The 288,358-nt window shown below is 44.9% G+C and overlaps 1 protein-coding gene and 1 long non-coding RNA gene across 13 annotated transcripts; one reads left to right on the top strand and one right to left on the bottom strand.

Annotated features, from left to right (window-relative positions):
* The first annotated feature begins 32,194 nt into the window (after positions 1-32,194).
* Positions 32,195-54,155, top strand: LOC132332539 (uncharacterized). The gene is made up of 6 exons (XR_009487923.1): positions 32,195-32,552; positions 34,247-34,521; positions 35,449-35,502; positions 46,014-46,154; positions 47,577-47,654; positions 53,975-54,155. It is a non-coding gene; the product is annotated as an uncharacterized LOC132332539 (long non-coding RNA).
* Positions 54,156-116,623: 62,468 nt separating this feature from the next.
* Positions 116,624-249,169, bottom strand: CHL1 (cell adhesion molecule L1 like). 12 transcript variants are annotated; one of them, XM_059856842.1, is made up of 28 exons: positions 249,018-249,169; positions 216,483-216,539; positions 174,678-174,867; positions 172,690-172,795; positions 170,826-171,016; positions 162,783-162,905; positions 161,361-161,531; positions 159,541-159,588; positions 157,609-157,729; positions 154,275-154,459; positions 148,408-148,539; positions 147,240-147,377; positions 145,501-145,612; positions 144,689-144,855; positions 143,007-143,172; positions 141,743-141,867; positions 139,536-139,637; positions 139,128-139,325; positions 137,938-138,008; positions 134,737-134,959; positions 133,449-133,564; positions 133,088-133,292; positions 132,735-132,857; positions 132,187-132,366; positions 125,180-125,341; positions 124,408-124,539; positions 123,597-123,669; positions 116,624-121,687 (listed from the first exon to the last, which is right to left on the bottom strand). In XM_059856842.1, exons 3-28 carry the CDS (start codon positions 174,766-174,768, stop codon positions 121,471-121,473), a joined length of 3,678 nt encoding a protein of 1,225 aa, XP_059712825.1. In that variant the 5' UTR covers positions 174,769-174,867; positions 216,483-216,539; positions 249,018-249,169; the 3' UTR covers positions 116,624-121,470. The 12 variants fall into 12 exon arrangements, with proteins under 12 accessions (XP_059712825.1, XP_059712815.1, XP_059712817.1 ...); XM_059856832.1 differs by lacking the exon at positions 125,180-125,341 and having other exon boundaries at positions 249,018-249,168; XM_059856834.1 differs by lacking the exons at positions 125,180-125,341; positions 249,018-249,169 and adding an exon at positions 240,653-240,673.
* Between the last annotated feature and the right edge of the window lie 39,189 nt (positions 249,170-288,358).

Genomic DNA, 288,358 nt, shown 5'->3' with positions numbered 1-288,358 from the left:
GAGTATGGGTAAGCACAGCAGAGGTGGATAAGCAGCAAAAATTGTGTTTGTTTGAAGAACAGTGAAAAAACCCCAAATCCCCACTCTTTTTGGGGTCTGCTCCATTGTTCCTTGATAAAAATGTTAAGAAAATAACTTCTGGGTAAGACAAATCTCAGTCACCTTGGTGACACAGTGGCCGCTGCTAAATTGCACTCTGCATAACCTACAATTTTTTACTCTTTCTACTCTGATATATGAATACTAAAATATTGATGAACCCTTTGTCTTATCCATCTTCCCTTTCTTCTAGCAGACAGAGAAAGTAAAAATAGCTGGAGCAGTGGGTTTTCTGGTTCTGCTGGGGCTCAGGCAATTCAGGCTTTGATTTGTGTGACCCAGCAATGTTTGGGGCAGGAGGGCTGAGTAAGAGAGGCAGTGAAAGCAAACCTTAAATCTCTTAGTAAAATGCTTGTTCTGCTCTTTCTGCTGAGGGGGATAAAGGGAAAAAAAAAAAAAAGATAAACAGCGGAGCCATTACAAGTTGGCCTGAGTCCAATCCCTTAGTTACATCTATGCCTTTAACTCTGCCTGAGAAAGTAATTTTAAAGAAATACAGTTATTACATGCATTAGTCCTCGCATCCTGGGAGGTACATCTGTACTCTTCAATCTTTCTGGATTACCTCAAATGTTTCCTGAAGGCTTTTAAATCCAGGGAAGACCAATCTGAGAGAAGTCTCGCTGCAATCCTTTTCTTTTTCTGGCTCTGCAGGCAGAAAAAATCTGCAAGAGGCCCACAAACTATGTTTTAAAAAAATAGGAAAACTGAGACAAAAAATTCAAAATGTCTGTAAAAACACTGCAGACAGGGGATGTGGCAGGAGCAGAGCTTCCCCCTGGAACAAAGTGTGATGAACTTCTCAGACTCTGGTCTCTGTTCAGTGTTTTCTGAGCATGCAGGCCATGGGTTCAGCTGGGCAGGATTATTGTGGCCTCCCTGATTTCAGTGGCTATGTCCCAGTTTACTGCTGCTGGAAATGGGAGTGAGCAGGATCAGTGCACAGCCTTCAAAATACACCCTGAATCAGCCACTGGATTCTGAGAATGCCATGTCAGTGTTTCACTGGTGAAGCTCAGTGCTGCTGGTCCCACTTCACATCAATGAGAGCTGAGACAGAAGCAAATCCAGCACCACTCATCACTTGGATTCTGCTTCTGGGCATAGGGCTGCAATGTGAGCAGAGATAATTGCCCAGTGTTTGGTGTTCTGAGCTACAAAATAAGCTAAAATTGAACTCTTTGTCCTAAAGCATCTCTCAGTAAATGCCTCTCTGTTTGCTTGGACTCATAACAAGACCCCAATTATGTTTTGTAAAGTGATTAATCCAAAGGCCACTCATCAGCTGACGCTGCTGGTCCTGCTGATGCCTCTTGGAATGTCTCTGGACCTGCTCCACGTCTCTTCCCCTGCTCCTGGTGTTGGAGTTGCAGCTCTGGGCCACGGTGAATGTGCCATCTGTCTGTCCTCTGCTCTGGCTCCTCTCTTCTGCAGGAGGAGGCAGATGATGAGCAGGGCTGGTGATGGTCAGGGGCCCCTGGGGGAGGTGGCCAGGCCACCAGCTTCCTCCCATGGCCAGAGAGCTGTGCCCTCATCCAAGGCTGACTTCCAGGCAGATGGGTTGTCTCAATTAGTGGAGAAATGTGAATTAAAACCTGGCCCTTGGTGCATTATAAATGGAAAGAATGAGGAGAGCCATAAAGTTTTTTGTTGTGGTAAATACTGTGTTTGCTTTTTCTGTGCAGTATTCCCCCAAAAGAGCTGTGAGGGACTGCAATCATAGAATGGATATGGTTGGAAAAGGACTTTTTAGATCATCAAATTCAGCACTCAAAAGTTCACCAGGAAGAAGTTCATCACCTTCTTATCAAGGATAAGAACTTTTCCAGAGTTCATTCCTGCCTCTTCTGTCTTTAATTAACACTAACTATTCACTAAACAAAATTCACATGTCACAGATAGTGTTTTCTTTTGGAGGGTTCCTTCAAACCAGCATTGACCATTCCATGAGAGAAATCCTGTGGCATTGGCATGTTTATCCTGTGAGTCCTGGGAACTCGGTGAGAGCTGCAGTGAGTTCATGTGTGAGAATTGTCCCAGCACCAGGATCAGTCACTGCAGTTCACCTGTGTGGGATACACAGAAATTAAAATCTCAGACAACAAAAGAATGATAGAATTTGTTTTTATTTTGTGTGTGACTGCCCTGCCATTCATCTGAACTTCTAGCTTTACAGACCACTTCCCTTATGATGTCAGTTGGAGCTTTCCCCCTTTTGGTTTAGCTTCTGTGCCAGGCAAAAAAAAATCCTGTTTTTTTCTGTTATGAATTGTCCAATTCAAAGGTCACTAGTGGTATCATGTATCAGAAGTCGCTTGCCATGTCACCCAGAGCTCAAGGGCACATGTTTTAATGTGATCTGTCAGCCCTTCTGAGCAGATGCAGGATGTACTTGTAATATATTAGTGCTTTCCTTTTTGGACTCAGCAGGAAATTGATTGCCAGCTCCGTGGCTCCCAAACAGAACCAGCTTGCTGGGCACGAGTTCCAGCCACAAAAATCACAGCCAGGTCCTGGATGGGGTGTGATGAACAGGAGATATCTGTCCGTGGCCATGGCTGCTCTCATTAGGGTCGAGCCTGCATTCCCAGGCTGAAGAAAAGCTCAGCTGGGCAGCCAGGGCTGTGCTCATTTGCAGTGCAGAGCCAGGCTCTGTTTGCTTCCCTTTGTGCTGCCAGGCAAAGAGCTCTGTACACACAGGCACGGATCTGCAGCGTGCTGGAAGCCAGGATCAAAACTCCCTTCACTTTCCAGAGGCCAGAACATCCCTGCCTGTGCTGGCTTTAATAATTGCTGGAATTGAGAGGAGCAGCAGAGAGCTTTGCCGTGACCTCGGTGTCTGTGCTCACGTTTGGGTTATTTACTAATTGCTACCGTGGGATCTCAGTTAAAAGGGGAAACTTACTCTGCTGGGCTAACTGCTGTTGGAACTTGGTAGTAAAATCACCCCGTGGGGTAAATAAGTGTTAAACTCACCCACAGCCCTGCCTGGGATGTGAGTTCTCTGTTGTAAATTCTGTAGGAGTCCACGAGTCAGTCATATCCCAATGACACTGAAAGAGGATGATCAAATTCTCCGTCATTCTGTTCAGCTATTCCTGCTTCTCTCAGGAAGAACTGGGTTTTAGTTCTGACAGATCCCATTTGCCCCCTAAGTCACAGCTCAGGTATTCAGCAACAGCAGCAGGAATGCTTCTAGCAGACATTGTTATATCTGCAGGAGTTATCTGACACAACCAAAACAAAGTCACTGTAAACTAACATTGGCATGTATTTCTCCTAAAATTGTCTCAAAATAGCAATCATTTTATGGAGTATGAATAACTTCAGATTATCTCACCCTTTCTAGTGGCAGCTGATGTCACCCTGCACAGTTTTGTGCAGATGTCTGCCTTAACTTACTATTTTTAAATGTTCCCTCACTGTTAAATGCTTCTTTATGTCCTTTCCCAATCGTTATTTGCTATTCATATTTAGTTTTCCACCACTTCATCATCTGAATTTTGCTACACAAAGGAACTGTTAAAAATAAACATCCTAAATTAATCCTGTTTATGGAACTCATAAAATGATCTAAAAGGTGTTTGCAGGAATAGTTTTAGATTCTTGAGAGAATTTATTTCTTTTATAATCTTTTAGGTTTTAACCCACTCCAAAGCTTCCACTTTTGAGATTATTTAAATAACATCTCTTAGCTGTTTTCCTCTCAAAGTGCTGACTGATTTAGTTGTTAACATGCTCTTAGAAGACAGGGTTTATTTTTTGGATGGACCTTTCTTGTTAGACAAGACACAAATCCAGGTGTAATTCTGCCTTGCCTGCAGCCTTCCCATGGGAATGCTGCAGCAGATCCAAGAAACCCTCCCAGAATTATGGATTACATATGTCCTATGTAGCTGAGGTTATCAGCTGGGATAACAAGGCCCAGCCCTGTTTGTTTGGGCTTTTTCTTGGAATATTTGCAATGTTCAGACAGAACAGGGTAGAAAGTCTATGAAAGTGGATAAACTTTGTCCCACTACAGCACTTCCAGCAGAGCAGCTGGGGCTGCCCTGGATCCCTGGCAGTGCCCAAGGCCAGGCTGGACACTGGGGCTGGAGCACCTGGGACAGTGGGAGGTGTCCCTGCCCTGGCAGGGGTGGGACAGGGGGGGATTTAGGGGCTCTTCCAACCCAAACCATTCTGGGATTCTGTGATTCCAGGATTCTCCAACATGGCAGTGAGGAATCCAACTTCTCTGCAGTGGGAACTCGTTTCCCTGGTGGACAGAAATGCCCATTTCTGCTCAACTGTTCTGTTGTCTGACCAAGCACAATTTTAGGTCTTGGGAGTCTGAGAAAAACCCTTTATCTTCTCTGTGTGGAGCTGGGATCAGAGGCAGTTCCTCCACTGAGAATATTTTTCTTGGGATTCTCTTTGGGTCTCTCTTGTGTCTGCAAAACTTCCACAAAACCCCAAGGTGGATCTCTTTCAAACCTCAGGACTCCTAATTTTCTTGTAGCATGACAAATCCTCTGGTTTACAAAACAAAACTGTGTTTGTGGAACCAGCTAAACTGTAAGGAGAGATTTTTTTGGTGGTTGTTTTGAGAAGCAAAACGATCGCATTAGAGAGGAGAAAATAGAGATGTTAGAGCTGGGCCCATCTTGCTGAAATGAAAAGGCTCTTGGCTAAGTTTACACAGAAGAACGTTCCCTCACGGAGGAGATGCTTGTGCCAAAGCCATCCTCTGCTTCAAGCTCTCTTTTATCATTTATGCTCTGTTTTCTGCTGCTGCTGCTCTGCCTTTGTACTGTCAGCTCAGCCTCTTCCAGGAGCTGACTGCAGGGCTTGGAAATCTTGTTAGGAACATAAAATCCTGTATAAATTGTCAGCAAGGAAATATTATTTGTTTATTTAAGCATGAAAGTCCTCTCAGACAGCCAGTCCAGCAGAACCACACTGCAGCAGTTTTTCAAGCCCTTTACCCTCTGTCAGTTGTAGTGGCTGGACCTTTTTGCCTTTGCTTTGACTGCATCTCTGACAGGTTTGGCAATGAAAGATGAACAGAAATATCTGAAATACCTTCTTGATTGAAGGTGGTCACTCTGAGTTTCTAATTATTGTGGGGGTTTTGCTGCTCTGGCTTTGGTGTAAAACCACTTTTCCTCTTCTGGTGAAACTGATGTGGGACAGTTCAGCTGGAGCTGCTGTGGATGGAGCCCAGCTCTGCTCTGAGTTATCAGGCAGAGCTGAGCACCAAAAGCTCTCTTTGCTGAGTGGCCTTGCTTCCCAGTCCCTTCAGTGGGTGACTCAGACTCTGTGTTTTTAGAACCCTCGCCAATGTCTCATGTTTGTTTTGCTTCTGGCTACAGCACAACCTTTCAAGTCCCAGGGCTCTGCAAGGAAATTGGAGAAAACTGGTTTTTCTTGAGTGCCATAGGTCGTTTGTTCTCCCCAGACAGGTCTATTCAGCAGCTTGTAGTCCTTAACTATCAATTACTTAAGAGCTGATGTACCAAAACCATTCTCTGGTGTCCTTAGCATAAGAACTGTGAGGCTCAATACAATAAAAAGGAGTCGTAAGACAGTAGAGAGAGTCACGAGATATAAGAGTAGAGGTAGTTCATAAAAGCACAATGGAATTCATAAATCACATTTAGACAAGTCCCCCCAACTCGTCACACAGCCAAACTCTGCTAAATGAGATTTTTATATTGGCTTGGGGGACTGAAGTTTGGAGCTTCCAAGGAGGTGGTGTTTGCTGCTGTCACTGTTGACCTGAATACTTATTAATAATGAATACTGCAGGAGAGCCTTGGTGCCTCTGAAGTTGTTGCTTTCCTCAGAAATAAACATGGATTTCAACCAAACGGGGTGTTCTCCTATGACAGGAGACAGGGAGCAGCCTGAATTTGGGGAGGCTGTGCTTCTTTGTCTTGGAATTAACTCAGTATTACCCCTGGTGCAGAGTGAGAGAATTAGGAATAGAATATCTGTTCCAGGAATGAACTTGTCCATAAATATTTATGTCTCTCGTTAGAGTGGGGCCAAGCAGTTTGATGTTCAGGAGAGAGGGTTATCCCAAAACACCAATAATTCCTTTAGAGTGGAGCTTCCCAAGAGAGCAAGAACTTGCAAACCACAAGTTCCCAGTCCAGGATTTTGCACCCAGAGCAGGCAGGCATTACTGGAGGCACTGAGGGTGGTGGTACAACCTTCCTGTGGGACTGGGAAAGGAGACAGGGCTGCTGAAAGGCTGCTAAAGAAAACCCCCCCAAACCAGCCAGCTAAATGGGAGTGAGCCTGCATCATAATTTGAGTTTGTTATCCCTTGACAGCCACAGCCAGAGCTCAGTGCAAGGCAGAATGAACTAAAATATGTAGAAAATGCAGCAGTGCCCTCAGCATCCTTTGGGCCAAAGAACTGGAGCTGCTGCTTTGGGATGAGGCAGAAGAGGGAGAGCCTGTGCAGAGAAATGGAGAAAATGCAGCTTCTCAGAGCTCTGTGTTGGAAGGAAATAAAGGCAAGGGACATTCACATTTAGATATTCACCCCCTTTACCTGCAGTTACCTTCTGCAGACCAATTCCTTCAATAATCTCAGAAACCAAAAAATCTTCTTAAACGTGCTCTGAGATGGTTTTGGAGCAGGGAAGGAAGCTGTTGGAGAGATTTTTTTTCTTGGAAAGTTCCTCTCCACCAACAAGGAGCTGGAGAGACTGGGCCACAAGGAGTGTGTCTGATTGCAAATTTCCTTCTCCTTTAGCAGCACTTATCTCTTATTCAATACTGTCTCCAGATCCAGTCAGTTTTATTGGCACTGGGCTGTGGAATTGCTTTGGTTTCTTCCTTTTATTGTCATGTGTCTGCCATAGGGAGCAGAGGGGTGTGAGGCCATCCCATGCAGAATTCACTTGACTTGGCATTGCATGGTGTGGTCTCAAAACTCAGGAAATAAATCCATCAGATTTCCTAGAGGAGCGTGCAGAGAAAGAGGAGGATGGCAGATGAAATCTGGGGGGAGCAGAGCTCTCACCTCAAGGGACACTTCATTGCTAAACCTAAAGAATGTGCCATGTTTGTGGTGTCAGGTGGCATCTGTAAGTATTGCCACACAAAATCCCTGAAATAATTAAAAAAAAGAAACATAGCATGGCCAAAAGCCTTCTCTGTCTTTTGTTTTGTGAGTATGTTAACCTGCAGAGTGCATTTACAGTGTTCCCCTCAACTTCCTTCACCCTGAGCCAAACCCCTGAGCTAAAAGCCAAGGTTTCAACCTCATGCAAATGGAGAAAACTCAGTTTTCCTTGGGTGGCTACTGAAATTGGGAATTGGGTGGGCCTTTCTTCCAGTCACCCTGGTTCAGCATGTGCCACCAGCCTTGTGACAGCAAACCTGGGGCTGCTGTTCTCTTGTGTTTGCACAGGGGAGATTGCAGGGGGATTTTGGAGGAAGGAAAACACCCTGAATTGGGGGAAAACACCCTGAATTTGGGTGGAAACACCCTGAATGGGGGAAACACCCTGAATTGGGGGGAAGCACCCTGAATTGGGGGGAAGCACCCTGAGTTTGAGTGGAAACACCCTGAATTTGGGTGGAAACACCCTGAATTTGGAGGGAAACACCCTGAACTGGGGGGAAGCACCCTGAATTTGGGGTAAAACACCCTGAATTGGGGGGAAACACCCTGAGTTTGGGTGGAAGCACCCTGAGTTTGGGTGGAAACCCCCTGAATTTGGGATGGGCCCAAAATTTGAGAGGGTTTTGGAGATCCTGAGAGGGTTTAGGGGAATTCTTGAGGGATTTCTGGAAGATCTGGGGACTTGAGAGGGGAAGGACGGAGCAGGTTCTTGTTGCCTGGTTTGTGTCAGGTTTGGTTTCCTGTGGTTTTGCTGTCCTGTCCCCGTGACCCTGGTACAAGTGACCCTGCTGCTGCTGACCTGGGCAGGGTAATCTGGCCTGATCTCCTCTTCTCAATCATAACCTGCTTCATAATCATCAAGTGTTTTCCTCAAGGAAACCTGAAAGAGGGAGAGGAATGAAAATCCTGGCTTTAAGTTATGATTCCTTAAAGAGCAGGGGGTGCAGAATGTGCAGTAAGCTGAAGATGTGATGTAGGGATAATGTTGCCTTTTTTTTTTTTTTTCAAGCAGCAAAATTAACTACCGAGTGCCATCATTTTAAGACTATAAACCAGTATAACCTATAAAAGATTTACTGGGAATCTAACTCTTCTTTTCGATATCCTGGTGAAAGAAATAAACATAAAACTGAAATCAGATGCTTTAGGATTTATGAGGCTGATTCAATTTTTTTTTTTTCCTAGTGACTGTTTTAACAGCCTATTAACATCTTCCCCACAGCAAATATATAACAAAATTGATATTACAGAATCAAGTTGGGATGGGTCCCATGAGTGTACTTAAATATACCGTAAACATCTAGAGCTATTCATCTGGATTATGGACTGGGTGTATAAAGTACATCTCTATAAATTCTCCTCAAGCAAATTCTTCCAAGTTCCTTTTGCAGAATAAAAAATTAAAGCTCTGATTCTGCCGAGGGTTGAGTGCTCCTGCTAAATTCCCAGCTCTCTTGTAAAAGGATGGTTCTCGCTCAGTGCTCTCAGGGCTGCTCACAAAAGACTCATTTTCTCCCTTGCAAGCTGGAATCAGTTGTCACCGTGTTAAAAAGTCTTTTTTTACAGATGATTTGTGTCGTGCTAATTTCTTAAGTGTCAGCCAGGAGCGCCTCTAATTCACGGCAGAAAGTGGCAAGGCCATTAAATGTTGCTAATAAAAGGAACAGGAGGGGTGTTGTGCCCAGCCTTGCTTTGCCATTTATCTGCATCCAGCTCTGGTGGGTGACAGCGTGGGCTCACCAGGGTGGGTCAAGTTTTAATCGTGCCTGTTGGTTTGTGCCTCATCCCTTAAAAAGGCAAGAGCAAACTTTTTAATTAGATAACCCAGGACCTAGAAAACTGCTTTTTTTCCCGAAGTTCTTGCTGGAATTTGAAGAGGTTAAGCTTAGGGACAGCTAAAATATAAAATAATGCCAAAGTGTTGTTTGCATCAGTGGATGATTCAGTGCCCGCCTCGCTGCTCTCCTTTACCTCCTCTGTTTGTTCTGGTGCCTTTGACTGAGCTCAAGGGAAAACAATCAGCACCAGAGCTGTTTGCAGTAGAAATAGCTGTGCTGCATCCAGGGGGGCCCAGTCCGTGTTTGGAGGAGAGGATTTGTACAAAGGATTTAGGCTTTGGCTTAGCTAATTCTGGTGTTTCCAAACAGTATCTTGATTTCTGTACAATTAAGGCAGGGTAACTTCTGAGCTGTTCATATTATGATGTCTCAGTTCCATTTTATAATTAAAACTAAACGGCGTGACTGAAGGTTTCCAAACTTGGGGAGTTTGTGTAGTAAAGCTGAAAAACTCCAGGCCTTTCTCTGAGAGTAAATTCTGAATGGGAATCTTCCCCTGTAGCCAAAGTAATTCCATTAATTTCTTCAAGTGTTTTTCTGTAATACCCTGTTAAATCTGAGCATGGCCTTCCAATGAATTCCTTGCAGTTCAGCTCTGATCCGTTGACCATAACAGAGTGAATTTTGAGATGAGATTAACTTGATTTGACAGAGTAAATTAGTGACTCAGTTGGCACCAAAGTCTATAAAGTACCCAATGAGGTGATTTTTTTCTGTGTAGAATAAGTGTAACTATCCTTGCAGCTTCAAACAGCGAGAGAAAGACACTACAACTTAAATAGAAATTGATTTATTCACTTAGGGCAAAAAATTGGAGCCTAAAAGCTCCATACTCAGAATAAATTGAGATTTATTCTGGGTTTTGAAGTGAAAACACATGGTATTTAAAACCTGGGGACTTCAGGGAAGTGTTTGTAATGAATAGGGTAGAGTAAAGTGTATTGACAGCAAAGAATGCATCCAGTGGGGAAAGGCTGCAGGGCATGGAGCTTTCATCAGTTGTATCCTCGTGCCTGATCCCGTGTGGAGTTTCCTCGTGATGTTCAGCCAGCTATGAAAAGGTCAAGCAAACCAGAGGAAGAAAAAAAAAAAGCTGAAAAGCTCCAGCTGTTGTTGTCTCATTCTTTTTGGGTTTTAAGTGGAGTTGTGGAGAGAGCTGAGGAGTGAGACTTGACTCCCATCCCTCTGGTGAGGCAGGGGGCCTTTCCACCATGAACACTCAGGTATAGTTTGGCAAAATCATCATGGGAGATTTTGGGAATATAGTTTAAACCACAGGATTTACCCTCAGTAAGGTCTGGATTAAGCAGAGTACTGTGGAAAAGGACTTAGTGAGACTCTTCAACAAGGAAAGGTTACAACGAGCCAGGTCTAGCAAAATACTTTGCAGTAATTCTCCAGGTATTGATGCCACAAATTTCTCTGCCTGCAGCTGAGGCTTTAGCTGCACCTGTCCTATTTTCCAAATGCAAATTTTCGTGCCATTGCCTCAGAATGGTGTTATTTTACAGAGTCTAAAAATATTGTGATGTCTCAGTATTCACTGCAGCACAAAACACCCCAAATTAAAACAGCAGCAAAATGGAGATAATAGCTCAGATTGGACTATTCTTAGTGCTTGAGAGTGCCAGAATAAATGAAAATTCCAGTAACAGACACAACCTGTGATTGGATTGAATTTCCCCTATTCAGAATGTTCAGGTGTTTTATTTTGGCAGTGATCACATTCACACATCACTGCACTCTGGTTATGACAAGATGCTTTAGTTTGAGAGCATTTCCATGGAACCACAGAACCATTAAAGTTGGAAAAGACCTCAAAGATCATTGAGGCCAGCCATGACCCCAACACCACCACCTAAACCGTGTCCCCAGGTGCCACATTCAGGGATGGTGACCCCACCACCTCCCTGGTTGGCCTGTTCCAGTGCCTGACCACCCTCTCAGTGAGAAAATCTTTCCTAATATCTGATCTAGGGGGAAAAAAACCATTCTTCCCTGAAGGGTGGTCGGGATTTTGGGAGTTGGAAATCCTCCTGGATTTGGTGGCAGGAAGGGTGGGGAATCCCAGGCATTTCACACAAGGTTTTGAGAGATGCAGAAGCTCTAGAGAGACCTGATAAATTCCTATCCACCACTCAGCAAACGTGGAACCACTCCCAAAGCCCTTGAGTTTGCCCTTGACTCCTTCCCATGGATCATTTCTCAGAAGCCTGGGAGATCCCTCTGTGTGTGAAAACCTGGGACCAGGGTGACATTAATGACTGGCCATTCCCACTCCCCTCCAACAACAGAGGGTTTGTAATTTGGGATTACAAGTTGGGACTGGAAAATAGATTGCTCCCAGGCACACTAATCTATTTGCAACATGTGCTGCAATCACCCTGGGAGGGCAGGCCGAGGTGAAGGGCAGCAGATGGCTCTGAGCCTGGTCCTGGATTCACCCTGGATTGCAAAACCAGCTTGTGTAACCACTTCAAGGTCACCAAATGAGTTCTTCCCCAAAGGTAATGAAGGATTTGCCTCTTCCACCCTACAACATTTATGTACAGGAGCCAGCCCTCGGTGATTTGAGGCTGCAGGGGGAGGCAGAGGGGGATTTAAGCTTCGGGAAGGCAAATGTCCAGGGGGATTAATCCTTCATAACCATCATTTGTGTTATCCCTAATCTCTCATTTGCTCTCTCAAAGCAAGGTCTGGGGGAGATCTGGGCAGATCCAAGGTGTGCTGCTGGTCTGCCCTTGTTCCAAAGACTTGGACAGCTTCATTTCACGTTCTTGTGGCCAACAGGACAACTTGGAAAAGTCTTTACTGCCTCACTTGGGAAATAGAAGGGAGCAAAGCTGCTCCAGCAGCTGGAGCTGTGTCAGCAGGGCAGTGGAGGAAGGGCAAAAGTGGTCAAAATAATGATTTTACTGATAGTAGGAGAAGAAAGGGCCTGACTGAAATCCATTCAATTAAAAAACATAAATTCTTATTTAGATTTAAATATTTTACATTGCAATATGCCAGAATTGGCAGAGAAATGAAATCTCTTCCCAGTCAGAAGAAACTTCCAGTTCCTCCCAGTTTTCTGAAGCCTGTGATGTATCAATTCTTAATTTCCCAGAAATACATAAACCCTAACACGGTGAAGTTTTCATTTCTGATGTCTTGTTTCTGATCTTTCCAGAACAAACCTTTTACTCTGCTGTCTGAGCATGGCTCAGTCTTTAAATGTATTAATTTTTACAACAGTCAGGGATTATCTTTATTTCACAGAGAAGTCCACGAAAACACCTAAGAGCTACATTTTCAAAATAATCATTGAGCTGAACATAAAGAGCTGTCAGCTGGAAATTTCAAAGGAGCTCTGGTGCCTGACACCTGTCTAGAGCCCTGCAATGACATTTATTGGCATACGTGGTTCCTGTGTATCTTTAATTATTTAAGTTTTATTACTTAAATAAAAGCGCTGATGCTAAAATGAGTTACTCAGGGAGCTCCTTTGAAAGTCCTTTCTGCATTTCTAGTGCCAGGATTCCTTGGAAGATTAGGCTCAGATGATTACTTTGAATAGAGGTGACAGAACCCAGCTTGTTGTAATACGTGGAAGGAATTCAGCTCCCATGCAGGGCTGCATTTGAATGTTTGATGTGCTTTATGCTAAAACTAAGGCTCAGGTTTTTTTTGTTCCTCCAAGATTTCTAAGTGATTTCAGACAAAAGGAAATAGCTAATAGAAAATGGAAAGTCTCAGTGATGTTAGCAGGAATGTTTCTGAACTGTGGATTGAGGGGTTGTTTGTTGTTTATCTCATGCAGTTGCAGAATCCCAGAATGGTTTGGGTTGGAAGGACCTTAAAGCTCATCCAGAGCCACCCCTGCCACGGGCAGGGACACCTTCCATGTCCCACACCCCACCCAACCTGGCCTTGAGGCCATCTCCTACAGCCATTGTTGTTTTAGCAGCACATTGACTGATAATGCACACTCCAAAGACACTTTGGCAAATTCCACTTAAATTCATGGTGGTTCTTGTTAGGATTTTTTGAAAAAACAAACCCAAAAACTTTTCATTATTTCTCATTAGATTTACCATTGACTCAACTAAAAAAAATTAAATCTGCTGCTCTTAATAAGCTTCAGTACATTCTTGGAAATGATACCACCATCCAATGGGCTTTATTTCTTCCAAGTAAATGAGAATGCTTTCTGTGAGGGATTATAAATCCCACAGGCACGTTCCTGGTTTCCAGAATGGCTGTATTGTGAGTCCAGGACAACATGCTAAATCTTTAATCACTGACTGCTTTATGTGGCTGTAACTGCCTCACTTTATTGTGAGTGCTTGCTGAAATTGTTGTTATGGAGTGTCATCAGCTGCTTCATCCTAATTTCAATTATTAAATCTCAGGAGTTCTGTTCTGTTTGGATATTTATCATGGTACAACCTGAATGGAGCCTTGGAACAGCACAAACCTCCAGTTTAGATCACTTCAAAGCACTTATTGAGATCATTTCTGAAGGAAAAGCTGTGAATCTTAGATGGAAATCAGGAAAAATTTCTTCATGGAAAGGGTGGTCAAGCATTGGAGCAGGGTGAAGTGATGGATTCCCCATCCCTGGAAGTGTTCAAAAACTGAACAGGTGAAACACCCTGTGATATGATTTAGTGGGTGTGGGGGTATTGGGTCCAAGGCTGGGCTTGATGATCTTGGAGATTTTTCCCAACCTTAACCATTCTAAGAACTTGTCTATAAAAGCTTTTAGTCAAGGTCAGACTGAGCAGCCTGAAGGGCAGAAGCAGATCTGTAATTTCTTGTTTATTTTCCATGAAGGTAGCAAACGTGACTTTATCTTTATCTCTACAAACCGAGATGGGCCCCAAGCTCTCCTACCCTGAGGTTGTTCCATACTCTCTCCCAGCTCTTGGGGTTGCTTCCCTTGCTTTTTGATGGAAGTTTTTCATGCAATCAGGGCATGCTTTTGTTGTGGTAGCAGTGAGATGGACTTGACAGAACATTCCTTGGTGTTGGGGGCTGCTTTGAGGAGAGGCTTTAAGGTGGTGATTGCATGAGCAAAATGCAAGCTTTTCATCAGCTCAGCTGAAGAGCAAGGGGAAAGTTTTGGGGATGATTTGCAGGAATATTGAAAGATTAGCCAGATGAAACTTGTAATCATTTTTAAGTCTGTTTGCACTTGCAAAAATAGACCCTGTAAATGCAGCGTGTGAGGAGAGCTGTGATTCATCTGCCTAAAAGGTGATAAAGAATTTTAGTGCTGTGGTGAGCACTTCATTAACCTGCCCTGATCCTCCTGTCAGGCATCTCAGGCCCATCACTGTGTCAGCCATCAGATTTTTCTGAGATAACTGCCCATCATCTTCCAATCTATCAAAGTTACCCTTTGGAATGACAAAGATTGTTTCACATCTCGTTTTTCATAAGACTCCAATTCCATGAGGGACTTTGGGCAAATCCCACAGCTCATCCAGTCCTTGGAGCAACTCTTCCCTGTCCTGCCAGCTGCTGTGACACTCCCTGTCTGCTGCTGGGGAGGGCTCCCACTGCAAATAATCACCCCAAAAGCAAATAATTAATTAGCAAATGCTTCATTTCCCAGGAAGTTGTGGCTGCCCCATCCCTGGGAGTGCCCAAGGCCAGGTTGTATGGGCTTTGGAGCAACCTGGGATAGTGGAAGGGGTCCCATGACAAGGATTTGGGGCTGTAAGGTCCCAAACCCCCAAAATTCTCTGATTGTATGGAAAGTGCGTGGGCAGCAATGAGGAGTTTGGTGTTTCCCCCCAGAACAAAGCAATCTGCCAAAGCTCCTGGCAGCAAAAATGATTCCAGTTCAGCCTGTAAAATCAGAGCTGCTGCAGTTTGTGTGAGCTGAGGATGTGGTACATAAAGAATGAAAATTGGGAAACTGAAGGCAATTATAAAATATCTTCCTTTCTAGTGGAAGGTGTCCCTGCCCATGGCAAGGGGATTGAAACTCGATGATCTTTAAGGTTCCTTCCAACCCAAAGCACTCTGTGATTCCTCTGGAAAAGGACAGGAAAAGAGGCCCAAACCATTTTGATATAAAACCTGTAACAGCCACTGTGGTCACAGCTCATTTATAAAGAACTGCAACACTGAGCACACCCTCTAACATACAAACCATTTAATTTTATTTTTGAATTAAGCTGTTGATCTGTAAAACAGCCATGTTCAAACCACGTTTTATGTGACTGAAATACAGAAATACAGGCACTGCTGGTTGGAATGTGCTTGCCTTTATCTGAATAAAGAACAGGATTGCTGACAAATCCCCGTGTAGTTAGGGTAGTAATTAGCAAAAATACATGTAATTTAGTTACCTTTATTTACCCAACTGATTGGTGCGAGTGCTTCTAACATATTTTGCTTTTTAATCTGCAGCCAATTAGATGGAAAACAACGTATAAACCACAGCTAAACATGAAAGAAAGGTTTTAAGTTATCTTTTCCTCTCCAATTTCCCATCTCTCCTGCAGAATGTGCAAGAATTTGGAATTTTGCCCTGCTTTTTGAACTTGTTTGTGCCAGATTCACCCAGACCTTTCTGAAATTCATTGTAAAGTTGAAATTATGGAATCACAGAATGGTTTGGGGTGGAAGGGATGTTAAATCCCACCCAGTGCCACCCCTGCCATGGCAGGGACACCTCCCACTGTCCCAGGTGCCCCAGTGTCCAGCCTGGCCTTGGGCACTGCCAGGGATCCAGGGCAGCCTCAACTAAAGCTGCTACCACTGTGGAGTAACAAAAAAAATGTCATTTTTGGGCCAGGCAACAGATCCAGGATGAAGGCAGGTTCAAAATCAGGATGTGGACACCAATCCCTGGAACACCAGGGTCTGGATAAATACCAAACTTGGGAATAACTCTCTTTGTTATGTGGGAGTTGTGGGGTTTACACAGAATCACTGGAGGAATTAGTCAGGTTTTCTTCCAGACCAGACCCATCTTCTAAGCACAGAAATCAACAGTTTTAAATTTGGTGAAACTCTTCTCTCTTTCCCCAACATTTTCAACAAAGCACCTGAGAAAATGGCATGGAAAATCACAAATTTGCCCTCCAGATTATAAATATCTTGCTTCCTTTAAGTGGCAGGGGTTCAGGGCAGAATTCTTTGCCACTTGTTACTTTTGTTTGCTGCTTTTTCTTAAATCTAACAAAATTACCAAATCCACACTCAGTGGTTTATATTTTTTTTTCCCAGCAAATTCAATGAGAAATTTACCTTTAATAAGTAAAATTAAAAAGTTCTTATCATCTCATGTGTGGCTTGGATCTAGACAGTTGCATTTCTCCTTGCTGAGCACAACTTTCTAATTTAATTTATCTTTATGTTGTTAAAAAAGTGCTCCAGCTGTTGAGGGTGAAATGCTCCTGGAGGAAACAAATCCCTTTTTCCAAGGACAGGGAGAACAGAGAGCAGTAATCTGTAAATGCACACGCTGCAGGTCTTATCTCTGCTGTGGGAAATTGGCCAAAGAATCAGGTGGAAAAACTAATTTCCTCAAATATTTTTTTGGGGAATGGGGGCAGCTCTCTGAGTATCCATAAAGAAAGGAGAGCAGTCTTGCTCCTGGAGTGGGTCCAGGGCTCCTGGATTGTTTTATTTACACCTGATATTAAGGTGCTTTCCTGTGAAGAGCTCTCAGCTCTGCTGAAATCTCTGTAATTAATTCCTTCCGCCTCAGTGCACGGATGGGAAGTTCAAGCAGCAGGAAGAAAAGGCATTTAGAGGTGTCCTGCCCTTGTGGGGAAGGCAGGATTCTCCACCAGGCTGCTGCTGCCTCCCTGTGCCCTGTTTGTGGGACTAAGGGTGGCCAAACACACACATTTTCAAATTATTTGTGACCCATGACCCTGAACTGGAGACTTTTCTCTATTAAGGCAGCCAAGCCCCTGCCCAGTGAAACTTCCCAAATTTTAAGGCACCCTGTTTCCTTAGCATAGAATTACACCTCCTGTTTTTCTCCCCTGGGTATTACAGCTCTGGGAATTTTATCAAAGTAAGATAGAGCTAAGTATGGTTATTTGGAAAGTCACAGAACATCCTGAGCTGGAAGTGCCCCACAAGGATCCTGGAGCCCAGCTCCTGGCCCTGTTTATTGCTCTGCATTTCATGAGGTAATGCCTTAAATTTAAAAGCTCTTAAACTCATGTGGGGTTGGTGTTTTTTTCCCTTCAGTGCTGAGCAGTAGAAAAGTGAGGTGAGAGTCAGTGTGGGCCTGGAACAGGAGGCAAATCTGGATCCAGTGGCAGATGCAGGTAGCTGAGAACACACCTGTGATGGCAGGGCTGGGAGGGCACTGAGTCAGCTCAGGCACCAAACCCTCCTTGTCCAGTCCTTTCTGCAGAGGAGCTGGGATGTATCTAAAATATTAATTACAGCAATATCTCTGACATGGAGGCCCAGCACTCACACCACAGTGCAATTCTGTGTTCTGTCCATCCCATTTAACAAAGTTACTGAGTGTGTGTCAGGAGCTTTATCCTCCCCTAAGTTGGGAGTGAGAAGGAGCCCCTTGAGATGGTGACCTTGTCATTTTTGGGGTGTCTGTGACCCCCACCTGTGAGCTCCTGTGACCTGCACCAGCCCTTTTTGGGTGACTTTGTAGATTTTCAGTTGTTGAGCTGGTAAATCCGAGCTCTGTGATCAGTGCCTGCACATCCAGCACAGCTGCAGGTCCCCCTGGATCTCCTGAGTATTTAGACAGACAAAATGTGTTGTTCCAACACTTATTAAGGATAATCCTGATCTTTCTTTTGCCTTTACATGGAGTGGCTGAGCCATAATAATGCTTTTAGGCTCAGAAACACAATTTGTAAAACCTTTTGTGAAGCTTGCAGAGTGCTGTAGGGTAACTCCATGATCAGCATCATGTAAATGTTGGCCATTAAGCAAAGGAATCATAATAATGATCAGCAGGAAAATAACAATTAGCTGTTCCCTGGCTGCTCTGGTACCTGCACACCACTCATGCTCAATGAGCTGGGGATGGGACAGTGGCTGAGGCTTTGTCTGAGCCCCACAGCTGATCAATAATGGGAGCAAAGCAATGGCTTGCATTGACTGCAGCAGGTAATTTGTGTTCATCAGGCAGTGCTGCTGCATCTGAGCAGCAAGCAGAGAAAAGTGGCAGCACATCAATTCCTGCTGCTGGCTGGGGCCAATTACTGGAATTAAAATAACCCCTTTCAGACTGCAGCAAGATGAGCTGTTGACCCTGCTGGCCTAATGCAGTTACTATTATACTTATTGTTATCATCAGTCCCTTTCCTGCCTGAGCTGCTGAGTCTCTGCCATTGAAGGCACGAGCTCCTGTGTTTATTATTTGTGCTGCAGCCACGTTCCAGGGGTTTGAGGAGTGCCAGGAACTCCTTGTTAACAGAGCTGGAGGACATTAGTGCACAAAGCAAAGATAGCAGCTCAAGATTTAGTGGGGAGAGGAGGAAGGCCACTCTGAGCTGCACTCAGTGAGTCCAGGAAGTACAAAGATCTCAATAATCTCTGTGTTTAATTAATATCTTTTAGTACATTTAATTTTCCTCAGTTTGTAACACTTTCTCTTCCTGCTTCATGCCTAATGATGTGCATGTAACTGCTGAAATTTAGCAAAAACCACTTGAAAGCCTGCAGAAGCAGTGCTGATCCATGTTCCATCTGAGGAGTCTCTAATGTGGAAATCCATGTTAATGAGCCCCCTCAGGGACTGCCTGGCTCAGCCAGCCCTGCTCAGAGCCCTGCCTTGCACCTACAGATTGATTCTCTAGAATGAACTCAGCCTCCCAGGAATACCTTTCTCTTGGAAGCCTTTCCTGTGCTATTAGTCATGATTGTTCTTAATTTGCAGGGACATTTTGTCCAGGGTGTGCCTCAGCCCTGGCACAGGCTCACAGTGTGATTGTCATGGCCATGGCAGGCACAGCCAGAGCAGTGCTAGTCCCCAAAAACCTCTGAGTTCCCCTGGCTCACTGACCCAGTGACATGTTTATTGTGTGGTCCCAGTGAGGATGAGCCCCCTCAGTTGCATTTATGTAGAAAATCAAATGTGTGTTCTCATTTCTGCAACGTGCTTTGGAGTTGAACAGAAGAGGATTAGGTCTTTAAATGAGATTTCTGCAACCACTCCACAGAACCTGTTAGGACTGTGGTGTGGTGTTTTCAGGGTCCCCAGGACGAAGGAGGAATTGAGAATATGACTCCATTAGTTCTTAGAAGGCTAATTTAGTATTTTATGATATTATATTAAAGAATGCTAGACTAAAACTATACCAAAGAATAGAGAAAGGATGCAGACAGAATGCTTAACAAAATCCTCTAATGAAAAACTCGTGACTGGTCCCAGAGTCCTGACACAGCTGGGCAGGGATTGGTCATTAAATAAAAAGACATGTTGGATAAACAATCTCCAAACCACATTCCAAAGCAGCAAAACAGGGAGAAGATATTATTTTTCTCTGAGGCTTCTCAGCTTCCCAGGAGAAGAAATCCTGGTGAAGGGATTTTCCCAGAAAATATGACGGTGACACTATGGGGTTGTCACATGGAAACAGAGCTCATCCCTGGAGGATTTAAGAGGTGAAGAGCAAATGTGACCACCACAAACATTCTGGGATGCTCTGTAGACTTTGTCTCCCATCCCCAGATCAAAGGGTGTCTGTTTTAAGCACATATTTGTAACTAGAAGATCAACTAGAAGGCAGTTTTCAGGTCTAGATTTCATAATAACCTGTTTTCCTTTGTCCAAAGATGTGGGGAAAATAAATTCCTGGAGGATCAAAAGGGTGCTTTGGAATCTTTCTCATCAGTTCATTTCTCTGCCTTTCAAAAGGAGCTGAGGAATCCCTTTTCCTTTCATACTGTGGAAGATTCTGGCCTTACCACTGCCCCTCTCATGCTCTAAAAGGATCTGAGGTACTGAAATGATTGTTGGGGGGACACAGCAATGGTTAGACCAATGTCCTGTGGATGCTGAGTTTTCCCTGCAGAGGGAATGATGCCAGCTGGGACTGCAGCACGTGCAGAGGGCACCAGGAGCCACTGATGCCTCAGGATTTCAGCTTTTCTATTTCCATCTATTTGTAACCCTGCAGCTCTTTAGTGTGTAACTCCAAACTCCACACTCAGTGGGAGCTGCTGCTTCCCCATTTGGGGCAGACACAGCAATTCCTCCCCAGGCCTGGCAGCCAAGGACCCCTCACTGCCTCAGGGCCCAGAGATGGGAACAAAAGTGAGTTGGGGGAGCAAACCTGGGGTCAGTGACTTCATTAGCTGGAGCTGGAATTGGCAGATGAACCCCCAAAATGCAAATGGACCAAACTTATCAAAGTGTGCAAACCCTGACCCATCATCCACTTTTGGGTGCAGCCCCTGGGGCTGCCCTAAATGCACCTGCAGCCCTTCAATAAATAGAACAGCTTTTTATTGCCTTAATTCTGCCTGGTCTCTGTTTTTAGGCAGCCCAAAAGGCATCCCCACGAGCCTCTGCAGTGCCTGTGGTGTGAGGCACCTCTGGGAAATGAGTGAGTACAAGTGCCAGAGGGGCTGGGAGCAGCAGCAGGGGCTGGAAACTCTTCCCCAAAGGGAGCTGCAGCATGACCCAATCCTGTAAGAGGGATAAATTCACTGGGCCAAGCAGCCAGCTGAAGGGAACAGCCAGCTCCTGTGTCATTAGGCTTGAATGGAATGTCTGCTCTGCTCTTGGGGGATTGGAAGTGGAATGTCACTGAATGAAGTGTTGGGTTTTGGGTTTTTTTTTTCCTTTCCCCTGCAAGAATGGATTTCTGCAGAGATGTTTTCCCAGCAGGAGTGTAAAAGCCTTTTAGGAAAAAAAAATCATAGCAAATAATAACTATTTTTTTTTTTCTGACTCACATAGCTCTTGCTGTTTCCAGCCTCTTTTAAAAAAAAATTGCATTTAGTTGAAAATGGAAGTTGTAATTAATTCTAGCACAGAGTTAGCAATGTGATTTGTAAAAGAGGGTCATGCACTTGTAGCAAATTTATCCTGGAGTATTATTTCTTGAGCCAGATTCCCTGAGAAGATGAAATGGAGCTGTTGGGGCTAGAGAAATGTAAATCCTTCCTGAGTGAGGGCTGGCACTGCAGCCTGGGATCTTGTGGTTACATGGAGTGTTTGACAGAACAGCTACTGAGGAAAATAAAGAAGATGAACTATGCAGAACAAGCAGATGAGATTAAGAGTACAAGGTCAAATTTCATGGAATAACTCAAGTCAGGCACAATAAAAGGAAAGACAGAGAGCATAAAGTGCTTTGGAGGGACAGGATGTTGGAGAGGACTGGATGTGTGCTAAGCAGAAACCCAATAAACCCAATTACTCTGGTTATTACTGCCCTCACTGCTGCTACAGAGGCAGCTCGGTGCCTCATTAGTCATTCCTTGCAGAATTATCATCTATCATGGCCTCATCTTTTCCTTGCTCCCTTGGGAATGCAGAAAGGAAAACAAATCCATAAGCTGTCCCCTCCCTGTGTCCCCCAACGAGCTTTAGAGAAGCTTCCTCATCCTTCAGAAGAACAATCAATATGAAGCATCTTTTACTTTGCCAGCGATTGATTCTGTCCCATTGCCCATTACTCATAAAAAAAGGGACATTTGGGCTCAATTTTATTTGTATTTAAGAGATGACAGAGACACGGGTAGCTGAAAAACTCGTGGAAACTTCCCTGGTGTTTCTTGTAGGGCTTTGGCAGCAACCTCGAGGGACAGGGCTGCCCCAAGAATGAAAAGTTCTCTCCCAGATCATCCTCTAAAGCCCATGAACACAAATAAATGTGGCAAGAATTTAAAACTCTTTTACAGGGAAATGCTTCTTTTACAGAACGTTGCAGTTATTCTACTTGTAGAATTTGTGGGTTGAAATCTTAAATACTTTTAAAAGTATTGCTTAAAAAAAGCAATCTTTTGGTTAAAAACATGCAAGGAGTGTTGTCTTTTTATTCGTAATTTTTAGTTAAATCAGTACTGAAGTATTACTTGAAGCAGATCTAAGCTGGCTCCTGAAATTAGTGGGATTTTCAGATGGTTGTTGTGTCAGTATCACCCCACAAACACAGGCTAAAAAAAGTCCCTCAATTCTAATTAATCTGATTTTGAAATTCCTACCCCCTGGGAAGGCCAGGACCACTGAGCTGAACAGACAACCTGTGTGCAGCTCCTGGATAATTCCTGGAGCTTGACAAAAGATGTTTAGTTCAGAACATGTCCAGAGTCAGCAGAATCCACCCCAACATTGTTGAGTAATGTCAAAACCTTTAGTAAGTGCTGACAAATGCCACCATAATTTGTCACAGGAATAAGAGAATGCCACAATATCAAAATTCCCTCTACAGGCAAGAAAAAAATGCCTGTAAATTTAAGGAGTAAACTGTACCTTGTATTGAAAGGAAAACAAAGAGCTTTGAGACAAACTCTGCTTTTCTGTCTTGAGAGGAAATTCTCTTTTCATCTTCGAGCAGCAATAATAAAGATAATAAAGCAGGATAAGCAGCCTGCTTTTATTGAGCTGCTGCAGAACAGAGTCCTTAACAACATGTTTCCTTCCATCCTGTGATTTCTTCTGACTCCAATAAAGTGAAATCAGGGAGTCTGGAGTGTTGTGCTGGGGATGTTCCATTAGTTCCTCAGAGTGTCCGTGTGAAGTCAGTGCCGTGTGAGGGAAGCAGCACTCAAGCGCTCGCAGGAGATTTGTGTTCAGTTCTCTTAATTCAGACACATCCTAGCAGATGTCTGATTAGACTCATTTGAAATTGAATGGCGAGGAAGGAGGAAAAAAAAAAAAAAGTTTGCATTCATTGAAAATGATGGAGCAGAAGATGAAAATGTGTCTCTCTCTGTTTGCTGAGCGTGGAGTGTGTGGGGAGCTGCTGAGCTGGGCTCCCTCCCATCCCCTGCTCTCCATTCATTCAGCAGAACCCACCCAGACACCAGGCTGCACATTCCCATTGCAGAGATTTATTTTAAATAAGCAAACACTCCGAGTTAAACAAACATTTGATGAACACAGCACTCGGGGATAATCAGAGGAATTGAAAATAAGGAGGCAAAGATACTTTGCTCATCCTCCACTGGCTGGAATCCCAGCTGCCAAGTAGGCTCAAGTTCTTCAGCAGCATCAGAAGTCCTTCCATTTATTTTGAAGGAAATAAGGATCTGTGCTTCCTGACCCTGTATCTAATCCTTTTCTGGATGATGTTTTCATGACTTGGAATTGTTTGGGCATTACTTGGGGTTTTATTCTTCTTTAGTGTTGAGTAGGGCTGGGTTTGGACAAGTTCTGTCCTACAGAGAGTGCCAGAATGAGGTGTGGAAGATGCTGGGAGTGCTACTCTCTAGAGTTGGGTCTTCAGAGATGAGGAAAAAGCACAGGAAGTAACATTCTAAACAGGGCAGGTATTCTGGATAATTTAAAAATACCTCAGAGTTGAAGCTGGGTTGGATGATGATGGTGATGATGGTGATGATGATGATGATGATGATGATACTTCAGAGTTGAAGTTGGGTTCGATGATGATGCTGATGGTGATGATGATGATGCCTCAGAGTTGCAGTTGGGTTGGATGATGATGAGGATGATGATGATGATTATTATTGTTATTTCTTTAAAGGCATTCATGTATATATGAAAAAAAAATGGGCATTTTCAAAAGTTCCTAAGCAATTTAGCAAATTAATTGTGTCGTTAAGCACAAAGTTCAAGAATTGGTTTTAGGAGGCTAATTCTCACTGGAGGTCAAATACTGCTGGTACTGGGGGATGTGGTGAGGGTGGCAAGGTGAAATTCTGTGTGGCAAGGCCCAGATCATTGATGTGGCAATTGAGCAGCAATTGGTGTGAGAGAAATTGGGGCTGGAGAAATGCCACCAGCTTTTCTGTGTGCAGCAAACCTCTGTGTGTGTCAGGGGCAGGGAGGGGAGGTTTGGATTTTCCAGCAGTTTCCTTGACTGCTCATTTTCCCACCTCAGCTCTCTGACCCCCCTTGTGCCCTGGGAACAGGGTTAGGATGGGTACAAAGGTGTTCCCCTGCTTGAATGAGACCAAAAAATGCATTTACAGAGGGAGCCAAGGTGACCAGAGTCTCCAGACTGAAACTGAGGAACCTGACAGGATTTCTGGTTGCAGGGAGCATGGTTCTGGCTTTACACAGTTCTTTAGGCACTGGGGAATTCTGGTCTCTTCAAACCCTGATTTTGAATACCTTGGTGTTTGCAGAAAGGCAGGTGCACAGGAAGCTAAGGGGAGTCATTACTGCCCATCAGATTTCCAGCTCTTTTGGCACAGGACTGGAATTCTGATTATTTTTAGCCTAATTTTACAATTTTTCTACTTAATCCTGCCAAAGGATGGAAGTGCTCACACAACTGACCTCTTCCTCGTCCACCACATGAGATAGAGAGGAGGTGCTGCCCCATTTCAATGTTTGGACACATTTGATTTTTTTTTTTTTTGTAATACTTTTGAAGGAAAATATCTGATATTTTTCCAAGCACCCATATTGCAGCTTGAAAATCCTTCTATTTTTAATCTGGTGTCTGGCTGTCAAGGGTGGACTCAACAATGTTTTCATGACAGCCCATATGCTTCCAGTGTACTTCCTACAGCTCAGACCTTGGAAATTCCCTGTCAACAGGCCCAAATCCATTGGAGTTTCACTCAACAGCCAAAAGTTTGGAGTTTTCTAATCTGCTTTCCCATGGTTCCCTCTGGAAGTTTCTTGGAGCAGAATGAAATGGCTGCTTCATGCTCTCAGTATATTGCAGGGAATATTAAAGATGTACCTGCAGTACCTGAGGCTACAAATATAATGTATGCAATTAAACCCTAGATAATAACTTTTTAAACTTGCCTTTAATATCCAATGAGTTTCAAATTAAAATGGAATTTTAGCCAATATAGCCTAATTTAATATATTAAAAAGTTCTGCTGCATTTTTTTTACTGTAACAGATGCAGATCTCAGCTCTATTTTATACCAAAGGTGTTCCCCTGCTTGAGTGAGACCAAAAAATGCATTTACAGGGGCCCAAATCCATTGGAGTTTCACTCAACAGCCAAAAGTTTGGAGTTTTCTAATCTGCTTTCCCATGGTTCCCTCTGGAAGTTTCTTGGAGCAGAATGAAATTCTGTGAGCAGAATGGAGCAGAATGAAATTCTGGGATTCTGTGAGAAAGGGGTTTTTAGGAAAAGCAGACGTTTCCTTTGATTGCTTCATGGGCTGCTGGAGGAATTAGGGATGATCCAGCAGCACCAGTTCTTGTGTTGGCAGTTTTCTCTGTGGATGCAGAGGGGTGAACTGTTATTTGAATTTTCTCTCCTTTGCTACCTGTTTTATCCAAAAAACAGGGATTGCAGAGTCCTTATTCTCCAGCTCTGATGGTGAACTGGGGTCATTCTACACGAGGGATTTGAGGAGAAATGGGAATGTTGCCATCAGAAGCATAAATCAAGGAGAGGGAGACTTGGAGAGGTGAAGCTCTATTTGGAGATAACTTCCAAGAGATGTGGAGGGGCAGGATTTACCCTGAAGGAGAATAATGGGACAGCTAAAATCCACAAATCCACCTGTTCCTTCATCAGGCAGAGCAGATCCTGCTCCATGTGTGGCAACCTTGGTCAATTTTAGCAGGTAACCCAGGTGGCATTTTCCTGAGGAGACAGAATTTTTGGATCAACTCTGCAACTTTTCACCCTCTTCCATGGGGTTTGTGGGGCCTGGAGGAGAGGAGCTGCTGGATTTGGAACAGCTGGCTCAGGCTGGATTTGGGGAAGGTGGCAGTGATGATGCTGAGGGAGGAAAAGTGTCAGGACCCAGGACATTCCTCTGGGTGATTCAAAACCCTGGCAAGGAGCTCAGAGACCTTGGCACAGAGTCAGAAACACCTGTGCCTTTGATTTTAACCCATGGAAACAATCACCAACTTTGTGTGAAGATTTACAAGCCAGAAAAGTTTGAGTAAAATAATAGTTAATTTGTCACAGAGTAAAAACATAGAATTTTAGAGTTTTAGAATGGGGGTTCAAGAAGCAAGATGGAGAAATCTGGGTGTGTCCTGTCCTTCTTCTCCTCCTTCTTGCCCTCCATCTTCTGCTGTGATAGTGGCACTTCTGGATTGGTTTAGAGCAGAGACAGACTGTCTAACAGAGATGATAGGTATTGGAAAATTACTGTAAATAAAGTACAGGTAGTTTTTAGTATAAAAAGCCAACACCACCCCAGGGGCAGGGACTGTGCCACAACCCGACGTGCTGGACAGAGCTCAGCAGGTCAGAGAAAAAATGTAACAGATAAGAAAAAATAAACAACCTTGAAAAGCAAAATTGATGAATCTCAACTTCTTCAGTCACAGGGCTGGGAAAAAACAGATTTTCCAAAACCTCAGGAGTCATCTCAACCACAAAAACCCAAAGAAAAGTGTTTTGGGTACTCAGCCAAACAGCAGAGCTCAGACTCTGCTCCTCGAGTGCTGGGAGGGATGCTGGAGAATTAGGTGGCACCAGGTTGGATAAATGCACTCCAGGAAAGTTTGACCTCTTCTTCCAGGTGGGATCTCTGCACAGCCACCCACAAATCCATCACCTTCAGCCTTCACCCAGCACTTTGGGATCACCAGGTATGATTTGCTCCTGTTTTCTGCAGCCCCAGCTCCACACTCAGGGCCCACACACGTACCTGGGGAGAAATTGAGCTTTTCAGTCAGGCTTTCCTTGAAACTCTGAGGTAATTCTGTGTGACAGCGTTTGGAAATCCCTCCTTGGGCACATTGGAGCAACAGCAGAGTAATAAACTGGACAGGGAACATGAAGAGTGAAACAGAGTTGGTTGCACAGCAATGTGAGAGGAAACAAGAACACTGCTCCACTCTGTCCTGGGAGAATCTGTATTGATGTCTTTGAGGGCTCCTGCAAAGCCAGGAATGGGATTTTAAGCTTGAATGGCTAAATGCAAACAGGGGGTAGATGTTCCTCCAGCTGCTTTCCTTCTGCTCCCCTCTGCTGTAAAAACAAGGCATCAAAGCTGAAATGATCCCCCAGGCCCCCAGTTTTTAATGCTGCAGGACAACTGGTGCCTCGAGAAGACAGATCTGTATGGCAGCAACAGCAATGATTTTTAATTTGCATTTCAGTACCCAGGTTATTGCATGTATAAAACTTCAATTATAACTTTAAAAGGCAGTTTGGATGTGATCCAGTGTGTGCTGGAGGAGAGGGAGCAGCCCTTGCCCCAAGCCTGTTCTTGGTGCTGCAGGTGCTGCTTTCCCTCAGGCAGCAGCAGGAGGCAAATCTTGGTGTTCTGGGATTTGGGGATCAGGTGTTGATATCTTGGATGTTTTACAGGAGAAGGAGATGTTGTTACCCAAAGGAGGAGGAGGAGATTTCCACTTCACAGTTAAATGCAGGATAGGCCTTTCCCAGGTGGCCTCAGCAGAGATAAAGTAGTTTTTCTCTTCTTTATTCCCCAATGTCATTTGTCACCACGTGTTCTAGTTTTGATATTATAAATGCCTCTATCTCCCCTTTCCCTTTGCTGGGATTGGATCCTAATTTGAGATAAGTGGATAACAGTGAGACCTTCTTCTTCTTAAAGGCTTAGGGGATCCATACGTGGGTATCTCAGCTTTCCAGCACGTCCTCCAGCATATCTGATGGACAGCAGAGTGTGCAAAGCTATTTTCCAGAAAAGCAGGGAGCAGGGAAAAACATCTTCCCATGGTGGTTGTGGCACTGAACTCCGATATTCCTAAAATAATGCTGATTGCATTGAAATATTTTTATTAAATGGAGGAACACCACAAGGTTTGTGGGGTTTGGAAAGCTAAAATGTTTTGTTAAAAGGCTTTTTCTTTTGTACCCACTCTGCCAGGTGTGTCTCGGATTTCACAGACTTTATGCAGCTGTAAAATCAAAACAAAATTCCCCTTGTGAGTTCCCACATTGTTGCAAACACCACCCTAGATAAATAACTCAGGGGGTAATTAATATAATTAGGATTTTTCATAAGGCAAAGCAAGACTAAAGCTCGATGCTAAAGGAGGTGAAGAAATTTTTATTTAGACTAGAACTGCTGAACTGTCAAACTCCCAAAACTCAGGGAAAGAAACTACTAAAATTTAAGAATATTTAAAAAAAAGAAAGGGATGAGGATGAAGATGGTAATTTCATTTTTGTGTTTGATTAGCAGGAAGGCCTGGAGGGATTTATGTCCTGATTGAAGCTCATTTTGTGAGCTGCCCATCAGAAGTTCATGGAGTTGTTTTTATTATTATCATCACTGAACTTTGACTGTCCTTCAGAACCTGAGGCAGGATCGAGTTGGGATTTTCCTCCTTTTATATAGAAAGTGGCATTTTATTTCTCATTTAAAAACCACATGAAACAAAGCTGAGATGACCAAAAAATCATGGCCAGATGCAAGTTGCACTTAAAATTTAATATTTCAGTTGTATCCTCTACATCTATTACATTCCTGATTTCAACTCTTTGAACAGGGAGGGTGTAAAATATCTTATTTTTGTGCTAAAAGTAATTCTTGGCTTGAAATTTCAACATAACTATGCAATACATAGTTCATGTGTAATTAGTACTACAAAGAAGCAGGGTGGAAATGTGCTAAGTAGGAGTGAGCTTAAAACACATTATTCATTAAGAAAAAAAAAAAATTCCAGACTATTCCATTGTGTAACTGGAACCAAAAAAGAGGATTTTTTTTTTCAGTTTTTATACTTTGTATACTGAGCTAATTCATGAAGGAATTTATTAATTGAAAATTATTATGAAAGACAGGAAAGGCTGAAAATACTGGGATTTAGAGCAGTGAAACACAGCATCCTATTTTAAAAATATCCTTTAAAATGAATTTCTGGTGAATAATGGCACATTCCCCTCTCAGAAGCTGTTTGTGTTCTCCAAGTCTGTGACACACAAATGGAGGTTGATGTGTCAATATGATTCATTAATAAAAATTAACTTGTCCGTGGGTACAAATTGAGGCTTTTTGCAGGCATCTCTAAACAATCCCCATCTGCCCAAATGGCTGCAAATGTGGCTGTGAACAGATCTTAAACCTTCCCCACCCAAATCACAGGCTGGAAAATTCCACATTTTTGCATTTAATGGACTTGTAGCAGATGGGAAACTTTTGGAAGTTGTGCTGTTCCAGACATCCCTGTGGAATGCACTTTTCCTGGATATTTTTTCCTACAGATAAATGGCAAAATTGGCTTTTGAGAAGCCCAGCTCAGCAACAGTTCTGTTTATCAATATAACAGCAAGCCTGAAAGTGAGCACAATCCGAGTTGTCACAGATGTTTTTCCTGAAGGGCAATCATAATAATGGTAGACTTTGAGCAGCTTCCATACCTGGGAGCTTCAAACATCCTTCCAGAAAATCTCCTCAGCTGTGCCACAAGTACTGTGACACCTCTGCCAAAAGATAAGTGTAAAAAGAAAAGATAGGAACACAAAGCAGGGACTTTCTAAGCGAATTCTGGGGCAAATTCAACATTTGAAGCTTTTTCCATCCCAACTGGATCCTGACTGTTTTTTTTTGATGAAAAACAGGAAATCTGATCATTCATTTTACCTTTTCCCAGTGTTTTTTTTTCCCAGTGCTTCCCAGATTGCCACCCTCTGCTCTGCTTAATTAAAACCAGGTGAGGTTTTTTGAGGGTGAGTGAGATAAGGGTTTGTTCTGTGCCTCCTCTGCAGATCCCATCTGGTCTGGTCTTTGGAGCAGTGTGGGGCTTGAGTTACCGGAATTATTTTTGCAAATAGTTTTGCTCACCTGTTTGGGGAGGGGATTTCTGGTTGCTTTTTTGTATTTTAGGAGTTTAAACTGATGGCTCAGGTTTTAGTTTTTCTGTGTTTCACATTCTGTGCTGCTTTAGTGTGTGGGTCTGGGTTCATATTATGGGATGGTGAGCTCTGTGCACAGAGCAGGGAGACAAAACAATTCCTGCTCCAGCTGGGCACCAAGGACACATGATCCAAATCTCAGCCCAGGAGCACAAACCCCGTGGGCTGGAGAGAGAAAAACAAGCAGGGTGGGAGTGCCTGGGCTAAAGCTGGGCTGGGACAATGAACTGCAAGGTGCAAATGGAGCAGAGCTGATCCCAGGGAGAGACCCCGTGCCCAGCCAGGCATTTTGGGGCCATTTTGGGTCATCTTGGGTGCAGCCCTGGCTGGGCTCTGGTGCTGCCCAAGGTGCATCCATGGAGGAGATCCTTGGAATCAATCCCTGCTTTATTCTGGGACTCTGCCCAGCCTCTGCTCTGGGTCAGCCTGCACAGGGCATCAGAACCATCTGTGAGCAATGACCACAACTTCCCAAAGGATTTTCCTTCTCCAAGCAACCACAACAGAAAACAAACATCTCACAGAGAGCCCTGAAGGTGCAGGAGGTGGGGATGAGGCATTTGGCACCTGCAGTAATTCCCTCCATTTGCTGGAAAGGAGCAAGCCAACAATATCCAGGTTTTTCCTAGATTATCCCTGCTGTAGGAATGTCTGAGGCAATGCAATTCTTAATAAATTTGAGAGAGTTGAGCAGTCTGGGGCTGCAGTGGCTGTTCTCACCCAGCCCCAGGCTGAGCCACTGTGCTCTTCACTCTTCCAAAAGTGAGGGCTCTGGCCCAGGAGTTGTTTTTGCTGGAATTAGACAAATGCAGGTGGCAAGGAGAGTTAATTATGTAACAGTGGGAATGTGAGAGATCCTAAAGGATTTGAGCATTTTCCAGTGATGCTGATCTGCTTGGGAGCACCTGTGAGGGAACATTTCACAGGAAAATAGGACTTTGGAGATGCATGTGGCCTTGTCCCAGAATTCTTTTTTTGTGCTGAATTTGAGCATAAAAAGGGGGAGAAAGCAGGTGGACAAGGACTACAAAAAGTGTTAGCACAGAGGAAAGCATAGAAGCCTTTATGTCTGCAGGAAAATAATCTAAAATACATCCCTGGGAGTGTCCAAGGCCAGGTTGGACAGGTCTTGGAGCAGCCTGGGACAGTGGGAGGTGTCCCTGTCTGTGACAGGGGTGGCACTGGATGGGCTTTAAGGTCCCTTCCAACCCAAACTATTCTGGGATTCACCTCAGCAGCTACAGAATCAGTGTTCCAAGAGCTGCTATGAAATAATTCACATTAAAGCAGTAAAAAATTCATTTTCATGTGTGTAACCTTGATAACCAAAGCCAAAGGTGATGAGAAAACAGGAGCTGGCTTTTGGCAGAGGTAACAGAAGGCTGGTTCCAGCTCTGCAAATAGAAAACACCTGGAAGTTTGTGACACTGACAGAAAAAACCCTCTTGTGCCAGCGCTGGCTGTCACTGCCCTGTGGTGTTCAGGGTCACCGGAGTGTCCCCACCCCCAGCACTCACTTCCCAAATCTTGTGCAGGGCAGCAGGAGTGTTTTATGGCCCCCAGCTCTGCCCTGGCAGTGGCTGTGTGTATTTGAAGTATATTCAGAGCCCTGGGCAGTGTGTTTCAGCAGCTGATAAATGGGTGCCAGCAGGACCCTCTGCAGCCTCGGGGTCAGCCCTGCTTGAAGGCAGCCCCTGAATGAACCTGCACTTCAGCAGCTTTGGGACACCCTGCTGCAGTCCTGCTTATTCCACCTGCTTGCAGCTCTCAGACCTTGCATTCTTGCTGCTGCTGCTGACAGAATCTCCACTGGATGTGAAAATGCAGGGGGAGGAGTGCAGGGGGATCCTGGGTGCTGGGCAGAGGTGCCCCGTGGGCTGCAGTGTCACACTGGGCTCAGTGTTCCTGTCACCTGCCAGTGTAAGGCTGCCCCCCTTTGGGGGAAGGTGCTGAGGATTCTCTGAGGATAATTGGCTGATTTCTGCTTTGCCAGTACATAATAATGATGGAAAAGTTCATTTTTTGGGTTATTTTTTGTTCTGGGAAGCGGGTGAAGCATTGCTTCTGTTGCCTCAGTCTGTCAATGACAGTGTGGCACATAAATCAGTTTTTGACTTTCAGAAAAGGAGCATCTTGGGATGCAGAGATAGAAATTCAGAATGAGACCTTTTTAACCCTTTTATCATAGAAATGCACTTGTTCCTTCAGTGCTTTTTTTTTTTTTCTCCCTACAGAAATCATCCTCCTTTTGGCACCTGTTTTTCATGCTGGAAGGAAGAGTGGTGCCAGCTGAAAGGGAGGGTAAAGTCACAGCTATAAAATGGTTCTGCCTCCTGTTCGAAGGATCCTGATTATCAAAATTCTTCCCAAGAGCTCTCCCTGTCTTTAAAACAGTTTTTGAAAAGCTGTTGAAAATCCACAGTGTTTTTTTCCTTAGACCCACTGGGGAGATGGACCCTTGATGGTGTTAATTTCATTACCAGGACACAAAATGCATTCAAATCACAGAATCAGTAAGGTTGGAAAAGTTCTCCAAGATCATGAAGTCCAACCTTCAGCCAAACACCACCATTCCCACGCAGAGATTGGGAGCACAGGGTGAGTTTGTTGTTACCTCTTGCTGTCATTTTTCAGGTGCACAGAATGACAGAGGTGACCAGCACTTAAAAACCACTGCCTGTGATTAGCCAGCTCCTGCAGGTACCTCACTGTGTCAGGTTTTTTGTATATTCACATTTTCTCAAACCTTGAGCTTACTTTTTTGATCAAAATGAGTAATTTGCTTTTCCTGAAAGCTCTTGATGACTGCAGCCCTTTGGGAAGCCAGAACCTCCATGCAGCCTCTGCAGAGGCAATTCCAGCACCTCTCTGCCCTCACTCATGAGATTCCTTCCAGCTGGATCATTCTCCCATTCTCACAGTGAAAGAATATCCTCCAGCTTGTTTCCCAAATCTCTTACAATGAAAAAAAAAAACCCAAAACCCTTTTTGTTGGTGTTTCTAAAAGTCTGAGAGTGGGAAACATCCAAACTGACGTAGTTTGAAATGGGGTAAAATAAATTTTGCTCCAGCCCCGTTTAGTGGTGGCACATTGTGAGGTCAGGACCCCAAAAGGTCCCAGATAAGAAGTGGGAGACACCCTCCCTGAATCCACAGAGCCAAGTGTGCAGTAGTAAATATTAAATGATGTTTCTGGCTAGGAGATGATTTGTATTCCACAGCTGCATTTCTTGTGTTTGAGACAGAGAAATGAATTTGTATCCCATGGAGATGTTTTATTTATGCTTCCTTATTCCCAAACTTGATAAACACACACACCAAACTCAGAAACGTAGAACTCCTCTTAGTTAATCCAGCTTTTAATGCAATTCTGCTAGAATTAATAGTTTGAGATGAAAATAGAAAAAAATCCCCATCTCCTTGAACTTGCCATGGTTTGGGACTGGAAATCTGTGGGGATTTTAGCATCCACTAAAGACCAGACAACTGGAAAGGCCAGGAGAATTTTAAAAATTCCATATTGTGGAGAAATGGGGAGAACCTTCATTAGAAATTAATCTCCTCACAGATTTTGGGTTCATTGCAGCCCAGCTGAAAATCTCCGTGGGCTTAACCCTGTTTTACCATATTGCAATAAAGAGCAAAACCCTTAAAACCAGCTGGGGCTGGCATCCACCACTGGATGTGCTCTTGGTTTAAAGGACACCTCTGTCTGTGATATGTTCACACGATGTTCATCCTTTCTTCTCAGTTAAATCCTGGGGAATGTTATTCCCAGTCCAGCCTAACCCCAGTACCTGCCTGATCTTTGGAGCATTGTGGTTCTCGAGTTACTCTGAGTATTTTTGTAAATAATTTTGCTCCCCTGGGTGTTTGGGGAGGGGATTTCTGTTTGCTTCTTTGTGTTTGAGGGGTTTAAACCATCTGTGGGCAATGACCACAACGGGACAGGGACACCACTGGTCCCAGTTTAACCTGCTCCACTGGTTCTGTACAATGGGACAAATGTTCAAGGTTGGACTGGAATAGTGGAAGGTGTTCCTGTGCCTGGCTGGGGGTGGAATTGGGTGATCTTTAAGGTCCCTTCCAACCCAAAGCATTCTGTAATTCTGTGATATGGAGAGTATTTTAGGGATTTCTTGCTGTTATAAAGCTGTTCCTGGTGTTTGGGGGTGAATAATGTCAAATAACCCCACTGGAAAAGAGGCTGGAAGAGCTCAGGGAAGGAATGCTAGCACAGGCTGGAGCAGGAAAACCTAGTGTTTTTTTTTTTTTTATTTTATACTTTTTAGGACCTCAGATTTGAAGATCTGGCACACCTTAGCTGCTGGAGACCCACAGAAGCACCTCTTCCACATTGCAATTCTCCTGCAAAGTTCCTGGGCTGGCTCGGAGAGTTCTCTTGGCTGCAGGGAGAAGTCATGGCTGGGACTCAGCTGGGCTCAGATTGCCTGCAGGTGCCTTGTGTTCCAAAATATCCTTGGAACTGGAGCCTGCACACATCTGCCTGATGCTTCCCCACAGCAACTCCCCAGTTCCAGTGATGCTCTTTGGAGTCCCATCCAAGGTGAGGATGTGGACAAGTTGTTGGGAGGCTGGCCCAGCACAGAGTGAAGATGGCTTGGAAAATGTTGAACCATTGCTCATGTGGAATCCATTCCATTCCTAGCAGGGAAAGGCAGAACAGAGAGCTCCAATTAGCTGCTGCTCATTTGCAACCATGTCAGTTAATTAGCTGAAGACCCACCAGATGGGGAAGGATTTCTCACAGAGCTCTCCAAGTCACTTCTTGTTGCCCAGTTTCCAGCACTTGGGATTTTAATTTTTGCCATTTTTCCAGGAGGCTGAACACAGGAAAGGAAATTGGACTCCCAATCCTTTGTTCCTTTTTGAGGAGGGTTGGGTTCTCCTCAGGGTCCAGTTTGCAGGACACTGATGGAACCCAGGTGACTTTGTGTCAACAAAGATCCAGCTCTGCTCCCTGTCATCATGGCTGGGACCTGGGAATGGATGGGAATGCAGTCAGGCCATGGGTGGGAACTGGGAATAGATGGGAATGCAGTCAGGCCATGGATGGGACCTGGGAGTGGATGGGAATGCAGTCAGGCCATGGATGGGAACTGGGAATGGATGGGAATGCAGTCAGGCCATGGATGGGACCTGGGAATGCAGTCAGGCCATGGATGGGACCTGGGAATGCAGTCAGGCCATGGATGGGACCTGGGAATGGATGGGAATGCAGTCAGGCCATGGATGGGACCTGGGAATGCAGTCAGGCTATGGATGGGACCTGGGAATGAAGTCAGGCCTTCAGGTCATCCCCTGCCCAGTGCCCTGGATCCCAGATCCAGAGCAAATCCTCTCCCCCGAGCTGACCAGGGGGTCCATTGTGCATTCCAGGGCCCCTCTGGGCACACAGCTGACCAGCAGCACTGGGGCAGGATTTGGGGATTGCAGAAGGAGCTGGAAATCTGTCTCCTCTTTCCTGTTCCAGCACAGCTACAAGGATCTTGGAGGAAAGGTTATCTTGGACTGTGGATGCAGAGAGGTGAGTGCATGTCCTAAATGATGATGATACGTGAATGAAATGTCACATTTGGCAGTGACACCCATTCTGAAATGAGCCCCTGTCTCCAAGAGCACTGGTCAGGCCCTGGCCCCCAGGCAGAGACCCATCTGCACCTTCCTTCCCCCATATTTGCATTTTTAGAGAGCTCTGTTTTGCAGTCTGTGCCCTCCTTCCCCAGACTCTTGTTTGTGCCTCCCTCAGTTCAGGCTCCTCCACGATTCCTGCTTCCTTTGACATTTCTTTTATTGCTCTCCCGTGCACCAGCTCACATTAACACATGTTAGAACAGCAGCATCTTTTTGTAGCACTGGTTTTAATTAGTCTGCAGCTTCCCCTGGGATGGCTGTTTGCTCCAAAGCTTCCTGCAGGTGCTGTGCTGTGCTCTGTGACTGCAGTACCTGTAGGTGATACAGTACAGGAGGTGGTTGTGTTTTAGGTGGCTCCAAAAGTCCTCCCCAGCGTGCAGAATTCTCTGATCTTGGCTGATAAAAACCACTGGCAATGTGGAAGAATATTTTTAATGCTGAGGGAAGGGAAGGATGAAGGTGGGCAAAGCCACTTCTGTGGGTTTGGGTTCAGAGCCCTGAAGGGGAACCAGTGTCTGAGTGCCATCGATGCCATTCAAGGATTCTTTGTTTCAAAATCTGTTAAGAACGGGACGGGAGGAGCAGTTGATAGGATCAGTAAGGCAGGTGCTGACACAGTGCAGATAGGCTGCTTTGTCCACATTTACAATGACTAATTTGGGAGTAACTGCAATGAAGTTGTATTAGCTGTGCTACGAGGGCCTGCACTTCTCTCTCTGAATCTGCCACGCCACATTTTCCTATTATCACACCCTGCACAGAGCCTTTGATAACTTCACAGCTCCCTGTGTTTCACTGGTGGGCTCCATAAACCCTGACTAATTATTTTTACATCCTCCATCTCCTCATTACAGCGTGTGCCTGGCTCTGTGCCGTGCTGCTCCCAGCCAGTTCTGTGAGCACATCACATCATCAGGAGCTCTGCTTCTCCAAGCCATGGCAAATCTAAAACCTGGCACTTCTTTCTCAGTTTGCTTTCTAGCACCTTGATCTTGACTTTGCTCCTGTGAGCTGCACCTTGGCCCATTTAATCACTCTTCTGTTTGTATGGAGCTGATGATCAGGGGTACTCAGAGTATTTATTATAATTCACCATTTACCCCAGTTCTGGGCAGGATCCCAGCATGGTTTGGGGTTAGGAGGGACCTTAAAGCCCACCCAGTCCCATCCAGGGACACCTCCCACTGTCCCAGGTGCTCCAGCCCCAGTGTCCAGCCTGGCCTTGGGCACCGCCAGGGATCCAGGGCAGCCCCAGCTGCTCTGGGCACCTGTGCCAGGGCCTGCCCACCCTGACAGGGAAAGGTTTCTTCCTAATATCCAATCCAAACATGATGATGTGAGATGCTGTAATATTTCCTTATGCCAAATTCCTGTTGATTTTAGCAGGATTTCCCAGTAGAGTAGATGAGGATACACTTTCTGCAGTGAGTGTGTGGGGACAGTGCAGCTGAGTTGTCTCTAGCAGAGCTTGAGTTGTTTCTAAGACAGAGCCACAATGGCCAATATTTCCATTGAATTATTGCCTTCATGAAGACTGATGGTGGTTTGAGGCAACAGTGCAATCCTGGTTTATTTCTGGTGTAATTCCTAATTTCCTGTTCCTTTCTTGCCTGGTGGTGCCTGCTCTGTTCTCTTGTTGCATCCATGAAAAACAGAAAACCAAAACCTGAGATGGGAATTTGAGTCGTCACTGCTGCTCCTCTCAGCATTATTGATCACTTCCATCAATGCTCTTCCAGGAATGAGGCCTGGAAAGGCTCAGGGCAGCAGCAGGGACGAGGCAGAAATGCCCATCCCTGGTCCAGGAGCAGGGCTTTGGTCCTGCCCTCCTGCAGGAGGAGGAAACAGCCTCACTTGTGGAGCATCCCTCAAAAAAGCATTTTGTTCTTCTCATTCCCTTGGCATTCACTGCACTCTGTCTGTGCACATATCACCTGGGGAATGTGGATTGAGATGTTGCCTGCCCAAGTGCACCTGGGAGATGCTCAGGCACCCGGGAAAATCTGCATTTTCAGACACTGATTTCTGAACCTGCACTCTCTGACAGACTATTCACTTTGGATGTGTCCATTACCTTTTTAACTATTGATAAACCAGCAGAGGAAGGACTGTGCTTTGGGCTGGACTGGGGTGCAGGAGGGTTGTGAGATGTGATGTGAAATACAAGCACCAGCAATTTTCCTGCATCCTGCCGTGTGCAAGTGCACTCTGGCAGAACTCCTGGGCCTGATTTTCAGGCTGGCTCTCCTGGCTCACAGGAAGGTGGCTTAGCTAAAGCTGCATTGTGTGTCACCTTCACAGAGCTGAGAAGAGAAAAGGCTGCCAGGAGACAAAGAATGAAACAAAGAATTAAGCAGTTGTGTCATTAAGCCTTCAGCATTTGCAGGCAGGGCTTTGGCACAGCTTGACTTCCCAGGCTAAGCACTAAGTCTGGTTTTGGTCATTTAGTGACTTCTTAAAGCCCTCAAAGCTTTTCCAGGATTTCTTCTTTTGTTAACTTCTGTCACACAAAGTGTTTTTAATGCTTTTCTCTCTTTTCCCTGCAATATTCAGATTAGGTGAGTGGAGAGAGCAGTGATTTAATTATGGATGTGAAAGAAGAGTTTGCAGGAGTTCCCTGTGACAAACAGACAGTAATTTTCATGACATGAGTGGAACATTAGTGAATCTGCTGTTATATTTAGAGGTAACCCAACCTTTTCAGCTCTGGAAACATCAGCTCAGCTCCACAATTGTTTCTGTGGGAGATAATCTGTCATTTGAAAACCTTGCAAGTGGAAATTAGTCCACAGTAACCCACCCACAGTCCAAAGCAGTTCTGTGGCTTTTTAAAATAGCATTTTAACTCTTTCTGTGATGGGAATTGATGGGGTTTTGTCTGTGGGACAGTGTCCACCCACATTATTTTTTTTCATTCAGACAGTTGAACCCCAGTTTGCTGGGGCAAAAGTGCAGCTAAAAGCCTTAGGTGGTGCTTCAGTGATTCTTCATTAATAAAGGCAGTGATTCATTAATAAAGGCAGTGATTCATTAATAAATGCAGCTGGGATGGGCCTGTGAGGGAGGTGAGAAGCTGAGAGGAACTTTGCCTGTCTGAGTTCAGTGGGAGCCAAGCCACCTCACAGGAGGGCTACAGGTAATGGAGGAACTCTCTCTTCCTGTGATTTCCCCCAAAAAAAGCTTTGCTCCAGCAGCTTTGCTGCTCTCCAGGTGAGGAGGGGTGATCCCAGGGAGGGGGGAGGGTTTGGATGGCTCAGGATGGGTTATCCCTGCTCAGGCCTGGCTCTGCCTCCATCCTGGTCCTCCCTGGGTTTATCTCTGCTGGGACATTGCAGCCACATCCCTGTCACTGCCCTGACTCCACAGAAGGGATTGTGGCCACCACCAGGTGACATCTTTGGAGCATCACCCTGCTGGTTTAATAAGGATATTTTACAGATCTTATCCTGGGGTCTACAGCAGCAGAAAAAAGAATACACCTAATAAGCCCAGAAATATTATATACTAGGTGTTTTAATTAAAATTTTTATTTATTACATTTTAGTCCGTTTGAAGTGTTGAGAGTAGCTCTGGGTTTAATGCAGGAAGGATTTTTTTTTTTAATCTGCATATTAAAAGGAAAAGGAGTATGGTTGTTCTAACATTTTAAGTGCATTTATACCAAGTATAAACTAGAATCCTGGATTTTATTTTTTAATGAAACTTAATTCAGCCTAGTTAGGAAACCAATAACCATATCTCCTAATTCAGTTTATTAAAGTAATAAACACAGCTATTCTAGGAAATGAAAACATTTCAGGGGATGAAATACAGAGTTCTCTGAGGAAGATGCTCAAGTGGGGGTACAGGCATTTCACAGCTCTGCTGATACTAATCAGAGCTCTCTGTTTCTAAAGATGCTGGGTATCACCTGGGGCTGTGGGTGCTAGAGATTCTCAGCATTTTGAGAACTCCTCTGGCTTATTTGGGTGTGTAAGGGGGATTTAGATGTCTGATTTTAAGCAGTGAGACATTCAGGTGCTGGTCTTGGGCCCTGACTTTCAAAGGCAGCATCAGCTGCATTAAGCCTGACAAGACAGAGCTGGAATTGTGTTTAATAATGGACTAAACTCCTCCCAGGCTACAGAGCAGGAATAGCAAATACAGCAGGCTGGGAAGGAGAGGCCAGCAGTCACTGCAGCAGTGTTTGCTCTTTATCCTCAGCACTGGATTCCTGGAGATGGAAGAAAGAGCAAAGCTGAAAGCACAAAAATTGGTCTTTTGCCATCAAACTGGAATAGGAATGTCATGAACTTGAAACCATCAAGAATGGTTTGGGCTGGAAGGACCTTAGAAATCATCCATGGCAGGGACACCTCCCAGTGTCCCAGGTGCTCCAGCCCCAGTGTCCAGCCTGGCCTTGGGCACTGCCAGGGATCCAGGGCAGCCCCAGCTGCTCTGGGCAGGTCCTGTTGCAGATTTTGCTTCTTTATCTCTCAAGTCACAATGAGAGATTGTGACTTGAGAGATAACGAAGCAAAATCAGGCTGGGATCTTGGAGCTCAAAAGGAAAGGGGAAAGAAGTCCAGGGCTAAGGATGGGATGAAAATGTTTCTTTAGGAGCACAGGCAGTTTTAACCTGCTTTCTTATAAATCAACACACTGATAATGGAGATAAATCATACAGCTATGGAGATATCAAGACAGCATTTATGGACCCATATTGATTTTTGAGCATTGATCCCAAATCAGCCAATTCCTGCTATTTCCTCCTTTCTCTTTCTCTTTCTCTTTCTCTTTCTCTTTCTCTTTCTCTTTCTCTTTCTCTTTCTCTTTCTCTTTCTCTTTCTCTTTCTCTTTCTCTTTCTCTTTCTCTTTCTCTTTCTCTTTCTCTTTCTCTTTCTCTTTCTCTTTCTCTTTCTTTCTCTTTCTCTCATTCCAGCAATCCAATCATCCTCGATGGTGATGCTGCCATTCCTTCTTTATCAGGCACATTACACAACAAAATACGAAATGACAATTAAAAGTGAGCTATGGGGAGGAGGATTCCATGGTTATTGAAGAAGTTTGTGCTCAGCAGAGGTCACTTTCACTTGCCTTTTCGTGTTTGGAGGGAGCTGCAGCTGAGAGAGATGTGAGGTTTCCCAGGGAAGGCGCGGTGGCGGCTCCGGAGCCGTCCCGGTGGTGCCGTTCCAGGTGGCTGATCCTTCACTGCCTGTCTCAGCAACTGGGCTGGGCTTGACAACCTCCCATTCCCCAGGACCTACAGGAGCTGTGGTTAATTAATCTTCTCTTTTTTTCAGAGGTAATTACTCTGATTTGTAATGAAGGATTTTGGCACTGTTTGATTCTGGGGTCCCCAGCAGGGGAAGGACAAGGGGCACGGCTTCCATGTGACAAAGGGCAGGGTCAGATGGGATTTTGGGAAGGAATTGTTCCCTGGCAGGGTGGGCAGACCCTGGCACAGGTGCCCAGAGCAGCTGGGGCTGCCCCTGGATCCCTGGCAGTGCCCAAGGCCAGGCTGGACAGGGCTGGGAGCACCTGGGACAGTGGGAGGTGTCCCTGCCATGAGTCATTTTTTATGCCTCTTCCAAACCAATCCCATTCTGAGATTCTCTGGAATTCTGAGCTCCCCATTCTTCTCTCACTCATAAACCTCTATTGTTTCCTCTTCTGGCTCTCTAAGATTGGTTGGTTTCCTTTAAAAAAGGAGAAGGGGAAAAGGGAGTGAGCAGCTCTTGCTGCAAGGCAGCAAAATCTGTCCTGGCAGTGCAGGGTGGCACAAGAAACCTTTTCCAGCTGCAGGGAGCAGGAGTGTTCAGCAGAGCTATGGATTTGGATCATCTAAGGAGACTTCCAGTTATTTCCAGAGTCAGTTACCAGCCAGGTATTTATGTTTTTGTGGCAATATTTAGGGATTCAGCAGCTTTCTCTCCCCCTCCAGGCAGAGCAGATCAGTTGAGTGTGCTGGAGAGGAGCACTCCGAGGGGAACGGGAGCAGAGGCAGTCACGAGGAGCAGGCACTTGGAGAAAGGCTTTGGAGAGAGCTGCCAGGAAAAATGATCCCTTCTCAGCAGCTGCTGGATGGCACAGCCCTGCTGCCAGGCCTCAGCCCCTGCCCTGGGCTGTGCTCAGCATGTCGCTCCTGTCCCTGTGCAGGGAAGGGATGCTCTGCTCCCAGGAGCAGCACTTGGACTGCAGCAGGAATTTCATCTGGGTCTGCTTTGTCCTAACCTGAGCTGTGTGTGAGCTGAGCTTTGGCTTTAACCCCAGGACCTCCTAAAGCCCCACCCTGAGGTCACCCCCTGTTTGGATTTGGGTGTTTCTGGCAGTTTATGTTCTAACAAACAGCATTAACGTGCTGTAATACCTTGGAACAAAAGTGGTTTATTTCCTACTGGAATTTTGTACTGCTTGTGCACTTATGAATTGGATTTCCAAGGGAAAGGGCTAAGCTCAGAGCCATCTTCAAAGGGGCAGGCAGAAAGTCATTAGCAGCACTTGGATAATAAATTCTTCCTGTTCTGCATCAGTGAGATTTGTGATCCCCTTTACATGTATTTTATTATGATCATTCATTGGTTATCTTTTTGGCACTATTTAAGTAATCTGGAAAAGTATATTGCACGTTATGACCACTGCTTTTATTATAGCAGCTCCTAAGTAGGAACACAGGAACACTGAAGGGGAAATAGAGGAGGGAAAAGATCTCCTGGGCTGGCACATCCTGTCTCCTGCTGGCACATCACATCACACAATTCCTGTCATAAATACAAGTCATCTAAAACTCCGGGTTCTGTTCACTTGGAAAAGAAAATGTTTTCCTAGTGTGTCTAAAGAAGATTAAAGCAAGCCAATCATAAATGTAATTATTGTGAGTTATAAAAGATGATAAGATTTTAGCCCTGTTGTTGCTTTCTTTTGGGGTTTGGGGAGGAAGAGTTGGTTTTGTGCTGTTTGGGTTTATTTCTTTCTCTGGGAGGGCTTTGTTGAGGGAACTGCAATAACCTGGATCGTTTTCTCCTGCACAGCCTCACCCCCAGCCAGGCTGACTCTGGTGCAGTCAGGCTCCTGCAGGGGCAGCCTGGGGAGCTTGCACCTCCAGCCCAGCTCTGTCCTGTGAAAAATGGAGTTTCTTAGGGAAGAATTCCTCCCTGGGGCTGCCCCTGGATCCCTGGAAGTGCCCAAGGCCAGGCTGGACAGGGCTTGGAGCCCCCTGGGACAGTGGAAGGTGTCCCTGGGAGTTGGAATAGGAGGGATAGTTGGAATAGGATGGGCTTTAAGGTCCCTTCCAACCCAAACCATTTTGGGATTCTATTATTCTATTTCTTTCCTATTTTCTGAGATTATTTTTTTAATCCAGAGGCACAAGTGATGTTTATTACCAAACAGGCATTTTTTTGCCATGACATATTAGAGATATTAATAACATTAATTATAATTTTACTTCCACCTCTTTCATTCAAAGACACAACTTTTTTTTCATTCTTTAAACAGAATTTAGGTGCTGCCTGCTAAGCAGCATCCCATCCTGAAGCTGAAATATTCTGTAGCATTCTGCACAAGCCTGAATGGCAGCAGGAAGGCTGAATTCATTCTGTCCCCACACAATGCACAACACCATCCTTTAGCTTTTCACAACCCTGATAAATCCTTCACAAACCAGCCCAAAATAGAAGCAGCAATAGAATTCTCTGAAGTTGTCAGCAAGATTTCTTGAATGAATTTTAACACATCTGTCCTCCTGGAAAAGGTTTCTACAGCAAAGGTTTCTGTAGCAAATTCCAGCTTTCCACTGCCTATTAAAAACAGCTTGCAAATATGTATATTTATAAATGTAGACACTTACATATTCATATGTCATTGTTGAGTAATTCACTTTTTGTCTTTTTTATTAGAGTAGCTTGCACTTAAAAAGCCAAGCCTGGATGATCCCAATCCAAATGCAGAAACTCAGGAGGTGAAGAGTTACTGAAAATATCAGTTGAATTAATATTTTTCACGTAACATTAACTCCAGCTGTCGGTTAGCATTTTAAAAACAAGTTTCTGAACAGCCAAATGCTCAGACACACAGATAAGCACATGAATAATTCTGGTGGTTGCAATAAGGAAACTAATTAAGGATGGCCAAATCCAGAATGTAACAAGCTGGAGCAGGGGGGATCATTACTAAATTAGAGTTGCTTGATGGGGTTACAAATAACTGAGTGGTCACCCTCCACAAAACATGAAGGGAGACAGAAAATTCAAGAGATTAGCCCAAAATGAGGGATATTTTTTCTAGATTGCTCCTAGAAACAAGATTTGGTAAATCTGAGCTCTTAGGTGCACTCGAGGACTCGAGCAGCTGAAAAAAAACAAAACAAAAACAAATAAACCAACACTAAAGTTGCAGCTCCACAGAAATTAGAGGGAAGTCAAATTTCTGTCTTTTCCGTGGTGTTGGGGTGCTCCATGCTGGAATTACCTTTCTTGGCAGGTGAAATGTTCCAGCAGACCCAGGGTTTCACTGCAGGTGGGTCCAGCACGGGAGTTAAGTTCACCTCAAGGCTCAGTTCTGCACAGGGGTTGTTCTTCCAGCTCTTGGGTGTGGCAAAATTAAGTCAGAAAGTCATGGGTTGTGTATGGGATGTTCAGGGACTTTGTGTTCCCTGGTTTCAGAGTTTTTCAGGATGAAAGCAGCTGCTGATTGCTGAGAGCAAATTGGTTGTTCTTGATTTGTCTCTTCCCATCTTGAAGCACGTTCAGTGTCCAAAGCTAAAGGAACTCAGGTAAATCAGATTAATGGAGGATTTTTAATACATTCAAATGAAATGAGAGCTAAATCTCCTTAGTGCAAGGAAGAACCAACCAACATTCTTTTCATAGCATTAGGAACAATATTTGAAGCTCCTTTTCCATCAGCTGCCTTTTAATTAGCAACACTTCAGCCCAGTTCTGACCTGTGAAACCCACCTGGGATTGTTCCTGATCTCCCAGAGTGGGTGCTGTGTTTTTCCTGCTGCAGCTGGAATTAAACTGCTTTAATCACTTGATGGGTAACCTCAGTACTGGGGGTGACAGAGGCTCAATACCTCAGAGGAGCCCTGGCTTTGGAGTGAGGTTCAGAAATGTGCTGTGGAGTTAGAGGAGTTACCTCCAGATGAATGTAGGCCCTAGCCTTGAAGGATAAGGAAAAGCAGCTTGAACAGGGAGATGCTCTGGAGAAATAAAATTTTGCTGGGGATTGTTTATGTTATCACAGCCCCAGATGCATTGCTGCTCACAACAGATCTACTCCAACCTGATGCTGAATTATTTTGGTTTTTCATGCTGTCAGAGGAGACAGAAAACTCCTACCAACAGAAAAATGCTTTTCTATCCCCAGGTGTGAACATCTGAGTGTGTGTGTGCCCCAAACTCTGAGTAAGGATGAAAGGACATTTTCTGAGTCTGCATTTCCAGCCATTATCTATTATTTAATTCATAAATTATGCAGCCTCGGGGTATTTTGAGGATGTTGCTGCTGCTGGTGCCGTGGCACAGGGAGGTGTTCATGGCACTGGCACTTTGGGTTGGGAGGGACCTGAAATTCATCTCATCCCACCCCTGCCATGGCAGGGACACCTCCCACTGTCCCAGGTGCTCCCAGCCCTGTCCAGCCTGGCCTTGGGCACTGCCAGGGATCCAGGGCAGCCCCAGCTGCTCTGGGAATTCCATCCCAGCCCCTCACAGGGAAGGATTTTTCTCAATATCCCATCCAAACCTGTTCTTTGAATTTACAGCATTCTGGGCTGGTTTTCATTGCCCTTGTGCTGATCTTCTCTCAGCTTCATGTTTAAGTTCCTTTTAAATCTCATCTTTCCAGGCTGCTTCTGGTGTCCAGGCAATTGGTGATGATTGTATTTAAGTAATAAATGCAATTTCTCAGTTCAAATAAAACCCTTCACCTCTGTTTTTCCATGTTACTGTCCCTTTTTCTTGTAAATCTCATCTTCCTCAGCCTAATCATCTTGATCTTGATAAATTTGTCAACAAATGGAATGGTCAAACAACCTCTCTCCATGCTGTGTTTCTGCTCTGAGGAGGGTTGGCTGATTCCATTTGTTTCAGTGTCAGCACTACAAGTTGTTCTGCTTCCTCCTTATTTTTAAAATAATTTTTAATATTATAAATATTTTTAAAATGATGTATCAGAAACCAGATCACACTGGTTGTGCTTAGTGATGTTTTATTTGCTTTTTAACAAGAGCTTTTCTATTTCATTGACAGCCTGATCTCTTTAACCTTCATTTGCCTAAAGCTTCTGTTCCCTTTTAGAACACACTGGGTTTGGTTCAATCTGGATTTGCAATCTCAACCTGCATACACATATTTTTACATAGATACATTTACAATGACCTGTACATATGTTCAGATATAAATGTTTTGTACAATTTCACAGCACAGTTCTGGAGAAGGCCAAGCACAGAGCAGCAGAGCTGAGCAAGGTCAGAAAAGTGGATCCTTTGAGGCAGCTCTGCCAGGCTGCAGATGGGACTGGAGCTTTGGATGAGGGGCTGGGGCTGGAGAAGACCCAGAAGAGGTGAGGTGCTGCAGGGGATCAGCTGGGGCTCCCCCTCTGGTTTTGTGGCTTTCCCTCCCAAATGAAGTGGGATAATTCCCCAAATCCCAATTTTTTCAGCTCCTTTCTGTGTCTGATACACACCTTCTGTTACATTATGCACACCCTGTGTTTTACACACCTGCTATTTTACACACCCTGTATTTTACACATCCTGTATTTTACACCCTCTGTATTTTACACCCCCTGTATTTTACACACCCTCTACTTTACACACCTTACACTTCCCGCACCCTACATTCTACACACCCTGTATTTTACACCCCCTGTATTTTACACCCCCTGTGTTTTACACACCTTACCTTTTAAATCCCCTGTATTTCATGCACCCAATATTTTACACCCTGTACTTTACACACCCTGTATTTTACACACCCTTTATTTTACACACCCTTTATTTTACACACCCTGTACTTTACACACCCTACACTTCATACACCCTACATTCTACACCCTCTGTATTTTACACACCCTGTGTTTTACACCCCCTCTACTTTACACCCCCTGTATTTTACACCCCCTACATTTTACACCCTCCGTATTTTACACTCTTTGTATTTTACACCCTACATTTTACACACCTTACCTTTTACATCCCCTGTATTTTATGCACCCAGTATTTTACACCCTCTGTGTTTTACACCCTGTACTTTACACACCCTACATTTTACACCCCCTGTATTTTACACCCCCTACATTTTACACCCTCCGTATTTTACACTCTTTGTATTTTACACCCTACATTTTACACACCTTACCTTTTACATCCCCTGTATTTTATGCACCCAGTATTTTACACCCTCTGTGTTTTACACCCTGTACTTTACACACCCTGTACTTTACACACCCTACATTTTACACACCCTACATTTTACACCCTCTGTATTTTACACACCCTGCATTTTACACACCCTACATTTTACACCCTCTGTATTTTACACACCCTGCATTTTACACACCCTACATTTTACATCACCTACATTTTACTCACGCTGTATTTTACACCCTTTGTATTTTACACCCTCTGTATTTTACACACCCTGCATTTTACACACCCTACATTTTACATCACCTACATTTTACTCACGCTGTATTTTACACCCTTTGTATTTTACACCCTCTTTATTTTACACACCCTGTATTTTACACCCTTTGTATTTTACACCCTCTGTATTTTACACACCCTGTATTTTAAACCCTCTGTATTTTACACACCCTGTACTTTACACACCCTGCATTTTACACCCCCTACATTTTACACCCTGTATGTTACACCCTTTGTATTTTACACCCCCTACATTTCACACCCCCTGTATTTCCCACATCCTCTCTGCCCAGGGGGCTCCCTGCCACACACCCCAGACAATTTTCTGTCCCTTCCAGCTCCTCCCCACAGGCTGGGACCCTGCAGCACCTCCCTCCATCACTGGCCACGTCACTTTGCCTTTGGATCTGCATCAGGTGAGTAAAGGAACATCAGCTGGCAGAGAAATTATTCTTTTCTGGCATTCCAGCAGGTTTTATTGTCAGGAAAATGCTCAGTTCATTGTTTGTAGGGCTGGGATGCTGCCTAAGGGATTGTCCATAGGAAAACCTGAGGTAGCCATGGGAATTTTGCACCCTAAGGACAGTTGGTTGTTTTTCATGCCCAAGAAAAACAAATTTATAATTATAAAGGTTGATAAAAGCCAGTATTGCACTTTCAGGAAGTGTTCAGGAGAAGATCTGTGGAAGTCAAAGGATGTTTTGTCACTTCTTCCATGGTTGGGCTCCCAATAAATGGTGATTCATGGAGCCACTCAATTGGGAAGTGTGAAAATTAAAAATGATCTCTCCTTTAACCTCCTCATCACTCCAGCCCTTCTCTAAGGCAGACAAAGGGCTGGATGGGGGCAGGTGTTGTTCCCATTGGGGTCTTTTTTTATTGTTTGAAGGGCCCAGTTTCCATAGGTCATTGATAGGAAATCATCCTTTAAAGTGTGATTGTTGATGGGTGAGTAAGGTGGATGATGCTGCAAAAAAACCTTAAAACTTAAAAAAAACCAAATTATGGGTCAGATTCTGGTCTCACCCAGGACCCTTTAAATGTGAAGTCATCTGGAGAAATCATTGACTCCAGGGTAAGTGAGCTCCAGGGTTTTATCCTCAGGGGAGAACAGAGAACCCAAAATGCACCATGGTCCTGGTGGAAGCAGAGAGAAAAGATCAGATCTGCCTTGGGAAATCCCTTCAGCATCTCCCTGCTCCTCCCAGAGAGCAGGGGTGTGCTGGGTAGTGCCTTAAGGGATTTTTGGGGGTTTAGTGTCATAGGGATTATTTTAAGGTAATTTTGAAAGTTTAGAGACAGGGACAGAGCTGAGCTTTTTACTTTTTAGTTTTGAGAACCAGTTAGATCTAAATATATAATTATAATAAATATATATTATATCTTAATATAATTTTAGTGCTTTAAATACATTGGAAAAATACATATCCCCAAATAGGTCTGGCTGTTTGATATTCAGATATTATTTTTACATGAGAACAATCCCCTCATAAAAATAAGACCAGTCTGTCCTCACATTTATTATGTGCTTCTGTTATTTCTGTGAGACATTTGTGCTTCTGTGGTTTCTATTAGGCCTTGAGAATATATCAATATATTTTATTTGCACATTATTAATGAGTATTTATGTAGATATCATCCAGATTTATAGAAATAATATCCTCAACAAAATCTTACACAGATTTTTAGAGCAAGTGTTTATGGCTCCTGGAAACTTGTGAAGGATGTAGTTTGTAATATTTTTGTGACACAGCCTCAGCTGTCAGAGCACAAACAGTGCTGCTAAAAATCACCTCCTTTGGACAGTGAGACCTGGCAGAGAGAAAAAATCAAGGAGAACAACGAGGGATACAGGAGTGGGATAAAAAAAATGAAAACACTTCAATGGACAGTCAAAATTTAGCTAAAATAAAAAAATTAGCAAAAAAAAAAAAAAAGAGTAGGTCAAATAAGTTAATCCTGAGAATAATTTATAGCCCCAATACCCAGCTCCTCTCCAGGCAGAAAAAGAAGATAAATGTGCCAACATGCTGGGAAAAAAGTGTGGATCAGTGATGGGGGTGATGCTGCTTGATTGCAGTGCCAGAGGGATGGAGGGCTGGGCTTGGAGTGGGAGCATCAGGAGAAGCTGGCAGGAGCAGGGATTGTCACCCTGAGGAGTGGTGACAGCTGGGACAGCCTGGGGAGTGCTGAGCCAGGAGCCACCAGGCACAGCCAGCCCCAAAAGAGCAAGGAGAGGGAGCTTGGCAGGCACTGAGCAGATCATTCAGCCAGCAGAATGAATGCAGATGGAGTTAAAGCAGAGATAAAACCCAAACCTGCAGCTCCCAAGGCTCCTCCTTCCCAGGGCAGGCTTGGGGCAACTCTCCTATGGCAGAAAAATGGGAATTATTTTAATCAATTATCTTCCACCAATTTGTGGCCACGGAGAAAATCCAAACCTGAACTTCCCAAGGCTCCTCCTTCCCAGGGAAGGCTTGGAGCAACTTTCCTAAGGCAGAAAAAGCCACAAATTATTTTAATCAATTATCTTTCACCAGTTTGTGGCCAGGGATAAAATCCAAACCTGCACTTCCCAAAGCACCTCCTTCCCAGGGAAGGCTTGGGGCAACTTTCCTAAGGCAGAAAAAGCCACAAATTATTTTAATCAATTATCTTTCACCAGTTTGTGACCAGGGATAAAATCCAAACCTGAACTTCCCAAGGCACCTCCTTCCCAGGTCAGGCTTAGAACAACTGGGCTTGGTAAGGCAGGAAACCACGAATTATCTTCATGAATTGTCTTCCACCAGTTTGTGGGAGCTCCTCAAAGATGAGCAGGTGATGCTTTCAGGAATATTCACTACAGGACACCTTGGTTTGATTCTTGGAGCAACAGATTGTTCCAGTCTTCCAAACAGTTTTGGGAAAAAACTCCCAGCCTTTCTAGAATGCAGCAGTTTTATCAGCACTCCAGTGTTCCACTTCTAGTAAAACTACAATTTCTTATTAATATTGAGTAAAACCTACACAAAACTCACAATTATATCAGGTTTTTGTGAGTTAAAACTTAGGCTTAAAAAATGCTTCCCATGTAACAGTTGCTTTGCAGAAATTCACTTCTCAGGAACAGAAATGCTGGCTCAAATGTAAATAGCTTTTTCTAGTAAGAGGGAAGAATAAATATTGCTTGACTGTTTTTTATAGATATCTCCCTTTTACTACATGGATCAAAATTTCACACAGAATCTGGTCAAAGAGCAGCCTGTATTTTACACCCTGACCCTAACCCTGCACCCTTGTTGTTCTTAGGAAATTTGATTTTGCCCATTATTGTGCAGAAATTATTCTGTTTTGTAGCTGCTGATGCAGAGCTTGTCTGACAAATCTGAGACTCAAAACGTAACAGGGAACTAAACTCAAGGATAGGATTAACAGCATTGTAATTTTAATTTGATTGTGATTTCAGATTTGCCATTGTTTAAAAAAAAAAGGAATATTTGATTTGATCTTTCTGCCCAGAGGAGATTCCTTTTGGCCATGATTTTGGTGCAGAATCACCTAAATTTGAGCTGAACTCACTCATCACACACTTAACACTTAGAGACAAGCAAGGAGCCTGCAAGCTCCAGTTCATTTACAGTGTGACTAAATCTGCTTTTTCAGGCACCTGTAAATATCAGCAATCTGATTTTGCCCCAATTTTTGAATATTTCTGTTTGAATTAAGCCAGCTGAGCCCACACACAGGACTTGGAGTGGCAGTGGCTGTGTTCTCACTCAAGTGAGAGCTGCAGCTCGAACAGATTTTGCCTCCCTGAAGCCTGTCTGGAATGAGTGGATCCTGATTATTATTTTTATTATTCTTAGGCTGTATGGCTGGCCTTTTCCCACTGACACGTTGCTGTGAGTGCAAATAGAAACATGGGAAATGTTTAACCTCCTCTCCCAGCAGAACTCCACAGAGCTGTCTCCCGTTGCACGCCCAGCTCTGCCAGCCTGTCCTTCACACCTAAACCATCTGTTTGTCATCTCTTGGCTCTGCCACAAACCAACCATCTGCTGGGAGCCTTTCAACTTCTATTTACAACCCAGCCTCTTTTATCTATCTTACAACTCCTTGCACATGTCAAAATTTTAATTACACAGCCACACATTAGGATGTCGTGGGCTCAGGGGGCTTTTTCTATCAGTGATGGCTTTGAAAATGTGGTTTTATGGTTTGTTGATGGATGGTGTTCCTGAAGAGTGCAACTGGTTTGGAAGGGAGGGAATAGCTGATGCGTGAAGTCAATAATTGTTCCAAGATACCTCCAAGTAATTGATGTCTGCATAATTCCATAAATGCCGTGGCTTTATTAAAATACAATAACAATATTAATTTATATGAAAATTCGCCCTGGCTAGCAGCTAATGCATTTAAATTTCAGATAATTTAATGCAGTCCTTTCTCCTGTTAGGGTGGGGGGGGGGGGGAAAGATGATTCTCAGTAGAAATTCTCTACATGCCTCAGATCTCATAAAATAGAAGGTTTGAATGACTTTTATAAATGCTATAAATATGATTAAGATATCCCCCTCCCAAGGCAGGAGGGTGAAATGGATCTCACGGAACAAAAACCAGCCAAGAACATTCAAAATTACCATTTCAATTATGAATACTGTACATAATACAGAGATAAAAACAAAGCCTTGCCTCTCTCCTGCCAGCTGGAGGGACAGAGGATGAATCCCCCGTTTTTATCCACAATTTGGATGCAAATTGCTGAGGAGTGTTCCTTGTTCTTTCAGGATGAGTTTGCTGAGTTGGTTCCATTTTAGGACACAGATTATTTTGCGTGGAGATCGAGGGTGGAAGGGAATTTTAATAACACAAATGACAGAGGAGAAAAGAGCAGCAGGACTTTTGCCACATGGTCCACAAGAAAACAAGGGAATTACTGAGGATTAGCAGAATCAGATCCCCTTTCCCTGGAGCTCCAGGGCTTTGCCTTTGTCTCTATTCTGGTCAACTTCTCTGTAAAAAGCAAGGATTTTCCACACTGAAATCCAAGAACGCATGGAAAGCAGATTGGTGGGGAAGTGTTGTCATCTCTGGCTTTGTAAAAAACCAAACTAAACAATTTTGAGAGAGCCCAAGGGGGTTCAGCACCATCAGAAGGCTGGAGATGGGATTCTGGAGAGAGACACAGTCAACAGCACAATTAAATCCCTGAGGAAAGTCCATCCCTTCCCTCTCACTTCCATTTTCCCCCTGGTCCTTTGCTGCAAAGCCTTTCCTGGTTTTATCCCCCAGAATTTCTGAGAGCTTTGCTCAAGGCAGGGAGAGAAATTGAGCATTTTGATGCTTTTTTGCCTTCATCCAGCTCTGCACACAATGGGATGCTTTTATTTCTGTGAAATTTTATTATCTTGCTTAGAATGAAGAACTGTCCTAAGTCTCAATTTGCACAGTTTTGGAGCAATTCCAAAAGATCTGTTGGAGGAGACAATCCCACCTTTTCTCTCTTTTTTTTTAATTGATTAAGGTAAGCAGCTGAAGCCTGGAAGAACTTGAAAGGAGCCCCTTTCATTTTAATTAAACCTCTTTTTAACAATGTAGGTTTTGAAATCACTGCTAGGAAGTTTTCTGTGGGACAAACCTGCACTGACAGCTTCTTTACAGAAATCAAGGCACCCAAACTCCTGAGAATATTTTAAAAAATCCTTTATAAGATTAGCCCTCATGATCCCTCAATTTACCAGCTGATCTTCTGCCACCAAACCAGGGCTGCACAAACTCAGAGCAGCTTGAAGTCATCTCCAGGCACTGAGATTGCTCCTCTCCACCTCTTCCAGCAGCAGGGATTATGCTCAGAGTGCAGATCAGTACTGGCTGCTTTAATGCTCTGTGTTCACTTGCTTCCCAATCCTCCAATTTAATCATGCAGCCTGGACGAGCAGCTTCATTGTTTTGGAGAAATTTCAAATGTTTTTGAAAAGACATTGGCTTTGGGAACAGGCTTGAGGAACAAGACATCACATTCTTCACACAGAAGTTGTAAATTTTCAGCTGGAGGGTTTGGATGTGGCTGAGGTTTGACTGACTGAGCTGGAGCTGCTTTTCTGGTGTTCACTTGTTGGGAAAGAATAGGAGACAACAAATTTGATTTCATTCAAGGTGGAATTGTGTGTTACAGATCCAAATGGAGAAAACTCACTAGGCAGTAACTCTTCCTGTGGTCAGCATCAGTCACCCAGTGCTTTTCGTGCTGTTCCAGTCCCAGAAAACAGTTTAGAATCAATTGATCTATATTTTCTCTCCAAAGATGGCACAAAAATGTGATCTGCTGTGATATATCTGTTCTCCTTTTGCTGGGTGTGTACACTGAATTTATACATATTTTATGGAAAGCTTTCCCCAGAGCTCCTGCAATCCCATAAAAATGCTGGTTTCTGGGGGATGCTGAGGTGCAGGAAGAGATAGTTGGGAAAATTATTGACTTCAAAAATAACTTTGGGTTCTCTGAGCTTCTTCCTCAGTTCTGGGAGGGGGGAAATTCCAAGGAGGGAAGGTGGAGGAGTGATGATGGAATGAGCACGACCTGCTAACCCTGGTGAGGAACACCCCAGCCCCAGCTGCCTTAAACAAACAAATCTCTGCTTTTAAAACCTCTGTCTCCTGTTTTCTGACTATTCCCACCATCATTTAATCGTTTCCCTGCTTTCCAGCACTCTGTGATCAGATAATCATTTGTTATTAATGTTTTTTTTCCCAGACATTCAGGTTGCCACAATAGCTCCATCATCACCAGGCTTGAAGGAGGAACAATTGGATCATGATTTTCTTGAAGCCTGCCCCAGCCATCACAAAAATCCAGCTGTGTGAACAAAGTACAGAATCCTCTTGGAGAGCAAATGCTGTTTGCAATCTCACTAAAAGTTAAATGACTATTTTTATCCCTCTTTCAACTAAATTTGTCAATGTTAGCATGCTTAGGATTAAAGTTTTATTGACTTTTTTATTTTATTTTAAGGCAAACTTAAGATGCAGCACTTAAAGTTATCAAAGCTGCATGAGAAGACTTCCTGGCCCAGATTCCAACTTCCAGTTCTGCTCCTGATCCCAATCCTGGTGCCAGCTTCAATCTGCTGCTCCCTGGCTCACAGCTTGGCCACAGCACCCAAATCTGGGCTCAGAAAAAAAGGAGAAGAGAGACAGAGCATGAGAGAAACTTCTCTCATGGGCAAAGGAAAATCCAGTGGTGGAAATCATCCACAGGCTGATGGGAATGGTCCCCTGGGGTCATTACAGCACAGGGAACAGGTTGGAATAGTGAAGGAAAATTGGTTTATTCACCGTTCCCTCTGAGAGGCTCCTGTCCACTTTTATTTCATGCTGCAGTCTTGTTTTCATTCCTGGGTTTGAGCATGAATTAAAGCCTTTCTCTGTGTCCCATTGCCTCTGGCTCTCATTGCTGTGAGTTGTCTTCCACCTCTCCTTGGCATTTGCCACGTGCAAATCTGCAGCTTTGAGGCCAGAGGAAAAGCAGAATTATTTTAGGAATTGCTGTTTTTACAAGTTCCCTTGCTAAACTTCTTTCTGAGGTCATTCCCACCCATGTCTTTCAGCTTCTAATCACATTTTCTTTTATTCAAGAGAGTGCCCTGGTCTTCAGTTACCCAGACTAAACCAGGCACAAATTTTTAACTGGTTTCCTGAATAACTCATGGATATTTCCTACCTGAAATATTCCAGTAAAGGCTTAGATACCTATTTTGGTCATGCAGAATAACAGCTTTTCTCATATTTTCATTTATTTATAATTAAAATGATAGAATTGGGTTGGAAGGGACCTTTAAAGACCATGAGCAGGGACACCCTCCACTAGACCAGGCTGCTCAGAACCCTGTCCAATTCCATAGTGAAGGGGTAGAATTTAAATTCCAGCTTTTTTACCTGTGTTCCAGAAGATGAAAGAAGAATCCTGGACTCTTTTATCACATGAACATAGCTGAATTCCTGAAAATTCCTGTGAATTTAGTTGTGTGGGATCTGTAGGCATGGCTGCTGAGAGGTGAAGGGGAAAACAATCAGTTTGTGGTGTTATTTGGGAAAGCCAGGAGCAATTCTTGGGGCTGGCCTGTGCAGGGTCAGGAGCTGGGCTGGGGAGATCCCTGTGGGGCTCAGATTCTTGGGAACACTCTGATTTTGTGGCTTTGGGTGCAATCCAGAGAGGCACCAGTGTGCAGCATCTGCTGAGCTGCCAACTCCACCTGCAGCAGAGGCTGCTCCTGGCTCTGGCACAAACAGCTGGAGCAGACACCCAAAATACCAGCCCTGGCTGTGTGTGCTGGAGCTGAGAGCCATTGCACTGCTGTGAGGAGCTGCAAACAAGCAGCAGAGTAAAGGGGGCTGCAGGGAGTTGCCCAGGCCTCCATGGAGATGAATTTTAACAGCAGGAGCAAATCACTCCCAGGAGGCACCTGATGATGTGGGGCAGGAGAGCTCCATTTGCAGGTCTCCTGCCTGGAGCAATCAGGATTGTTGCTGTTTCTGTTGCTGATTGAAAATAAGATAAACCAAACCCCACAGTCTGCCCACAGCAGAGCCCCAGATAATTCCATGGGATTGAGGATCATCTGAGGTGCCACTTTGGTTGGGTTGGGAAGGGGACTTGCCATGAAATTGTGCAAACCCAGGGCACAGGGAATATTTCTGTGTCTGTTCTGGGTGCCCTGACCCCCAGGGCAGCACTGACTCTGACCCTCATCCATGGAGAAAGTTTCCCAGACTTCAGGATAGACTGGAATGCACAAAAGTGTGAAATAGATTATAGAGAGCAGTGTGGGTGTGTCACTGGGTGAGAAATTGAGGGTTTGGGGTTTTTAGTGTGTTGTGGAGGGAAGCAAGATGGAGGGCACAGGGTGTTGTCCTGGGCTCCTTCATGTTTCTTCTTCCTTCTTCTCCATGGGTTTGGGTGGAATTTGTAATTGGGCAGGAAAGTCCCCACTGCAGCTCTGTGGGATCAGTTACTGGGTTAAAGGGGAAAATAATCCAGGTGTCAGCTCTTCATTGGAGAGTTTAGTCTTAAAAAACCTTGTACCAAGAGATTGTTGGGCATTTTGTGCCTTGCTGCCCAACTCCCAGCAGTGAGACTGCTTTACTGATAAAAAATAACAAACACCTGAGGCCAAACATGAATTACTGTCTCAGGTGCCTTCAATCCAGACCCAGAAAAACCCACAACTGGTACTACCACAGGCTGGGAAGGGAACTTGCCATGAAATGATCCCAAATCTCCATTTCCAGTCCTGCATTCACCTCCTGGTGCAGCAGGGAGTGGAGCAGGCAGCTCTCTCCTGCAGTCACAACATGTCACGAGCCCATCCTCAGCCACAAAGCCCATCGTGGAGCGTGTTTGATTTCCTGGCTGCCTTATTTGTTTACAACAATGCTCTTAAAATTGTCTCTCCCATCTGTGTAGTTCCTACTTGTCTGAATGAGAATGAGATATTAAAATGCCATCCAGATGTCTGGATGCATATCAGCATTAACATATTATGCAAATTGTCACCAGGATGGGGTTTTTTTTCCTCCTTAAACAAAACAATATTTGGAGGTGGAATGTAAAGAAGGGAAGCTGTGAAGGATGACAAGTGGAAAAAAAAAAAAAAAGATGCACTGAGCATATTCAGCTGAACTTTTCAATCACTTTGGATGAAAGGGTTATGTGCAAAGTGTCCTCAGTTGTTTTCACTGTAAATCTAGAGAAGGGCAATTGGATGAAAACAATCTTGAAAAGCAAAACACATAATAAGCAAGGAAACAACAGCAAGCCTGAAGAGCTCATAAAATTAATTCAACAAAGGAAAATATAAAAGTTGCCTCTGATCTCATGAGAGCAGGACTTTATAAACAACAGAAACAAATATTTGTTGGCTACTGGGCATTTAATTTAAAGAAACCTTTGGCTCTGCCTCTGCAGAATGAGTTAAGTCCATGGAATTAACAGTGCAAGATCATACCTGAGCCTTCTTTGCTCTAAAAGTAAAAAAATTAAGATCAATCTCTTTAACTGAGGTTGGGTTTGAGGGGATCCTTCCAACTAACAATAATCACGGTGTCTCTTGAGCATCCCCTAACAAAATACAAAACACCAGAAATTTTAGATCTATTATTTGGCTTCACATCTTTTAATTACTCCAAGCTTAAGCTGGATGTCAGGGAAAAAATCTAAATGGAAATGGAGAAAGCAGGGATAATGGAAAAAGATTTTTTATTGAAGCCACCAACATTATATTTATCTCAAGGTGACATAAACCAAACTTCAGTTGTGTCTGGCAGGTGTCTCCTTACCTGTCCTTCCACAGATCCCACACTATTTACTCCAGTACCCATCTGGCCTTTAGGCTGGACATTTCCCTCGTGTTTAACCTGAATTTCCCTTGCAGTTTCATCCCAGAAATTCTCCTGTTCCCTCTTGATGGAGAACACTTCCCAGCCTCCCTCCCACAGAGGACAGAGCTGGAGCTGAAGCCGTGGAGGTTCTGAAAGAATTTGCCACATGTGAAGATATTTCCCCTCCCTCACCCTCCCCCCTTAGATTAACCCAGCTCCATCCTTCACCCTGCCAGGCTTTCCTCTTGCTCCATTTTTTCTGCAGTTTTGCCCACGTTCCCCCCAGAGTTCCCTTCAGTCCAAGACAAGGCAGATACTCCAGCTGTAGGGTTAAGTGCCTTGAAGAATTGCCCCACATTGAAGATGTGCTGTTCCTGCTCATTTCTGCTGGTTTTCTCTGTGTTACCAACCCACACAGCTCCTGCACCCATCTTCCCTTCCTCCCCACCCTCCTGATCTGCAGAAGGTACCTTGATATGATTTGCTCTCAGAACATCCATGCTGCTTCTTCTCTTATCCTCCTTTATCTCCTGAGTGCTTCAATGGATTGGCTGACTCTTTATCCTGGCATCTGCCTGGGCACAGAGCAGGAAATGATCAGGCTGCTATTCTTCACCATTTTTAACAACATACTCCTTCATTACTGTCATTTTTTTGCCTAATACCAGAAGCACATTATCTTCCCAGAGTGCCTATTGTGTGTGTCCCAGGGTTTAATCCACAGAGGGATGGAGAAGAAAGGATTGAATTTCAGCTGCTCCCGAGTGAGGATGACAATCCCAGTGTGCAGGGGATCAATGATATCACAAAAATTGATCTTTAATAAATAGGCTGAGAGTTTGAGTGTATCCTGTGGCAGACAGTGCCAGCAGAGGCACTGTTATGTTATGTACTTTGTGGCAGAGGAGATGCACAATCCCATCCTGAAAATAGATTTTATATCTTTCACTTTTCTGCAGTTCCTGGGCTTCAGCTCCAGAGACTTCTAATGACAATCTCAAATGGCTGTCCAATGTCACAGGAGAGCAAAAAGAAGGAAATCTATTCACATAGTTTAGTTCCTTCAGTGATTAAACCAGGCAGGAAAAAATGGCTGTTTTGGGGATTGCTAAGCAGTCAGAGAATAAATCTGTTTGTGGATTATTAATTGCATTAATAATTAATCTATTATTAATTAATCTATTCAGAGAATAAATCTGTTTGTGGATTATTAATTGCAAAGTAAAAACTAATTTTGCAATGGGTGAGCAAGATCTGCTTTTTGTCTTGGTGTTTTTGGAGTGGCTGAAGCCAGAACCACAAACATTTATAAACCACCCCTGCATCCTGCTTCATTTTGAATTCCTGAGAGTTATGAACTAACACCAAGAGGATAATGGCATCAAGAGAAATGAAAGATTTGCTGTAATCTGGAGACAAGTTTAGCTAAAGGTGGACAGTTGGTGTTGGCCAGTGCAATATTTGGATATTTTGCACACCTGAGGTGATACTGTCTGTCTCACAAAGCTGTGAATCTGCTCATTTAAGCAGATCTAACAATAGCAATCATTTTACTGGCATATTAAGAAATATTTAATTTTTAGTTGGCCCCGAGTCCTTCTCAATGACTCCCCTCAAGCACATCAGTGAGTGTCAGGTGCACAAAATGTTCCCAGCACACTGATTTTGGCTATAAATATTTTCTCTGAAGCTATTTCCTAAATGTTTCTCAACTGCTGCCTGGAGAGGTGGTATTAGACTTTCTCAATTTACAGCACAACCTGTTTGGATGGAGTTACCATGAGCAGATAAAATAGCTGCTGATTTGCTTCCAGGTACCAGGACTTTTCAAGAAGGAATGGTAATAAATCTAGTCAGGAACATTTCGCAGAGTAAAAGTGAAGAAATTAGGTTAATCCATTATTTATAATGAGTGATTTGCTCAGCTCTATGCAAAACAGAGGAACATTTTTAACCAGTTAAATCAGACGAGGAGAGCTGAAAGACATTTCCCTCTTTTTTCTCGTTTTTGTGGCAGACTGTCTTAATCACTTATTGAGCTTTAGCTTTGCCACTTGTCGTGTGGCAGCTGACAATAAAGAGCTGTGCCTGAACAGATGAGCAAACATCTGGCCAGCCCTGGGAGCAGTGGCATTGCTGCTTGCTCTCATCCCCTTTTTTTCAGCCACAAATTCCTTTCCTTGAGGTTTTCCTGTCTCCTCTCCTCTCTCGTTCCCTTTGTACACGGTTCTAACAAAGAAATTGCTGCTGGAGGAGCACTGGAGTGCAGAGTGGAGAATGGATTCTCATTAATCATGCAGGTACAGCTCACTGGATAATTCATGGCACATCTCCCTGCCACATGTAGGACTTCAGAAGTGATTAACCAGCAGCTCTCGCCGCTGTCCCACCACATGAGGAAGCGTGGCAATAAAAGAGGATTCAGCTTCACAGCACCACAGAAGCTTAAATTTCCCTGATAATAACAACATGAGCATGGAAATGGGAGAGATGGGGAAAATATCTCAGGGAAAGAAAAAAAAAAAAAGAAAAAGGAAGATAAGAAAACAGTTCTTCAATCCTGAAAATAAAAAACAGGAGAACATCGTAGCAGGAAATGTAACAAATTTCCAAAGAGAGGCTGCAAGAGAAAACACTCCAGTCCCACAAGAAGCAATTAGAAGATCCTGTGGAAATGGTGCATTAAAAAGATGAGTCTCCAAAGGAATGAGCTGCTTTTTCCTCATCTCTTTTTTTTATTGTTGTTCCAATGGAATTCATCTGCCTGCACGCTCTCCCCGTTGTTGGAACAGTGCTCTCCCCTTCCAGAGGATTATCTGGCCTCTCTTGTCAGGGGCTGTGAATAAGCAAAAGCTTTCAGGGCTGCTGAAGAGGATGAAGCACGTTTTTATTTCTCTTTGTAGAACACAAAGCCTGTAGGAGGGAAATTGCAAGATATTGTTCCTCTCTAGCAGGCGTTGGAAGCACTTGGTTTATTTACTCGTCTCCCACCTGAGCCAACCTCCAGCTTCATTTCAATAAATGAGCTCCCACTTCGTGGTTTTTATGTGAGGAGTGGGGCAGAGAGAGGAAGGGAAATGAAGGGAAATTGTTTTGTGGAGTGGATTGCACCTCTCCCTTTTTTTCTCCTTCCTTCCTGGCTGTTTCTCTTGCCTTGTAGGGGGGCTTTGACCTGAAAGAATTTGGGTATCTCAAAAAGCAGGGCACTCAGCCCTTGGGCTCAGACATCCATCACCTTCTGGATCAGTCCATGTCTGCTTTAAAATGCAACTTCCCATTGCAGTTCTTCAGTCCCACCCACCTGGAATCTGAAAAGGCCTTTGCAGAGCCTGCAATCCTCAGTGATTCCTGCTCTTCCTTGGAGGGAACTGAAGGCAGCACAAATCTGAGTTAATGGGTTTTATGATCAATCAGCTCATACCTGTCCTATTAATAATGCAAATGGGATAGGCTTATTGAGTTATGAGGAGCTTATACACAAATATTAACCACTAATACATTCATTAAGCTGACTAAAGTATTAATTAGCTTTGATGCTGCTGGATTGCAGACTACCAGACAGTTTTACCAAGGCCTGCTCCAATTGATTAGAGCGATCCCATGCTGTGCACTGTTTCCACAACAGAATTGATCTTCCTCCTGGATGATGACAAACAACATTCTGAACCACATCTGGGGCTGTTTGTGACTAAGCTTGGTTAGGGAAATCAGGAATGGAAATATCCTGCTGGAGTGGTTTATCCTGGATGGGATCTTATTCCGAAGGTAATCACTTTAAATTCCACGTGAAGAAAAGCAGAATAAAAGATTCTCCCATTTCTCTGGGTACTGCAGAGATTTAGGCCCCTGACTAAATGAGCTTTAAGGTCCTTTCCAACCCAAACCACTCTGGGATTTTTGCTCTCACCCTGGAGAAATGAAGGCAAAAACCCTACAAGGAAAATCATCATCCTAATGAGGTGGACACTGCGGATTTCTCTGCAGGTGAAAATCAGAATAAATTGGCGTTCCCAGCACTCACCACAACTTCAATGCAGGCACTGGGGGCAAGGGTGTAAATATTTCTATTACACAGGTTGAATAATCATAATTGGTTTTTTGGTGTATCTTAGAAAGTGTCCAAGACAAGCCTATGCAAGATAATTAAAAAAAAAACCACTGGCCTAAACTGCCTTGGGGTCATTTCACTGCACAGCTGGAGGGTAAGGAAAGTTCTTCAGGGCTTGATGTGAGATGAATATTCTCAAAAGGAATATGTTTTGAGATCAAGAAAATTTCAGTTTCCTCAGAGTTTTTCCCCCCAGCTCTGGATGCTGTTTGCCTCTGTCATATTTTCTCATTTCTCTGTCATATTTTCTCATTTCTCTGACTTCTGAAAGTGCCTTTTCCTTTGCAGCACTTCACTGACAGTGAGTGGCAGTTGTTCATTAGCCATTATCTCTTCTAATTTTCTGTGAACTAATTGCAAGGAGCATAAGAAAAGCTATTAGAATAGCAAAGCTCTGAGGGATAAGAGGAGAAAAAGAACAGGTCAAGATCACTGCAATTTACAGCAATATTTCTTTCAAGAAATGTGGGGGTCTGAAAGCCAATTGTTAAAAAGAAAGCAGAAAGAGACCTGCAAATATCAATTCAAAAATCAATAGAAATGTCCACTTTGACACAAAGTTTTACAACAATTTCTAGGGAAAATACTTACCTTATGACATGACAAGCACCTTTATTGCATAGGGTAAATGAGCCAGTAAAAGCAAAAATATTGGGAGCATATTGGAGCAGAGCAGTAAGACTGAAAAACAGGAATACTCAGGCACAAAGGTAACATAGAGGAAAAAAACCAACCAAAACCAGCCCACAAAAGAAACCCCATTTGAGGTGATTCTTGCAGTCCAAAGCTGTTTTCTGAAAGAGGGAACAAGCTTGGTAATCAAGAGGCATCATTATCTGGCTAATGTTTCCCAGATTTCGGAAAGAAATAGAAATAAAATTATTAAAGCTACCACAGGTTATGAGCACAAAGCAATTTTGCTGCTGTCTGCCTTGATGTGTAACCCCAGCAGGAGATTCCTTATAGCCTGAGCTGCTGATGATTACAAATCATCAGGTTCATTTCTGTATCACTCCTGGTTAAAATTCACTTTGGATGGCAGTGAAGGAGGGCGGTGAAAATTGTAAATTAAAATATCTGCCCGAGCTGTTGTGTCAATGCAGCTTCAGTAGCTCATGATGAAAAAGGTAGAAAAACTTCAATGAATGTGGTGGAAAGAAAAATGTCCATATTTCCCTGTCTTAAAATTGTGACTAATCGGTGGATGTAGCATGAAAAAAAAACCAAGAATGATGAAAAAATATTGCATTGGTCACATGCAGGCAACAAGTAAGATAGAGGAACCCTCATAAATCACAGGTACAGCCCGAGCACAGATGGATTAACAGGTGGTGAAACAACAGCTGACACATCCACTGTGATGGGCAGGAAATATGACCAGGGTGAGGAGTTTGGACAAGCTTTAATTCAGCACAGCACTCTCTGGGAAATTGATGGCTTTTCAAAGAACTCAGGAATGTTTCTGCCCTCCTCGTGGTGCCTGCTGGCCCCTGGGGCTGGGAATGAATCCAGAGCCATTGTTGGGACAACAAAGAGGGAAGCTGAGCAGGTGCTGGTGACCACTGGTACCAGGCTGAGATGATTCCCATGACCAATGACTCAATTACTCACTTGGAGATGTTCTGACAACACCACCAGCTGAGGAGTTAAAATAACATCAGGGAGAGGATTTATTAGCATGAACAAATCCTCCTGCTTGGGTGGGGGACAGCAGGAAGGGTATTCCTGAATTCCTGGTGGATGAGGATAAAAACCCACCTCAGTCAGCCTTGGAGCAGATGAAGGGCAGGTGAACAGAGCAGCAGAGAGATCTGTCATCAGAAGGACACAGCTCTGCCAGCTTGGTAACCTTCAGCACAGAAGTGCAGGGTGAGATGGTTTGAACACAGATTGGAAGAATTATGGGATGAAAAATTAGTTAAATAAATCAGCAGGCGTGCCAGGTGATCTCTGCAGCAGAGATGGATGTTTCTTTTTTAATTTACTGAAAAGGCACAATCCCTTGGCTTGGACTCGAGGCTCTTGAAGGTCTTTTCAGCCTCAACTTTTCTGATTCTCACAGGGACTGCAGGTTCAAGCAGCCACCTTGGGAAAGAATAAAGCCTTTTTTCACCCCTTCTCCAAAGAGTTTATAAAGACTTTGTAGCAGTTGAATTTATGAAAATTGAATAATTTTGAAAGATCCCCCAGAAGCTGATGGTGACCTTGTCCGTGGAGGACATCCCAAGGAAGGAATTCCAGCCTCCCATGAACTCCATGGGTTGGATCCTTCAGGAATCACAGCTGGGGGGGGTTCTTGCTCTGCCCCAGGCTCATCTACGTGGCCATGTAGCACCCAGTGACTCCAGGGCTTGGTGGCATCTGAGCCGAGGCTTTGAGGGCTTTAATTGAAACATTGAAATAATTGAAATATTGAAAATATTGAAACATTTATAATTGAAAAAGTGAAAAACACACAGTTAAAATTATTGAAATCCTCCAGGGGTCTAGCATGTGGTTCTTAAACTGTATAAAAGTTACTCTTGTGGTGATGCAAGTAATAGAGATAAAAACTAATCCAGGAGAAAGGGGTAGGAAGTCTGGCTGGGTTGTTACAATTATTTTCTAAGTCCTGCTGCTACTCCACATTTTTATGGAGTTCATTTTATTTTCCTCAATCCATTCATTGTCAGTGAAAATCCAGGCAAGCAAATGAAAATAAACCCACGTTATCATTCACATTTAATGATTTCCTGCTGGCCCTCTTTAAGGTTCAGGACTGACCTTTTTTTTAAAAAAAATACTTACCAGCAAATTTGCTGTCAGTCTTTGGTTTCTTCTCCCCTGGAATGGTCACCTTTTCCTGCCAGGTGAGCATTGCCAGCATGAACAACTTCTGCCTCTTCTTGAGCTTGGAGTTTGCAGCTCTGTGCAAACATTGTCAGCCCTCAAGTCCTGGAGCAAGGGGAACATTCAGCTCCAGAAATTTCCATCCCAGGTGATGTGAACTTGCTGATTAACTCTGTGAATGAAAAGGAGTGCTTTAGTGGAGTGCTGAGATGACAGCAAATGAAAATCTGCCCTAAAATACAGCAAAACCTGCAGGAACTTCCAGGTACCTGCCGAGAAAGCAGCGTTCTCTTGAGCTGAAATGTTTAAATTAATCTTTTTGACTCTTGCCTTGTTCTTCTGGGGTGGAGAACACAGATCCACTGGTGGCCATGGCACCAAAGTGCCCCTATCCATCTGGATTTTCTGCTGCCTGGCTGCTGGCAGTGAGGACAGTTAACATTCCAGTATCACTTCCCCTTCAAGGGTGCTGAAGAGCACTGGAAGCATTAAGCTCTGAGGTTGGTAATTCACTAATGAGAAAACTGATTCAAAGAGAAATTAGGAGCTGATTCTCTCCTCCACTGAAGCCAGTGGAAATCACTTTGTGACCGTGTGTGGCTTGTGAAAGGTCACACAAGAAATCACAGAAGAATTGGACCTAAATTCCAGCCCCTTTTTGTTTGTTCAGCACAAGAATAATTGTTCCTTATCCAGAGCCTGAATCCTTTGTATCTGAATCCTTTTTCCTTAAAGCAGTTTAGAAATACTTCAATAAATTCAGATTTTCTAAGCCTACATTTTCAAGATCTCAGAAGCAGTTGAACTTCATTAAAAAGCTGCTGCCCTGTGTACTGAGACCTTTCTGAGGTGTTCTGTTTTCATGAGGACACTGAAGGAGACACAATTGAATTCTCCAAACCTGCCACATTGGAGGTTGTGCTCTCCAAGGGGCTGACCCAAAATGTTCTGTGCTCAGCAGCCTCGAGGCTCCCTGGGATGTTTTCCAAGACCCCTGTCCCTGGCAACATTTCCTGCAGCTGCTTTTGTGTTTTCATGCATTGCTTGTGTGGCTGGGAACGTTTTTATACCAAGAGTGCAGATAAATGCCAGTCCTGCCATCGTAACACACCTCAAGACAGGTGAGAAGCCCAGTGTTGTGTTTATAAATGTGATTCATGCAGGGCCTGGAGCTGCACTAACTCAGGCAGAGGGGAGTTTATGCACAGAATCACCAGAGCATACCCAGGATTATTTATCAGCATGGCCTGTGCAGAGAGCTGGCCTGGGGCATTAGCACCCACTTGACAGAACAGGAATAAACATTTCCTGAAAGGACTCTGGGAAGGTTTATCACAAACACAGCCCTGTAATGAACCCATGGAATATTTATGCTGTACATTCCACCTGAAATATGTGAGAGCTGGCCAAGTAAAGCCCTCCCAAAACAAGGCAAGCAGGACACTTTTATAATGGTGATAAAACTGCAGCAGCATTTCTGGACTTTTATGAACCTTATGCTTCCTATCAGTGTTCCTTCAAATTATTTATCACTTAAGCACCACTCCAGCACAATTGAAATGAATGTATTTCCATGGCAGACAGGACAGACTGGAGATTTTGCTCTGCTCTGGCTTAACAAATTCCAGTGTGCAGTGAGTGGCAAAAGTATTATTCTACTGTGTCATATAAAGGATTATTTCAGATGTTTGAAATAATGCATACAGTTAAAGGTTATGGGAGAATAATGTTAAAGAAATTCATTGTTTCAGGCTTGGCTGGTAATCTGAATGATAAAAAGGTGATGACTGTTACAGCCTTGAAGCATTACATTCATTTGGCTATGATAATAGTTCTCAGATTTGGTTATGGCCCTAATATGTTACCTGAAAGTTAAAATCAGATTCTCAGCTCTATTGGCACATAATGATCACTTGTCTAGAATGTCATTTCTGAAAGAGAATAAGAGTTGATCTTGAGGATAAATCCTGGTTTATTTTATGGTTTTCCTTTTTTTTTTTTTTCTTTTTCAGAAGAGCTAAACATGGAGTTTGTATTTCAGAGAAGGAATCAATTCAGGATCATCATTTCTTGAAATACACCGAGATAAATCTGTCTCCTGCTCTCTGCTTTTATAGCTCTTTGTTCCAAGCTGCTATGGACCGTGGGCAGGCAATGTTTCTGCTGCTGGAAGCAATCCCCAGGGCTGTGAGGTGACAGAGCTCCAAACCAGACCCTGCAGATGCTCTGACCTTTGCTTTTGGGGTGCTTTAAACACACAAGTGCAGAGGAGCAGCTCAGAAACCTGCCCTGGTCCTTGGGCCTGGCTGGGGGAAGGCACAGCTCCAAGGTGAGATTGCTCTGAGTGAAAGAATCCTAGACTGGTTTGGGTTGGGAGGGACCCTAAATCCCACCCAGTGCCACCCCAGCCATGGCAGGGACACCTCCCACTGTCCCAGGTGCTCCCAGCCCCAGTGCCCAGCCTGGCCTTGGGCACTGCCAGGGATCCAGGGGCAGCCCCAGCTGGGAATTCCATCCCCTCCCCACCCTGACTGGGAGGAATTCCTGCTTTACATCCCACCTAACCCTGCCCTGTGGCACTTTGAAGCCATTCCCTGTGTGCTGTCCCTCCATTTCCTGCACTCCCAGCCTTCCCAGGATCCAAACCTTCCCCTTCCCTGCAGAAACACAGCAGGAAGGAGCCAGAGTCACAATTTTCACTCCTTTCCCACCACGCTGGACCTTTGTCCCAGCTCTGTTACAAACAATCCCCACTCTTGTCATAACACCAGAACTTCACAATCCTTAATTCAGCATTTTTAGGACTCTCAAATGACAAACTCCCTGCCCGTGGTCACCACTACAGGTGGAACATCTAAGATTGAGATTTTAGCCACAGCAAGGTCACACAGTAAAGGCCAGATCAGAAAAGAGATCAATAATTATTTGCATTGTGTGTTATAAATGTAGAATAAAGCTTAGCAGTAGAAGAGCTGTGAAAGTCAAAGCATTTTTCTGTTTGATTCTCCCTCTGTAGAAAAAGACCCATCCCCAAAAAAACTCCAACAGCAAACAACCCAAAAAATCCCCTCAGAATCCGAGAATCCCCCAAAAATAAAGCCAAAAAAACCCCAGAAAAACCCAACAAACAAACAAAAAAGTAAACACACAAAAAAGCCCATTAAAACCAAACAACCCCAAAAAAAACCCAACCAGACAAAAAACAACCAGAAAAAAAAAAAAGCAAAAAAACCCAACAGCACCAAAATTTCCACAAAACTACCCAAGAAGCTCAAAGAAAAGGACAGAAAATAATTGGAATAATATTCCAGCAAAACCTGCTGCCAGACAAGTTGAAAAATAAATGAAATGGTGTCACAATTATCACCATCCAAACTAGAAATTCAGGATTTATTCTGCAGTTTGTTCTGTTTTGTTTTATGGGGCTGGGAAGTGTTTGATTAAAAAGGGGCTTTGTTTGCAGGCTGAATTATTCTTTCCTGATTTCCCTTTTATAACTCAGGGCAGCCCAATAAATTTCTTAGCCCAGAATCTTCCTTATGTCCCTGTATTTCTGGAGCTTCACAGGGATGATGATTGGAAATCAAACATTCAGGGGAGATCCTGCAGTTCAGTATTAAACCTGACAGCTTTTATATGGTGAGTACAATAATTGATTTCATGTTATGCTAACCTGCTCGGCAGGTTAGAGCAGCCAGGAGAGTTCCATCTCATAGAGTTGGCACTGAATTATTATTTTTTTAAGGTTTTAAAAGCACTGAGTCAATTTACATTTCAATTTTCCTTTCTAAACACTTACATAGATGAAGAATACAGCGGGCAGGAGGACAAATTCAACCCTGAAACTTCCTCTGAGGGGAAAAAAAACCCACTGAAGTAGTAAACAAATCAGGAAAACACTGAAAATGAGTCAAATTCTTGAAGGGAGTGGTTATAGCTTTATTTGCTGTCTTTGTTCTGGTCTATTTAGCACCTGCTGGGAGTGGAAAAAGTCTGAGGGATTCCTGGGTTTTCAGAGATAAAAAAGCTGACACTCTCTTGAGGAGTATGGTGCCAAAATTGTGAAGTCACTGACTCTCTTCTTGCTCAGAAAGGGAAAGGCTGACACTTCCAAATCCTTGGTAATGCTCAGACTGCAGTGAACAGTTTGTTAGCGTGGCCCCAGAATGGAAAAATGGAAAATAATCTGTGTTCTACAGCAGTGCTGTTCTGAGCACATCTGTTAATGTAAGGAAGGAAAGGTGGGATCCACAGAGGGTTGGTGGCCATGAATGTAGCCCAGCTTTCCCTCTGCTTCAGATCATCTCAAGCAGCCAGCAGAGGCCTTTAATGTGTCTCTTGTTTCTCAGGAGGTCCCTAAACTGGAAAGAAAGAGCTCTGGTTGAACTGCCTGTGACCTTGTCTTCATTTACACATTTTAGCCCTGGAACAGGGAGGTTCCTGCTGGGGGCAGCTGCTCCTGGATTCACATCCTGGTCCTGCTCCACAGCCCTGTTGTGCCAGATGGAAAGTCCTCCACTTCAGGATAGATTGGAGAGAAACCTTTTTACCCACCCTTAAGGGTTACTGCCATGCCCCAGTGCCTGCTGAGGAACAGAATTTTCAGTAAGGACCTGCACATGGTCAGAGACTTCATTTTCCAGGCAGTTTTTGCTGTATTTATGGTGAGAAATGAGCGTCACTTCCTTGCTGCACATTAGGGCTGCTGAGCTGAAGAAAATGGGTATAACTTTTCTCTTAATTCTATAATCTTATTATCCCAGCTCCAATAAAAACTGATCATGAAATCTGAGGATATTGAGAACTTGGATTTTTTCCATCAAGTTTAACTTGGTGTTTTTTTGAGCTCTGTGGTACTTACCATAGTCCAACTCTTTTTAAGACCATCCAGGGAAACATAAACCCTTGCAGCGAGCCATTTTCTGTCAAAATTACATCTGACCTGCATATTTTTGCAATTCTCTGATGCATTATACAGTCAGATCAGGTTGTTCCTTGACCACTTGTTCACCCCCATCAATTGCATTAGCATTTAACGTGTCAGTTTAAATTACAAAGGTAACAAAGGTTTAGGAAGGTTACAGTAGATCCAATCTCGTGCAGAAGTGGGGGAAAATAATCTTAAATCATCCTTGCACGGGGAGTGTGATTTTTTTCCTCCTGACATGCATTTACTCACCTTCTAGAGCATCACTGGGCAACTTTTTACGGTGAGGACTCCATGGGATCAGCACAGCCTGTCAAATGAGAGGAGCAGGGATGTTTGATTTGAGCTTAGATTGCAACTCCTGTGTCTTTACTAATTTCCCCTTCTATTCTCCATCCTTTTTCAGGGCTAAATCCCCTCTTTTTCTCTCTCTGGAGAGTCTGTTCTTCATTGTGGCTGATCAGTAAATTAGGGCCTATTCTGGAGGCACATAAGAACATCATCAAGGATTGGAGTCTTTTAAATTCTTGATCCTTCGGCCTTGAACAGAATCAGAGAATCATTAAGGGTGGAAAAGACCTCTAAGCTCATCAAGTCCGACCATCAACCCTAATCCCTGTCCTCAGCTGCCACATCCACGTGGTTTTTGAACACTTCCAGGCATGGGGACTCCACCTCTGCCCTGGGTAGTTCCAGTCCCTGGCAGCTTTCACAGGAGGAAATTTCTCCTGGGATCTCCTCTGAACCCCCCCAGTGTGAAGATAGCTGCAGGAGGAACAGCAGTGCTTCTCCTCCAGGCACCCACCATCCTGTGCTGGGCATTTACCACTCTCCCACATCAGGGTTTGGGGGTGTATCAATAAAACACCAGCCTGGAATTCCAGGAAATTTAGGGAAAACCTCTCTAAAACAATTTCAAATGTTTGGGAAAAGCTGGAGGTCATCTTAATTTTACCTGGGATTTTTTTCTATTTCTGCAATGGCTTAAAAACACGGGGCAGGGATGTCAGAATTCCAACTGTGGGTTGCCTGAGTACAAAATATGACAGAATTCCTCCCACATCCACTCATTCCAACCTTTCTGTGCCCTCCCAGCACCGAGCCAGGCAGCTGAGCACATAAAAACACTGCATGGCCTTGTGGGAAAATAAATCAGCACATGATGGGCCAGAGATGCCTCTGAGTGAAGAGCTGGAAAAAACACAAACACAAACCCAAAATTCTGATAATTTATAAATTTATGTAATTATAGATTTATGTATTTCTACATAAATGTGTGTATTTATAATACACTGTGCAGATGTATTTATGCATCATGAAGTGCATTGCAAATACAGGTATTCCTTTTTTAATAAAGGTGGAACAAAGAGCTTCTGCCAACAATGTTCACGTGCACCAAGCTGCCATCAAATTTGCCTGCATGGAAGCTGCAGCTGTAAGGTGTTAAAGCAGCAAAATTAAAAGCAAAGCCAGATTGGGGCTGTTACTGAGCTCAGGAAGAATAGTTATCGATTTAAAATAAGCAGATATTTTTAAATTCTCGATTTCAGTGTGGCCAGAACATGTTAGAAAGGCCCTAAAACAACAATGCCTGCATCTTAAGTTTGAGCAATAGCTGTAGGCTAAAAATACCATTGAGAAGGGAGTTTAAGGAGCTCTCTTTGCTCCACAAACAGCAGCATTTCCCCACGCAGCTGTGGCCATGGAGTGGGCTGTGATGAATGGTGTTTAATAAGCAGGAGAGCAGAGCCTGGCCTCCATTTGGCTGGAGTGGCTCCTCTGCTGAGATTGGGATGTGCCACTTGCATGTCCCCAAACGTGCAGCAGCTGGGCTGCCTTCCTGCAGGAGAGGGCTCTGGGCAGGACAGCTGATTGCTGGGATCAGCTAGGCAGAATTGACCAGATATGCAAATATATTTAAATGTGTAACTCAAATCTATTTAAATGTGGAACTGAGAGAACTGTAGGGTGAGAAGGGACCTTAAAGATCTCCCAGTGCCACCCCTGCCATGGCAGGGACACCTCCCACTGTCCCAGGTGCTCCCAGCCCTGTCCAGCCTGGCCTTGGGCACTGCCAGGGATCCAGGGCAGCCCCAGCTGCTCTGGGCACCTGTGCCAGGGCTGCCCACCCTGCCAGGGAAGGATTTATTTCCAATATCTCACCTGAGTCTACTCCCTGTCAGTTTGAAGCCATTCCCTGTGTCCCATCACTCCATCCTTTTTGAACAGTCTCCCTCCATCTCTCCTGTAGCTCCTTCAGGTCCTGGAGCTCAGCCCAAAGCTTCTCCTGTGCAGGTGAACAATCCCAGCTGTGCCAGCCTTTCCTCCCAGCAGAGCTGCTCCATCCCTGTGCTCACCTTGGAGAAGTTTCCTGAAGTTCATAAACTTTGGTTTTGATCTTTACATCCCAGAGAAAAATAGGACAGGAACTAACAAAAGCCAAGTACAAGCATATTCAGAAGTTGTGTTACCAGATTTTGGCTATGCAGATGTTAATTTGAAACATCAGGAACTGCTCTCCCTGATCAGAAAACTCTTCTAAAGAAAGGAGGAAGTCCTTCTCCTATTTCGCATAATATCCTGGGATGTTGCAAAGGAAAATGAGAATTTAAACAGAGAACAGGCCTTGTGAAATAACCTCATCAAGACTTGCACCCCTGTGCTGTAAAACTTCAGGACTTTTGATCACTAGTGCACCCAAGTCTCTGTCCAGCTGCTTTAAATATCTTCAGCAAACACATGTGGAAAGACTCCTGTACCCCCCTTTGAAACTCCAATTCAAACTACTCCTTCTGATATTATATTTTCATAAATAAAATCCCCAGTTGTTCCATTTCTTGTGCCATAAACTCAAACACAGCCCCAGTGCTACCAAAAATACCCCTCAATACCATTTGGTCTGCTTTCCCAATGAATATTTACAGCAGCTCAGGTGTCAGAGACTCCTTTCAGCTGAAAAAAGACCTTATTGAGATTTTATTGATGTAGCTCACGATACTCCTGCTCCTGTACAACACAAGGTCACACTGAATTTCGATGTCACACTTCATTAAATTGTGCACTGGGCACCCTTGGCTCCAGGTGCTCCCTGACCCCAGCACCCTGCACTCCATGGACATCATCAAGCCTTTCTCCTGCCACGTTTGCAGCATTTTTGCAGAGTCAGCCAATCAATATTGGTAAAAAAAAGACCCCAAAGTTGCCAGCCTGTGATTATCCTTGCAGCATTCCCAACCTGATGGTGCTGTCAGCTCTGGGTGCAGCCTGCACCTGCCTGTGATGGGTTTGAGTCTTTCTTTGGCTTGATTCACAGCAAGAGACTGAAAACAGATCTTTCCTGCCTTTTCCAGGAAATAATCCAATTTGGAGGATGTTATCTTTTAAGCAGAACCCATGAAATCATGGATCAGAGAGCTGGGCTTTGAAACTTCCAGCAAAGCTGAGAAATTTGCACAAAATGAAACGGTTTTATTTCAACAATGTCCTCGCCCTTCCCCAAGAAATAAATAAAAAGGGGAAAAAAATTCCTGAGTTTCCTGTATTTCCCATTGCTGCTGTAATCTCAATGCCCATGGGATGAGGTGGTGGATTTGATTTGGCACAATTTATGGTCTGCAATCAAGCTGCAAGCTCAGGAGTTCAGTGCCACTGTCTGTCATCTAGTCAAACCGAGGCTGAAGAACTTCACATCCTGAAATGTGGTGCCCTCCAATTATTGCTGCTTTGGACAGCAAGGCCCCAGCTGAAGGCTGCAGAGTCATTTGTGAGCAGGGCTGACCTTCCTTTGAGGCATTGCTGGGATTTGTCATCGTTCTGTCCACGGCTGCAGAATTTTTGTAAGATCAGACTCCCAAGATGATCAAGTCCCACCTTCAGTCAGATCCCACCAAATCCTATCCCAAAGGGCCACATCCAAAAAACAAAAGTGGGTTTTGAGCTCTTCCAGGGCTGGTGCCTCCACCACTGCCCTGGGGAGCCTTCCCCAGGGCCTGGCACTCTGGCAGGGAGGGATCATGGATTGAGGCACAGGAATTTTTCTGAGTACAGGGCAGCAGAGCCGTTTATGGGATCACATCCTGGCAGAGCTGCACAAACAGGGGTGCAGGGCTGCAGAGCTGCAGGAGGAGGCAGCAGCAGTGGCTGAGCTGCTGGGAAGCCCTGCAGGGTGGCAGGTGACACTGCAGGGACCAGCAGGTTCCCACGGGCCACCACCACTTGCAGGGCTTTCATCACCTCAGCCCTGTTTACAGCGAATTTAGGAACTGAGTGTCCCCAGCAAACAACTTCCCTCTCCCTGGTGGCCTCAGCAGGGACCTGGGCCATGTCCTCAGCCCTCCCTGCCAGTGCCACCAGCCTCGTGGCCGTGGTGCCAGCAGAAGGCCTCTGGCTGGTGTCACCTACCACGGCCAGCTCACCTGGAGTGAGGAGACTGAAAACAAGGCAGAGCTGCTGCTGAGAACGTGAACCTGCCTTTGCAAGCTCACATTTTCCAGCTGTAGCATTAATATTTGCTGTTTCTCGTGATCTTAGTTGTGATGCCCCAAATCGTGGTATAATTAAAAACAAACATTATGTGATAATCTTCTAAGCCTGTTTCCTCAACCAGACCATGGAGGAAGAACAACGTGCAAAAAATCAAACCCCGTTCCAAGGGGAGAAATGAAAACCAAGGTGCTGAGCAGCCCTTCCCCTGAGCAGACAATGAGGGGTTTATCTTAGCTGTAGGATAAATGTATTTATCAGAAGCGACAGCAAAGCCAGAAAGGCTTGAGTCCAGCTTAACAGCAGGAGCAGAACACTGAACTGTGAGGCCGAGCAGGAGCAGCTCTCCAGGAGCCACCCTGCAGCCTCTGCCCGGCTGGGGAGAAACTGCAGCTCCTGCAGAGGGCAGAGCCGCAGGTGAGCCCCAAACTCAGGAACTCAGGAATTCAGTGCAGGGAACAGAGAACCGGCCTGGAGTCAGGAATGGAGCTGGCAAAGGGAAAACCTGGAGAGGAATTCTGCTGGAGTCAGGAATGGAGCAGCAAAGGGAAAATGTGGAGAGGAATTCTGCTGGAGTCAGGAATGGAGCAGCAAAGGGAAAACGTGGAGAGGAATTCTGCTGGAGTCAGGAATGGAGCTGGCAAAGGGAAAACCTGGAGAGGAATTCTGCTGGAGTCAGGAATGGAGCCGGCAAAGGGAAAACCCGGAGAGGAATTCTGCTGGAGTCAGGAATGGAGCTGGCAAAGGGAAAACCTGGAGAGGAATTCTGATGGAGCCCGGAATGGAGCCAGCAAAGGGAAAACGTGGAGAGGAATTCTGCTGGAGTCAGGAATGGAGCAGCAAAGGGAAAACGTGGAGAGGAATTCTGCTGGAGTCAGGAATGGAGCTGGCAAAGGGAAAACCCTGAGAGGAATTCTGCTGGAGTCAGGAATGGAGCTGGCAAAGGGAAAACCTGGAGAGGAATTCTGCTGGAGTCAGGAATGGAGCCGGCAAAGGGAAAACCCGGAGAGGAATTCTGCTGGAGTCAGGAATGGAGCTGGCAAGGGGAAAACCCGGAGAGGATTTCTGCTGGAGTCAGGAATGCAGCTGGCAAAAAGGGAACCTGGACTGGATTCCAGCTGGAGTCTGGAATGGAGTTAGCAAAAAGAGAAACCTGGAGAGGATTTCAGCTGGAGTCTGGAATGGAGTTGGTAAAAGGGAAAACCCAGACCGGATTCCAAGTGGAGGCCAGAGTGGAGTTGGAAAAAGGGAAAATCCAGAGCAGATTCCAGGTGGAGTCTGGAATGGAGTCAGCAAAAGGGAAAACCTGGACCAGATTTCCCCCAGAGTCTGGATTGGATAAAAAAAATTAATGAAATCTTACTATTTTTTTAATCCTACTGGCAATCTGAAGTTCCTGTAGGCTTTATAGAAACTCCTCAAGTTGAAATTCAGCAGAGCTGGGAACCTGATGTCTGGAGATGCCTGAAGAGTCCAGCTGTAAAATTAGACAACAAATTTCAATATTTAAGGTGATTTGGGATGTCTCCATTGGCAGGTCTCTATCAAGTCATCCAAACCCTTTTTCTCAAAAAGACCTGTGTGAGTAAAGAAGATTTGCCTTAAAAATCCATGGATATTATTGCTCATAATTAAAAAAATTCATCATGTTTCAGGAAACCACAAGTCCCAGAACAGAGATCCATTTCTGGTTGAACACATAAACAAATTTCAAACTGACATACCTGACATGGAATTTACTAAATTAGGTGGAATTTATACCTCCTTAATGAACCAATGCAAAACATGGTGGGAACCCCCTTAATTCAGTTCCAAGCTGGATTTATTTGCTTTGGGAGAGGTACAAACAGAAGCTCTGTCAAGGAAAAGCACCCCTGGTCCTCCACTCTGTCTCCAGCTGATATCTTTATCTTAATTAAAATAATTGGGGAAGGAGATTCAAATAAATAAAACTCTGCATTTAGAAAAAGGCACCGTTTTTCTATTGAGAGGTGTCAGAGAAATAAGAATAATATTGGGGTCAGAGAACTGATCAATATTCCTCTCAAAGTGGACTGGTGAAGTGCACTAATTAAATTAAAATCCTGACATTTAGTCTCAATAGCAAAACAAGTTTTGTCCTCACCCACCTGCCAAGGTGGGATATTTCTGGACAACCTCAGGGATCAGGTGCTGTACTCTCTTGGGAATGGTAAAATACAAAGGAAAAAATAGGAAACTAAGGAAAAAAATAGGAAAATTGTGGAAAGAGGCAGAGAAAGTAAAGCAATAATTTCTGCAAAGGGGAAACTGAACAGTTCTCAGGCAGAACTGAAGTAGATAAAACACATGTTGGCATCTTAATGCTTAAGTTTTTCTTTGTTCCCTTTTCTTTATCATCAAAGGAAGGAAAGCACTTCTTCTCCCATCTTGGATCAATCCATCAAACAGCAGAGCAGGAAAACTGTGTCAAAAAGGAAAAAATATTTCCAGAGCAATGGAAATTCTTGAAGAAATACCTATATTTTTGCTTGATAAATTATTTCTTCATTTCTATATTCCTACAAAGCACATGTATTTTCCTGCTCTGTTGAACAGAGAAATCCTGTGAGTTCCCAGGGAAAGCTGCTATTAGGTTATTTTTCTCTGACTGAAGAAGTTATTTGCTGTAGTTTTCAAACCCTGGTGAAGAGCTTTGCTGCTCTTCCTCTGCCCTATTGACCACAGGTGCAAATTAATTTTTAAAAATGTTATTTTAAATGGAAGATGGTTTCAGACTTTAAATTCAAGTGCCTTCTGTGAACCAGATTGATTTCAAACTAACTTGATAAGATACTGATGTTGCAGCATTGCAAATTTCAAGCAAAGTCCTGATTAGAAATGGATCAAATGATTAGAAATGATATTGTTTAGCACAAAAATTTGGTGTTCAGTAGGATTGAGGCAAAAAAGGAGAATCTCAGGAAGATCCCAGCAAAGCTAAACAGGATTGGGGACAGGCTGGAATTTGCTAAGAAGAGATGAGAGACAAGCAGGACGCCAAGCTCGACTCTGGTGATGGAGACAAGCTGCTCTCAGGAAAGCAGAAGGCACCAAAAAGATAAAAACCAGGCTGTTAGTGCTGATTTTCCCTTTAAATTCCCCAGGTTTCCCTGAGTTTGAAGGATATCAGCAGAGCAGCAAGGAAGTTCCCCACTGAGTGAGGATTGAGCCTGGTTTTCCCACAGGTTTTCAGCAGTTTGCAGGGAAGTTCTGCAAGAGACAGGGTGTAAAGCTGTGATCTCACATTGCCACCCTCCAACACTCCTCCTGTTTCGTTGGGTGGTGGTTTTTTTTTGTCAGGTCACTCAAATTAATTGGTTTCAACTTCCCTTTTTTTCAAGTGGAAGTTCATTAAAATGTTGAAAAATTGCCATCACAAGGAAAAGCACAATCTCCTGTTAACAGTGTCAACCTGCAACTGCTCTGGCTTCTTTTTCTTCTTAATTGGATCTGTTGAATCAAATTCTGCTTAGCAAACAGCCTGGATTTGGGCAGATCAGCATTTTCCAGAGCGGGGGGGGACAAAAAAAAATTATTGAGAAATTCCCAACCATCCCAAATAACTTCCCAGATGTGGTGGTATCTTCATAAAGTCGTAGCCTATTTAAAACTTGATTCTTGTATGTTGAAGTTCTTGCTGAAGTGTCAGGGGACAATCAGTCACCACTTGTACTCAATAAACTGGGAGATGATACTTCAGGAATCGATGCAGCTCTGCAGAGATTTGAAAGATGTGCATTTATTGGAGGAAGCAGGAAATAAAACCAAAGCCTCGCTGGGATTTCATTTCAGTGCCCAATGGGTGAGTTTGTACTTGCGTGCATGTATCAATAATTAATTATAAATAAAGATGCCAAAGGAAAGGGAAATTGTAAACTTAGCAACTATTGACTAATATAAAAAAATAAGACCAATGTCATCGAGTTGCACTCTGCTATTCTAATTCTGCCTTCATTTGCATGAAATCCTTGCTGATTTAATGCAGATAATTCCTGACTGTCCACTCCATCACGAAAAGTCGATTTGTGGCTATTATAGACTAAATCAACATTTTCCTGGTTTTTGTTGCCCACCCCAAGCTCCGCTGCTCTCACAGGTGAGTTCCAGAGTGAGAGGAGCAGTGCCTGGCACTGTGAGTACACAGAAAGCACAAGGAATAATCTTATCTCAATATTGAGCTAATACTATTAAAGCTATTAAAGCATTTTAAAGACTTCTTGGCCAACTCACAATTAACACTTCTTCAATCTTCTTAAATTATCAAGCACTATGAAAATAGACAAGGTCATTGTTTTATCTGCAATAAAGCCAAAGGAATTGCCAGAGACTCTTACACGTATAATTAACAGTGTGCAATTTATTCAATAGAGCTCTCATTTAATTACAGGAACCTATTACACTGAGTGATGTGTTGGGGGTGATTTATAGCTCAGATGTAAATATTCAGAAAGAGGCCTCCCATAACCAAAGCAGCTGCTCCCTGCTCTCCATCCACGTTCAGCTTCAGCGTGTTGGTGCAATACAGAAATTAAATTGGTGCAATATAGAAATTATTAAATATTGGGAAGAAGTTGTTCCCTGGGAGGGTGGGGAGGTGTGCACCTAGCACAGGGTGCCCCAGGATCCCTGGCAGTGCCCAAGGCCAGGTTGGACACTGGGGTTTGGAGCAGCCTGGCACAGTGGGAAGTATCCCTGCCATGGCAGGGGTGGCACTGGGTGGGATTTAAGGTCTCTCCCAGAATCTCCTGGGATTCTGTGCTGATACCAGGTCCTTACAAGCTGGCAGTGATTATTTTGGGAAGATTCAGTGTCACCTGTTGGAATCATGGCTGATGCCTCCTTGGTCTTCAGGAGTGTGGCCTGGACCAGCAGTCACAGACACAAGCTGTGCCAGATGTTACATCTCTTTTTCTTGGTGTTCCTTTCACCAACAGTGAAAAGCTGGAGTTAGTCAGCAAGCCTATGCTATTTATGCATCCATAAATTGTGAATCCACACCAATCTGCGCTGTTAGAAATACAAAAGTCGGTTTGGTTTTCTTTTTCCTTAACATAAAAAAAAAGAAATATTTGTGATACCTACTAACAAAGTGTTCCTTACTGGGATGGGATGATGCACTCGTACCTTCCCTGTGCTCCCAGGGCCTGCTTGCCCTTGGGTTATCCAAAATCCAAAAGAGATTCTGCACAAAGCTTTAAACCCCAGAGCTTTTAACCTGAGAGACATTCAGAGCTGCAATAAGTCACTGCCTCTGTGTGAGCTACACCTGTGCTGTTTTAGCACCCAGAGCACAGCAAATCACTCCATTACTTAAGTATTTTCCTCCACAGATCTCAGAGCTTTCACAAAAAAGCAGCTGAATGAAGCCGTTTATGTGTGAACAGAACACATTTCTCAACATCCATTCCTCAAAAAGCTCTCACTTATGTTATCACAAATTTAAACAGCAACAAAAACTTCAAACCCAGTCAAAGCCAGCGGTGTCAGGCTGACAGGAGTTGATGACACTCATAAAAGGAACAGCTTTCTAAAGAGACATCTCTCTGGTGGAAAGTGTTAGCCAATTGATAACACAGGTAATATTCAGCACTCCAGATCTGTGCTGATGTATAAAACTGCTGTCAAAACCACTGCCTTTATTGACATCAGCATGAATACTTTGCTCCTGAGGTAAAGACATTATTGTCAGGAGTAGCTGAAAACATTAGAGAAGCTATTTCTCAGTTTAACCATGTAAAAGTCTGTTGTTAAAAATCTTTACGAGTCCTTAACATCAGAAAAATTGTGGAAGAATCCTGTTCACAATACAACGCCTTGCTTAAAGCCTTGAAAGGGCATTTTAAGGGGAAAAACCACTGGATTGGTGGCACTGGTCACTGGAACCCCAGCTGTGCCTGCCCACACCACATCTCACCCTCTGTACAACCCTGCCTGGGGCTCTGGCAGGTTTAGAGAGTCCAATGGATGGAAACTTCCTCAACTCGTGAGGAAAACTCTCAAGAAGAGATTTCAAGAAGCCACAGTAAGAAAGTCAATCCAGCTGCATAGATCCCATCACGTGGAATATTGCAGCACATCCATTGTCTGGGAGCAACTGGGAACTGTGGAGGGGCAAAACAAATCCTGCTGTGCCCATCTGAAAATAGATTCATTTCACAGTCATATATTCATTAAATTCCCTGAATTGGAGGGGACCCACAAGGAGCACCAAAATGCAACTCCTGGCCCTGCACAGGCCTCCCCAGGAGTCCCAGCATGTAACTGTACAGAAAACATTAAAAATAAACCATTGCCTGCCTCTTAGGCTTGCTAAAATTTGGCAGAAAAAAAAATGAGTCCCTAAAGACCAAATCTACAAAAACATTTCAATTTGCCACGGAGTGGAATCAATACCCAGAGGCACAGGGATGAGCTCACATCCCTATCCTGCTGCCCTGGTGTCCCTGTGCCCCATCCAGAGCTCAGGGCCAGCAGGTGCTGCCCTGCTTGGCCCCACCACTGTCCCCACGACGTCTCACCCCGCTCAGCTCTTCCCTCTAATGCAAAGTGACTGAGATGAAGAAACCTCCTGCTCTCCAGAGATGGATTCTCCTCAAGCACAGCACATAAATGAATATTTTACCAGCCATATCAAGGCAGCCCTGTCCATTTTTCCTTTCCAGCTCTGCTGTTCCAAGGCAGACGCCAGTGCCAATTTACAGAGTTAAGTTCCCATCTCGGAGCAGGCAGAGATTCCAGCCCCTCATCAACCTCTCCCCTTGGAGGTTCCCCTCACCAGCTCCAAAAATAACACACACTGCTGTTTGGTGGGTAATTTTGACAGAATTCCAACTCCTGCTGAGAAGTAACAGCTGATTATTAAAAATATGGGATATTCTAAAAAATGCCTTCCTGAGGTCCTGGGTCAGAGACCTTTATGTTGGGAAAACTCAGACTGCACCAACACTGCTGAGTGTGAAACCTTCTTCAAGAAGAAAACCCTGTCTGTGATGGTTCCATCCTTTAGCATCCAGTGGTCAATAGCTAATATGCTGTACCTTGAACGTGGCTGTAGGGAATTAACTCTGGGCACCTCCAGATCCCGCTGCAGTGGCCCTTTGCTTTGCACTTCAAAGGCAATAAAAAAGTAATATTGAGATCAAAGCCTCCCAGCACAATCACACTTTTTGAAGTTTGCAAACCATAGAAATTGGAGGCGTTTTAGTTCGCTGGCTCTTGTCATTTTTTTGAACTCCTGAGCACTTTGAGCCACTGTTCAAACTTTTGATATAAACTCGTGTTTTGATGCACAAGGATGTGAAGATGGCAGGGAATTCCAGATTAATCCATGCTGACAGCAAGGGCCCTCGTTACCTTTCTATTGATTTTGCAAGGTCTGGGAAAAAAAAAATAAGCAGCAGAGACTGTTTTAAAGCTTTCCTGTGGCACAGGCTGCATCACACATCCAATTCTTGCTCAATTACCATGACATGTCCGTGCTTAATACTCCAAACTATAAAACTTCAGTAGCAAACATTTTGATCAGGCCTTGAAACCTGTACTATTTAGAGATCCAAAACCATATCAGACAGTGCTGTAGGGCCTGATTGAGTCACATTCCTCTTGAAAAGCAAATTATGGGCGAAGCAGAGAGCCAGGCCCTGAAGTGTGTGGAGACTGTGGAACAAAAGCTGCTGGCATTCCTCGTTCAGAATTCCTGACAGTCACATCACACCCCATGCTCAGCTTGGAACCTGAACTGCTTTTCCTTTAGGAGGGATAATCCCTGGACGTGGCAGAGATCACTGCTGACTCTGTGCAGAGGGCTGTCCTGGGCAGGTAAAGTGATTTCAGGTGTTGGCACTACTCTGAACATCCAGGCTGCTGCAGGAGGGCAACATCCTCTTGCTGCACTGCCTGGCCCTTGTGAACCGGGCCCTGCGTGGCAATAAATCTGTTTATTTTTGTTATGGTTCTCCCCTGCTCTCTGGCTGCTTCTGTTTTCTCTTCGAAAGCACTTGATTGTACCATTCTCTGTCTGTTTGCAGCACCACAAAGTGAAATTCACTTCATTGATCAGAAGATGACCTCTATCCAGTGCCTCTTAGATTAGAGATAACAGCAGGCTGCTGTCTCACTGAGAAATAATTTCTTTGGCTCCTTCGGCTCCTCTTTATTATGATTGCTTCCTAACATATCACTTAAAAACTGGAGTGGAAAACAAATGAGGATATCTTCTCCACTGTTTGTATTTTGACTTCCCAACAAACAGATGCACACACACTGCAGCACTTGGTGCTCTAGAATAATTCATATTTTCCCGTGGAAGATGAAGAAAATATTTAACTGTAGACAAACGAGCTGAGGAAAGGGGTAAAAATGGATTGACATAAAACCTACATTTTGCCTGAGAGACTTTACGCTTCAAACCAGGAAAAATGGGAGATGTACACTCATGTGAAATTTAAACTGTGCATATTCAGGAACAGGTTTTTAAATATCAGCAATAAAGATCATGTTGGAATACATTATCACATTCTGCACTGGAGCATGTGTTACATATTTATAACAAGGAAAGCGTGCAAGACTAATCATACACTATGAATAATGCCATGTTTTTCCAGGCAGATTTGCAAAGTGTTATCCCAGACATTCCCTTCTGCTGGGGGCAGAGGAAGCAGAGGCTGCTCCAGCACTCCCCACTCCCTGCTCAGCATCCTCTGCAGAGGTCCCACTGCCAAGTGAGAGGTGTGGTGACATTTAGCTGAAAATAGGCAGAAATATCTGTATTATTCTGGCTATTTCAGGCCTACTGCTCAGCTCAGGAGAGCTTCAGCTGGCAGCAGTTTGTTCCCAGGGCCCTGGATGGTGCTGCCTTGGCAAAGTGCTGGGATTTCTGGAGGGCTTGTCAGCCTCAGGAAAGCCCCCGAGCTCCAGTCTCACCCTCCTACACTCCCCCAGACTCTTCAGGAATAAAATAAACTGCTTTTTTATCCCCTCCCTCAAACTCTGAGTGCCTCAGACACTGGGATGGGCTTTTGACAGCTGACCTTATTATATCAAGTAATTTATAATTAAAGCTCCACAAATCCAATTGTGTCAGACACGAATACAGCTGAAATACTGCATGGATATTTCATCCAAACCAAGCCACTTTTATGAGCTGTTTGTCCTAGCATGAGCTACTCAGCCCTGTCCAGAGTACTGAGCTTTGCCTCCTTTATGTTAGCACAGGGACAGTGCTTTCCAAAAGAGGGACAGTGGAGAGAAAATGTGTTTATTCCTGGCTGAGCTGTGTGCCAGGGCTGCTGTCATGGGGTGCAACAACCTGCTCCATTCTCAGGCACCTTCATGGAGATCCTCTGCAAGAAATCTCAGACAAGTCCTGGTTCTAGTTGGGGTCAGAATCCCAGTCTCAGACTGGGATTAACAGGGTGAGCAGGAGGACAAATGCTGGTGGTACTTCTGGCCCTGGGCTAGTGAAGGTGTCCTTGCCCAAGGCAGGGGCTTGGCGTGAGGTGATCTTTAAGGTGCCTTCCAGTCCAACCCATTCTGTGATTCCATGATGAATTCTTCAGGAAGGGGATGTGCTCAGTGGGATTAAGGATCTGATACCACAAAGGTTGCCCATAAAGATCCTCAGTTTTTATCAATATTCTGCACCAGCGGACAAAAAAGCTTTCAAAAACCTTGATAGCACACTAACAGGAGCCTTTTGCACTTGGCTGGCCAGCTGTGACTTGGTTTAAACTTCAATTTTGTAAACAAAATTTAACTTACCCAGGCCTCAAAACTCAGCACGTTCCCAAGAGAAAAGAGCAGCTTTTACCAAAGGTTGGTCTCAGCCATAGACTGGAATGGAATGAAAAATATCTGAGCATCCTCCATCTAGGAAAACACCACCTGGGAATTCTTTTATCAAGAAGGAAGTCCTTGGGAAAGGCCTCTCCTCTGCTCTGGAGTTGAGGCTCTGCTGCAGATTTGTTCTGTGACATCCTGTGGAATAACACCAAGGTTAATTCAGGAAAGGTGTTCAGCACAAACCTTTCTGTGCACTCGAGGGTGGCACGAAGCTCCCCTGTGCTCCCTTTCCAAAAATGATGGATCAGTGCCACCTTCACCTTCCTCTGGGTGTGAGGAGCCCAAATTCTCCCATGGCCAGGACTGTTTAGAGCTGGCCAGTCCACAGGGCTGGTGACAGACACGTCCCAGTGCAGCCCTGCTGTAGCTTCAGACAATTTTACCCCGTCTGTGATTTTCAGAACTCCCAAAACCACCCAGCTAAATTGACAGGCACATTTGCTGTGTGACAGTGGCTCTGTGATGCTAATATTGGCTGTTGCCTGACATTTCACAGAGCAACATTTATATAACAATTTTGAAGCTCTGTGATGCACCACGCAATTCAAACCCAGCTCTTCCATTTGCTCCCCTTATCAACGTAAAGCTGCTGCTGTATCAAGTAATATCAGAGAAGATAAATTATGCCACTGTTTATTTACAGTTTACATCCCTGCAGTCAATGTACCTCATGCAGGAACTGACCTGTGGAAGAACTATAGCAGCACATTATTTGTGCAGCAGTAAAATTGATGGAAATTGATGATGCCTGAAAAACACACAATTATAGTGTCTTGATTAAAAATGGAGCACATTTCAATGAACTTTTTCCCTTCTTCTCCTGATTATGATACACAAGTACTAACATTAATGGTATTTTTTTATATAATGAACCATAAAATTACAGTTGGCAGTCAAGAGCACTCTAGCAGATAAGTAAGGCAATTTTCCTCATCATTTTTCCCTTTGTTGTCAATCTTGTTGCATAGCCCATTGCCTTTTCAATGAGCTGGAATGTGAATATTCAAGATCTTGCTTTTCCCCAGTGTATACATTCCAGTTGAAATAATTCAGTTTCATGGCGCCCATTTTAATATGTTTTATTAAGCAAACTTCATCTTTTTTAGGTTTTCCACTTGTACCAGAGCTTGCCTGAGCATTGACAAAGAGAATAATGGCATTTAAATTGTCCAGGTTTCAGGCAGATCAGCAGAAGTGTTTATTGAGCTTGCTGTGCAAACAGGCTTAAAAGTTTGGGTTTGATTTTGCTCTGACACTGCCTGCCTCTCTTCCCAGGAGGTTTTATGAAGTTTAAACCTGTTTGAATCCTCACCCATGTAAGTATGACAATCCAATTAACTCTCAGTTTAGACCAGACCAAGCTACAAGACACACACATTACAAGCATTAGCTCTCATGTTGAAGCATTTCAGGAAATATTTGTTTCATGCTATTTCCTGTGGTCTGGCAATTTACAGCTCTTGACATAAATTATTGTTGCTGCAGGATGAGAAATAAGTGAAATGTTGTATAGCCTCGTCTGTGTCTTACTTGACATAGAAAGGCAATAAAAATTAATATATTGTAGAGCTTTGAGTTGGGAAAAAGAAGATGGGAAGGGCTCTTGAGAGGAATTATCATTCTCACTTCTCACATGTACACAAGGCCATGACTGTGGTCCATGGCCTGGTCTAGTGGGAGGTGTCCCTGCCCATTACTGTTGAGACTAAATAATCTTTAAATTCCATTCCAACCCCCTCACTTTCCATGATTCTATCAGATACTCACAACTTCCTCTGGCTCCAGCATGAAGGATGAAGTCCAGGCTCCACTGAAGACAAAATTTGGTGGGTATGGCCTTCTCCAAAATCTGCAGAGCTGGGTGAGATGGATCTTTCCAAAACGAGTTAGAAAACAGAACTTTTTCTGTGTCTTTGCTGCAGATTTGTTCAGAAAGCTCAGCAGGCAGGGAAGGAGATTATGCAGATAGCTCAGACCTGATAAAATCAGCATTTTATCCTGACAGTGAGGACACAGTCATGAGAAACTCCACTTGTGGACATGCCCAGACTTTGTGCCCTTGACAGTCACTCTGATTTTAGGCTCCTGCAAACTGCCAGCTGTTCCCTGACTCCCATCAGGTCTCTCCTGATCAGCTCACTCACCTCCTCCATTATCTGGGATTCAGCAAGGGCAGATATTTTTTTTGTTCTTTATCCATTTAGAGATGAAGAACCAAAGAGGTAAATAATCTGTGAACAGCAACCCAAATTTAGGAGGGGAGCCTTATTTGCATTTTGGGTGTCTGTCACCATGTGAAACACAACATTTATCCTGGGGAGAGAAAAAGCCCTCCAGGGCCTCCTACATGGCTGATTTAAGTTTTCTACAGTTTTCAACTTGATTGATTTAGGGCAAAATTCTGTAATATTTAAACATATTAAAATATCTCTGACTTCCACTGTTTTAAGCTTTACTTGAATAACCACACAGAACTCCATGGCTCACAAAGATCTCTAACAACACAGGACAAAACAAAAAGAAAGAAGCAGCTTTAAAAAAAAAATAAAAATACAGAGGCCTGAAAATAATGTGCAGAGTGAAAATGAGCCATCAGGACTGAGCAGCAGAGGCTGGAGGGTGAAGTGCTGCATTTTCAGGGCTGCAGCTGTGATTCCCCCATTAAAGCCAGAGCATCTGGAGCCAAACAGCTGCTGTGGGCTCAGGGGGAGCTGAGGCTGCCACAGACCTCCCTCTCCTGCACGAGCTGCTCTCCATCCCAGAGCTGAGCCATGGAGAAATCTCCCTGCTGGATGAGCTTCACCTGCTTTCTCGCAGAACACACAAGCAATATTTTTGTTTTCATGTTTCCTCAGCAGCTGATTCCCAGAAGCTTTGGGTTTGCACAATTCACCCGAGACCTTTTGGGGCCGAGATGTTTTTTAAGGTTTGTGAGTTGGAATGGAAAATGAGCCAGTCTGGGATTTCCTGTGAGCGGGGTCACTGTCAATTTGGTTTATTTGGTTGTTTCTTGAATAATATGGCTTTTTTTTACCCCCCCATAGGTTCCTACCTGCAAGAAAACCAGACAGGCAACTTTTAGTGAGGCACAGCATTGTTCTTCTGAAGAGACAACTGCTGTTAGAACTTCCTGGTGCTGTTAATTCCCATTAGGAGCAACGATGAGGCTCAGCCTTTGAACGTGCAAAGTTTGTAAGAAATTGTTGTGAAGAAGTGAAGCCACCTTCCTGGTAAAAAGAAACAGATGCCACCAAGCTGGCTGCCTCTCCAGGAGGCTTTGGAACAGGGGTTACTTTAATCCAATTTAAAGTGAATGTGGAATAAACTCCGAGCACTCATGGAAATACTTACACAATTGTATCAGCTTTAAATTCCTCAGTTTTTAGCCCCAAAGCTGCTTCCTTTCCTAAGATGAAGCCTATAGATTAAGTTGACCAAAGCAAATTTTTAGAAGAAACCACCAGGGCATCCTTCACAGATAACTTCTAATCAGAGTAGCAAGAACTCACTGCTAATGTCAATGGCCCAGATTTCAAGTGCAAAAGTTGGTTTTAAGCCAGACCAAGTCTGTAAAATAAATCAGAGTTAAGACAGATAGCAATTAAATTTTGTTATGAGGTGTGAATGGTGGGATTTTTGTTTCTGATCTGGAATACGAGCTGGTGCAAGCAGGGAGTGTGAAAAAGAAAGCCCTGTGTGATGGCTTTGATACCTGCCCACACAAACCTCACGAGCAGCTGTGGCCAATCCTGGCTCAGAGAGTTTAGAGCAAACTGTAGGGCTGAGAAATGAAGTGTCAGCTTTGCAAGGAGCTAATGTGGCACAAGGTCAAGGTTGACAAACCAGCCCCAGCCTAATGCCTCAAATATGTCCAGGGCTGCGTTAGCCAAGAAAGATAAATGAAGAAACTGTCAGCCAGCTCCAGTCTAAACAAGAGAACAATTTCAACTGGAGGGAATCATAATCTGAAGCAATTTGTTTCATACTGTACCATCATGATAAAGAAAATCTCAATTTTTCTCCATCAATTTGGGGTGTAAATGGGAGTCTCAACCAAAAAAAAACCATTTCATCAGAAATAGAAGTCACATTTCAAGGTATCCTTAAGGACAAGAGCCACGTTTAAGGCACAGTGGAACTGCAAATAAGAGAAAACAATTTTGGTTTGTGATAGCAAATAAAATGCTGCCAGTTGTGCTGTTTGGAGGGAGACAGGAGCATGGAACACAAGATGTGGTGCTCGGTAACAAGTCAGAACATTCTGGAAAGCAAATTCATGCACATCCCCTGATGAGGTAAATTATATTTGAAATCTGTTTCTAGGAGGAGGAGAGGGACTTTGAGCTTGTCAAGGATCCCTAATCAGAATCTCTCCTCTTTTGGCCACCAAGTGAAGAAAGAGAGGTCAGAAATCATCATTTCTCATAGATTCACTGGCACTGGTTCTCTTCTCTCAAAGACACCTTAGGGGCCTTCACCTCCAGCTGCACAAGCAGAGTGAGAGCACGCCCAAAGAGAAGACCCTGCAAAAATAAATTGGAATAAATAGGTTGTAACATGTACATTTCTGCTCCATAAAAGCGGTGAAGTAACAGTGCGCGATAAAGCCACAAAGTGAAAGAAATTGAAACTTAAAATTCTCACTGATCCACTCTCATTTCACACTTCACTTAGAGATTTTTATTTCCGCTCGTTCGGGAGTCTCATATCTTGAGATTTTCTCTCCCATTTTCCAGATTTTAATGAGTCTATCAAGACATTTGTATAACTCTGAGGAGAAGGTTACGCAAAGTTTGAAGTAAATTCAAATTGATTTTGAGTATGAGGCACTTTAACTTAATATCCATCTCCAGCTCCTAAAATGCTGTTTTACCACTTCACTCTTCCCATCTCACACTGGTTATGTTTAAATAAAACAGGTTCAGACCATGTTATGTTATAGAATGGACTTGGTTGAAGTGATTTTAAAGCTCATCCTCCCACCTTCCCTTATCCCAGGTTACTCCAAGAGCAATGTCCAACCTGGCCTTGGAAATCTCCAGGGATCCAGGGCCATCCTCTGCCACCCTCACAGGGAACAATTCCTTCCTAATATCTAATCCTCTCATCAAACCTAATATTCCTCATAGGATAAATAACCCTGGGGATGCTGAAATGCCAATCTCTGGGGGTCATGAATGGTGATACTCTTGTGCAATGTTCCTGTTGCTTCTTTTAAGCTATAAAAAATAGAATAGAATATTTTTAAATTCACATTTTATCCTTTCACTGCTCATACACTCACAGCACTGAAGCAATATCACAATAGGTACAAATGTTTTGGAATTTGGTATAATAAAAAAATCCAAGCAACAATTTCTTATATTATTTTCAACATTTGTTTCATTTCAGCTTCAAGCATAGTTTGGAGAATGACAAAATCAATCCTTGACAAACCTGTACATGATCATCAATGTTTATGGTTAAGTTCTAGGTAGTACTAATGAAATCTGTGAAATTACTCACATGTTTAATGAGATGCATGAAATAAAGCAGTTTTTGGATTGGGGAGCCCAATGTGATGGAGAGAAACACCACAGGCAACTTCAAAACACTTGAGATGCTAAAATTAAATTTCCTATCCCCAGCTGACAAAGCTCACTCGTCCTTGGGCTCTGACCTAACTGACATTTCCAGGTGCAATATCCATGCAGATTTTATAATTAATTCTATTTCCCTACGATTCTTCAAGGAAATTGCACAAAGAGCAAAAAATCACTGACAAAATCTGAAACAACAGGAGCAAAAAAGAGGGGAAAAAAAAAGAGGAAGAGAGAGGAGTCTGCTGTAAACCCAGCCTGTGTTCTAAGGCATGTCTCACAAAATGATTTGGAGGCTGTGGTGGTGCAAACCAAGCCCCACTATTGACAGAACCATGAGAGATGATCAGCTCGGGCAGGGAAGGATCCAGCCCTGCACATCACATCCCTCTTAGGTTACAGAGAGTGGAGTCTATAAAACTCAGCCTAAAAACCTTATTATTTCTCAGAGGACACAAATGTAACAAGCTTCTCCTGATGGCAAAAATCCAATTATTGTGGTAAAGGTTGTGCTCAGTTATTTCTCACTTCATGTCAAAGCAAATTGTAAAATGAGGTGCCTGGGAACTCTGCTGCTCTACCTTTACTGGTACATAAACTTACACTCTGCTTTTTTTGTTGTAGTTAGTAAGAAAACAGAAGGAAAAACTGAAGGGGAATGTCATCAAATACTGGCCAAGAATGTGATATATAGATTTTTATTTTTTCATTTTTATTTCTCAAGAACTGCAAAGAAAAGTTTAGTGTAGATTGGATCAAATATATATTTTTCTTTGCTGACAGGAATAAAGTTATCTTCATCTCTATTGGATTTTTTTCCTTAGATAGGAGTATATGTTAAACCAGTCCAACTGCTTTTTCTATTTGTTTGGCAGAGGAAAAGAAAAAATTCCACTCAAAACTAAAGGCTAAAGCAATTATTCCTGGCTGTATCTTTGTTTTCTGGGAAATGGCAGTAGGGCTGGGGAGGAAAAATAAGTTATTTTTTAGGAAATCACATACAGTAAGAATTGGTGAATTTTCTGCACTGGACATTGAAAATGATGGATGCCATAATTCTCCCCTTCAATCATGGAACCAGTGAGGCTGGAAAAGATCTCAAAGAGCATCCAAAGAGTCCCAGCTGTGCCAGATCCCCAGCCCAGAGCACTGAGTGCCACCTCCAACCTTTCCTTGGACACCTCCAGGGATGGGGACCCCAAACCCCCCTGGGGAGCCCATTGGCCTCTCTGGGAACCTCCCTCACATTCCTAACTTAGAGACATTCCTACAGTTGCTGTAAAATGCCTTTTCCCCTTCTTTTTCTCCTTTTTCCCTGTCCTTTCAGATGGTATGAGGCTATTTCCCATCTGGTGCTTCCAGGATGGGCTCCCATACCTGAAACACCAAGTCCTTCTCTCCTTTTTGGATCACAATAAAGAATCTCTCTTGCTTTTGGATTCTGGCATGCAGAATGTTGTTTCTCTTTCTGCAGGAGCTGATATTTCAAGGTTAGATGGGGCTTGGAGCAACCTGGGCTGGTGGAAGGTGTCCCTGCCCATGGCAGGGGTGGATGGGATGGGCTTTAAGGTTCCTTCCCACCCCAAACCATTCCAGGATTCCGTGGTATCTGACAAACCCCTCCCAGGCATCTCTGTTCTTCAGGATTTCATGCCATGCCTGCATTAAATTTTCTGCTCAGGCATTCTGAAGCTGGGCTCCCTGCTTCACTCACACTAATCAAATATGGAAATCCATCTCAGAGGAATCTCACACACACTTTGGGCAAGTCCAGCCCAGATCCTGCACTGGGAGCTAAGCTGGGAAGTAATTCATGGTCACCAGCAGTGCCCAAGAGCAGCTGTAGCAGCAGAAAATCCTGGGCTGCCTCCCTTTGCCAGGAATGAACTAAAACACAGCTTAAAACCAGGGATTTTTCTGGGCAGCCCACTCTGACTGACCTCGCTTGAGATGACCTGACCCACTGGAGGAAATTCTTTTTTGGCATTTGCTAAACAACACTAAATCAAACAAACAAATCAGAAAGGCACCACATATTAAAGTCTGACCTGCTGCCTGTCAGACTGAACCAAAGCCAGATTCTGCTTCACATCCAGAGTCATGAATAAGTTCTCTGTCAAAAGGGCCCTGCTAAGCCACATGTAAAATGTAATTAAGCACAAAATCCAGCTGGCTTCATGTTGAGGGGATAAAACAGCACCCAGTGGAGGAAAAGACAGAAAAAATGGGCCCAAAACCTACATTTACAGCAGTTTACAGAAAAAAGTTATTTAAAGAAATGACCCTGTAACGTGAATATTGTATTTTGAAAAGTAGTTAGTGCTCACAATGCTTCACTCCCATCAACTGGGAAGGTGCTACATCCAGATTTGAAAAGAATATGTTTGAACATAGAAAGTGGGCATCTGTCTTCAGCTGGAGAGCACTAATTTGGTATTATTCTGTTGAAGCTGGCAGTTGTTTGCTGCCTGCTAACAGTATGACCTGTATTGAGACAGGAATTTCCCAAAACATGCACTAAACCTGTTGCTTTTAGCATGTTTTGGGAGGTGGGGTAACCCCTTCCTCTACTCAGGATGTTTTCCCACTTTGCTGTGATTAAGAATCAGCAAGCAGGGCTGCTAGTAGTGGTGCCACTTAAGTGTCTTCATGTGGATTTAGTTTTGGGGTTTGATCCCAAGTAGCTCAGAGTGAGATCCTTCTCCTGGTTTGAGCCTCGATAATCTGTAACAAACCAAAACACTCCTTCAGTAATAGGATTTTTCCCCTGAAAACTCTTCCAAAGCCAACGAAGCAGCCGAATCCCAGGAAGCTCTGCAGGGTGCAGTTACACCTGCCACGATGCTCTCAGCAAGACTAACACAGCACAGACAATAAACCACCATCTGTAGGCGGCCAGACCTCAAGGCTACCTCTGCACAAGCGTCCTTTGCTCACCCTGAAAGGCTTTTAATAACGCTGTGACACTGCAGACGTGCTTACAGCAGCTGATCTTTATTTACTGACCCCAATTTCGTGACACAGGTCGGGGCTCTTTGTCAGACACGAGACAGGGCCTTGCCCACCGGCTGCTGTCAGAGTCCTTAAGTCTATTTCCATTTATCTTCGCAAGAATCTCGCCCAAGTCACGAGCTGCAGGGCTTGACTCGCAAAGTTTAGAGCAGGTTCATTCCTCAAATTAAAATTTTATAGGGCCCTGGCTGTCAGAGCAATTTGCAGACATGCCAAGCTCCATCAGTGCTGCTGACACCCTCTGCCTCCAGCCCTGTCTGCAGCCTCCGGGGTCCCTCAGCTCTGCTCTGCCCCGGGCTGGGCAGCACCAGCAGGAGCTTCTGCCCCTGTTTGCCTCCTCCTTCACCCCAGCACATCCATGCTGCCCTTTTCCTTTGCATTTCATGCCATGGATTTTATGCAGCCAGGTTTATGATGGCTATTTATGCCAAGTCTCCGCGGTGGGTGCATTTATCAGCTCAGCTGACAACAGGTATAAACCATTCCTTAAATACACTTGTGAGTGCAGAGCCAATAAAAATACTGTAATCCTGAGAAGAAAGCATCTTTTTGGAGACAAACAAACCCAAAGGAAAGAGACAAGTTGATTTGAAAGTAAACTCTGAAAAATAAAATGATTCCCGTGGAAAACTCCAATAATCCGGTTTTAATATTTAGGCTGCTTTAAACAGCACGCAGATTAAATTTGATGTAGATGGAACTGCAGCCTCTATTTATTTGTATTCATACATACAAGAGCAACATAAAACCCTCAGGAGTTTGTGGAGGAGTCTGTAGCGAATTTGCAAATAACCATATCTGCAGCAGCAGAGTATAATGGACCAGTATAATATACTGGGGAAAGTTGTCACTTGTTTGGCAATTAACACTGATATAGGAGGGAAAGGAATGAGAGGATATTAACAGATTAATCTTGGGGCCGTTTAGACTGCGCTGAGGTGAAATGATGATTTTCCTCCCACTCCTGTTAGATCAGTGCCCTCTGCTGCTCAGTGCCTGGCTCTGGCAGCTCCACTCTGCAGCACACAGCTCAAAGCCACACAAATGCAGGCTGGGATTTACACTGAGGGAGGAACCTTGCAGGGATTTGTGCCCTCAACACCATCTTTCCAAGGAAATACAGACAACAGGGATATTTAGCAGCAACCTCTCCTGACAATATTGCCTGGAAATACAGGCATATATTGGAAATACATTGGAAATATAAGCATCTCTCTATACCATAAAATCATAATTTCATATCAGAAATAAAATCCCTCTGGTTGCTGCTAAACTTCATATTTTTCTCCTTTTTGATCGAGTGGAACATTTTTAATCCATTATGAAAAAGTGATTTGCATGTTCATATTGCAGCTGTACATTGAGACAAACGGTCTCACTTTGAGCAAACAGCTCCTGCCATGAGACTTGGCTGCTCCAAGAGTGAGGAAATTCTTCAGGAGAGTAAAACCAGCCCAGGGATTCATAAAGAAATGGCCCCTAACTTGCTTTCAGCACTTCTTACTCACAATTTGGGATCTTACCTGCAATTGAGCGATGCCACGACTGGAAAAAGTCACAGAAAATGATGAAGATTCTGTTAGCATAAAAGTACCCAAAAACCTAAAAAAACAACCCCAAAAACCCAAAATCAAACTACAAAAAACCATAACATTTACAAAAAGAGAAGACAAACAAACAAATTAATTGGGAAGTTTGACAGCGCGCTGAGTTTAAACACTGGCTGGAAGAAGGAACACAACTCCACAAGGAATACAAATGCACATAGGAATTACTGCAGTCTATTAATAAACTTCCTATTTCATTCCTTCTTTTTAGATTGAATTTTCACCTTCTAAGCTCTCTACAACTCCCTGGAAGGAGCTTGTAGCCAGGTGGAGGTCAGGCTCTTCTCCCAGGTAACAGGGGATAGGATGAGAAGGAACTGCCTGGGTTGTGCCAGGGGAGGTTTAGATGGGATATTTGGGAAAATTTCTTCACCAAGAAGGTTTTTCAATGCTGGAGAGGCTGCCTTGGAGGGTTTTAAAGGACGTGCACATGTGGCACATGGGGACAGTGGTGGGATTGGCAGTGCTGAAGGAACAGTTGGGCTCAATGACATTCAGAGGGCTTTTTGAACCTAAACAATTCTATAATTCCCTCCCAAAACATCTCTAGAAAATAGCGAGGTTCTTCATAATTGTTTTTCCAAGCTTTGCTACTTCTCAGCTCCTCCTGTGCAGGATCCTGAGCACTTTGTCACTGCTGTCCCTTCTGTGGTATGAGAATGTCTCGTGCTTGCTCCAGTGGGGTGTTGATCTTGCTCGGGAAGCAATCAGGAAAAGAATCACTGACCATTAGAGTGAGGGGTGGAAATGAGGAGCTGACAGCTTCTTTACCTGTCAGGAATTCTTTTAGACAGAGTGAGCACACGTGGCAAGGACATTGGGATGCAGGGACAAGTCTCAGCTGAACATCACAAAGAGCAGGCCCTGACCCACCTGGAGCATCCCAGCATCAGCACTACAGGGAGAACTCAGCAAAACACACCTGGAGGGACAAAGGGAGCAAATCTTACACTTCTGGGAATAAATGGGACCCCCACACTGGGCTCTGAGTGTCCTGGATGTCACAGCAGGCAGGAACCTCAGTGCAGGGCCCCCGGAGCCGAGCCAGCGGCTCCCAGATAACACCTCCACAGCAGCTGCAGGGAAACCTCAGGAAAACACAGGCAATAACCTCTCTCCGTGCTCTTTTGTACGACATGCCACTTTCTTCTGCACTTCCATGCTAATTAAGCTCCTGGCTGTGCCTCTTCCTCCCAGATCCTTCCCCTTCCCTGGGTGACACGTCAGGATTAGCGCTGATTCAGTGGAGCGGCGCTTTGGGGAGCTCACATCTGAACACAGCCGTGCTGCTGGCAAGGCCCTCCCTGGCACAAAGAGAGCCAGAAGTTTGGCAGCTCCAGGCCAACACGGGCAGCAGATGTTTTTAGTGCCAGCTTCCCTCTAATTGTAAAGCAGCAGCAGCACAGTGGGAAGGGAGAACGCAATAAATCTCCAGCGCTGGAGTGGCCCAGGAGCACATCAATTCTGCCACTTGTTAACAGGATTTGCTGCCAATCTCCGTGGCCTGTTGAGGAGGGCAGGGTGTGCAGCCCCATCTGGCTGCCTGAGGAAAGGCACAGCCAGCTCAGGCTGGGCTGGCAGGCCCAGGTTGCCAGGAGAGGGTTCCTGCCCCAAGGATAATGGCAGGGGCTGGTTGGGAGCACGTGGATGAATCCTACAGAGAGCAGGGCCTTGGTGCCAGGCACCTCTGCTCAACAGCACGGGGCTGGCCCATGGGATCCCAGTTCTGAGGATGCAGCAGCCCCCACAGCTGCTCCTTCACCTGCAAATAAAGCCCCCGGTCCTTCTACAGCTGTGAGGATTGAGTTGATGGAAAAGTGTTCACCCTGCAAACATAATTATATAATTCTGGCTTTGTGTCCTCACTTCCTCCATGCAGTCATGCAGCAGCTCCTTTCCTCCATCCCACTGTGCAAACAGAAGCTTTCCTGGGTGGACAGAGGTGTCCTGGACCCCACAGAAGGCTGGTGTGGCTCCTGCAGGACCAGCCACCTCTGCTCTTGCCCCAGGGTGCAGACCCTGCTATTGATGTGTTTTCACAGGGGCTGGAAAACATTTCCTCAGATTTTTTCTGCAAAGCAAATCCATGGGATGATATTCCTCATCCTCAAGATTATGGCATCAGTCTTGCACATTTTTTTCCTGGCTGGAGGCATTGATGCCACTACTCCTACCAGGAGCACAGCTGTCCAGGAACATTCCCTGCTCCTTGTGCTGCTTTCTCTAAACATTAAGGGTTAAACCACCAACATAAAATCATGGCTTGGAGCTGACCTGGAAAGCAAAGTTTATGAAACATTTATTTGCTGCTCTGACATCTGGAGGGAGATGCATCATTTAGGTCATGAATTTTTCTGTTTGGATCCAAGCTGATTGCTCACCCTGCCATGCTCCACCCTCTGCTCCCCTGCACCCTGCAGCAAACAACTAATTTTAAAAAGAGGGGAGGTTGGCCCTTAGGAAGGCTTGGAAAATAAAGTGTTTCCTTTTCTTTATCAAGCAGCAGGAAACAAGACTGTTCACTAGAAGAGAAAAGGTAAGCAATGAGCATTTGAAGAGCGAGGAGTCAATAGGAAGGAAATAAAATACTGTATATTTATGAGCAAAACAACAATGTGTCCTTTTGAACCTTGCAGGCAGAGGAATCTGAACTGAGTTAATCAATCACCAGACTATTGATAGGTTAAAAAAAAAAAAGACTTATCAGTAAGCAGGTGGCAAAGGAAGCAGAGGAGGAGTGAGACACACCAGTCCACCTTGTCCAAAGCACCCAGGACACATCCAGCTCATTCAAATCCACATAGCAACATCCTGCTTAATACAGCTAAAATCAATTCCTCGGGCTAAAGACATTTTTTGTCCAACTTTTATTATCCTTGTTTATAAAATTGAAGGATAAGGACTTGTCTTGCTGTGGTCATTGTCACTGCAAGACGTTCTCTCTTTGGCAGCAATGCACTCTCAACCCCCACAAATGTTATGGGAAAACTGGAAGGGTGTTTGCAAAGGAAAGGGTGAAAACTGCCAAAAAAAGTCAAATCCCATCCGTTTCTGCCTATTACAGTGCTTCCCAAGACAGAATCCCCTCAAGGAAGATACTGTGTGAAAACAGGAGCTGCTTCTCTCTCTGACAGAGAGCGGATTGACAGACTCTGTATATATTTTTAAAAAATGCCTAACTAAGCATCATTAGTCACCCATCATCCATATTTCTCTCCCTAAATGAGAGTGCACAAAGTTACAGAGTCCCCAGAGAAAGCAATTACAGTATTAATTTCAACTAAATGACAACGAGGAGAAAGAAAAAAAGAATCAGCTGGTTTAAGGAGTTCTCTTAGATCCTGATTAAGAAAACAACTTCAGCAGTGAAAACCACCAATCACCAACAAAATCTTTAAATGAGCTCCCTGGAAAGCACTGCAAGGTGAAAGATCCATGTAGGAATACACTTCAGTAGGAATGAATGTGCAGGTTTTTGGGTCTGAGTCACAGGGTTTGGGCAGAAAATAGGCTGGAGGTGGGGACCAGGCACGTGCACAGTCAGGCTGGTGATCCAGGGAGTTCTGCTGGAATCCTGCCACTGAAATCCATGGAGATTTAATTTACACCCTACCCCTAGGTCTTTGGTCCCTTCCATGTAAAGTCTCACTGAAATCCTAAATGATTCTTGCCATTAAAATCCCATAGACTCACAGAAATCATGGCTGGAAAGGACTTCAGGCGATCACAATTTCCCCACTCACAGCAAAGCTCTTCTTGCTGGGTTAAGTGCAGCTTTTTTCTCATTGAATTGTGAAAATCTCCGAGGATGGAGGTCCTGCACCTCCCTGGGCAGTCAACTCCACAGCTCTGGAGGAAATTTGGAGAAAGGGCTCCCCATCCTTTCCTAAACTGGAGATCTCGACAATGAGAACCAATTCTACACCACCAATATTTCCCATGAGAGTTTTCCTACTCAAACATTCCTATGGACTCCCATCCTCAGAACAACACCAAATATTTATCCCATTTTTAGCTGCCAAATACACCTTGAAATATGTTCCTGCAAACACCAAGACTGATGTGATGTTGTATTTTAACTACACTGACTGGTTCTTAGCCTTGCTGTTATTTTTTCTTTTTTTCCTGGCAAAGTAGCACCCACTAAAATCAGGAATAATTCTAAAACAGCCTGGGAACAAAAAAGAAAAAAACCCAATTATTTTGAAATATTTCAAGGGATTTCCCATTTCAGACCAGCCTCTTAGATCACCAAAGCCTGCTTAAAAGTCGTCTTCAAAAGGAAAAGCCAACAAACCAAAACAACCTTCAGCCCCAGGAAGGTCCAGACATCCACAGTTTGTTGGGGAACTCACCCTTCTTTCCAAAGACTGCAAATGCCTCAATTCCTCTCTCTGCTGGGTTAAATGACACCTGGTTGAACACAATTTCTGGGACACAGTGCAGCTGGGAGAATTTCAGCATTTTTGCAGGAGCTGTGTGATATTTGCTGTTGGCTTGGAAAAAATAAGTGTAAAATCTTTTTCATTCCCCATCATTTGTCATATAATATCCCCTAAACGGAGCAGCCAAATAAGAGCTGTATCCTATTTCTTAAAACTTCTCTCTGTGCCTTCAGATGTGGCAAATTCAAGTTTCTGACTCCAATTAAGCAGCTTCATCTCCATGCTTCAACCCAGGAAACAAATAGGTAGAAGGGGCTACCATATGTTTGGGGTTTCAGTTCATTAAATCCTTGATCGTGCAAAACCTTCTGAGAGCTGCTACCCCAGAAAATTCATACAAAGCTATGGTTTGTGTTGTTTGGGAGAATCTTATTAAACATTTTCTCCAAAGAAATATTCCAGCCTTCTGAGGATCAGCATGACACTGCCATGAATTATTCACACCAGGCTCTGCAAGACGGGCAAGTTTCCTGCCAAGACGTGCACAGTCAGGGGTGGTATGAAACTGAAATTGGAGTGTGGAGAGAACTGATGGGAAAGATTTCAAAGATCATCTTTTTTGAAAAAAAAAAAAAAGAAAAATAAAAACACAACTTCAGACCTTTAACCTTGCTCCCTTCACAGATCCTCCTAAATGTCCTGCTTCACATCCACTCCCAAATTCCTCAGTTTAGGCTGTGCTCACACACAGACACTCGCTGTTAAATGAAGCCACAGAGTGATGGAGATAGCATTTCTGAGAGCCACTGGCAAAATTCATTCCAGGGATTTTTAATAAGGCTGAATCTCAGGAAACTCTGGCGAGGTTTCTTTTGTCACCTTCATGTCCCAGGTGTGTGTGCTGACCCCAGAACCCCCCATGCCCTGGGCTGGTCCCAGTAGGAAAGGAGGGATCCTGCCCCTCCCAGGTGAGAGCCCACCTGCAGAGCTGCCCCAACCCTGGGGACCAGCCCAGGGAGGAGCTGGAGCTGCTGCAGAGAGCCCAGAGGAGGCTCCAGGATGGGCAGAGGATGGAGCAGCTCTGCTGGGAGGAAAGGCTGGCACAGCTGGCATTGCTCACCTGCACAGGAGAAGCTTTGGGTGAGCTCAGGGTGGCCTTGCAGGGCCTGAAGGAACCCAGGAAAGCTGGAGAGAGATAATTGACAGGGGATGGAGTGATGGGACACAGGACAGAGGGCAGGGATGGATGGGATATTGGGAAGGAATTCCTCCCTGGCAGGGTGGGCAGGCCCTGGCACAGGTGCCCAGAGCAGCTGGGGCTGCCCCTGGATCCCTGGCAGTGCCCAAGGCCAGGCTGGACAGGGCTGGGAGCACCTGGGACAGTGGGAGGTGTCCCTGCCATGGCACTGGGTGATCTTTAAGGTCCCTTCCAACCCAAACCATTCCATGACTCATGGAGGCACTTCCTGATGACTCCACAGAGCTCTTCCTAAATCACCCCAACCATACAGATGGAGAACCAGAAACCCAATCAGGCCTAAACCCCAAATCCTGTCACATTAGTTGAGCCTAACACAAAACCTGAAAACTAGAAAGAACCAAATGAAAATTATAGTCCAAAACCTCTTTTTTTAGACAAATATATCCAGGTTTAGATGCTGATGCAAACAAATCAAGGTTTACTTTGTCCCCCCAAATGCACTGCACTGAATAACTGATGAAAGGCACATTTTAAATAATACAAGAGGCAGGAGGAGGTTTGGCCACCACTGATGCAGAGCAACCCAGCACCACCTCTCTTTGTTTGGTATTTGCACGAGGGGAGAAACAGCCCTGTAAGCACAGAGAGTTGATGTGACTGATTGCTGAGCACATTTTAATAATTAATTCCACAAATAAGTGAAGTTTATTTTCATTTCACCTTAGACAGCATTGCTGTCTCAGTGAAGGAAACTGCAAACTCTTCTGCTACTGTGCCCAGCAATGACACTTTGGAAACATTACAGAAACAGCAGGAAAGTAATGAAAAATATATATACAGTGCTGAAACTTCTGAGCTATCCAAAGTGCTCCTGAAGATCCTGCAGATAATCTTTAGGGAATAATCCAAACAGCTTTGTTGTATGAAGTTACATTAAATGACTGAACACCACGCTGTGATTGAAAAGTCATGCCCAAAAATGCTGATCAGTTTGATTGGACATGGATTCTGTTCCAGTGCCTCAAAAGGCCTGTAAAGAACAGCTTGGCAAAGAAAAACAGAATGACTAAAGCCACCAAAGTGGACGTGCTTGCATGTTTCAAACAGCAATGGAATGGAATTATTTATCTGTGAAGGAACTGCTAGGAGGATTGGGGGGGGTGAAAAAAAGAGTTTGGAAACCTCTCTTTTCCTTCAACTCAGATAAAGCAGGTTTGTCCCATGTTTTGACTTCTCAGAAGTTTCTGTAAAGGCCTTTGGCATCATGGCTAAAACCACAGCAGTGCTTTGCAAAGCCCCAACGTGTCCACATTTTGGTCAAGAGGGATTTCATGCCCACTGAGTAGCTGAGGTGAAAAGAGAATGTTTCTACATTTTCCCAGCTTCTTCCCCAGAAAAGAGGAGTTTGGCACTCACAATTTCCAAACATGGGCCCTTCTCTTATTTGGAGAGGTAGGTTTTTTTTCCCCCTCCTTTCTCCCAAAGGAAGTGGAGTTCATGTTGGGACATTACACACATTTGGGGGATAAGCTTCTTCACCAGAGCATGTCCTGCTTCCAGAGGGAAGGGAATCCACTTCTGGAAGAAATTTCAGTATTTTCACCAATTTCCTTTTCACTTAAAGCATTTAAAGTATGAGGTCACTAATGTTGTTTCTCTGACACCTGAGAGTTCATGGCCTTATTCCAGTTTCAAGTGAAGAGTACCTGTGGACACACCACCCATCAGCTTTTCTTACAGGAGAAAAGCTGCATTTTCTTACAAGATCTCTGCATTTGGAGCCAAAGGGATTTAGAAACAGATTTATTATTGTTCTGCCAGGTAAAGATGTTATTCCTGCCACTCTGAAATGTTGCACTTTAAATACTCTGACTGTACTGGGGACCTTGTCCCTTTCTGAGCTAAGACCTTTGGCATTTCTCTGAGATCAATCCACACAAGCCAAGGATGTTATAAAGGTGTTACTGAGCCCTCCCAGCCTATAATATAGTCTGCAAATACATCTCCTGGTTCTGTAAATAAGGTTACTACACATAATCCCACAGGTTCCAGTATTATATGTACATAATAAAGCTGCAGATCTTATTCAATTTCCAGGTATTTTGTGAGGAGAGCTGCTGGCATATCCTCAAGGGCCAAATATTTCATTCAGAGGCAAGAAGATATTATCATACCCTGAATAGATATAGTAGTTAGTTTGTACAGCATCTCATAAAAGGGTAATTTGCAGACTTGGAGAAAAAAAAAGAGCTGCTTTAAGGAACACAGGGAATATTTATGTAGCTACACAAATTACTTGGTTGAGTATTATTCCAGAGACTTATTTTAGAAACTGAAATTACCCCTTACAATGTAGCTTTCGCCATTATTATTATCTCTTGCACTTAAAGATATTAAATCCTTGCCTTGAAGTCTGGTTCTTGAGCTGGCAATTATGATTAAAGCACTTCATCTTCTTGGCCCCTTAATTCATCACAGCAACTAGCCAAATTCCTCACAAAGTCTGGAATAAATGGAGCTGGCCCAGGCACCCTCAGTGCAGCACAGCAAATCCAACCACAAGGGGAGCACATCCTTGTTTTTCTTTCAGTGACAACATCCCTGCTGCTCAAATGTTCATTTTTGGATCTCAAGCAGTACCTTGCAAATAGCAGATGAATCAGGTTATCTGGAGAATGAAGTGATTTTCCCATTTTTCAAACCAATGGTGAAAATAAACTTAATTATTCACGTGAAGGAAACAGGTTTTCCTCAAGCTTAGTCCAAATTGCTCGGGGTGGTGTTTTCATTCCTGTCTCTCAGAAGAGCATGGAAAATGTTATCCTGAAGGTTGTCTCACTGCAAAACTGGAATTAGAGCTCAGTGAACACAAGACTGAAATGCTGCTGCTCACACAGGGAGGCAGAGGGGCTGCAGGACTCAGTGTTAATAAGTTCACTTTAATAATCAAGTTAATGAAGGCCACTGCTTCAGACAAGATGTGCCTGTCATGGCTGTATCTTATCTATCTTCCCTACATTTAGTCAATATACAATGATGCTGAACATATCTGGGCAAACATAGCTAATTTTTTACCCTGAAAGCTAATCAATAATATTTCCTTTAGCAGGTCTCAGTTAACTCTTGGAAACAAGGGGCTGGCAACACAGAACTGGTTCTTCCTCCCTGTCTGGCATCTGGGGGATCTAAATCCATATTAAGATTGTTGCTGTGCCACCTCTGCATCTTGCAAAAAAACCCAAGATTGTTCTGAAGATATTATTGGAAAGATATTTTCTCTGCATGAGGCATTTTAGAAAATTGGGGTGACCCCAAATGGTTTTTGATCAGCTTCCAGTGTGTCACCCCCCAGGACACAGCAGGATCGCTCCAACCACACACAGGCAGCAGAAAAAACCCCAAAATCTTCAGCCTCCAGGGCAAGCAGGAAAAGGCTCTCCTAAAATGCTCCTAATTTACATGGGAGCATGGATTGGGAATTTGCATCCTGGGCTGCAAATCCTCTCAGACCACAGAGGTGAAACACCCCAAAATTCAGGTGGTGTCATTATTTTATCTGTGCCACAGCATCCATGGGATGCTGGAGAACACAACTTGGGGAAGTGACTGGGCTGAAACCCAACAAAAATCCTACAGCTGCCTTCACACCTTCCCCTCACTGCTGTTGGGGGGGCCACAAGCAGGAATTGCAGGACAGGGACCCTACTGGAATTCTTCTGTGAAGAACATGAAATGATGGCATCAATTGATAATGACTGGAGCAGGACTGTGAAATAATGACCCCCATGAAATCATGATCCCCATGAAATCATGACCCCCTCCTAGACAACAGCAATAGTAACCAGTAGAGCAGGAAACAGAAGGAATATATCCCTGGATAAAGGAGAGCTGTGGCTGGAGCCTTTGAGCCGAGCTCACGCCCCTGGGTGTGCTTTGATCAGCAGCATCCCAGCCCTGGGAGGCTTTGCTCTGTCTCTTTTTAATGCCACATTTCTTCCTCAGCTTTTTCCTGGCTGAAGTGGATCATGAGTTTGATCATTCCAGCACAGCAGAGACCCCCAGCCCATCCCAGCAAGCAGCAGAGGACCCGTGGTGGGCCATGCTGCTGATGGCCAGGACACAGACAATCCTCCACTCCTGTTCTCCAGTTTACAGCTCTAAAATGTCACAGTTCCACAGGCAACACCACAGAGATGCTGCAGGATTGACATTCCTTAGAAATCCTTTCCTGATGATCAGTGCACCCTGGATAGAATTACATTTTATTCATTTCTCTGGGTTCTAATTCTCCATAAGAATAAACAGAACCCCAGACAAACAAATAAACAAAACTAAAACAGGTTGCATGATTAAAATTCCATATTAAGTTGCTGATAATTTCCTCCCAAGTTACTCAAGTGGAAACCAGAATTCTTAAATAAAATTACAGCTCCTTGGAATTAACAGCTATTTACCAGCTAATGCATTATTGCACAAACACCAACAAAAAAACAACCTGACAGCACTCACAAATATGGACATATTACAATGACAAAATCTCCATTAGAAACCCTAAAAAAGTGCTTTGTTTATATCTCACAAGAAGTGGGATGTGTGCTCAGTGATCCTGTGTCTGCCCACTTGTGGAAATCACATTTGGAAATATGAAGAGTTAAAGAGTACATTTTCTCTTTTTAAGGACTTGGAAACTGAGGACAATCTGCCAGCTGAGCAGTGATTTTTTTTTTTTTTTTTTTGTCCACAGCAACCATTATTTGACAAAATTCTCTCCAAAAATAACCCTGAATGCTGCTGGTCTCGTTGGGAAACGCTGCAGTTGCAAAGGCACTGACTTTTGGCAGAGGTTTCTTTAGTGATAAGAACAAAGAAACACTCATTAAAAAACCAAGCCAACAAACCAACCACTGTTAGATAATTAAAAGAATGCTTGTTTTCTTAATTTTAACACTAAAGATCTGCAGAGCACACTAAGAAAAACATTAAAATAAGATTTGTAGGGTGGTGAGTACTCAGAAAAAGAACAAAGGTGTTTGATAATGGCTTTGGATTAAAAAGTGATGTTATCCTGCCAGTTGTACCCCATTGAGTTGGGTCCTGTGGATTAAAAGTTAACTTAGAAATCTGACTTGGCTCCACCCAAATCAATAGAATTCCATTTACTTGCTGGTCAAACATTGATAATCAGGCTCATTAACTTGAAATGAGCAGAAATTGATTAAGCAGGGAGGAGGAGCCAAAGCAGACTCCCAGTCTTGGAATCCTCCTCAGAAAATTTTCTCACATGAAGGAACCCAACAAATTTTTTAATAACCTTACTGTGAATAAAGTGAGGAAGCATCAAAGGATTATTTCTCTGGAGAGGGGGAAAACTGGAATTTGGAAGGGAGGGAAAGAAAGAGGCAAAGGAGAGTCTGACAAAGTGAATTTTTGGAAGCCAATATATCCTAGAGGCTGCAGCAGATGGGAGGCCAGCACAGCAGGGGAGGGAGGAAAGGGTTTGGCAAAGCCTTCAGGAGCTGTTCCCTCATCCAGAGATCCACATTCCAGCCTGTCTGCTGCTCCCAGGGACTTCCACCTCACTGAGTGGTTTTTACTCCTAGCCAGGTCTAGGAAATAAATATTGGCCTAGTTGGTGAGAAATATCAATATCAAATCTCAGCTGCCGAGGAATGAAATGAAAGGTTAAAATCTTAACCTGGGGGAAAATGGGAAAATGGAGTGGGAAAATTCTACTGCAAACATTGCAGCCTGGATTTCTCCATAGTGAATGATTTGATGGACTTCATTTAGGCTTCTTTTTCCAAAAGATGGATTTAAATTCCAAACAGAAGTTGTCATTTAAACCCTGAAAATCAGATCTTAAATACAAAGTCAAAAAAATACTTTAAAAAATATAGGGTTTTAACAGGGAAATTTGTCAAAAGCAGCTTTATTCCCACCACACCATTTGTTTCCACATTTCCTTAACTCCTGGTGGGAAATCAGGGTGGGAATACCTGAGGAGATCCAGCTGCTCTGCAGTCTGCAGAAGCCCTTCCACACTCACTTCCTGCTGGATTTTAATGTCTTTTTTTCCATAAAGGCACTGGCAGTTTCTTTGAAACCCAAACCATTCACAAACCCAGCATTAAGGTGTGAAGTGCAGTGGTAATGCACAGTCCAAGGCCCCCAAATCCATCAGCAATTTCATTCAGAAGATCCAGCAGCCAATTAAAGGGGAAAGCCAGGCCAGAATTGCTGTCACTGAGGTGGCACTCCATGCCAGGGTTTAGTTGAGGTGTTGGGGCTGGGTTGGACTCAATGATATATTTAGGATCTCTTCCAACCTGGTCATTCAGTGAATTCTGTAATTTTTCAATTAAATAAGAAACACATCTGGAAAAATGTAGAGACAACACAAGGTTTTGATGGTTGCATTAAAACCATGAAGCTCGTGAGTTTTTGAAGAGAAAATAAAAGGAATAAAACCTTTCCTCTGTGGCTTAAGCAGACTTCAGTTTTCTGTGGTGGACTGCAAAACCTTCCATCATTCTGGTGCATTTTCCCTGAATTTCCAAGTGTCTTTGTGACCTGCAGACACAAAACCAGGCCAGCAGCATCCCCTCAAGGAGTTCCCCAGCCCAGAGTGAGTTCTCCCCAGCCCTGCTCAGCATTCTCCTGCTGCTCTGGGCTGCTCCTCAGGATAAGATCTCCTCTCCTGCCTGCACCAGCTCCATTCATTATTCCTGGATAGATGACCTTACATTTGGTGCTATCAAACCCATATTGATTGCACACTCGTCTGACAGCCTTGTAATTACTCAGGTCAGCCCATTTACCCTCTTTAAATAATGGCAGAGCACAAGCTTTCTTCCAGCCTGTGGAACTTCCCCTGCGAGCCAGGACTTATTAAAAATAAACATTAACGATCCAAAGAGCAGCTCAGATGGCTCTTAAAAATTTTAGGTGCCAGTTAGGCAGACTTACTGATTTAACAGAGTCTGATGAGAGGAGCTGCTGTTTAACTGCCTCTTAATCACTGCTGGGAGATCAATTATTCCCTCCTGTGAGGCAGCAGCATCACCCTCCTCCCTCCCAGGGACAGGACAGAGGCACCAGCAGCCCTGGGTTCACCTGAAAATAGACTGGTGCACTTCTGTTCTCTCCTATCACACTTGAAGAACATTATTTAATAAGTTCAAACTCGCTGATCATGCTTTTTTTTCATGCTCTGTATTCTCAGGCTCATCCAAGTCCTCACTTCCATTCCCTGCCATGGGCTCCTGATCACCCCACTTGCCACTTACAGAGTATTTTGCCAGGGACAGGAGAGGGGTGGGGGAATCAGGGGAGTTGGATTGTTTTCCTCAGTGTGAAATTGGATCTTTTGGAGAACAGTAAATAGAGATATTTTTTTTTTCCCTTGTTAGCATGAACCAGACACAATCAAAGCGAGCAGCCACTAATTTTCCATGCATTGATCAATTACTCTCTTGCTGTGGAGATGGGATCTAATCTAGAGCTCCATCCTGCTGGATGTGATGCACCTTGAATTAGGGAAATATCAGCCAGGGCAATCTCCCACCAGCTGCTCCAGACCTTCTGTGCTGGCTTCCCAAAAATTCCACGGTCCTTCCCCAGGGACCAGCTCCTTCCACCCTGCAGAAGCCAAGGAAAAAGCTCCTGTGGGGATCATTTCCCAGCAGCCACGGCCAAGTGCCCCATGCTGTGTCCCAGCTAGCAGAAAGCTGACCTGGGATCTGATGGCTCATTTGTATTAATTGCCTGGGACTGACCAGGCTGCTCCAAGTGCCATTTCCCTGGGCCTGCTTCCTACTTGCTGCTCCCAAAAGAGCACAAAGAGCCACTAATTGTTATATTCAATACTCTCTCTTTCCTGCAAGCAATAGCAATTTAATTAAATTTACATGGTTTTAAGTGACCAGCAACAACTCCTCTCATCTGTTTATACAGGTCACTAGAATTGATAAATCTCCATTTCATTGCTGACATCTTCTAAGTGCTCCCTTATTCCCCTCCTGACCTTTCAAAGCTGTTTTCTACTCTTCCTGCCCAGCTGAGGCTGGTTGAAATAGAGGATCTCTCATTCCCTAGGAGGCAGGACAGCAATCCATAAACCCCCAATCCCATTGTGCAGCAGGGGATTTTCCTTAACACTTTAAGTGTGAAGTGTCTTTGAAGAGTAAATTTTAATATTTCCCTTTTTTTACCCATTTTAATCCCCTAGAGCCATCCACAGCTGAAACCAGAGCCTGCATTGCCATTACCCTCTACAGAACCCACCATCATTGTCACCTAGCACTGCTGGTGATGCCCAGCATGGCAAAACTGAACTAACAGCAGAGAATTCCATTACTGTGAGCTCCAAACCAGACAGGATGGAGCCGTGGGCAGCTGTGCTTCCCTGGACCACCAAGAGCCCTCTGGTTCCACTCCTCCAGCTGAAAGCTGACCCCACTCCCTCAGCTCTGCCCAGGCCAGCCAGGACAACACTTGTGCAGTTCAGACAGCCAAAAATCAGAGTAAAGGAGCTGAGAAGCTGCTCCAGCTCTGTGCCCTCCCAGCAGCTGGAGCTGGAGTTAGCTCAGCCCTGAGGCAGTGCCCAACCTCTCAGTCCTTGTCCCAGGCTCCCATCCCTCCTGAACCTGAATTCACAGAATCCCCAGGTTGGAAGAGACCTTCAGGATCATCGAGTCCAGCCCAGCCCCAGCACCCCAGCTCACCCCTGGCACCCAGTGCCACATCCAGGCTTTGTCAAACACCCCCAGGGATGGGGACTCCACCACCTCCCCGCACAGAACATTCCAGAACTTTATCACCCTGTCTGTAAAAAACTTTTTCCTGATATCCAACCTGTATTTCCCTTGGTGCAGCTGGAGGCTGTGAGCTCTGGGTCTGTCAGTGCCTGCAGACAGAGCCCAGCCCAGCTGAGCACAGACACCTTTCAGGAGCTGTGAGAGTGATGGGGGCACCCCTGAGTCTCCTTTTCTCCAGGATAAACACCCCCAGCTCCCTCAGGGGTTCCCCAAACCTGCCTTTCCTTTGGGTCTGGGGGCAGAGCTCCTGCACCCCTCCCAGCCTGCAGTGTGTCTGGGAGTGGGGTCACAGCAGGGAGGGCACTGCTCCCAGCACCAGCCCCTCAAAGCACAGCAGGCTGCCTTCCAAGGCTGGAAGGAATAAAAACAAAATGGTTTTCAGCTGCAGCAGCCTGAAGGAGGGAGGAAGGAAGAAGCTGAGCAGCACAAGTCCATCCTCACAGCCTGGGCTCAGGGAGCAGCTGGTGGCTCTCCTGCTGCCAGAGGCTCCAGGGTTGGACCAGGAGGGAATGGCTGGGCTGGAAGTGGAGGTTGGCCTTGAGGGTTCCATGTGCTGAGGAGGCTCCTTGCACTGCTGAGGCTGCCCCTGGATCCCTGGCAGTGCCCAAGGCCGGGCTGGACAGGGTTTGGAGCAGCCTGGGACAGTGGGAGGTGTCCCTGCCATGGCAGGGTGGGAGTGAGATGATCTTTAAGGTCCCTTCCTACCCAAACCACTCTGGGATTGCACTGCCACCACCTGAGACCTCCATGACTCCTCCTCTCCTGCAATTGACAGGAACAACATTTTCTTGAGTTGCTTTGACATATTTTTCATAAGATTGTATGTTTGGGTTTTGGTTTTTTTCAGGCATGAGGGAGAAAACATCATCAACACTCACAAATCACTTTAATCTTAAGGTTTCAAAGCATTTTTGCAAAGGGTCTCTGGCCTCTTTTTCCTCACCTGTACAGGGAGATTGAATTGAGAGTGCCCCATCAGCTCTGGAGATGTTTGATATGGAGCAGACTGATCACCCCAGTGCTCCATGTGTGCTCAGTCAGAGACAGAACTCAGAGCAGCCAAAAGGCAAATCTGGCCCAGTTTCTCCTCTTTCCCTCTGGGGAGAATTCAATCAAGAATTGATTAATGCTTGAATTCTCATCAAGAATTAATAAGTTCCTGATGTGGTGAAAATGAATAGTCTCAGGGAAGCAGCTAAGCTTGTTGTTTTGTACGGGGGAAAAGAAAAAAATTCCATTTATTTGGTAACTGATGCAGTGGTGAAGTTAGAGAGGGGCAACTCTGAATTCCCTGGCTCCTCAGGACATTTTAACAATCTAATGAATGCACTGACTGAAGGGCAGCTCTCAGAGATGCCTTGGGCTGCTCCCACCACTTCCCTCAAGCTCCACACAAACACATCAGCTGGGGAGCACTGGGGGTGCAGCAGCCCAACACCACCACCACAGAAAAGCCATCCCTTGTCCCCAAAAAAGTGTCCCTAAAGGCTAAAAGTGAGAAAAAGCACAAAGTCAATCCTTTCTCATCCAACCCCTCCTCAATGTATCTGTACAGACTGAATAAAACGAGGCTCAGCAGGTATTAATAGTGATAAAGAAATATCTAGTGACATTTTTATACTTCCTTTGATGGGCTGGAGAGCTAAAATACCTTCAAAAAAAAAAAAAAAAAAGAAGAAAGATGGTGCTCTAAGACTAATTGAACCAATAATCAAAGGCTGTCTCTAATTCCTGGACCAGGAGGTCAATTACAGAAATAAATCTGACAGCAGATAGATGGGAACAGGGTGCAATTACCAGTTAAAGACTTGATAATTATGGCAAGAATTAGTCTGCGTTTTCAATGGCAGCAAAACCCATCAGTTCTTTGCAGTTATTATCCTGATTGGAAGAAGAAATGGGCTCAGCTCTGTCTCAGGCTGCCACAAAGCTCCAGGTACAACGGGAGCTGAGATGTAGCTGATGAGCCCATGGAGCTGGAAGTTTCCTTAACTGCAAACTTCAATGGCAGAGGTGAGAAAAAATTCATATTCAGCAAGGAGAGATGTGGAGAAATTTAAACTCAGATAGAATAGGGCTGAGAAACACGAATTTTTATGAGGTTTGCCAAAATAAGCCCAAATATGGGCTTTTCAAGTGCTCAATCTTGAAAGGCAGAGTCAATAGGAGAATAACAATCCTGAATATTTAAATTCTCCTTCCATTCCCCCATGGCAATATGTAGCCAAAAGGGTTTTGTAACTATTTCTTTTTAAAAAGTGTGATCTGCAATGTAAGACTCTCAATAAATCAGAATAAACTTGATGACCTTTACTCTTTGAGGTAGGCTGTACTTCTATTTTTCTCCTTATTGAAATAATCTGAAAGCACAACACTTGAATTCTTCCTCTTATTCACAATTCTCTCATTCTGGGGCTCCAGGAGCTGGGAAGTTCAGGAAAGTTGGATCCAGGTAAAGCCAAGGAGATGTTGCTGCCCTGGGAGAGGGAAAACCTTGGCAGGAGAGTGACTGAGCCCAGCAGGGGAAAACAACACCAGAAAAAACCCTCAGAAAAATGAATAAAACCTGGCAGCTCAGAGGCTTTGGGACAGGAAATAGTCTGCAGCCTTGGAGTCATAAAAAATGCACTTAAAAAGTGAAATGTTTGGGTTTTCAGTAAATATTTGTCAAGACACCAATCAGTAAATGTTGAGTTCTCAACAACTGATGGTTGTGGGAAATGAAACAAAGGAAAGATTTCCAGGAGACAGTTTCCTCCTCAACTCATCTGAAGGGGTAACAGTGAAAACAAGTGGCTTTAGCAGCTTCCGTGGTGTTCTCCCACCTCTCAGTATTCCAGAGCTATTCCCACTCCATTTGTCACTGCCACTTCCACATCCCTCTGCTGACACTCCTCTTTCTCCTCAAGATTTTTAAAATTTTTTTTAAATTAGGTGAATTACTGTGTCAAATGATCTGATTTCACTGCATTTTATGTAAATTTATTTACTTAGTGGCCTCTGAGCTCCATGCTGATCTTGGAAAATGTACTTTTCAAAATGATAAATAATTAACCAGAGCTCCTGCACCACTGGAAGTTGTTACTCCACTCTCATTTTAAACAGTCCAGGAATATTTTTTTAATGCATGTTTCACATAAATTGCCACTTAGAGGAAAATAAATGCTCGGAACATTGGCTGCCTGAAGTCATAAAGGCTTACACATAGCAAGGTGATTTTTATTAGAAACTGCACTTATGTTTCTCATTATTTAATAAATAATCATAAAAAGAATTGATTTGAAAGCAGCAGCAGCCTCATGTGTCCAGCCCCTGCAGAGAGGCACAGGGGGAGCAGCACCAGCAATTCCCAGGGCAAATCCCAGCCCAGGACCAGACTCAGGCAGGTCCAACACCAGTAACACACTGGGGAGGGCCTGAACTCCTGCCCAGATCTTCTCTTCATCACCCAGAAGAGCAAGTGGGAATTTATTTGGACAAATTGTCCAAATAAAAAAAAAAAAATTTTTTTTTTTTTTTAAGCACCAAAAAGGCTGGAAGCTGAGACACCTCCTCCATGCTAAATTCAAAATCCAGGTACAGCTGTCCATGGAATAGAGCTTCCCCAAAGAGATGAGGGAGTTACAGGTGATGAGAAATATGCATGGGGAAGAAGAAGCCTGAACACAGCACAGACACAAAACAGGCTGGGACTTCTCCAAGCCCAGGAATGGAGGAGTTGAAGGACCAGCACAGATAAATCCTGGAAGTCAGGAGGGGGAAGAAAACAACCAAGCTTGTGCAGGAGAGGCAGCCTGGCTGCCTTAGGGACAACAAGCCCTTAAACATTCCAAAAGGAAGACAGCAGAGCAAACACATCATCCAGCCAGGAGGAAAACAGGAAAAACCAGCCCTGGGTCAGCAAACCCCCCTGGGAAGGATCACAGCCCCCAGATCTCCTCAGCAGGTTCTTCTGCCATCCTCTTCCAGGTAAAGCAGCACCAAACCCCCATTCCCAGAGCTGGTTGTTCTCACCTGGTCCATCTTTCCATGGGGTTCCAGCAGTTCCAGCTCCATCCCAGCCCAGGAAAAGGGTGGGAGCCACAGCCTCTTCTCCCACACAAGGAGCTGCAGCACCAGTGCAGAGCTTCCCCCTCCCAGAGCTGGGGGAAAGTCACTTCCCAGCCTCAAAGGTAATTCCATCCCAAACTGGAAGGAAAAGCTGATTTGCCACCGGGCTAATTAGCAAAGAGGTCCCTCCTGTACCTCATTTCCTGCAGGAGGAGTGATTGGGAATGACCCAGCTCTGCTCCTGTGCCACCCACAGCTGCCCCTTGTGCCCCACCCTCCCACTCCTCCTCGCATCCCTGCTTCTCACCCCCACCCCAGGTGAAGCACAGCCACCAAAACCATCCATTTTTAGAGTTTTAAGTCAATAAAACTACTGCAAACAAGTTTTGGGACTCCCAAACAAAACCAGGTGGTAAAAGCAAAAAAAAAAAAAACAAAAACAAAAAAACCCACCCAGCCTCAAGGTGCTGCTGCTTATTTTCTGGTTTGAGATATTCCTGCCCCAATGTTCCAAAGAAATGGTGAAGAACATGCTGTAACCCTGGGCTGGGAGGGATGTGAAGCACAGAAGTACAAACTCTACAGAAAAAATAAAACCTGAAATGCAAAGAGTGGTGTTTTTTTACAGAAATGCCCATTTCTCCATCCAGGGCATGGGTGGGGCTCCAGCTCTCCTGGGTGGGTTTAGCCCCATCATGTGGGCTTCAAGCACGGTAGAAACACCAGCCAAGCCTTGTTAAATGAGGCTGAGAAATGTGCAGAGCTCAGACATTCCAGCAGAGTGAAAAGCTGGTGCTCCCCTGGGGGACTCCTCTGTGCTCCCAGCTGATGAACAGATGCTGAAGAGGAGAAGTGAGGACATTTCCTTGTGAACAGAGTGAAATGTTCGAGATTAGAAGGAATGCTCTGCCCCCAAACCAGGTCTAATAATGACAACTTTGTCCCAAAAACAAAACATCAAATCTTTTCAAAATGATACAGAATTAACCAGAGCTCCTGCACCCGTGGCAGTTGTTACTTCCCTCTCATTTTAAATAGTCCAGGAATATTTTTTAAATGCATGTTTCACATAAATTGAATTTTATCCCATATTTTATCCTTAAACTTCTGTGACATCTGCTCCCACACACCTGCTGGTGGCAGCAGCACCTTTATTCTCACTCCAGTGAAGCACATGATTGTAGGACTTTCTCCTCCCCATTATGCTGTTGAGAAAAGGGTAAATCTCATTATTCCAGGATATGAATTATAATAAAACCTTCTTGGCATGCCCTTGCTGGCTCCCTGAAAGGTGAATGCCTGTTAGCACAGGCCTGCATTCCCACTGAGGGTGCTCAGTTCTTGCAGGGGAAGAATCCATGAAAAAACTCCTGAAGCCTTCCTGCTGCAGTGAAGCAGCTAAAAACATGTGGCCAAAAAAAAAATAAAACAAAAAAGATAATTTCTTTCACTGAAATACAGTGAAATACACTCAGAATAGCACAGAATGAAATGGGGCTCCAGCTCTCCTGGGTGGGTTTAGCCACATCATGTGGGCTTCAAAACCAACAGCCAAGTCTTGTTAAATGAGGCTTAGAAATGTGCAGAGCTCAGACATTAGTGAATTAGAAATTATCTATTAAATTATATTATATTATATTATATTAATATGTAATAGAGAACAAACAATCATTATTTATAATATATGTCATATATCAAATATAATAATATAATAAATTATATATTATTATATAATTAAATTATGTCATTTATAAATTATAAAAACAGTGAAATACACTCAGAGCAGCACAGAAGCCACACCAGCATCAGGGGTGATGCTCTTGCATCAACCAGATCTCTCAGATTCCTGTTAAATACATTAAAAAATGGATTTTTCAGCAATATCAGGTGCCACAGACTTGTCTGCTGCCTTTTACTGAGTCCTCACTGTGGCTGTTCCAGGTATCAGGAGGGTGGATTTGTGTTCCCCTGCAGGACCTTCCCTGTGGGCAGACAGAGTGGTATCAATCCCAGAACAGAGTGTTGGTGATGGGGAGAGGGGAGGGAGCAACAAAAAACCAAGGTGTTTTCCTGGGCAAACAAAGCCCATTGGCTCAGCTCCTGTAAAATGAGTAATCCAGATTCCAGACGTTGGGCACAAGTGTCATTGTCACCAAAAAAAAAAAAACAAAACAAGGTATGACTGGGTCTGTGTGAGTCTGGACATTGACAGGATTACCAAAATTCTGGTGGTCTTTAGTGAAGAGGAGTAGAAACTCTGTGTGCTGGGAGGTTTAGTGCTGCTCACAGGGTGAGTAAAGGCTGTGAGAGATGCTCAGAGTACAGGGTGAGTAAAGGCTGTGAGAGATGCTCACAGTGCACAGGGTGAGTAAAGGCTGTGAGAGATGCTCACAGTGCACAGGGTGAGTAAAGGCTGTGAGAGATGCTCAGAGTACAGGGTGAGTAAAGGCTGTGAGAGATGCTCACAGTGCACAGGGTGAGTAAAGGCTGTGAGAGATGCTCAGAGGACAGGGTGAGTAAAGGCTGTGAGAGATGCTCACATCACACAGGGTGAGTAAAGGCTGTGAGAGATGCTCACAGTGCACAGGGTGAGTAAAGGCTGTGAGAGATGCTCACATCATACAGGGTGAGTAAAGCCTGTGAGAGATGCTCAGAGTGTACAGGCTGAGTAAAGGCTGTGAGAGATGCTCACAGTGCACAGGGTGAGTAAAGCCTGTGAGAGATGCTCAGAGTGCACAGGGTGAGTAAAGCCTGTGAGAGATGCTCAGAGTACAGGGTGAGTAAAGCCTGTGAGAGATGCTCAGAGTGCACAGGGTGAGTAAAGCCTGTGAGAGATGCTCAGAGTACAGGGTGAGTAAAGGCTGTGAGAGATGCTCACAGTGTACAGGGTGAGTAAAGGCTGTGAGAGATGCTCAGAGTACAGGGTGAGTAAAGGCTGTGAGAGATGCTCAGAGTGCACAGGGTGAGTAAAGCCTGTGAGAGATGCTCAGAGTACAGGGTGAGTAAAGGCTGTGAGAGATGCTCACAGTGCACAGGGTGAGTGAAGGCTGTGAGAGATGCTCACAGTGCACAGGGTGAGTAAAGGCTGTGAGAGATGCTCACAGTGCACAGGGTGAGTAAAGGCTGTGAGAGATGCTCACAGTGCACAGGGTGAGTAAAGGCTGTGAGAGATGCTCACAGTACAGGGTGAGTAAAGCCTGTGAGAGATGCTCACAGTGCACAGGGTGAGTAAAGGCTGTGAGAGATGCTCACAGTACAGGGTGAGTAAAGGCTGTGAGAGATGCTCAGAGTACAGGGTGAGTAAAGGCTGTGAGAGATGCTCAGAGTGCACAGGGTGAGTAAAGCCTGTGAGAGATGCTCAGAGTACAGGGTGAGTAAAGGCTGTGAGAGATGCTCACAGTGCACAGGGTGAGTGAAGGCTGTGAGAGATGCTCAGAGTACAGGGTGAGTAAAGGCTGTGAGAGATGCTCACAGTACAGGGTGAGTAAAGGCTGTGAGAGATGCTCAGAGTGCACAGGGTGAGTAAAGGCTGTGAGAGATGCTCACAGTACAGGGTGAGTAAAGGCTGTGAGAGATGCTCACAGTGCACAGGGTGAGTAAAGGCTGTGAGAGATGCTCACAGTGCACAGGGTGAGTAAAGGCTGTGAGAGATGCTCAGAGTACAGGGTGAGTAAAGGCTGTGAGAGATGCTCAGAGTGCACAGGGTGAGTGAAGGCTGTGAGAGATGCTCAGAGTACAGGGTGAGTAAAGGCTGCGAGAGATGCTCACAGTACAGGGTGAGTAAAGGCTGTGAGAGATGCTCACAGTGCACAGGGTGAGTAAAGGCTGTGAGAGATGCTCACAGTACAGGGTGATGGTTTGGTCCAGGAGAGGATCTCATGGAATCAATGAGGAATTAAATTCAGGCTGTTTGCAGGTCAGCTTCACCCTGCTTTGGTGTCATTTCTACAGGGCTGCTGATCCATGGAGTCCAAAAATCCCAGTGAAAGCCAAGGGCAGCTCAACCTTGGTGTGAAACCAAAAAAAACCCAACCCTACCTGTCACAGCCTAGAGAGGGCTGAGAGTCACAATTCAATCAGATTCCCAGCAAATAAACAGTGTCAAGTGAAAAAAGAATCAAACAAAACCCCCAATCAAACAAAAGAAACTTGCTGATTGCAGCCAAGGCTTTTGAAGATTACATCAAGTCAAACTTTTATTAGCAAAGTTGTATTTCATGTAAAATGAAAATATCTTTTCAAACCATACGTGCACATCTGCGTGGTACAAACAGCAACTACAGTACAACACGTTTCTCTAAACTTTAATCAATGCACACTAACATTTAGCTCCCAAAAAAGTAACATTGTGATGGTGACACCACATTTGCTTTGATCTTTTTCTCATGAAATTACAAAGTCTCTTGTTTAAAGTCAGAACCATAGTAATAAAAAATGAACAGACAGAATGCTTTGGCTCAAACCCCCCGAGGGGCTCCTGCCTGAAAACAGAACAAATCAGTGCAGATCACTTGAGATTTGACATGAGAGATCCAGAGCTGCAATGTAAACATGGCCTGCTACTCCAGAGTGGTTTGTACCTTGATTTTTCGTCATAAACACTGACAGAGATGCAGCTGAGGGTGTGATCCATTGGCAAACAAAGGGAATTCTGCACGAAGAATTTCCTTTCTTTCTATCTGTTCTTACAGGTAAGCAAAACAACCTAAATACACTCCTTATCTGCACAATAATGGCTGTGAAAAGTGATGATGAGGTTTCCTCTCAAAAGCTCAAGGAGCAGTGAATGTTATTCTAACTTTTCTTTACAAAATGTGGAGTCACTGTTTAAAAACCCCACTTTTTTTTTTTTTTAATACATAGAAAGATTGTGCTACGATTTGTATTCATGTCAAAAATAACATTGGCCTGAAAACTTTGCTGAAAACCTCTCGTGCACTGGATTGAAGCCATTCAGCCAATGGAAGCAGCTCCCAGGGAAAGAGCTACTCACTGGAATTTGTGGAACATCAACACAGCAGTCATTAAAAAAATCATTAAATCATTTGCTAATTAGATCCCTTTAAGATGTGAGTTACAACAAAGGTTTTAAATTTTTTTTATATGAACACATGATTTTATCCAGAGGGGGAAGTTAATTTCCTGATTTGATTTCTAATTATTTTCCTAAAGATTTGATTCCTAATGTTCCTCCTAAGATCCAGCCCCAGCAGGGCTTTGATGCCCAGGGCTGTGCCCAGATCCTGCTGGGGTGCAGAGCCATGAGGGTTTCTGGAGATTGGATCCCCTGATTTTACCAGAGAGGGAAGCTGGGGCTGTTCCTGCAAGTTCTTGATAATGTCATTAAATTTTTATATATGTGTGTGTCTATAGATGTTTGTGTATATGTATATATACATATATATATATATGTAGATGGATATATATATATGCAAATTAGAGACAAATTATCAATATTATGCTGCTCTGGGAATCCAAACAGCTCCCTTGGGAGAAAGGATAGAGGGTTTTTATAGCCATTACATTATTTAGGAAGAGCTGATTTTATTTGTTTAAAGGACAGAGGGTTTTTTTACCCGTTATTTAGGAAGAGCTGATTTTATTTGTTTAATCTTGTGCACAGTAAAAACTGCACAACTTCTTCAGCAAGACCCATCCCTCTCTTCTTCCAGAGGCTGCTTAAATCCCCAGACCTGGATCTGTGGGGCCAGGGAAATGCCTCCTCCCTGCAGGGTGGAATTACATCCTGGTTTTTGACCTGGGTATCAAACCTGAAAGTGCCATTTCCCCTCTCACTTGTTCTGAGGCAAAATGTGTCAGAACCAAATGGACCCAAGCACAGCCTGGCATGGGATAATTAATAATTCCCTGCTCTGCTCCCAGGGCTGGACTCCCTCCTCCCAGCAGGCAGGCTGGAATTCCATGCTAGGTGTTAAGTGATGAAATCCCCATGGAAATCCAGCAGTTAATTTTAATAAACACATCTGGCCAGAGAAAAAAAAAAAAAAAATGCAAAAAAGTCCCAAACAAACCAAGGCAAGGATTTAATGCTCAATGCACTAGTTCACAATAGGGAGTGATTTTTGGGGCTGTTCTGTGCAGGGGCAGCAGTTGGACTTTGATGAATTTGTGGATCCCTTCCAAGTCAGGAAGTCCCAGGAACTGCAGAGCAGTTGGTGACACTTTCTCTGAGCTACCTGGTCACACTGCCTCTCACCTGGCTCAGCCCAAGACAAAAACACAGCCCAGCTCCCTGCAATGACAAAAAACTCCCCAGGAAAACCTCAGCTTGCTTTGAAAAAACAAAATCTCTAAAAAACCATCACATACCTGCACTTTCCAGGGTACCTTTACAGCAGAAAAAATCCCAGTGCAGGGAAAAAAGGAAAATCAATGACTGGGGAAGAGAAAACAGCTCAGGTGAGTGAGATTTCCTGGGAGTTTGAGCCACTTGTTTAATATTCACTGGGCATATTCCTCAAAACCCGTGTTCAAAAATCCAGGTTCCATTGCACATCTTTTCCTCCCTGTTTGATTTTCAGCTCCTGAGGCATTGTGGAACACCAACATTAGGATTTAAGGCTGTGAATTAAAATCTGAGTGGAAAAAGCAGCACCACCAGCACATCACAAACAGCTCTTAGCAGGGACAGAGCAGGAGCTGCATGAGAGGTTTTATATCCATTATTGGAGCATTTGACACTCACTAATATGGTCTGAAACAGAGAAATTTAACATTGTTTAACAGAAGCATTTTCTGGGATGAGGGGTCTGGTTCCAGTGACCCACAGGAAAATGTGATGGGTGTGTGCAGGAACAGCCCCCCAGCCCAAAGTGAGGATCTGGGGGAGCCCACCCCAGCTTTATTCCCTAATTTTCAAAGATGTTTGATCAGGGCAGATGATTCCCAAAGGAAAGACATGAAAAGCAGCCCAAAGCAAGCAGCAGGTTGTCACAAGCCTAATCAGTTCTTAGATTTTATCTGCTTTGGGCTGCAGCAGACACGAGTCAGCAGATAAAGATGCTGCTGGGAAATGTCTCTGTTGATGAGATGCCAATTTTCACATTTCTCTAATTGTGCACTCCCTTCTTTGGAAAATTTCTTTATTCCCCCCCCCCCCCCCCCCCCCAAATTAAAAGGCTTTTGGACCTTTTCAGTGATTGGATTGAGTGAAGTACAGAAAATAGAATTTTATAAATAATAAAAAGTGAATGATGTGGGTCACTGATATGAGATAATTTCTGATTGAGGGCAGATTTCCATTCACCATTTTACATTTATAGGCACAGCCTGAATGGGACTTTGGGCTGGCTGTTTGGTGTTTGCTTTTTCCAAATAGAGGTTACACAAAAAGCCCTTAAAAGCTCCAATTAAAACCCCAAAAAGAGGCACAGATAAGCAGAAGCTTCAGCACCAAAGGCTTCCAGAAACCTCCAAGCTCTGAGGAGCAGCCCCAGCCTGGGGGGAGCTGTGTGGGATCCACAGCCCTTCCACTGGGAAAAATCTGCATTTCCCTGGGCTTAATTGTAGCCCTTGCTGGAAACCCAGAACCACGGGAGTAATTCTTGCTTCCTCTCTTTCTTCCACTGCAATCATGGAGGAGCCATTTGGGGATATTTGCCTAATTGCTATCAGGATGCCAAACAGCTTTTAGGATCTATTCCTCCTGCAGGAGCTACTGAAAAACCTTTATCATGGGAGTGACAGAAGAAATGAAGCCACGTTGATGCTCTACTCAAACAAGCAGATTGAAAAATACAAATGTTGTTAAAAAGAGATTCAGGAGATTCCAATACAAAAAGACCAAAAAAATGTGCTGTACAGCTCGGCTGAGTTAGTGTTGAAGAGGCAAAGAACCAGATTTAAACCAGCATTCAGTCAACAAAAGAGGAAAACAAACTCTACCATAATAATATTTTCTCTTTGCTTTTGTTTTTTTCTTGTTTATTTAACAGCGAATAGGCTGCAAAGAAATGAACTCTTGAAATTCAGGTAGGTCTAGTTTAGGTGCTGCTTGAATGGTGAGAGGTTTGGATGGTTCCTATACACACAACTCCTTCTGAAAACTAATTTTGCTGGTCCAAATCCATACTGAGAAGCAAATCTACTCATTCCTACACAGCTATACAGACCCATGCTAGCAACATGTCTCAGTTCAAAATAAAACCAGGCTGCTCTGGACTTGTGTCAATATTAATATCATATGTACAACGTCTCCATGAAATGTTGGCTAGCTCACAAATATACAGATATGAGACAGACACCAAGGAGTTTGCTTAGAAATGCAGCTTGCAGCTGGGAAAAATTAAAAATATTTCGAGTGATGATGGATGGGAACCCTGTTTTGCCTTGCCACAGGGAAGAGCTGCAGCTTAACTTCTTTAAGGAAATAGTGCCAGCTACTGGGCAGCAGCTTCACCCACACTCTCCTGTGGGCAAAGCTGCATTTCTAAGAATTAGAATTGACATCAGCTGTAACCACTAAAACAGTTTGGTTTTGAATATCATACACAAAGGGGTTTAATTCTTTAGGAAAAAATTATACAATATATAGAATATATTTCTCTGGTATTTTAAATTCTAATTTTCCTCGTTGTGTCAGTTTGCAGAGTAATCTGGTTTTGTTGGTGCCACAGCCTCAAGGGTATAACCAAGGCCATGAGGGAATTTTACACACACACCTGTGACAACAGGCATACAGGGCAAAAAATACCACCCAGAGAAACATATTCCAAGCCTAAGAAACACCTGGAGCAGCAGGCAGGGACACAGATGTACCACCAGAGCAAACTCTGGTTTGCTCAGACTAACACATCGTGTAGAAAAAAGAATTACTCTGTTTTATTCAGAAGAAAACACATAGAAATTAGGATGGAAAAATCATCTTTTAGTGGCAGTGACTGGTTTTTGTTTTACCTGGATGTCAGGATTTTCCTGACTGGCTCAGGTGGCACCCTGCTCCCCAGCACACCTGTGGGGAGCTAACCAGGACAAACACCACAATGAAACACCAATTTTAGGCGTGGAGAGGAAAAGTCGCCGTAGAGCTCCCAGTGCTTTCCACTGATCCTTTTTCCTTAGATCCAGAATAAGCTCCAATAAATGAACCATCTTCATTGAACATGCCATGCTCCCCTTCTCCATAATCTACCAGACTATCAGCACTTCCAGTGGCTTTAATGTCCCCGTTAAGTGACTGGAGGCTGCCTTTCAGCGGCTTTTCATCGCTGTCACTACAAAATAAAGAGATGCCTTGCCAAAAATCTGCCTTGCCAAAAACCTGCCTTGCCAAAAATCTGCCTTGCCATGCTCGAGGGACCCTGCTCTTGCCTTGGGAAGGGGACAGAGAGGGACACCTGGGTGGTACAGTGAGGATGGTCTGACCTCTGAGCCCTGTCCTGCTCCTCACACTCCTGAGCTCCCCCACAAGGGATTTTGTCATGATTCCAACAAATTAATTGGTTAATGGGAATTATCAATACCCATCTATTTGGGTTTTTTTCCCCTTTTTGGCCTTGGGCAGACAGAATGGACAGAGAGGGAGGGGGAAGGAAAAGAGAATGCTGGAAAGGATTGGAGGGCTCTGTTCCAGCCACCAGGGCTGATGCCAAGTCTTTGGAACCTCACAGAGAGACACTCCTCACTTTACAAAGCACTGGGCAACATTCAGGGCCTATTTATTTAATTTTCCCTTTGAGGTGGGTGGATGAAGTGATATCACTTCAGGGGGACACATCTCACTGCTTTGGGAAGATCCCCTTGAGTTTAAATGGCCAATAAAGGTGCTTTATTTTATTTTACCAGAGTTTATCCCACTGGAGTTTGCCCCTGCTAAGTGGGAGGAACTGGGAAAAAAACAAAGCAGAATCAAAGTCTGCATCTGCAGTTTCTGTCCAGTGAAAATTCCAGGGAAAAGGGGAAGAACTGGGAAAAACCAAAGGAGAATGAATGTCTGCAGCTGCAGACTCTGTTCAGGGAAAATTCCATGAAAAAGGACATGGCCACCACAGAAATTCTGGGGAAAAAAAGGGGAATTTTGCTGGCCATTCCTCCTAATGGCACTACAGAAGAGGAACAAGAACAGGACATTTGAGGGGCTTGGGAAAATATTAAAAGATGATATAAAAAAAACTAAATTAGGCCTCTGGATTAGGGACATAATTACTCAAGTAGAGCCCTTGCTGCTAATGCCAGCTCAGTGTCAAATCTTTGGCAATTTTATCTAAGGAGGGACAGGGAAATGAACCTGAGCTGCATTTCTTCAGGATGGACTCAATATGTGCATAAACAACACAGAAAAAAAATCACTACTTTTCTGCACAGGGCATTTCTCCTCAGAAAAAAAGACAAGTTTGGATTTCAGGGGAAAAGGAGGGGGTCAAAGTTATTAACCTCAGGGCTTTCTTACCTTTCTAAATATTTGTCCCATTAGAAAGCATTAAAAATTAAATAAAGATGAAATTATGCAGAAAAAAAAAAGCCCTACTCCAGTACAAATAATGTAGTATATATAAGTGGGATTTCAACAGCAATTTTATGCCCTTAAGGGCAGCAACACCAGTTTCCCAGCATGGTTCTTATAATTATGTATTTCCCTTCATCTCACAATTACATATTGCTATAAGTTTTAGTTATTTTAAAGCAGCCAAAGTGGTTATTTCAATTCTCCTACAGGGATTTCTGTAGAGAGATGTTTGGCTTTTTAATATTTTTTACCATATTCCAAACTTTTCTTTGTTTTCTTCCCCAAAATTCCCCATATTACATGATTTGGGTCTGAGTTTCAAAAACCCACTGAAGACATAGAATTCAGTCCACTGACTTCAGTGGGCTTTTCAGCAGCACCCCAAATTATCATATATATTTACATTATTCATACAATGCTAATTTAAAAAAAAAAACCCAAAAAAGTAAAAAATAACCACCAACACATCAGCATTTCCTTACATCCCAGCTTGGATGGATTGAAATATACTGGAGATACCTTTATATTCCTACTCTTATCCACTCCTATGAGGTTTGCTTTGAAAATGAAAAACAGCATTAATTGCATGCCATAAAAATGTCCCGAATAATGATGGCGTTTGGAAACAAACACAACCCCAAGAAACACAAAGCCTTGTGAAAGCAGGTCCTATTTACCTATATTCCCCAAAGATTTCATCTTTTATTGATTGAGCTTCGGGATCTGGATGCAAATCTTCTTTTTCTTTCACTGTGCAAATAAAATAAAGGACAGATCTCTGTGTTGTGTTCTGCCATGGGTTTTTATCTTCCCAGGGGCAATGGGAAAACCATCTGCACTCCCCTCCAGCCTGGCCTGGAGCTGGCTGGACACAACCTGGGAGCTTCCAAGAGTTTGAAACCATTCCCTAATTTATTATGAGCCAGTATTTATAGAGTCATGGAATGGGGCTTGGGTTGGAAGGGACCTTAAATCCCACCCAGTGCCACCAGGGACATCTCCCACTGTCCCAGGGTGCTCCAAGCCCTGTCCAACCTGGCACTGAATGTTTTCAGAGGTGGAGCAACCACCACCTCTTTGGGTAACCAGATTTCCACCTCAATGCATTTACCTAAATCCTTACTCACTGTTTGGATAGTGACAGAGGTAATTTTTAGCAAAATATTCCTCTGTTAAACTGCCTGTGGAAGTTCTGTCCATGTGTCCAGCAGCAGTTCCCAGGTGGAAAGTGGGCAGGGAGTCCTGCCAGCAAGGATTAAATGCTGGAACATTCCAGAAGTGCTGGGAAAGGCCTTTGCAGGCTCTGTGACCAGCACAGAGCACAGTTTCACTTACATTCATTACAATCCCTTCCGTGGATATTTATCAAAAGCTACAAATCCTAATTGGATGTTTGTGCTGGCGGCCTCGCGGCCCCCAGAGAGAAACCTCTGAAGGATGTTAGTTATTAACATGTGAGCAGAGGGAAAGGACAATAAATCCCTTTACCTGAATATTTGCCTCCTTTATTTCTTCTGACAAAGCAAATTGTCAGCAGCAGCAGGGTGAGCAAGGCGATGGCACACATCAGCCCGATGAACCAGCCCTGGGTGGAAATCCCCTCGTAAATGCCAGCGTAGGCTTGGGGAGATGGGAGAGGAGCAAAAAGGGAGACAATTAATCAGAGGGAAAGGGCAGCACCCCACAACAACACAAGAACACACCACGTTCATCTCTGGATTTTAATGGAATCGGTCTATGGCCACTGATGGTGCTCAGCTTCATCACGAGGCAGGAATGTCCAGAGTGTGACATTTGGGACTGGAGGGGAGCGTGCGGGTGACAAGGGACAACACAGACACTTGGCAAGGTGGCTCTGAGAGAGCAGTTGAGTCACAGGATTAGCACCACACAGGAAAGCTGAGCACAGAGTTGTTAAGCCTCTCATGCAAAAGCAGTTTTGCGAAAGAGAGAGAGGTAAAAGTGCCCCCAGGACGTGCAGATAGCCAAACTGGCCACTTAGGGGTTTTTTTATCCCAGCTGCCCTCTACATTGCAGAGGTTTGTGAAGGTTTTGGATTGTTCCAGGCTGTTGTAAAGCACAGGGCTCAGCCAAGAGCCTGGGATGTGTTTGTGCTGCCATGGGATTCAACTGCAAAGGGCCAACCTCAACCCCACAGCACGGAACGATGAGTTTGGGACACTCACACTGCACGGGAACCTCAGCATCGATTCACATGGAAAAACAAACGTTCAGCACCTCGAAGGGCTTCGTGTCTCACCTCTCCCCCTGGTCTCAATTACATCTTCAAAAATGCTATTGTTATCCACCCAGTTCTTAGTCACTAGGCGGATTGTGTACTCAGTGCCAGGCTCAAGGGCCTCGCTGGGCTGAAACTTGGGGGTGGGCTTTACTGCGTCTGAAATCCTGCCGCTGCCTTTACCTAGGGAATGCACACAGCCAAGGCACAGGGGTTAATGGCATTCATGGACAAGGAGCCTAGGAAATGCACAGTCACAAATAACAAATACAACACGGAATTTTAAACATTTGGCATCGGGCAATCTGATTTTCCAAAGCAAAAAAAAAAAAAAAAAATACCCCCAAACATCCCCCTCTGTTTGATTTTTAGTGTTCCATCAGATGAAATCAACGGCAGACCGGAGTAATCCTGATGTTCAGGAAGGGGTTTGTACATCTCCCAGGATGAAAGTTAATATTGATGGGGGATTATGGATCTGCTTGAACTAATGCCTGCTTAAAAAATTACAACTTGCAAATGGGCTTGCTTTGTATGGATAATCTGGGGTTTGATGCTTCTCCCATTGAACTGAACTCAGCAGGGAAGCACAGACAGCTTGTTAGCTGGATATGGATCCTTATACGTCTCCCAGAAAAAATTAACAGTGGGATTTGTGCTTGCTTCTCTCCTGACAGTGATTTTCTGTGTCCTTTTAAATTCCACGATGCCTGCACGAAGCACTGGTTTAGAAACAAGTCAACAATTTGCCTGAAGTGAACATTTAGGCATTTAAGTGTTGCTGATGAGTTTCATATTTGATTAGGAAAAGGTAAATCCCACTAGTTCTGGTTATGGAACCTTGTTATTTGCAAAACACCTCCTGTAACCCCATCTGCATTCAGATTGTGGGCATTAAATGAGATTTTTCAGAACAGCTTTTGTGGAAAGCAGGAGAAAAGGCATTCCAGCAGCTGACAATCACTGCCTGGACATGGACAGCCCACTCAGCAAATTCAGAACTGTGTGTGACATGGAGGGGTCTCTTACAACATGGAAGTGTCCCTGTCCTCGATGGCAGGAGAGAAATTTGGGTGGGGCTGCACTTAATAAAAGTAATTACTGAATTGTTCTCAGTTGTCTGATTTGCCTGTTTTGTCCAAAGCCAACTAAACTAAGGCTTGAGCACAAAGTATAATCTGACAACTGCTCGGCCAATTAGCACTGACAGGGGAACAATGCTCATTAATACTTCAACTGGTAAATAAGCAAAGCAAGAAGCTGCTGGAGATTAAGGCTGAGTTGACAGCTGAAGGGAAAAAAAGAAAAAAAAGATTAAGATAAATCCAAGCACAGTCAAAGCAGCAGTTCAGGATAAGTTTGTAAGGCAACTCTCCACATATTACAATAAGCAGTTAAATGAGCAGACCACTGGGACCAGAGAGAACACATCCAGCTGAAACACTGCTGATACTGAAGCACAGCTCATTAGCATAAATTAATCCATCTATGGCTAATTTTTGCTAAATGAAGTATGTGAAACCCAGCTATAGTTTTTAATCAAACCGAAAATTAGGCAACAGGATACCACAGGTACGTTTTAATTACAGGCTTTAAAATCAAGGCATCAGAAAAATGGGAATATTATCCATAAAGGAACAGGAATGAACATGAACCTTCAACCCAATGTCTGTTAAATACCACTAACACTCGTGCATGACATGGAAATTACATGACCCCAAGTGTTCACCAGCCTCCTAAGGAAGAATTTCTCCTGAATTCCTGGGAAGCAAATCCTAAACCTTGAGCTCCTGCCACGTGGTTTGTGGTGCATGTTCTTAAACCAGCTTTTCCAGTCCCTCTCTGCTTCCTTTTTATTCCAGCCTCTTTCTGAACCAGCAGCTCTTTAGAGAAGCAGAAAGAGGGAAGTGAGATGGCTGAAAAATCCCTTTTTCTGTCCATTTATTGCTCATCTCTGTCTGTTGCTGCAGCTGCCCTGGCACATGGAGCAGCTCAGGGCTGGGATGGACCTCTTGGGATGAGGGTGATCCCAGCCTAACCTGGCACTGGGGATTTACCAGCAGCTCTCCCTTTAGCATCTCCTATCCCAAAACACTCTTTTTTTCCTTTAAAACTCAGAACAGGTGTCCAGTGCTGGATTTTGAGGTTTCTTTCCATGCCATTTCTTCCTGGCCTGTGTGACACAGCCAACAGGGGCCCTACAGAGGAGTAAGATTTGCTAATGGGGGTGGGTTTTGTGGCTGGAATAGAAAAAGCAGGGTGGCCTCCTGTAAAATAAGAGCAAAGATACACAGATAAGGCAAAGCTCCACATTCTGGAAGGCCAGGAACATCCTGAAAGCTGCAGGAATTAGCTGCAGAAAATTGAAAGCAGTTGGGTTGGGTTTTTAATCTCCAATAAGGGAGAGGGAGCATTAGTAATAAAGGCATATCACCAGCACTTCTCATCTTCCCCCACTATTTATCAGCCACACCATGGGACTTGCATGAACATTAAACACTGAACTGCAATTTTACAATATTCCTACTGGGCTCCAAGATTTATGAGGAGAACAGAACACACATTTTTTATAGAAGATTATGGTATAAAGGGAAAAACAATAGAAACCACCCCCGAAGATTTTCCAGAGTGTTCTCCAAAAGTTACTACATCTGTTATAAAATTCACTTATATTAAAAAAAACCTGGCAGACTGAGAGCTAAATACTAATTGTGGGCAGCATCTTAATTTATAACCATACCTGTCTAAATACATCTGCTGCAATAAATGCAAAGCTGAACTTCCATTAATTTTCCCCTGCTGCCTGGCTGTTAAAAATGTATAAATATGCAGCACAAGTATCCTTCATTTTCAGGGCTTTTCAGTGCAGGAGGTAATTCATGTTAAATTTGGATTATTTTACACTACTGAGATTAGCAAACCTGTTGTATGTAAAGTGTATTGAGAAAAAATTATAGGTGAGGTGATGATCAAGAAATTTGCACCGATTTCATTAGATTTTCTTGATTGTGAGCTAAAAAATAGGGTTTGCTGCTAGCAGCACCAGTGGTTACATACAGGAAAGGTATTTTATTATTCCTTTTCCACTGTGCCCATGGCAAAGGAGAGCTGAACCCACATGCCTTGTTCCAAATGGTTACTCTGGTCCTGAAGGATGGGAGCCTCTCCCTAAGATTTTCCAAAAGCCTTTGGGAATTACGTGCCAGCATCCTCTGGAATATAATGAAATTGGTGAACTTTTATTTCCTGGCTTCTCTGGAGAATAAACCCACAACTGTGTGGCTTCATGTGGATGAATTTCTCATTAATGCTTGGATTTCTGGACACACAATGATAATTCTCAACATGTAATATGTGTTTGGTAATCCCCGAGCAGCGCTGGCGACGAGATGAAAAGGAGCTTTGTGCTAAAGAAGGGCTGCTACATTAAATTAATCTTTTCACTTCTGGAAGAACATTATTTTGTGTTATGTTTCTGAGGGCTAATGATCTTGGGGAAATTGACATTTTCAAGGGGAAAATTAATTAGTTTGGAGGTCATTTAAGACATACTGCCTGAAAATATGAAGACAGAGATTATAGTCATTTTCTAAGGACAACAGACCTTCTTCTGTGGAATGAAACCAAGATGAAACCACAGAAATTAAGCTGTTATTTATTTTGCAGTACCATCCAAATCCCCTTTTGCCCAGGTTCAAGATTCATTTTATCAAGAAATGATAAAGATCTTAGGTTGCCTATAAGGGTTTCATTTTTGAGTCATTTTCCCTGTACAGATTTGTTTTTAGTGGTGCTACACAAATCCTCACACATATTAAATAAAGAAATTCCCTTTTCTTTCTAATTCCAGACAACAGTAGCAGGGATAGCTGCAAATAAATTAAAGCAACAGCAATGATGGAGATAGGTAAAAAAAATAAAATGTGAATGACTCCAGAGCTGCCACCTCAACATCTCCACTTTCCTGGCAGACTGCATTGTGAAATTCTGAAATACCCATGGCAAAGGCTGAATTGCAGCACTGGAAGTTTCCAAAGCCTTAAAATGAACAACGAGAGCTTTATGGGTTTATTATTAAACTGGAACAGAGTGGTTATAGAATCACTGAATCAACCCCCAAAGAAACGTGGAGTGCTCCATCATGGAGTTTCATTTCAGAGGGCGCCATATTTTATATCTGTCATTTACGTGGGTCACTTGAAATGATAAACTTTGACTTCTGAAATCGCTCCCCTCCTTCAAAAAGAGAGATTGTTTTAATTTTGAGCAATTGCCTCGCTCCCCAAACCACAGCTTAAAACCCCAAGGAGGTCACTGAAAAGAATGACTTTTAAATTTTTTTTGTTTGGCCTATCATGTTTAGGTGAAAAATATCGGAACAATTTAGCCAGCAAATAATGACACAGAACTCTAATGGCATCTCAGTGACAGATGCAGTGCCCTAATTTAGGGTGGCCTGAGAAGCAGCAAGGAGCACACATAAATCATAGAACTGAACCCTTGCAGCTTTCATTAATTATTCTGCTCTAGTCTAAGAATATTTCACAAGAATCAGGTGGTGCCACCACGGAAACTGAGTTTAGGAAAGTAGAGAATGAGAACAAAATGGATGTCAACATCTCTAAACCATGACAAGGTTATTCAAGGATTCAAAACACATTATTCTGGTTGCCCAATGAAGGCCAGAAAAGACAGCTAATGAGGGCAAATGGGGTATTTTTATCTTGGAAAAAAAGAGAGATATTTTTCTTTTCTTAATGAATAATAAATCATGGTGATTAATAGTTGCTACCAGATGAGTACCTGTATCCTACAGTGAGACTGGAGGCCAAAAGAGAGTTGAGAAGGAGTTTTGCTACTTGGGAAAACAAATGGCAGTTCCTGACTGGATGTGGAACTGGGACATGAAGGTTTAAAACACATTTTTTCCTGTTTTACCAGTAACTGAAAAGAATTCTGCAACTTAGAAGTCCAAGAGCACATGGGCCATTCTTCTATTTTCCATCAACTTTGCTGCACACTGTTATCTTTGCTAAAAATGATGCAGTCAGGACTCTTTTGCTTATCACATTTTCTTTCTCCTTCCCTGGGGTAAGTGCACAGCAATGGTTTCTGATTAATAGCAAGGAGCTGCTCCTCAGTACTGTGGAGTTCTCAGACTTGCTGAGCACAGTACATTTTAGTTCATTTCAGCTGAAAGTGAAAGATGAGCTATCATAGAGTGGCTGGGATTTTCCTCTAAATCACTGAACATCAGTGTTTCAGCACGGGGTGTAAGTGGCACATGAACACTTACTCCTGGTCTCTGATAAAATAATCATAAATAATGGAGCAAATGCAGTCAACTTGACGTTTATCTGGATTTTCCATGTCAAACAGCTGACCCTAATGTTGCTGGCAGTCCCCCATCTTCATGCATGGGCAGAATTTGTTTTTACAGTATTACTGAGAAGAGATTATCTGCATTTTCAATTTTCTGTTCCTGCCTGAATGCAATTCACTTATTCCAGCATGGCTTAAGGAGCTGATGTGTGGGAACAGAAACAGGACTGCACAGGAAAATGAAACAGATGAGCTCTGCTTCCCTGAAGAACACCATGGCCACATTAAAAAGCCCATCGACTGCTCTCATGGCAAGGAAAACAAACTTACCTCCCCTAATTACAAAGGAAATGTCAAGCCTGGATTATTCCCAATAGATTTTTCAGTTACGAAGCAGAGTAATGCAGAGTCCCCAGGCAGGAGCAAAGGAGAGCTCTTTACTGCAAAACCCAGGCCTTTTAAAGCAGTTAGGCCATTATCAGCTGCATTCCATTTAAGCACAACAAATGTAATTCAACCAACCACCATAAACCATGACGTGAGCACGTCACAGTTCTATAATTTGTTTTCCTACCTCCAATTCAGCTGAGTCACTTTCCCACAGTCCTCTTTACTTAGCCAAAGCAGCAGGCCCTAGCCATGATTTTACAAAGGTAACAACACCCTAATTTTGTAAGGTTTCACCAACAAACAGCATTTTCCCGCTATTCTCAGAACTCCTCCACAAGGATGAGGATTTTGTGAACTTACTGCCCTAAGGCCAGCGTCAGCTCCAATTCAGCTGAGTCATTTTCCCACAGCCCTTTTTTACTTAGCCAAAGCAGCAGCCCTAGCAATGATTTTACAAGGGTAACTAATGTTGTAAGGTTTTACCTACACACAACATTTTCCCCACTATTCTCAGAGCTCCTCCACAAGGATGAAGATTTTGTGAACTTACTGCCTTGGGCCAGCGTCGTCTCCAATTCAGCTGAGTAACTTTCCCACAGTCCTTTTTTACTTAGCCAAAGCAGCAGGCCCTAGCCATGATTTTACAAGAGTAACTAATTTTGTAAGGTTTTTACCTACACACAACATTTTTCCCACTATTCTCAGAGCTCCTCACAAGGATGAAGATTTTGTGAACTTACTGCCTTGGGCCAGCGTCGGCTCCAATTCAGCTGAGTCACTTTCCCACAGCCCTTTTTTACTTAGCCAAAGCAGCAGGCCCTAGCCATGATTTTACAAGAGTAACTAATTTTGTAAGGTTTTTACCTACACACAACATTTTTCCCGCTATTCTTAGAGCTTCTCCACACCGACGCGGATTTTGTGAACTTACTGCCTTGGGCCAGCGTCAGCTACAAGTCACCTGAGTCATTTTCCCACAGTCCTTTTCCACTTAGCCAAAGCAGCAGGCCCCAGCCATGATTTTACAAAGGTAACAACACCCTAATTTTGTAAGGTTTTACCTACAAACAGCATTTTCCCGCTATTCTCAGAGCTCCTCCACAGTGACGCGGATTTTGTGAACTTACTGCCTTGGGCCAGCGTCAGCTCCAATTCAGCTGAGTCACTTTCCCACAGTCCTTTTCCACTTAGCCAAAGCAGCAGCCCTAGCAATGATTTTACAAGGGTAACTAATGCTGTAAGGTTTTACCTACACACAACATTTTCCCCGCTATTCTCAGAGCTCCTCCACACCGACGTGGATTTTGTGAACTTACTGCCTTGGGCCAGCGTCAGCCCCTCCTCGGTGGCCGCCTTCCCGCAGCCCTTGGCCGTGCAGGCTTTGATGTAGAACTTGTACTTGGTGCTGGGGCTGAGCCCTGCCAGGTGCCAGCTCAGCGCAGAGCGGTTGGCCACGCTCACGTTGCTCACGGCGCCCACCTCGTGCGTCTCGTTGACTGCAAGGGAAGAGCACCTGGGTCAGCATTGTATTTGCTGGGAAATGCCCCAACAAAGGCAGGAATGATGCAGCTGACTCTGAGACAGAGGGGAAATTTTCCAGAGTAGAAATCCATTTTGATTTAGGGGAAATGTACACCTTTGAGTTAAGTCTGTAGATTGGAAACATGGCTGTTTAGTCTGCCTGCCTGTTCTTGCAAAAAGCCTATGCTCAGAGAAACTGCTTCAGCTGAAGGACAGAATTAGGGGGGGCACACAGAGAGAAAGAGAGACAGCCTGCCCTCTGACAGCCTCTGTGCACCTGGGAGTTTTCCTTAACTCCTTAATCCTGCTTCAATCCTGAACTCAAAGCAAACGAGGCACATACTTATCTGGTACTGCAGAATGTAGCCGGTGAGGTGGCCGTTGGCTTTCTTGGGAAGCCCCCAGGACAGAGTGACTGAGTCCTTGTCAAAGTTCAGGATCCTGAGAAAACGTGGTTGTTCAGGGACTGAAAGACAGAGGGATGAGCTTTCAGAGGAGAGGGGACAGGTCTGGCCCTACAAATTCTGGTTAAATGAGGATATAATTTAGCTCAACACCCACAGCTCTCCTTTCGAGCTAAGTGCTCTACAAATGATGGAGTTTTTACTATCACCTTAAATAAGGGAATCAACTCACCTTGTCCCAAGGACAATTTCAATTTATGTCCCTCCATCCCATATTTTCTTCTTGTCTTACCTCCTTCTGGAGTTTCAAAAACCACAGGGGAACTCTCAGGGCCATCTCCTCTGGAGGTGAAAGCCGAAACTGTCAAGCGGAATTCACTGAAGGGCTCCAGGCCAGGAATCATCCCATAGTTCCTGTCCCCTACAAACGTCAGGAAGTGTTTCTCTGGGTGATGCCTCTTTCCATCCAGCACACTTCTTGTTTTCCACCAGCTGACCTGCAAGGAGATTGGAATTTCTATAACAAATTATATTGTATAGAGATGAGCATGATCATGATCTCTCTTACCTTCCCAAAAATGAGAGACTGCAATCTGGGACTCATTTAATAATTTATTCAACTATATACAAATATTTATAGAGAGATTTGTAACCTTGTAGCCTCTTAGGTGCCCACGAACTCTGTCCCTTGGTATCCCAAACCAGAAGACTTTGACCAGGGTGCTGTTCACGACCTCCACCGACACGCCCAAAGGAGCAGCATCTGGAACTGTAAAAACAAACGTCCCAGGTGTTAAAAACACTTCCAAGAGCCCAGATTCACACTGTTCACAGCTCCAGGGCTTGGCTTTCCAGCTCCAGCTGTGCCACTTCATGCAGTCTCACTGCAGGCAAGCCAAAAGCCATTCCACCTGCATCCAGTGGGTGGAACAGGCCAATAAACATTATTTTTCTGTATTTTTCTGCTGAGGGTTGAGATACATGTGCACTGGGACACATGAATTTCTACAGCAGTATTTATGATTTCCTGTTTCAAGCAATGCTTACAGCAGTGAGAAGAATAAAAAAAATGATTAACACGGCACTTAAGAAGGCAATCATAAAGGTTTTTTTTATAATCAATTTCATTTTACAACCAAGCTCATTAAACAGTAGGATTTTAATCACTGCATAACACAGAGAGCTATTACAGTGCCTGAAAAAAGGAGGCCTTGATCCATTGACAACTGAATTGTGGGGAATATTTTCCACTGGTAGATGCAAAATTAGACTCATCACAGAGAGACAAAGAAAATAAACATGCTGTGGAGTTTCTTTATTCTTGTTCCCGCTATTCGCCACCTCTTCTGCACCACCAGACCTTCTGTTCCCACCTCTGGGTGGGCAGTGGGGTTCTCCTGTCTGACCACCACCGAGTCCATTTCCAGCACTAAAACTCCACTTGGGAGCCATGGAAAACCATGGGGCTGAACCCAAGCTGGAGAGGATGACACATTCTTCAGGGACTCATGGACAAGGTAACACCAACACCCGGGGGAATTTGGCTTTGTCTGCAAATTCACCCAAACATCCAGTGCCTGTGAGTTTGTCCTTAATTGTCAGACTATTTAACTTCTGACAGTGCTAAACTGTTGGGTCAAGCCTCAGAGAGCCCAAAGATTTTTTCCCTACCAAGTACAACCCGACTGCTACACTTCAGAGACTTCTCATGGCCTTCAAACAAGTACCCAGACTAAGCCAACAACTGAGATTAATGAGAGCACAAGCGACCTTTCCAAAAAAAACCCTCACACTCCAGCAGGCTGGCATCCAGGCACCCAGCATGGGTCATGCCCATGCCTCATGGAGCCCATCAGGCTGAGCACTGGCACTCCAGCAGATTTGGACTGCCCAATCCATCACTCCACCCCCCATTTTTACAGGCAAGCTCCTGCCACTCACCGTCCTCTCCTGAATATCCAATGGTGATGTTTGGCTCTGGGCCAGATCCTAAATTATTGACAGCCTGGACTTTGATCTCGTAGGGCACGAAGGTGGGCACGTTCCGCACGCTCAGGGAGTGCTTCTTCACCAGCTCCTCGTTCCAGTCCGTCTCCACACCCCGCTGCCTCCAGCTGACCTTGTACTCCAGCCCCGGCCCGTTCCTCTCCATGGGCTTCAGTGGCTGGGGAGAATTAAAAGAGATCTTGTTTGCCTTTGCTGAAATCACCAAACAGCAGCCGAGGGGAGGGGGGATGGTTTTGTGTCACTCTAGTGTGGTGGTGTTGGCAGGGGTCCCAGGACAAGGGAAGAGATGAGAATCTTGACTCCATGTTTCAGAAGGCTGATTTATTATTTTATGATATATATTATATTAAAAGGAAATTATATATTAAAACTATCCTAAAGAACAGAAGAAAGGATTTCATCAGAAGGATAACAAGGAATAGAAAAGAATAATAATAAAATCTTGTGACTGCTCACAGCCTCGACATAGGTGGCTGTCATTGGTCATCGAGTAAAAACAATTTCACATGCTGGGTAAACAATTCTCCAAAGCAGAAAAACAAGGAGAAGCTGAAGCTTCTCCGCTTCTCAGGAGAAAAGATCCTAAAGAAAGGATTTTTCATAAAATATGTTTGTGACATTCTAGCACGTGAAATAAAATGACACGCACGCTGGAACCTCCAAGGTAAAAAGAAGGGAAGTTTATTTTCTGACTCCAACACTCATAGATTTTTAAAAGTGACAGTGGATTGGAGGATGACAGTGCCACCTCTCCAATGATGCTGGACAAACCAGCAGTCCATCAAATTTCTCCACCTCCAAAGAAGAATGTAAAAACAATAACTATTTACATAAAGTGCATGACAAAGTTTGTTACAAGAATGTAAACACCAGAATGCTTAGAAGAACTTAGAACAGGGTGACACTTTTGGAATGTGTGTTTCAACACTGGGAGAGGAAAGGGGCAAAAACCCCATGCTTTGAGGTTTTGCTGTCATTTTAATTTGAGGATGACTGGAACAACAACAAAGTGACTTCAAGAGAAAGGAGGGTGAAAGGCTTGAATTAAAATCCAGATTAATTGCTGGGAGCCGTATTTCTGCCTCCTACACACATCAGGTTTTGTTTTGCCACAGGTTTTCCTGTGTGAGGTAAAATCACACGCCTTCAGCACTACTGAATTGCACAGTCTGGCATAAGGCTGTGTGTGCCTTTTAGCAGAGATAAAATTTGCATTTTGTCCTAGAATTTTATGTAGCACAGCAAGTTGGGTCATTAAAATTTAGATTTGTTCTAACTACACACCAAATGGTTGAAATTACACCTGGACATTTAATGTGCAACTGCTAGGCCTCTCTGTTTTACCAACCAGCTGGAGAATTCATCCCAGCAGGGTTTCCAGCTAATTACCATGAATTTATAAAATATTAGGAGATGTATAGCGATAGCTTGTCATGAGACATCCTCAAATTGAGTTTATTTCTCTGAAAATGCACTACTTTAATTAAGAAAGTTAAATAATCACCTATCCTACCAAAAAAAGCTAAACCTTGGAACAGCTGTGGGTGTTTCCCACCATATAGACTGCTTTTAATAATATTTAAATATAGGCAAATATGAAATATATAATAGCTGGTTTGTGTCCAAGAGGTCTGACAGGAAATAGCATCCAATACCAGTAGAAAGCTATTCCTCTGACGTTCCTCATGCAAGGGGAGACCTAAATTTGGGGAATCTGCAAAAAATTCCCACTGCTCTGCTCTGCTGTGAGGACCTTTGGGATATGAGGCAAAGGAATTGGGAGATTGGGCAGCTTTCTTACAGGCACCACCTCCACAGCAAAGATCCCAGGGAATGGGATTTGCAAGAAAAGCTGGAGAAGTAAAAAATTCCTCCTAAAACCCTGATTTCTTGCATAGAGTTAAACTGCAGCACTGCTTGACTCTTATTTTGATCTCCCTTAAAGCTGCAAATCCTTGCCTGAAAATCCCAGTCACTAAAGCTCAGCTGGTCTCTTAATCCAAAATAGGCAGATTAACATCACTCTGCAGCCTTTGTCTGTCAGAAATAGCCCGTGCAGTGCCCAGCAGTTCCTCTGAAAAGCACACAGCAAATGCCATAAATAAATGAATATCCTGTTTAACAACATTTTAATGATTCAACAAGATTTAACCAAGCCCTTCCAGCCCATTCTCTCCTTTCAGGCTCAGCTTTCACTTCCACTTCTGCCCTGTCTGAGCAGTGATTATGAAGTTCCTGATGCTCAAAGATGTGTTGGCCATCCCAGTATTTCCCAGTAAACATACTGGGTAATAAAACTCTGCATTTCATGGATTCATTAAAGATGGAAAAGACAAGATCAAATCCAACCTTTTCTGAGAGGCAGAATTGTCTCTCCTGGCCCTGGGCTAAAAATCCCATTCAAGTCCAAGCCCATGGATCTTGAGGGCCATCTCCTTTTGGATCCAATTCTACCCCAAACCATCACTTCCCACTGGGGAAACATTTGTTGTTCTCCTCTGGGAGCAGCAGATTGAGGAGCAAATCTCATGCAAATTGTGTGTAATTCCAGCCTCAACAAAAACCTGCTTCCCTCCACAGTTGTGGATATTTGTGCTAAACGAAGGAACACATAACTCAACTGCTGGCACAGAAGCTCAAGGCTTAAAACCCAGGAAATTTGAAGCCTGGAAACCATCCTCAAGACTTTTACATAATTCCTTTGATGCACATCACAGGCTTTGGAGGTTTATCCACATTCCTTTAGTTCTTGGTGTAAAACTTCAAACTCACATTCTCTTGGGCAAGGGATCTGTAGTGTTTTTAAACTTCCAGGCTGGAAGGGCAGAAGCCATGAGCCACCCAACCCCTCCCTGGGCCTGGCTGGTAATTTTAATTGCAGAGCAGGATAAGAGCACAATTATTTGAAGCAGTTTCTTGCATAAAAGAAGCTGAGAAGAACAAATTTTGGTGAATTCTCACTATGCTTTACAGGAATTCCATATTTTTTTTAATATCTTCTGAAGTCAGACATAAAACCCAGGCTTTTGAAATAAAAATGATACTGGGGTTGAAAATGTAGAATAAATTTAAGTCAAAGTCATCTTTCAGAAGAATAAAGGACTGTTCCTATAGGATTTGCTAATCTTGCCTTACCTCCCATTTCATCACCATTTCATTGGGTTCAGAGGCTTCCACTCGGATGTTCTCTGGGTTTTTATCTGGAGCTGAAAGCACACAGGTGACAAGGTCAGTCTTCACATCCCATTTATTTGCATTTAGCATTCAAATGCCAAAAAGGATGGGAAATTCCCCCATTAGTGACAGACACTTAAACAAAAAACATTCATGAGATGAATGGCTCGGATCAGCAAAGCTGATGGGACCCAAGCACGTTGTTTCTGCAGTTTGGATTCCAAAGTGTCCCTGCTGGTTGGAGCCACCAGCTCACATGGAACTGTGACTTTTGGATTTGAAAGCACCAGATGTGGGGGGATTATGAGGAAGAGATTTCTCTCCCTGTAGGGACAGAAAACAGAAGGTACATCATTCGAGGTGCATACACAGCTGGAAAGCTGAAGAAGGACTTGAAATTTGTGAAAATGGGGGAAAAAAGAGAGAAAATGCCAAGGAATGCAAATGCTGTGCTGAACAGTTGGCCTCTAAAATGACTTTCAGGGAGACAACATTTTCTGCCCCAGTGAATGCTCTGTAAATGGAGATTTTTGACAAGCTTAATGCTCCTGAAAGGCTGCTTCTAAATCCAGCCCTTCTGCAGGAACTGTTTGTCCATGAAGGTCTGCAAAGGATGGAAAATCAGCAGAGTGAGGTGCTGGAGGTGTAGGAAAACTCAGCAGTGTGGACTCCTCCCTTTGGCACCCTAAGGAATTTTATGCAGCACAGTAAGTTGGGTCACTAAAATTTAGATTTGTTCTAACTACACACCAAATGCTCAAAACAAGACCTGGACATTTGATGTACAGCTACTGGGCTGCTCTTTTTTACCAATCACTGAAGAATTCACCCCAGCAGGGTTCCCATCTCATTAATATCTAAAATATCACAATAAGACTTGTCACGAGACATCCTCCAGCTGAATTTACCTCTCTGAAAATGCACTGCTTTAATTAATTTCAATGGTCCCCTGCCCCACCAAAATCACAGAGGGTTTTTCCAGTCCAGCAAACCAGCTGGGGGTAATTCCCACCACAGGACCCACTTTTAATAATCCCTGAGCAGCGCAAGCTGCCCTGATTCCTTCACACCCTCTGGAGCATGGGAGGGCACAGATATTCCAAAAAAAGGACTGAAAACATGGATTTTTAGGAAAGCAGAGCCAGGTTTACCAGCTGGAGGGGTCGCATAGCGCAGGGATGGTTTGCTGGGCTGGCTCCTGCCCACGGCGTTGACGGACACCACGCGGAACTGGTAATTCACGTACGGCGACAGGGACAGCAGGGCTGTGGTGTCATTCCCTGGCACTCTGGTGAGCTCCTGCCACATCTCCGGCTCCCAGTGGTTCTCTTCAAACTCTATAATTGACTCTGGGCAGGAAAAAGGACAAAAAACAAAGGAAAAAAGATAAAAAACCAACTTAGTGCAAAGTGCGCGGGTGGAAATGAACTTGCAAGAAAGGAACTGTTATAGTTAAAGTAATTCAGTCTGGCCATCAGCAGGGTTTGTGTGCTGTGACAACCAGGATGTGCCAGAGTTCTGAACAGCCCTAAAAAGTTATGCTGGAAACCCCTTCCTACCATTAACAGGGCTGTTATGGCTGGCCCCAGCTTTCCAGGAGAGTCGAACGCTCCGGTTTTGGTTTTCCGAGAGCTGGAGGTCTTCTGGTGGGTCAGGAACATCTGAGAAATAAAGGAGAAGTGTCAGGAGCACTGACAATTCTCTTTGTCCTGGCATGTTCCAGAGGGTTGGAACAGCACAGTCAGGGAAGATGGTGGTGAAACTCCTCCTTCAAATGGACAGGTAGTGGAAAGTGGGAATTGCTTGGAAAGATCCTGAATCTTCAGGTGCTGATTTTTCCCTTATAAACACAAAATCCTTCAGGAATTCATCTCCCTCTACCCACATTATTGTATTGCAACAACAGATTTTTCTTTCCCAATCAACCTCAAGATCTGCTGAGTCATTAATGGGTACTGACCCTGCTCTGGGCAGGACCAGCATCACATGGATTTACCCTGGGACAAATCAGAGTGGGAGAAGGAGCCTCAGCTCCGGCAGTTACTGAACTTTGCCTTTGAGGGTGTGAGGGAAAGGAGAACATTCACCATCCCAGCCATGGGATCTGCATTAATGGGGAACTGAGAAATTCACTACCTGCCAGCTCAATGAAAGCTCTCCCAACTAAACTTTTGACAGGCAATGTCATTTCTTACAGAAAAACCAGTGATTTCCACCACCACGACTGTCTTTGTCATTGTGAAAAAAATTCACTGCGTTCTTACTGATTTTTTAAAAATTACAATACTGAGTTTTTATCTCAGGGTACATCAAGAAGTTAAAAAGTTTATATTTGGATTTTTTCCTTTACTTTCTTTGCATTTCTTTCCCTATTTCTCTTGAACCTGGGAAAATATCAGGAAAGCACAGTTTAGTCTGCAGGCATGTTGCTGCTCTATCCTCAGAGTACAGCTGGTTAAAATTCAATGTATTAATTTAAAGATGGTGACGGCGCATCTTAAATATTCTCACCCCTCTACCTGTTCATTAAACACACAACAAATAATTAGAATTATTCTAATTATAAAATTTAATTTCAGATGCCCCTACTCTGATGTCCCTACTTAGTTCTTCAGTCAGCTCAGCAGTCCCTGATCACAAAAACCTGAATTTTTCACTTGGAAAATACCAGAAGTTGTTAATTCACCAAGACCCTTCTCATATGCAATATACAAGGGAAAAGAGCACAAAACTGTTTTTCTTCTTCTGCAAAGCACCTTTTAAAAAAAGAATAAAATGCTTTATGAAACTTTCATAAGTGAAGTAACGAATAATCTACAAACATTTTGAATTATACAGCACTGAAGGACACAGCACCATAAATAATGTGCACAGCATCTTCCTAATTTACTATTTACTGAAAAATATCACTTCTTTCAAGTGGAAAAACATCTTGAAGGGCAGATTGACTTATTTCTTGCTGCAATCACTGCCAGTAATAAATACAAATGTAAAATGAAGCAAAAATAAATGTAATTAAAATGATGCAAAACTGTCAGAGAATCATAAAATCACAGAATGGTTTGGGTTGGAAAGAACCTTAAAGATTATCTAATTCCAGCCCCCCTGCCACAGGCAGGGACACCTTCATCTAGACCAGGCTTGCCAAAATTGTGACCACAAAGCAGAATTTTGGCTGCTGCCCTTGGGTGCAACGGGTGCACAGCACTCCACAAGTTCATCCTCTTAATTCCAAGGGGTCCTTCAGGGAGGGATGCACGTGGTGAGGATGCTCTCAGAAAGCCAAGCTTCTGACCCAGGGGGTCAAGGCTCTTCTCTCTGCCCCTGGACAGTCATTCATGCTCAGCTGACAAATAGAATTAATTCCTTTTAGGTGCTTAACCAGCACTGATCTTCTGAGGATCTGCACATCCAAATATTGGCCTGATGGCCTTTAAAAACACAGTCCAATTCTTGTCAAGGACTGGCCAAGGACTTCAAAGCAGCAGCAGAACCATCCTTAGTATGCTCTTACTCCTTCCAGCCTGGGCAACTCCTGCAGCCACTGAGCTGAGGAAAAAATGCTGCCTCACCTTGCTACAGCAAAGATGAAAATAAATCGAGTTTGTGTCAGCACCACCATTCCCAGAGATAAGGGACAGCACAGCTGAGCCTAAGGAGTGAGAGGCTCTGAAATTGGGTTATTGAGGCTCTGTGAAAGGAAGCAAAGAAGTGCTGCAGTGGCAATTCCTGCTGCAAGGAGCTGCAGCAGGAAAATCGACCTTACCCAGAACGATCAGCTGTGCCTCAGCCTCAGCAGTGTCCAGGGCAGTTCTGGCCACACACCTGTAAACTCCCTGATCCTCCAGGAGAACACTGGATATGAACAGGGTATCCCTGTCCAGAATTATCCTGCAAAGGGAAAAAAAAAGAAGGTAATAAGGATGAGAAAAATATGTGAAATGAGTGTGACACACAGACCTTGTTCCCTGAAAAATCATTCACAATGGAACTTGGCACTGGGCACTTGCATGAAATAGCTGCACACTGGGCCTGCTACATTAAAATGTAATTGTGGCTCTGCTCTGCACTGTGCTGAGGAGGATTATTTGTATTTTGTGGCAATTTAGCCTCCGTGGCTGGAGGCTGGCCTGTCAATCCTGCTCTGAAAAGCAGCACGTTGAGATGCGCTGGATGGGCGTCTGGGCCATAGGATTTTGGCACGTCATTAATGAGACAAATATATGGGGTTTGTGATGGGGTTTTTGCAAGATCGAGGGAAACTGAGCATTCCCAGGGCACTTGTGTCATGTCCAAAGCAGCAGGGAAGATGCCAAGAATCCAAGGCCATGGGCTCCATGGCAGACATGGAGTTTCCATGGCACTGCCTCTCCATCCTACGAGGGCCCAGCAGGATTTTCAGCCTCTCCACTATTTAGGAAATCATCTCTTGCCTGTGGTAATTAATAAAGACATCTGATTTCCCCCTGGGGGACCCCTCTATGGAATAAAGGCTGAGCTCCAGCCCCTGAGGTCAATGGAAACCCAAAAATAGGGCAAAATTCAGCCTGCCAATCCTAAACTCATACATAGGAAAGATTCATGGCAGAATCCCTGAAACCTGTTTACCATCACTTCAACATTGCAAAGACTTTGTTTTGGCCAAATAAGTGCAAACTACAAGAAAGTACTGGTTCCACTGAAGTGGAGAAACAACCTGCACTGGGGTCAGGGTTGTGGTTTTGGGTTGGGCCAACATTTATATTATACATAAAAATACAGATATGTATTATGTATATATTAATAAATAACTTTATATTCTGCTATGGTAACAGAGTTAATAAACCCAAACCCATCTGGCTCGAAACTCACATTGCTGCATTTATATTTAGATGTGTGTAAAATGCAGATCTACTCACACGGAGAATTCTTTGCAGACATAAATTTGCATTTCAAGCTATTAAGGCTCATGTTTAATGAAACTCCAGCTCCAGCACCACATCAGATTATCCAGCTGAGATCAAGAACAGCCTTGTTCCTTCCCTACTCACCTGCCACCTTCCGTGCTGTTGACTGGCAGCTCATCTCCATCCTTCCTCCAGGATAATTTAAAACTGTGTTTCAAGTGGGGATCATACTCAGCCTGGCATTTCAATAAAATGGAATGTGATTTCAGCACTCGGGGGTTCTTCGGAGTAACAACAACTTTTGTAGCATCTGATTGATCACAGAAGAACACTTTGATTAGCTGAGAGAGGGGCTATTACATCAAATTTTCACCAAGCACTTCATCTACACAAATCAACCTCAGGAGCAACAATCAAGTCTTTTTTTTTTTGTTATTTATACAAACATTTCAAGTGAAGGATGGTGGGGTTTGAAATAAGTATTTGCCAAGATTTCTTTTTTTTTTAATCTTGAAACATTTTTTTTATGTTCAAACATTTTTTTATCTTGAAAAATTTTTTAGTTGACTCCAAACCAAAGAGCTCCAGGGAAAAAAAAAAAAATCCACTAAAAAAAAGTTACAGGTGAAAATCCTTGTTAGCAGCTTGTCATGAAATGGATGATAAAAAAAAAGAAAAGGCTTGAATATGATTTTTATGTCTAATTGCCATTTGAATTAAGCTTTGGCAATGATCCAAGAAAAATTACAAGCATATTAAAGTCAAGTGAGAAAAAATTATTGCAATCAAGTTTGTTCTTTTAATTGACTATAATCTGAATGTAGAAACAGATGAATAAGTAAGAAGAAAGCGCTTAGCTGAATTTATTTCTGCAGTGAAACGTTGCTCTGTGAGAATTTCATTGTACATTTTCATGTTTATTATCACTGTAAAATTCCCAAAGCCAAGGGAGTGGGTGGAAATGGAACACAATGAGTGAGCTTCTTCCTCAAGTTTGTCACAGCAAACCTACATCAGAGAGCTTTGCTAATTGAGTATTTAAGGGTGTTTGGTTTTTTTAATTGGCAAGCCCTAAATGCTAAGCAAATTTGTAGAAAACCCACTAAATGCCACCTGTGTGCCCAACAGGAGCTGCCCACTGCCATCACACCCTCCAGGGAAAACCCCTCCTGCCAACCAACCACACAAATCCCTTAAAGCAGAGCTGCAGCACAAAGGATGGGGTCTAAAATTTATCAGGAAACACATCTGAGGGTTTTTATTTGCTCAGTTTAAAAATATTTCTCAACAAACAGGCAAAAGCCCAGTGCAAAGTCCTTCAACGAGCAGCACCCTGCAACGTGTTTGGTGGGAGTTAATCCAGTTTGGGATGTGCCTTCTGATCAACAAATGGGAAGGAATTTTAGGGGAGGGAACCCCACAGCTGAGGGAGAAGCAGGAACACATCTGGATCATCAAGGACCCCCACCAAGCCCAGGAGCACAGGGTCAGCCAAGAGCCTGCCCTGAGTGTAGCAGGGCAGTGACAAAAAGGAGGGAAAGTCCTTTCAAGATAATGTGTAAATGCAAGTTTTTGGTGGCTTGTGCAGCTTCTGCAAGCATCCAGAAGAAAATGAGCACCATGTGAGAATATGGGGAATTCCAGCTGAAAAGTTAAAGGCTATATTAATATATATATGAGACCTGTGGCAATTTCAGATTGTAATATCCAGAGAACTCCTGAAGTCACAGAATAAATCTTTACCCTGGACTGAATATTCACTGCTTCCTGAAAAACTGTAGACATAAAATCTTAGCAGCTATGAAATTTTTTTTTTCTTTTCTCACCTCTTATGTCCAGATTAGCAGTGATTGCTCTTTTCCCCACAGAATTTGCAGCCCAGCAGGCATAGGACCCCGAGTCCTCCTTCCTGGTGTCCCTGATCTCCAGGGTGCCATTCTTGTTTAACTCGTAGCGAAACGTTGAAAGGGGCTCTATGCTGTCATCCTTGGTCCTGAGGGTGATGGAAACAGGCCTGGGTTACTGCAGGAAGTGTCAGTTTGTGGTTAGGGGTTATTGCAGGGGAATTTTGGGACTCAGCTTTGCCACTGAGCAATTAAAGTCAGGATTAGTGCAGCAAACCATAAAGTTCTGCACATCAAATCCACAGGGAGAGAGTCTAAAAAGTTCTCTAAAATACTCTGTCCTTAATCTACAGCTGCCTCCTGCAATTTTATTGCACCTGTCACCTGCTGTGACAGTCCTGTGATTTCCAAGCCTGTGGAAGCATGTCCAGGTAAATGTGTTCTGTAAGTCACTGCGTTTCCACCTCAATAGTGTGTCCAAACTTGAAGGGCCAACATTAAACTGATGAAGCTGCAGCAGGATTTGGCTATAAACAGCATGGTTTTGCTTAATGTGTAGCCTGGCATTTGTGTCAAACAGGTATTGGGGACTTCCAGGAACTCTTTTTTTCCAAACCAGTTCTTCAGAATTCTTAAAAGCCCATTTCAACACAGAGAATTTCCATTATATACAGGTTTGTTGCAAATTTCTATTTTTAACTCCATAGAAATAATAACTAGCAGACTTTTCAAACCTGGGGAAGCCTGCAGGAACTTGTTTCACATGAAAAAAAACCCAGTTTCCAGCATCTTACCATCTGACATCTGCTGCAGGTGAGGCAAAGATGTCACAGTGCAGGAAGGCGCTGTAACCCACGACCGTGGCGTAGTTTTCCCCATCTGGGGTCAGGATCAGGGGGGCAATATCTGCAGGAGAGAATTCAAGGTGAGCAGCACTGCATTTCAGAACTAGGAACATAAATACTGGCTCTGTATCCTGCCCTTTTCCAGCAAGGGTGAGAGGCTGAGGTGTTTAATGGGAATTTCACAGCTGTTTGGAAGAGTCACACTGAGCAGCTGAGCTCTCAGAAGCTCCACTGACAGATTTAACAGGGGTTTGCTGCTGGACATGGCAGAAATGGAAACATCCAGGAGAGAAAATAGACCCAGTTCTGCTGCCTCCAAAGATGTCTTTTATTAAATAAATTCCCGTCACTCCCTTTCTTCAAGAAACAGACTGAGCATCACAACTGAAATCAAAGATTAAAAATACACTTAATAACTCAAAACCAGCATTGTGGCCACAATTCAGTTTCACTGTGTTTGAATTCAAGTTTTTGAACCCAACCACAACCCCATTTTTAAGAAATATCAAAACTCAGGAGTGCCTGTGCTAAGCACAGGACACTGCCCATGATAAAACCTGGTGCAAAAATCTGGACAACATGTCTTAAAATATGGAGCTAGTCCAAAGGAACCATGAGATGCCCATGACCAGCAATGAAACCACGGAACCCAAAGGCACCATGAGATGCCCATGACCAGCCAAAGAAACCAAGAGGAACCCAAAGGAACCAGGAGGAGCCCAAATGAACCATGAGGAGACCATGACCAGCCAATGAAACCATGAGGAACCCAAAGGCACCATGAGATGCCCATGACCAGCCAAAGGAACCAAGAGGAACACAAAGGAACCATGAGGAGCTCAAAGGAACCATGAGGAGCCCATGACCAGCCAATGAAACCATGGAACCCAAAGCAACCATGAGAAACCCAAAGGAACCATGAGATGCCCATGACCAGCCAAAGGAACCACAGAACCCAAAGGCACCATGAGGAACCCAAAGGAACCATGAGGAGCCCATGACCAGCCAAAGAAACTTTGGAACATAAAGGAAACAGGAGGAACCCAGAGGAACCAGGAGGAAACCAAAGGAACCATGAGATGCCCATGACCAGCCAAAGAAACTTTGGCACATAAAGGAACCAGGAGGAACCCAGAGGAACCAGGAGGAACCCAAAGGCACCATGAGATGCCCATGACCAGCCAAAGGAACCATGGAACCCAAAGGCACCATGAGGAACCCAAAGAAACCATGGAACCCAAAGGCACCATGAGGAACTCAAAGGCACCATGAGGAACTCAAAGGCACCATGAGGAACCCAAAGAAACCATGGAACCCAAAGGCACCATGAGGAACCCAAAGGCACCATGAGGAACCCAAAGGCACCATGAGGAACACAAAGGAACCATGGAACCCAAAGGCACCATGAGGAACCCAAAGGCACCATGAGGAACCCAAAGGCACCATGAGGAACTCAAAGGCACCATGAGGAACCCAAAGAAACCATGGAACCCAAAGGCACCATGAGGAACCCAAAGGCACCATGAGGAACCCAAAGGCACCATGACATGCCCATGACCAGCCAATGAACCCAAAGGACCCATGAGGAACCCAAAAGACCCACGAGGAGCCAAAGCCCCAGGCTGCTGTGAGGACTGAGCTGGGGTTGTGGACGTGCTCTCTGGGAGGGGACAGCCTGGGGCACTCACTGAGGACGTTGACGTTGGCGCTGGCCAGGATGGTGCCGTGCTTGTTGGTGGCCTCGCATTGGAACACGGCGCTGTCCTGCAGCTGCAGGTTGGTCAGGCTGATCTCCCGGGTGGAGATTCTCCCTCGGAAGGTCCTGCCTGGAAAACACCAGATTGTGTCAGCAGCTGGAGGAGCACCCTGCTGGGGAGCTCCCCGGCTCTCCTCACTGCTTGGAAGGCAAAGGAAAGAACATCTTGAGGATCCAGCCAAAACCGTGCCCAACAGCTGGTGAGTTCCAGGGCTCTGCCTTTGCCAGTGGTCCCATGGCCTGAGGGAAGTGCTCCAGAGCACCAAATCCCAGTAAATTCACCACAGAGATATTGGAAATGATAATAATAGTGCTACACCAGGGCTCCCCAGCCACCTGGGCTTACTCAGAAGCACAAAGGAGCCCTTGAGCTGTCCCAGATCCCCAAAAGATGGGAGAGTTACTGGGCAGCACCTCAAAGGTACCACAGCCCCACATGTGCAGTGTTCACCACCAACCTCTTCAAGAATCCTATTTAAATATTAGTTTATTTAAGTAAATCAACAATTCATAGCTAAAGAGCTGCCAAAGCAGATATCACTCGGCGTGTTGGGACTTGTGGGTCCCCTCAAACCAGGTGATACAGAGGCACACTGTCACCATCGTATTTTCTTAAAAATCCTTTCACCAGGATTTCTTCTCCTGGGAAGCTGAGAAGCCTCAGAGAGAAATGAAAACAATAATTATCTGATTGCTTCTGCGTTTTGCTGTTCTGGAATGTGGCTTGGACATTGTTTACCAACTGGTCACTGTTAGATTGGTTTAATGTGAATTGTTTGGACTTAATGACCAACCATGGTCAGGCTGTGTCGGACTGAGAAGAGAGTCACAAGTTTTTAATTATCATTCTTTGTGGCCTTCTGGCTGTACCCTTTCTCTATTCTTTAGTATAGTTTTAGTATGGCATAATAATATAATATAATATAATATAATATAATATAATATAATATAATATAATATAATATAATATAATATAATATAATATAATATAATATAATATAATATAATATAATTTCGCTTTTTAAGAACATGGAGTCAGAGTCATCATTTCCTCCCTGTCACAGGGGACCCAAAAGGAGCAGCCTGGCCCCTGCACCTACCATCGATGGGCATCCCATTGAGCTTCCACTGGATGCTGGGCTCGGGGTTCCCGATGGCCTCGCACAGCAGCACCAGGTTTGTCCCCACGCTGTAAACCCCACCCTCGGGCTTCTTCAGCCACTGGGGAGGCTCTGGGAAAAGAGACAGAGCAGGGATCAGCTGATGCCTTTTTGGGACAACCTAAGAACAGGGGCTAAACTTAATTAAGGCAATAAAAAGCTGTTCTATTTATTGAAGGCCTGCAGGTACGTTTAGGGCAGCCCCAGGGGCTGCACCCAAAGATGGGTGATGGGTCAGGGTTTGCACGCTTTGATAAGTTTGGTCCATTTGCATTTTGGGGGTTCATCTGCCAATTCCAGCTCCAGCTAATGAAGTCACTGACCCCAGGTTTGCTCCCCCAACTCACTTTTGTTCCCATCTCTGGGCCCTGAGGCAGTGAGGGGTCCTTGGCTGCCAGGCCTGGGGAGGAATTGCTGTGTCTGCCCCAAATGGGGAAGCAGCAGCTCCCACTGAGTGTGGAGTTTGGAGTTACACACTAAAGAACTGCAGGGTTACAAATGGGTGGAAATAGAAAAGCTGAAACCCTGAGGCACCACAATCATAGCCCAGTGTGTGCCTCTGCTGTTGCTGGGATTCTCCAGGAGATGGCAAACGCCACCAACACTTCCCAGCCCTGCTCACAGCCCATCCATCCCGTGGCTGAGCTGGATTCCTCGTATTCCCGTGTAAAGGAAAGGTGAAATTGGCATCAGCACCTGCCAGTGCTGTCCTGCAGGCTGGGTGGGTGCCAGGCAGGGTGGAGGAACGGGGAGTGCTCATCCAAGAGGGAAATGAATGCACAGAGAGGGAGAGGCTGGGAAGGAGGCAATGGGTCAGCATTTCCAGAAGGACCCTCAGATGTGATTTATGAATTAAGGTGAGACTATTTCAACAAGACAAACAAGGTGGGAACACCCACCCAGCTCGAATTCCCCTCCATAGGCACGAGCAAGTGGCTCCCATCACCTTCCCTGGGAACTGACAGAGCTCCAGGACAGCATTGATCCACTTTGATCCACCTGCCCCTCTCCCTGCACTGGGGAAATGCACCATCACCTTGATTTCCTGTTTTTCCATGCTGTATTCAGACCAGAGGCTGATCCATACCACATTTAGCAATTCTGTTATGGCTGGGGATGAGTGGTTTGGGTGCGCACAGGGTGGTGGTAGAGGAGCAGCCATGTGCTGCTGCATTCCCCTTGCTCGGGGAAGCTCTGGGAAAACTGTGCTCTGCAGAGCAGCCCCTGAGCATCAGGTACCCAAACCTCGTGTGGAGCAGACATCCATAATGAGGGAAGGGAAATGAAGGGGAGAAAAAGGGAATTTATCTCATAAACGCTTAATTCTGACTGAACACAGGTCCCTGAGGCCTCAGTGGGCAGCCACAACCCAAACCACAGCCTTGAATTCATCACTTCCCCTTGAAAGGCACCAAACTTTGAGATTTTAACACCAGACCTGGCACTGCCTCTTCTGCAAGTGCTGGGAAGATCACTGGGTCTCTTTCCCTATTAAAAGGTGAGGTAATGTAGGGAAAACCTGAGGATTCATTAGTTAATGCTCATAAAATGCTTTGAAGATTACCAGAGCTGTTGCTTGGTAATACAGCAACAGATGCTATCAGTGAGATATGCTAAAGCAAAACATCACTGCTCACATTCACACAGACTTTTTAAAAAGCCACCCCTAAAGTGGGGGGCATTCCCACAGCCAGACCAGCATTCCCACAGGAGAGCACCCAGGAATGGTTTAATTAACATAAAAAGGCTGAAGTCAAATTCAAACCACTAAAGCTTATTTAAAATGATAAAATCATCCCTCTTCCTTCACACAGCAGGGATTTTTCTACCAACATCCTCACTCAGTGCTTCTTCCCATCCCACAGTGACATGACCACATCTGCTCAGCTTCCTGGTATTTGGCTCCAGGGAAAAACTCTGCAAACACCAGAAAATTTTGGTTTTGCAGCTCTTTTGTCTTCTCTCTCATATACACCATGGTTTCACCAGGAAAAGATGAGTCAAAGGCAAGGAGGTGAAAAGGTTTGTAGCAGTCCTGATTAAATTGCTGGTTTGGAATTTTTCCTGTAAATCTGCCACCAGCTGAGACAGGATATTTCCTTGGTTGGGAGACACCAGGCACAGGCTGAATAAAAACCACCTGAAGGATCCTTCCTATCTCCACCTGTGCCCACACTCTGGAGCTGTGAGCTGATATTTGATGCCACTGCTCCCCGTTTTCAGCTCTGGAATTGCTGTGGGTGCTCCAAGGAACTGAAGAGGCTGTGAAGTCAGAGGCAATGAGATCTTGCCAGGTGTGAAATGCAATTTCACAGAAAGGCTGAAGAACCTCTTTGCCACGTGGCAGATGTGCTATACCACTTAAAGCATACAAAATATCACAAAATAGACACATTTTTAGCAACTACAAAATCCAGGGGTTGGATAATCAAATAGTTAATCTGGAATGGCAAATATTTCACTGCACCATTATTCTTCCTGGTAGGAGTTATCAGTTTGCTCCTCCTCCTGACTGATTTATGTGTTTATGGGAAATACTGACAGACCCAGAAATGAAAAGGATCTAAAATGGGCATCTCCAACAGAATCCAAAATACCCACAAAGGGTCCAGTCCTTCCCCTCAGCCTCTCCCACTGTTTTCCCCATGAGCAGAACAAATTTGGGACATCTAACCAGCTTCAGTTTAACTCTCCCCTGTCTTCCATCACCCCCAGAGAACCTGGTAGAGAATCTTCCACTTCTCTGAAGGCTGTTTTGCATTCCCCAGGTGTAATTTCTCCTAAATTAAAAGATATCTATATTTTTTTCCCCAAATGCCATGACTTTGAGCCCTGTGACTTCCCCTGCTGCTTCTCCTGACCTTTCCTGAAGTTGTAAATCTGCTTACTTTAGGTGAGGCCCTCTCAGTTCTCAGCAGTCTCTCACAAGAACACTTTTCCTTCTGTTTTCCAGGATGATTTTTGCCTTTTCTGCCAGACTAACACTTCCCAGAGATGTTCCTCCTCCCAGCCAGTGCATTCTCCCAATAAACCTGAGCAGGCATTTCCCAGCCTGTGCTGATGAGGCCAATCGGGGCTGCCTGGTGAGAGCTGCTCTGTGCTCTGCTTACTGAACCCATCCTTTCTACCCCACACCACTTTCCCAATTTGTCAAGTTCTCTTCAAATTCTCCTCCCAAGGGCTGGGAATCCATCCCACCCAGGGCCAGCAGCAGCTGCTGTGGCCACCTTGGGCTCTGCATCCCTGCTGGAGCAATTTCCCAGCGAAACAGAAAGCTTGAGCCTGATTCCAACACCCAGTTCTGCTTCTGCTTCCCATTAATTTAATCTCTTTTCTTTTGCTCTGGCTGAGTAATAAAAGTATTATGAGACATAACTGCAAAGGCCCTTAGCTATTACGTTATTACTATAATTAATCATTATATTGTAACAATTACTTCGATTAAACCCCACCTAGAAGCCTCAGTGGAGATCAAAGTAACTTTAGATCATTATGATCCTGCAAGATTTGAAGGTTATATGTTCATTTTCTGTCGGGTTTGGTGAATTACAAACCACAACCAAATAAATGCTTGAAGTCAAAACAATTTGTGGGCTTGCTTTGCTGTTTTTTTAAAAATAATTCTCTCTGATTTTAATAACAACAGTGGGGTTTTTGTGTCTGCTCAGGTATTCCAGGCTACATCTTCCCTTGCAAAGAGAGATTAAAATGCTCAAACAGTCAAACAATTTGCTTGCTGAATATTTTCATATGGTTGGTAATGACTGCCTGAATCTTTGCCCTCAGACTCGGTAGGATTAGGAAGTGGGCTGCATGCAAATATCATTAAAACTGGTGTTTAGAAGGGTGGGTTGGTTTGAGGTCCTCAAATACCAGATAGCAGAACAGAAAACGTGGCACAGTGACAGAAAAATCCTGATTTACACCCCAGCACTCCACTGAGGATGGCTGGAGGTTAATAACACATAATTTTTCTTCCATATTTAATTTTCTTCTCCCTGCATGCATCCTGGGAGAGGAACCTGTCAGGTGTGAGGAGCCCAGCACCAGCTCCCTGAAGCCTCCTGGAATGAATGCTCAGGATGTGCCCTTGAGTGTGTTCACAGGAATCCTGCAGGAATGATGAACGTGTCCAGCTCTGATTAACGACAGCCACATTTGCTGCTCAGGAATTGTAGAAGAGAGCAGGGCTTGGGCTCAGGTTTACCTTGATACCTTGGATGTGAGGGGACTCCCAATAGGAAGAATCCCTGCTGCTGACAGGAGCCTCCTTTAGTTACACACATGGAAAATGGATTTATTAGCAATGGGAAAAGGATTTTTTTTTTGTTGCAATGGCTGGAGTGGGATTATTTCCTTCTTTTCTCTTTTTCTAAGCTCTTATTTGTTAATAAGCAAAAATAACTATTTGCCAGGAAGTTTTCCTTCCTCTGGAAACTGTGGGAGAAGAAGGTCAATATTCTAAACTGCAAAATTAATGTTATTTCTCTGGTATTTTAGTTTTTGCAGCTCCTGCAATTTCTTTGAAGGAAATCGATTTTTTGCAGCCCAGAAAATCATAGCCAGATTGTTAAAATATTCTGCTACAGCAGAGATGCTCCAAACCATCTGGAAGGATTTCTAGGAGTCAGCACTTCCCCTCCATCCCAGCTGAGAACCTGCCATGGCCTGGGATCCTCCTCTGCCCCACTCCCAGCAAGGGGACGAGGAGTGCAAGGACAAGGTTGGGTTGGGGGAATGGAGAGGACTCATCAGCCACTGGGAGAAAATCTTTTCCTCAGCTGCTGAGCAGATGCAGAGCAGGGAGCTCAAAGTGCTCTTCTCCTGCCAGAAATCTGGTGACCACAGAGGGATGAGGAGCCCTGATGAAAATGAAGCCCTTGGAAGGTTCTAGCAGGGTAAAACTGCCAGGGATTTATTTTATTTTTTAAGTGCAGAGCAGAGGTCGGAGCATTTTTCATCAGGCAAATGTTCTCAGTAAGTTTTTCAGCTGGGCCTCAGGATTCTCAGTCTGTAGCTATTTGTGGGCAGAGAAAGTGACAGAGAGAGCTCTTGGTTCTGCAACAACTCCTCAGAGCTCTGCTGGCTCCTGGGAAAGGGCAACTCCACCTGATGCACACCTCAGGGTTTGGGGAGCAGGAGAAGGGAAAAAGGAGCCCTAGGTACTCATTGAGGTGACAAAAAGGGTCATAGTTCCATTTTTTTAACTGATAAAAAATAGTAGAAAGCATCTTTTTTACTTTGTTTCACAGGTTTTGTGATACTTTTCAGGGATGCCAGAAAACACTCCCAGCTCAGGTTGTGCCTGTTCAAAAGTCACAGCAAGGGAACAGCTGAAGGGGACAAGGGGTGGTACTTTGTCTGCAAACTAAATTTTCACAGCCCTCCCTTTGGAAACCAAAGAAAGGGACTTGAGCTAAATAACCCTCTGATCCAGCCCAGCATAACCATTTTCACAGTTTTTAAGAGCAAAGAGAATAATCAGATCTTTCTTCTGAACTTCAGCTTAGCACCAGACATTTCATCAACATCTCTGCCATCTTTAAACTACTGAACCTGCTCACATATTTATATTCTCCTCTGCTTTTTAAGGCCTTCATGGTTCAGGGGAAAAAACCAAAGGGCATTATTTACATTTTTTGTTGCTGTTGTTTTAGAGGTTCTACTTTGTGCAAACCTTCCCAAACCCAAGAAGCTGGCATGGATTGGTGCAGTTGCTTGAGTCCCATTAACAAAGAGCCTCCATCACCTCCCTTTCCCCACCTTTTAGTCCCAAACCAATAATTTTAGTAAAGAGTACTGAGCACCTTCCACATGCACGTGGAACTCGTGCCTGGCCCTGCCCATGGGGTTGCTGGCCGTGCACTGGTACGTCCCCTCATCAGCTGCTGTCACTTGCTCAATCTTCAGGGTCTTCCCAAAGTTCTCTGTCTCTGGCTCATCCTTGGGCATGTTTCCTGTCACCTTCACCCAGCTGAGGTGAGGAGTTGGGCTGAGAACAAAGAAAGAAAAAGATTTTGAGTTGAACACAAGAAGCTGCTGTGATGCTTCCCGTGGCAGAGCTGCTGTTCACACCCAGGGTGTGGGAGGTGCTTTTAGAGGATTTTGAGCTTTTAAAGCTTTGAAAACTCTGGGGCTACCTAAGGGTTAAACTATACAGCTGCTCTGCTGCTCCTTGTTCTGCACAACCCCTGTGAGTGGGATTTTCACCAGGGCAAAGCTGCATTCCTTGGATGTGCCTTGGCAGGGACAGTGGGAGAAGGGCTGGAGCTCCCTCCTGCCCAAAAGGGCACCTGAGGACAGCCAGACTCCACTGCAGTGCTGAAATGCTCCTGCCATCCCTAGAAAGAGCCAGAAGTGACACAGAACTGGGGACAGACATTGTTGGTGACCCCAACACTCACAGGACAGGCGGCCACAGCGCCAGAGCTGCTCCTCCTGTGCCCATCCATGCCCCTGGCTCCAGGCAGGAGGCTCAAAGCCCCAGGCACCCAGGAATTCTGGTGTTCCACCAGCCCTGCAAACATCCCATTGCTCCCTCCCAGAGCCCTCATCCCACTCTTGTCCCAAAGCCAGCTCCAAGGCCATGCCCTGCCGACACTGCCACTGCTCAGGGTGTAAATCTTTAAAAAGTGACAGATTGGAAATGCCCCTAATTCCCTGTTTTGCAGTCGGGTGCCCCTGATCTGAGTTCCTTGAAATCCACTTCCATGGTCTGTGGACATTTGGCAGGGTGGACTGGCAGAGATGTAAGCAAAGCTGATCGTTTTTCTGCTGAAAATGGGAATTTTAGCAAAGACAAAATAACGTTTTATTCTAAGAGTTGCATTTTTGAAGGATTTCAATGAAAGGTGTGCTTGGTGATAAGACAAAGAAGTACTTTGTGTTCTTTCAAAAGTCACTGCTTAAAAAAACCCCCTTTTTTGTAAAAAAAAAAATAATTTTCTAAAGAGTTTCCTGGAAAATTTAGAGTGAAACAAAAATATTTTTTTCTTTTTACCTTTTTCCAAAGGGACAGAAAGACTTTTCTGGCTTTCTCTTTCTGTATCTGATATTCATCCTTGCACATCAAATTTCATATCTGAGTATTTCCAAGTGGATTTCCCTATTAAAACCCCTTGAAAACCCTCTAAAATCAGAGCTGTGCCTTTGGGGAGGTTTGTGGGCTGGCAGATTCACTTGGTGGGAGTGAATTAGACAAGGAAATGTTGCAACAGGGAAGCAAAACTCACTGCAGATACCTGGAGTGAATCCAACAGAGACAAGTAATTCACCTCCTTTCAGGAATGCCAACTCAACTCCCTGCCAGCTTCCACCAGCAATGCCCTTTCAAGCCCATATGGAAAAAAACAAAATGCCCTAAACGTGTGCAGGCAGATAAATATCCTGACTTTGGGATTTTATGGAGGGAACAGGATTGCAGAGCCTTTCATGGAATTATCTGGGAGTGAAGCAGAGCCTGCAGCTCCACGTCCAGCACTGGGGACGGTGATTTAAAGCTCTGCTCTGCACAAAGCCCTGCCCAGCCAAACCAGAGGGACTCTGCTCTCACTGGGGGGTCAGTGGGGACACAGATTCTCTGGGTTTGTGCTGGCAGCTCAGACTGTGCAGTGACAGGCACAGGGGACAAACTGGGACACGGGGAGAGCAAAGCAGGGCTCGTGGCTGGGCGAGCTGGAGCAGCAGCAGCAGCCTGAGAAGGGAATCACAGCTCCTTCTCAGGGTGGAACTCAACATCTATTTCCCAGCCCCTTTCCTTACTTTCCTCTCATTTTGTCCTGTATTATTGACAAGGAATTTGTCAGATGAAGCCATACATTATAAGCATTTCATAGCTTATTGGGTTTTAGCACATTATGTTATAAATGTTTTAAAGCTAATCATCTAAAATTACCCTTTGCAGGTCCTACTGCAATACATCTTTCATAGTTCTATTTCTCTAAAATATTTAGTCTTATTTACAAAATCAATTTTTAAAACTTATTTCTCTCTCAACAATGTCTTATTCTACAATATTTTAAAATCAGCATTTCTTATCTCAAAATTTGTATATAAATACATACTATATGAACTTTTTTCAAGTTCAAGACAAGAACTTGTCTACAAGTCTTTAAGACTTCTCTACAAATATTCATTTCCCACAGAAATTGTCCTTTATGATTTCCCACCATAAAGCAGCTATTTTAACCCTTCCCTCTATTATCCTTTCACTACCTGAAGGGACTCAGCAAGGTGGGGAGAGGTTATTTAAAGGAGCTTGGAGTGACAGGACAAGGGGGGATGGCTTCACACTGAGAGAAGGTTTAGAGGGGATTTTGAAGGTTTTTTAGGAAAAAAACTCTTCCCTGTGAGGGTGGGCAGGCCCTGGCACAGGTGCCCAGAGCAGCTGGGGCTGCCCCTGGATCCCTGGCAGTGCCCAAGGTTTGAGGTTTGCCCTCTGCTGCTGGATTGACCAGGATCACACCAATACAGCTGCTGCTGGTTCACTGTACCCCTGCACAGCCATGGATTTGTTCCTCAATATCCTGTCCTTTGTGAGATCACATGGAATGAACATCCCCCATGGGAATTCTGGGTGCTGGGGAATGCACAGAGAACAGCCAGGGTCACACTCACACCTGAGCCAGCCCCTCCTGCTGAAACTGAGACTGATGATCTCCCCTCAATGGCCCAACCACTCCTTAAAGGATGTCTTGTGTTACACCACCCAAAAACTTTGTTTTTAAAAAACTGAGATCATACACCTGGAAAAACTTAAATTTTGAGCATTGAAGCAGAACTGAATTGGCAAAACCAGAAAAAAAACCAATACAGGTCATGAACAAAAGCACTGAAGCTGATGCTGATATTAGTTAGTTTCTTGACATCTCAAAAGTAGCACTACTGAAAAAAATTCAGTTTTTAAAATAGAAAAAAAAAAAAAAAAGATCCATACTTACCACACCATGGTTTTAATGACTTGTTTACAAGCTACAGCAATAACCCACTACTGCTGCCTGCACTCTGTGCTGCTTTACAGGTACAAAAAGCTCTGCACAGGAGTTGCATTTAAAACTGTTGCACAATTTGCAATATCCCTTTTTCTTTGCTCATTTCTCCCTCCAAAGGTGATTAAGTTTGTGCAGCATTTTCAGTACTCACAGCCCTTCAGCAATACACTCGAGGAGCAGGACACCTCCCTTGATGACAGTGACTGATGAGCTACTGCCAGCAGATTCAGGAGGGATCAGCAGCTTGGGCTTCCTTTCCTTGATAAAATTTGCTGAAAGATAAAATAAAACAGAAGTTAGCTGGGAAATCTCAGATATTCTTCAATAATGCCACGAACATCACTGCTGCCAGAAGGTTTCTGACAGCCATTTGTGTGCTTTCTTCTTTATTTATCTACCCTGAGAGTAATCCAGGAGCCCTGATAGCAGTCAGAAGGGAGGCACAGTGATATCAACAGGCAGCAGTGTTGGAAAACCCTTTTCCTACAGTTTTACATCCAGTTTTCCAAGCACTGGCCCTTCCTGCCACCCCTCAGGCAGTCTGACCCTCTCCATTCCTGATCTTTAGGTCCACACCTCCTTTCTAAGCACTTTTCTTCTGCACTGGCTCCATCACCTTTCAAACCTCAGGTGAAACCCCACCTTTCCTGACTTGAGCATCCCACAGAATTGTCCCTCCTGCTCCAATTATTGAATCTACAGGGATGGAGATACAATTTGTCAGGGAGACTGTAAAAATAACAAAACAAGATTGACCTGCATTTGATTCCAACAGCCCATTTGTTCCAGCCTGCCAAACAAGGGTTTGAGGATGAAAAATGCAGGGTTCAGTGGCTGCCCAGTTATCACTATCATAACAATTAGCACACTAATGAATCAGTCCCCAAATGGTGCTAGTTCTTACAAAAATTGCCAGTTATGGATGATTTGGTAAAAGACCACATAGATCTCCCTGAACCATTTTCTCATTTTTAACTTTAATTTCCCCTTGCTTTGTATCTCTGCAGATCTGTGTCACAAGTGCTCTGAGTGCAGCAGGACACGTTGGTGCCTCTGGACACTCTCACACATTTCCCATCTGCCCTCCACCTCCTGCTGCCAAAGGCAGCCAGGTCTCCTTCCCAGCACGAGTTCAGACATCCCTTGGAGGGAAGAACTGCTTCTGGAGGGGCAGCCAAGTGCACAAGCCCTGCCTGTGCTGCCCCAGGGCTCAGCTCCATGGGCAAAGTCAGGGGAGTGATGAGAGCTCTGAGTTACCCACCCCAAAACCCTCCAGGATAACCTCCTTTTCAGAAATCTCACTGCTTGTCTGGCAAAAACATCACCCAGAGGAGGCTAAAATTGGGCAATAAAAAAAAAAAAAAGACTCTTAACCAACGAAATGAAGAGTCAAGAGCTACAGAGTCTAAATTTCATGTATTTGAAACAAAAGGAGCCAGGTGGAGAATTGCAGGAATAGGCACCTGCTGCTGCAGGATATTTCCAGGATCTGCTCCACAGAGAGGGGCAGGCAAAGCACTGGGATTGGGAATGCACAGGATGAGAAGGGCTTTGCTGTACTGTCACCTCTGCTGGTGACACACAGGGCACCAGAGACAGAGCCACCTCTCACCTGGATGGAGGTGATGGGGACAGCCAACACAGCACCCAGACTCCATAAATCCACAGCCTGAGCTCCTCCTGGAGCAAGGCAGCCCCAGGCTGACCCCTGGGACATGAATTCATGGTGGCAAACCTTGCCTGTCTCATCTCAGTGTTCTTTTAACTGCCAGGAAAAGATTTGGAGCATCCAGCTCTGGCTCCTGCTCTGAATTGATAACATGAGAAACCCTGAACATCAATGTCCTCACTTCCAGCCCCTTACAAAGCTCCTTTCTCAAGGAAAAAAACTGCCTTTTTCATTAAAAGCCCTGCAGATTGCTCTCAGAAACCACAAGATGAGCCAATTGTGCTGCCTGGACTGCTGAAATCCACCCCATCACAATCAAGAGGCTTTTGTGATGTAGTTTTTGAGCAGCTCCCATTTCACCTCAGCTGGTGGAGTGTCAGTTCAAAGGCTAAAAAACAGATGGATTCAACTCACCCTTAGTAACAGCAGCGTTAGGTGAGCCTGAGTCATTAGCATGCTTTACTGAAATAAATAAAAATGACAACCAAACAAACATGCAGGGTTGAGACAGAATCAAAAGAAACCATAAATCAACCAAAACAAAACCATGCCCCTCCCCACCCCCCAATTTCTGCCCCAAAAGAAAGAAAGAATGAAAAATATAAAAGAAAGCAACAGATGAGCAGCAGAGTTTTGAAAACACAATGAAAATGCTTTAAAGATTTGTGTTATTCTGAAAAATACTTCATGGGTGATATAATCAGCATTTCATCCTTGCTATCTACAGCAATAAAAATCACTAACTATCCACAAAGAGAAATGTTATAAAATGTTATCCATTCTCTTGTTTCTTACTGCTTTTTTTTGTCCTGTTCATTTTTAATGCAGCCCCTCACCAGGCCCTTGGCACAGGCTGGAGTGGGCAATGTCCAGCTGAGTTTACAGAACCCTTTCAGTCCATGCCTCTCATCTTTTCCTGGCCCAAGTCCTGTGGCTTTGATGACAAGATGGACACACTGAAGTGGCTTTTTGGGCCACTTCCAGGGCTACCAGCAGCCAAAACCCATCTTGTTTTTCTCTAATCTCTGTGTGCAAGTGTGGGGGACTGAACCCATCTGAAAAGCCATGGAGAGCAACATTTAACTTGGATGTTTTTCTCACAATTATTGCCCCAAGATACGGTCTAAGCAAGCATTAAACACACAAAGCCACTATTACTCCTCTATCTTTTTATCCCAAAAAGAAAACTCAAAAATCACACATTAAACATGAGGGTTTCATTCATGAAGACAAAATTCTCCTTGGCTTTCTGGGCTGTGTAAGTCTGAAAGATCAGAGGCTTCAACGAACAGCTGAAATCCTAAATTCCCTACACATCATTTCATCAAGGAACTGGAAACACCTCTTGTGTTTCTGATGCTCCAGGCTGCCTGGAAAAACCTGGAAAACATCATCCTGCCAACCTCACTGCTGAGGCTGGACCAAACCAGGCCTTGCCCAGGGAAGTCCTGAAAACCCAGTGAAGCCCCATTCCTGGGGACCTGCGGGACTCAGGAGCAGCAGATTTCCCCAATGCACCCTTGGCTTTCACTGTGGGGACAGCAGGAGGAAGGACAGGGCCCTTCTGGGGTCTGACTGTGATGCCTCAGGATTTCAGCTTTTAAATTTGTACTCCTGTACTGCTTTAGTGTGTAACTCTGAACTCCACATGGAGTGTCAGCTACTGTCTTCCCATTTTGGGCAGACACAGCAATTCCTCTGCAGGCCTGGCAATCGAGGACACCTCACTGCCTCAGGCCCTGGGAAATGCAAACAACAGTGAAACTGGGGGGCAAACTCGGAGTAAATTACTTCATTACCTGAAGCTGTAATTAGAAAATTAACCCCTGATATATAAATGGACCAAACCTATAATTGTCTGAAAAACATTGTCCATCTTGGGTGTAGCCTCTGGGAGGCTTCTGACTGCTCAAGGTGTGCCTGTCAAAGGCCTGCAATAAATACCCATTTCACTCTTAATTTTGTCTAGCTTCTGTCCAAAGCAGCCATCCCAAGGCATCAGTTCCTGGTGACCCAGATGGGACAGGAGAAACTGATGCCGTGGAATGGCCACCTAGAACACAGGCCGGAGCAAAAAGCTTTTCTCAGTGAAATGTAGCCCCAAAAACGAGGTTAATAATGCAGGAAATAAACTCAGCAAGGTGCCCTGTGTTGAGAGAGCCACACATCTGCATGCACTGCTGCCTGGGGAGCTCAGAAACCTGCAGCAAACAAAGAGCTCAGCCCCCACTCACAGCGGGAAACCTTGAGCGTCATGGGCATCTTCTGCACGATGGTCCTGAGCCTGGGGAAGGCTGCAAAGCAGCAGTAGTCACTCCTGCTGTCACTCTCCTCCACGTTGGCAAAGTAGAGGTCTCCCTTCAGGCTCATGGAGACCCTTTCGTCCTGTGGGATGTGCTGCAAATCTGGCAAGGAAAAGTACTGGTGAGGTGGGGTGGGAATGGGAAAACCAGAAACGTGCTCAGACTCTGAGGGGTTTGATCTGCAGCTTGAGAGAAGCTTGGATTGATGCAAAAATACAATGCACAGACATTAAGCAGAAAAATCATAAAGCCATGTTTCTATAGTTGTAGGTGAGAATATGCCTTAAGTAAGTGAGAAACTGTACTGATAAAAGGGTGAAGGGTTTATAATGCAAGGGTGGGGTTGTATGGGATAAACTAAGAGAAGTTATGACAGAAGCACAGGTGTGTGCATGTGATAATAGCCCACTGCAGAAAAGTATCCACAGTGCAGCAGAAGTCAGTAAAGGTGATGGGTCAGAAAAGCAAAATAAACCCTGTGGCAGCTGTGTATTGGGTTAGAAAGTTCTCTATTGCCTTGCAACAAAGAACTTGTGACTACTCTGAGCTATGGCCGAGTTCTTGCTCCCCTAAAACCTCTCAGCCTCTGAGACTGATGTTTATCTGAGCAATAAATCGTTCTTAGCTTGAAAATAGTCTCATCCCTTCATTTCTAGCAGCAAATGATAAGGTGGGAACAACACAGGGCTGTTTCACCAAATGCTCCCCTCGTGTGCTGCCTTCCAGACACAGAGAGTGAAACTCTGAAGTAAAAGAGGCAGAAAATCCAGCAGAGCCAAAGGGTTATTTACCAATATTCAGTATAAAAGTGATTAAAAATATTTTTATATAATAATGTATACCTATGTAACTGATAAGGAAAAACTGATAATTAAAAAACAGAGTTATTTTGCTTCCCCAAAAGGCAGAAATTCCTGCAGAACACAAACACTGCAGAATAACAGGACAGAAGCCCACCAGAAAGTCATTACATAAACCTGGTGAATAATTTTTCCCTTAGTATCATAAATCAATCATCAATTTATGGAAAGAGGAATTATGATAACATATTGACACGTGATATCCTCTAAATGCAGGACTCCTCACCACTGACAGACTCAGCAATATATAAATTATTTGATATCTCATATTTAATGAGCTGCTGTGTCAATGCACACAACAATCTAACTTTGGGTCATTTCAGACCAGATCTCCACAATCCATTTTTTAATTTTCTTCTTCAATATCCAGATATTTCTCCCAAGCCCTTGCACAGTTACAATTCCTACCCATGACAAATCTGCAATGAAGCTTTTATGAAAGACAAATGCTTTGAGCCCCCTTGTTTGAGTGGTGCAAAACCCACTGCCTCACCAATATTCATCCAGTAGATATGCAGAGGGGGGATGCCTTTTGGGGGGTTGCAGTGCAGGATCACAGAATCTCCGTGCTCCACATCCAGAGGCTCAATTTTCTCTTTGGGGAATTTTGGTACACCTGCACAAAAAAAGCAGAGAAGTTCCTCTATTATTGGTACCTTTTGAAATTTTGCCTTTTGCTTTTCCCTTGATACATTTTCTAATAAAATATTTCCCTTCACATCATCCTTTGCATTCTCTGCCTTTAATACCAATTTTAATTTACACAGAGAAATGATGAGTTTTACTCAGAGTAGGAAATCCCTGCGTTCTGGGACACTCACAATAGGAATCCCTTCATTCACAAAATTCTTGGAGCATCCTCTCCAAAGCCAGGCACTGGATGGGGATGTTTAACACTTGTTTGTGATGTCCTGTGCTGTGCTTTGGCTTTACTTTAACACGACTCTTTACAAACACTTTCTTTAGCTCCTTTGTGCTGTCTGGAAGGGACCACTCAAGGCCAAAGGGTCCCTAAGGACAAGCCTGGCACCAAGGGCTGTGCACTGGTGGGGCCTCAGCTGGTCCCAGTGATGCCTCAGGTTTAGCTTATATATTTTTCACATTCTCTGCTGCTTTAGTGTGTGGGTCTGGGCTTCCTATTATGGGATGGTGAGTTCTGTGCACAGAGCAGGGAGACAAAACAATTCCTGCTCCAGCTGGGCACCAAGGACAAATGATCCCAATCTCAGCCCAGGAGCACAAACCCCGTGGGCTGGAGAGAGAAAAACAAGCAGGGTGGGAGTGCCTGGGCCAAAGCTGGGCTGGGACAATGAACTGCAAGGTGCAAATGGAGCAGAGCTGATCCCAGGGAGAGACCCCGTGCCCGGCCGGGCATTTTGGGGCCATTTTGGGTCATCTTGGGTGCAGCCCTGGCTGGGCTCTGGTGCTGCCCAAGGTGCATCCATGGAGGAGATCCTTTGGATAAATCCCTGCTTTATTCTGGGACTCTGCCCAGCCTCTGCTCTGGGTCAGCCTGCACAGGGCATCACCAGGAGATCAGGAACCAGCCTGGGAGTGAGGAATGTTCTGGGAATCCTTGGATCAAATATGGTTCCTAAGGACCCACTGCAAGTCCCTGCAGGGGAGGACAGACATCAGGCTCCTGTCCCAGCTCTCCTCCATCTCCAGGGTCAGAGGAAGGCTGCTGTGAAGCCTCTGTTGCCTCCTCAGGCCTGGAATCTCAGCCTGGGTTCCTGAAGGGCTGCAGGGATAGGCTTGGCACAAAGCTCACAGGGCTGTTCCAGGGCTGCTCTAGCTGGGCTTCAACACAGGATAAATGGTTAATGCATCAGTGTTTCAGCACCCACAGCACCTGGTGCCAGCATTTTGTTCAATTCCTGGCACACCTGGGCAAAACTGGATGCCCAAAATATCATTGGAGCTGATGTGGGAAAATGGGGAGCAGAGCTGGGCTGGAGCCCACCCCAGACCAAGGGAAGCTCAGCTTGGAGGTGATCCCAGAGAAAGCAGCCTGCAAGATGGAACCACCCCTTGAAGGAACTGAGCTAAGGCAGTTTCAGGGCTGACGCTGCCTCCTGCTTTCATTTCAGACAAGTTCCAACTGGCCAAAGTTTCACCTCAGACCAGCTTCAACCAGCAGAATGAGCAGCTTAATTAAATTAAATGAAAGAGCAAAGGATGGAGAAGGTCCTGGCTGTGCAGAGTCAAACTGGCACAGCCAGCATCACCTGCCTGGTGCTCACATCACAACAGGGAGCTCTGAGAGCAGCTCCACAGCTTGAGACATCAGTGGTCCAGCAGGGAACCTGCAACATCCCAGTGCAGGAGGCAAAGGAAAGGAGAGGGGGAGAAATGCAGGGACAGGACTCTGAGGACACTTCACACATCTCAGGATTAGTAAACATGAAAAGAAGCAATCACTCAGTGCTGACTGCCTGAATGCAGACTCTGCAGAGATTTTATCTCCAGGAGGGTTATTAATAGGTGAGGAATTCTTAGGAGAGGCAAAATGCAGCTAATGAGCATCACCTACTCTGTAGGTGAGATTTCAGGTAAAAAAAAAAAAGAGCTGCATATTCATATCCAGTACCTTCAGTAACCTGCCCTCTTCCAGCCCTGGGAAATCCATCTGCTGACTGCACAGGTGGAATATTTTCCAGCAGGAAAAAGCCAATTTCTTGATCTAAAGCCTATTTATCCCCCAAAGCATGTCACTCCCAACAAAACTTTCAATAAACTGGATCAGGGGAGGATAAAGGGATTTCTGACCACACCAATGAGACCAGCAAATGGACTAGTATGGCATCACTTATTTAGGACATTGGAACCCCTTGTTCTAACCCATTTTTTGCCTCATTTAGCAGAACTACATCTGGGTTTCTGATATCCCAGCTGGGTGCCATAACCACTGGGCTCCTCAGCGAATTTCTGTGGCCAGTAATTACAGAATTATACAGAAATTTACTGAGTCCCACCAGGAGACAGTGACAAGTCACACTCCTGGTGTCATTAGCTGGCAGCACAGACGTTCATCTCCAACATGAGGCCAGATGTTGGCAGCTGGACTTCACTGGGGGAAGCACCAATTTGACCCCAAATGTCCTCCACATCCAACAAGTACTTGCACCACAGGTCCTTCCATGCTGGTTGTTTTGGGTTTTTTTTGCTCAGTTCACCATGAAAAGCATTGGAAAACTTTGATTTCTATCCTCATAATGATAAATTTGAATGTTTAATCCTTGAAGCTTTGCAAGAAATGAAAACTCATGATAAATTCCTCAGCCAAACCCTCTGACAAGCATAATTTTTTTTGCTGGTGTCCCACTGGTCCCAAAGACTAGAAAAAAATACCTGCTGCTGAATTCAGATTTATTCAAAATAAAAGGCTTCTGTCACATTAGACTTTGCCTTTTGCACATCCATCTTTGGGATGTCTCTGCAGGCAATATTTTGGATATTTTTGCAGGGCTCCTATGTTCTAATTAGAGGATAGTCCAGAATCAATCACCACTGATTTGTGGCTGATCACAGAAAGTATCATAGCTGAGTTCAACTCCACAGCAAAATAAAATAAACACAGAATAAATTGTGCTGTGGAAGTGTTTGATGTTGCACACAGTTCTCAGAGCAGCCATGGCCACTGAAAATCCCAGCTGATGTCTCACTGTTCCATCAATGTTCCATGGAATGCCCCACACAGGGATGTGATGGGAGGGGACAGAGGATCCAGCACAGCTCTGGGTGCTGCTCCCCACATTCCCAGGGCACAAGGGACAGCAGAGGGATTTAGGGGCTCTGAGAAAGCCCCAGCAGGGCTCTCACCACACACAAATCATGGGGTGTGAGTGGAACAGCCACGGGGAGGATGGAAACCTGCACTCCCAACTCCAGCTAGGGAGAATCTCCCAAAATCCCTCCGTGACACCTCTTCAAATACTCCTGGGAAAGGCTTTGCTGACCAAGGGGTTTTTCCTGACAAGACTGCACTCAAAAACCAGAACTGAAGTGCTCTGACAGTGTGTGAACCATGGAAAGAGAAGATTATCAGTGGCCACAGTCATTTGTGCAAGGAGCCAGGATCTGTTTAATCCCTGGGGTGACTCAAAGTTCAGTGACTGAGCTGTGCTGGAGACCAGGCTGGAGCAAAAAATTTGGGGAGCTGGGAAAAAACCCAGAGAGGAGCCTGAGACTCTCCTCCTTACCCCTTCAGAAAATGTAGTTTCTCAACCTAAAGCAAACAGGAGAGACACCAACACAGTGCAATAGCGAGGCTTAATTTGAGTTGAGCAGAAACAGAGGTTCAGAAACACAGCAAGCAGAGCTGGGAACTCCAGTTCCCAACATTGCCCCAGATTTACTCAGGGATCCATTTAGGACACCTTGTCCTACAGCTCAGTTTTTGTCCTACTGCTGATTACAGTGGCTTCACACTAAAACTGTATCAATTATGGCAATTTATTCCAGTTTAAGTGAGAATGGAGCCCATTCCATCAGGAATTTTACATGTTTTGGGATCAAGTGTTGAGAAATGGAACAAAGGAAAGGCATTTCTCCAGGTAACCTGCCCCTGAGATCCCTGTGTCTCGTTTCTACCAACGATCCATTTTAATCAGGTGTAAAATGGAGTGAATTCAGGATGATAAATCAGCAATTAGCAAATACATTGTGAAATTATTGTAGAAAAGCACCAGGTGTGGTTTTATAACCTTCCCTGTGAATTCTACTGAAGATATCCTGGGATAAAGGAGAGCTTAGCCTGATCCATCACGGATAGTCTCATATTTTTCCTTGCAAATAAACCCTTAAAGCATCTAAAAGTGAGGCAAAGCAGAAATAGTCAAGAATTTTCTATAACCTCGAAATTTCCAGCTCTTTAAACACTTAAATTAGTATCTAATTATGATTTTTCATACAGATCTGTATCCTGGACAGCAAACAGCCCAACATTTCAAGGAATCTGAACCATGACTTGCAGTCCCTGATGTTGAGCTGCACTGAGTGAAGCTTGGGAGGTTTCCAGGGCTCATCTCCGTGCCTCAATTGATATTCTGATCCATGGAGCAGGAGCAGTAGTTAAATCTGTAATTTCCATTGCAGCCTTTGAACTGTTTATGAGATACGACCCTGCTTGTTTATGGATTTTTTAATTGCTGCCTTAAATTGAAAAAGTTACCAAAGCCTGGCTGTCAGAGCGTGGCTGGGAGTCCACTCAGCCCTGAAGATGTGGAATGGAATCAGTGACAACTTTTTTTCTGTGTAAATCTCTGTTATCCTTTTCCAAATGATGGCCACAGGCAAGAATCAGGGCCAGCCCAATGGTTTAGGTGGCCACATGTGAAGGTCGCTGGCTTAGGAGGCAAGAGGGTTAAATTTCATCCCCATCACCTGCAAAGTCTCAGTGAATTGCTCTCTTTTGTTTTCTCTTCCATAAAAGCTACACCAAAGCCTTCACAAAACTGAGACCTCCTCCTTCAGCATCAGCTCAGGATCTTGTACTGATTTCAGGATATTCACACCTGAGTGTTTGAATATTAACTCAGGTCTGGTTTCTTTGGGAATTCTCGCACCGACATCACATCAGAGCACAGCCTGCCACGGGAGAATTCTACATTCAGCCAATTTCTCCATCCTCAGGTCTCTGGTCTTTTGGAGCAGCAGCTTTAGAAATACCAAGCATAAATCTTAACTCAGTCTGCCGTGAAGAGTCTTTTACAGCACAGTTAATTAAAGAAGTTTAAACTACTTCTTCTCCTTCCTCTGGCACTGGGCCTGCTCGCTAATTCAAGCAGCAGATTCCCGAAATGCTGGAGGAGGGGAGCTGAAGTCTGTGTTCTCACCATTTAAATTCATTTTCATGCTGAATGTATCTTGTAACAATCTGGCCTTTGTTAGTGCTGCAAAGACATCGAGATCCTCAGAGCCCACTCTTCCCCCTCTCCTTAATGTCATCCTCCATAGGGGAGGTGGGTATTTTCATTATGTAGGTGAGATTTAATGATCATTTCTGCTGACATTTCTATTGCTTCCCTGGAATGACTACTGTGAGTAAACACTCTTTTGTTCTCCCTTTCAGCAGCAGCCTTACAGACCCACTATTCTGCTTCTGCAGTGGAAATGTAATTTATGAAAGAAACTGCCCTGCTCTGCCTCGCTGGGGTTTTCTTCCCTTCCCTGGCACGGTGACTTTGCCAAGGAGCTTTACATCTGACTTGAATGCAGCTGGCACAGCTCTGCCACCTCTGCATCATTATCATGAATGCAGGGAGTGATCTCACATGTACCACTCCGTGCTCCAAAACCTGGGGGTGAACAGAGGTGATTTACCCCCAGCCCCTCCCTGGCAGGTTCTGATTTACAGCAGGTCTGTGCACCAGCAGCTCTTTCCCTGGAGCACTTCAGAGAATCAAAGGTGCCTTCTACTCCTCTCTGAATCCTGATTTAATTTGCAGCTTTTGCACTGCACCAGTAAATGAAAGAACTGATGGCAGAAGAGTTCTAATAACAGCAAATGTTCTTTAAAAGATGTGTGATTTGGATAAATCCCTCTAATACGTTATCTGTACCATGTATTTTTTTTTTTTTTGGGTTTGGGAATTTGCATTTATTAGCACTAAAATTCCTCTTGCTTTTGATAACAACCATGTTTGCAACCTCTCCATAAATTTGTTGCCATCCACTCCCAATATCTTTAATATCTACTTAAGCTACTATAGACTGTTCTTCATTAAAAGCAAAAAATCTCCTCTCTGAATACAGATCCAATAATCCCAAATATAGACATCAACTCCTTGTTTTCCATCTTCTTTAGTTCAGTGGCAATGGAATATCAGAATATTCTGCTGCTGGAGGTACAAACAGAACACTGAGCACTTTAACTCCTCTCAGATGTAATGAGTTTGAGATATTTTGCTTAAGAGAAGTTGAATTGACCCCACTGCCCTGGCCAGACTCCAAAGTCAAAAACTATTTCTGAAGTTTAACTGCATCACTCTCCTGTCCCTGCCTGAAACTCCAGCTGCCATCAGCTGCCCATCCTACCCTGTCAACAGCTCAACTCACTGTCCCAAAGCTTTCTGCAATTCCCCTCTGCTCTGGAAAGCTCTTCCCTAAACCAGCTGCAAGGTGGTGGAGCCTAAACCACCCAGCAACACCTGGAATGCTGCAAATTCCTCAGCCAACACCAAGCTCTGGAATTACTGTGTGGCACTCTGCAGCATGAAATAGATTTCCCAAGGAAAAAGAGATCCATAAAGCTGGATGGAAGGAAGACAAGTGTGTCTTTCATGAGGAGCACTCAGAAAATACATTTACATGGCAGCCTCAGCAGCCCCCTCCCAGGACCCCTCCCAGCCCTTGCAATGCCTTGTTTTCAATGTGCCCACAGCCCCACAGCTCTCCCAGCCCTGGCTAGGCCTGGAATGCTTCTCAGGATTATTTCCTATGCTGAAGACAGGACAAAAATGTTTATTCATGTTTCTCACAGCCCATTGGATCTGTGCTGATCTGCCAGAAGTGGTTTCTGTACAAAAGCAGCCACCTCCTGTCACTGTGGGGTGAGAAGGCTGTGGATGCATCCCCTGCCACAAGGATTCCACCTGAGCATGGAGCTGTCAGATAGCTGATCACAAAATACTGCTTGGAAATGCAGGATCTCATCTGAAAAAACCCACTGCACTGCTGCTTTTCTCCATCTCTGCCACTGAACTGCATCATACAACCTGCCTCAGGCTCTCACCCTGCTCCACCATGGAGCTGGGGGAGTTTCTTGTCCTTTCCACCCCCACTGGGAAGATTCTGCTTCTGATTTTCCTCTTCTCATTTTGTATGTTTCAATCCTGAATTTAGAAGCAAAATGTGTGCTCCTATTCCAAGCCACAGGTGATTAAATGGATTGGTACAATCCAGCTGTTTCACCTTTGGGACACGGTTCAATGCTGAACCTGCCTGGGCTGGGTTAAGGCTTGGACTCAGATTTCAAGACCTTTTTGCCCACCTTAATGATTCTTTGATTCTATCCATAAATTTCAAGCCACTTCTACAAATCTGGTCCTTAATCCCTCATTTCCCTCTCTGCCCTTTCTCTGTGCTAACAGTGGAAGCACAAATTTCTAGGATCAGTAATTTTCCCTGCTTTATTTTTAAGCTTGCTTTCCATGCAGTTCCAGGGCTTTATTCTTCTCCCCATCAGTATTTATCCCAAACCCTGAATGCTGCTGACATCAGATTAATGAACTCACAGCTGATCAAATCACTTCCCCTGGAGTTTTCAAACATTTGCATCCATTGCTATTTTGCAGGAATAAATAACCTGTGGGAGTTGATAGTTCAGTGGTCTGCAATCCTGCATCCAGATTTGGTTTCTGTCCTCAAAACCAGCAATTAAATTAGATTATTCCAAGAAGAAAATACCACTTTCTCCTTTGAATGTTCACTAGTTTGCCATGTGAGCTGGTTCTTTCCCATTTATTTTGAGGAAAGACAGTTCTCAACAATAAAAGTAAAAATTACAAATTCAAAGCAAAAATTAAGACCTTACTTGGAACAATCAGCTCAATTTCTTCTGACATGGCAGTTCCCAGCACGTTGGATGCAAAGCAGCGATATTTCCCTTGGAAATTGTTGATGATTCCCCTGTTTTGGATCACAAAAGTTCCAGAGTTGTTGGATGTGACTATCCTGGGGTCAGATGATAAATCAAATGGTTTTCCATCCTTAGTCCAGTTAAAGCTGAAAAAGAAAAGAAATGTTACAGTGGGCAGGCCCCAGGACAGCATTTTGGTGTTAATGAGGGGTAAATATGGGGCCAAGAGGGTTTGAGCAAAACAAAAGGAAAAACTGGATGGAAGAGGAGAGGGCTGAATGGCAGAGTGCCCACTGTGCCCCTCTGCCTCGTGCTGCCCCTCGGGCACATCCCCACACTCTGCTTCTCTTGGCTGTGACTCGAGAGCAGAGCTCAGAGCAGGGACAGGGACAGACAGAGCGTCTGGGAAAGCCACACAGCCACAGCTCCTGCAGGCTGGCAAAGGCTGTGCCTGTGGGGGAACTGCTGCTCTGGAATGGCAAAGATCCCCAAGAGCTTTCCCACCCTCCAGCAGGGCTGAATCAGAAGCAGCTGAGATGATTCCATTGAGGTTCTCCTTGCCATAGATCCACCTGTAGCTGTGATGCTGCTGGGGGTGATTTTGATAAATGCTCTTCCTGTACCTGCAATTCTCAGATGGACTCAAATTTGTCTAAACTGATTTAAAATCAGACAGCTGGAAATTGCAGTGCAAACTGCATCAATTTAGTGACAGATGTGCCTTTCTTTTTGGTTTTAAGAGAATAAATAATTAACAACAAAACCAGTGTTTTGGCACTTCAATGGTCGTGGCAAAACTGCCTTGCTCCAGGATGGAGGGAATATGGGATCCTTGCTCCAGGGTGGAGGGATTATGGGATCCTTGCTCCAGGATGGAGGGATTATGGGATCCTTGCTCCAGGGTGGAGGGAATATGGGATCCTTGCTCCAGGGTGGAGGGAATATGGGATGCCCTCACCTAACAGGCACTCCCACATCATTTAAATACACCAGGAAACTTTTCACTGATGCACTGACAAACAGTGGAACAAAGGGAATTTGTTGTCATGCTAGAAATCCCCATTCAGAGCTCAATTAAAAATTACCAAATCGTCTTGATCTAAATAAAAGAATGCCTTTTAAAGTGTAAATTGTATTGCAAAGAAAGGAGAAGGGAAGGATTAAAGAGAAAAAATGCTATTCAAACCAGCTATTAATTTAGTCCAAACACCATTCAGTGGTGAAAGCCTCAGGAGGAGTTTCCACTGTGTTATTATTACACTCTTGTTAGTCATATTTTCATTAAAAATCTCTTTTTTCCACACTGGTGTAAAATGCACAGAGCTTATCTCTGGATATTTATCTGAATGACTCCTTCTGTGTCTGTCTGCACCATCACTATGGCCCTGCTGAGGTTAGGTACAGACAAGGCATCTGATAAAATGCAAATTGGTGCTCGAATACACAGTTTAATGTGTTTGGGATTTTAAGGGTTGCTGTGGAAGAGGCAGAGGAACAGCTGGGCCCCTTTGATTACCATGACACAGCCCACCTTTTGCAGCACAACCCAGACAAGACATTTTTAAAAACCAGGGGGTGAATTTGGCACGTGCCAGAGAAATGAAGCATCCCCCAGCAAGGAAAACCATGTTGATACCTATGCACGGGGTGAGGGGAAGTGATGGAGCAACAAAAGCTGAATGGCCTAAATGGAAAGCCAAATCTTTCCCCTTCTGAGGATGATGAGCAGGTTTTTGTGCAGCAGCTCCTGACAGACACGATGTTTGGCAAAGGTTAAAAGCAAACTCAGCTTCTGTTTGCTTCTCCAAGCAGTACTCACGTGGGCTGGGGGTTTCCTCTGGCTTCACATTTAATGGTGAAGTCCTCATCAAAGGGGTAGGCAACCTGGGTGTGGGATTGCTCTGTGATTGTTGGAAGCTGGGAAACTGAACACAAAGAGGAATTGGGTTAGAACAGAGTTCCAGCCAAGCTGAGCTCCCCTCGAGTGGAGAGGGACAATGGCAGGATTGCATTACTCCTGCAGAGAGTGAGCCTTGCCTTGGGAAAGAGAGGATCACCCCCTCCCTGGCATGGACAATACCCTCTGGTCACTGTCACTGCCTCCATGGCCAAAGAAAGGCCTGGCAGGGGGACAGTGCCCCCCTGCCTCCCCTCCAAACCCACCCGGGGCAGAGGGGAGCTGGGACCACGCCAGAGCCAAAGCCAGAGCACGGCGCCATGGCCTGGCAAATTTATTCACAGTGAAGTCAGAAACTGGATTTAATCCAGACACAGATGCACACACATGAAGTAGCAAACTGCTGCCTCCATCCTGGATAAAATTGCCAGAAAACCCATGGACTGCAAGGCTGGTTTAATGTCTGCCCCAGGGTGCAGCTGTACGGTCACGCACGGAGGCTGCACGAACTTCTGGTTTTTTCTGAGGGAATTAAAGTGTTGCAAAAGCCTGTGTTAACAGAGGAAGGAGAATGTTCCCTGCAGTGGAGCTGGGATAATAGGATCACCCCATTGTTATAAACAGCCAGGAAGAGAATTAAAATGCTCTTTGTGTGCTGCTTTAAGTGCAGGGAGCTCAAAGCTGGAGTGAAAATCAGTGTCTTGTCATATCACATGGTCTCAAAGCTGAACACTTCCAAGCCCACCGGCTCCACTGATCAGAAATAACTTTTTATTATAATATAAAATGCTTCATTACAGCTAATTAAGGGTTAGGTGGTTCCCTGGGGTAGGTTCATAAAAACAGTGGATGCCCAGAGAGTTTGTCCTGTGCTTTACAGTCACAGCTCCACTTTGGCTTTAGTGAAACACAAGGAGCCACTGCAGTTCCTTCCTGAAAAACCCCCAAAAACCTCTACTTCCCAATGCAAATATGGATAGTTTTACAAAAATATCCTATAAACCTGCTTGGTTGGCTTCCTCTTTGCAGCCAGGGCTATTGGCAGGCTCCAGAGTGCTAAGAGCTCATGGCAGATCCACAGGATGCCCTGAAACTGGCCCATGTCCTACTCTGAGACCCTGAAAAGAGCCTAAATTTATTCTTCCCTAGGTTTACTTCTTTATTTTTCCCCACCATAATTAATAAATCCTAATATTGTTGAGTTTTGCTTTTTTGGGTTTTTTTGCACTGAAAACAACAAAGCAAAATGCAGTTTTCAACCCTCCTGCCCATTTATGTCTGAAAAATGCAAAGCTGGGGAGGTCTGGGCTGTACTCCAGGCAGAGGGGTCCTCTGGCTTTCCTTGGATTGCTCCCTGTGAGCCTCATCCCATATTTGACACGTGTCCTGGAAGCTCATGATCCATGTAAAACAAGCAGTTTGAATTCATCCCAGCCGGCGAGGGACGCAGGAGCTGCTCCCCGGGGCAGGGCACAGAGTGTGAAATCCTCCCCTGGGGACCAACACTGGCCCTGAGACATCCACCTGCTCCTTCCCCAGGCTGGAGTGGCAGCTTGCACGACAAGGAAGGAAGGATTTATGCACATCAAACGAGCTTCAGGGGGATTCAGAGCCAAAATGAGGAATTGAAGTGAAGGACAAACCCAAACCCCGGGAGCTCTGCGTTGTGTTGGATGGCAAACACCAGAGAGAGGTTATTAGACAACTTTACTGCTCCATTTAAGCAGGCCCAAACAGGACAGCTTAGCTTTTGATCAGACCTGAATTTCCCAAAGGCCACATTGTGGCAAGATTAAATTCCAAATGGAACACAACTGGAAAGGAGGATTTAGTACTTTTTCCTTCAGGGATAGCTGCAAAGGAATACCAAACAAAACCAGCAAAGTGCACAGCAAATAACTACAACTCACCTGATAATGGTATTTCAATAGCTGCTGCCAAACTCAATACAAAGAAAAACAGGCATATGGTGATGCCTTTTGTGCTTAATAGCATCTCCATCACTCTTCTGTAAACAAGGAGTCCAAACAGAATGAGAGATACCTTATGCTTCTGCTCACTGTCACTTCAAATCAGGCACAGGGATGTGAGAGTGGGAGTCTGGTGAGGAGAACAAACAGCAATATTAGCCTGCAATATCAACCTGGGTCTGACACAGTGATAAAATTAAAGCAATGCTTCAGGTTTGCAGCTAAATTGCACTAAATGGTCCATTTTCCCCTAGCCCCATCCCCTGGCTTCAGGAACAACTTCTATTTAAATTCTAACAAAAAAACACATGCACAAAAGTACAGCTCTATTGTAGCACAGAAACACAATTTGTTTTTTGCTGTTTGGCCATTAAAAGTAGGGATGGTTTAGAATATGGTGTATTTGTCATCATTCCAGTTCATAAATTTTTCCAATGAGAGTTCTGTAAGTTGGAAAGTAATGTAACAGATCTAATGAGAGAAAGTTAGAACACTAATGACCTTGTTCATAAATCTCATCTGTCTTTTATCTTTCATTTATGCTCAGAGAAGGACACAGTCTCATTTAGTTCATTACTAGGAAGCAGAACATGAAGCCTTTGCTTTTCCCTCCCAGTCCCAGAACTACTCTGTGTGGGTTTCACACATTCCACTGGACACCCTTGGCTTCTGAATGATAAGGCAAAAATGTTGTGTAGCTGCAAAAAGGAGACAGATCCAGCTCTAATTCACAGAGTGAATTAGAGTGAAAGTGAAATTCACAGAGAAGATAAGGAGAGAATTCTGATTTAGATCAAAAATCAGGATGAAATTCTTTCTCTGGGAGGGTGGGAGACCCCAGCACAAGGTGCCCAGGGAAGCTGCGGCTGCCCCTGGATCCCTGGCAGTGCCCAAGGGCAGGCTGGACACTGGGGCTGGGAGCAGCCTGGGATGATGGAAGATGTCCATGAGAAGATGATTTTTAAGGCTCCTTCCAACCCAAAGCACTCTAGGATTCTGCAAAAGTGGGTTCTGATCACCAACTCCATCCACGATCCCTGAGTGAACCATGAACCAGCACGAGCTGTGCTCACCTGTGCCCCCTCTCACAGTGACAGGGACACCAGTCCCAGGAGAATTCAGACCTCAGCTGAGCATAACTGTGGAAGAACAGTTCTGAAGCCAAGGCCAAGGTGCAGCAGCCATGGACCCACCAGGCAGGCCAGGCTGGCATGGCCCGGCCAGCTCTGCTCCACCAGGGCAGTGCCCAGCCCAGCTGAGCCTGCCTCACACAGCTCCTGTATCTTTGCACATCCCAGCCCGCTAATCCAGGGATCAGAAAAGCAATCCCGGGATCACGGGAGCAGTTGGCACGTGGGGACAGCAGGAGGTGGCACTGTGGATGGCTGTGCTTGCCCAGCACAGCTGGGCAGAGGCAGAGCTCAGCCAGCAGCCACATCCTCCAGCCCAAGGGGGTTTTCTCCTCGGGGCTGCTTTTCCCTGCAAGCAGAGATGTGTTCCCCCAGCACATTCCCTCTCGCAGCTTGTGCTGTGGCCCTCCCTCCAGGACGAGTTCTGGTCATGCCAGCCCACAGAGACTTCCTGGAAGTTCACATCTGGGAGACCAAAATCCCCAGCTGAGGATTGCCACTGGCCAACGAGGGGCGAGCGGCAGACACCATAATCACATAAGCCTCATTTGTTTAGAAATGAGGCTAAAAACCAGATGTCTTTTAAGTATCTTAGGCCCAGAGTATTTGCTGATGGAAGAAGCTGACTAATCTGCTTAGTGCCCTGCTCTGCAGAAGGGCACTGGAGGGGACAGGGACAGGGGACAGGCTCAGCTGGCACCCCCAGGCTATCCTGGGTGTAAATCAGCCAGAATCAGGCAAATCAGCAGTTCTGTTCCCTCAGTTTGAGTTCTCCTGGCTCTGACTTGTGAGCAGTGGAGCTTTCCAAAGCTCAGCCTGCCCAAACCTGGGCTGTGTGACAGCACAGGGGACACACAGGACACGCAGCAGCCCCAGCCAGCAGCCACCTGATGGCTGCTGTCACTGCAGGATGGGGCTGTCCCCCTCCTCACCTGCTCCTGGCACACGCTCAGCCCCGGATCTGTGTCATGGCAGTAAAACAGATGCTCTGACAGAAAACCCTCTGGATGCAGAATTGCAATTTAGGCTCATAAAGCCTGAGCAGCCTTGCTGCCTGCAGATGGCACGTTGGTGGCAGCGAGAGCCTCCCCTCCCCATCTGCTGACAGCTCTGGGGACAGGAGCAGGCAGGTCAGGATGGCAGCCAGAGGCAGGGGAGCTGGGATTACAGGAGGTGTGCAGCTTGCTAAGGTCACAGCAAGTTTCCCTTTAGATGACTGCCACAAAGCATTCTATAAATTCAGATTAAATCCAAGTAAAAAAAACAAAACAAGAGCACAAGAGCACAGCTGAATTCCTTAACCAAACCAATTAGCTCACACCTTATTTTTTTTTCTTTTTTTTTTTTTTTTTAAATGAAGTGCCACAGCAGATCAGCAACGTTCCAAGCAAGCAGGGCATCCTTCATCATGTGGCACAGCCCGACTTGCCTCTGCAGGCTGCTGTAATTAGTCGGCCTGTCTAGCACCTCACTCCTGCTCCCTGGCTGGCATGCTAATGCTGGGGCTGACAGCAGCAGCCTTTGGAAGCAGGCAGCACAGGGGGAGCAGCAGGGATGGCCTGGTGCACACCCAGCAGGGAATTCCACCTGGGCACCTCCCTGCAGCTGCCTTGGACCTGGGCTGGTTTGCTTGGAGGGGATTCCATCAGGAGCAGCCCTGGGGTGATGGGAATCAAGCAAGAGGCTCCTTGCAGAGATATTTACCTTGTGACAACCTCCCAGCAAGATAAGGCTGGTGCTCCTGTGTCTGCTATCCCGGGGGAGTGGCAGAGGCTGTGACAGTGATTATGGAATGCCAACACCTCACCCACATCTCCCTGATGTGCCCCACTCCCTGCTCCCTCCTCTGTGCCCTGCTGGTGCTCAGCAGGCAGCCAGGTGAGGATCATCCTCCCTGCAGAGACCTGGGCTGAGCTCTTCACCTTTCTGAGGTGACATTTAGGCAGGGCTGCTGAGCTTTGGGTGCTTTGGATGCCTGTCACACCTTTGGCTGTTCCAGCAGGCCTCAGTGACACTGCAGAGATCCTGATAAAACCCCCAACCTTCCCTCTCACCTCCACACCCAAAACACCCCGAGCCCCTTCCTCAATGAGCAATATTCCCCAGACAGCCCATCCATCCTGCCTGCAGACACAGGCACACACCCCAGCTCCAGGCACAACAATCTCTCACTCCAACCACGGTTAAACTCCAAACCCAAACTTCTCAACCTGTGCCAGCTCCCAGCAAATGAACAATTTTGCTGCCTAAGTAATTTGGAGAAATGACTGAGGGAGCTGTGCTGGCACTGGGCAGCCAGGGGCAGGTTTTGGTCTCGCTGGTGCCACAGCACAGCTCTGTCCTTGGGGTAGGACAGTGCCAGGGACCCACTTGCAAAATCCTGACCTTGGGAAAAGCATCAGCCCTGCTCTCCGAGCTGGGTCAGGCCCAGAGTCCTGCTTTTCACAGAATTACAGGATGTTTGGGGTGGAAAAATCATCTTCTCCCACCCCTGCCATGGCAGGGACACCTCCCACTGTCCCAGGTGCTCCCAGCCCTTTCCAGCCTGGCCTTGGGCACTGCCAGGGATCCAGGGCAGCCCCAGCTGCTCTGGGCACCTGTGCCAGGGCCTGCCCACCCTGCCAGGGAACAATTCCTAATTCCCAATCTCCCATCCATCCCTGCCCTCTGGCAGTGGGAAGCCATTCCTGTGTCCTGGTTCTCATAACCCCCCTGCAGGTACTGGTAAAATTGAAAAGGTCTCCCCCAAACCTCCTCTTCTTTCCCCAGGAATTCCACATCCTCCTTTGCCCTCAGGTGGACTCTCTGCAGCACCACTGGCACCAGGGGTGGGGGCACCAGCCTGCCCAGGAAATCCTTTCTTCTGCACCACAAATGAACACAGACTGCTCCAACAAATGTTACATTTGCAGCCCCTCCTCTCCCTTCTTCTTCCCCCTCCTCCTCCTCCTTCTGACTTCCTATTTGCTTTTCTCTGCCTCGGGCTCAAGTCAAGTCATTTGAATTCCCTGCAAATGCTTATCTGGAGTTCCTTACCTGCAATTCATTATTTACTGTGCTGTTCAGCTAATAGTAAATACTGATTGCTCTAAGGACAGCTCATTTGTTTGTTTAATGAGCTGCCTTTAACTTACACTGAGCAAATCTTTCAAACTACCAGGATTTCCGAGGAGCAATGGAGTTCCAGATTCTTTCATTACATCCCCTTGCTTCCAGAAGGATGCCATAAAAACTATTGGACAACCAAACAAGAAAAAAAGATTAAATTTCCATTTATCTCATCTCATCGACCTAGTGAAGAATTTCCCCTACATGTAATTACTGCATTAAAATTGCTCATAAATAGTAGCAGGATGACAGCCAAAATTCCCAGATTACTGGTCTGCCACTTCCAAGAGAAATTACAATGCACTACTAAATATGGCATCAACCTCAGCTCTTTGGTCCCCTCTTCAAATATTCCTTGTTTAAGTCCTGTGCACACAAATTTTGAGGAAAGCAATGGATCCCCACAGCTGAACTCTGGTGCATCCCCTGGCTAAGCTTTTCATTAACTAGAACCAAATTTAATTTCTCAGTGACATGGATGTTACAGGACTGGTAAATATTTGGAATTAGAAATTACAGCCTCCCCTGTGGCCCCAGTTATGGAACAACAGGAAAAAACTCTGGGGAAAAAAAAAATCCTGTCTGGTAGGAAGAAATAAAAGTTTGGTTTAATGATTTCACATGGAATTGTTAATTGTTAGAACCTTAGATACTGAAAATTTTAAATTTTCTGTGTAGAAAAACACAAACCCTTAAGAAAATACTACACTTAACCTGAAGCTATAGAGAAGACTTCCAAAATTAAATAAAAAAACTAAGATTATAAGTGTAAAGTTTAAATAGGAGCGTGTAATATCACATAATAGAAAATTTAAAGTTTTAAAATATAATAATAATATGTAAAACTAAAATAGATGTTTTAAAGCAATAACCAGTCCTTCTTCACCTTCTTCTTCAGAAGTTTAAGTAGTATTTTATAATTAAATAAAAAGCCCACATTATGAGACATAAGTAATTAGTTATTAAGTTAAAAGTCAAAATAATTTAAGTGTTATTTCTTAATTAGTTTTTCCTTAAAAAACCTTATAGAAATAAATACAAAACCACTTTATAGCTTGTGAATAAAATACTGTAAGATTGACTACTAATAAAACTGTAATATAAATAAGAAATAATAAACATCTGAGTCCAAACACAAAATACCATCAAGAACTTAAGAACTTTCAATCCCAACCCTAACCCAAAAAAAAAGGAAAAAAAAGAGAAAAACTAAAAAACCTGCAGTTAATGTAGGAGAGTTCAGTGCTCCAGAGCACAGGGGCTCCACTGCAAAGCAGGTGGGGCATGGAAAATTCACCAGGTAAGGAAAGGAAAAGTGCTCCAAGTGTGGAGATGTGCTCCAGAGTGTTCCCAGAGCAGCTGCCAGCAGAGGGGTGGCAGCCCTGGGTGCCAGGCAGGGGCTCACAGGGTGAATCCATCACCTCAGAGCTTTTGCACACCTCAAGGATCTCCCTGCTTCACCAACTGGCTGGGAAAGGTGGAGATTTCTGCTGCATTTCTGCATAAATGCTGCTCCAGTGCCAGCTTTTATGCAGCTGTAGATTTTTTTTCCCCTGAAACCCCCCAGCAGTGTGCAGAGTCACTCAGGGGTTTGGAAAAGAGAGGGAATATTCATAAGGACCCCATTTTAGTTCAGGTGTCAGTGTCACCATTGCTTTTCCCCCAAAAGCTTTCTGAGATCCCAGTGTCAGGGTGAGGATAACCTTCACTTGACTCTTCCCCAGTCTTATATTTTGGGATGTTTTCAGTTCTTAAAAAAGCAGCCCATGCATATGCTGGAGGTGATTAAAATAATCACCCAAATCAGAAAGCTGCTCTTCCTTCCCTGGCAAAGCATTTCCAAACCCACTGCAGCACACAACAGGCACAGAGATATTTTGGGTTTAGATGCAATTCCACTCTCAGGAGGTTTAGTGAGAAAAGTCCATGCATTATTTATCTTACCAAGGACTTCAAAAACATTATTGGACCAGCACATCTAAAGGAAAAGTTTTCAGTCTGGTTACACAACTTCAGCATTATTTCACAGAATTTATGTGTTTCAACTGTGGTTGCAGCTATTGTGCCTTCCCAATTTTGTAATCCATCAGTCTTCCCATTTCCAAACCCCCAAACCACTCTAAAAATGGAATGAGCATAATCAAAAAATAAATATGTACACAAGGCTGTAGCACAATGCAGCAGTAAACCATTCAGTTCAATAAAGAACACGATATAATTAATTCCCCTGGGCCAAAGTTTGAAGGAATGAACAAGGAATTTGGGAGGCCAGCTTGCCAGGTGCTGGCTGTCTGGGAGGGCAGGTCAGCCTTGGGCTGGGCAGGGTGACAGATGGTGCTGTCCCCTGGCTGCACTGATGCTGTGCAAACCCAATTTCTGCTCTCTCTGCTGGAGATCTACCCTGAGCTGAGGGGAACGGGGTGCACCAGCATCTTGGAATGCAAGGGTGTGGCCCCAGGAAAAGGCAGCCAGCCCCAGCTCCCCATTCCCACAAACACTGCCTTACCTGCTCCCAACAAAATCCTCCAGTGCAATCCCCTCAAGCCTCCCCAGATCACAGCCTATGCTCTGAAACGCTTGAAAGGAGCAATAAATGATTTCTCCTGGTCACACCTGTGCCCACACAATGGCCCAGCACCTGGGAGAGCTGATTGAATTGGTTGTGTCCACCTGGCAGCTGAAGCACTGAGCACAAGGACCACATTTCTTACAGCTCTGCGTGGCTTTTACACACAGGGATGGAGAGAGGAGGAAATGGGGTTTGTAACCTGCAAAGGCATTCAGGAGCTCAGCCTTGCCAGCCCCATCAGAGCTCCTGGAACCTCAAAATGCCTCAGAACAGCCCCTCAGAATGCCTCAGAATAGCAATAAGGACTCCCAAGAAAGCCCAGAGGGGAAATCAACACCTGCTTTAACCCCTTGATGGCCCAAGGAATAAGTGTGAGCTGTGGATGGGCTGTTGCTGGTGATGGCCACCTCATTAAACTCCAGTGATGACATTGCTGACGTGGCACTTCCCAGCAAGGTGAGATGGCCACTCCTTCCAGCAGGAGCACACAAACCTGCACCAAATTCTGCTCTGATGGAAGCTCTCAAATAGCTGAGCAAACACCAACATCTGAGGATTGATCTGAGGACAACAGCTGGGGCATGGGACACCAGGTGAGCCCACAGTGGCTCATAGGGAGAACAGAAATCCTCTGTCCTCCTGCAGCTGTCTGGGGACTTTCTGAGCCAGATCTGCTCTTTAATACCAATTCCTCTCCTCCATAAATTTAAGTACCTTTTTCTTTTAATTCATTGCTTTTCTGCCCCTCCTCACTGCACACAAAACTGTTCCTTCTCCAGTTCATTTTTGGACTGGGTTAACTGGGCAGCAGCTCTGAGCACTGGGCCCCTAGAGCAGCTCCTGTGACACACAAGTTTAGGTCACTAGACACAATATTTTCCTGAGTGGGAATTAATCCATATTTTTACATTTATCTCCTCTAATCCTTCTTCCAGTTCTACTGTGGCACCAACCTCTCTTTCAGGGGAAAATCTGGATTTAATGTCGTGTACTCGGGGTGGATGTACCACATCCTGCAGCACAAATTGCTTGTGGAGATGTTGTGCAGCCTTCTGAGCAACCCACAAGTATTTAATTAGCAAGTTTCTAAGGTGTTTAGAGTGGAATTAAAAGTACCATGCTGAAATTTCAGACTGTATTCCTCCACTGCACTATAAAGTGTATTTTGTATAATTCCTGTGCAAACCACCATAAATTAAGGGTCTGGCTATACATGTGCACATTTACAGATGTAAGAGCAGCCTAATCCCTCCATGTGTCTCTGGTTTATCCCCTCCACCTGAAGGCTTGGCCACAAATCATCCCTTCTTTAACCAATGGGAACACAGAAATTACTCCAGCACGAGGAGATAAGGCTGTAGCAGAGGAATGCCATGACCTACAAAGCCCCAGTGACCATCACCCTCCCTGCTGGTCACCAGCCAGCCCAGATCTGGGCTTTGCAGACACACCTGAAAGCACAGCCTGCTAAAAATTCAACTGCTGTCTGAGGCTTTTGCCATTCTGCATTTCCTGGAGATGCTACCTCTCCTAAAGGAGTTTAGCACATTTCTGGCTGAAACTAGCTTTGTATTAATTGAGATTTTCAACAGCCATTAGCATTTCAGCTCATAGGTCAAGCATGAAGCAGAAAGAAAGGACAGCAGCAGGTGGGGTGTGTGATGGGGATGAGGCAGTGGCAGCCAGGCACAGAGGGAAGGGAAGGAAAAGAAATAAAAGCAGGCTGCAGTTTGTGCTCAGATGAGACTGCCAACGACAGCCTCTGCCAGCAGAGCTGATGCAAATCCCCCAAAATTTCAACATGAATTTGCAAAGGTGCCTGCTTCTTCTGTATTCTTTCAAAACACATAATAATGGGAAAATCTTGAGCTTTCTCCTGTTCATACAAACAAACATGGGTTCTAGTAAAGCAGCACCTCCCTGAAGCAGCCCTGCCTCACCTGGAAAGGCTCTCCTGGAAGCCAGCACATGCCACAGCCAGTCTGAGCCAGCCCAGCTCCTGCCTGGAGCACAGCCTTGGCACACACAGAGCCAGGAGAGCTCCACTGGCTGGGAAACGTGGGCAGGGCTGTGCCAGGCAGGGCTGTGCCAGGCCTGGGGCTAATGAGGATCTTCAGTCAGCAGAAAGCTCAGGGAGAAGAGCACAGAGCACACTCCAAAGGCACAGCCAAGGGCTCCTGGGGATCCTGCCACGGGAGGAGCCCTGCACTCTCTCAGGTGGCAGAGGAGGGGGAAACCTTACCCACCCAGCCCCTGATGGGCTCCAGTCCAGGCACAGGAACCATCCCAGTGCCAGGAAAATCACCTGACAAGGGCAGAAACCACTGCAGGGCACCGAGGGCTCCACTTGGTGATTCTCACAGCGTGGCTCTGTGTACCCTGTGCTGGTGACAAGGTGACATGAGCAGGGGGAAAGGGGTTTAATTGCAAATAAGTGACCTCTAGAGCAGAAAACAGCTACTATTCCCACTCAGTCCATTAGGAATCATCTTTTCCTGCTGCATCCCAGGCAGGTGAACTCACTCAGATGTACAACACTGGCAATACTGTCAGATGTCAAAACCCCTGAATCTGAGCCCCCTGCTCCATCTGTGCCAGGAAAAATGCTCACTCACAGAGCTTCTCTGCCTCAGGGACTCAGGAGATGCTCAGTGGATTCCCAGGACCTCCAGAGAAAAACCCTGGTGGGCTTCACACACAAAAAATCCTAAACCCCAAGAAAAACTGACCCCAAAAGTGCAGCAAATGCCCTCTCTCAGTTTTTACCCTGCTCTCAGCACAATGGCAGTGAAAGTCACTGGGACACTGCGTGTTCCTAATTTAAATTGCAGCCAGGGACTCGTGACCAGGGAGAGTTTCACAGCAGGCAGGCTCTGTGCTCTCTGCCTGCCTCTGATTCTCCTCCTCCTGTGTAATAACAGAGATTAGCTCTTCCTGGAGGATCTCTCCACACTTGCTTCTCCTGATAAGTCAAGGCCATTAAGCCTCCAACATTTTCTACATTGCCAGAGATACAAGGGATTACTTAGAAAAGAAAAAAAAATGGAGTGAAAAGTAGTGATTTCTCACAGACACTGCCAGGGAGTGTTGAAGGGTATGAGTGGAACTCCATCCACACCACTCTGAAATCATCACTGCTTGTGGGGACAGCCAGCAGCATCTCTCACTCTGTGAATCCTGGTCTGATTCTACAGGAGGATCCTGTGGGACTCCCAGTCTGCCAAGGCAGCAGCACCACGGGAGCTGATTTATGGCAACAATTGTAGATTTGGCCCAGTTTGTGCATTAGGAATCTGAGTAGCTGAGCAGACAGCATGGCATTAGAGACTCATGGATAATTCATCTGATCCTGCACTTCCTACTTTCCCTGCTCTCACCTGGAATCTCCAACAATTCCCTTTTCCCATGGGGAACTTCACAGCTCAACAAAACCCCCAATAAGGCTGAATAAAAACACTCAGCAGCCCAGCCCACCAGGGGAGACACTCTGGGTTCACCCGCCTTTTTTAGGAGCTCGTTTTTAGAGACTCATGAGGAAGATGGGACAAATTTTTCCCAGGATCTCCAGGGAGGAAAGAGCTCAGAATCATTCCAGGAGTGCCTGAGACATCCTCCTAAGTAGCATAATGCTGCCATTTATCTGGTCATCATTTTTTTTCCTACAGCTTCTGTTAATGGAAATGTTTTTTGGCAAAGCTTTCAGGGAAATCAAGTTGTTGATAAGGTGAGGATTATTTCTGAGCACAGCAGCAATTTTCTGTACTTGCTCTGGTAGTTTTACCATTGTAAGGGAAAAGCATCATTCAAAACACTCCAAACCCCAATGATTTTCTAGCTGCAACAGTTGCTTTTCTCCATTAATACCTTTTTTTTTTTCCAAGGCACTAAATCAAAACATCCATCAAGCACACTGAAGACAGCTGGCTGACAATACATTGAATATATCTGCTGTAGCTGTGAAAGAAAGGGAAGAGACTCTGTAATTCTGCTTTTCTCTCCTCGGGATGCACATCCATCATGCCTTTCAGCACTGGCAGGGTGCAGAGCAGCAGCTGTCAGTGCCTTCAGGTGATCACAGGAGAGCTTTCACCAGGCACATCACAAGCCCAGGGTGTATTTTCAGGCACAGTTGATCTTTAGAGGTACAATTTGACTCCAGCTAGGTGGCTGAGCAGAAAACAGTCAGGAAGCAACACAGGCAGCCAAACACGCTGTTCAAACAGCCTGAAAGCCTTGGAAAAACAGGATTGCTTGGGAAAATATGATTTACCTGTTTATCCAGTACCCAGGGAAAATGTTTGGAAGGAAATTGAGCAAAACTAAATCTATTCCCTGAGCTCATGAGGGGTTGGTAAAGGATCTCCCAAGGCCACACAGAAGGTTTAGAAACAACCCAGAGGAAGTGCCCACCAACTGGAGGGAAATTCAGGTGCCTGCTTTTCCTCTGCTTTTGTTTTTTCTTTCCATGGTGTCCTGGGTTGACTATATAATGCTTTTATCCCCAGTTGTCTTGTTCTGTTTATGCTGAATAATAAGTTTTGCACCTTTAAGACTTGTTCCAGAGAGTGAAGGGGGGAGAGAAGAAGCCAAAATTTGCCCTGAACCAGGACAAATGGCAACACCAAAACCCACCCACCTAAATCCCACCACCAGATATGAAATCTTTGTTTCAAAAGCTGGAGCTGCTGCAGGTTCCCCATGATGTGACTTCCTGAACATTGAGCACAAACCCATTATCATCCCCCAGTTTTGGAAAAAAACTCCACTCCACCTTGCTGGAAATTAAAGTAAATAAAATCAAATTAGAAAAGCAGCAAGTAAATATTGGGAGTGGAAAGTTCTGCATGAACAATTAAAATCTGCTGAAATCATGTGAAACTGCAAGGGGAAGCTTCGAGCTGAATGTCAAACAGGCAGCACCAGGAGTTCAGTGCCCATTCCTTCCCCAACACCAATTCTTCAGAACAAGGGTGGCTTTTGCCCCCAGCCCACCTGCAGGGCTGCTCTGTTCAATGATTTGCACAGTGGGAGAAGTGCTTTCCATGCCACATGCATGAAAACTGCCTTACAGACTTCATCCAGAGCTTCTGCAGCATCACAGACATTGCACTGCCTTCTTCTTAAAAAAAAAAAAATAAAGAAGAAATTGCCAATAAATTGTCAAATTGTTTCTATCTCATTTGTGTCACATCATGGATAAACTTAATGCCCTCTAATCATTATCTCACAAAAACTAATTATGTTCCTTAGAAAGACAAACCAGAAAGTGGCTAAAAACCCCTAAAAATATCAGAGAGGAGTCAGTTATGCACAAATATATAAATATATATGCATTTGTCTCTCAAATATCTCTGACTGAACTTCTGCTCCTTCCCTGCAGCCCTGAGCCTGGAGATGCCCCCAGAGCATGGCAGAGGCTGATGGATTCACTCCTCGTGGATCTGGGCATGTCCAAGAGCTCTGCTGGCACCGACCATGCAGGGACACCTCCCATCCTTCATCCTGCCCAGCCCAACTGCTTGGTCAGACCACATGTGGAGCTGAGCTGCAGCTGGGAGCCTGTGGGAGGCTCTGAGGTACTCCCTAAACTGGGATTATGTTATTATAAATAACATTTCAGGGTCAATAAATGGCGTGGAACCTTTAGGAGTCCAGGACACAGAGTGGCAGATGCAGAAGGGGCAGAGGGAACTCACCAGGGCTCTGGTATTTAATGCAGAAAACTCCCCATGGCTGGGGCAGTGAGGGCACAAGTCAGGTTTTTCTAAAGAGCTGGAAAACCTTTGAGTTTCAAGACTGAAATGTATTAATTGCTCTGAATTTGTGAGGTTAAAATTTTCTGGAAAAGTCATGCATGTATAAATCCAGAATCTAAGATGATGATTCTTCCTTTTTAACTCCTTATTCCAGGATAATCTGGTGTAGTTTATGCCCCACTGCAGTGGGGACACACAGATATCTCTCCTTTAATTCTCTGAAGCTAGAAAAGAGCTCATTCTGTACCTACCAAGCTCTGATTTATTCTACGTGGCAGAAAAGCCTTCCTCATGAGACCCTGTACACCTCAAACACAGCAGCACTGGCTTTCTTGACACTCTCCTCTGTGCAACTCCCAGAGCTTGAAGCATCCTGTGTTTCTAGACAGGCAGAGAAGGAGCTCATGGCCACTAAGGAGCCAACATGCAGAATTAAACCCACTTCTGCAATTACAGCCCAAGCCCTTGGAGCTTTCCCCTCCACTCTCCTTTGCCTCCCTTTATTTAGCTGAAGTTATTTAGAGGACAGATCTCTGTTTAAGCAGCTGCTGCCACAACTAGTTGGCCCAAGCAGCTTTTTTTAATTAAATATTTGCTGCTGTGAGAGTTTTCTCTCCCCTCCCTGCTCTCCTTGTGGACAACATTTGTTCTTGCAAAGATAAGAGGCATCAGCCTCCGAGGCCTCCTGCACTCCAAGCCCCTGCAATGGTGTGAAATCCCCACAAAAATTAATTTTTATGATAGGCATCACGACATTTTCCTATCAAGGACAACCATCAACAACGAGGAAAAGAAAGAAAGCTTGCTGGGATTTAATAATGATTATTAAATGATGTCATTTACATAATTAGACCTTAGCACTAACTATGGCATATCTCTTTTATGGCATGGTAAATTGGCAGAGCACTTCATAAAGAGATTTTTGGGGTTTTTTCCCTTCTCTCCCACCAATTACAGAGGAGGAGATCAGGTAAATGATATCACAGCCCATACTAAGCAGGTTTACACAGAGGCAGGAAGTGGAGCTGAGTTTCGTGACGTGAATGAGAGAATTCTTGAGAAATATGGATTTCAAACAGGTTTCTTACACATTTGTTGCTCTCAGAATTTCTTCCTAGTCAGCAGCCAGGTCCAGCAATGCCTCTGGGATGTTTTATGGTATTTCCCAAGCAGGATCAGGGAAGCATTGGGTTTGCTCTGCCAGAGGTGTGCACAGAACTGTTCCCTCTGCTCCTCCCAGCAGGTAACCCTGGGAACAGCATTAAAGGAACTGCCCTGACCCAGAGCCAGCAAAGCCTGGGGAAAAGCTCCAGCTGATGTTTTATAAAGCAGAGGTGGCTTGACTCATTTTTCCCTGCTCCAGGTGTGAGTGAGATTCTCACCCATTTCCATACTGGAAAGAGCAGAGCCAAGCCAGTGTGACAAACCCCAGACACAAACTCCTCATGGGAGCCAGCTGGGCACGGGAGGCAGGAAAGGGAAACAAAGAACGTGATGCTGTTTGGGCAAAGCTGGTTCAGCAGACACTCAGGGTCCCTCTCCATGCAGAAGTGAGGAAGCAGCCAGGGATGAGCTCCCTGTGAGGGTGGGGAGGGGCTGGATGGAATTCCCAGAGCAGCTGGGGCTGCCCCTGGATCCCTGGCAGTGCCCAAGGCCAGGCTGGACAGGGCTGGGAGCACCTGGGACAGTGGGAGATGTCCCTGCCATGGCTGGATGAGCTTTAAGGTCCCTTCCAAGCCAAAAGCACTCCAGGATTCCATGAGGCTGAAGGGATAAAAGTGCTGAGAAGCAGCAGCAGGGAGAGCACAGGATTTGGAGAGAGAAATGGAGATGGAGAGAGGGAGGTTTTAGGAGAAAGGAGGCAGCAGGAGGAGCACACAAGGAAAGGAGAGCAACACCAAAGGAGGCTGGAGCAGCTACACCAGGCTGGGGTGTAAGGGGAGCTGGGAGCAGCTGCTGCTCCACTCTGTGAGCAAGGAACCCATCCTGGGAGAGGGATGGCTCTGGCAAAATCTGGGAATGCAGCTGGGCAGGGATCAGTGCTGAGCAGAGACAGGCAGCACAGGGACTTGGGAGAATTTGTGGGGCTGGAACAGAAACTCACTGGGGAAGAAATGAAAGAGAGTCTGGATCTCAATCCCTGAGCAGGGAACTGGGGAGTCTGTGATGGCAGTGCCAGTCTGGGGGGATCAGAGAGCAGAGCAGCAAATTCTGCATTTGAGAGTATTTCAAACCTGCCTGAACTCCCCAGGCTGGAGCCACAGAGGGAAATTACTTCAAAAGGAAAAACTAGTATCATATCACCAAGCAATTTCAAAAAATATACCCAAATAAGATACATTAAGGCAGACAAGGCTGTACAAACTGCTCAGTACCTGGGCACAGGAGGGCTCAGCCCTCATTTACTCCAGTCTGCACCAGGGTGTATCCTCTGAGGACAGCACAGATGCTCCTGACTGACATCAGCTTCACTGGCAAAGAAGAAATGAAAACCTGATCTTCTGTTTCCATGGGAAACCTGTCAAATTCCACTCATGCTCCACAACTCCTCGCTGCCTTTCCAGGAACAGAAGCAACTGGTGAAGAAAAACAGGGCTGGGGCCACTCTCTGTTACCTGTCTCAGGAAAATCTTTCTTGGGGGAGTTGATTAATATGATTTACATGTTTAGAAACATGCCCAAAGAACTGCAATGCTGTGCTGTGGGCTTCCTGAGAGGAGCAGGAAACAGCAGGATCCCCGTTCCCTCTGCTTCCCTCAGACCCATTCACCACAGACCAAGGTCACTCTCCTGGGCACCAGGCAGGTAAATGCAAGCTGAGAACACACACAGAGATCCTTCAGATCAGGGCAGGAATCAGGGAAGCCTGAGAGCTGTTCTAAAATGCTCCTCACATTATGGAGCAGCCAGAAAATTAAAAAAGAAAGAGTGAAATCCCCAGGTGGGCTTCCACCCCCAGGAGACCTCTCCAAAACCCAAGCAGTGTCAGGCTGAACTCACCAAAGCAAAGAGAAACAGGATCCCTCCTTTGCAGGTAATGCCTTCAGCAGCTCCTAATCCAGCTACACATGGAGGTTCTGTTGCATAATTGTGTCTGCTTTTCTTTTGTAATCACAGCATTTCTAATTTTGCAGCTTGGGCTTTATTAGAGTGAAAGTTGTTTCCATTCTCAGCTTGGCCAATGTCTAAATGAGCTGCCAGAAGCTTGCTGGGCACAAAGGACACCACTGTCACACTCAGAGAAATCAGTGTTTTCAACAAATCCTTTAAGCTTCTATAACCCAGGACAAGTTTGGGCATCCCAAGCGTCTGGGAGTGGCTCTCACCTGCTGCAGAATCAGCTCCAGGGCTGTGAAAGGAATCTGCAGGTGAGGAGGAACCGTCCCAGGAGCTGGATGTTGTCTCTAGCACCACCTCTCCCACCCAAAGGGACAACCCAGGACTCCAGAAAAGGCCCAGCCTGGTGCAAAGTGGGGCTCACCTGTTGTTAGACCTGCAGGAGAAGCGTTGGCAGGGGCTGCCCAGGGAGGGTTGGAGTGCCCATCCCTGGATGTGTCACTGGAGGTGGCACTGAGTGCTCTGGGCTGGGGACAGGGTGGGGATGGGGCACAGCTGGGACCTGGTGATCCTGGAGGGCTTTGCTAAGCTCAGTGATTCTGTGAGTGCTGTGTAGGTGGGAATGGTGCTGCAGAACGTGTCCCAGAGCCTCACCAGCACCTGCTGACTCCTACACCCCAGAATATTCAGCTCAAACTCCTACCTGCACTCTGGGGCTGACCTGTGTCACTGAATAGCCCCTGAGCAGCAATTCAGCCACCAACAGTGAGAGGGTGGCTTGAACTTCACTGGAAATATGACTGGAATGTCACTGGAAATCTGACTGGAATGTCACTGGAAATCTGGCTGGAATGTCACTAGAAATCTGACTGGAATGTCACTGGAAATCTGGCTGGAATGTCACTGGAAATCTGACTGGAATGTCACTGGAAATCTGGCTGGAATGTCACTGGAAATCTGGCACTCCCTCTGCCCCAGCTCCTCAGGGATCACAGGCTGAAGTGTCACCTGCAGGGAGGAACGACACCGACCTGACCCCAAAGCCACCCCAGCTCCCCTGCAGGTGACAGAGCCAGGATCCCACGTATCACCCCCTCCAAGAGCTCTGCCTGGGAACGATTCACTAATCCTGAAGCACAAAAAGGCTTCAAATATCTGTCAGTCAGGCTGCTCCCTGCTGGCCTCACAGCCTTGCTGGGAGGATTGTTATTGAGATCACCAGCGCTGCCAACGTGCTGAGGAAAATTAAACCCCAGCCGTGGAAACAATAGCTATTACAAAGTATGTAACCAGCAGGAGATGGGATGAATGGTTGTAATTCCAAAGCATAAAAAGCTTTTTTAAAATGTCTTTACTCTCATCCATACTTCTTTAATATTCTGCTGCCTAATAGTGGCGTTCTATAGCCAGGCCATAATTTCAGCGAGGTACAAACTTGTGCAGCAGAATGTCAAGCAATGTGGTAGAGTCAAGTAAACATTTGTAGTAATTATATGCCCAGGAGATTTCATCACCTGGCAGAATTAACAAGCAGCTCAGTAAATTACATATCACTCCATCTGCAATTGCTGCATCTCCAGCAAGGAGCTGGGCTCCATCTCCAGCAGCCCCGACACGACGTGTCAGAGCACAGTGCAGCCCTGCCAGCCTGCTCCTGTCCCACCAGCCACCACCTCACCCCACCGAGCTCCTCCTCAAAGCTGGGGAGCACAATTCTCCCTGCAGAGAAAGCACAGCCCCGTCCAGTACAAAGGGGCAGTGTGCTCACACCTTGTGATTCACCCTTCGTTTTCTGGAATTTCTAGAATTCGTTTTCTGGCTTCACCACGGAGCAACATTCAAAGGGATGAGCTGGAGATGGTGGTGAGCAGCCCTAATTCCCAGTGGGTGTCTGGGAATGCTCCAAGGCTCAGGAGAGGCAGGCTGCCTGTGGAGCTGCTGCCCAGGTTTCTCAGTGCACACATATGTTCTGGAAGTGCTGGCTCTGCACAAAGCTCATTAAGCACCCTGACAATCATCCTGATGGAGCAGGAGCCAACAGCTACTGCCTCTCCTGCTGGAAACCCAGGGAATGAGAATGGCTCTGAAGATTTCCAAGGCAGAAAATGCAGATTGCTTTTAAATGTCTCTTCCTAGACTCCCCCAGCCATGCCAGGGTTACCAGGCAGTGATTACAAACAAGCTCCTCGATTAGGAATTCCAGCACAGCAATAGATTGCCCAAGCAGCTGCTGCTCTCTGGCTCAGAATGAGTGCCCTTCAGCTGTGCTGAGGTGATTTCCTGCAAAATCCCTGCCATTTGTCAGGCCACTACCTGGAAGGTGGAATACACTTAGAGAACTCACAGATTCATCACCAGCTAATTCTGTTCTCTGAACAGCACAAAGCAAAAGGAGACAATGCTCAGCCATCGACTGCTTTCATGCCTCACATCAGTTTCAGGACAGCAGTTACAGAGAATCACAGAAGGGTTTGGGTTGGAAGGGACCTTAAAATCCATCTTGTTTGACCCCCTGCCATGGCAGGAACACCTTCCTCTGTCCCAGGCTGCTCCCAGCCCTGTCCAGCCTGGCCTTGGACAATTCCAGGGATCCAGGGGCAGCCCCAGCTGCTCTGGGCACCTGTGCCAGGGCCTGCCCAGGGGAATTTTCCCCTAATGTCCCATCTAAACCTTCAGTCTGAAGTCATTCCCTCCTGTCCTGTCTCTGCAGGCCCTTGCAGAAGTCCCTCTCCAGCTCTCTTGGAGCCCATTCAGGCACTGCAGGGCACAGTCAGGACACCCCAAAGCCTTCTCCAGGCTGAGCAATCCCAGTTCTCTCAGCCTTTCCTCCCAGCAGAGCTGCTCCATCCCTCACATCCAGCACACCTGAAGCTCACAGCCCTGGGGCTCCACGGGGGAGATGCTGCTCCCCTCCAGCCCTCCAGGGATGAGCTGAGCCCAGCCCTGGCTTTGCACCATCTCACCTCTCAAAGGACAGGACCTAAAAGAGAGAAGACACAGCCAGGGATGTGAACAAGCTGTAACCACAGCAAGCTCCTTTCTGACACAGGAGTTTATCCTTTCATTTATTTCATTTCCCTGGCAAATTCAATCCTGCTTCTAACCTTGCTGGCTGCAGGAGTGATGTGCTGGAACCACATCTCTGAGCTCAGCCAATGTTAGCACTCGAGCATTGTTTTCTTTCCCTAAATGACTAATTTATATTGTGCATTCTCTAATACCACAGCCATCTGCCAAAAGGTGTTCAAACCATCCACATTGCAACAGACTCTATTAATATGTATTAAAAATCACATTACAGTTGACACGAGCCATTTCTGTACATGCATATGAAAAATACCACTATTATGTTTAAAACTTTCAACTAATCATGCATCACTGGTTTTCTCCCTCTGAGTTTATAATTTAAATCTTTAAATGTTTCATAGCAGCCTCATTAAGCCAAGATTTCTGATGGTTGTGGAGCTGAGACAGCCCATTAGAGTAACAACAAGAAAAGGAAAAAAGAAAACAAATAGGAGCCTGGTTTTGGAAAAGGAAAAGAGAAATTATTTATAGATGGCAATAAAGTAATAATAATTAAGAAATAATGTGCATCTGCTTCCTGCATTGTTTCCTATGACATTGGTCCCGGTGCAGGGATGGGGTGTGACATAAATCTGCCCAGAAGGACATGGATGGCCAGCAGACAGAGCAGCTGTGACACATGACATGCCCAGAGCAGACAATCAGAGGTGACTTTGTGCAAGCCAGCCCAGGACCAGTCCTGCTGGAAGCTGTCTGAGCATCAGACCCCATCCAGCTCCCCAGCCCAGCTCTGCCTTCTGCAGAGCACAAGAAACATTCCCTAATTTCTATTTCACTCACAATTTCAGGGCTTTCACTCTGCACAGATCTTTGAAGACCTTGGGACTCAGCAGCTCTGAGCAGCTGAAGCCCAGAGCAGGGGCACAAAGTCCCCAATCCCTGCAGGACACCATCTCCTCCAGGCACCTGACATGGTGGGGACCACCACTGCCAGGGGTTTGGATGCTCTGCTCACATCAAACACCACCAGGAATCTGTGAGCCCAATCTCCAGGGGTAATTTGAAAATCCCAGAATGGGTTTTAGTTTTTCTTTTTGTGAGCTATAGAGGCAGATCCTCCTGTGGAAGTGTTTATTAGACTTGCTGAGCTCTTTCCCACCTGAATTCTCTTTTGTGAATGTTAATCACTGTCATTATGCAGTTTATTGCCTGTCAAACACTCACCTCCATTGCCACACATCCCCCCAGTTCAAAGAAACAAATTAAAACAAAATTAAAACAAGATTAAAGCAGGTTAGGAGAGAAAACAAGGAACACAAAACTGGGCGCCATTCCATAAGGATTTTTTTCCAGAGATTCAGATCCCTTCCCCCTTTGCCACAGTCCTCATTTCCAAACCATTTCAGCCACTTTTTCCTAGAAATGCCTTCCAGTGCTCCTCTCCATGAGGCGGAGAAAATCCTCTGGATTCTCTCCCGAGTCCAATTTTTGATCCCAGTCTTTCTTGCAGAGCCACTGAATAAAGCACCAACTACTGGAGTCCAAAATGCTCCCAAATAAATTATTGCATTCAGAGTTGAAAGGTGAACTGGGAAAGGGGATGAGGACAACACAAACAGGTTTTTCTAAGGAGTTGGAAAACCTTTGAGTTTCAAGACTGAAATATATTAATTGCTCTGAATTTATGAGGTTAAAATTATCTGGAAAAGTCATGCATGTATAAATCCAGAATCTAAGATTAAGATGTTTCCTTTTTTACTTCTTATTCCAAAATAATTTTGTGTAGTTTATGCCCTGCTTCCTTTGGTGACCTGGTACCTTTTGCATTTTCCAAAGTTGTTCACTGCCCTTAGCAAAAACATCCAGTCCAGTGAGGAATTCTAACCCCTGAATTCAGGTTTGATGAATAAAATACACACCAAAATTCCAATCCTCCAGGGTTGTTTTTGCAGTGTTAGTTGAAGCAATTTACAGAACTGAAATACTGCAGGGAAACTAATTCCAAATGAACCCATGCTGAAGAACCTTTGTAGAAACAGCTGGAAGGATCAAGTCAAAAAAAAAAAAGAAAGGAAAAAAAAAAAAAACAACAAAAAAACCCAAAACCAACCAAACAAAAAAACCCAACCATTTCTCAACCTCAATATTCCATGAATGCTAAACACAGGGCTTGGAGCAACCTGGGACAGTGGAAGGTGTCCCTGCCATGGCACTGGATGGGATTTCATGTCCCTTCCAAGCCAAGCCAGGCCACGGTTCTGTGGCTCTGAAACCAGCAGTGACAGACAAGTGGCCTTTAGGGAGGAGTGAGCCCAGAGCAAAGCTCAGCCAGGAGCCAGGCAGTGCTCAGGATGAATCCCAGATCCCATCCATCATCAGGGCCAGCCCCAGGAGCTGCCCAGCCATGGCAGGAGCCACGAGCAAAGCCCCAGTGCCCTTCACACCCAGCAGCTAAAAGGGAACAAGTGGAGGGCAGGGAGAAGAGTTTTGGAGTTCCAGCACATCAAAGGCTTAGTGACATTGAAGTAATAAGAAATAATGAATATTTAACTCCCAGCTCATATTAAAAAACCGATTAATGTTTTATTTTGTCATCCATAATGAAACAAGAAATTGGGCCAGTGGTTCTTAATGATGTCTGTGGTGCACAAAGAAAACTGCTGGGCCAAAAGCAGGGCAGGAGTGGGGAGCTGAGGGCCATGGCAGCCTGGGCTTGGACTGTGGCAGCCTCAGCCACAAACCAGAACTTCCCTGCCCTCTGGGGAAATTTGGGAAGGCTGAACAGGAGCGCAGGGCAGGATGATGTGGATTACAAACCTCAAACCTGACCCTGGCACTGCAGCCCTTCCCTTTCCCAAATCACTGCCGTGTCTTTAATTAAGGAGATGGGTTTGGAAATTCTCAGAAATTCAAATTCCAGTTATGACAGACTTTACCTATGATCTTATGAACTTTTCTGTGTCATGATGCTCCTTCTTCTTCTATCTCTTGGACACCTGCTCAAGTTCATACCATTCTCAGGATGGGACCTGTGTGCAATGAATGTAATCCCTGGAATTCCCATGGATACACAGGTCTGTTTTAATAACAGTACATTAAACCACAGCCTTAAAGTACTATTTAAGCCTTACTTTGAGCTGCATTTGTCCCAGATTTGCCAGGAAAGTCAGGGTTTTAATTACAAATAAAGGATGCTTGAATGAGCCTTGCCAACCAGTCAGTTGTTAACCAGTTCACAGCTGTGACACAGAGGTTTAGGAGATTGACAGCACCTGTGATCCTGTAAAAATGATGAATTTAGCTGTGCAAACCCCAAATAAGATGAGTGAGTGCCCAGGGTATTCAGCAAGGTGAGATGAATGGAATTCTACACTTTGGAAGACCTGAGCAGGGCACACATCTGCTCTTCACTCAGCTCCCAGCCTCCAGGGGCTGCCCAGGGCAGCTGAAGTGACACCAGGAGACAGGGGGACACCAGTGACAATCACTGGGGCTCCCAGGGGTCTGGGCGAGCACCCACTCAGGAGCTCCAGCCACAGCTCCAGCCTGGAGGGACTGACAGGAGTGACAGAGCTGATGCAATAAAACAGCTGAGATGAAATCCAGGGTTGTCCCTGCTGCAGCAGTCAGTGACAGTGACACAACACCAGGCTCTCCCAGTGATCCCTGCCTCCTGGAAGAGGTAGGATAAAGTCCCACTGGCAGCACTCATCCTCCTCTCAGTGCAGCATCCCCTGCCCTCCAATTCCTCACCCAGCGAGTCAAACCCCTCCCTGTTCCTCACTCCTTTGGTGCTTTTCCTTCTGTCATTCCACCAGGACCTAGGCAACAAAACATCCATCCATCATCCATCCATCCATCCATGGATCCATCCACCCACCATCCATCCATCCATCCATGGATCCATGATCCATCCATGGATCCATCACCCACCCACCCATCCATCCCTCCATCCATCCACCCACCATCCATCCATCCATGGATCCATCTATCCCTCCCTCCATCCATCCATCCATGGATTCATCCACCCACCATCCATCCATCCATGGATCCATGGATCCATGATCCATCCATGGATCACCCACCCATCCATACATCCATCGCTCCATCCATCCATGGATCCATGGATCCATCATCCATCCATGGATCCATCACCCATCCATCCATCCATCCATCCATGGATCCATCCCTCCATCATCCCTCCTTCAATCATCCATCCATCCATCCACCCACCATCCATCCATCCATCCACGGATCCATGATCCATCCATGGATCCATCACCCACCCATCCATCCATCCATCCCTCCATCCGTCTATCATCCATAGATCCATCCATAGATCCATCCATCCATCCCTCCATCCATCCATCCATGCATCCATCCATCCACCCACCATCCATCCATCCATGGATCCATCCATCATCCATCCACCCACCATCCATCCATCCATGGATCCATCACCCATCCATCCATCCATCCATCCATCCATCCATCCATCCATCCATCCACCCACCATCCATCCATCCATGGATCCATCACCCATCTATCCATCCATCCATTCATCCCCCATCCATCCATCCCTCCATCCATCCATCCATCCATTCCCCATCCATCCATTCCCCATCCATCCCTCCCTGCAGGATGCAGCAGTGTGGATAACCAAGCCTGGGGACAGGTGTGACTTCCAGAGAACCCTTGCACCAGTCAGGTTTCACCTCCCCTGCTGTAACTCCCTCATTCATCACAGCCAGGCCCAAGCAGAGCAGAGCTGCCGTGCACACCCCGCTCCTGATCCCGTTCCTGATCCAAGCACTGAGCCACAGGAGCCTCTGGAGTGCCAATTACCAAAGATCAGGGGCAATCTGACCAACGACTTCCCTGGAGAGCAGCAGTGCTCCAGTGCTGGAGGCACAACTGCTGCTTATCCCAAGTGTCAGGGATGAGAAGGGAAAAGGTTAAATCTTCCTGCTTTGGGTTCTCTCCAGTTCAAACTGGCCACTAATCCCTAATAATTTAATTTATTTGTATTAATGGAGCAGGCAGTCAATATTTGCGTTAGCCTATTGCACAAAATAATTTGAAATATTTCCTTTAAATCTGGTTCAATTTCATTTCTTAATGCTAAAGCACCTTTATTTCATGAGATACCAGGAGCCTAATTAATATTTCATGCTTATTACTTAGGCTCAGCCTCACAATAACCAGTTCCTAAACCCAGCTTCCACAGGAGTATTTAATCTTTTGGTATCTGCAGTGCACTTCTGATTTGCAATGAATTTACCTCAAGCTGATTTCTTTCTATTCTCATACCTGAACCCTTCTTGTTAATTAAAAGAGAAAAACCAGTGTTTTGTTGTCTGTGCAGTTGGGGGGTTCATTTCCTCTCCTCCTTCTCACGTTCTTCCTCTGCACTTTTTGCCTGCAAGGCACAAAGTGCTGAGTGATTTCCAGACACAGAGTTCCTGAATTTAATCTAAATTAAGCCCCACATCCAATTTGATAACAAATCCCTGCAATGGAAGTATTCACACTTGGTAAATACTGCATGATTGTAATTATAAAGCTAAAAATCATAACATGAAAGTGTTGATTAATGCTTCAAAGCAGATTTCCCAGCATTCTGTACATGGAATCCATCTGATTCATCCTATATGTGATTGCTCTGTTTGGCCTCAGGCGAAAAAATCAAATTTTTCAAACTATTTCTTCCCACCATAAATGTTTCTGCTGGGAAAATTGGCCTCTTTCTTTCTTTCTTTCTTTTTCTTTCTTTCTCTTTCTTTCTTTCTTTCTCTTTCTTTCTTTCTCTTTCTTTCTTTCTTTCTTTCTTTCTTTCTTTCTTTCTTTCTTTCTTTCTTTCTTTCTTTCTTTCTTTCCCATTTAAAGATCTTTGAATTCAAGCCACACAGCCAATAAATACATTTTGAGTTTGTTATGTTCTGGGAACACCAAGGTGGTTTCTTCTGCAGCAGATATCATCCCTGAATGGGAATTGTGACTTTGGGAAGTTGAGTTGCTAAATTTCAAAGGATTTTCCTATAGAAAGGATCAACCAACAGCCTTTTTTTTTTCTTCCTAGCTGAGAGCAGCCTTTTCACCTGCTAGTGAGGGAGAAAATCACAGCTGGAAATGCACCATTCCTACTCCCAAACACTCTGAGAAAGCTGGCTAAGCCAGAGATACATTCAGATTTATTTCCAGCTCTAAGACAGAATAAAATCACCTTTCTGGAGCTGCAGGAGCATCCTTCCAACCTTCCCTCCTGGGAAAGAGCAGGATTCCCACAGCCCCCTTTGCAGGGATCAGCTCTGAGTGTGAGGCTGAGCCTTCCACCCTGCCAGAGCAAACCTGGGCAGCTTCAGCCCTTCCCAAATGCTGCTCCTGGGAGGGTCTGGGACCCTGCACTGCTGATAATTAACATCCCCTCGGAGCTGGAGCTTCCCTGCTCACTCCCCCACCACAAGATGCAGAATTTTAATATTAAACAGCCACAGGGGGGGAAAAATAGGGAGGGGATGGGAGGCAAAAAAAAAGGCTGTTAAATTCTTAAGTTTCGGTGCCTGAAGGGGATGAAATCCAGTCTGAAATTATCAGTTTGGACAGTTATGGACAGGGCTCTCAGAGCTCGGTGTCAGCTCAGACAGATGAGCTGAATATTCCCAAATTCCTCACCCACCATTCAGAAATGACTTTCCTTTAGCCCAGCAACCAGCAGCTCTGCTGGCAAACTGTGGGGGGAAATGAGATGCCACCTAAGCAGAGCTTTTCCTGGGCTTATCCCATGGATTCTGGGGGGGAGGAACCCATGGTTCCAGTCACTGCTTTCATCAAACTTCAGGGTTTTTTGCAGGAAAAGCCTGCACAAGGAGAATTAAAGCTTCTTTTATAAAAGCAGGAGTGGAAAAAAATCCCAATCACCCCAATGCTCATGGAAAATAAGGTGAATTCTATTAGAGAAGTCAAATCCATAAAATTCCCTCCTCAGTGCTATTTGCCAGGCCCTCCACAGATAGATGGGAAAAATTCATTGATCTAATGCACAAAATTATTGTCATTAATATGAAACCCTAAACATGCCAATGTGGGATATGCTGGAGCTTCAGCCTCCTGATCTTCCTGTGGAGAATATTTATCCTGTTATTCCTTTGGAGAAATGTCAGCAGAGGACTGAGCAGAAAGGAAAACTGGAGGGCTGATTAAACCACATTTAAACCATGAGAACATGCAAAACTGAGTATTTTCCAGGCTCATTAAAATAAACCTTAATTACAGGACCCAGTTTATCTGTGTCACCCAATGTCACAATACTTCAAGGCAGGTGATGAGGAGAAAAAAGCAAAAATCCCCCAGAACTGCACCCAGCAGCAGAGCAGTATCTGCATTATTCATCATCAGTAGTGCACTGACAGATCCAAAATAATTAGTATTATTCACATTAACTTCTGCAATTCCCCTGCTAAAGAGAAGCCATAAAGAAATGTAAAGTAATTATAAAGCAGAGATGCTCTGGGTGGGCTGGGAAGTTCTGGTGGAGCAAAGCTCGGAGGGAAGAGGAAGAACAAAACTTGGAGAGGCAAAAAATGCAGCTGTCAAAGGAGAAAAGTAAATGAATTGAAAATTCTGGTGTGTACCTCAGAGATTAGGGAAACCTGAGACTTTGCAGCAAAGGGGGAAAAAAAGAAAGGGAAACAAAAAAGAAGTTAAAAAGAGGAAAAAATAACACTGGAGAAGAAACAGAAGAGAAACAAAAATCAACATGATTTAAAAAGGAATATTAAAAATATTTTAAATATATATATCTTATTTATGTTCTTTTAGTCTGAGCTTTCATGACAAAAAGCTAGGACAGAGTCCTCTTAAATGTGGCACAGAATCCCAGAATGGTTTGGGTTGGAAGGGACCTCAAAACCCACCCAGTGCCACCCCTGCCATGGCAGGGACACCTCCCACTGTCCCAGGTGCTCCAGCCCCAGGGTCCAGCCTGGCCTTGGGCACTGCCAGGGATCCAGGGGCAGCCCCAGCTGCTCTGGGCACCTGTGCCACACCTGTTCAGCCTGTCAGGGAACAAATCCCACCCAAAATCCCATTAACCCTCTTCTCTTTCAGCCTGAAGCACTTCCCCTTCTCCTATCACTGTTTGTTCCTGATGAAAATCAGAAACCTTTATCCCTACAAGGACCTCTGTCTGAAAAAATAATTGAAATTTGCTTTCTGTCCATGCAGAGCCAAAGCTAGAATCACCACTAAAGTAACACCAAAATTAGCAAGAGATCCCAGCAGAGTTTGACTCTCACCTCCAGGAGGAATTGCAGGAAACTCCAGCAGAGTTTGGGTAAACCTTCAGAATCTGGGAGGGCACAGCCTCGATGTGCAGCTGTCCCCATTTATTACAAAGACAGAAAGAAGCTGCTTTCCCTCAGAAGGAGCCAAAAAGAAAAGAAAAAAAAAAAGCTGCCAGGCAAAACCTGGCACATCCCAGAGCAGCCAAATCTGGAGCTCATTAGCTGGGGCTCTGCACAGCCCTGGGGACTGCACCTCCTTGTGCCAGCTGGGAATGGTCAACCTTCCAAATGGCTGTGGTGGGACACTCTGAAAATCCAAGCAGTGCTGAGGAAGTCAGAGTTTTCTGCAAGGTCCCCACAAAGCACCTGAATCTGAGGTTTTTTCAAAGCTCAAATCATCAGAAACACACTCAGCAAAGGAAACCTGGTGCATCTGGTCAGCAAACTTGGCTAAAAATCTCATTCCTCTCTGAGCCAGAAACCAGGAAAGGTGAAAAGAATGGTTCCAGGAAAGGCTGTTTTAGATGTGTTTTAAGAAGCAGAAAGTTCCAGGCACTTGAGAATAAACTCAGATGTCTCAGCTCTGCCCGTCAGCTCTGAGGGGACACCAGGCACAGCTGAGAGATTGAGAAAGCAGGGTTTGTTATGAGATAGAAGAAAAGAAAAAGTAAAAAAAAATCATAACAGCAACAACAAAACCCACAAAACATCTGGGCTAAGACCAGAATTTCGAAATCCTGCCTTTGCAGAGAAAACTCCTGACCTTACACCATGAGCAACAACCAAGGCTCTGAGTTACACAACTGCAAAGAGACCAAGGGAAGGTGGGGAGACAGGCAAAACCAAAAAACACCAACTCAGTCTTGTGGGGACGCATCACAAACATCTCCCCGAGTGCCCTGACACCAGCACAGCTCCCAGAGCCTGCCCTGCACACCCTGAACCACACAGCACCTCACACCTGCCCCTTTCTGGTGCCACCAGTCATCAACCAGCCCTGAGACCCCCAAACCAGCCCAGAAATTCCAGACCTTCCTGGGGCAGCCTCTGTGCTTCTCCTCCTCACAGCTCTGGATGACTTTGGCACCTCTCTGGTGCCCTCATGCTCCTCCTGGGTTGATGCCACCTCCTCTCCTCCAAGATTTCCTGAGCAGCTTCCCCGAGGAGCCCTGGCAGTTCCAGGGAATTCAATCTGCACTGCTCTGCAGATGCACTCAGTGGCCATTTAAGCACTGACTCATTTTTTCTGGGAGCCTTGTAAGGAGCTGGGCTGGCACATTTTCAAGGCACATTTCTTAATCCCGAGTTTTGCAATTTGCAGGGTGATGCATCCTGGAGCTGGGAATAAGGATCAGATGGCAGCAGAGCCACTTTTATAGGGGAAAAGCATTGAGCACCAGATTTTCCTGTGTGTGGCACTTGCAAAGGGTGATCCTAAAATATCTGAGTTTGTCCTTCTGCCCTATCTCAATTAGCTCCTCTTTTAAAGGGAGTCAGCTGAACTTGGCCAAGAAATATATAAATTTTATCTTCTGTTATAGCAGAGCAAAGATATTTTAAATATTTTTTCAAATGAATTCCTTAACTCTGCTCATTTCTGTCTCAGACTCTCAGAGTTATCTGAAACTTTTCCAAATATTTTTGTCTGTTTGTTTGTTTTGGTGGTTTTTTTGTAATTACCAGCATTGGTAATTACAAATTACCAATGCTTCCCCAACACCTGCCTTCAGTTTCTGGGAGGTTCTGTTAAGATCAGCTTATCAATAAATTTTATGCAGCCAAATTATTGAAAGTAACAACAAACCCTGAGTAATTAGTGTGTAAATAATTAACTCTCAAGTAAAATCACTTCCAGCAAGTCCATCCTAGGCTATGAAGGCCTCTCACACAATTTCTCTTAGATCATCATGAAATATTTCTACACCTTCATTTTTCCACCCCAAACCTGCAAATAAAAGAGCACCAGGTTCATTCCAGGAGGATCTCAGGATTCACCAATCTATGGTGCATGGCATCTTTTTTATCAATGCCATTTCCAAACAGCAAATTGGTTTTGATTATTCTGAATTTTCCAGCAGAAGTCAGTGTGCACCTGCCTGTGCCACGTCACCAAGCTGCTGCTTCTCTGCAACTTCCTGGTGAGATAAAAGCCTGGAAGTTCTTTTATCCATCTTTTCAATGGATTGCAGATGGGTGAAAGTGGCAGACTTGGAGACAAAAAAAGCCCAACCCAACTGAGTCAGGGAAATCTGATGATTCATCCAAACCCAAGGGGAGAGGAATGAAAGGGATTTGCTCCCATATCTTGCTGTAAAACAATAAATAAATGTCCAGTGCATCCAGGTCACTAATTTGGATGAGACAGCAGGGATCTGCACAACCTCCTCCACAGAAAGAGTCACAAATTAACAATCCCTGATCACTAATTAAGCAAATGCCTTATGTTACACTTCTCAATGAAATGAGGTATGAGGGAAGTCTGGAGAGATAAGTACCAAAACAAGATTCCTGAAGGAGCTCCCAGGAATGGAGCAAGGATGAACCTTGGTCCCTAAGGGTCAGGGTGCCAGCCTGTGCTCTGGGGTCAGAGCCCCTACCTGAGCACATGGAACACCAGATTTATTCTTTGTACATATAAATACACAGCCTGTGCTCTGAGGTCAGAGCCCCTACCTGAGCACGTGGAACACCAGATTTATTCTTTCTACATATAAATACACAGCCTGTGCTCTGAGGTCAGAGCTCCTACCTGAGCACATGGAACACCAGATTTATTCTTTCTACATATAAATACACATCTGTGATCTGAGGTCAGAGCCCCTACCTGAGCACATGGAACACCAGATTTATTCTTTGTACATATAAATACACAGCCTGTGCTCTGGGGTCAGAGCTCCTACCTGAGCACATGGAACACCAGATTTATTCTTTGTACATATAAATACACATCTGTGATCTGCAAGGGACACTTAACTCACAGCAAAGTGAAGAATCAGTGATATTAATTTGATATTTTAATATTGAAAATCTCTGCTCTTGGCAGTTCCACCACTCTACAGCAAAACATTTCCTTGCCCTTCCACACACAGAGAAAAAACCCAATTCTTTTAACAGACTGATCCTTTCCTGAGGTATTTCTCACCAAAACAGTGGCACACACTCCTTTGGTGCCTTGTGGCACAATCTTCCTCCACCAGCAGCATCCAGACCTCGGTTCCTGCCTCCTGTGGGCTCCAGAGGAGGATCTGACCTCCCTCAGGCACAGCTCTGAATTCCAGCTCACCTTTCTGACTTTGAGCAGAACCAGTGCCACAAGAAACCCAAGCTCAGCTTAATCCTAACACCAGGCAAACTTTTCTCACTGCAAGAAGGGAATTAATAATTCCTGCAAGAAGGGAAGATAAAATTTCAGGGCTGGCCAATGCCAGCGATGCTCAGGGAGTCCAAGGGCTTCATGATGGGGGCTCCAAAAAAACCTGTCAAATGTCCATGTTCCAGCCCCCTGGCTAAGAAATCCTCTCATGAGGGGCAGCAAGGACTGCTCTTCTTTCAAAGCAAGTAACAAGCAGAAGGTTCTGCCAGTGCTTTCTGGATGTGGCTGTTTTGGTGTTCCACCAGTGAGAAAGATTTGCTAATCTTCCCCAAATTGCTGGTTTTGAAAGTAAAAGTGTCTCTGTTAGCATCTTCAGGGTGAAATTGTCATTTACTCAGTTCCAGGCTGGGCTGTCAGAGTTTGACTGAAAATGCTGAATTATCCAATCTCTGCCCCATCCTCAGCCACCAGCCCTGGGGACAGGACAGCAGCACCCACGGGTGTTGGGAGACCCCAGAAACATCCCCCCTTTTCCCAGGAAGTCACCAACATTCCTGAAGATAAAACCTCAAATAGAAACCCTTCAGAGATGAAAATCCTGTGAGATGAGCAGGGGTCTGGCAAAACCTGCACATCTCCACTGGGGAATAAAGGTTATAATGTTGAAATGGACGAGATTCATCAGAACTGTGGGTTTGTTTTGTTTTTCCCATGGCAAAAGGGAAAAAAAAAAAAAGAAATTCTCTTTTCTGGGACAGTTTGTTGAGGAAATGAAGCTCCTGACACTTGTCCCAGCTCTCCCAACCCTTCCACCACTGGCAAGCAGGGGAGCTGCAAAAGAAAGAAACTCCAGCCAGTGCTTCCACTGAGAAAAAAGAATTTTGCAAATTCTGTTTGAGAGCAGCTGACTGGCAAATCTCAGCATTTGCTGGCAGCTGAGGGCTGTGAGTAACCCAGGAGTATACAGAGTTGAGGGCTGAGAGTAACCCAGGAGTATACAGAGCTGAGGGCTCTGAGTAACCCAGGAGTATACAGAGCTGAGGGCTGAGAGTAACCCAGGAGTATACAGAGCTGAGGGCTGAGAGTAACCCAGGAGTATACAGAGCTGAGGGCTGTGAGTAACCCAGGAGCATACAGAGCTGAGGGCTGTGAGTAACCCAGGAGTATACAGAGCTGAGAGCTGTGAGTAACCCAGGAGTATACAGAGCTGAGAGCTGTGAGTAACCCAGGAGTATACAGAGCTCAGGGCTGTGAGTAACCCAGGAGTATACAGAGCTCAGGGCTGTGAGTAACCCAGGAGTATACAGAGCTGAGAGCTGTGAGTAACCCAGGAGTATACAGAGCTGAGAGCTGTGAGTAACCCAGGAGTATACAGAGCTGAGAGCTGTGAGTAACCCAGGAGTATACAGAGCTGAGGGCTGAGAGTAACCCAGGAGTATACAGAGCTGAGGGCTGTGAGTAACCCAGGAGTATACAGAGCTGAGAGCTGTGAGTAACCCAGGAGTATACAGAGCTGAGGGCTGAGAGTAACCCAGGAGTATACAGAGCTGAGGGCTGTGAGTAACCCAGGAGTATACAGAGCTGAGAGCTGTGAGTAACCCAGGAGTATACAGAGCTCAGGGCTGTGAGTAACTCAGAAGTATACAGAGCTCAGGGCTGTGAGTAACCCAGGAGTATACAGAGCTGAGGGCTGAGAGTAACCCAGGAGTATACAGAGCTCAGGGCTGTGAGTAACCCAGGAGTATACAGAGCTCAGGGCTGAGAGTAACCCAGGAGTATACAGAGCTGAGGGCTGAGAGTAACCCAGGAGTATACAGAGGTGAGAGCTGTGAGTAACCCAGGAGCATACAGAGCTGAGGGCTGTGAGTAACCCAGGAGTATACAGAGCTCAGGACTGAGAGTAACCCAGGAGTATACAGAGCTGAGGGCTGTGAGTAACCCAGGAGTATACAGAGCTGAGGGCTGTGAGTAACCCAGGAGTATACAGAGCTCAGGGCTGAGAGTAACCCAGGAGTATACAGAGCTGAGGGCTGAGAGTAACCCAGGAGTATACAGAGCTGAGGGCTGTGAGTAACCCAGGAGCATCTCCTGCCTGCTGGGGAAGGCAGAGCAGGCACCAGCTCTGCCCCTTGCAGGACTGCAGGGAACCAGGACAGCCTTGCAGGTTCACAGGTTACAGAACATCTTGTTTTGTCAGAAAGGCTCAGTTTCAATCACCTGGAGAGAGTTGCTCTCCCTGTTATTTTGTGCTCCAGGGTTGTTATTAACTTTTTAACATAAATCTGCATTGTAGAACTGTAAACCCGAGTTGGTTAATGAAAACAACCACCCTGTAGGGGCACAGCAGCTCAACAGATGATCAAAAAGCCTTTTTTGCATCATTAATCTGCAGGATTTCATGAAAGAATTAAGAAAAATGAGCATTTCTCAAGCACAGGCATGAAGCATCCTTGAAAATCTCAATCCCTCCCCCAAAACCAGTTTGCCCAGAACCACTGCACGGCAACAAAGAGCCCCTGAAACCCAAACTGAAATCATTAAGCAGCAAGAACTGGGTGGAGGGCTCTCCTTGCCCAGTGGAAGAGGGATAAGAGGTCTCATAGCCCTGGTGTCTCGTTCATTAATTCCCAAATGAGGGATGTCGAGCACAGACAGTGTCCCTTTGTCTCCTGGGACTGTCCCTTTGTCTCCTGGCTGAGTCCCTCGTTAGTGGTGTCCCCTCAGCCCTGTCCCCGTGCTGGGCTGGTGACAGACACCTCAGAAAGAGCCCTGGTCATTCCTCAGCAGCCTCTTCCCAGGGAAAATCCTCCCTGGCCCCATCCCAGTGCCCCCAGCCCTGGCAGCAGCCCCTGGCCCACAGCTCCAGCCCTCAGCCCAGGCAGGATCCCCCCAGGATTCCTCTGGGAACCCCCAGATTTAGGGAAGGAGCCTTTGGGAAAGCTGGGGCTGGTAAATCTGGGAGAGCCAGGACAGGACCCCAGTCCTTGAATTTAATCAGGCAACAGCCCTCAGGGCTGCCTCCTCCTAAATGCAGATCTATGGAATAATTCCCTTTTTCCATGAACTGGCTTTGCCCTTCCTGCTAAAGAAAATCAATTCCACCCAAACCATTCCAGGCACTGACCAGCCCCTGGCCTGTCCTTACCCTTAGCCCTGGGCAGGGATAAAGGAACAGGTTTTAAAGGTAAAAGTGTCTCTGTTAGCATCTTCAGGGTGAAATTGTCATTTACTCAGTTCCAGGCTGGGCTGTCAGCGTTTTACTGAAAATGCTGAATTATCCAATCTCTGCCCCATCCTCAGCCACCAGCCCTGGGGACAGGACAGCAGCACCCACGGGTGTTGGGAGACCCCAGAAACATCCCCCCTTTTCCCAGGAAGTCACCAACATTCCTGAAGATAAAACCTCAAATAGAAACCCTTCAGAGATGAAAATCCTGTGAGATGAGCAGGGGTCTGGCAACTGCACTGAGGGGAAAAGGTGCACCAGGCAATAACTCAGAGCCCTGCCCTGCCATGCTCACACACAACCAAGGGTTTTGTTCTAGGCAGGAGAAAAAAATTTAAAAATGCCAAGCTTGCCATGGAAGTGTTAAGAAAAAATTGATTTTTTGTTTTTTCAAGCAGAGTAGGGAGGAAATATGCAAAGTGAGAATTCTCCAAGAGATGGAAATCCTATTTCCAGGCAGCCACAGGAGATGGCAGAGCCAAATAAACAGATTAAAACCCACAGGCTGTCGGTACAACTGAACAAAGATCCATCTCAGAGCTGCTCAGGAATCCCTTCTGCTGCAGCCATTTCTGCTGGGGCCTGACAGGAAGGGCTTGGAGGGAACGTGCCATTAGCTCAGCAGCATTGAAAGAACAGCCCTGAGTCATTTGTCACATCTCTGCCAGGCCAGGCTCTGTAAGGACACAGCAGCTTCAGGAACAGGAGCTGCAGTGAGTCCTATTTATATATATATATATATATATATATATATATATATATATATATTTATTTATTTATTTATTTATTTATTTATTTATATACATTATATATATAATAAATATAATATATAAAAATATATATATAAATATATATATAAAATAGATATATAAAATATATATATACATGTATATATAAAAATTTATTTATATTTATATATAAATATATATAATATTCTACATTTTATATATATTTTTATTTTATATTTTTATTATATATATTTCTATATTTTATATAATTAATTATAATAAATAATACAATATTTATATATATAATTAATTAGAATTAATTATATAATAGCTATACATTATATTAACATATAATTAACTATATAATAGCTATATATTATATTAATATGTATTTAATTCCAATTGTTTCGTCAGAAAGATAAAAATCAAATTTTTGTCAGAAAAGTAAAGAAAACATCTGAAATAATGAAGATAATTTAATAGAAATATTTTAAATATGTTTACAGCTATTTAATTGTAATACGTAATTAATATATTGTATATATTGTTTTAGATATTATTTATAATATGTAAGAGATTGTATATTATAATATATTGTATAATGTAATGTAATGTATTGTAATGTAATGTAATGTAATGTAATATAATATAATATAGTAGTATAGTATATAATAGTATATAATAGTATATAATAGTATATAATATAATAGTATATGATAGCAAATAATAGTATATAATATAATAGTATATGATATATTTAATATATAATATTATTATTGTAATATATTGTATAATACATAATTAATTATAATTATAATTGTTTTGTCAGAAAAGTAAAAAACAATCTGAAATAACAAAGATATTTTAATAAAATATTTTTAAATATGTATAAATAATTATAATGTGTAATAATTATATACTATGTGATGTGTTATATAATATATGATAAATTTTTATATAGATATACATACATATATATATATACATACATATATATACACATACATATATATACACATACATACATATATATATACACACACATATATATACATACATATATATACACATACATACATACATATATATATTTATTTATTTATTTATTTTATATATATATATCTATTTGCATTAGATTTGCATTCTACCCCTTATTTTTTACCATCAAAACCCAATAAATAACATCTTATAGAAACGTTATTATCTCCCCTGGAAGAAAACCATTTAATTTGGCACCACTGCTGCAGCAGCAGCCTTGGAATGTCTTCCTTTTCAAATTCAGATTGGATACCTCCAAGCCAGATCAGCTCTTGACAATAAGTTGTCCATACCTGGGAGTTCCCAAAGCATCTCTCCCTAAAGGCAGATTTTTATCCCAGTGCTCCCAGTTTTATCTTTTCCAAACAAACACAGTGACATAAAACCAAACCAGGAAAAGCTCCCTGGTTACACTTCTGACCCTCCTGTGCACATTGGGGTTTTTAACATGATCTCCTCCACTTCATCCTCAGGGAAAAGCCTCCAGGAGGAAAAGGGTGGCATGCAACAAACTCCCTTCACTGTGATGTTTGTATTACATATTCTTACTCATTTTGCCTTCATTTTCCATACCTTTGCTGGTCCCATATGGCATTGTGCAGTAAAGCAAAATTTCAGCATCAAAGCAGAATTTTATACTTCAATTTACTGAAGTAACAGATGAGCTTTGCTGATGCTGAACCTAACTTTGTGTTTTTATGTGATTTTATTAACTCGTTTCTATAAAACTGGATTACACTCTATTACCAATCTATTTTCTCTGTGCCTACAAGTAGCTGGTAATACAGCAGATAAATCTGAAATAATAGGAATAACAAAAGTACTATTGTGCACAATTATAGCTTGTAGCACCCCAAATCAGACATCATTAGTGACAAATGACGATGTTATAGAAAAGAAATACCATCTGAAAACTGATTTTACACGGCATATTAAAGACTTGATGGCTCAGGAGATGGGTAATAGAATAAAAAGCCTTTTATCTCAAGGTCATCAATTCAAATCCAAGTCAGACTGATAGCAACTGAAAGCCATTTGATGAGAGTGCTAATGAGGCCGGCCTCGTTACTGGAAATTTAAGAACACCTCAGCATTTAGCTCCTTGTGCTGCCCTGGGAGCAGAAGTTGGGAGTCTGGAGGAGCAGATCCAGCCCAGCAGGCTGAGCTGTGCTTCCCTCCCCAGCCACTGCCAGCCCCAGGCTGCCCCTGCTCTGCTCCAAAATTCAGAATTCACTGCTCAGTCTCTATTGTGGGGAGGCTGAAACAAGCGAGAGGAATGGGGGATTTGTCTTTCCAAACTAGCTGTGGGTGTGCTGGTGGATAAAACCAGCTCTGGGAGAGAAAAGAAACCATGGGAAGGATTCACTGGGTGATGAATGGAAAAATAGATTTGCCTTTACAAATAAACTTTAGGGTTGCTGATAAATGAAATTACACATTGAAAGATGAAAGATATAATGGGGAAGGAAAATCCCTAAATTCCCTAAGAATTAAAAATGAAAAGGAAGGGTTACACATTAGAGGGGAATCTCTGGGATCAGGAGTTTTGGGAAGTCTGTAGCTCTCCAGTACCTCAGAAATGGGGAAAGAGAGAAGGGAAATGTGGCTGGGAAATTGGGATAAAAGAGAGGCTGTGTCCTCCAAAAACCTGAGAGATCCCAGGGCAATGCCCCATGGCCTCTCCCTTTATTGGAATAAAGTAAAAGCACTCCTCTGTCTCCTTTCTGCACAGAAACCTCTGGTGTTTGTGGGTTAATTTTCCTAAAAAAGGGATTGCACTTCCAGCACTCTGAGTGACCACGTCAGATGTGCAGAGGCAACTCTGCTCTGAGCTGCAGCAGTTCCAGTATTAATGCATCACTTCTATTTGATATCTCACAGTTTTCCCAGCGTGGATCCAAGGATGTGCCAAAGCAAACCAGGGCAGGGAGAGGAAAAGAATCCCTGTGCAGACTCCAGCAACTGCTCAGCTGCTCTGGCAGCAGCCAGCACAAAAAGCAGAGCACATATTGCATGGCTTGACAAGCAAACTCCAAATATTCTCTGATAAAATCCCTGGAATAATTTCCTTTGTTCTGGTATAATACCTGCACAACTCACTGCTGGCTCTGGTATTAACGTGATGCAAAGCACTGATAAGAACCCCATTGATGTTGTCCTTTTTATGCTGAATGAGATTTTTATTAAAAAATACCCTTCCAATAAAAGCAACAAAACACTAGAGATGCATTTTCAATTATTTTCAAATTAAAAATGAAAAGTATCCCAGAAGGAATTTGCTTTCATGTCTTTCACAGGCAAAGCTCGGTGTTAAATCAACACCTCCAAATCCCTGTTTGCAGGTGTGGCTGAGGACACAGAGAAGCACCAGTGTGACACAATCATGATAAACTGAGCAACCTGGGCTGGTGGAAAATGTCACTGAGATCATCTCTGAGGCCCCTTCGAACCCAAACCATTCCCTGACTCTGCAGGAACAGGACAAGTGTTCCCCAAAATCTCTGGAACCCACAGATTCCTTTTTGAACCTCCCCAGGTCCCTTCCAGCCTCAATTATTTAAAGATTCTAAAAATTAACCAGCTCATGGTTCACGTGAACTCCATCTTCAGCAGTGCCTGGGTTTAGAGGAGCAGGTTTGGGTTTCAGGAGTGAATAATGGATTAATTTCAAAGGTACCCAGGTGCCTAAAGATGCCTTTTACAACCTTACTCTGTCTGGATAATCAATTCCCTTAATTCAATTTTTCCCTGGTGTAATAACCATTAGAAACAGCCCTCACCCAGGGGAGACTGCAGAAATCCCCAAACTCTCTCTTCTCTGCTGTCTAGAGATGCCTCAGCACCCACAATTCCTCAGCTCAACCCCTCTGGATGCCTCTTATTTCAGTGCTGAATTTGGTAACTAACTGCTAAATCCTGATGATCTCACATTTATTACAGTGGGAACAAAACCTTCACATTTGTGGAAGCTCCCCAGGTGGAATCCCAGGCTGGTTTGGGCTGGAAGAACATCAAATCCCAACTCATCCCACCCTGCCATGGCAGGGACACCTCCCACTGTCCCAGGTGCTCCCAGCTCCAGTGTCCAGCCTGGCCTTGGGCACTGCCAGGGATCCAGGGGCAGCCCCAGCTGCTCTGGGCACCTGTGCCAGGGCTGCCCACCTTCACAGGGAAGAATTAATTCCCAATATTTGATCTAAACCTGCTCTCTGTCAGTTCCATCTAAATTCTGTATCCCACATCAGCCCAGGATGTTCACCTCTGGTGCAGGTGTGCAGCCCCCAGCCCTGGATTGCCAATTTTTCCCCTTCCAAGAGCTCAGGATTTCCCAGTTCTGATGACCTGAGGTTAAAACCAGAGCTTCCTCCCCAGCTACAGCATCCCATGGCCCAACTGACTGCATGTCTATCCAGCAAACTGTCAAAAAGTCAGAACTATGGGTTTGAGTGGATTTTGGAGTGTGGAAAAATCCCAAATCCATCAGTTAAGGCCATTAGCTCATGTGACACACCTCGCTGAAGTCAATTTTCAAGGATAAGCGTGTGACAAGCTGACTGGAGGAATTCTCCTTTAATGCATTATTAATTCATTTATTATTACAGTTATTATAATCTTTATGCAGGGCACTGAAGTTTAATTTGTTCTCTATGAGCTAATCTTTTTAATGAGCCCTTTCTTCTCCTCAGGATGGGAGCTTCCTCAACCACTTATGTGGCTTTTAAGCAAGTAGAAAATGACAGGACCACGTACCCTCCTCATAAACACAGCTTCACATATCATGCCCTGAATTTTAAATGAAAATGAACGATTACTAACTTTTCCCACTGCCAAATATCTTTTAAAAGGTTTCAGCTTCAGATTTTAAAAGGTTTCAGAAAGGAGAAGATTCACCAATAACACTCTAAATATAGGGAGTTCATCACCCAATGAAATGTTAATTACAATTCCTCTCTCTGACAAAGAGGAGAAATGCATTTAAATAAAAAGCCCCTGTGTGAGTAAATGCAGTTATTTGTGGGGCTGCACAGATTAATGCAGTCTGGAGCCCCATCTGAATGGCTCTGGGTTCATCCTCTGGTCACCCAGGGCGAGGAGGTCACGGCGCTGATCCCTGCCCTGAGGAAGGGTTCAGACAGAGAGGAAAGGCACAAAACCACAGAAGTGGTGCTTGGAGTTGGGATGCAGAGGGGAGAAACACTCCAATTCCAAACAGCCACAGTGCAGGCACAGCCAGGCTCCAGCCCTAAAGGCTGCAGCACTTTGGGACACCCTTGGTATCCAAAATCCGTGTGGATGTGGCACTTGGGGACACGGGGACATGGGTGAGTGGTGGCCTCAGCAGTGCTGCAGCAGTCAGTCAGATCTGATGGCCCTAAAGGTCTTTGCCAACCCCAAGGATTCTGTGATTCCATGCAGGAAGCTGCTCCAGTCTGCACTTGGAATGCTGTACCTGCATTTCCAGCACTCCTCCCTGGAGAGGGAACAGCTCAGCCCGTGGGACACCCTCCCAGGAGAAGGTTTGGGGGATAAAAGGTGGCAGAAGGTTCTGGAAGTGTGCAAGAAGAGAAAACAGAGATTGTCCACTCTGAAAAACGGAATAAATCCTTCAGGAGAAGGTTTGGGGATAAAAGGTGGCAGAAGGTTTTGGAGGTGTGCAAGAAGAAACAACAGAGATTGTCCACTAAGAAACACAGAATAAATCCTTCAAGAGAAAGAAACAAAGATTGTCCACTAAGAAAAACAGAATAAATCCTTCAGGAGAAGGTTTGGGGATAAAAGGTGGCAGAAGGTTTTGGAGGTGTGCAAGAAGAAACAGAGATTGTCCACTCAGAAAAACAGAATAAATCCTTCAAGAGAAAGAAACAAAGATTGTCCACTAAGAAAAACAGAATAAATCCTTCAGGAGAAGGTTTGGGGGATAAAAGGTGGGGAAGGTGTTGGAGGTGTGCAAGAAGAAACAACAGAGATTGTCCACTAAGAAAAACAAGAGTAAACCTTTCTTCTTTTTCGTTCATACCCAAAAACCAGCCAGCTTTTCATGGTGGCCTTTCCAGCTGGATGGGCTTGAAAGAGGGAAAGTTTATCAGCTAACTCACAAGCACACAAGGAAGTCAGCTTTTCAGGTCAGAGCTGCTCCCACACTGAGATAAATGAAAAAATAACCAGATTTTATGGAGATCTGGACTCACACAGCAGCTGGATCCCACTGCCTGCCTGATTAGCTGGGGTTAATCAGAAATTAGTAAGCAATTTTCTACTTGAAACAATTGCTGGCTGTAATGGAAAAAATCCACTTACCAGTGGGTATAAAAAATATATAAATTTTTTAAAAATCCTAAAACATCTTATTCAGATAAGCTACATTTTGTCAGTACCTTAATAATTCTGATTTTTACAGCCCACCAAAGTTCACAAAATTAAATTCAGCAGCAGATAAAAAGAAACATGCTCTCTACCGTAGGCAAGGCCAGCGAGCAGAACACAAAATCCTAAAAAAAGGCAGCTCAAAAGGAAGTTATGGTGTAAAAAATTCCCATTATAGGCAAAGCTTTCACCCTGAAGCTCCTGTTAGTAAAAGTCCATGGGCAATGCACATATTGGTAGCCAAGAGTCCCTTTTCAGCAGCCACAAACAGAAAGAAAACAGAATTACCAGCAGGGTTGGCTTTGTTTTCTTTTTTCTGAATAGGATTTAAAAGCAGTTAAATAAACAGACAGAACCCCCTTGCCAGTGGGATCATTTCCTCCAGGCACAGCTCCCCACAGGAAGGGCCCATGGGCACTAAAATCCCATGGAAACAAACTGTCCTGGAGAAGTCCAAGCCATAAATAACTCCAGGGCTCCAAAGGCTTTTTTCCCTGTGAGCAGTTGTTGGCTGGGCCACCACCAAGTCCCTGCTCTTCCGCTGTTTCTCTTCAACTTTTAGGAAATCCAAGGAAATCCATCCAGCCCCTCCCTGCTCTGACGACCACCAGCAGCTGCTGGAGAGCAGAATGGGACACTGACCTTGAAATAATCAGGGTAGAATGGTCACAGCACCTTTTTCTCCAAAGCTGAGGGGGTTTTTTAAATGTAAAATCACAATTTCCTCAGCAATTAGTTGCTACAACAGGATAAAGCCTGGCTTAGGGCTCAGCTCCACAGACAGTAACAAATGAATGTTTGCTTGAGCTGCAAAAGGAGAAGACAAACAAGCTCCATCTGACCCCGGAGCTGTCAGGCTCTGAAAGCATGTCCACACCCTCCAGGGAATTCAAATCCCAGGGAAGCATTCCAGAACCTGCCTACCTGCACAAACACACACACACACACACACACACACACACACACGTGTTTGTGTTTTTATAAAGAGCTTTTTCCAGACAGAAATGGCATCAAACAGCTCCAAAATGGTTACAAGGACTTTAACTGTGATCATCCAGATAGAGAGGCAGATCCAATCAACATCCAAAACATTTAATTAACGAGAAAAATATGAATTTCCAACCAGTACAGGGGGCTGTTTCCTCACCAGTGCATGGCCAGGCTGTAGTTTTACATCTGAATCCTCCTCCCCACTTTACTGCATCTATAAAGAAAGAAAGAAAGAGTTGTGAATTGTGTAATGGCATGTCATATGTTCAATTTATCTAAAACCAGCACCTTTATCAGTACAATTCCTTTGCTTTATTTTTTTTTCCCCTGTATGCTGAGTTTCTGTCTGATCTCATTCTCCTTGCCCTTCATTTACCTGGAAAAGGAGAGGTTTTTCCATATTTGAATAACAGAAGCAAGACACCCCATGGAATAGAGGAAAAATTGGGCTGAAGTGAGAAGATCTGATTTTTATTCTAAACCTGGTTTGTGGCCTTGGAACGAGGCACTTTTCTGCACATTTCCCCTCTCCTCCTTTGCCTCTCTTGTCTGCTTACATTACAAGCTCTCTGAAGTCTGTTAGGTGTTTATACAGCACCAAACAGATAAGAGTCAGCTTTCCTCAGAATCACAAGATAACACGAACCCAGAAACAATAAATCTTATCAATCACCACCTACATTATTGCTCTCCTAACATGAAACACGTTTCAAAGTGATTTTCAATAGTTACTTTCCTTTAAAGGAAAAGAAACAAAAACAGCTCGTGGAAGAAAAGGGCATCCAAGAGGAAACAGATCCCTTAACTGTTTGTTTGGGCTTTTTCCCAATACATTCCACCTGTTTTAAACACATTGACCAAGAGCTGCATTTCTGCATCTTAACTACAAGGACAGGACACACCTCTGCCATTGACCCCGATATTCCCACCTAGAGCTGGGTCACAGGATGCTCCACAGGCTGCTGGGAGCAGCAAAAGCCTGGGACAGATTTTGGAGCTCTCATCCCACTTTTCCTGCCCTCCCAAATGTTACAGCTCACCCAGTGCAAGCACCAGACCAATTCCTGGGTCACCCAGGAGCAGAAGAAGCACACAACACCATTTTGTCTGGTTGTACCTCTGTGGGTCACCTTTAAAAGGGATTTTCTCTCTTTCCTCTCCATGTGAATGACAAGATATTCAGAGAGTCTTGAGGGAGAAGAAGTGATAAAGAGGAATTCAGCTAACCTATTTTCTTTCTTGTCACTACTTGATAATCTCTTTATCTGCTCCCATCTCACCAGGTGCAGACAGACTTATTTCCCCACAGACAGGCCCAATCCCTCTCCCAAGGTGCCCATGTGCACCTGGACTTCCTTTCCCAGAGCGTTTCAAATTCATATTGCAAAGTGCCCCTGACCTCTGGGGGTAAGCAGAGCCCACTGCAGCACACACAGCTGTAAACACACAAAATGTCAGTGCTTATTGCCACACACATCTTCAGCCCTTCAGGGAGCTTCTGGGGCCATGGGCACACAGGGAACATTTGTAAGAATCTCCCCATCAACAGAAGTTTGCAGTTTCACTGAAACACAGCTCACTAGCACATATATTTCACAGTTTGACCCCCTCTGTCTATAAATTATGGGTTTGGTGTGAACAGAAAACATTTTCTAAAGCTCTGTGGTGATTTAGGAACCCCAGTTCTACTTTCAGCTGCACCTTAATCCTTCTTGACTTCTATTGAGGCTTCAGCTCAGCAATGTTTGCTCTCCTGCTGGCACTGCACTCAGCCTTTCAGAGCCTCCACCTCCCCAGAGCAATGTGACTGCAATTTGTAATGCCAAATGCAAATCTCCTCAGCCACAGCCCGTGCCAGCTGGGCACAGCCCAACCAAGCTGTGCCAGCCTGGTCCAAGCTTTGCAAGACATGCCTGGGCTGGAAAAGAGAGCAAACCCCAACCCAGCCCCGTGCAGAATCACCAGGGCTGCAAAGTAGAGTGGAAAAATCCTTCTGCCACCAGCCAGGGCAGAGCAGAGGCCATTTTCAGGGTTTCAGTTTGTCCCAGGGCTGGATCCTGGGAGTTCAAGACAAGAGGCTGTTATTCCATCAGGTCCAGACTTCCTGCCATTGCACTGCCCCCTGTTAGCTCTGGATTAAGCCAATTCCCCTGCAATTGATTCAAAGCTCTCCTCCAAATAAGAAAAAATCTCCTGTTTCTTTAGAGACATGGGAGGGAAAAGAAGAAATTCAGCACTATTTCACCCTGAGATTCCGAGGGAGGAGGGAATGATGATTTGTATCTCCCCCTCCTCCTATTTTTTAATCTCTCTCAGAAATCACAGCAGAGAACAGTAACTCAAATGCTTTAGAGCTGAATTCATTTTCATCAGCTGTCTCCTATCTTTACCAGTTGTTTGTCTGCTTCTCCCATTTATGCTCTGCATCTTGGGCTTATCGATCTTGTAAGCTTTAAATTACAGCTATCCATGGAAAAAAAAAAAAAAAGGCAAGAGGAAAACCACAACAGGAAAAAGCAGGCCTGATAAAGGATTTCTGAAGGGCTGCTCACTTTTGCTAAAAGAAAATCTTAACGGCATTTCCTGGAGAGAAGGTCTGTGGGGCTGAAGTTATTGATGGACTGCATGGACAGAGGACCGGCAAAAAAAAGCTGTCAGATTGAAGGGTTTATATCAAAAAAATACCAGGGAAAAGTGTAGGGAAACTTGGGGGGAAAAATACAAGATTTATGCAAGTATCAGTCAGCTGATTTATAGCACTGGGTTTATTAGAGCCAGCCAATTTAGAGCAGTTCTTGTGGTTCCAGGCTGAGTTTAAACATTAGGAATTCACTGCTCCCCAAATCCCCTGGAAATGTTTCCCACGACAGAGGCAGAGCAGGGGCAGAGCTGATTTCTGTGCCCAAGTGCACCCACTGCAGCTCAGAGCCTGCTCAGGGGCTCCCTCCAGGCTTCTGGGCTGTCAGAGAGTCATGGAATCACAGCATGGATGAAACAGACCTTAAAACCATCTCATGGCAGCCCTCCTTCCATGGGCAGGGACACCTTCCACTGCCTCCCCTAAAGAGCTCCACGAACCCCCAGGATCCTCCTGCACCCCCAACCCAATATTCCTGCAGGGATGCTGCAATTCCCCAGGGAAGATCAGCCAGTATTCTGCTCAAGACTCTTGTACAACATGAAGGAAAAATTGTGACTCAGAGGCCTCTGCTCCAGGTGGTCCCACCTGGGGTGATGCTGTAGGAAGGGGAAGGGGAAAGGGGAAAGGGGAAAAAAGGGGAAAGGGGAAAAAAGGGGAAAGGGGAAAAAAGGGGAAAAAAAGGGAAAAGGGAAAAAGGGAAAAAAAAGGGAAAAAGGGAAAAAAAGGGAAAAAGGGAAAAAAAAGGGAAAAAGGGAAAAAAAGGGAAAAAGGGAAAAAGGGAAAAAGGGAAAAAGGGAAAAAGGGAAAAAGGGAAAAAGGGAAAAAGGGAAAAAGGGAAAAAGGGAAAAAGGGAAAAAGGGAAAAAGGGAAAGGGAAAAAAAAAGGGAAAAGAAAAAGGGGAAAAGAAAAAGGGGAAAAGAAAAAGGGGAAAAGGAAAAGGAGAAAAGAAAAATGGGAAAAGGAAAAGAGAAAAAGGGGAAAAAAAAGGGAAAAATGGAAAAAGGGAAAGGAAAGGGAAAGGAAAGGGAAAGGAAAGGGAAAGGAAAGGGAAAGGAAAGGGAAAGGAAAGGGAAAGGAAAGGGAAAGGAAAGGGAAAGGAAAGGGAAAGGAAAGGGAAAGGAAAGGGAAAGGAAAGGGAAAGGAAAGGGAAAGGGAAAACCATCATTCCTCCTGTGGAACAACCAGGCACAGCCAGCTCTGGCCTCCCTAGCTGGGCTCTCTGGCTGCAGCAAGCTCCTTAAGTTTAAAAGCCAACCACAGGGTTTATTTCACTGAGGAATACCTGAAACCAGCTCTGTCTTAATGAGAAAACCTGTCTCCAGTCTGCACTGAAATCTCAGCCTGTTGTGGGGTTGCCATGCCCTGAGCACAAGGGAAGAACCTGCACCCTTCCAGACTGGGATTTCTGACTGTCCCAGAAACCTTGTGGCCTCAATCAAAGTGAGGTGCCCTGGTATGCTAAATCTGTTGGGATCTTTAAAAATTAAAATCTAATTTTTCCTCTGTGGGAATGGACATGTCTGGGTTCCTGCAGTAGCATTTGACTGTTCTGATGTTCCACAAGGACAGCCACTTTGTCTTTCAGTTCCCCAAAGGTCAGAGGGGCTGAAAGCTGCCTCAGTGAGGGAATGCAGGTGGCATTTCCCTGCACTCAGCTGGTCACTCCTGCCTGGCAGCGTGGCACAGAGAGGCAGCAGGGCACAGGGGTGCCTTGGGGACATCCCTGATCCCCGTGTCCAGCTGGGGCTGCTCGGTGTCTGAGCAGAAGCAGGAGCAGGGCTGGCATCACCCCCTGCCTCTGGCCATGGCACAGATGGCACCAGCAGCTTCCCAGGCTCCTGCACCTCCGGCTGGCACAGGAGGAGCAAACAAAGAGGGATGAGCAGCCCCTGCTGCAGTGTGACCTTCACATTCCACCCATGCACTGCTCCTGACAGACACACCAAGGACAAAGGCAAAACCTGCCAGTCAGGCTCAGATAATGCTCTGGGAATGACAAATAAATATTTAAATGCCACTTGAGCTGTGCCTGCTGCAGATCCCTGCAGAACAGAGGAAGGTGATTCACAGATTTGTCCTGGAGGACTGGAGAAAGAAGAATGGGATCAAAGGAGGGGAATGCTGGCCAGGATGGAGCTCTGGCACTGCTCTGGCTGCTCCTGAAGCCAACCTGCTCCCCCAGCACTGCTCACATCAAACCTGCCCTGACTCTGCTCTCAGGGCACTCCACCAAGGCTGATCCTCTTTCAGGGAGGTGTGGGTGGCAAAGGGAGGGAAGGACCCAAATCCCAGCACCCAGGGCTGGGCATTGTCCCCATCCATTGTCCCCACCAGTGAGGCATGAGCTGCCCTTGGGCATGCTCACAGCTGAAGGGTTCAAGGAGGAGGTTCTGTCAAGCAATAAAAAGATGCTTAACCAGCTTGGAAAATAGCACAGGGTGAAGTGGATAAACTTTCCCAGCAAAAGGTCAAGGTCCTTACAGCTTATGGATGGCACAGCAATGCAAATGTGCTAAGGGGAGCATTTACAGTGAGGTCTGACTAACACCAAGTACATAAAATTTATATGGGTTGAGAAAAGGAGCAGCAACAGAGAAAAGAAACTCTTTAATAAAGAAATAAACATCCCCCATGTAATTTTACCCATGTGCATTTTGAACACAACCAGCCAAGATGCAGTGTGCTGGGAAGAGTCAGCACAAGCATTTTTCTGTTCCTTAAATAATATGATTATTTTCTTTTTAGCAACAGTGGGAGATATTAATTTTACAGAAATAAAATTAAGAAGTCTAGTTTAGTAGACATGTTTTGCCCATATTTCAACTTTTCCCACCAGGATAAAGAAATTAATAAAAATATGTTTCTACTCTGTGGGACATATAGAATAAGGTGGCTCATAATAACTCCAAGCACAGGGCTACAAGTTGCTCAAAAAACTGTTTGTTTATTACTGAAATATGAAGAATAAGAAGAGAGCCTTGCAGTACTAATCACAGCTGTCTGGGCCCACCACATGATGCTGGCTGACAATTCCTGTGATTTACTGCACCAGTAAAAGAAGGCAGCCATGAACACATTTTTGTAAATCAAGTCTGCTGGGCCAGATTTGGGTGCTCGACTGCTCAGGCATAAGAAATGTTACAGCTCTCTGCCAGTACATAATTCAGGTGCTGAACTTAATAATATGGATATATGGCATTAAAGGCTGTTAGAATTGTTACCAGGAGAAAATCACCTTGGCCCCAGCACCCAGGCAAAGGCTCACTGCTGCACAGCCTCTCTCTGAGCCCTGCCATTACCCAGCCACAGCAGAGCCATTTTTTCCCCAAAGAAAATGTCAAGGCCTGTGCAGAATCACCCAGGTTTCATGTTCACACCACCAGTGAGTGCTCTGCAGTTAAACCCCGTGCCACCACACGAATGGAGCTCAAATTTACAGCGCACACCAGGTGTTGTTATTGCCCCTTCAGGGCACCTGGGGCTGGGGCAGAATCACCTCTGCCAGAGCTCCCCTGCTGGCTCAATAAATCCCGAGAGTCCATAAAAGTCAGAGAGCAAAACCGACAGCACCAGCAGCCTGCCAGCGCTTTGGGGTGAAATTGGGCACATTTAGCACCTGCCCATTAGTCAGAGTGATTCTGCATTTAACGGCCCCGAGGTTCAGGCAGCGCTCACACTGCTGCTAACAACCTCCTAATGCTCAAAGCTGCATTACTGCGAGCTCCTCGCCTCGGAGGATGTGCAAACCCCACAGCAGTGGGCTGAAAAAAGGATTTCTCCAAGGCAAGGCAGCATCCTGAGCTTGCACAGCCTCTGAGAAACACTCACCGTTTTCCAGGAGACCCAGGGAAGCTTATCACAATATTGGGGTTTTCAGGAATGAAAGCAGCCAGAAAACTTTGCTCTGTGTTTTTGCAGATATAAAATCTTCAAAAAACTTGGTTTTCAGCTATTCACACCCAAAGTCAGGGTCGTTCTCCGGCACTCTGGAGCAACTCTCAGCAAGAGAAACAGAATCCCCAAAAGATTTGGGTTGGAAGGGACCTTAAAGCCCATCCAGTGCCACCCCTGCCATGGCAGGGACACCTCCCACTGTCCCAGGCTGCTCCAGCCCCAGGGTCCAGCCTGCCCTTGGGCACTGCCAGGGATCCAGGGGCAGCCCCAGCTGCTCTGGACACCTGTGCCAGGGCCTCAGAACCCTCCCAGGGAGGAATTAATTCCCAATATCCCATCTAAACCTTCCCTCAGTTTGAAGGTCTTCAACCCAAATAAATCAGTGTAGGTTTCTGAAGTTAAAACTTATTTACCCCACCTGACAAACCAATTCCTTATGTTTCCTGATTAAAAATTGTATGCAAGTTGAACAGAGGATGTTTTTTTCACTCTACAAACCAGAAGTCAATCCTGTGCAAGCTGTCATGAGCATGAACTCTGAAAGATCAGAAGGACCTAACCCAAGGCACTGAGTGAAAATAACAGGCAAAGAAGTTTGAAAGTTTTTTAAATGATCAGTTTTCTGCTGCCCTTTTCATAACAGATTTAGAGCACAGTTTTAATGAAGGATGATTTTTTTCCTGTTATAAAGATAGTTCACTGTTAAACTATAATTTTCACTTTTTTCCCCCCAGGAAATGCCCTTTAAATGCACTTGAAAATTGTCCAATATCGAAATTGGAAACTGAACCTTATAATATGTGATTCTGTGCTGAGATTGCTAATGATCACACTAACTAATAAGTAACTTATTTGGCATCTAAAATGATAAGCAAATGACGAAAGAAGAGAATTAAAAGATTTCTACACCAACTGGCAAATGATTTACAGACTAAAAAATCCTCTGCAGGGAGACATAAAAAAGGGAATGACTTTCAAGCAGAAGGAAAAAATGAAGTCTGTAGTCTGAAGTTGCTCATTATCCCTCATTTGTTCAATTCTTATCTTGATTTGGTCATCAGCTCCCTGCTTGCTTGTTAAGATGGTCAAGCCATGCAAACAAAGTGATATTTGTTCCCATAACAACATTGAGCCCTTATATAGCATTTTTCATCATCACATCTCCGAGCCTTCTGAAGAAGGAGAGCTTTGTTATTTATCCCCAATCCAGATAAGGAAATTACAGCACTGGGATAATTGCAGAGCCAGAAATAAAACTTCCGAGTCCCAGCTAATGGCCCAAGCAGCAGCACAGGGCATTTGATTAACACAGGAGACAGCTGAGGTCAAGATGGGCAATTTGAGCATCCCAACTCCTGCTCTGCTGAAAGCACAAGGAGCCAAGTGCAACTGAAAAAAGTCATCCATTCAAGGAGTGCTTCACACTGGCACTCCAGGCTTGAAGTGTGCTGTGAACTCCTCCTGCCCACAGACACGCACCAAGGCTTCACACCAACAATCCCTCAGCAAGAAAGGTCATCAAGAAGATGACTAATTAATTATGGTACTCCAAGTACTTGGAGTCCAATAGGATTTCTTTTATTTTTTTTTTCCTATCAGAAAAAAAATTCATGTTTCTGCTGGAAAAGGAATTCTATTGGAGTAACAGGAGTTTAAAACAATGCCAAGACAACAGAATTTTCCTCAGAAGAGATTACTGAGTCAGGATTATTTCTCAGGAATTTTATGCTGTGAAACAGGGTTGTTGGGAGTAAATTCTTGGAGAATGAGAGGCCATCAAGGAGGGGGTTTGCTGCCCATCACCCAGTTAAGGACTGGAAATGGATAAAACTTGAGTCAACCTTCACAAAATGTGGCCACTGGTGATGCACCAGCGACTGAGATCTCCTGACAACACTGAAATTCAGGGAGCAGTGTGGCTTGCTAGGGGAGGTGGGATTGCCAGTTTTCCTGTGCCCCCCCCAAGAAGGGCAGAAGGGCACAGGAAAACTCCCTGATCTTCATGGAAAACCTCCCCAAGTACAAGAACAACCCACCCCAGTGAGGGGGAAGTGGAGCAGATGTGGCAGAAGGCTGACTTGGCTGGACATGGAATCCCTGAGCGAGCTCCAGCACAGAAGGAAAGTGAACAGAAGGTGGGAGTGGGACTGTCCAGGAGAGCTGCAGAAGCCTGGCCCAAACTGCAGGAAAAAAGGAGGAAAAGCAAAACAAATCCCAGGTGGAGCTGAAGGTCTATGTTTTTCAACACAGAATGTTTAAAATTCTTAATATCTAGGGTTCTAAAAATGCAGCACAATACTTTGGAGGAGAGCTGGGAGAAGTGGCTTTGTCCAGCATGGAGAGAGAAGCCTAATTCCTGTTTTCAACCCAGCAAAGCCCAGAGCAACCAGATTCAAGTACAAAGTCAACATTAAGTTCAAAGTCAACATCAAGTTCAACGCCAACGTTCAACACGAGGACCTCCAAAGGTCCCTCCCTACTTTTACTCCCCCACACTGTTAATGGTTTCTCCTTCACTTCTGGTGGAGGAGAAGATTTCTCCTCCTTTCTTCACCTCACTCTGCTCATCAGAGTGCATTCACTGCAAAGTATCATTTTAAATAATTATTCTGCCTTGGTGCAGCGCTTCCAAACGCAATCCAAAATTCCATACATATCTGAGAAGTGTCCAACTGCAGGTGAGCAACAGCATGGCCTAAAAGCCAGTCAGCTGGAGCCAATTAAAGCCTGATCAACCTCCCCTGACACCAGAAGGCCTAATTGAACTTCTCCCCTCTGTGCAAGAAGGAGATTTTTGCCTCTTGCACAGAAGCCCAGAATGAAGGGTTTGCTGCTCTGAGCCCCTTTAAGCAGGATCATTATCAGAACACAACCATCAAAACAGGAGATGTCTGCACTGATTAAAATAATGCTATTCCACCCTCTCAGAAAAGAAAAAAAAACCAAAATACTTCCCCTGCAAAGACCTCAGATGATTGGTCCCAGACACCCATTTTTACCCTCCTGGCAAACAGAAAACGTGAGCAGGAGCCAGTGACACACAGGCAGATTTAGAATTAAACTTCAAAAGTGAGTGGTTCATTAAGGAAACCAAGACATGTCTGAATGATTGTTAGCTACAGTCTAATAAAACCTGAGTTTGGGTTTGAAAGAGGAGCAAAAAATAAGGCTAAAAATGCATGTTGACTGAAATATATAAACTTACAGTGGAAATCAATTGGTATTTATAGCTGCTGAATAATGCTCTCATTACTATTCATTCTCATTACTGTGCATTTTGCAACTGTCACAAAAAATACAGTGACTGACTGACAGCTTTTAAAATATTTTTATGCCTCAAGAACCAAAATAGCTGAAAGAGAGCTGGAATTATAAATTCAAAAAGACTGGACAAACTGCCAGTAGTGCAGCAATCTAACCAGCTCTTAATTCCTGGGTTTGAGTTCAAATCTCCCCAATATTCTATATTAATTAGAATAATCATTTTGCTTTTCTCCCTTTTTTTGGGGGGTGGGATCATGCTTCACTTCTATGTGGCTTTGTTGTATGAAAAATCTCTGTATATCAGGAAGAGTACAAGCAACATTTTCCCCTAATTAGTCCATAAAAATGCTAATTTCTCTAATGAATCAGATTGAAATATCACAGGAGTAGGTAATAGCACAAATACAGAGTTTGCTTATGGGGTAGGCTTTTGCTAATCACTACCACAGCTCTGGGCAGCTCACAAAGCCAACACTCTAATGAGGTTAGAGAGGCAAGACATGCTCATCTGAATTTTTTTGGTATAAAAAAGAGACAGTTACTTGCCTGTGCAGTCACAGCACCCTTGAATTTGTGTCTGTATGTGAAGAAAACCAGATCCCCAGCATTTTCAGCCCAGCTTTTCCATCCCCACACACTCAGGTCCTCTGCCTGTTTACTCAAGCTGAGGATGGGGCCATAAATCTTTATCCTGCCCAATTTCATTGTTAACATAATCCATTTCTGAGACAGATAAAATAATACTGCCCTTTTTTTCATGGACCAGTAGCTAATAATGTCACCAGTTTGAATGATACAAGACTGAGATCATTGTCTGTCTGCCCCACAGCATCTTTCTCTCTAATTTTTTTCCTGCCCTTACACTTTGGCTCCTGCCTTCTGTGCTGGCACATACTGAGGCACTTGTATCCAAGCTGCAGATCTAGGAAGGAGTGGTCTCTCTCCTAGTCAAAAATCTAGGAGAATCAATGAGCTCTTAGAGGAAATCTCCTAGGGTTTGACCTTCAGGGTGGCCTTTTACTCTTTAAACCTCATGTAAAACAGCGATTCTGCCAGTCAATCCTTAGTGAAAGATTTAAAGAAAGGGACTGTTGCCTATTGGTGACACCAGAAATCTAAGCAGGAATTAAGCAGCTTGAAAAAGCCTTTAAATTCAACTCACCATTCTCCCCAGCTCTCCATATATTCTTTATGGGTCTGTGTTCCCCCAGCCCTTTGATCATTTCATATTGAAGCAGTCTCTTGTTTAATACGCAGCTAAGATGACTGCAGGATAACATCAAAACAGGGGGGAACAGAAAGAACATGAAAGAATATGAAGTCAATGGCTTTGCCAATCACAATCCACAAACAGGGCTGGTTAAAAGGCTCAGCATTACAGAGCTGCCTTTATGCTCTCACAAAGCCTCACGCAGCGTTAAGGCCAACGACAAACTGAGACTAATGATTAAAACTACACTGGGCTGCCTTTCTTCGGCTTTAATTGTTGCTGGCTTTGCTCAGAGGTAACAGATCTGCAAACCCAGCACCTGTCTTTGTCCCACAGGTTCTCTGCACCAGCTGGTCTCACCATCTTTCTGTCAGCAATCAGAGATTCCAAGCCAGGGTTTCCAATAAAACATGCTCCATCATCCTTGCGCCATCACAGATTGGTTTTGTCTGGAAGGGACCTTAAAGTTCATCTCTTTCCAAGCTCCTGCCATGGACAAGGACACCTTCCACTAGACCAGGCTGCTCCAATCCCCATCCAAGCTGGTCTTGAACACCTTACAAAGGAGCTCCTCTAACAAGTTCCAAAGGTATTTTTGACAAGAAGCAAAAAGGGAGAAGGGTGTTCGCTGAAATCTCCCTCCTGCTCCTTAAGAACATCAACCCACTTCCACAAAAAAATAAAGAAGAAACAAATCCTAGTTACACAAGATTTGACTTCTTGATCACCAACAACTTCGGGGTGCAGAATTAACATAACAACTTCCTGGTGCAGTATTTACACAAAAATCCACAGCGACTTTTGGACGCCAGACAGAAGGAAAAGTTGATGTCTTCTGTCTAGAACTCCTCTCACACTTGGTTCTCGTGCCATATTTCCTGGATGCCTACACTCATGTTAATCTGCTAAAATCACTTTACCCACTTGGAAGGCAACGTTTCACTGGTACTCAGTTCTATTATTCATCAGACAAGCAGCTCCATGACTGACTGGCTGCTAATTATCCTTCCCCTGCCCCGCACCGACAGTGGCTGTGGCAGCAATTTATTCCTCCTCCCATGGAGGTGGGAGCTGAGCCCCGTTGAAGTTGGTGACAGAGGCCCCAGAGGTTTCAGCTGTGCTGGGAATTCATCTTTTACTGGCAGGAGCCCTGCCTTAAGTGTTGCTTGGTGTAGGATGTCACCAGCCCCAGAGAACAGCTGACAGGAGGGGAACGTGCCCGCTGCCAGTGGGGCCAGGAGGGGACACAGCTCTGGGGGCTCTGCTCGCTGTCACATCCCTGTCACAGGGCCAGGCAGGACTGTCCCACATTCCCTCCCAACAGGGAGCAGCCTCAGGCCTGCTCCAGCCCAGTGTGCTGTTGCTGGGAACTCTGGGGGTGATGGAGAAATCCCATTTCCCTTTTCAATGTTTCAGACCCAGGGAGGTGCAATCCCTGCTGCAAAAGGAGTTGGGAACAGCTGTGGCAATGTAAATTCCCAGTGTAAATTCCCACTGCTCCTGAATTCCTTTACTAGAAGCAAGAGCCAAAAGGACAATAAATGAGGTGGCAAAGCAAACTTTCCCTGACTTGTTTTCTATTCACCATGCTAGACATGCTGGCAAAGGAGGGAACACAGAGAACATGAACATTGTCCAAAATGCTCACTTCTTCCTCAGGAAGTTGTAATTTTCACTGGAAAATGGTTTGTGTATGTAAAGGAGAAACAGAAGATGAAATCCTAGTGTTGATGAACACATTTTCTGAATCACCACAGGCCTTTGAGGACAATTTTGCTGCTTTGTTTGGGGTTTTTTTGCCTTCCAAATAGGACAAGTCAGGATAGCTTTTCTCTCACTTTGTCCTACTGCCTCAATCTCCCTCACTTACATAAACCAAAGTGTCTCATTTTTGCATCTTTTCACTCCTATTCCAAGGGAAGGGAAGGGGAAGGGGAAGGGGAAGGGGAAGGGGAAGGGGAAGGGGAAGGGGAAGGGGAAGGGGAAGGGGAAGGGGAAGGGGAAGGGGAAGGGGAAGGGGAAGGGGAAGGGGAAGGGGAAGGGGAAGGGAAAGGGAAAGGGAAAGGGAAAGGGAAAGGGAAAGGGAAAGGGAAAGGGAAAGGGAAAGGGAAAGGGAAAGGGAAAGGGAAAGGGAAAGGGAAAGGGAAAGGGAAAGGGAAAGGGAAAGGGAAGGGAAGGGAAGGGAAGGGAAGGGAAGGGAAGGGAAGGGAAGGGAAGGGAAGGGAAGGGAAGGGGTCTCCTGAGGGCAGCAGAATGAGGAGCCAAGCTGGGAGCAGTTTGGAGCAGGTATTTGGGAGCAGCAGGGTTTTAGCAGCCACCCTGGCCAAAGCAAGCAGATGGATTCACTCACAATACCCTCATTCTCATGTGGTTAAAAACCACAGGCACTAAGTTGAACTTGATGATCCTAAAGGCCTTTGTGAACCTGAATAATCCTCTGGTTCTGATGCAAAAATCCTTTGTTCAAGTTACATTTCAAGAACTTTACCCTAAAACAGACCCTCCAAATATTAAAAAACCTGTTCAAGCCAAATTCACAGCCCAGTCCAGGAGATTTTATTCAAATGTATTTTTCTGTCCTTCTGTATCAACTGATTTCCTCTTGCTGGTCCTTTGTTCTGGGCAAGGCTCATTTTCCCTCTGCTATTCCTGTGCCACCAAAGCAGCCAGGTGACCTCTGAGGACAAGGAAAATCCAAGCTCCTCATTCAGGATTTGTCTCTGGAGCATCTAAACCACTGAAGCCTTAAACAATCTGAATTTGCTTTTCTAAAGCCTCCTTATACTTGGGGTTTTTTAATGCAGAAAATTATTGCTTAAATTACCAGCAATTCTTACATATTGGAAGGACAAAAAGAAGAATGAAAAAAATAAATAATGATTCCCATTGATATGGGCTATGACAAACTGGTGTAAGTAGAGATGGGTTGTAAAAACTACCTTGAAATACAAAGCAGAACCCACAAGAGCAACACACCAGATTAAAAGAGGACAGCAAAATAAATAAATAAATAAAAATCAATGTGCACTGCACTGGTTGTTTGCGAAATTAGACAATTAATTCTGTGTAAACTAACCTATCAGGAAGGCACACTGTGGGGATTCAGAGAGCTGATATTGCAGTACACTGGATTAGGAAAGAATGCTTTAATGAGATCCCTGGAGAGTCGCCACGGACTTGGACCATCCTCCCCAAAAGATCATTTTTACCCCATTTAACTGCCAGTGTGTTGTGTCTCTGATACACACATGAACAAAAAGAAAGCAAAAAAAAAAAAAAAAACCCAAAGAAAACGTACAAATAAAGAGCACTATTACCACAATGGCCAGGACCAATGAGAATGGTGCTTTTCAGGCTCAAAAAAGACATTATGTCATTTTCAACACATAGGAGCCATCAGAAAGAACATCTGGGTATTAAACCACTGCACTTAAAGCCATTTGCAGCCAGAGTAGCAGCAGCATAAAGAAAGCTTTTACACACAGGAGGGTGTAAAAAACCCCACTATAATAACAATAATAAAAAAATAAAATCATATTGTGCTCGCCAGAACAATCTGCAACCTGGCTTTTATTAAAATTTGATTTTTCTTTAAGTAAAGACCTAGTGTGGAGCTTGCCAAATGCAATAAATGCCCCAGTTTAAAGTGATTTTTGAAATAAACTGGAGAAAACAACCTTGAGCCCCAAACCCGAAATGGCTGTATTTCAAAATGATCACTTGCTGTAAAGTAACAGCTGGAAAACAGCAAGGCAGAGTGTTTTGGTGAGGAGCTGAGCAGTGGGGTTAGAAGCTGTTCTTCTATTTGCAGATTCTCTGTAAAGACTTGTACAAGCACATTTATGCCTTCAATCTCAGCAATCAATACTCTCAGCTTTCCAAAAGGGAAGCCTGTGGATTTTTCTTACTCTCGTCTGTTTTACAGAGGTGTTTTTACAACTGAGGCCTGAGATCAGAGGGGAAAATACCCTGAAAATTTGAAATGAAGTGCAAGTAAATAAACAAGCCAATAGAGAAACCCTTGGAAACACTTAAGCCAGCCTGTAAATTAAGATAAATTCTTTTCTCTCCAGCTCCACTGTTAGACTTCATGCAAGGACCAAGTCTCTGCCTCAGCAGAAGGTGCTGGACAGCTCTAACTGTGAGACCAATGCTGATTTCCAGCAGTGCCATGTTTTGGCAAGTCAGCAGGTTTGGGAGTTAATGGGTTAAGGAGCTGATAGGAACACTCAGGGCTGGAGCATTAGGGACTCAATGAATGCAAACCACCTGGATTCTCAGGTGCTGCTCCCATTTTACCTGGCCAGCTGATGACAGCCCAAAGCCAGGCTGGGAGAAGCCAGCAGGAGAATTCCCATGGCCAGCCACCTTCAGAGCCTGCTCCCTGCAGGGGAGTGCACTCCAGCCTGCTCTAATCACCCCTAATTGATTTTACACCACCAGGAAACTGAGAAAGAGTTCAAATACAGTCTTTGAGTCCTAATATTTACACGGGCAAACATTTGTTTATCTGTCAGCTGTGTAATCCCAGGGCCTCTGCAGAGCCTGGGACAGGCTCTTAAGTGGCTTTCTCCAGTTTTGATTAGCTGACTGCGGAGCCAGCCCTATAAATATTCCTAACATTTGCACCCAATGGACCGAGTGTTTTGTTGAGCAGACTAATTGGTTCACAACCCCTGCTAAGTATCAGCCCTATCATCCCCCACTGCCACGGGCTACGATCATCATTAGCCAAGTGACAATCTCCTGGAGAATTCGGGCTCCTTAATCTCCCTTCTCCCCGAGGACACCAAACTTATTGTGGGTTAAAGCTCTCCGAGTTGGCTCTTGCTCCTTTCCGAGGCTGGATGCTCAGCACTGAAGGAAAAACCTCCTGAACGTGGGGGCACAAAGGAAATTCGTGGCCACCTCTCAAAAAAGGTGATCCAGAGGGAGAGATTTTGGTGCAGGGAGACAGACCCTGCCTGCACACACATCTCTGTAATTTCATTCTTTCCAAGAGATGTATGAATTAACAGATGTCAGGTGGAAACAGTCCTTGATCAGCAACAAACCACACCGACCCCAAAACATCCTGGATAGGAAAGTTCTGGGGGCTGCAGAACCATCCCCTACCCTGAGAGCCAGCAGGGCTGGGGACAGGAGCATCAAACTACAGTGATCCCAAATTATCCTGCCTGGGAAAGTTCTGGCTCTGCAGAACCATCCCCTGCCCTGAGAGCCAGCAGGGCTGGGGACAGGAGCATCAAACCACAGTGATCCCAAATTATCCTGCCTGGGAAAGTTCTGGGAGCTGCAGAACCATCCCCTACCCTGAGAGCCAGCAGGGCTGGGGACAGGAGCACTGCACAGGGAGGAACAGAGCAAGAGGGGAAACACAGGCCAGATGCTGGAACAGAAGGTGAAAAAGAGAATAAAGGTGGGGAAATGAAAGGCCAGCTGTGAGGAGATGTCATGTCCTGAGTCAGGCAGAACCCACACAAAGAGGAGCAGCTCCAGACAGTGCAAACCCAACCTTGTCAGGGCTGGGACAGGAATCTGGAGATTTAGGCAAGGAGCATGGAGGTTCCTCTGTGCTCTGTTTGATCAGGAGGAAAGTTCTGCTCTTAAACTTGGAACATCCTTTCACACTTTAGATCCTTTCATGTTTTTCATCCTTTCATGTTTTAGATCTGGAGTGTTAAGGGATTTTTTTTTCCCTTCCAAAGCCATACAAATCACAGACACCAATTTCCTGGAATAGCTGAAAGAACCCCACCAGGATGATGAAGAGGGACATCCTCTCCTCATTGCACCTCTCCCCAGCCTCAATGAGAGCAAACCCCTTGGCAGGCACAAAAAGCCCTTCCTGACCCTCGGAATTCCTGCTTGGACACCAAATTCTCCCTCCTAAGGACACCTGTGCTCACTGCTGCTGGAGCCTCACCTGATCAATGAGATGTTAAAGCACCACTCACCACCTGGAGGTGAAAGGGAAAAGGTGGAAGGGAAAATCCAGCTGTGCCCTGTTGGCCTTTCTGAGGTTTCCAGAAGGGAAAAGGCTGTTAAAGAGTGAATGGAAGCAGCTCAGTGATGGACAGGGCCTCTCTTGTGTCCAAATTTGTACGAGGCAAACTCAGGCTTTGGTACCAGAGCTGCCCCCTCCCACCACAGCAGCCCATCTGCATGGAGAGTTTCATTTCTCCTTGAGCCATGCTGAGAAATCTCTGCAATTTGGAGCTTTGGAAAGCCTCCACATTCACATTTAATTTGAAATTATATCCTCCCTGTCAAAAAATGCCTGGGGGGTCAAGTCACTTATGGAAAAAAAAAAAAAAAGAAAAAAAAAGAAAATATAAATCTGAATCTTCTTGTCTGCTCTGAGGGATAACATCTGCCACTGAGAGTGCCAGTGCCAAAGACAGGATGAAGTTGTTCTTCAGAGAGGAGCACCCAATAAAACAATATCCCAAAAGAGAAGGAATCTGAACCACCTCTCAGGCAACACCTAATTATTAATTATTAGGAAGAAATAAACTTTAGTGTAGGAGCTTTCCTGCACTTCTCATGTGCCCACACAAGGAAAAACCCCAATTATCTTTATTTATAAATAGAAGGTATAAAAGTAATTGTATGGGAACATTCATGAAAGCACATTATAGGTGTGTAATATCAAATTTCAAAGTTCATAGCTCAGGAATAATTTGAAACATTTCATATGCTCCACATTCAGCTGCTTCACTTGTGTTTGTTTCCCTTTCAGGCACATCAGATGTTGATGTACTCTGATTATTTTCAGGGAAGATAAATGTGATATCAGATTCAAGAGCCCAAGGCTAAAGCCACTGCCTGTTGCACAAAATGGTTTTGAAACAAAACCAAAGATATATCTATAGATCTATCTCCCAAATGATTTTATTTTCCATGTACTGCCACCATGGTTAAACAATTCTGTGCACAACCAAACAAACACAGTCATTTAACTGATTGTGTGCACACATATGTATAAACATAAATATAAACATAAATATATATATTCATAAATAAGTATTCTATGAACACTTTATCCACTCGAATTTCAGCCTGCTCAGAAATGACCAGGCCACTCAGCTCAAAGGAAGCAGTGAAAAGCCTGGCAGGAGACAGTTACAGGATCATCCATCCAGGGAGACATTAATTTCCCATCCCTATATTTAGAAGCAACCTATGATCTAAAACATGAGGCTTCCTCAAGGGTCAGAATGGATTTGTTTCATTTGATGTAAGTGAAGTTAAATTCAGCAAATAGCCCCTGGCCTTCAGGGGGCTGAAGGAGGAGAGGGACTCAATTGGATTCTCTGCTTTTCACAAAAATGAATAAAAATCACTTCAATAGGAGGCATCTGCTCAGCAGCCCAAGGTGCTCAGGATGCAACTGAGATGAGGATTCTGTACAGAATGCCTCAGAAAGGGCTAAAAAGAATTATTAAAAATAATTATTAGCAATTTAGAGGCACTGATTTATTTTTGCCTTTGACACAAAGCAGAAGAACACTCAAAAATTAGAGGTGCAAAAAGGACTAAATTAAAAAAAAATATTAAAATCCCTTTAAGAAAGGAATGAGAAGAATCCTCAGGATTTCATGTACAGATGAAGTGTTTCAAGGAATGGACATGACAGACCCAAGTATTTATGAAAACAGGTGAGACAAGGTCAAAGAGCCACTCCAATGATCACACTGGAATTAAGACACAGCACGTTTAAAAACAAGAGAGAAAATCATCATCGTTAAATCTGTGACCTGTCTGACACAGGAGAAGTTATGGATACAAAGGGCAGGATGATTAGGAGAATGATTAGGTATTTCAAGTGCTAATAATGATACTTTCCCAAGGCAGAAGAATTTATAAGGGCTATTGATCTCATGTTTCAGGATGGAAGTCAAGCTGGAAGTGCTTGGGAAAATAAAATAAATAAAATAAAATAAAATATAAAATAAAATATAAAATAAAATAAAATACAAAATAAAATATAAAATATAATAAAACATAATAAAAATATAATAAATCATTAAACAAAATATAATAAAATTAAATAATATAAAATAAAACATAAAATAAATTAAAAATTAAAATAAAATAAAATTAAAATTAAAATAAAATTAAAATAAAAATTAAAAAAATAAAATAAAATATAAAATAAAATATAATAAAAGTTTTTAAGGGACAATTTGCTTCTTAATTGTGATGAGGGTTCAGGGGAGGAAGGTTTGGGGCTTTTCCCAGGGTGTTGAGTCATGTGGTATTGGTTACTAACAGAGAGAGGATTCCAACTTAATTGGATCTTTAATCGGATTGAATGGGGTAATTCCTACCTCTCTGCATTCCTAATGGATGTCACAATGGCAGGAGTTAAGTGCTGAAGGCTGCTCTGATTTGAGAGCAGCTTCCAGGGGATCCTGGGGCAAACACAATTACTGGGATGTCCACTGAGAAAGAAAATGATCATCCAGGTGGATACATTCCAGCAGGATTTTGGAATAATTACTGCCCACTCAGCCAGTTCTTACAGGTAGGACACACATCCTTTGCTCTGTGGTTTTTCCCCAATAAATCAGTTTATTCCCATTTAGCAGCTCTCCTAGTTCCAAGCAGAATGTGGCCATAACCAGCCCAATTCCACACTCTGGTACTCAGTGCAAAATGTCCAAGGCAGAAACAGAGCTGCAGGTAATTGGAGCTCTAATTGTCCCAAAGAGTTGATGGTTTTGTTAAACAGTCCAAAGAAAACACACTCCTATTTCCACTGAAAAAACCCTGAAATAGTGACTCTCTGCCAGTCCAAAAACACTGCAGGGAATGTTGATAAACAAGGGTAACACCTTTGGGATGGAGTTGTAAAAACCAGCATTATGTGAGTGATTTCCCTCCACATAACCATGACACAATATTCTCTGCTGTGGAGGTAAAGAAAAGTTCTGGAAATTTTTCTGGAAAAGTGATTTCCAGTCCTGGCTTAAGAGCTCCCATGATAGCAAAATCACTGACAGTGTTTAAGGCATCTGTTTCACTTCCCTTATAGCTGAAGATCCACAGGAAAAAAACCAGCACCAAAGTCACCTGGAGCACCACTGCACTGTCCCACAGAAAATACTCAATATTTGGTGTAAATTAATGATTGTCTCATTGTTAGGCACTGTAAGCAGTTGTAACAGAGTTATGTTTCATGGAAAAAAGAACTCTCAGTCACTGCTCTGGTGAAACAGCTTCAGAGGACAGACAGACAAAGAGAACACATCAAAAATCCTGAGACCACTGAGATTTCCCTGGGGGATTTCCTTGGTGCCTTCAGTTCTAGCTCTCACGTTTCCCAGACTCTGCCCTGCACTGGTGTGTGACTCTGAGCTGCACTCCCAGAGCCAGCAGCTCTCCTCCCAGCTCAGTCCCACAGAACAATCCTTTCCAGCCCAGCACCAACAGCTCAGTCCCACAGAACAATCCTTTCCAGCCCAGCACCAAGGACAGCTCAGTCCCACAGAACAATCCTTTCCAGCCCAGAAACAAGGACAGCTCAGTCCCACAGAACAATCCTTTCCAGCCCAGAACCAACAGCTCAGTCCCACAGAACAATCCTTTCCAGCCCAGCACCAAGGACAGCTCAGTCCCACAGAACAATCCTTTCCAGCCCAGAACCAAGGACAACAACCTGGGAGGGTGGGACTGCATCCCCTGGAGCTGGAACTGGACACTGAACCCCAACATGGAAATGGACCCAAACTGATCAAAGTGTGAGAACTTCTGACCCGGGGTTCATCTTGGGTGTAGCCCTGGCTGGGCTCCTGCACTGCCCAAGGTGTGTCCTTTGAAGGTCACACCTTCATTTATGTATGTTAATAAATCCTATTATTTTAATAAATAAATTATTTATTTACACCCATTTATTTTAATAAATCCCTGCTTTATTCCTTTAACTCTGTTCCAGGGAGCCTCTCCAGGCATCACCCTGAAAATTGGCTTCAATGGCAGAAATATAAAGTTTTTAATTTCCTTTAACTCTTGTGTGTGTAACACTGATGGCAGCAAAGTGGGGGGCACTCAGGAGACCCCAGTGATGGAATGGGGACATCCCACCAATGCCCAGGACACAGGACATGCCCTTTGCTCCAGGGCAGGGTGGCACCACTCTCCTGGTGGGACCCCACCCTTGGTCCATCCCTGCTCCTGGCAGCACCATCCTCTCCCCCAGCACCACAACACTGCCAAACGCCCAGAGCACAAAGAGGAGGTTTCTTTATCCTCATTAACAAAGCCCAGAATCCAAAATTGCTGTTTTGACTGGGAGACAGATGACTCCAGCTCTGCCAACACCCAAGGTGCTCCCAATGCCAAAACTCACTTTGCTCACACATATGCTGCAATACTCTGAAGCAGAAGCTCTGAAACTCCTTTCTTTGTCCTTTCAGTGCTTCTGGTCCTCATTTTTGTGCTTCCCATGTCAGTTCTTCCCTTTTTTTTCTTCTTCCTCCACTGCCCTTTCAATGCTCACACATTTTAGGGCCTTGGCACCTCTCTGTACAGCACATTCTGTTTTGTTTTTTCCTATCCTTTGCAAATCATATCCAGCAACTCGTGTTTGATTGTGTCACACAAGGTATCCAGTCTCCATCTGAACACATCACAGTTCATTACAGTGGTTAATCACAGATTAAAAAAAAAAAAAACAAACTTGTCTTTAATGTCTAATTTAAAATTGTCTGACTCCAGCTTGCAGCTATTGGATCTGATTTTTCTTTTCTCTTCTTGATTAAAAAGCTGGATATGCTCTCCCCATGAAAATACTTGTCCCTGTAATCAAGTCCCCTCTCAATCCTCTTTTTGATGAGCTAAGCAGATTGAGCTCTAAATCTCTCACTGCAGGGAATTTCCTCCACTCTTCAAATCAATATTGTGGTTATTTCCTTGACTCTCCAGGTTTGTAAACCCTTTCTTTCAGCTCTTGACACCACAACTGACCCTGGCTTTCCAGCACTCTCATGGATTCAGATAAAATCCCTGTGTGAAAGGATCCAATTTGTCCTTCGTCCTGCTGGGCTGCCCCTGGATCCCTGGAGTGTCCAAGGCCAGGCTGGACACTGGGGCTGGAGCACCTGGGACAGTGGGAGGTGTCCCTGCCATGGCAGGGGTGGCACTGGGTGGGATTTAAGGTCTTTCCAACCCAAACCATTCCACGATTCTGTGAAACAAGATTGCTGCCAGTTGCACACACCAGCTTTGCTGGGATTGTTGGGTTTTTACTGAGGTTTCACAGCCTACCACATCTAACAGCAGGAAACCCTGACACAAACCTCAGTTATCCTCATCCATCAAACCTCTAACTCCTCCCTTTCCACAGAGGCCTAAATGATCTCTATTCTTTATTTTAATTCATTCCTCTATCAACTTTTCTATTATTTTTCTGGGACTGGTGCCAAGCTCTCCAGACAATCATCTCTGACCTCTTCTGCTTTCCCCCTTTGCACATGGGCTTCTCCTGTATTCCTGCAGGAGATAACAGGATAATGGAGCCAAGGCCACACTGCCAACCTTGTATGATGTCCCAAAGACCACAGCCAAGACTTTTCCCAACAGATATTGGCAGTCTCACCTCTCCCTCCCACAGCACTCCTGCCCACCCATCCCAGTTCAGCTGGCACACAGGTACAGAGATGCCAAATCCATGGGCTGAGAACAACACACACCAAAAAGCCATCACCAGAGCCTGCTCAGGAAAACACTTTCAGAAGCTTCAGTGCCCTTTTTTAGCAAAAATTTGTAAATTCTGTTAAATTTTCAAAGTTTTATTTTTAGGAGAATTCAGCTTTGACCGATCTATGTATTTCATCAGAAACTGGAGTGATAGGATTCAAACTGAAGGAGTAATGGCTTCAAACTGAAAAGAGGGGAAATTTAGGTGAGGTATCAGGAAGAAATTGTTCCCTGTGAGGCTGGGGAAGCCCTGGCACAGAGAAGTTGTGGTTGCCCCATCCCTGGAAATGTCCAAGGAGAGGTTGGACAGGGCTTGGCTGCAATGAGATGATCTTTAAGGTCCCTTCCACCCCAAAGCCCTTTGGAATTCTGTATGACATCAGCTCAGTGAGAAGTCTGCTTCCCAGGAATTCCCTCCCCCCACCACATCCCTTGGAGTGATAGGATTCAAACTGAAGGAGTAATGGGTTTAAACTGAAAAGAGGGGAAATTTAGGTGTGGTATCAGGAAGAAATTGTTCCCTGTGAGGCTGGGGAAGCCCTGGCACAGAGAAGCTGTGGTTGCCCCATCCCTGGAAATGTCCAAGGAGAGGTTGGACAGGGCTTGGCTGCAATGAGATCTTTCAGGTCCCTTCCACCCAAAGCCCTTTTGGAATTCTGTATGACATCAGCTCAGTGAGAAGTTTGCTCCCCAGGAATTCCCTCTGTCCACTGCATCCCTTGGAGTGATAGAATTCAAACTGAAGGAGTAATGGGTTCAAACTGAAGAGAGGGGAAATTTAGGTGAGGTATCAGGAAGAAATTGTTCCCTGTGAGGCTGGGCAGGCCCTGGCACAGAGAAGCTGTGGTTGCCCCATCCCTGGATATGTCCAAGGAGAGGTTGGACAGGGCTTGGCTGCAACAAGAAGATCGTTAAGGTCCCTTCCACCCAAAGTCCTTTTGGAATTCTGTATGACATCAGCTCAGTGAGAAGTTTGCTCCCCAGGAATTCCCTCTGTCCACTGCATCCCTTGGAGTGATAGGATTCAAACTGAAGGAGTAATGGGTTTAAACTGAAAAGAGGGGAAATTTAGGTGAGGTATCAGGAAGAAATTGTTCCCTGTGAGGCTGGGCAGGCCCTGGAACAGAGAAGCTGTGCTTGCCCCATCCCTGGAAAAGGAGGAGAGGTTGGACAGGGCTTGGCTGCAATGAGATCTTTAATGTCCCTTCCACCCCAAAGCCCTTTGGAATTCTGTATGACATCAGCTCAGTGAGAAGTCTGTTTCCCAGGAATTCCCTCTGTCCACTGCATCCCTTGGAGTGATAGAATTCAAACTGAAGGAGTAATGGCTTCAAACTGAAAAGAGGGGAAATTTAGGTGAGGTGTCAGGAAGAAATTGTTCCCTGTGAGGCTGGGGAAGCCCTGGCACAGCTTGCCCAGAGAAGTTGTGGTTGCCCCATCCCTGGAAAAGGAGGAGAGGTTGGATAGGGCTTGGCTGCAATGAGATCTTTAAGGTCCCTTCCACCCCAAAGCCCTTTGGCATTCTGTATGACATCAGCTCAGTGAGAGGTCTGTTTCCCAGGAATTCCCTCCCCCCAGGAGCACGTTTAGGATCAGAAATGGACAGAACTCTCACGTGGCAGCCCCTGGCTGGGTGATGCTAAGTGCACTGGACAGGCTCTCCTCTCCAAGGTGTGCTGCAAATCGCGGATTAGCGGCTCCGGCAGCGCCCGCAGCCTCGCCTGTCTGACATCATTTACCTGCCCTGAAATTACAGTTCAATTACTGGAGCAATATCTCATTCAGGCAGAACAAAGAAAGGGAAAATATGCAAATGAGCACATTTAAATTCACTTAATTTAAAGGCCTAAGATTTTTAAGGGCACGTTCCCTCTCCGGGGACCTTTGGGTTCAGGGATTATAAAATACATAAAGCTATAAATGGTTAAATGGGTTGTCATTGCCTCAGCATCCAAACTTTGCATACATTATTCTTTTCAGGGAGTGCATTATGCAATTAGCAGGGAAAATACACAACATTCCTGACTATATCCTATCCAGGGATGCAAAATTTGGTCTGACCACCCATTTCAGGGAGCTTTGTGCACAGACAAGCTCAGCATACATTTTGGAGGATCACAGTGGAATAGGTTTGCAGGGAGAACACTGCTTATCTGCTGAATGCAAAGATTATTCTAATTTTTTTGTGGTACACATGATGAGATTGTGAATAACCCTGCAGGTTTGTTGCCTGTTGTGGTGTTCATGGTTGTTTTTTCTTTAATGAACACTGAGGCATGATTTAATGCACCAAAGATGAAATTTTCCTCTTGCAATGCAGCTGGAATTCTGTGAGGTTTCACTGCTCAGGGACGTCTGACAGGGGGAATGGCTGACAGGGAAAATGTGCTGCTCTGGCAGGATAATGAGGTACAATGCTCCAAAAGGCAGCATCCTGCTCATGGGGAAGGAGATGGGAGAAATTTCCTTTTCTTTAGGGGCTGCCTCACCAAATAATTATTACAAAAAAGATAGAGAGGGACTACTTACAAAGGCATGTAGTGACAGAAGGAGGGGGAATGGGTTCAAACTGAAACAGCAGGTTTAGATGGGATACTGGGAAGGAATTCCTCCCTGGGAGGGTGGTGAGGCCCTGGCACAGGTGCCCAGAGAAGCTGGGGCTGTCCCTGGATCCCTGGCAGTGCCCAAGGCCAGGCTGGATGGGGCTGGGAGCACCTGGGACAGTGGGAGGTGTCCCTGCCACGGCAGAGGGAGGGAGGAGATGATCCTTAATGTCCCTTCCACCCCGAGCCACTCTGTCCCTCTGTGATTCCTTTCTGGTGTCACCACAGTGACTGCACTTCACCCTTAGCAAAGCTTTGTTCTGCAACACCCCTCAAACAGCTCCATTCTCAGCAATCCCCTGGGATCTAATGCAAAGCTGGAAAGGCAAGCCCAAGCCTCTCCCAGCAGGTAGGCACTGTCTGGACAGGAATTAGCCAAAAATCAGGGTGAGCAGAGCCCTGGGCTGAGCTCTGCACACACACTGACAACAGGGAGGCTGCAGTTCTACAGGCTCAGCAGAGATCACCAAAATCCCAGATTTAGGTGGAAGCCTCAGCCCAGCCTCAGCAGTCAATAAGAGAAAGGTGCATTTGTCATGCAGGTGGTAAACCCTGAGCAGTGGCTGTGGATTTCAGTGCTCACCCTGTCAGTGGAGTGGAGCAGGAATGGCTCAGCTCTGTGCAGCTGGGACAGCCCTTTAATCACTGCTCCTCCTAACCCTACACACCCCTCTGGTCATCTGTGTGCCTCAGCAAACAGCAATATCCAGGGCTGTTTGCTAGGAATTTGTTCCCAGTCAAACCAGGAGACACTTGAGAGGAGGCAGAGCCACAGAACTCCCAGCTCTGCTGCCTGCAGAGCCCACGTGGATGGTGGATTCTCCAAAACCCCAGATGGCTCAAGCCAGGGTAACTCAATCACCCTCATTTGTATCAGTCAAGGACCTGAGCCATCACAGCTCCTCCTCAAACTGCCTAGGCTGTAAATGAGATTTTCATCACTCCTGGGACAAAAAGCTGACTCTGCTGAGGTCACTGGGAGTTTGAGCATCCTTTTCAGTGGTGCCATGACTTCACCACTGCTTTGCCTGGGCAAAGTCCAGCCTGGAAATCACCGTGGATCATCCTAAAAATATGTTAAATAAAATCTGCCACTAGAACTGGCAGATAGCAGTTGTTCAGTTCTGTGCCATTTTGTTCTGCCCAGATGCAACAAAAGGAATATTTATCTCAAAGGACTGGGGGTGGTAATGACCAAGATTACAGCAGTCTTGACCAGTGCTTTGGCAGAACTCAAAGCAAAATTGAATGCAGTTTATTCCTGTAAAACTGAGTAATAAAAAAATCAGACAGGACCTCCTCTGACTTACAACAGAATTCCTTTAAAACCTATCCCCTCAATGAAGTTTTACTGGAACAAAGTCATTGATGGAGTGATATGAAAGTGAAAAATAAAACACTGGGCCCTTATTCAGTAAAGCACTCAAGCAATAACCCAAATTTTAGGTTATAAGTTCACTGAACTCAGCAAACAGATTGTGGTTTGCAGTGTTTTGCTTACAAAGAAGTAAAATCAACAAAATTAGACAAACAACCATGGATGCAACTGTACACACAGACCTGGATGAAGCAACACAGACTGCCCCAGAGAGAAGGATTTTAGTGATGGACAGACAGACCTACAAGATCAGCCTTGGGAAAAACATGTGGCTGCTTCCAAACCTACAACCTCTTCTTATTAACCATTCTCTGTTTCCAGTAAACTGCAGAAATAATGGTGCATTCTGTAAAAATGCATGAGTTAAAAAAAAGCCATTGAGTTAATCACTCCTTCAGCTGAAAGAATTGTAGGGGATTTTTCTAACAGAAAATAAAAAAAATCTGTCCCCCAATAATAATTTCCCTTTCCCTATCAGCAGAGCAATCTTTCATCAGGACTGGTTTTATGTGAAGCACTGGGGGTGCACACTGGCACCAGGCATTTTTTCCTGAGACATTGTTCCAGGTTTCCATCGGGTTTAATGCTGGAGCAGCACGTGACAGGACGGAGAGCTGCATTTTTCAAATCTCCTTTAAAGCTGTGGGAAGACTCTCCTTAAAGGCAGCCCTCTCTCCTTTCAAGTGCCATACAAGCACAGCAGGCAGCATTCAAAGCCACCTCTTCTGTGTCAGCCAGCAGGGAAGGCTGACAGGGAATTGCTTGTGTCACACTCCAAAAGTCACCAAAGCAGACACACACTGAAAGGTGGATGGGCCCAATTCTGCCTTTTTTTCTTTTTTCTTTTTGTTTTCCTACTCCTCTGAGTAGATTTCTGCCTTTCCCATTCATTCCAGCCAGGATGCTGTTCTGAATGGTGACTTAAACCTTGCAGAGTCATCCCATGGGCCTCTCAAAAAAACAGAGAAGCTTGAAATGAGATTTCTGCAAGCACCAAAATCATGGAGCTAAGCTGCACTGGGAGGTCAGAGGGCTTTGGCTCACTGCAGTGTTTAGAGTTCTTGGGGACTGCAGCCTCGTGCTCTCACTGCTTGCCTTGTTTGCAGTTACACTTGTGTTCTCCAGGAGGGCACAGAGACTCCCCAGCCATCAGAGCCCCTCCACGTGGGCTCATCCCACCTTTAAAGCCCTCTCAGAAGCAGGAATGAACAGCCCAGGTGCTGCCTTTGATGCTCTCAGGAGGAGGAAGAGGAGGAGGAGGAGGCAGCAAGTGCAGCAGCAGCATCACCAGGCAGGGGCAGTGACACAGGGCCAGGCTGGGGACCACGAGCACTCCCAGAGCAGGGCAGAGGCCCCTTGGTGCTGCTCTGAGGACAAATACCATGGCAGGGTCACCTTTCCACTCCTCCCTGGCTGCAGACACGGGCAGGATTCAGCAGGGACACTGGCAGCTCTGGGTTTGGCACAGGGACAGCCTGGGCTGCCTGAGGTCACCTGTCTGGAGCTTGGCTGGGGCTCTCTCAGCCAGACTGGGAAGCAGCTGGTGAAAATCTCCTCCAAAGCTGCTCTCTAACAGACACAGCCCTGCCCAGGCTCCACCAAGGGCTCAAGCCAGCACCCAGACATCTCAATTCTGCTGTGCCACAGACCAGGAGCAAAGGTGGGGATGGATCCAAGCAGGCTCATCCCTGTCCTCCCCAAAGTCCTCTTTGCCCTCCCTTAGCCTGAATCACAGCCTCACCACACCTCTGATTTAACTCTGTCCTGCTGCAGGACAGAAAACAAACAAACAAAAGGAGAAAACCACCCAAAGTTGGTGTTTTCTTCATAAATGGAGAAAAGAGATGACTAGCAAGGGTCAAAAGAAAATAGGAAGAGAAGCCCTAATGAAGAAAACAGCATAATTTTTGTCCTTCTTACAAGGAACAGGATCTGCACTTGGAAATCACACTGAAAACCACAAGCTAGTTAAGCTGTAACAATAATCACTACTTTTAATGATAAACTGTTCTCCATCTGCATTTTTTTTGATCTTCACACGTCCAGGTGCAATGAAGGAAGAAGGGAACATCTGCTAGGGAGTGCTGAAACCCCAGAAAATACCATCAGCACAGCCATCACTCACTGTGTGCTTCATGCAGGGCGCCTGGACACGCTGGGAGGAGAAACCTGAGGCACCAAATATCACCCAGCACCTTCAGCTGTTAATTGTGCAATCACTAATCAGCATCTGGAATGCAAATGCACTTCCACAAGTCAATGAATAAAACAGAAGAGAGTAGCTAGGGGAAAAAAAAAAGGAGCTAAATAAAACAACCTTGAGGTTTGAGCACTGACTTTGTTACACAGAAACAACAGGGGGAAAACAACCCACAGCAAAGTCAGCCAAGCTCACAGGTCTTCACCTAAGCTCTTCACCTGAGTCTGTCTGAGCCTAGAAGGGCAATTAATTACAATACACAGATTATGAACCACAGTAATCTTAGCCTAGGAGCAGTGACAACGAGCTGGGATTTGGTTCAGTGTGGTCTCAGCAGTTCTGTGGGCACTGCCACACCCCCCTCCAGTCCCACAGACAGTAAAATATTCAACACCCAAGTTCTACAAGGAGAAGTACCTGGATTCCTTTTTTCTCATCCTGAGGGAAGAGATCTTCACTGCTATTGAAGCAGAATGAATGCCATGGCACCCTGCAGTTCTCCCAGCCCTAGCAGCCTTTTCCCAGGCACTCTTTCAGCAGGATGAGGATTGGTCTGTATGAGCAAAGAGCAGAGCTCAGAAGGGTGGAGATAAGCAGAGCAAAAGGGTGCTGGGAGCCCCAGGTGCACCCACCACACTGCAGAGCTTTGCTCCAGCTCAGGAGCCACGGATGAAAAGTCCATTAGCAGCTGAAGTGCACAGAGGGAGCTCCTGAAGTATCCTGGCTCAGGTTCAGCCCAAACTCACCCTGGAGCCCCAACAGCAGCACAGAGAGTGGGGATGGGATGGTGCAGGATTCCCTCCCAAGGGGCAGCACAGGTGGAGCCAGGGGGAAAAAAAAGAGCCCACTGACCAAATTATAATTCATTGAAGCCCATGTTGGAACTCCAGGTAGATAATCACAATAACATCAATCTTCCTTCTGCTCTGAGTTATTCCCTTACCCAAACAGATCTGCTAAGGACACAGTGTCTGCTGTGAGGAGAAGCCAGCAGAGCTCCCCAGCCCTGTGGGCCAGGGGATAATTCACACCACAGTCAAACCACACATTCCAGGCTGCATTTCAAAGTGGAGCTCAGGGGAACCCCACAGACCTTGCAGGATCTCACAGCTCATGACAGCTCGAGGGGAACCATTCAAACAGCACCTGGTGGATGAATTTCTTTGCTAGAACTTGTCCCACTAATGATTTGGGGTTTTTTAGGAGTCTAACCAAGAAAGGACAATTGAAACTTTTTATAAAACACTGAGCACATCACCAGTGAATATGGTTACAAGATTCTGCTCTGTTTTCATTCCCATGCTGCTCCCACACCCTGTGCTGGGACATCAATTTTCATTCTCCACGATCTAGGGTTGTTATGGGGTGGGCTTTGTGCAGGCAAAGAACCCATGATCTGTAACAAAACTGAATTTCTACTTTACTGGACAAATACACCAAAAGAAATTGTGGCATCTTGGTGGGTTGCTAAGCAACCAAGCTCCAGTGTCACTTGTTTGTGATCAATTCAAGTCATTCACAGGGCTCTGAAGCACCAGCTCAGGAATTCCAACAAAATCTGTGCCTTGGGAAAGCCAGGGGGACTTCCTGACACACAATAACACTTTCTTTCCTCGAAGATAAACTTTGTAGATGTTCTTTTCATCTGTGTGATATGTTAATCCATTATTCTTAACATACTGCTAATGGGAAGAGCTATAATTAACTAACTACAGCGTTGTAATGCGTGCAAGATAAACTGATCTAATTAGTCGTGTTTAAAGTAGGCCCTGTCCTCTCCCACTGGGGAAAGGAGCAGATCCTTTCTGATCACAGGAGCAACTGTCCCCTACATCGTTTTATGTAAAGAATAAACTCCTTTTTGTTCCATTTTTCCCTCCCAAATAGAAGCGATAAAGTAAATTTTTACTGGCAAACAAGGTGGCCCCAGTCCAAGCCACTCGAGGTACACATCCAAGCTGTGAATAATGTAATCTTTCATTTAAATAAGGCTTATCTGTTGGCTTTCTTGGGGTGAAGAAGTGGGCTGTTATATTTTCATGCATGAAGTTTAATTACTGAAGTAACTCATACTAAATGCCCCACAATAGTTGCACTCACTGAGTTAAATGTATATTGCTGAAGTAATATACATTTGTTATGTATAAATAATAAAGTCTCTTTATTTCGGCCTTATAGTCAAGATTCATCCCATCCCTATTTTGATAAAAAAACAATAATAAACAGGAAGAGTTTAAAACCAAATTGCTTTCCAAGCTGTGTGCTGCATATGGCACAATTTCAACTTCTTGATTGCTGGCAGGTGTTTTTTTGCTGAAAATATTTAATGATAATTTCATATACACTGGGCAGTATTTCTGAAGAAATTACCTTCTGCAAATCTCGGTGTCCTATCCTGTGCATCTTATTTTAATGTCACATGATCTGGACTTGTAGGTCCTCTGCAAGCCAGACTCCACTGACAGCAGATGCTCAGCCTAAATGAGCACCAGAAACTGGTGAACCAGAATTTCCTAATTTTTAATGACCTATTGAGAGAGAGAGTGCTTTATTTGGCTTGGTTTTTTAGAAACACAATGAAAATTTATTACTTTTAAGCCAGAGAGAAGTGTTAACACAGCAGGAGTTGTGCACTCTGGTATTTCATATCAGGAGATAAGCAGAGGCACGTGGGAAGCAATGGCCAGAGGATGGCAAGCACAGCTCCAACGAGGTAACATTTCATGTTCATAAATGGCAAAAAAGAGACATATTTATTGAAAGTAAAGCTTTTCACCTCCTCTCCTTTCCTTGGACCTGCATCTAAAGTCATAACATTTCTTATTTATTGCTTGTGGAATGGGATTTGGGGGAGCTGCACAGCACATATCAGCTCGGTCACACCGAACCTTTGGCAAGGACACAGAAATGCCACCTGTCACCACTCTGCTGAAATATTCCAAACCCACATTTCAAGCAAAAGTATTCCCAGGTAGTGCCGAACACCTGTACATAGCCCAACAAAACACAGCTGAGTCCCTTCCTACCCCAAAAGAAGCCAGGTATCCCTAAGGATGGAAGTGGCAAAGCCCACGTACATTTGCTGTGTCTGACTACAGGAAAACAGAATTTCCTTGGACTGCGTTGCCAAGCTCCCCGATCATGCACACAAATCGATAACGCACAGCCCAGACACCGAGCCCGGCGATCCCAGCAGCTCTCCGGCAGCGCGACACGGGCTCATCGCTTCCCAGGGACAAAACCAACCTGGGCACCTCGGGAATTATGTAGGAACAGCAGCGAAACCACCCCAAATCCTCTCCAAAACCATTGGGGAAGCAGAAACAAGTGTTCGCCAAGATGCAGGACATCCGGGCTCGCAAACTCGAGCCCACCTAAAGCAGCACGGGACTGACACGCCAACCCCCAGCCGAGCCCCCGGCCCGCGGCTCTGTCCCCGGGACCCTCCGCGCTGCTCCCCGGCCCCTCCGCGCTGTCCCCCGGCTCCGCAGGGCTCCGCACCCCCGAAACTTCCCGCGGGCAGCGGCTCCTCCACCCGGGGAGCCGAGTGCGGGGACAAGGGGCCGGAGCGGCTGCCCGGGAGCCCCCGGGACCCCCCGAGCCCCCCGGCCGGGCTGAGCCCGGCTCCGCTTCCTCATCGCTCCGCAGGGCGCCGCCGCTGCGGGACCAGGTGCGGTGCCGGCAGCAGGAAAAGCAGTTTTCAAATCAGAGCGAGAATAATTAAAGAGCGCTTTGGGAGCCGGGCAGGGCAGCCCCGCGGCCGGACACCCCCGGAGCCCTCCCCGCTCCCCCGCCGTACCTTGAGCCCGGGCGGGCCGAGGGGTCCCGGTGGCGGCGGCGGCTCCGCAGCCCCGTCCCGGCGCTCCGGATTAATCGCTCCACCCCGAAAAAAAAAAAAAAAAAAAAAAAAAAAGGGGAGGTAGGGGGGGAGGGAAGGAGGGGGAGCGGAAAAACCCAACGCAACCACCCCAAAGCCAGCCCCGCTCCACACCCACGAGGAGGGAGAGGGTCCTTCCGTGACTGGCATCGCTATCTCCTCCGGCGGAGCTTGCAGGGAGCCATGGCAACGAGCCCCCGCGCTCCCCACAGCCTCCCCCGGGGCACAGCCACCCCCGCCCCGGCTCCGGCCCCGCTCCGGGTCCCACCTGCCCGATCCGAACCCCCTCGGCCGGAGCCGGCTGCCGGCGGCACCTCCGCCCCCGCTGCTCCGGGCGGCACCTGCGGATGCAGGGAGGGAGGAGAGGAGCGAGCGAGGGGAGCCCCTGCCCGCCCCCAGCCCGGGGGGGCCGTCCCGCAGCCGGGCAGGTGCCGGGGAGGGGCCCCCAGGGCAGGCCAGCCCAGAACCGGGGCGGGAGGAGCAGAACGGAGCTGCCGAACCGAGGGCGCTGCCCCCGGCGGGACCCGGGATGCTCTCGCTCCGGCGGGCAGCGGCTCCGCCGAAACCCAGGCGAGGAGGAGCGAGGCTCTGCCGGGGAAGGGACGGTCCCCGCCTGCTCTCACCCCTCTCTCGGGTGCAGAATTGTCGCTGCTTCTCAGAGGAAAGGATGAAGATTAAGAAAACCACACCTGGGTTTAGCCCTTCCCCCCTCGCCCCTACTAAACCCTCATGTACCCAATCATCCCAACACCAAACATCTTTTCCTCGGGTTTCTTTTTGGGGTTTTTGGGGTTTTTTTTGGCAAATGCCCCGCTGTGTGCTGTACATGACCACAGAACAGCTCAGGCTCACGTGTGGGCTTGAGCGCCCGGACTCTGCCTGGGCGCTTCGCGCTCGGAGCCCTGCGTGGAATGGGCGAAATATTTAAGTGATTGGTAAAGACAGTCGTCACAAATCTGCCAGTCATTGTCTTAAGCACTCCGTCCCGAGAGGTGGGGAGGTCAGACGTAATCATTTTCATGGAGGGCTCGGACTCCTCCGAGGTTTCTGTCTCGCTGCTGACCTTTGGGTGCTCTTCTTTTCTCTGAGCCTTGCCTAATGCAATGAGCAATAATCACAAAGTAACATTCACGGACATTAAACCATAAACCCACCCTACCGGAGCACAGTGGCACTCCCGGGGATTATTAGCATTTGGGTTAAAGATTTTTGGGGCAGTGGCAATTGGAATTTGTGGCTGTGCTGGCCAACTGGTGGTGTTTATCTCCTGCAGATTGAAGAAGGTGAGCTTGCCTTTTGGATGAGGAGTAAATAATTAAATTTAAGGGAAGGCATTATAAAGATGGCAGTAAAAGAAAAAAGATCTGAAAAGCAGAAGGGCAAAGGGCAGAACAGTTTAATATATTTGTTAAGTAAATGCAAAACAGTTCAAGCAATGGTAAGTCTGGAGTCATGCAAAGTCAGGCAATTAATAAATAGAATTTTTATATTCAACTATGCATGGGTGAACCAGCACCAATATAAATGCATGGAGCAGAGCATGGAAAGCTGCTGAGGAAGGTCTGAAGTTGGGCAAATTTCTGTGTGCCAAACACCCAGCCCAGAGCACACAGAGGACTGGGAATCCTCCCTTGGGATCCTGCCCTCCACGCCAGATCCTGAATTGAGTCACTGCTCCATCCAAAGACAGTGAAATGTTATATTTACAGCACATTGCTTTCCAAAGCAATCAACAGCTGAGCAACAGACCTGTGCCCTGTGAGTGGAAACTTGGGAAATAAATGGACAAGGAGGCAGCTCCAGAGGAATGTCTGAGGGCTGCCTGTGGATTGAAAAGCCATTTGAGCCAGCAGGGATTCACTACAATCCAGGGGTCTGGAGATTCACTGGAGCCTTGGCAATAACTGGGAATGCCAAGGGTGGGAAGCTCCCTGTCTGGGAGCAGAGATAAGAGAGCTGGGAGAGCCAGGGAGAGCTGGCATTGCCCCTGCTGCCATTGCCAGGGGGATGAAAAGTGGGGCCAGGGACTCTCACCCTGTTGGAACCTGGGATGCTGAGAATTTTAGACTTTCTGTGCTGACAGGCACTGCCCCCCAAGAGAAAACTGCATTTGACCTGAGGCCATGGAGAGGGCTTCCAAAATTGATTGGTAGGTCTGGGATTATGGGTGTGTAGTTTGAATAGAACATGGTGGAAAGAGTTTAAGGTTTCAGAATGCAGTAATATATATAGAGCTAAGATAGAGGTTTTAGGGTGGTGGCTGATCCTTTTTCTTCACCTCCTTCTCCATGGGTTTGGGTGGTATTTTGTAATTGGACAGAAAAGTCCACATTGTGGGAGATGGATGATTAAAAGTAAAAATAATTTGGCTATCATTTCTTAATTGGATAGTTTTTCCTTAAAAGACCTTGTAGAGATAGATACAGGGCCATTTTGTAGCTGGTGAGACTGTAACTTAGGTAAGAAATCAACATCTGAGTCTGAACAGGACATGGACATCACCCTGCCCAGCCAGTGCTGGGCTCCACCCGGGATGCCTCAGCAGCACCAGGAGTCTCCAGGCTGATCTTTGCAGGGCTCTGGCAGAAAGAAGAGAGGCACCAATTCAATGACCTGCAGAGACTGTTTTGAGGCAGGGCTGCTGCCAAAATCAGCTTCCCAGCTGCCCGTCCCTACATCCCTGTGCCACACAGGGAGGGAAGCTGGGCTTGCAGAATGCAGCCACCCTTTAAACCTTCCTTTCCCTGCTTAGCTGGCTCAGATTTAGATCCTCCCTGTCAATGTGATTCTCCCATGTTCAGGTTTGAGGTCACAATATGGAAAGCATGAAATGGTTTTAATTTTTCACACAGAATCGTGCACAAAGTTTTTCTTCTGCTAGGAAGCCAGCTGATGGCAAAGCCCAAGTACAGCAGCTTCCCCAGAGCTGCTCCACAGTGGCAAAATAAAATAAAATAAAATAAAATGTGTTCCTGTTCATAACAATAACATGGCACTAGCTAGATCTATTTGAGAATAGGGTTTGCCTTAAGTGTAAACAGACATCATCAATTGTGCCTCACATTTCACTGGGCTGTGAAATGTGGCAAATGCTGTGGCACTAAAGTCTGCACCAAACAAAAATAAAGACAGAGAAGCTCAGTGTGGTCCTCTCTGCATCTCACAAAACTGCTCTTTATTTTGGGATTTCCTGCTGAAAATCAAGGGGCCTTTTCATCAGCCCCTCTGCTTGATGTGAGAATGAGAGAGCAACACTGCTGGAAACTCTGGAAAAAATTAATTCTCTCTAGGCTGGTACTGATCACACATTTAAAACACACATTAAATGCATAATATTGACTGAAATCAAGAGTGAGAGAACCCCCTCAGAATATCTACCTCGGGCATTGTCTGAAGGAGTCAGGAGGAAGAGCAGGTGGGTTTTGCCAATCCCAAAGGTAACTTGTTACCTGATTCCTGAGTGCTCTCCCTCAAGACACACCCACCATCTTAAACCCAGCTCCAGAGCCTGCTGGCAGGCTCAGAAGATTCCCAATCCTGCTCTAAATGCCATTTCAGACACATGAAATACTCAGGACAAAAGAACAGATTGGCCAGATTTTCTGTGGAGGAAATTAATTTGCTTGTAATTGCCAGCACATATCCCATCAGCAGAGCTCGTTAATAAAGATGCTGTAATTTTCTGAATAGGTAGATATGCAAAAAAGGGGAATGTATTTGAATATCAAGAACCACGATTTGATATGGACTAAAAAAAAAAAAAAATAAATAAAAAATAGGATAAGCTTCTGGGAATCTGGTTTTGCCCTGGACAAATTAAGTGGCTAAAATAATTGACATGATGCCATCTAAATTTTGAAATTTTGCCCTGCTGCAAGATTTTTCAGTACTTTCCTTGACTTTTGAATTTTTAGAGTTTTAAGTTCTACCAGCTGAGATGCAGCTTGAGAAGCACTGAGCTGCTTTGGGAGCTTGGAGTTCACAGGAGGAGATTTGGACCATTAAGGGAAAAACACAGATGAGAAAGAGGGTGATGCACATCCTGCTGATGGTTTATTAAAGCCAAATCTGAGTGATCTTGTTGTAAACACACCTCATCAACACTTAGCTTTGAAATGCTGAACGTTGGATGGGTCCTGACCAAAGAGAAACTCCAGATATGCCAGAAAATTCTCATCTATCCCTTCCTAACGAGAGTCCAGGAGAAATCCACGTGATCAAAGGACAGCAAATTTGAAGAGAATTAAAGGAACTACCACTTTTCACAGTCCAGAGCAACTCCAGGAATTCAGGCTTTGAAGAACCTGGAGTGAAATGCTGGGATTTTTTTTTTGGTTTTTTTCTAATCTGATTTTTTTTAAGGCTGGATAATTTTATGACTGCTAATAACATTTGTAACTATGCAAGCTAAGATAATAACAATGGTAATCAAATCTCATGCTTCAGGGCATAAATTGATTGCTTGGAGGGGTTATGGAGAATTTTCTGGTTTTCCCACCACCGAGTCCATGATTTCACAACTGACTAAGTGCATTACAAGGGGGGAATTTGCTACTGCAGCCAGACAATTGATCTAATCTGTAATAACAAATCTGACACCAAAATACAGTGAGCTGCCTGTCTGCTGTGCAAATACCAAGAGATTTAGGCTCAAATTCAGGGAAATATTTGGTTCTTATTTTCCAGTTGGTTTCCTACAGTCCTCCTGGAAGAAAGCAGCAAGATCAAGGCTGAAAACAAATAAATCCCCAAAAAACCAAACAACTCCACAACATTTAAGAGCAGGAATGTAGCAGTGCATCTGAAAGATCATTTAGGCAAGGGGGCTCATCCACAGGTTCAGGGCCAAAGATCAGGATGGAAAACAGTTCACAGAGTGGGCTGACTCGTGTATCCTATGGCCAAGCACATATTTCCATATGTTTCCATCAAAAAAGGAGGTCGTGGTCTCTTTTCCTTGAAAAACAGGCACAGCAGGAGATGAGAGAGCTCAGCCTGGGGATGGGGATTTAGGTTTAATTCCCAGCTGGACCAACAAGCTCCACACAAGTTTGTACTCTGCTTCAGGACAGACAGACCGAGCTCTGGAGAACGTTTCATCCAGCAGAAATTGGAGAATTGAAGAAACAGCAGAATGGAAGATTCCCTTGAGCCAAGCTGGGGCAAAACTGGGCCTCACTTTAGTTACAGAATTTATGCAAGGACGGCTTGAGCTCCAGTGATGCCACAACAGAGTATTCCTGATTTTCCACAGAATACCAGAATGGGCTGAAAGGGACTTAGAGCTCATCCAGTCCATGGGCAGGGACACTTTCCACTACCCCAGGGTGCTCCAAGCCCTGTCCAACCCAGCCTTGGACATTTCCAGGGATCCAGGGGCAGCCCCAGCTGCTCTGGGCACCTCCAGATCCTCCCCGGGAAGGATGGGAGAGCAGCCCCTGCCCAGGGCCCTGCCATGCAGAGGAATGAGAACATTTATTAGGAAAAGTGAGTGCACCTCACAGAAACAGCTGTGTGGAAACACATCTTTGGCCCCTGCAAGAGCTGGCATCAAGCCCAGGAGGAGGAAGCTGCAACATCCAGAGAAATGGAAGTGTGACTCACGTCAGGACCACGGCATCGACCTCATTCGTTTGTGGAAGAGATTAAAGGGGCCCAGGAATAAAGGTTTCCTATTCCTCAACAAAAGCTGCTGCTCACTGGACAAAACCCCAGCAGAGAGGTCCTGCAGTTGCTCTGATCCCTGCCCAGTGTGGAGGTGGACTTGGAGAGTGGAGCCTTTGCCTGGGCAATCCATGAGCACAGTGGTTTCTGCAGTGATGTGGATGAGACCCATTGCTCACCACCAGCTGAATGAAATGCTTTGTGGCAATTTTTCTTTTTTTTTTTTTTTTTCTTCCTGTCAAGGTCAACTGACGTAAATTCCACAAAATTTCTGCTGCAAAAACCCTCTGCTGTTCAAACACACACAAAAAGTAAAGGCAAGGATTGTGAAGAAATGGTTTGTGCAGGTTTTTAGCTGAGAATCAAACCCGTTTGGATTGCAGGAACAGCAGACATTTACAGAATCACTGCAGCTGCCCTTGAGCCCAGGCAGCCACAGTTCTGAGCACAAACAGCTAAGCCAGAATTACCAGGCACCCCCTCCCAAAGTGGACAGGATGATTGCCTTGGGCTTCATTTGCTTTTCATGAGAGGAGAGGAAATGGCCCTGATCTCCTCAGACAGGGACACCCAGTGGGCTTGGCTAATGCTGTCATTGCTATTCTCCCATTTTTTACACCCATGGAGCTGGTTTTATGACAATAACCTGCATTCAAATCCACATGAAAGCCCCCAAAACAATGGATGGGTGTTTGCTGGACCCGTTGGTGCTGCCTGTGCTCCTGTCCCAATTTAGTGTGACTGCTGGCTCGCAGGGTGTTCAATAGGTCACCTGCATCAGCAATTTCAGCCCAGACAATTTGCCTCTAAATACTGCAAGCTGTGACACACATTTTCCAATTACAACTCAGCCTGCTTTTCAATTCCACCAGACAGAGAAAGTTCTAGAAGTCCAAAGGGCTCAGGAAACAACAGCACACAAATAATTCAATATTAAAGCAATTTTTTTTTTTTTGCACAGTCAGGCTATGAGCAGTTATAAAAAATTATTGTGCAAGCAGGGAAGTGTTAGCTTGACCAACAATGTGAGGCTTCTTTAAAAATATTGGCAATTCTCACGTAACAGAGCACATGAATGATTTATCCCTCTTCAGTGTCCTTCAGACAAGACATTCAATGAGAAAAAAAACCCTCTAGTAATGGGAATATCAAATAGAATAATTGGGACAACACTGTAAAATCAGCAAACCCTTCAACCTTTTATGCATATATAGACAAATTCATGTTATGTGAAACCAAGACATTTGAATAAGAATCACCCAGTAAATACTGAAAATGTTGTCACTAAGGCAGGGTGATGAGTGTGGGTCAAAAACTATATCCTTGCAAGAATGAAAGTAAGGACTTAAAGTGCTGGGGATTACCCAAATTAATTTGTTAAATATATATATATATATATATAATTCTTAATTATATTTGTAACAAGAGATAATATACAGTAATATTTTGCATTAGCAAAATTTTCTTACTTGTGGTAAACCATTTGTGATGGGCCATTATGACAGCAAGACCAGATATTTTTATTTAAAATACTTTTTAGCTCGAGAAAAAAGGATTGGATTGGGGATGTAGAATGTGAGAAGTTCCTGTCAGTTGATCACAAAGGTTGATGCCCAGTGGCAAAAGCCCAGCTCAGCACAAGATCCAGGCCAAGAGGAGCCTGGAATGAGCCAAGGATGCACAAAGGTGACCTCAAAAGAAACCCATTAATCCAAGTCAGAAAAAGGAAAGTGGTTTTGAGACTTTCCTAACTCTGAAAGCAAACTCCACTTCTTATTCCTGCTGCATTGTCCAGCTCTGGGCTGGAGCAGGAAAAATCCTGTTACAGGAGCCACGTCCTGCTTGGGGGCTTCAGAAGTTCCTCAGGGAGGTGATTTGCTCCCTCAGAAATCAACAGCAAAAGGAGATAGATGTCATCCTACAAATGCATCCTTGTTTGGGTAATTCCAGCAGGGAGGGAAAACAAAACCAGGGAAAACCCTGCCAAATCCAACCTCCAAATCTGTCAAACCCAGGAATCTCTGTCTTGAGACTCCTGCTAAGGTACATGCTAATTTCATGATTTAAAGTTTCCCTGAAGTCCAAGCTGAGCTGACTTCCAGCTCCTTGAAGTTAATCTGCCTCTGACCCTTCCCATCAGCTGGAATTTCATCCTGGATCCTTTCCAAAGTGTCTCTATCATCTCTAACAGCTCCCAGATTTCAGCTTTGGTGGATCTCTCTCAGACCTTCTGCCACCTGCCTTTCTTGCTGGGCTCACAGGAGTTTCTCTGGCAGTGGCTCTGTAGAACTCACTGAAACAGTGAAATGCACACCAAAAGGACATTTGAAAAATGCCCTGCTAAATGCACATGAAACCCAAATGGGTAACGACTGAAAAATGGCAGATCCAATAATCTACATTTAACCACAAATTTCTGTGCCTGTTGGCAGGACCAAGCCTTCCCATGGCACAGCCCTGCAGATAATCCACATGGAGGAGTCACACACATCCCTTAGGGAAGCAGCAGAGAAAGAAATCCCCATACCAACATCCAACCTCTGGGCAGGAATGTGAGGCAGGCATCCTTTCCCCAGGATGACAGCAATCTGTACCAAAGGAACTTCTCTGAAAGGAGCTGCTTCCAGACAGAGACCTTCACTCCTCTGAAAAGCTCTGAACACTCAAAGTGCTGATGTTTCTCTCACCTTTGCTAAAATGAGTTTCCTTCCCTGTGCCCTCTCAAGTACATTGAAATCCTTACACGTTTCCTTGGTGGGGGGAGCAGGAAGGGTGAAGCTACCATGCTCTTTCAAATCTTAAATAAAACAAAAAACTCTTTCAAATGGGACTCTTTCTGACTTTTCTACCTGGCTACATCTCATTCCAATCCAGACAGCTGCAGCACTCACTTGTTAATTATCTCCCAATTTGTGAGGGACTCAGGGACTGTGTTTTCTCTCCTTGCAATAGTCAGTCATATAATCTTATATGTTTCTTGAAAATCAATTTGTTCTCCACCCTTGTTGCCAAGAGATGGAACTGACTGAAAATAAAGAGAAGGATGTTAAATAATGCAGCTGCAGCAAAAGCAAAGCCAAAAACCCCTGACACAAACCACTGAGAAAGGAAATCCCTGCAAGCTAACCTGTCTCTCCAAAGCTGGAGTAATCAGGGATGAAAAGACAAAATAAGACCTCAGAAAAAGCAGGTTCCTCTGATCAGAATTGTTTCACTCATACAAGTTTTAATTCCACATGCAGATGCCCTTCTGCAGGCCCAGCAGTCGAAACTCTGCAGGGCCCTTAGGTGGAAAATTAGAATATAAAGGCAATTAAGTGCCAATTAATCTTGTGGGGTCAATGGGAGCCAGCCTGAATTGCTGTTTCCAGATGGGCAGAGGGACATGCTGGAATTTAATTTCTGCTGTCACCGCTGCTCCCTGGCACAGCTCCGAGCTCTCAAAACAAGGCTCTGCACCAGCAATGAGCTGGCAAAATTTGGGGGTGTTTCAGCTTATTCTAGTGCCAGACTGGAGATGTAAATCCACCCCAGATGGATTTTTATTTTGCTTTTTTTCCCCCCACTGTGCCACCCTTAGCATGGCCTGAAAAAGTGTCACCACCTGTCCAAAGGTGACGTGTTGATGGCACAAGAAAGTCACCAGAGAATGATTTGCTGTTTAATGTTGTTTAAATTTCAATTAAATATTAGCAGTGCTGATTAAAAAGCTCTAAGAGATAGAAATATACTCCAATTCCAAGTTAAAGAGAAGACAGTATTGACTTACCTGAAACACACTTTTGATGTTCCACATTGAAATGTAAAATGGGATAGGGAGTTGTGTTTATCATAAGCAGCTGAGAGAGAATAAAATAAAAAAAAAATAAATTCATGTCTTCAAATTAAAAAAAAATCAAAAATCCCTGAAATATTCAAAGCAATGGTTGGAGGTGTGAATGCTGCCAGTGATTCATACACTGGGGAATGAAAAAAAAAACCCCAAAACCCAGTGAGAAATACTTACCTTTCAGTGTTTTGGCTCATGTTTTCTCATTAAAAGATGTTATTTGGATGTAAAACACTGGGCAAGCTGCAGATTTATGGCTGTGGATCTCCAGAGAGGGTTTTGAGGGCTGTGACAAGCCCAGTGCTGACAAAGCCTCCTTTAAACCAGGCCTAGATGTGGTCACAAACCACTCACTCAAAGCTGGGTCTAAATCCTGCTGTAATAAAGCCAGGATAACCCCTGGGGGCACCTGTGATGGCTCCTAACATATTGATTGACCAATGTAGCTCAAAATTGAGTAGTTTTAGATAGGAACTATGTTTTATCTTTAAAATATGTCATGTTAGAAACTGATTAGAAACACATTAGAAACTGATCATGACAACAGTAGAGGTGAAACTCAATATTTTCCCTGCAGTTTTATGGCAAGAATTTATCCTTCAAGAGAAATAATTACCTTTGTCCTAAGCATTAGTTCCCTCATGGCCAGGGAAACTTTGCTTATGTGCCTCCCAGAAAATCTATTTCTGGTCCACCAGAGAAAATGAGGTAAAATTAGGTGGAAAAGTGGGAAGCCAGAGACTTCCACTCTCTCTGTGGGGTGACTGCAGAGCCAGTGGGATAAGTTGTGCAAGGCCACGGAGGAGCTGCAAGTTCAGCATGCAAAAGGCAAGAGAAAGTAAAATATGGCTTAAAGTGTGATGGAGGGGATAAGGAAGCTTAAGGGTGTTTACCCTGATGAGGTTATTGGCTTGGAGTGTGACCCAAGGAGGGGATAAATGGATTGCTGCCACTCCAGGGCTCGGTCTGGGCTGGGAAGGACCATGAATTACAGGGATTTAATTGGCAGCTGCCTTCTCACCTCTGCTGAGTAAGTGCTCTCTCTCTCTCTCTCTCTCTCTCACTTGTGCCTCTGGAGTTATGGATGGCAGAAAGGGCAAAGACAAGCTGGAATGAATAAAAAAAGACAGCTGAGTAAGAGAGGAGCATGGTTGGAGTGCTGGGTAAATCAGGAGTGATTCATCCTGTGAAAATGGGATACATTGATCAGGATGAGACCCCTGCTCATTAAGTGAGCAAGTCACTTCTGAACCAGGAAAAAACCACCAAACTGCCTTGAATTAAAGCTGCTGGAGAGGCATCTTCACTGCCAGTCTGCACAGGGTTTGTTTTGCTTGCAGAATCATTTATTATTATTTCTGCTGCAGTAATGACCAGAGTTCAGCATTGTGTGGGCTGTGTGCTCACTCCTGAGACAAGATCCAAAAACACAGAGACCAGGCAGGGGCTGGTGCAAACAATGACAGTGGAATGGTATTGTTGGCAATACAAATGTGTGTGGTTTATAGAATAAAGGGGTTTTTAGCATGCTGTGGCTCTGTTCTGTGATTCCACGATGCCCTTGGCACTCTGAAGGTCTCCCTGGCCAGGGAGGTTTGTCCTTGGGGCTCCCAGACACCTCCTGGGTGCTCTTTAAGCACAGCTCAGGGTCCCCAGGGAGCAGGGGGTGCCTGGAGGGTCTGCACAGGGGGATTGAGTCAATATTGCCCTGGGGAAGAGGGGGGAGAGAGGATGCACAGCAGGAGGATAATGAGTAATAATAAAAATAATAATAATGGAACTGAAAGGCACCAGCCCCTACGTGAGAGTCAGAGCTGAGCTGCTCATTCCAGCTCCCACCTTGACAGAGTTGAAGTTTCTCTCAAGGGAGGTGGGAGGAGAATTCTCTGGGGTCTCCTCCCAGCCTGGGGGGGTTCAGGAGCCTGATGCCCCTCTGGAGGCCACTCCAGCCAGCCCTGCATGCAGTCACTGAGTAGTTCTCAGGTTTTTCCTCCTCTGTTGTTATGGGAACAGGCTGTCCAAGGGCTGCTGAGCTGCTGAATCCTGGATGTGCAAGGAGGGCAGGTAGACAGGGAATCCCTCTGTGCAGCTTCAAGGCTGAATAAAGATGAGGATGTTATTCTGGAGATAGATTTTAAAAGCACAGAGAGCCAAAAGCACTCTCACAGAGGCATTCCTAGGATGGCCATACCCACAGGAAAGCCTGCTGGTGTGAATTCCTGTACCCACCTGTGGGCAGGTGCAGCATCCCCTGCTGAATGAATGGCAGAGGTTTTGCCTCAGGGGATGCCTCCCTACACCCCATTTGCCCTGGTGCACCTTTTGCTAGGACATTCCTTATGTTTCTCCATTTCATTTTCCTAAATTCCATTTCATTCCTTTCCTGAAGCTGCAGCATCAAAGACCTGTAGATATAAACCCCTGCCAGGGTGACAGTGGTGATTTGGAGAAGGACACCTGAGGAAATTCAACAACTCTCAGTGCTCTAAGGCTGGAGACAATAATTCCAAGTCTGTCATTTCATCTGGGATAACATGCATCCTCCAAACCTCTGCTTCCAGTTCCTTGCTTGGCAGATCAGAGGGGTTTTCTTGGAGCTCCAGCCCTGTGTGGAGTCAGTCTGATGTTCAGAGCCCGGGAGCCAAGGCAGTTGTCTCAGAGAGACTCAATGACTTCTTTCAGAGCTTGCAAGAGGCAGCTGGCAGACACATGGACTCGTGTGAGCAGGCCAGGAAAATGTGTCTGATTGCAAAAAGGGCAAAAGAGATGATTAATCTCTCTTGGGGGCTTTCCACCCCACCTTCTCTGCAGTCCATGCATGGAGCAGCTCCTCTCTGCTCCTCCCCAGCTCCCTCGGCTCCCTCCCTCTTTATTCAGCTGCACAGTTTGCCTCTGCCCGTTCAAAGGCTGTAAATCAGATTGCAAGATTTAAGCAGGGAACAAAACCATCACAAGGCAATTCACACAGCCTGGCAGGAGCAAGGAGGAAAGGCAAATTCCCTGGCTAATGAAGCTCACACCTTTGTGTAGGAGGGGGTTTGCTTGCGCTTCCTTCCTCTCCAGGAGCTCTTCAGGCCTCTCCTACAGCTGCTAATCCATGCTCTGGGTAGTGCCAGCCTGGAATGGCAGCCTCTGGAGGAGCATTTGGCCACTCCTAATAGCTGCAGGAAAGTCTAACTCGCTCAGGATGCTCTTGGAGGTCAAACCCCAGTGGTTCCAGCCAGATCATGGGGTGCTGCTGGACATGGGAGTGAAGGAAGAGAAAGGGTTGGAGTGTAGGAAATCCCACCCCTGGGCCACACTGGGACAGAGTCAGTGTCACCATGATATTTTCTGAAAAATCTTCTCTGCCCAGGATTTTTCTCCTGAGAAGCTGAGAAGCCTCAGAAAGGAAATGCAAACAATAATTATCTGATGGCTTTGGGATGTGGTCTGGGGGCTGCTGACCAACAGGTGCAGCTTTGATTGGCTCCATGTGAATTGTGGTGACTTAATGACCAATCCCAGCCCATCTGGTCAGTCACAGGTTTTTATTATTCATTCTTTTCTAGCCTTCTTATGTCTCCTTTCTCTTTCTTTAGTATAGTTTTAATATAAAATAATATTATAAAATAATAGATCAGCCTTCTGAGAACACGGAGTCAAATTCTCATCTCTCACCTCGTCCTGGGGACCTCCCAACACCCCAAGTCAGGGCTTGTGGTGCCCTCTCCTGGTGCCAGAGCTCCTCCCTGGCAGTGGCACCACCAGTAAGGTCACTGGTGTTGGACTGGCACCAGGTGCTGATGCTTGTTGATGTGTCTGTGACAACTCTGAATTCAGCCAGCAGAGCTCCCACCCTGGAGGAGAAGGATGTGACCCACCCACCAGGTGTGTCACCGTGCCAGGGCTGGCCAGGCAATGAGTGATGCTGCAGGGACACAGGAGCTCATTGTTCCTTCTGGAAGCACCACCTTCTGCTCTGTGAAATGATCCTGGGTTTTCAGCTGGCACAAATTCTTTGGATGTCCAGCTGGATTCTTCCAGGCTGGTTTTGTGCTGCTCTGCACTGCCTGAGGTGGATAAAACCAAAAGTCCTTTCTAGGTCCTGTGGAAGGAGTCTCATGAGCAGCAGACCTGGCTCCATGGGTGAAGTCACTGTGGGAGCTTCCCAAAGAAATCAATCCACATTGATCAGACCCTCAGAACAGATATCAGTGTCAGAATTGTCCTGGGAACATAAAACAAAACCCAGAGAAGACCTTTCTTTGCAAAGATTGTCCTTCCCTACAGGATACACCAGCTCTTTCCTCGAGCAGAGTTCTCAGTCTGGAGAAGACACAGAGGTTTGGTGAGGTCAGAACTTGGCCATAACTCCTAAATTCACAAGCACAGGGTCACTATGGCAGTGACAGAACAAAGCCCTGTCATCAACAGACAGCTTTTATTACTGAATACTGCATCAAACCTCCAATTTCAGTGCAGAAAAGGTGAGATCTGGAATTCTACTCTCTGTCCCTCCACCTAAAAATTAAATTACGTGGTATTTTTGGACCAGTATTTGCTCCTGAAGGTTACATCACTTCCAGTTACCCTGAAGTCAACTGAGAGCCAGTTCTCTTCTAAGTGCACTTCTCAGAGCTGGCAGCAGCTTGGAGAAAAGATTCTCATGCAGGAGCAAGATTGCACTAATTGCAGAAATAGGTGTTTCAGCTGCTGCTGGTTTGCAATATGGGAGTGAATTAAAACAAATGAAACTGACATTAAATAGATATTTAGAAGAAGTACCAAGGCTGGGGAAGCAGAGCTGTGCAGGAGATGAAGGAGGGGTTTTGTGATGTGCAGTGTGAGCTCATTGCTGTTCGTGTCACTGAGAGCACAAAGTGACCTGAGCCTTTCCAAGATCCTGCTGGAAGTCATGGGATAATGTCCTGCTGTCCCTCTGCAGCAGCTGCCATGGACAAACAGCCCCTCCTTGGGTCAGCAAGACCCTGGAAGAGAGCAGGGCCAGAGAATCCCAGAGTGGTTTGGGTTGGAAGGACTTTCAAGATTATCCAGTCCCACCTCCCACCCCTGCCATGGCAGGGACACCTCCCACTGTCCCAGGGGCTCCAGCCCCAGTGTCCAGCCTGGCTCTGGGCACTGCCAGGGATCCAGGGCAGCCCCAGCTGCTCTGGGCACCTGTGCCAGGCCTGCCCACCCTCCCAGGGAGGAATTTCCTCCTAACCTCTGATCTAAATTGCTCCCCTTTGAGTTTAAAACCATTCCTGTAATCCATCACTGCCTGCCCATGTAAAAAATCCCTCTCCAGGTCTCATCCCCTCCCCATGTGCAGCTCCCTCCAGCCCTCCTCACACTCAGCCACCCCGAGAGTCCACCAGGAGCTCTCCTCACCTTGAACGAGTTTCATGCCTCAGCTGGAGCTCTCTCCTCCTGCAGGGCACCCTCCAGCACAGCCAGCCTCCTGTGCACTGCTCAGGAGATGCAGAGACAGTCTCCAGCCTACAGCTGCTCCAACAAAAGCTGTTTGGATGCAGGAAATAAAGAAACTGGCAAAGCAGAAATGCAAGGTGATGCAGAGCATTGTTCCCCTCCACAGGGCTCTGAAAGGCCAGGGCTGCTGAGCAGCATCTCTAACAAACAGATATTTTTGCTTTATCACTCAGACTTGAACCAAAACAAACACCCAGACTGGTGTGGCATGTAAACTCCTTTTTTGTATCTAGGGTAAATCCAGTTGTGGGCATTTCCCAGAAAACACTGATAAAATAAAAGCATCCTCAGGGAGCCCTGTCCCTTTCCTTCAGCTGCTCATTACACATCTTGCTCTAACAGTTTATCCCACTGAATTCTGAATCCCAGGTGTTGATGAAGACTGAAAAATTTTGCCAAAACCCAACTGTTTTAAAATCAGTGCCCAGACATTTTTCATCAGTGTGCAACATTTGTGAGGCTCAGTGAGGTAAAGGCAGAACTGGATCCAAGTAGGTTGAAAGGTGTTACATGAAAAGATTCAGAGGATGAGTTGTTAAAAGGGTGGGGGAGAGGGGTTTTCTCAGCATCCCTGTTTATAATCTTCCATTTACATAGTGGAATAATCTCAAAATAGGGATTATTATAATGTATGAAGGCCTAATTGAAAGAAGGTGCTGTGGTTAACTCAGGAACCATTTAATTTCAAATGCTTTTATCATCCCCTGATGTGAATCCACATTTAAACATGGAGGAAAATACGTGGTATATTCAGGAACAAACAAAGGTATTGTCTGACATAAGAAGCTTATGTAAATGTGGGATGGCAGAGCTCCTTTTGCCATAAACCTTTCAAATACCTCAATAAATCGTGAAGAAAAAAAATAAAAAAAGAAATCTGCCTTTTAAGGAGGTTTGCCATGAGATTTCACCTGTCCAGGACTAAGGACAGCACTCTTCAGGGTGGGGAAAAAAAATAAATAAGAGAGAGATTTGCTAGAATCTTCCTAGACAGCAAATTGTAAATAAAATATCAACTTTTGCGTGCTTCCTTTATGGATCCACTGACAGCCTGCTGATTAGCAAAGCCAGGTGGCATCATGCAGGGCTGGATGCACCTGCACAGGCGTGTGGCATCCTTTCAGTCCCCCTTTCCAAGCCAGTAGATTTAGTTTTGCTTTTAAAGGCAGAGAGACATAAAAAAATAAATTAAAAGGTGCCTGTACTCCAGTGGCTTAAAGCCTTTGAATGTAACACAGTGAGAAAAACACAGGACCAGAAATCCTGGACATTTCCATTCCACCCAATACAGCAGCTATCCTGATATAATCTCAGGAAAATCCTTCACCTCCTTCTCTCCCTTTTGATTTTCCTTTTAGACCAGGAGTACTTTGGAGAAGGAGCCACGTGCTCCTAAATCAGAAGAGAATCCTTCAGCTGCCAGTGTTCTGCTCCCAGTTGGAAGACCAACAATTCTAATTACATGGAGGCAGGATGCATGTGGATGCAACATTACTTTGTTCAGCCTAATCAGCTCAATTCCATCACTGGAATCTCTCTCAATTATAGGAGAATCCATGTGTGCCACAGAGACAGCAGGAATCAATCCTAATTAATCCCCACTGCCTGCACCAATCTCCTGTGCAAACAGAGAGGGGACATGAGGTGTTCCCAACGTGGGTGGGAATTGTGAGTTCCTCCTTCTGGGAATCTCTTACTGCCCCGTCAGGAAAGGCTTGTGCTGTGCCAGGCAGGAATACCAGCACTATTTATGGCAGCAAGAGCAATAAATGGGAGTTTTGAGCAAAAAAAGAAGTGGAAGAATCATCAGAGGCCTTTCCAGAGAGAGCAGGGTGTGACCCACCTCCCTTCTGAGCAAGGATCCCTGGATTCATCCTTGTCTAAGAGAAAATAAAGAAAGAAATGGAGTTCCCTGGGTTCCATACCAAGTGAGAACTTCATAAAATCATTTCCTCTTCCTGACAGAAAAGATGAAATTTTGTGTTCTTAGCAAATCACATCACAAATGGGTACCAAACCAAAATTCCCCCAAGGGTTTCCCCACCTCTCATGGAGCAGGAGGGAGCTGTGACCACTGGGTGGAAGGGGCAGGATCAGGTCACCAACAGTGCCCCACACCTGGCAGGGCCTCCTGGTTCACTCTGCAGCCACCTCCAGGCTGCCCAGGGGGGAACAGGGAGCTGGTTTGGTCCCAAGAGCATCAATGAGGTGCACAGACAATTTCAGAGTGCTCTAAGTACCTCTTGAGCATCCCTGGCAATCAAGCTTCAAGTCTGTGTGTATTCTCACAAAATGAGGGAGTGAATGGGTTGCAGTTGTTCCCTTTAATCATCTTTATTTGGATATTAGGCTCCAAATAAAGATGATTAGGAAGTTGAATGTGCAACTTCCTGCACAGAAGTCAATTTGAGCTGCAAAAGACACGGAGCAGTGGCTCCCCAAAAGGGCCATGGAAAGGGGTCTGTGCTCCCAGCTCTGACCCCAGCACACAAACCTGCTCTCATTTTTGTCCTCCCAGCTCTGAGTGTCTTACCTGCCAAAAACCCACACAGGAATTAAAAAGCTGCTGCCTCTCAGAGAAGGATTTTTGTCCACAGCGTTGACACAAATCAGAAACAAGTGAAATTATTCAGCAGAGTTGAAAAGTCAGGAGAAGAGGGCACTGAACCAGAATGGCAACCAAAACCCTCCTGCAGCTCAGCACCCTCTGTTTATTTGGTGCAAAGACAGAACTCTGCATAATCCTGGCAGGAATTGCACTTCCAGGAGTCATACCCAGATATCAAAGAATACAGAAGGAAATATAAAACAAAACTGGAGGAGACAATCAGCAAGATCTGGTTTCAAACTTACAGTTGAGATCAAAAGGTCAATTCAGATTTCCAGCTCTCCTTGTCCTAAGGATAAGCTGAATGATGCCACTCTTCTCCAGGGCCAGATCTGGAAAATATACAAATCCTTTGTTATAATTTGACCTTGCAAAGATCTTTCACAATGGGGATTATGGTGTTGGCAGAAGATTACTCTGCACCTGTTTCCCTGACATTTGTCCCTCGCAGAGGAAGTGCAAATACTGGTGCCATCAACCCTCAGCAGTGCCTTGTCACTCCTGTGGAGACAGAGCTGGGATGCAGACAGAAAGAAAGGAAAAGGTGATGAAGAAATAAAACCAGAAGCAGAAACTCGAAAGCTTTTTTCCCCATCCACCCCTTCTACCGACAAAGCAAAGCAAAAGATGCACAGGAAATATCAACACAAGCCAGTGAAAAGAAAACCACGTTGGAAATGTACACAGGGAGAGGCAGGAACGCCCTGGCATTTATTCTGAAGTCATATAAAAACCTGCATCTCTCTTTAAAATATTGGGAAAGCCTGGATGAAACACGTCTGGTATAAAGGGTTGCTGAGATGGAAGTGACTGACAGCATCCAGGGGGAAAAGAGACAGATGAAAACCAGGCTGCTGCAGCTGGATGCTCTGACTGAAGTTAGATGTTTCTTAGCAGGAGAGAAATGTAATAACTTTGGGAAGAAAAATGAATAAAGCTGGAAAATGTCCTCTGAGGAATGAGTGAGAGGCTGGTGTCACAAGCACTGACAGCAGAGCTGGAAGCCAGCCTGCAATCCCAGTTTTCAAGTGGGGTGAAGCTCTTCCTCTTTTCCCTGTGAACTTCCAACCAACCATAAATGGGATGAAAGGGCCTAACAAAATTATTACCATTTTCTGGGTTTCTTACCTGTATTTTCATACCAGGCTATTCCTGGTAGTGCAATATTAAGTTCTGTCATCCCCTGGCTGCTGATGGGAAGTGGGAACTTCTAACAAGTAATTTTGCAGGGCTGTTATTAAAATCTCATTTTGTCTCTAATAAATACTGTCTGTAAAATGGATCACATCTGTAACTCTCCAAAAAAAAGAGCTCTCCTATGAAAAAAGTGGGTTTTATTGACTCAAGAAAACAGTGTGCCACCAGCAAATCTCCAGCTTGAAAATCTGAAATGGACATATTTCTTTTAAATAACCCTGAATCTTTTAATCCCATCTCAATAACAGCAAAATGAAAAGAAATAAATCTAAGTTTTGTACCTATGTGATACCAAAATCTCCCTGATTTCAGCTAGACCATAAACACATCAGTGACCCAAATCCCTGTTTCTGAAAAGACAGGTTGAGACTGAATTTACAAAAAACATAGGCTATTTTTAAAATACTCCCCAGTTTTTCATCTTCATCCATTCTGATGCACATATTTAAGCAGTTTCCAGTTTTTCAGTTTTCTTGGCCAAGCAGAAATATTTATTATACTTGTAAAGTTTATATTACCCTGTAGCAAAGCAATTTATCATTACTATACATGGGTGACTTTGCTGATTATTAAAATACTGTTAAAGTGAAAACTGTTCAGCTCACCACTCTTCTCTAATTTATTCCCGTTGTTTGACTTCAATTGAAATAATTCTGAAAAATGATACATCAGAGTCAGAAACTGAGACAGGGGATGGACAGACAGGAAGGTGAGAAGTGCCTCCACCAAGTGGTTGGTGGTGCTGGGATGTTCTGAGAGGTTTGGGGGCTGGACAGAAATGGAAAATGGGAAAATGAGGCTCTGCACAAATCCCTGAAAGGAGAGGGGGATTGGGCTCTGCTCCCAGGAACAGGGACAGGAGGAGAGGGAACAGGTTGGCCCAGGGGAGGTCAGGGTGGCATCAGCAGGAATTTCTCCATGGGAAGGGTGGTCAGGGATTGGAATTGCCCAGGGAGGTCTGGAGGGGTCCAAGGAAGGGCTGGAGGTGGCACTCACTCCTCAACGTGGGGATCAGGCACAGTTTGAGCTCGATGGTCCTGCTGGAATTTTCCAACCTCGGTGATTCTGGGAAAAGTTACCCAGGGATGAGGGAACACATCTGTGCTGTCACAGCTGCACTGCAAACACAGCACAGCCACACAGGGCACTCAGAGCTGCTGTTCCTGACACACCTTTTGTTTCCTTGGTCTGGAGAAGGCTTTGGAGACAACAGAGTATTTTTTAACAAGCCCATGGGAGGGACTTAAAGCTCAAAGTGTATAAAGAAGAAAAGAGTATAAATATTCTAGATTTTTTTTTTCAATCCAGTAAAAATCAAGGAGTGGTTAAAGCTGGGAAAGCCCTCTAAGATCACTGAGTCCACCACCCCCCCAGCACTGCCAGGGCCACCACTGACCTCTGCCCCCAGGTGCCACATCCACACATCTGTTAAATCCCTCCAGGGATGGTGATTCCACCACTTCCCTGGCAGGCTGTCTCAGTGCCTGGCCACCCTTTAAGTGAAGAAATTTTTCCTAATATCTAACATTCCCCTGGTGAACTTGAGGCTATTACAAAATGTGCTGGGTTCCCATATCCCCACTGAATGCAGGACTAGATAGCACAAAAGCTTGTTGTTTAAAACACCTCCTTTATGTCTCATTTTACAGCCCCTGGGGCTGAATTCGAGCTGGAATTTTGCACTCCAGGTTTCCAACCAGCAGGGATTATTCATGGCTGAACCAACAACTTCTCTGTGCGAGGGGCTGCGATGGCAGCCCTGAGAGAATGGGTTCCAAAAGCTGCAGCAGGTTCTGCTGGAAGTTTTGGGTTAAGCACCGTCCCTCCTTAGGTCTGGGAATCTTGTAAAATTAAAACATGACAAAATCCAAATGTTGGTAAGCAGATAAGAGCACTGAGCTCATTATTCTGGTCTTTTCATTCCTCAGCAGTTACATTTTCCTCTATCTACTACAAACTGTGTTTGTAGTGATAACTCACATCGTTTTAGAATTGCACAAAATGAGATTTTCAACAAAACACTTATTTCTCAATCTGAATTAATCATGTTTTAGGGAATATTTCCACATCCTCCCTTCTTCCTGGAGTTGAACCTCAGGTCAAGTTGTAGACTGCTCTTCTCTGACAACAATTGCCCCAATCAGAGTGGTTGCTTTACTTCTTAATGAGCTGATTTTTGTTCTGTTTCTTCCTCTGCGTTATCTTAAAATGCAGGAGATGGTAATTTACTTTAGTGCACAGCAAATCCCCTCCAGTAAGAAATGCATTCTTCTGAAGCCAGAGTGGCCAATAGCAAATAAAGTTCAGTTCTTTGGGTGATGTCAAAACAATGCCTGATGGAAACAAAGGCAGCTGCTTTGATTTATATTGCCTTCCCCCAGCACTACAAGCCAGCGCTCCGCTTGCCCTTTTCTCTGCAGTTGCACATTAAGCTGAATGCTTTAGAGATTTTCCCCAACAACTCCCAGATCTCTCTCCTAATCAGTATTCGGCACATCTTTCCCTCAGCAGATGCGCTGAGATTTCCCCCCTTTGTTCCAGGATTCATTGTTCTCCATTAACTGCAGTTGCCGTTGATTAGTCCAGATGCAGGAATGATCCAACGACCCCGTGTGAGTCGGGGTGGTCACACCCACCCTCCCACCCTCCTGTGCTCCTGGGATCATCACACAGTTAAATGTATGCACCCAACCCAGGGGCTGCTCACCTGAGATTTATGATGTTCCCCAAATGTGCATATGATGGCAAAATGGGATTTTTCAGCTCAAAGGGAGCCGTCTTCAAAGGTGGGTTTTGAAGATTTGCTCTTCCCCAGCTTTGAGAACACAAAAATCCACAGGAGCAGACCCTCAGCTGGTGAGAAATCTTGTTAGGATTAATGCTGCTTGGGTTGATTTACGCCAGGTAAGGGTGTGACCAATTAAATCTGTGCTCTGAACAAATAATATTTTAATGGAAATTTAAATGAAGTCATGTTAGGCCACAATACTCATTTTAGGGGGAAGAAGGAGACAAAAAAATTACGTATGGAAACACTGGGAGAATCCATTCTGGAAATACAGACAAATTGGTAGGAAATGGAGTGTGTCATGCTTAAATATTCAAACTACTGATAATATAAACAGGTGGCAACCATGTAATATAAAGTACATTAACTTGGAATTCTGTAGACACTTGGATGATAGGAAAATAGGATTTCACATCGTATTAGCCCGCTGGTCCATGAAATCCTATATCCCTCTTTCAACACTGGCTAGTTGTTAATTCCTCAGTGGAAGACAATCCCACCTCTCATAACGCCCCTCAGAAACACAGAATGCCTCAAGACACAAGAAGCAGGAAAATAAAGTGCAAGACAGCCCTTGAAAAAAATTTGGGAAAAGCCAAAAATGAGAGCTCCTAGTTTAATTAAGATTTGCTGTGGTAGAGCCAAGCTCAGCTGGGTGCTGGGTGGCTGGAAGGGAGCGCTGCTTCCCCCTCAGGTTATAACCCAATTCCCCATCAACCCTGCCTCAAATTTATGATCCCAGTGCCCTTTGTAAATAAAGATGTTTCCACTTCATAAATCCAAGGGTTTTACTGGCAGTCATTCTTCCCGTTCTCCAAGGGGGACAGTGAGGGTGGCAACTCAGTGACCCTTCCTTTGTGACAGTCCCTCAAGCCAGAACTGGCAGTGATGTTAGGGACAGGTTCAGATAAAATCTGACAGATACTGTCAAACCCAGGGAATATTTTCTTGGCTACCACAGAAATAAGTCTGGGTTTAAATTAAAATAAATATTCTGGCTGCATCCCTGGAAGTCTCCAAGGCCAGTTGGACACTGGGGTTTGGAGCACCCTGGGGTCCAGGTGGGAAGGTGACACCATGGGAAGGTGTCCCTGCCCATGGCTGGGGGTGGAATGGGTGATCTTTAACCTCCCTTTCCACCCACACCATTCTGGGATTCTGGGATTTATTGCCTTCAAGGTGTGTTCACACTGAGAACCAAGCCTGGAGCATCATCAGAGGACTTCAAAAGGAACTGCTCCTCCCTCAGGCTCCTGCATCGTGTCCCCACCCTGCCCCACACAGAGTCTGGGGTTTGTACCCTCTTTGAGAGACAGTAATCCCCCACAGCAGCCAGGGGAAGCATCTCAAGAGCCAACACAAAATCAAATCTTTGTACCTGAACTCAAACCCCACCACTTTCCTGTTAGACCTGGGTATGGATCCTATAACACAGCATGGGCACTTCCTTCCTTTGTTCCCAAATGATTTTTTTCCCTAATACACACCAATAAAATGACAATTTTCAATGAAATGGTTTCAGAACTGTAAACTGTTCTAAAAGCTGGACTCAGGCTGGAGCTAATGATGCAGTGGATTTTCTAAGCCAGGTCTAAGCACACAAGAGTGATGGGAAAAAATATCCTGTCCGATACTTTTTTAATAGACTTTGGATAACAACAGTACACAGAAAAGCATCATTTAATATCTTAAATGATCCATCTTGTCATGCTATGGCTTCATCTCCCATGATCTATTGCTTTACAGCATGCTATTATGTATATAGAAAAAACAGCTTGTAATAAATTACCACAGTTCTATTTACTCCTCGATATCTGCTCCCTTTCCCATTTAACCCATGCCAGTGTAAGCCCATTTCCAAAAACATGGATCCTTCTCCTAATCTTTGTGAGCCCAGATATTTAATCTTAAGATATTTAATCTTATTTAATCTTTTGAAGCACGGATATTTGTGATATCTCTCCTGGATAGTAAATATTCAGGGTGTGACCACTACACCCCAAGTCTTATTGACAAACACCAGAATTATAGAGAATTTTGACCCATTTTTGAAGATGATGGGCAACTCAAATCCTACAGCTATGAGGAAAGGAATAAAATACCTTGGAGAAGCTGTCTTCATTCTCTCATGTGTTTTGGAAACATTCTTGGTAATACTTGCCTTGAAACATCTTGTTGACAAAGAGCTCGAATACGGATCCTCCTGGTGCTCTTGGTGCCATTCCTGACATTGCCAAGAGCAGATGGGTTTTCCAAGGTGGATATTTCTCCTTCCCGTGGCCTGAAATAGCACAGTGAATCCTGGAATCCCAGCTGGGCAGAGATCAAAGGAGATCTGGAGATGCTCTAAAAATGAAGATCCCACAGAAATGCCAGAACAGGGCGGGCACCAAACGCTTCCTCTTTTGTGGAGCACCAATTCATGTGCAGATCCAGCACAGCTCCAGATCAAGGCTGTAATCTCCTGCATTTGTCAGGCTGGAATTCCTGAACAGCTTCCTCTCTCCCTTTATGAATGCCATCTTTTGATATGTGTTATCACATTTTTCCATTCCAATTCCACTGAAACCTTAGAGCAGCATAACAAAACACGGAATTATTCCTGCTAGATTCAGCAACTGGAATTAAAGAGGGGTTTTTTCTTTCTTCTTGAACATAATTGTAATATTTCATATTCCTTCTACAAAGAGCAGGATTTAATGGCTGTTATGGATTTTTCACCCCCTTAGAGAATTTCTGAAAAATTCAATTATTTTTGGGGACTGCTTGAGTTTCTGTCTCCCAGTGATGATGAATTACCCATTGTAGTGGCTGACTTAAAAACAATACACAAAAATCAATTGTTTGACAAAAAGAAAGACACAGAGAACCTGGGACTGGCACACACTGCCTTTGCTCTGAGTTAAAAATGTACTAACTTCTAACATTTTACCTTTTTAAACATTTTTTGAAGCAGCATCTGATTACGTTGCAGCTTTTTTGCTCTCCCATAGAGAGTGACTTTGCCAACAAGATGATTTGCCATCAAGAAATTGTAATTAACTTAATGAACTTTGTCTTTAAAACAGTTGGAGATTTCAGAGGTAAGAGTAATGATTATTCACAAGTAGCAGAGTTTGGTTTCAAACATACATATTCAGTGCCAGATATCAGCAATTTGCATCTTAACATTTTCAAGTTCAGACCTGCTGACTGTCTAAGGAATAATGTTATGCACCAAATAATAGCTTTAGAAATAACAATAAATAACACTGAAAATGGAATTGAACTGATGCCTCTTGTAATGAAGAGTTTTAGAGCTCAAATCTGATGCTAAAAGAACAACATTGCACCAGACCACAGCAAGAGTCCTTCTGTGGAGCCCTGAGATCCAGCTGGAAGCCAACTTTTCATTCTCTCCATGAATCTACAAATGATATCTCCTACTTTGGGCTAAGCAGCATAAATGGTCAAGAAAAAATAAAGTCAGCCTGGGGCCATCAGTACAAATTTCTGGGATGCCAAGTGCTGGGGCTTTGAGAACCAGCTGATTTTCCTTCTCTAGAAGTATTTTGTATTAATCTCGTGCTAAAGAAATCCAAATTATTGCACTGGTAAAGCAATAAAAAAATCCCAGCACTGACTGAGTTCAGTGCTGGGATTTCCCACTGCACACACTCAGCCTGGTCTCACCCCCACACCATCAGATTTCTGGGGTTGGGTTTTATGGGTTTGGCCATGAATTTCTCAGCAACTTTGAAGAAAATTGTGACTTTTCACAGGGAGTAAAGGAAGTGTAAGAAACACCTGCAATGTTCTCCCTCTCTGAGGAAAGCTCAGCATCTCCTCCAGGACAGACCAAGTTCCTTGTCTCTAAAATTCATTGCAGGGAACTCTGGCCCTGAGCAGGACCCTCTACAACATCCCCAAAGGAAAAGGTTTGAGTGTGTAGAAGTGGGTTTAGATGGGATATCAGAAATTGCTCCCTGTGAGGGCAATGAGGCCCTGGCACAGGTGCCCAGAGCAGCTGGGGCTGCCCCTGGATCCCTGGCAGTACCCAAGGTCAGGCTGGACACTGGGACTGGAGAACCTGGGACAGGGGAAGGTGTCCCTGCCATGGCAGGGGTGGCACTGGGTGATCTTTAAGGTCTTTTCCAACACAAACTCATCCTCTAATTTATCATCCATCCTCTTGAGGCATTGACCAGTGTACATTTTCCCCATTGGCACAACCCTTTTAGGCAGACCTGTAATTTACCCTACCCTAAAAAAGCAGCAAATGGAACCCCCTCACCAGCCCAGCCCAGCCCAGGGGCTTCCACACTGCTCCAGACAGGGACAACCCTCACACCTGCCTGGGATCACCTCCACACCAAGGAAAATGAAAAGCTGGGGAGGAGTGAGTGACACATCTCTGAGGAGCAAGGCGTTGAAATTCCATGGCCAGCTCGCCAATTTTAATGGGTGACCTCATCTCTGACACTGAAAATACTGCTTCCCAAAAAAAGTCTCCTGACAAACATTCATATTGGATATCTCTCTGCCTTGCATGGCTTAGGGGAAGAGATTTGTCCAAAAAATGTATGGGTTTTTTATTTTAGGGCGTCACCATTTTTCACTTTTCTGTTTGGAGGGGTTTTTTCTAATTATTGCCGAGATATTTCCTGTCTAGGAATGTTGTTCCTGTTTTGGATGTCACTCCGTGGATCTCCTGCCACAGATACAATCCCATTGCCACTGAAAAGCAAGGAAGTTAAATCTCAAAGCTCCTACTCACTTGAGTAACCTCAGAGGGGGATCCAGCTCCTCATTACACATCCCTGAAAGGAATTTTGTGACAATGCCCCTGAGTGTCTTCACTGAGGACCCTCCATGACCCTCTCCTGTGGGAGGAGCTTTACAAAACCTCCAAAAACCCCACAGATGAGGGGTCCTGCTTCCCTTCCTGCAGAGAGGAACCAAAGTGACCACGCTGCTCCCCAGCCCTTTGAAAAGGAATCTCCCCCCAGTGGTTTTCACCCTGCTGAGCTACAAAAGGGAAATGCTGAGCAATTCCTAAAGTAGGAACAAAAGTTTTCTCCCTGTAGCAGCTGCAGGGTTTGGATCCCACCATAAATTGTAGATTAAATTGTGGGCATGAAGGCATGGAATTCTGGTAATGCTATAAACTCATCATTTTTGTGTAAGGGCTGTCTGAAATACAAAACCTTGCTAAAACACCTCCCTAGCACGGATATTGCTCATCCCAGCTCCAGTTGAGGTAGATTCAGCTGCCCAAATTAATTTCTACTAAGGAATAAATGCATTTCCATGAAGGCTTTTGCCAGTACAAATGTGTGGCACAACCAAACTCCAAATTCCTCAGCACTCCTGCCATTTGCAGAATTAAATGTTATGTGAAGTCCTTTAAGAGCACAACTGCAATGAGTGTTCCCACCTTGGGAGCAGCTTGATCTGCAGGAGCTGATGGTAAAACAAAACAGAAATTGCTCACCTGTAAAAACGTAATGGTGAGGGAATTCTGCATTGATCCCTGTTGAATCAACAGCAGAGCTCACCTCCAGCACAACAGGAACAGGGGAAAGGCACTGTTATGGGTTAGAAAGACAAAAGAAAAAGAAACAGAGCTATAAACCAGCAAATATTCTCAATAAAAAGCACCCCCCCCCCGTCACATTCATATTTTCTGAAAAATCCCTGAAAAAGCCCAGGATTTTTCTCCTGGGAAACTAAGAAGCCTCAGAGAAAAATGAAAACAATAATTATCTGATTTGCTTCTCCTGTGCTTTGGAATGTGCTTGGAGATTTTTTTATCCAACAGGTGATTGTTTCAGTGGTTCCATGTGAATTGTTTTCACTCCTTGGACAAGCAGGGCCAAGCTGTGTGGGGACTCTGGAAGGAGTCAGGAGTTTTCATTGTCATCTTTTAGCCCTCTGTCTGTATCCTTTCTGCATTCTTTAGTGTAGTTTATTATGGCATTCTTTAATATAATACAGCACCATAAAATAATAAATCAGCCTTCTGAGAGCATGGAGTCAGATTCATCATTCCTCCCTGCCAGGGGGCACCCCACAAATACAATACCCCCCAATAAAAGCACCAGAACAGATGCAGAAGTTTGTCTCAGCAGCAGAGAGAGTGAAGAGCTGAGGGTCCCCCAGGACATCCAGAGGTGCCAGCAGCTTCATTAAAGCCAGCCTGGGCTGGTGGGTGGCCACAGCCCAGCTCCAAATCACCTGCTGTCTAGAGGCTTCATCTGGGCTCAGGCAACATGGCTTTAGCTGCAATCTTCATCCAAACAAACCCCTGTCAGTTGTGAGCTACAATACAATCCTCTATCCCTCTTAAAAACACAGGCAGGCACATTATTTGGGGGGAATAAAGACAAATCCTGTCACTGCAGAGTGCAAGCAGCTGACAGCATCTCCTGACAAGTTCCTTGGGGGCAGAAATCAGTTTATAGCAGCTGGGTGAGCTCCCCCTGCTCTCCCTCACCTGCCCTGTCCAGCCAGTCCTGGGCTCATCCACACTGCATATTGCAACTCTTTAATTTGGATTAAATTCCACCTGTAAAAGCCATGGCTCTGTTACTTCATGTGAGGTTTTCTAAAAGCCAGGACAGCTTTGATGATCAGTTCTGGGCTGGAGCTGTTATTAACTGCATGTGCTTCCTGCCTTTTCCTGAAGCAAAATCACAGAGAAAATGCTCTGTACAGATATAATTTATGAGGGCAAGCACATGTAGGGACATTCAGGGACAGGCTCAGCCCCTCCACGTGCTGAAAGAGGAAAGATCAAGAGTTATTATGCTCAGGAGGTGGAGGACAACGTTGTCACCATTCAGCAACATCCCCAGCATTGCCAGGGGCAGGCACATTTCCATACAGCTGGAAAGAGTAATTAATTAAGGTTACCTTTTAGGGAATTCCTTAAGGGATCCTCACTATCCCCTAAGTTGGGCACTGCCATGCAAACAGAGCAGTTTTTAAAGCAGTGAGGTAGAACAGCACCTCACCCACCCCAAAACAACAGAGATGAAAGAGAAGAAATCAAAGGACAGTGAGAAAAAAAAAAAAATTAGAATACTTTTCTTTTAGCACCATATTTACTGTGTGTACCACAATTACAATGTACACCAGCTTTGTGGTGCTGTAAATGCCCCAGCATCTGCCTGACTGCTGTCCTTGATGTTTGCACAAGTGAAGCAGAGCATAATTCTGAAATTAAAAGCAAAATGGACCTTGGTGAGCTCAGGGATTGCGCTGCAAACAGCATCCACCTGAGAGAGGTGCTGGCTTGGGACACCCCATGTTTGTCTGCAGCCCTCCACATTTCTTCTTTCTGCTTCTCAGAGAAGCTTTGGTGCCTCCTCCATTTGATGCCTCCTCCATTTCCACTTTCTCATTAAACTCCAATTTGGCAAATATTCCACTCCAGTGCATCCCAGTTTCTTCCAGTTTTTGGGAATTTGGACTTTCCACAGGTTTTGTACACACAGCCAACCTCAGCAAGTGCCTGCAGCCCCTCACAGTTTGCTGCAGCAATTCTGCTCACGGTGATGGACTGGAAATTCCATGTGTTCCTCATCAAAATCACACTTAATTGCAGCCAATTCCAGGGCTATCAGAGGAAGTGTTTGCACATTGCCTTATCACAGCCCCACTGGCAGCCACTTGCACTCAGTTTCCCATTTATTTCATTCCCAGTTCAAAGCTGCCTGCCTTGGAATTCTCCACGGGCCATTTCCAGCCATGCTCACAGATCTGGTGCCCATGTTCAGTTTCATTGAAGTCCCTGGGAAAATTTCCATATTTCCATTGATTTTAATTGAACAGGCTGTTCAGCTTTTTTTTTTTTTTTCCTTTTTTTTTCCCCCCCTCTGGCAATGAAACATTCCAACCACAAAATTCAAGACCATGGGAGTGTGGGTCTCCTGTTTTGTGGTGAAACTGAAAATCACCCTGGATTTTGTGAGATTTGCAAAGAGGAAACATTTGGTGGGTTCTCCTCCTGAAACACACAGCAGTTGTGTAATGGGGCTGAGTGTGAAACTGCTGTGAATTATGCACTGAGGTTTGCTAGAACAGGACTTGGGAAAACAAAACCTAATTTGCATTTTATGTTAAATTTTCATGTTTTCTTAAGTTTTTTTCTTCCCCAGAAAAAAAAAAAATCATAATTTCCACATGAATAATAAAACAGTGGAGATCATACCATGATTTGGAACAGGATTTCAGGCAGGGCAGATTTATTCCTATCTAGCCTATTACTGTTTCCACAGAATCATGGAATTGCTAAGGCTGGAAAAGACCTCTGAGATCATCAAGTCCAACCATTGAATGAATACATACCGGAGTGTTTGAGCCCCTAGATCTGCTTTCTCTGCAAAACAGAACCATTAAAGATGGAAAAGGGACATTGGTCATGATCCTCATCCTTTATGAAGCATCTGGGAAGGAAAGAACAGGATGTGGAGGCAGCCAGAGAAGACTTGGGTGACAGTCAGTGACAGATGCCCAGTGATTCCCAAATAATTGTGCTCCAATTCCAGGCATCTCCCAGGGCTGGCACTCCCCTCCTGGGATTTCTTCCCTTTTGTGCAGGAAGATTCCTTATCCTGGTCAAATTCTGTGACTACTTTTCTTGCAGCTTTAAAGGTCTGCTTCCCCCCAGGTGCCTGTTCAGGAGCACTGGCCAACAGTGAGGTGCCTCCCACGGCAATGAAAAGAAATCTACAACAAAAGAAGTCCAGAAAGTTCAAGTCTACCTCAGGTTCACTGGTTTCTGCTCTGTTCTTTCATGCTATTCATCTCCTCACAATGCAGGGCTGCAGAATTCAAACACATTTTCTCCGGGCTTCTTTTGCTGTACAAAAAAAAAGGTTGATTCAATTAAAAAAAGAAAAAAATAACCAAAAACAAACCCCAAACAAACCCCACCAAAAATCCAAAAGAAACAAAAACCCCCACTACCAACCAGAAAAACACCAAATCTCCAAAATATTACATGCTCTCCCTCCAAAATACCCCCAAACCATACCCAAACCACCAAATACAAACCCAAAGCCAAACTGTCTCTTTTACACTCAAGAGTCCTAACACAGAGGTTCCCCACACCAACAGCCAAGTGAAACCCAGTAATTACCTGGATTCATCACAAAATGAAGTCCTGGCAGCATCAAATTTCCAAATTTTTACCCCTGACAGAGCAAAAAGCAACCCCTCCTCCAGGCCTGGCCAGGGCAAACAGGCTTTGCTCAATGATTGGTATTCCCCTCCAGCCTGCAGAGTGTTAATTGAATGGATTCCATTACCAGAGGAATAGCAAAAACCAGATTAAAAACCAAGCCAGCTGTAAACCGAGCCAATGATTTTAATGGGAAGAAAATAAAGGCTGGCAATTGCGTGGTGAAGTGCATCAAAATGTTAATTGCTTGCAGTCACATCCTTCTCAACTGGTGGAGAGGGTGATGGAGATAAGGTCTGATAAAGCCCAGCAGAAGTTCTGGGCCTTGGTAATCCTGCAGTGGAAATGGATGGGTAAAATGAGGAATAAATATCTGCAGCAGGGTGGAATTAGTGTTGGAGTAAGTTCCAAAAGGGGACATTTTGCTCTTGCTTTTACATCTGTGTAGATCTATGTACATCCATTTCAACTTGGAAGTTGAAACAGATGTACATTGATTTTTATTCTCTGCACTTGATTTATTCTTGCCTTGATTTTTAGGCAAAATTCTTCAGTGCAGCCAAGCAAGGCCAAGCTGATACCACTTTGGGTTTCTCCCCAAGACACAGCTCTCGGGACCAAATTTTGTTGCAGATTACAGCAACACACCTCAAAACCCATTCCCAGGTGAGCAGCAGAATGATCCTTCCCAGGGTCCACCCTGGATTCCTCTTAGAAAATCCATGTTTTCTGGGATCCACAGAGGAGAGCCTCTTAGCCAACAGCCACCTGAGGCAGAAGAAACTGTGGAAAATCCAGCCTTGAATACAAATTCCAAGTTGTTCCAAAAATTCTCACCTTCTGGTACCCAGACCGTCCTATCCAGGTGTTTTGTGAAGAGCTGAGCCTGATCCTGACCCTGTCTGGTTTTAGGAACTGGCTGTAGGATAAATGTCCTTCTCACTGGCAGTGTGAAACAGGACATAGAAAGAGGATGATTAAAGAAAATCCTATTGCTTTCCTGATGGAATCATGGCTCTTACAGCCTCCCTAAATGTTAAAAGACGGAGTATTGATTTTATTCAGCCAAATCCCAAAATTACAGGAGGCTCTCCAAGCCACACAGAGCACCCTGATGAGATCCTCTCAGCTCTCATTCCTTACTCACAACCACAGAACATCCTCAAAACTGCCCTGACGGGAGCAAGGGGGAATGAGAGTCTGGGGAATTTTAAAATGTCAGAAATATGCAAATATTACGGATTAGTATTCCACAGAGAGCCACAATTTCCAGTGTTTGCATTCATTTTAGCATTCCTTTTAAATTAAAGGCACAATAGGTAAGCTGGCAGCATGCAGATGGTTTAAGGGTTTGAAACATCCTTATTCATAATTTTGATTTTTTTCTAGCAGGAGCTATTTAGAACCCATTTTTTGTGCTCTTTCAAAGGTAACAGGATTTGGTCTGGAAACGAAATTCAGCAGGAAACCAGCAGGTGATTTGACTTAATGGGTTTGCATATTTTAGACACAAATAATACGAGTTAATAACACCATTCAGAACTTTTAACACACCTTGATGGAGCACGGAGCTGTGTGGGGGAGATTGCTGGGGAACAAACCTGAAATTCCCAGGGAACAGGCACAGGAGGAACGTGGCACTGAGGAGAGCTCTGAGGTGGATCTGAGGAGCAGATGAGGGATGTGACATTGACACTGTGACACTGACACTGCACTGCCACTGATGCCCTGTGCAGGCTGTCCTGGAGCAGAGGCTGGGCAGAGTCCCAGAATAAAGCAGGGATTTATTCCAAGGATCTCCTCCATGGATCCACCTTGGGCAGCACCAGAGCCCAGCCAGGGCTGCCCCCAAGATGACCCAAAATGGCCCCAAAATGCACGGCCGGGCACGGGGTCTCTCCCTGGGATCAGCTCTGCTCCATTCCCACCTTGCAGTTCATTGTCCCAGCCCAGCTTTAGCCCAGGCACTCCCACCCTGCTTGTTTTTCTCTCTCCAGCCCACGGGGTTTGTGCTCCTGGGCTGAGATTTGGCTCATTTGTCCTTGGTGCCCAGCTGGAGCAGGAATTGTTTTGTCTCCCTGCTCTGTGCACAGAGCTCACCATCCCCTAATGTGAACCCAGACCCACACACTAAAGCAGCACAGAATGTGAAACATAGAATGCTCAAACCTGAGGCAGTCCTAGAAGGTGAAATGCAGGAAGGGAATGAGGCATTTGGCAAAACACATTAAAAACATCCCCAGACTGAGGGAGGGGTGGGTTTAGAGCCAACCATCAGCAAACACTGAACACTGAACACACCCATGCTGCTCTCTGACCCACAAAGGTCTCTCTTTCCTGGGAAATTTTGGGGTCAATTTCATCTTTGGAAGCTGACTGAAATGCAGACAAATTGCTGTAGATCTGGCCTGGGGAGGGGAAAGATCCCTGTTCCCTTCTCCCCTCTGCCTGAGCAGGACCTGACCCATCAGAGCAGCACCACGGGTCAGCTTGGGGTGTAAACCACAAACCTGCTCAGCAGTGCTGGAGCTGGATATCCTCACTCCCCACATCCCACTGGGTGTCCTGAGCTCTGATTTATCCTCTGCCCCTGACTCTCAGCCTTTCCCTGGCCTCAGGACTCACACCTTGGCTGTGACAGCCTCGAGCAGCGAACGCTGCTTGCTCTGACCAGGCTGTGAACGGACCCTGCCAAGGGAATAAAAGGATGCTGGGTGCTCCAGTTCATCCCTCAGCTCTCAGGGTATGGATTCTGTGCTCCCCACAGGCCCAGGGGTCTCCTCCTGTCCCAGACACAGCTGCTGTGTTGGCTCCTCGAGTGCAAACCCGGGAGCTGTGCCTTGTTGAGCTGGCCCCAGAGAAAACCTGTTGCCCAGCCCAGCTCAGGTGGAGCCCATATGGCATCTGCAGCTCCTTTGGGGCAGCTCCAGCACGGGCTCTGCTCCAGCAGCCAGCCAGCTGGGAATTTAGATGTCAAAGAGAGGATGAAAGACATCTATTTCTCCCTCTTAAAGATGTTTGTCTCTTCCCCGTTGCTTCAAGGACTCAGTCCTTGTGTGCCCAGCAGCACATTCCTGGTGGAGCCTCAGCAGTTAATGGATTTCCCCTTGCTGAGCAGGGGGAAAACACAGGAAAACAACCCAAAGAAACAAAAGCTTATCCTATTAGCTCCTTGTCAATTATCCTGGATGGGTGATTGTGCCAGTGGCCAGGGGGAGATGCTGGCAGGTGTAATTACTGGCTCCTCTTTGCAGGGTTATAACCTCTGACTTGCAAGGCCTGTCTTCAGGTACAGAAGAAAGAGAAATCACTGAATAAATTATGATGAGCATCTGCCCTGCATAAATAAGGATGATTTCAAACCGGATAATTTTAATTGCAAAAGCATTTTACTCTCAGTCCTTCACCCCTCATGCTGGGTGATGTGAGAAAGTATCCTCACAAAGAGTGGGCTCATGGTAAAAACGGCAGGCACTAGGACAGAATGCTAAAAGGAAAATATTTGTGTAGAAGAATATTGCATGTCTGGTTGACAAGAATCTACTTGTGCTTATTACAAAAAGCTACAGAGCAGTTTAAAACTGACAATCCATTACTAGAAATCCATCTTTTGCTCAGGATGATAAAGCAAGATTGAATTATAGATTTCACAGCAGCAGTTGTGGCATTCTGCATTTCAGCTCACACCTTCTGCTTTCCCAAAGCTTTTTTAATCCTTTCATTTGAAATAAATGGTCATGCTCAAAAAATTGCCTCAATTTGAGAACGTTTTCATTTCAGGAAATGTAGGAACACCATCCCCAAAATTCCTCACAGACCTTGTTAAAAAAAAGCTTTCTCATCAAAACCTAATTTTTAGCATTTATTCAGCTTTTTATGTTTAATTTGATTTGTGATCAAGCACCTTCCCCGAGTGCATGGCAGCTTTTCCTGTTTAATTCAGATTTGCAGAGAGGGCTCAGATGTAGTTCCATGTTGGGCAGGATTCTGATTTCAGACCACAGCCATTCACACATGAATATTTAGTCACACATGAAATCCATCTAATCCACAGATCACACTGCCAGTGAATAGGGCAAGTTTGTTATCCACGTTCTTCCACTAAATGAAACCTCTGTCTTGGGTGAAGCCATTGAAAATGGACATTCCCCTGCACTGTCCCTCGCTCAGTGCTGTGCCCCAGAGCTCAGCAGCTGGAATGTGTGACCAGCTCCCCCAAACTGCTGTTATCCCACCTCTGCTCGGGTCACTTTGGTAACTCAGTGACAAATAAATCAGAGCAGCCAAACCTCCTGTCCCTCCTCCTAAAGATCCATCTCCAGCCTGCAAATTCATGCGTGTGTGAGAGAGGGAAAGACTTCCCGACTCAGCCCCGAAATCTGAAAGAAGTTCAGCATTCAAGCTCCACCAAATGCTAACGAGGCCGCGGGTTTTTGTCCGAGCAGGAATGAGCAGCCAGGCTATTTGCAGCCACTGATGCGTTCAGCTGCTCATTGTCAGTGCCAGGGAGGGCACCTCAGATGAACCATCCCCCCTTCCCCGCACAGGCTCCCAGAGAGAACAATTTCATCTGCCAAAATCTTCTCCTAGGCCAGGCTCCTTCAGAAATTACTAGGGGAAAGGAGGAGAGAGGAAACTCAAGGATTTTAGTGGGTTTTTTCCTTCATCACTCAAAGCTGCCATCGCTCTGCTCTCACCTGTTCTCAGAGCTCCTGCCCAGGCTGTGTCCCCTCTCCAGCCCAGGGGAGAAGGGTCCTGTGTGAGTGAGAAGCTGCAGCTGCTCTATTATTCCTATAATCAACATATTTTTTACAGGATTCCACAGAAATATTCCATACCTCAGCCTTCTGCCTCCCTCTTCCTCTTGTCTGCTCACACAGGGGCAGAGGTCGTGCGCCATTGTCATAGACATGTTTTATGAAAAATCCTTTCCTTAGGATTTTTCCTCCTGAGAAGCTGAGAGGCCTCAGGAACAAACTGCAAACAATGATTCTCTGCTGCTGTGGGGTGCAGCAGGTGGATCTGGGATTGGTCTCACCTGGTTGTTTCTAATCAATGGCCAACCCCAGTCCAGCTGTCCAGACTGTCTTGGTCAGAGACAAACCTTTGTCATTCATTCCTTTTCTATTCTTAGCCAGCCTTCTGCTGGAATCCTTTCTTCTATTCTTTTAGTATGGTTCTAATATAATATATATCATAAAATAATAAATCAAGCCTTCTGAAACATGGAGTCAACTTTCTCATCTCTTCCCTCATCCTGGGACCCCTGTGAACATCGTCACATGCCATCACTTCCACAAATGCTATTTTAGGTGCTAGAAAACCTCAGCTTCAGCCCTCTACAGAAACATTGAAATACCACAATTCAAGGATTCATGAAGGATTTCAGCCCAAACAAAGCCCACAGTTTCATTTGCAGAGTGTAGAAATAAGTCCAGCCACATCCATTTGCTGTGTGAGGCAATAACTCTCTCAGTGGATGCTCTGTGTGAGTGCAGGAGAACACCTGGCCCATCCCTTGGAAGCCCACACGACCATCTGCAGGACATGATCAAATATTAAAAAGTGAAAGAGCCCCCAGGGAAAAGCCATGCATCACCAGCAAGAGCCACAGAGCTGCTCCAGGTTAAACCCCATGAAAACAAACCAGTGTTGGTGTCCCTGGGCATGGCAATTTCCTTCACTGCTTGTCTGGGAGGATTCCTGCTTTGTGTTCAGAGCAGGGGGATGGAAACAGATCCCAGAGGCAGCACAGAGACCTGAGTGATGCTGAGCTCAGCCTGGAGTGGGAGCAGGGAGCTGAGCTCAGGCAATGTGGAGCTGAGCTGCACCACGAGGACAATGCCAATTCCACCCACGTCCTCAGCTGATGGCACACGGAGTTTCTGGAGGCATGGAACAGAAGGCTGAGGCCTTGGGGATCCATAACAAATATTTATCCTGGGAACAAGTGCCCAAACCCAAACTGGTGCAATCTGGGCCTGCAGGGTTTAGAAGCTTCAGCTGCAGAACCAGCGAGGACAGGAAGGGGCACTTGAGCCAGGCTCAGTGGGGCTCAAGAACCCCATGGATCCACCCCAAAACTGGCCAGGCTTGTCACACCTGTTTCATCTTTATTACATTCCAAACCCTGTTCCATTCAGCCTGTAGTTTGTGATTTTTGTTTTTTTTTAATTTAAAAGAATCCATCGCCCTGAAAATGATAGAAATGAACATTTTCTTGGTCAAATTTTCTTTCTTTTCTAACTGGAGCCACACTCAGGATCTGCCTCATGGCTCCATTGTGAGCACACACACAAATATCCTCAGATCCTCTTTCAAAAGCATTGCAAAACACTGTTTAAAGGAAAAATCCATAAGAGTTGCGATTTTTTTTTTTTTTGGCAGTTTTAATAACAGTTTGGTGGCTTTTAATCCCCATCCCTGGAAATGTCCAAGGCCGGGTTGGACAGAGCTTGGAGTGACCTGGGATAGTGGAAGGGGTCCCTGCCCATGGCAGGGGGGTTGGATGAGAAGATCCTTTCTAATCCAAACCAATCAAGGATTCTATGATTTATCAACACAGAACCAAAACCAATAATGAGATTGCAGCAATGTCACCACTGCTTTGACAGAAGTGCCACGTGCCTTACTGGGGAGAAAATTCCTAGAAAAGAAAAGTCACCTCTCTCCATGTTCAAGAGATTTCCAAACTTTTTGAAAACTGAACTGGAATCTATTTTGCCCCAAAATGGAACTCTATCATAGAGGACCCAAACTGTGACCTAAAGTTTCCTTTTGTAAAAAGCCCACTAAGGATTAATGGAGGAAGGTAACATTTGTATCAAAAAGAGGATTTTTAATAGGCAGCAAAATGAAATAAAGAGTAGACATTAGTTTTACCTCCTAATCATTCAAATGGAGTGAAAGATCTTACCCTGCTGCTGTGGATGGAGTTGGTTTAAACCCTAAGCAACCAGATTTTATTTCTAAGGTATTTTTCCTCCATTGGCCATTCTCTCCTACACCTCTGGAAGACATTCCAGGCAGCAGCACTACCTTAAACATCAGTTTTTGCTCTTCTCATTGAAGTGTCACAATTACAAGCCCTGAACCCTGGCTTTCCACGCAGGCTGATTTAGCAGCCTGTGTTCTTTGAAAACCCCAAATTCCATTTCCAAAGAGACCCTGGCAATGACATGATATTACCCAGCATGAAATCGCTCCAACACCTCATCTTCCAAGGCTCTGACACGACAAAAAGAATCACAAAATCTACACACTCACCATATCTTGATTTTTTTTTTCCAATTTCCAAGCCTAAACAAGACACGAGGCTGTTTTCTGAGCCCTGCATGCATCAGCATCATTCAGCACAGGGAGCAATTTTCTGTTTGAAAGGAAACCACCCCGGGATTCCAAATTAAAATTAAAACCAACCCTCACGCTCTTGTTGTCTCCCCAAAGAAACAGAGTTCTGAGCTGGGAAAGGAAAGGAGGTGGGTTCAGCACATGCAGACATTCCCCTGAATATTGCTTTCAGAAAAGCAGAATAACAACAAAGCCCTGAGGTATTATCTGCTTCCTACCTGGAGAGTGGCTCAATCCACATTTTCCTCACATTTTCTTCTCATTTCCAGTGACACAGGACCACCACAACAGGACTCACAGGTGACACTGTCACAGCTGCAGACCTGGCTCTACAGGTACCCCAGAGAGGGTACAGCTATTATTTGTCTCCTAAAAAATAGAGAAGGAAAATTTAGTCATGGAAAAGCGAACCACAGGAAAAGGCAAAAGCAGATTTCACCTCCTTCAGCACACACAGCCAGGATGTTAAACTCAGTATCTGCACTTCAGCCTAACCAGAGCAGGGATTTCAGGAGGAAAAAAGGCCAGAAAACACCCTCTGGTTCCAGGCTGGTGTGATCCATGTGCCTTTGGTCCAGCAGGATCTTTCTCTCTTGAATCACCCAGGAACTCCAGCCCTGGTGGAGCCACTGACCCCCAGGCCGAGTCTAGGAGAGGTTTATCCTCCCCAGGATGAGTTTAGGAGAGGTTTATCCTCCCCAGGCTGAGTTTAGGAGAGGTTTATCCTCCCCAGGCTGAGTTTAGGAGAGGTTTATCCTCCCCAGGATGAGTTTAGGAGAGGTTTATCCTCCCCAGGCTGAGTTTAGGAGAGGTTCATCCTCCCCAGGCTGAGTTTAGGACAGGTTTATCCTCCCCAGGCTGAGTCTAGGAGAGGTTTATCCTCCTCAGGCTGAGTCTAGGAGAGGTTTATCCTCCCCAGGCTGAGTTTAGGAGAGGTTCATCCTCCCCAGGCTGAGTTTAGGAGAGGTTCATCCTTCCCAGGCTGAGTTTAGGAGAGGTTCATCCTCCCCAGGCTGAGTCTAGGAGAGGTTCATCCTTCCCAGGCTGAGTTTAGGAGAGGTTCATCCTTCCCAGGCCGAGTCTAGGAGAGGTTCATCCTTCCCAGGCTGAGTTTAGGAGAGGTTTATCCTCCTCAGGCTGAGTCTAGGAGAGGTTTATCCTCCCCAGGCTGAGTTTAGGAGAGGTTCAT

Source organism: Haemorhous mexicanus, chromosome 11 (genome assembly GCF_027477595.1).
Source record: "Haemorhous mexicanus isolate bHaeMex1 chromosome 11, bHaeMex1.pri, whole genome shotgun sequence".
Lineage (NCBI taxonomy): Eukaryota > Metazoa > Chordata > Aves > Passeriformes > Fringillidae > Haemorhous > Haemorhous mexicanus.
This window is presented reverse-complemented; position numbering and strand designations above follow the sequence as displayed.

Bases quoted from the DNA above. Each gene is read 5' to 3' on its own strand.
- CHL1 (XM_059856842.1), bottom strand. From the start codon at position 174,768: ATGGAGATGCTATTAAGCACAAAAGGCATCACCATATGCCTGTTTTTC. The intron at 171,017-172,689 runs GTGAGTACTGCT...TTTCTTTTTCAG, and splicing joins AGAGGAAACCCCCAGCCCAC to CTTTAACTGGACTAAGGATG. The intron at 159,589-161,360 runs GTGAGTGGGGGC...TATTTATTTCAG, and splicing joins GACGCTCAAGGTTTCCCGCT to TAAAGCATGCTAATGACTCA.